Source organism: Rattus rattus, chromosome 7 (genome assembly GCF_011064425.1).
Source record: "Rattus rattus isolate New Zealand chromosome 7, Rrattus_CSIRO_v1, whole genome shotgun sequence".
NCBI classification, from domain to species: domain Eukaryota; kingdom Metazoa; phylum Chordata; class Mammalia; order Rodentia; family Muridae; genus Rattus; species Rattus rattus.
In genome coordinates, this window is record NC_046160.1 from 98,514,384 (window position 1) to 98,783,282 (window position 268,899).

The 268,899-nt window shown below is 44.9% G+C and overlaps 7 protein-coding genes across 15 annotated transcripts; 5 read left to right on the forward strand and 2 right to left on the reverse strand.

Annotated features, from left to right (window-relative positions):
* The first annotated feature begins 5,502 nt into the window (after positions 1 to 5,502).
* Bbof1 (basal body orientation factor 1) lies at positions 5,503 to 31,438 on the forward strand. The gene is given in 13 exon segments (XM_032908124.1): positions 5,503 to 5,776; positions 8,478 to 8,706; positions 10,208 to 10,273; positions 11,269 to 11,412; positions 17,733 to 17,813; positions 21,524 to 21,594; positions 23,352 to 23,379; positions 23,381 to 23,497; positions 24,775 to 25,268; positions 25,975 to 26,076; positions 27,613 to 27,687; positions 27,848 to 27,962; positions 30,935 to 31,438. Coding segments are annotated over 13 exon segments (1,587 nt in total). The 5' UTR covers positions 5,503 to 5,726; the 3' UTR covers positions 30,950 to 31,438.
* On the forward strand, positions 14,008 to 15,374 carry LOC116905271 (E3 ubiquitin-protein ligase RNF113A). Its single transcript, XM_032908123.1, has one exon. The coding sequence runs from the start codon at positions 14,112 to 14,114 to the stop codon at positions 15,123 to 15,125; it is 1,014 nt and encodes a 337-aa protein (XP_032764014.1). The 5' UTR covers positions 14,008 to 14,111; the 3' UTR covers positions 15,126 to 15,374.
* Positions 28,360 to 48,831, reverse strand: Aldh6a1 (aldehyde dehydrogenase 6 family member A1). Its single transcript, XM_032908122.1, has 12 exons — positions 48,720 to 48,831; positions 41,012 to 41,071; positions 39,524 to 39,598; positions 39,200 to 39,361; positions 38,296 to 38,374; positions 37,401 to 37,703; positions 35,885 to 36,006; positions 34,167 to 34,356; positions 33,790 to 33,971; positions 31,515 to 31,694; positions 31,067 to 31,165; positions 28,360 to 30,136 (listed from the first exon to the last, which is right to left on the reverse strand). The coding sequence occupies exons 1-12, from the start codon at positions 48,768 to 48,770 to the stop codon at positions 30,032 to 30,034; spliced, it is 1,608 nt and encodes a 535-aa protein (XP_032764013.1). The 5' UTR covers positions 48,771 to 48,831; the 3' UTR covers positions 28,360 to 30,031.
* A 316-nt stretch (positions 48,832 to 49,147) lies between these two features.
* On the forward strand, positions 49,148 to 142,644 carry Lin52 (lin-52 DREAM MuvB core complex component). 7 transcript variants are annotated; one of them, XM_032908125.1, is made up of 7 exons: positions 49,148 to 49,375; positions 53,796 to 53,870; positions 55,578 to 55,615; positions 57,510 to 57,576; positions 59,995 to 60,078; positions 60,175 to 60,195; positions 142,047 to 142,644. In XM_032908125.1, the coding sequence occupies exons 1-7, from the start codon at positions 49,345 to 49,347 to the stop codon at positions 142,202 to 142,204; spliced, it is 474 nt and encodes a 157-aa protein (XP_032764016.1). In that variant the 5' UTR covers positions 49,148 to 49,344; the 3' UTR covers positions 142,205 to 142,644. The 7 variants fall into 7 exon arrangements, with proteins under 7 accessions (XP_032764016.1, XP_032764017.1, XP_032764018.1 ...); XM_032908127.1 differs by lacking the exon at positions 142,047 to 142,644 and adding an exon at positions 128,782 to 130,643 and having other exon boundaries at positions 49,152 to 49,375; XM_032908130.1 differs by lacking the exon at positions 142,047 to 142,644 and adding an exon at positions 64,559 to 64,584 and having other exon boundaries at positions 49,152 to 49,375.
* A 22,102-nt stretch (positions 142,645 to 164,746) lies between these two features.
* Vsx2 (visual system homeobox 2) lies at positions 164,747 to 188,334 on the forward strand. Of its 2 annotated transcripts, none has more exons than XM_032908134.1 (5): positions 164,747 to 165,225; positions 166,486 to 166,570; positions 170,996 to 171,119; positions 185,169 to 185,349; positions 186,101 to 188,334. In XM_032908134.1, the coding sequence occupies exons 1-5, from the start codon at positions 164,856 to 164,858 to the stop codon at positions 186,424 to 186,426; spliced, it is 1,086 nt and encodes a 361-aa protein (XP_032764025.1). In that variant the 5' UTR covers positions 164,747 to 164,855; the 3' UTR covers positions 186,427 to 188,334. The 2 variants fall into 2 exon arrangements, with proteins under 2 accessions (XP_032764025.1, XP_032764024.1); XM_032908133.1 differs by having other exon boundaries at positions 164,856 to 165,225; positions 186,044 to 187,321.
* A 6,550-nt stretch (positions 188,335 to 194,884) lies between these two features.
* Abcd4 (ATP binding cassette subfamily D member 4) lies at positions 194,885 to 209,084 on the reverse strand. Its single transcript, XM_032908135.1, has 19 exons — positions 208,983 to 209,084; positions 207,211 to 207,329; positions 206,962 to 207,089; positions 205,695 to 205,834; positions 204,582 to 204,698; positions 204,126 to 204,251; positions 203,465 to 203,515; positions 200,886 to 200,980; positions 200,523 to 200,644; positions 200,353 to 200,444; positions 200,120 to 200,209; positions 198,196 to 198,404; positions 197,971 to 198,062; positions 197,527 to 197,563; positions 197,170 to 197,219; positions 196,511 to 196,563; positions 196,144 to 196,220; positions 195,509 to 195,624; positions 194,885 to 195,348 (listed from the first exon to the last, which is right to left on the reverse strand). Exons 1-19 carry the CDS (start codon positions 209,018 to 209,020, stop codon positions 195,280 to 195,282), a joined length of 1,821 nt encoding a protein of 606 aa, XP_032764026.1. The 5' UTR covers positions 209,021 to 209,084; the 3' UTR covers positions 194,885 to 195,279.
* Positions 209,085 to 241,732: 32,648 nt separating this feature from the next.
* Vrtn (vertebrae development associated) lies at positions 241,733 to 244,001 on the forward strand. 2 transcript variants are annotated; one of them, XM_032907556.1, is made up of 2 exons: positions 241,733 to 243,458; positions 243,567 to 244,001. In XM_032907556.1, exons 1-2 carry the CDS (start codon positions 241,733 to 241,735, stop codon positions 243,965 to 243,967), a joined length of 2,127 nt encoding a protein of 708 aa, XP_032763447.1. In that variant the 3' UTR covers positions 243,968 to 244,001. The 2 variants fall into 2 exon arrangements, with proteins under 2 accessions (XP_032763447.1, XP_032763446.1); XM_032907555.1 differs by having other exon boundaries at positions 241,733 to 244,001.
* The last annotated feature ends 24,898 nt before the right edge of the window (positions 244,002 to 268,899 follow it).

The following is a 268,899-nucleotide window of genomic DNA, read 5'->3' on the forward strand; positions in this document are numbered from 1 at the left end:
TGAGTGTGTGTGTGTGTGATGTGTGTATTGTGAGTGTGTGTGTATTGTGTGTGTGTGATGTGTGTATTGTGAGTGTGTGTGTGTGATGTGTGTATTGTGAGTGTGTGTATGTGAGTGTGTGTGTGAGTGTGTGTGTATTGTGTGTGTGTGAGTGTGTGTGTATTGTGTGTGTGTGTGTGAGGGTGTGTGTGTGTATTGTGAGTGTGTGTGTGTGTGTGTGTACCTTTATGGTAGGGATTCTTTTATTCTCAAATACCCCGTAGTCTAATAGGGAGCTTGGAATGTACTTTGTATGCAGTAAACACTCGAATTTTTTTTTGCTTTGTCTTTGAGACAATGGTTCATGAATCCCTCCTGTTCAGTCCCCACAGTGCTAGTATTATGAGTATGAGCACTATGACAGGCAATATTTCTTAAACAGATGAGTATTTGTAGGATCTGTGACATGAAAGTACAAACAAATTTTTGGGTCTCTCCTCTCTTCTTTCTCGTTCATATATATATGAAAGCAGGATATGAAAAACATATATATGTTATTCAGCTGACCGAATAACAATATCCAGTTCTTTGGTAGAGAATACAGAGGTTCAAAACAGTGTAGTTTCTAGAACTACCACCAAAATGAAGTATCTTGGCCTTTCTCCAAGGGTGTTGGCAAGATGGCTCCATGAATAAGAGATAATAAGGGATATATATATATATCCCTGTATATCTCTCTGTCTCTCCTATATCCCTGTATATCTCTCTGTCTCTCCTATATCCCTGTATATCTCTCTGTCTCTCCTTCTTTCCCCACTCCTTTCTTTTTTGAAAGGCCCTGGCTAGCCTGAACTCTCTATGTAGACCAGGCTGGACTTGAAATCACGAAGATCAACCTTCCTCTTCCTTCCTCTGAGATTAAAGATATACACTACCACACCTACCCAGGGTCACTTTTCTTTCTTTCTTTTTTTCAGGGTCACTTTTCTTAAAGAATTAGCTTTTAGTTTATGCTAGTGGCTATATTGGAAGAAATAATTACTAAAAATATGATATTTTACAAAGAACTAACAGTCAATTAGTAATAATTATCTGTGAGAATAAATGTTTTTGAGAAAAGCTCTCATATAGCTTAGGCTGGCATTTATCCTTGTAGCTAAGGATGGCCCCAATCTTCTGATTTTCCTGCTTCTACTTTCTGGTCCCGAGATTACAGGCATGCATTACTATACCCAGTACACCCAGTGCTGGAGATCAAGCCCAGGGATTACAGTGTGACAGGCAAGCAATCTACCTACTAAGCTACATCCCCAGCCCTAATACATTTTATATATAAATAAAACAGCGAATTTTAATGGATCTAATCAGTGAGATTAAATCTGGAACTAATCACGTCACAAAATAATGTCCATTTAATAGAATTCTGTATGTACACAGACCTGACTTGGATCCCCAGAGCCCAGAATAGAAGGAAAGAAGCAATTCCATGTGATTAAAAAGTAGGATAGGGGGGTTGGGGATTTAGCTCAAGGCCCTGGGTTCGGTCCCCAACTCCGAAAAAAAAAAGAAATGCAGGACAAAAAAAAAAAAAAGAGGAAACACAAAAAACCTTTAAAGAATTAAAGGAAGGAATAAAAAAAAAACTTTAAAAGAAAAAAAAAATGAAAAAAAAAAAAAGAACATTAATAAAAAAAAAAAAAAAAAAAAAAAAGTAGGATAGGGCTGGAGAGACGGCTCGGCGGTTAAGAGCACCCGATTGCTCTTCCAGAGGTCCTGAGTTCAACTCCCAGCAACCACATGGTGGCTCACAACCATCTGTAAAGAGATCTGACTCCCTCTTCTGGTGTATCTGAAGACAGCTACAGTGTACTTATATATAATAAATGAATAAAAAGTAGGATAAAAGTGTGTCATTTCTATAATATTTAAAAACACTGTTCAGCCCCTCTCTATTTATAGTTTATATAGTAATATACACAGGATTATAAAGGCTCCATGAAAACAAAATTAACAACTTTTTTCGGTGTAAAACTTTCTAAGTAAACCCAGTAAAATCACAGATAACTAATGATTAAAGTTATAAAAACACCTGGAGAAAAGATTACAAATACTATTAATTTTAATACAAAATAATCCTGAACTGACATCTGACAATAATACAATCATTGAGAAAGAGAAGAAAATATGTATCTTTTGGCAAAAGGTGGTCAAATTCAGGAATGACATAAAACAAACAAATCCTACCCAGAGGCAGAAGCATCTGAAGTACAAATTCAGCATTAAGCTAGCTGAGGTGGTTCCTATGGCTGTATTTATACTCTACTTACCAGGGTCATAATGATGGCCTCTGCTTGAATATTCAGTCAAGACACTCTTCATTTCTGTGTCAACCAAGAACTGTAAAAGTTGAACATAGAAAGTTAACATGCCCCCACCGACAAAATACTAAATAGCTTATGTCTTAAAAGCATTTAACATTCCCAACAAGGAGACAAAGCAAACTCATAAAACAAAGAATTTTCCTGAAACTTAACAGTAAAGCTACCCACCAGCAATTCCAGAAGGAAATGCTAACAAATAAGCGTCTGAACAGGAACTTCCTACTGTATACTCTGTACTATCAGTTGCTTCTTGTCAAAAGCTGACTGAATAACAATATCCAGTTCTTTGGTAGAGAATACAGAGGTTCAAAACAGTGTAGTTTCTAGAACTACTACCAAAATGAAGTATCCTGGCCTTTCTCCAAGGGTGTTGGCAAGATGGCTCCTTGAATAAGAGTTCTTGCTATGCAAACCTGACAACCTGAGTTCAGTTCCCAGAACCCAGAGAGAACAGACTTCACATACACAACATATTCATACACACACTCATCTGCCCACACATATCATATTTACACACACACACACACACACACACACACACACACACACACACACACACAGACTCATGTAGAGAGTAAATTTACAAGTTTTAAAATATATATTCATGGCTGACCATCTGGTACTAAATAACCAATGGGAGGCTCTTCCCTGGGGAAGACTATTTCTCCCACTCTCAGCATTCCTTAGTTGCCTATATAGTTCTTTGTCTAGGGTTGCATTGGGGCCCTGTGAGATTTAACAAGTTTATTGGTGTCATCTTGATCAGATCTTGTTTAGAAAGCCCTGAACTCATATACAAACAAGTAAGTAACATAGTATGGACTGAGCAGGCTGTATTTATTTGGAATATATATATAATATATTATATATATATTATATATTATATATATATATGAATCAGAAAGAGAGGAAGGGAGACAGAGGAAGGGAGACAGAGAGGAAGGCAAGCAAGTACTATGGGGATACAGGGACTGGTTGCAGTTGAATGGAACAAAAAGAAGGGGGAATGGATGTTATTATATTTTAATTTTTTTAAAAAGTAGTTTTTGAGTATGGTTGTGAAATATCAATAAATTTAGGTAGACCTTGAAAAATTGATATATAGTTACATCCTTAAGTTTTAATCTAAAAAAAAAATCAATTTATAAAACATTCACAAAAGAGTGAAATGAGCCCAGTTGGTGGTGGCACACACCTTTATCCCAGCACTCAGAAGGCAGAGATAGGCGGATCTCTGAGAGTTCTAGGTCAGCCTGGTCTACAGAGAGAGTTCCAGGACAACCAGGGCTACACATGAAGAAACACTGTCTCAAAGAAACACAAACAAATAAACAAAAACAACCACAAAAAAGAGTTGAGATGATATAATTTTATTAAAATATCGAAAACATTATTTATGTTTGATAAAACACAGTAAATTATAAGTTCTTTAAAGCACTGTGCATAGCTAATGTGGTGGTACACACCTTGAATCCCAGCACTCCGGAGGCAGAGGCCGGCAGATGAGTTCAAGGCTAGCCTGGTCTACACCTTGAGGTCTGGGAAAGCCAGAGCTGCATACTAGATGCTGCCTCAAAAAAATAAAAATAAACAACAACAACAACAGCAAAACAAAAAACAAAACAAAAAACGGCCACCTGAGTCTGGTGGCCTACGCATTTAATCCCACCACTCGGGAGGCAGAAGCAGACTGATCTCTGTGATTTCCAGGGCAGCCTGGTCTACAGAGACAGCCAAGGCTCCGTGGAGGAATCCTGTTTTGAAAAAAAAAATTTTTAAAGTACTATACATATATTAAGAAGCAATCTTGTCAGGCTCCATCCACATCTTTAATTCCAGCACTCAGAGGCAAAGGATCTTTGAGAGTTCTAGCCCAGGGAAATACCTATAGTGAGGCTCGATCTCAAAAGAGTGTGAGGGTTTGGAGAGATGGGTCCAAGGTTGAGAGCACTGGATTATCTCCATCTTATCATCTAAGGGGAGGTACGTTATGTAGAGATGATTCTACTCGTGAGTTCACGGCAAGTCACACAGAGAGGGGAAATGCACCAGAAATAGAATCAAAATAAGCCATAGCCGCGCTAGCAGAAAGTTCCGTCGGGTTTTCAAGGTCTCTTAACAAATCTACTTGCTTACTCTAACCGCAAAATTTACAAACTACATAAACCACTACCACTAACTCGCCCCCTGGGGGGTGAGGTGGGGGGAAAAAGAAAAATTAGAGGTCAAAGACTTCACCTTATAGTTAAGGACTTAGTAACTAAGGTCTCCCTAGAGAGAGGGAGGGGGTGTTCTAACAATGACACTTCAAATAGATGTTAAATGTAATTTGAATTGGAGGATAAAGCAGAACAGAGCTTCACTCCCAAGCCTCCTATTGACATGGCAGCCACAATACCTGTCTTCCGTAATGACTCACTCACTCTCAGTGAATGAAGGCATAATCACAGGGTTCCTCCTCTGGACAAACTAGAATACTGGAGTACTCCTCGGGAACCAGGGTGCGAGGCAAGCGCTTGCAACTTTATGCAACTTGCAGCAAATGGGACTTCAGTCACTAGAGGATGTGGGCGATGTTAGCTAACAGGAACCTGGCGGTCGGCTGGAGCCAAGCACCTGCCACCTCAGACACGGGGACGGACGATCCTCCCCGCCACACCGCTCCAGGCAGGGGAGCCCGAGTCTGAGCACCCGAGCCCGCTGACCCGCGGAGACTGACAGCCTCACCCAAGCCACCGCCCTCGGAAAGTCAACTGCCTCCCTGAAAGCGTTTGGCCTGGGATGTCCCCGGGTGCGCTGTCCTCCAGGGTGCCCGCGAGACAGAAACGAGGATGGAGGGGAGGTAAGCATGAGGCGGGCAGCGCGGGCGCCGCCGAGACAGAAGCAGGGATGAGGGCAGGACCGCCACGGTGGCCGCGCCAGAGGCTTGGAAGATCCGCCGGCCGGACTGGAAGCGCTTCAAGCCCCAGAGGCGCCGCTCCGACGCCCGCTAGGCGGTCGGAGAGCCGCCGGCAATGGAGCCTCAGCAGGCGCGAGGCAAGTCTCTGGAGGATAAGACGCCGCAGCCCCGCGACCGACTCCCGCCCCTCCCGAGCTCCCGGCCTCCCGCCCGGCTCCAACCCGGGGAGCGCCGCCGAGGCTCGTGCACACTCACCGCGCGCGCCGCCCTGGCGCGGACGCCCGCCGCCTCCCAGCGATCTCCGCCCCGCCCCTCGCCGCGGTCACGTCACGCGCGTGCGCTCTCCGCGTGCCCTCAACGGCGCGGAGGACGTTAGCCCTTCGGCGTGGTGGTTTCCTTAGAGACGGAGTCGGCCCAGGTGGCGGCCACCAGGAGACCGGCACCGTGAGACTCCTGGAGAAGTCAAAATGCCGGCAAAGGACAAGAGGAAAGGCAAAAACAAAGAGCAAGATCAAAAGTAAGAGCAGCGGCGACGCCGAGGTCCCCATTCCCCCTGCCTACCCTTGGCTTTTTGAAGCGCTAACTGGCTGCCTCTGTCAGGCTTTTGTGGACAGCTCCTGTTGTTCATTCTTTACTGGCCCTAGGATCTGAGAGATCTCCACTGTGAGACTGATAAGAACTGGTGTAGTTGTATTCGAGCTCTTGTCTGAGTGGTTAAAGTTGTTTCTTGGGTCTCTCAGGAATCCTTTTTGGATCAAAGGAAGCACGCGAAATGATTTGACCAGACCGATCAGAACACACATTCGCTCACTCATTGACTCACTGTACGGCTCTAGAGCTAACTCCATGGCGCTTTGGAGTTGCTGCTAGAACGTCAGCAGAATTACTGGGCTACCGGATCATTCCTCAAGACTTTGGAGTCCCACAAAGAGTTCAACCCCATAGATTAGAACAGCAAAGGAATCCCTTAAACTTGTGATTGTAAAGTGAATTCTCTGGAGAAAAGTTTAGGAACACACACCTATGGTCGGTCCCACTGCTGTGGAGGCTGACAGATCACAGCCAGCACGACATAGGGATACCTTGTCTTTAAAAACAAGTGATAGGGTGCTTGTGTGCAGGGTCCTAGGTACCATCTTCCGCAAAGTAACTTAAAAGAGTAACTTTATATTCAGTACAGAAATCTTCTGAGATATGGAAAGCACTAGAGAAGAAAGAAAACCACCTGTCATCTACCATCCATAGTTAACCACTACTATCATTTTTCTATATACTTTTTCCTGTGTAAGTTGATACATTTGTAGACCCCTCCCCCACCCCGAAAATTAAATTTAGGGCGTCCTGATACCCAAGTGTTCTACCACTGGCTTCTATTAACATATATTCTGCAAGATGACTAAGAAAACAAAATATGGACTGAAGAGATGTCTCAGTGATTGATAGCACTGACTACTCTTCCGGAGGTCCTGAGTTCAATTCCCAGCAACCACATGGTGGCTCACAACCATCTGTAATGAGATCTGATGCCCTCTTCTGGTGTGTCTGAAGATAGCTACAGTGTACTCATATTTGTAAAATAATAAATAAATCTTAGGAAAATAAAATAAAATATAACTTCTCTAACATATTCTACAAATTGCCAAGGGCTTAACACATTCTTGCAACTCACAGCCATGTTTTGATTTTTGGTTCTCCATCTCCAGTGGGAATCAATAATACACTTTGTATTCCTTGAATGTTCCAGGGGTCATTGTTTGAGAAACTACTTTGTTTCGCCAGTAACTTAGTGGTCTTTTTCTTAGAGACATCTGATTGCATAAGTCTTTTTGATACTTTCGGGTAACAATGGGAGACTGTAGGAAGGCATCCATTACTAGTGTCTAATTCCTACTGGAAAGGGACAGCAGCTGCTAGGTCAGGCTGGAAAATTGCAAATGGAGCTGGCCTGAATGTGAAGAGAATAAAAGGTAGGTGTGCAAAGGGACTAAAACTCAGGAGTTGAGAGGTTAGGAAAGGTACAGTATAAGGAAAGATCTGCTTATGCACTTGCAGGAGACTGTATAGAATCCAAATAGAGGTGAAATGCCTAATGCATTTACACAGCTGGTGTCTGTTGTACCACAGTGTTTTCTTAATGCTGGTGCAATCTTAATTTCCAAGGACCTCACCTTTTGAATCCATCCTTTTAGTGTTATATTCTGGGGATCAAACCTAGGGTCTGATGTATGCTTACCATGCACTCTGCGTCTACGTGATGTATGAATGAGTACCATACACTTTACTTCTACCTGACGCATGAGTACCATGCAGTGTACTTCGACCTGATGCACGTGTACTGTACACTCTGCTTCTACCTGTCTACATCCCCAAGGTCTTACTTCTTTTTTCCTCACAAAGGTTTTTTTTTTTTTCCCATCTCTGCATCAATGACTATGGTATGTGCTTTTCAGGCATCCTTAAAGCCTGGTATACTGTGGTACCAACAAGTGACGTACTTAACATCCTTGCCCAAGGAACTTGATCCTTTGTCTAAGAACTAAATAAAACAACAACAAAAGCTGTGGAGGGGACAGATACACAACAAATGTGTCTTCATGTAGAAGTAGATGGAACCCAGGCTCACAACTCGGTGAAATGGGAGAAAGGATTAGATCTAGGCCTGTAGCTCTTCTGCATAGCCCTTGCCTAGCAGGCTTGAGACTAAGTCTGATAGCACAGCAAAAAGAAGTAAACAAAAGAATGGAAGAATGGGGTAAATGAGCAGGTATAGAGCTTTATGAAATACATTTGGCCTCTTATTTCCTCTTTGTCTTTCTCATCATTTAAGGTCATACTTCAAAAATAATAAATAAGGGCTGGAGAGATGGCTCGGCGGTTAAGAGCACCGACTGCTCTTCCAGAGGTCCTGAGTTCAGTTCCCCAGCAACCACATGGTGGCTCACAACCATCTGTAATGGGATCCGATGCCCTCTTCTGGGGGTATGTCTGAAGACTGTGACAGTGCGCTCATATACAAAAATAATAAATAAATAAAGTCATACTCCACAGTTCTCCTCTTGGGGAAGAAGTACCAATTTAAGTCTCTTATATGAGTATATTGAATTTCTTATTAATGCATTAGTCTAACAATATATGCTTTTATGTGCCAGGCAGAGACAAGCAGAGCAAACTAGAGATGATACTAACGAATTACAGGTTGTCACTATCTTCTTCTGCAGGAAAGAAGTAAAAGTAGACGACAATGCAATCGAACGAGCCAAAGCCAATGCCTCTCTCTGGGAGGCCAGACTGGAAGTCACAGAACTCTCTAGGATTGAGTATCGTGATACTTCCCGAAGACTGGCAAAAAATAATGAAGACTTAAAGAAACAGCAGTATAAACTGGAAAAAGACACCATGTCTGTATTAAGCTACTTGAAGAAGCAGGATCTGGAGAAAGATAATATGGTAGGTAGGTAGAAAGCTGAGCTCACAACTTCCCTCTGTGTTTATGTGACATGGTTATATTTTGTAAGGTTTTTTTGTTTTGTTTGTTCCAGGCAGAGTTGACACTTAGCCCGATTTGAAACACTGTTATTTCAGAATGGCTTTGCTGCCGTCGCCCTTTCTTTCTCTCTTGTAGTGTTATTCACATTAACCAACACGAAAGCAACTCAAAAAACACTGAGTGATGGCTTAGCAGTTAAGAGTGTGCACTGCCCTCCAGAGGATCTGAGTCTGGTTCTCAGCACCCACACAGGGCAACCTTTAATTCCAGCTCCAGGGAGATCTGATGCTTCTTGGCCACCAAAGGCACCCACATACATATGGCCATACTCAGACACAACACATAACTTAAAAAAAAAGTTGAAAAAATAGCAGGCAACTTAAAAACCTATTAAATAAGGCTTAGAGAATCAAGTGAGGGGTTGGGGATTTAGCTCAGTGGTGAGCGCTTGCCTAGCAAGCACAAGGCCCTGGGTTGATCCCCAGCTCGAAAAAAAAAAAAAAAAAAAAAGAAAAAAAGAAAAGAGAATCAAGTGAGGCTGGGTGTGACTGCACACACTTTAAGCCCAGCACTCCCAGGACACATGTGGATCTCTGAGTTTGAGGCTAGCCTGGTCTATATATCCAGTTCCAGGACAGCCAGGGATAAATAGAGAAACCATGTCTTTACCCTTCACCCCAAAACTTCTCCCCCAAAGAGAAAAATATAATTGGGTACAGGTACACACATTTCTGGACAATTGTACAGCCTTAAGAAAACACGTAACATGCTCCGGTATAGGAAACTGCAATATAAACCTATATTATGTTAAATGATATAAGCCAGTCACAGGCGGTAAATGCTACAGGATTCAAGTAGAACCCATAGAAACAAAGTAGAAAGTGATTGCCAGAGGCAGAGAGGAGGGGAAAAGAGAATTGGAAAATACCATGTTGTAGAGTTTGCCTATGTAACAGCTCGAATGTACTCAGCACCACTAACCTGTACACTTAAAAATGGTTGACAGTAAATGTAACACTGTGGGTTTTGTGTGTGCATGTGTGTGTGAGAGCACCACATGCATGCAGGAGACTGCAGCGGTCAGAAGATGTCAGATCCCTCGGAACTGGAGTTATAAGTAGCTGTGAGGTAGGTGTTAGGGATTGTACCTGGGTTCTTTGCAAGTGCAGTAAAACAGTAAAACACTCTGAACCACTGAGCCATCTCCTCAGCCTCACATTGTGCTTTTCACAACAGCAGCAGCAGCAGCAGCAGCAGCAGCAACAACAACAGTGTTATCCACATAATTCTGATGACAGCTAGATCTTGGAAACGGTCACTAGCAGATTAAGTATATGAAGGAATCCCTGTCCGCTCCTAATTCACTCTTTCCTGGCTCACTGGTTTAATGTTATATAAAATAATGAAGCATATGAATAGAACGTCTGCATCGTCCTTACCCTCACATTTTACCTTCTACAGATAGAAAAACTGAAGCAGCAGTTGGCTGAGACAAAGGAAAAAGCCAAGGAAGAGAAGGAAAAATTGGTGAGTCTCTACATCTACGGATTATTTACTTATTAGGGAATTGGGTTTCTAATGTGTTTGGTTATTTTAGGAACAAGTGAAAGAAGGTCTAGAATATGACTCAGTGGTACCCACAAGGCCCTGGGATCGATCCCCGGATCCTTAACAAAAACAAAACATAAATTAAAAACCCATGCACTTATTTGACATCAGTGTAATCGATTACCTCACTACAAGGCTTACTACAATAACAACCTCAGAATACTAAGACAACCACCAGTGAATTGCTAGAAAGAGTTCAAAATTGTTTGAAATTTTTTGAAAAGGGTGTTTTTCCTTCTAAACACATATCAGTAAAATCTTTGATCCAAACTGCAAAAGTCTTTCCTCCCTGTGGTGTTGAAGACCAAACCCAAGGCTTCAAGCATACTACTTCCCTAACTGAAGTCTACAACTTAAAACTAAGTTGAAAACCAAGGACAGTGGCTCATTCCCACAATTCTAGCATTCAGGAGGTTCAGGCAGTAGGACTGCTGAGAGTTCAAGGCCAGCCTAAGCTACAAAGTGACTTCAAGGGCAGGGTAGTGGGGAGCTAAGGAAGTTCAAGGGAAGCTATGTGAGAAGACCCTGTCTTAAAAATATGAAACTCCTTTCTGTAAGATTGTGCTATCAAACACAAGCTGTGAGAGTGAGAGGGGTCTTGATTTGGAGCTAAATCCCCAACCCCTTGATTTGGTTTAGGTTTTATTTGTTTGTTGCTAGGGACTGAACCCAGGGTTTACCTGCTATCCGCACACTCAAGTCCCTGAGCCGCATAAACAAAAAAGTTCCAGAATTTGTTTCTTATTTAAGGCTGTTGGCGTCATTTTACGGAAATTAAAATTTCATGGAAAAATTATAGCTTTATACAAAGTAAAGCTGGGCAGCTCTTTTAAGAAGTCGTACAAGTGGCTCGGGCCTTAAATGAAGCACGGTTTGTTTTTTCCTAACTCATCAACTTCTGTTTTTGAACACAGGAACAAAAGTATTCTATGCAAGTCAATGAATTGGAAGGACAGTTTCATCAAAAAGCCAAGGAAATTGGCATGATTCAGACAGAGCTAAAGACAATAAAACAATTCCAGAAGAGGAAAATACAAGTGGAAAAAGAATTAGAAGATGTGAGTTTCTGTCTCTTCATGTCTTCTCCTTTAAAAAAAGGTTTATTTTTATTTTGTGTGTGTGCATGCTTTGCTTGTATGTATATAAGTTCACTTCATGCAATTCTGGTGCTGGAGGAGGCCAGAAAAAGGATGCTGGGTCCCCTGGAACTAGATTTACTGAGGGTTTAAGCTACCATGTGCATGCTGGGAACTAAGCCTGGGATCTCTGTAAAAGCAGTAAAGCAGTAAGTGGTCTTAACCACTGAACTGTCCCTCTAGTCTCTCTTTAAAGGAGATTGGGTTAACAATTTAACCCTTGCAAAAGAGTTTTTCACATTTATTCCTGTAAGATATCGGCACATTTTAGAGAAGAGAAAGTGAAAAGTCTTAACTATTGTTATATGTTCTTTTTTGGTTTGGTTTGTTGTTGTTTTGTTTTGAGACAGGGTTTCTCTGTGTAAGAACCCTAGCTGTCCTGGAACTAGCTCTGTAGAGGAGGCTGGCCTCAAACTCTCAGAGATCCAACAGCCTCTGCTAGGATTAAAGGCCCGGCCCTCTTTTTCTTTTTAATGTTTATCTAAATATCTATTTTCTAAATGTGTTTGTGGAGTGCATCCATGTGTAGGTCAGAGAAGGACATCTTGTAGAGTCAGTTCTTTCCTTCTGCTGTGTACCAGGGATCAAATGTAGGTGGTCAGGTTTGGTGGCAAACACCTTTATCTGTTGATTCAGTTCACCTGCCTGACGATGATCTTCTTCTAGGCATCGATTTCTTTGTGAGTTTGTCAAATTTTAGCCAACACACCTTTCCATGTTAGTCAGAAAATAAACCTTTTATTTGAATTGAAGTAAACCACCAGTTGTTAGGAATTATCAGTGGGTAGGTAGAAGAGTTCCACAGGACAATGTGTTTAGGATGAAGAGAGACAAGTTTAGGAAGAAAAAAAAAAAAAACTAGAAGGCTCTATGGGTAGGGATAAATGGGTTAAGGAACACTGAAGTTTCCTGAAAGGCCCGTTTCCATGGTATAGCTCCAGATAGAGTAATCGGAACCCCAGTTAAAGCTTAAGCATTTGTCATATGGCTGACAAATTGGTGGTAGGCCTCAACACTGTTCTCCTGGGCCCCTCAGGAAGCCACTCAAATGTCCTTATTATATGTAGAAGCATGGTGCTAAGAGTGAATAATTCAAGAGCTGTGCAGAAGTTATCTTGTGTGAGTGTGTGCGAGTGAGTGTGTGAGTGTGTGTGTGTGTGCGTGCGTGTGTGTGTGTTCGTTCCCAGGGCCTCTTGTGTGCTATGAAAGCATTCTACTACTGGCCTGTATAACTATCCTTACAAGTGGCATAGCCTCATTTCTCCCATAGTCAATTATTTGGAACCAAGTCTCTAAATCTGGTCCACACTCTAAGGGTGAAAATTAGGTTCCATCATTTGAAGATAGAGCCAAAGAATTGTAAGCAACCTTTAAAACCACACCCCCTTATAGTCCTAAGTACATGCAGCTGCAGTAGGAGTATTTATGTACTTTGGTTGTGTAACGGCCGGCTGGGTTCTTTGTGTATGCCTAGCCTGGTGTCATTATCAACACCTCTTCAGTCTCAGCCTCTTAGTGCTGGGATTACAGGCACAAGCCTCCCCACCTTTACTTGGTTTTTATTCTTCTTGTCTCAAAGACTTTATTTTTAATTCTGTGTATGGGTGTTGGGGTAGGGGGTATACATGTGTGTACATGCACTGGCAGGGGCCAAAATAGATGCTGGATCCTCTGGAGCCAGAGCTCTAAGCATTTGTTAGCTGAGTGATGTGAGTACTGGAAACTGAACTCTGGTCTTCTGCAAGACCTATACATGCTCTTAACTGCTGAGTCATCTCTCCAAGCCCCATCTTAATTTTATTTTGAGGGTCTCATGTAGCCCAGGCTAGCCCTGAGCTCCTGATTCTCTTGCCTCTGCCTCCCAAGTGCTGGAATTAAAATGTTCTGATCACTTCCCCCAAGAATCTTCTCTATTTCTCATCTGTAAACAGCATATTTAGACAGTTTAGTGTGTAAGTTAAGCCTACATATATCAAGTTTTAATCTTTTATAACACTACACTTACACCAATACAGTCTTTTAACACTTTAATTTACCAAAATTGGATATTTATGTAATTTTGAAGTCTTTATTTTCTGTTTTGGTGCTTGAACCCGAGCCTTAGGTGTGCTTGACAAGCAATCTACCACTGAGCTACACTCCCGGCCTTTGTCTTTTTTGTTTTGTTCAAAATATCTGTTTTATTATCAATAAAGATCTAGTAGATCTTTCTCTATTAAATTTTCTCCTAGCCTTTAAAGGATTCCCTTAAATGTACTTTCTCCTTGAGATCTTTCCCCAAAGTTCTGTTAAACTCTGTACCTTGTACCTTTCCATGGGATTTGGTACGGAACACATCCTGATTTACCTTTTCCCTAAAAGATTGTAAATCCTTTCTGGCGGGAGTTTTGTACTCGTTGCAGTTCAAGAATCACAGCAATACTTTACTAAAGACCTAGGTTCATCTTTTTTAAAAACCCTTCCGGGCTGGCTGGCGCATGCGCCGTGACGTTCTCGGCCTCAGCGGCAGACACCCCGCAGCTCAGCAGTGACGTAGCCGCGCTGCTTAGCAGTGACGCAGAAGCCCGCGCCACCCTCACGCCGCAGCTACTGCCAGCCGTTTCGGCGCTTCGCAGTCGAAGATGGCAGAACAAGTTTCTCAGGGAAAGTCGGCGGACCAGGTGTGCACCTTCCTCTTCAAAAAACCCGGGCGGAAAGGGGGTGCTGGCCGCCGGAAGCGGCCGGCGTGCGACCCGGACTCTGGGGAGAGCGGAAGCAGTAGCGACGAAGGCTGCACGGTTGTACGACCGGAGAAGAAGCGGGCGGCCCACAATCCAATGATCCAGAAGACGAGTGGCAGCGGTAAACAGAAGGGGGCTTACTGTGATCTGAGCAGCGAAGAGGAGGAAAAGGCGGGGAATGAGTGTCTGGGCGTCGTCTACAAGTCCACGCGCTCGGCGAAACCGGTGGGACCCGAGGATATGGGGGCCACAGCAGTCTACGAGCTGGACACAGAGAAGGAGCGAGACGCACAGGCCATTTTCGAGCGCAGTCAGAAAATCCAGGAGGAGCTGAGAGGCAAGGAGGATGACAAGATCTATCGTGGAATTAATAATTACCAGAAATTCATGAAGCCCAAGGATACGTCCATGGGCAATGCCTCCTCTGGCATGGTGAGAAAGGGCCCCATCCGAGCCCCTGAACATCTACGTGCCACCGTGCGCTGGGATTACCAGCCAGACATCTGTAAGGACTACAAGGAAACTGGCTTCTGTGGTTTTGGAGACAGCTGCAAATTCCTCCATGACCGTTCAGATTACAAGCACGGATGGCAGATAGAACGGGAGCTCGATGAGGGCCGTTATGGTGTGTATGAAGATGAAAACTATGAAGTAGAAAGCGATGATGAGGAAATACCATTCAAATGTTTCATCTGTCGCCAAACCTTCCAGAATCCGGTTGTTACTAAGTGTAAACATTATTTCTGTGAGACCTGTGCATTGCAGCATTTCCGAACCACTCCACGATGCTATGTTTGTGAGCAACAGACCCATGGGGTTTTCAATCCTGCCAAAGAACTGATTGCTAAACTGGAGAAATACCGAAAAGCGGAGGGTGGTACTTCTAACACCTCAGAAGACCCCGATGGAATCTAATTTCCTTTACTTAGATTTTCCGCAATTGTCAAATCTCAAAGTACTTTTTGTTTTGGTCACTTCAAACCAAAGCAACCGTAATTGAAGAAATATTAAGTTTTCTAAGAAGAATATCCAAGTTTTGTATTATATGACAGTGCTACAGATGGGATCAATACAGTTAACTTCTAGAACTCTTAGGCTGCCTGCCCATCTTGTATATAGCTATACATTCTGAATCAAAATAAAGAACTAGTTCATACTCTAGTACCCTGATGTGATTTTTCTTTTTTAAAGAGCAAGGTTGCCACCTATTGGAGAAGGCTGTTGAGGAATACTTAAAATTCAAGGACAAAGTGCCTTACTGGAAAAAAAAATAGGGCAGGTCTGTGGAATCTGAAATGTAGAAGAAATGAGGCAGCTATGAGGGCCCCATATACTTAAAATTGTGATGTATACATTAGGTAAGAGATTATTTGTATAGAATTCACTGCCTGATGAGTCTAATACATTTACCTTATGAAAAAGGATTCAAGTTATCTATTTCAAAGGAAAACATTGAGAGCCAGGTTAGTGTGTTTGGTGTATGTGTATGTGTGAGTACCTTTGTGCAATTAGGTTAGTCAGACGACAACTTTGTAGAGTCATCTCCATCCACTTTTACTATTTATTTATTTTATTTTATTTTTTACCTCCTGAGCCATCTTATTTGCCCCTTGTTTGAGTTTTTGAGACAATCTTTCTGTGTCTCAAATTGACCTTCAGGTCATTATATATTTCAGGCAAGTCTTAAATTTGGGATTATTTTGCCTCAGGCTTCTAATTTCTGGGATTACAATTGTGAGTCACCATGCTCAGACACTAATTATTTTCACCTTAACTTTTATTTGTGTGTGTGTGTGTGTGTGTGTGTGTGTGTGTGTGTGTGTGTGTGTGTGTGTATGTAAAAGTCAAAATATATCTTGGAGTCAGGTTTTCCTATTATGTGGGTCCTGGGTACCTTTACCCATTGAACCATTTTGTTGGCCCCACTAATTATCTTTTGATGATTTATTGATACACTGATTTTGAGAGTAATAATGCATCAAAGATTCATCTCCAGGTACTAGAATGGGGGCTATTCAACCATAAATGAACTGGTACATTGAAATTAATTTTGAAAGTATGGCAAAATAAACCATTTGAAAAATTAAATGCGAACAGTAAAAAGAACATCTGAAAGAAAAATAAAACATTTAGTATATTAGAACAAAGTAAAATACAGAAGTTTGTTAAGTGATAGTGAGGTTATGTTATCCCATTAAATGGTTACTATGCTAAACATTGTACCTGTATTGTTTAAATCTTACCTGTATTTTCTGAGTGCTATGACAAAATGCCTGAGACAAAAGCAACTTAAGGGAAATTCACAGTTTCAGTTCAGGCCATCATGGTGGGGAATGTCATGGCCTGAAGAGTATGAAGTTGCTGGTCACACAGTTCGGAGCAAAGAATGATAAATGCTGTCATTCTGTTTGTTTCTCCTCATATTCAGTCCTGGACCCCAAACTACTGAATGGCACTGTCCACATTCAAGGTTGCTCTTCCCTCTTCAGATGAACCTCTCCATTTTTGAATATATAAAGTATATCTATGTTTATATGCCCTTAGAGGCCAGAAGAGGATGTGAGATCGCTTGGAGCTAGAATTACAGGCAGTTGTAAGCTACCAAACATGGGTGCTAGAAACCAAATTTCTGGAAGAACATTAAAAGCTCTTAACCACTTAGCCGTCTCGTCAGTCCCTAAGCCTTTCTAAAAACACCTCATAGACACATCCAGAAGAATGTTTCCATGTTGATTTCTAGTCAAGTTGACAGTGAAGATTAACTGACATATTATCACACCCTCTGAGATAATTGCATGTAGAGGCCTAAGGTTGGTGATGGGAATCTTCCATAATTACTCTTTCACATTACTCTTTGAGGCAGAGTCTCTCCGTCAAACACCTAATTCCCTGATAGGGCTAGTCTCCCTAACTAGCTTACTCTGAGTGTTCCTTGTCTTCTACCTTCCAAAGCTGGAATTATAGGTGGGCGCCACATCTACCTGTCATTTACATGAATTCTAGGTATCTGAGCTATTTTTTGTCAATCTACTATTCTCTTTTTTTGGCAGATTGTGTAGTCTAGTCCCTAAAGTTTCTTCCAATTTAAGAACTTTATTGTTTTGTGAATCCATATTTTGTAGATATTAAGAGAGTATATCTGAATGCCCTAGGAACTGTTATTCATGAAAGTCTTTAAGAAATTCAGTATCGGGGGCTGGAGAGATGGCTCAGTGGTTAAGAGCACTGACTGCACTTCCAGAGGTCCTGAGTTCAATTCCCAGCAACCACATGGTAGCTCACAATCATCCGTAACGAGATCTGGTGCCCTCTTCTGGTGTATAGGTGTACTTGCAGGCAGAATGCTCTATACATAATAAATCTTAACAAAAAAAAAAAATTCAGTATCAGTCTAGTAAACGTGGAGACAGTTAATGAAGATGTACTAAGAGGTGATGACACTGATTCTGTGTTCAAGATAGATACTGTATCTTCAGAATTCTCTATGAATATGTTCCACTCAATCTCTAAATTTTTTTTTAGCTGAAAGAAAATCTAAGGAACTCAGAGAAGAACTATCAGGAGACTCTTAGAAGACTAGAAAGCAGATTTTTTGAAGAAAAGGTATTAGTATTAAACGCTTGTGGGCTGGACCTACGCTCCCCTGCTTGGTCTTCATGTGGATCCCAAACAACTGGAGCAGGGAGTATCTCAAAAACTGTTGCCTGTCTGTGGCATTTGTTCTCTAGCTGGGCTACCTTGTCTGGCCTCAGCGGGAGAGCATGAACATAGCCCCACAGATACTTCGTTTGCCACGATGGGGGGATACCCAGAGGGAGCCTATTCAGAGGGGAAAGGGAGGGGAAAGTGGGGTGAAGGATTGTGGGAGGGGGAAACTGGAAGGGTGGGCAGTGAGTGGGATGTAAAATGAATAAATAAAAATAAAATGAAAAGGAAAAATGTCCTGTATGAACAACAAAGAAGAAAAATGCTTTGTTTACTAGAACAAAGGTATGTTTATATGCACTCTGAGCATTTCAGCATTCTGTTTGGTATCTTGCTAGAAAATGTTATCAAGTAGCATAAAATAAGTGTAGGGGTATGCACTGATGTGCATCTATGATTGTAGGACTTAAGAGGGTGAGGAAGAAAGATCTTGAGTTCAAAACCACCTCTGAGCCTCATGGCAAGTTTTATGCTAGCCTGGGCAATGCTAAGACTTGTCTCAAAAAAAAAAAAAAAAAAAAAAAAAAGGAAAACAGAATACAAATGAGGGGAAACAAGCCTTTATATTCCATGAATCTCAGTATCTAATCCTTTTTTCTTCCCCACTTAGAGATTTCTTAATTTTTAACTGATAAAAATAAAATGTGTTCATTCTAATAGTGTACCATCCAGTTTCTCAATATCTTTATACAATGCTTCAGATAAACCTATCTTTTCAGTTTGTTTCTTTTATGTAGCCCAGCTGGCCTTGAGCTTATTATCTAGTGGGACTCTATCTTAAACTCTTGATTCTACTACAGAGGTGTATGTCATGATCCATTATAATTGATATCTATCTGCTCATAGAAGTTCCATTTGTGATGGACCTTTCAAAAATATTTTCTTCTCTATCTTTTAAAAACATATTGTACATTGTTATCAATAGTCAAGCTGTTTGTGCACATCAGAAACTGGTTCTTGTGTGTAACTATAACTTAGCACATAAGTCCACGTTTATCCATCCTATGACTCTGTACTGGGTAGTTTTATGACAACTGGATACGTGCTAGACTCATCTGAGAGGATGGAGCTTCAATTGAGAAGATGCATCCAGAGAACTGGGCTGTAGTGAAGTCTGAGTGGCATTACTTCAATAGTAGTGGATGTGGGAAGGCACAGCCCATTTTGAATGGTGCCATGCCTGGGCTGGTGCTCCTGAGTGCTATAAGGAAGGCAGATTGAGCCAATACCCAGCATTCCTCAGTGACCTCTGCACTAGCTCTTGCCTTCAGGTTCCTGCTCTGACTTTCCTCAGACTGTGATGTGGAAGCGTAAGCAAAATAAACTCTTCCCAATTTGTTTTTGGGCATGGTGCTTCATCATCAACAGTAGAAATCCTAAGAGACCCTCATCACTTTCCCTGGCCTCCATAACTGCCATTCCAGTCTCAACTTTCCTGAGATCATCTATCATCCATTTACCCATTTTGTGGTGTTATGGATTGAACACAGGATATTACACATGGTAGGCAAGCACCCCACCACTGAGTCTTACTTCCAACCGCAGGTAAGCCTTTCTATGTTGTATTTCTGAGAGAAATCATATGGTTCTTATCTTTCTGAGCCTTGCTTTTTTTCATTAAGCACAATAATCTCTAGTTCTATTCAACTTGTGACAAATGACAGGATTTGCTCCTTTTTATGGCAATAGCATTTCATTATGTACATCTACCAAATGCATTCATCAGTTAGTGGTAGGCACATAGGTTGTTTCTATTCAAGTGTTGAACTACCCAAGAGAGACTGTCATCTTGTCAAGGCTTAAGGCCTTAGCTTGTTATCTCCCCCTCCCTTTTAAAAAAAAATTCAAGTTTTTTGAACTTGACACCTGGACACAAAATGTAGATCAGACTGCCCTTGAACTCACAGAGGTTCCTTCTGCCTCTGCTTCTTGAGTGCTGGTTATTGTAGGTGCCATCTTGTCCTGTACATTCCCCAATTTTAAAATTAGTGACTTTCATCATGTTTTGTTTAGCAAAAACTATCCTCTAGCTCTGCTTCTAAGATAAATGTCTCTTTTCCTGTTTTATTTTTTTTAAATTCACCTTTTTTTTAAAAAAAAGATTTATCTATTTAATGTATATGAGCACACTGCTGCTATCTTCAGTCACACCAGAAGAGGGCACCAGATCCCATTACAGATGGTTGTGAGCCACCATGTGGTTGCTGGGATTTGAACTCAGGACCTCTGGAAGAGCAGTCAGTGCTCTTAACCACTGAGCCATCTCTCCAGCCCCTCTTTTCCTGTTTTATGCATATGCTATTGTTTAGCATGCTTTTCTGTTTCTGTGGTAATCACCATAACCAAAAGGTCTTGGAGAGGAAAGGGTTTATTTCATTTTACAACTCCGGGTCATACTCCATCACTGAGAGAAGTGAGGGCAGGAACATGGAGGTACAAACGGAATCAGAGACCACGGAAGACTACTGCTTACTGGCTTGTTCCCAGGCTACCTTGTTCCGCTGTATTTCTTATCCAGGCCCACAGGGGGCCTCAGCCCTCCTACAGGAAGTGGCAATTAAGAAAATACCCCACAGACGGTCAGTCTGATGGAGGCAGTTTGTCAGTTGATCCCCTGGAACTGGAGTTTGGGACAGTTGTGACCTGCCATGTTGGGTGCTTGGTCTTCCTCTAGAAGAGCGGCCAGTGCTTTTAACCACCGTGCCTGGTCTCTAGCCCCATACCATCCTTTCTGCTGGCTCTTTCTCTACCAAAGCTTACGAGTCCTTTATATCAGAACAGGAATATTGAAAACTCTGTCTACTTAATGTATGTGTGTGTCTGAGGATATACATATGCACCTTATGCATGCAGGGGCCTGTGGATGTCAGATCCCCTGGAACTGAAGTTATAGGTGGTTGTGAGCCACCATGCGGGTGCTAGAAACCCAATTCAGTCCAAGGAGGCATCTCTCCAGTCCCTAAACCAAGCATGCTGTTTGGTGCTAAAGTAAATACTTTGTTGTTGTTGTAAAATTATAAAAATAAAGAGTAAGGGTTGTCTTTTATCCCGCTAGGTGCCCCAAGATATCTGCTAGATATCTTGGCGGAAACACATCCCAGCCCCACACTTTCCTACACTCAAACCCTCACATAAAAGAACACACAACACAATAATCTTAGAGCCAATTGGTAAGATATAATTGCCCACTTAAACATACAAAGCCCTGTACCATCCATCCCTTAGGAACATTGATAACAACCTGTAAATACACAGAGCAGAATCTTAACATCACCTGCCATGGCTTCTTACCCTCTCTCCATCCCTCCTTTCTCCTCTAGTCTCCTCCCTTCCTTCAAACTTCTCTCCCGCCCATCCTTCCTTCTCCTCCAATGACAGGCCTCCTTCTATCCAGTACCTGCTCCTCACCTGTACTTTACAAATTCAATGGGGAGGTGGTTCTGGTGAAGTCACCTGAGTTCTGAGTACTTGACTAGGCAGCTGTCCTTGGGGCAGTGGAATTAGCATCAAGATACAGATAACTTCAGGGCAAACCACAACACTTTGTGATATGAAATATTTGTTGTTAGAAGTATAGTGTTGTATTTAAACATACGTTCTATTGTTAGCACCGGCTGGAACAAGAGGCTGAGAAGAGGATCATGATACTGGCCGAGAGAGCCCACCATGAAGCTGTGGTGTAAGACACTGTTGCCTTAGTCAGACAGCCTTTCTTCTTTGCTATCTATTTTATTCTTAGCTTCCTCTGTCTCTTGGCAAGCCTTCTTTAATAATTGTCTACTCTTATTCTCTTTGTGTCCCTACTCTTTCCCCTTCCACCCTTTCTGTAACAACATGGTAACAACAACCTTCTCTTTGAAGTTAGACCCTGGGTATATACATGCATGCTGACTTATTTAAAACATTATTTTATTATATTTAGGTAGGTGTGTATATTGAGGGAACACCAGTGTCATAATGTGAGTGTGGGAGTCAGATACCTTGTAGGAAGTCAGTTCCAGGGATATAACTCAAGTCATTAGGCTTGGTGGCAAGTGCCTTTACCCACTGAGCCATCTTGCTGGTCACATTGAAAGAATTCTTAATATTCTTGAAAATAAATTTCATTTAAAAAAATAGGCCATCCAGGCATGGTAGCAGATACTTATGATAATCTCAGTGGTTAGGAGGCTGAGGGAGGCAGTTTACCAGGTCTAGGACGTCCTAGGCTACATAGTGAGACCCTGTTAACAAAGAAATCTACAATAGGGCCATAATAGCAGCTTTGCAAGCCTGTTGAAAGATATTTGTGTAACATTACAGTGATTTTATGTTAGTACATGAGCCCCCAGGTCTCATGGTTTATTTCTTGTTAATTTAACAATGTAATACAAGTTGGAGCTATTTTTAGATGGTGACTCACGAACTTGGGCTGCTGTCATCTTCTACCTCTGTCACCTTAGAGTTCTTTAGGTTTAGTTATATGACAAGGATGGAGAAGACCTGAGAAACTGGTGCCACATTACTGTTTGAGGTGCTAGAGACTGAAAACCCAGACATGCACATCCATTCCACCACAGAGCTGCAACCCCAGCCCTTTTTTTACCTCTTGAAACTGAGTCTAACTTGCCAAGGCCTTTGTACATGCTATGCAGCCCAAGCAGGCCATGAACTTGTGATCCTCCTGCCTCAGTTTCCTGAATAGCTAGGATTAAAGGTGAGCTATTATTCCTAGCCCCCTCTTCCCCCCCCCCCCGAGCTGGGGACCGAACCCAGGGCCTTGCACTTCCTAGGCAAGCACTCTACCACTGAGCTAAATCCCCAACCCTCTTTTTTTTTTTTTTTTTTTTTTTTTTTTAAGAGAAAGGGTCTGCAGCTATATAGCTCAGGTTGATAATCAACTTGCCCATCATGACCAGCTAACACAGTTTTCCCTTTACTGCTGAATTTGCTTACTTCATCACAAGGTTGTCATCCACCTAGTGAGTAGTTAGTTACTCGTAAGTTAGGTGGTGGTAGTGTCATGTGTGTCCCATGTTTGGCCCTCCCCCAGCTCTGTTGCTGGGGATTAAACTCAGAGACTTGCACATGCTAAGCAAGTATCATCCCCCTGAACTACATACCCAGCCTAGTGGTGGGCATTATAATGTTGTGAGGGTAAAACTGTCACTGTTCCTCTTCAGTATTTGAAATCTAAGCATGAGCCAGGCACATTGATGCCTGCTTCTAATTCTAGTGCTTCACACACAGGCAGAGGAGGCAGCAAATGGATCTCTGTGATTTTGAGGCCAGTTAGGTCTAGAGTGACCTGATCAAATCTCCTCGATCCCCTCAAACCCCGACCCCACACTAATGTAGTAAACTTAGACCTATATTTTGGGCTGTTAACTGTGTGTGTGTGTGTGTGTGTGTGTGTGTGTGTGTGTGTGTGTGTGTGTGTGTGTGTGTCTATTTCAGGCAGCTGAACACTGCGGGAAGAAACGTTTTTTAAAGAGAATGTTTATCTTCACAAGGCGCTCGCATTCCACTTGAAGGCAGCTGAGGCTCAACAGAAGAACTCCAAGAAGATGGAAGAAAGTCACTCCTGCCTTATACATCAAAAGGTTCCTACTCTCATTTAAATGTCTTTTCTTTTGTAGGACTGTGTTGGTAAATACCAAACGTTGAGTGTAATAATGATAAGGAGAGGTTTTCCTTCTATCTTGATAATTGTCTGCAAAGATTAATTACTAAATGACTTTAAAGACATTAAGCATGACTTTACAAATATATAAGAAATATAAACATGACTCATACCCTCATTATCATAGAATACTCATTTTTCTCTGTTCATTGTTGAACCCTAAACCGTTTAGAATTGGTTTGACTGTAGCCCTGATGTTAGTGGTGTCATCTCATAATGCTTAGTTTTTTACCTAAAGGTGCTCTAAGGAAAGCAACCCAGGTTGTCTTCATTAATTTTCTATAACGTGTAGTTTATATCCTTAACATTTGAAAAAAGTTTTATTTTGTGTGTGTAGTTGTTCTGCCTGCATGCACATCTGTGCAACATGTGCATGCAGTAACTGTGGAGGCCAAAGAGGATTTCAGATGCTCTGGAACTAGAATTACAGACAGTTGCGAGCCATCGTGGGTGCTGGGATTCAAACCTAGTTCCTCTGCAAGAATAGCAAAGGCTGAGCCATCTCCAGCTTTGACCTTAAACATTATTTTTTTGACTGTAGTGTTTGTGTATGTTGGACACTTTAGGGCCAGGGTGGCTGATAGAGATCTAAGGGTTACTCCAAACAACAGGAAGGAAAGATAAGAAAAAACAAAACAAATCATAGCTCCTTTACCAATCTTCCCAGGAGTCCTATTTCCACTGACATCTCAGTGAGGCGTGGCGGTGGCGGCTTTGATCCTAGCACTCAGGAGGCAGAGCAGGTGGATTTTTGACTTTGAGGTCAGCCTGGTCTGAGAGCTCATTCCAGAACTGCCAGAGCTACACTGTACAGAGAAAGCCTGTCTCTAAAAGCAAGCAAACAAACAAATCCACTTGTACTGCAACCTACCTGACCTTGTTCAACTTCAAGGGACCTTTATAGACTTGTAGTGTTTCTTTGTAAAGGTTTATTCATTTCTATAATATAAAATATGTAATGTAAGAATTATAGAGGAAGTTTAAAAGTTTCCTAATTAATAAAATCAGTGGATCACTTTCACAGACCTAGTCAAGGACCCAAGGGTATTTATTGGTTACTTTTTCTGTCCACAGAGATTTCAAAATAATTGCTTCAGCCTGACGTGAAGCTCAGATCCCTTAGGTAACAGAAATTATTGAGAGACTTTAAATTCTAGGATATTTAAAGAAAAAAAATCTCCCTTTCCTGTTTTTAAGGAAATCAATGATCTGTTGGTTAAGGAAAAGATTATGCAACTCATGCAGCAAAGATCACAGATCCAAGCTCTTCAGAAGAAGGTGGTGAGCTTGGAGAACGCTCTGACCTACATGACCGCAGAGTTTGAGGCTGAAGTTTCGAAGCTGCAGCAAAAGGCACTCATAGAGAACCAAGCAGGTTTGGTAGAGATCGACAAGCTGCAGCAGCTTCTTCAGATGAAGGACAAGGAGATGAACCGCATAAAGAAGCTGGCCAGGAACATACTGGATGAGAGGACAGAAGTGGAACAGTTCTTTCTAGACGCTCTCTACGAAGTGAAGCAACAGATTCTGATCAGCAGGAGGCATTATAAGCAAATAGCACAAGCTGCTTTCAATTTAAAAATGAGAATGGCGTGTGCAGGAAAGACAGAATACCCCCGAATCAGGACCTTTGACGGCAGAGAACAAAGCACCAATAGTGTGAATCAGGACCTCACGGAGGCTGAAAAATGGTATTAATAACGCTGGAATGCATCATCTTTTTGTGCCCTTGGTTTCACTGCCTCCTAAGATGTCATTGTAATATCTCTTTCTTACTTTATTTTAGTTCTTTTAAATTGGAAATTTGTTGAAAAAACTTGACTAAGTCCAGGTTAAACATTTTTAATCATGCCTTTTCAGATATTTTATGGTGCTCCTTTAGTATTCTGAAATAAAATTTATAGGTAACAATAGTTTTTAAAAATCAATATAATAATTCTGAATGACTGTCATGCAGAAATGTTCTGTGGGTTGGAGGCCATTCTCTAGTGACCTGTATATCACTCAGATCAAAATTCTCAAAATTTCCAAAATATCTAGAGATTTACTTGTATTATGGAAAGCGCATGTCTGTGGCAGTTGGGTCTTTATGGGGATGTGTTTGGCTTCTCCATGGCACTTTGTTCTTAGTGCTCTGTCCACTGGAACCTGCCTGTTCAGGGCACCACACTCTGCTGTGTTTCTCATTGCATCTCAGGGCCACAGAACACTTTAGATTGATTAGCACGCTGACAGTCTTTTTAAGACTTTATGGTTTTGTAATGTGCAGTTTGCTTTGAAATCATTACATATCTGGTTATGGTATAGAAAATTTCTATTTACATACTTTATATTTTTAAAAGAGATACATTTACTTTGATCACATTTTTTACCTTTTTTTTCTTTGAAAATTTTCAGGCCAACTACTCAAGAAAATGTGGATATTAGAGATTTGACCTGGGAACAAAAGGAAAAAGTCTTAAGATTGCTCTTTGCAAAAATGAATGGCTTTGCTGCCAGGTAATTTCCCATTTCTGTCATGAAATATCAGGTTGTCAAACCTAGAAGCTACCCAGGACCAATGACCATTGTTTTTGAGAATGAAAGGAAATTCACTAAAGGCCTTAGCTACTGGCTCAGCTATTGCAGCTTTTAGACAGAGACTGGGAGATGAACATGGAAGTGAAGGATCACGGATCAGTCGATCGGCTGATCGTGTGGCGCCTTCAGGGACACTTAACAACTCTTGAGCTTGCACTGGTTTGTACAGATGAGCGAGCTGTTGTCAGCTGATATTGTTTGATATTGTTTGATACTGTTTGATGTGTTTATTCTGCGCGGAGGCTCATGTAGTTCAGGTTGACTTCTAGCTCACTCTGTCATTGAGGCCAGCCTTGAAGTCCTGCTCTCCCTCCACCTTCCAAGTAAGAACAGGGACTTGGTAAAAGTTCACAGTTGACTCTGGACAACTGTAAATTCAGCAGCGGGGTATTTTTTAATTGACCTAAGTCAGAGGAGTGTAATCAGGAAACAGTCCAAATAAATTACTTAAGCCGTCACTTAGGCACTGTTAGTGTTTCATTTGTAACTATTAGAGTATTTAATGCTTCCATCATTTGAGTAGGTTCATGCGGTTTTCATCAGCATTTGCTTTCCGTCAAGTTTAGGACTGGTGTGTGTGACTTCTTGAGAAGTCAACATGATATTACCTCTATAAACTCATTCAGGATAGGGGAATCAGTTATATTCTATTTCCTGTTTATTAACCCTACACTTTATACTGGGCCTGACTCCATCGGTTAACTTTTCTATGTCCTGAGAGTCCTGTGAGTCTATGTGTGCAGGTGTATTGGGTGTGGGTGCAGATGCCAAAGCACCAGGAGTCTTCCTCTATAGCTCACTACCCTTTGTTAACCTTAGAAATGAGCTCAGGCTTTTACCTTGTCAGAAACTTCCTTGACCCTCACAATGAAGACAGAGTCCTCCAATCCAGGCCCTTCATACCTTTTTATAATTCCTCTTATCTAGAGAGGGGCAAGGAGAAGAATAGGGTCATCCTGGGTTACACATTGAACTGGAGGCAATTCTCCCTACCCCAGAACAACCAAAAAGCCATTTTACTTGACATAGATTCTTTTTTCCCTTGTTTTAAGTTTAGTTCCCAGGATCTGCCTGTATCTTCCTTCAAATGATAAGCTGGAACGCATGTCTTCTTGCTTATATAGCAAGCTCTCTTACCCATTGACCCATCCTCCTAGTTCCATGAAGTTCTTTTGTGGGATGGGAACTTCTCTAGGGGGTTTGCTCAGTTCTCTCATTCAGCCTTGCGTTCCACTAGCAATCACTGTGCACAAATACCTCCAGAAATGTTTCTTTCTTGAATTCAACATGTTTGAACTTTAAACAGTTATATTTGATTCCTTATCACATCTGTGTTTATAAAATGCATTCTGAAAATAGAAATCCTATCCAACTGAAATGCAAGTGAGCATTTTAAGGGTAGGAAGGCACAAGGATACATTGCCTCATTTGTTCATTGATGTTTATCTACCACAGGAAATACAGTCAGAGTTCTAAGCCTCTTGTTCCAGACCATATTACTTATGACAGTGGAAAAATGAAAGAAAGTAGGTAAGATTTCTCCTGCCAGAGTTCTGAGTAAGAGCCTGACCACAATGTTCTTTGTGAATATTTTACAGCTTTGTTAAGTGAGAATGCTACAGCAAGTCTGTTGTTCTGAACCAAAGTCCACACATGACTGCTGAAACACTATTTCTTTTCTTTATTATAGGGAGGAACCTGGCCTTCCAGATCAAACCTTCATCACCCAGCAAGTGCCAGTATCAGACTCCAATAAAATGGAGTCACCTGGTGTTATTCCTCAAGAATTACAGGACTCTAACATAGTAAGGAATCTGCTCTCTAATCAAATAATACATCACTGTTAGCTTTCATTATGTGATGTCTTACTAGTTCATAGTTCTCTATTACCCAAACAGCTCTCAGGATGATAATAGAAAATTTTATAGCAATATCTATACTAATAAGGCATATTATATATAACTGGAGAACCTGCAGATTACTTTCAGCTTAGTCAAATGTGCATTGTGTTATTACTGTTTTCAGTGCTGCTGATTGAAACGTTATGCATGCTAGAGCAAAGTGCCCTCCCCTGGAGTCACCTCCATCCTGTCTTTTAAATAGGCACAAACATAAGGTCCTTATAAGTCTTGGTTTCAAGCACAAACACAAATCACTGGAACCTGGAGGACAAAGGAAGGAAAAGACCACGTTTTTCAAAACTGTATTTTTTCCTAAGGCTTTTTTATTTGTATTTTATTATTCATGATCAGTATAGAAGCTCACAAAAACTCGATGAGGCCATATAAAAACAAAAAGGAAAAATGCTGGTTTTCTGTTTTAGTGATATTAACCTTAATATAGCCAAATATAAATTTCATCTAAGAAACAAGAAATTCTTTTGAGCACTAGTAGCTGGTCGTATCTGTTGATTATAATTAGAAGCAATACAATTCTGATTAGTCATAATTTTTTAAAAGAAACTTCCTTCATATCTAAGGAAAATATTAGGAGTCTAGATTAAATTCTATTTTGAATTTAGATAATAACCACTTTTCAACCCAGCCCAAAATTGTTGGATTAAATTAAGTATGAACTGTATTTTATGCAGTCACAAAGTATAAATGTCTACTTTGCTTTAGGATGGAAAACAAAAGAAAATCAGAGTTGTGGTTTGTTAAAGTGACCGAAGCTCTGAATTCTACCGAAGCTGGTTGCTCTAATAATCTATATCCAAAGAGTAGGAAATGTCAAGGGTTTTCACCACCTTTATCTTAACTCACCAAAGCCCACATGGACTGGAGCAGCACTGTCCACACATGGCTGTACAGAACAGAGGGAAATAAATGGCCAGCGCCACACCTCACTAAGCACTAAAGACTAAGCAGAACCCATAGCCTAGTTCAGAAAGCCAAGGCTTCAGGTCAGATGGACAAAAAGGCTCTGTTCAGCACATCAGCCTCTTCTGACTTAAGGTTCAGATTATCAGAGAAGCAAGCTTAAAGGCAGCTGAGTAACTGGCTAAGTTGAATAGGGTGACTGAATATTGTCAAAGCATGAAACTTTGAAGTTTCTAGTAGCCTAATCAATTATTCTATATGAAGAGTTTTGTTCATTAAAAAGTATCAACTAAAGAGAAATGCTGTCAAAAGAAAGAATAACATATTTTGGCAAATAATAGGTTAAGCCTACTTAAGGCAAGAGTCTATTCACTTTCAGGATTGATGATCCTTTGATTTCTGGGTCAAAAACCATTTGTGAAATATCTTGTCTAAGGATTTATTTGTATCTGAATTAATGGCTAGAGTATTGGTTTAATGATTGTTGAGGCAAACCATGAAGAATGGCACATGTAACAAAAAGCTAACTTACCACTTCATCCTGAGGTACCTTGAGAAGTATTTTAAGAAGCAAGAAATGGATAGAATTAAATAGTGGCCATGAAGAAAGTGGTATTGAGCAGAAAAGCAGTCATCACCATGCTGGGATAAGTAAAACTAGGTTACATGTTTGATAGTGTGGGGACTGGTGGAGGGCTATAATTGAGGCTCAGAGGATGAACAGTTTCAGTGATTGCAAGATCTGCCCCTACGTTGTCCCTCCAAGTCATCAGAAAAGAATTGTTAGAAGACAGTTCTAAGCTCTCATTCTAGGCAAACACTTCACACTTAACAACAGTTAACCTCAAAAACCGTAGAGAAGTATGGAGAACAAGTGAAGGCCTAGCGTTGGTGTTATCCTGTACTCCCTATAACTTTGAAGGGATTGCGAGTTCTGAGAAAGAATTTCATTGCAATATACTCTATCCTCATGGATCTGTTTTGAGCAAAGATGGCAGACGAAGATTGCCAAGGACAGTGGGAAGTTACTCAGGCTGGATGGAGTCTTGAACGTTCTAACGCCCCATGGTAGGCATGACCACTGCAGGTGAGGAAAGAGTAGCATCTTCTTCCTTCCACTGAGATGTGATAGTCTTTAACTGAGTGTAAAACTGGATGCCCTTAAAAAAATCAGAGAGAGAAAGAGTCAGCACATCTTCTTTTCAAATTAGTTGTTGAAAGCGGTGTTGTGAGCAGTACTCATGTTCCTATTTGAGTAATTGGTACAACAGAATCCGCTGGTTGTTCATGATAGTATACTCAAACCGTTTATGGGGGCACAGAGAGGTGGTTCAGCTATTAAAAGCTTCTGTTCCTCTTGCAGAGGACCAACATTTTATTCCCAGTAGCCACATGGCAGCTCACAACCATGTGTGACTCCAGTTCCAGGGGATCCAACATATTCTTCTGGCCTCTGAGAGCATCAGTTGCTACATGGTGCACAGACACACATGTAGGCCAAAATGTATAAATATAAATTATATACATCTAGTTAAATATATAATTTACACATTTATATAATATAAATTATATATCTAATTATATGCAATTAAGTATAAGTTATAAATATACATAATTTATATATAATTATTATAAATTTATATATTATATATATAATTCCAACATTCAAGAGGTAGATGTAAGAGGATCAAGAGATAAAGGTCATCCTTGGCTATAGTGAGTCGGGGACCATCTGAGGATATATAGGACCATGTCTCCAAAAAAAAAAAACCCCGAGAAATCTGTGGAGCTGTGTTTGTGGGTAAAGCAGTTACCACATGAACATTAGAACCTGAGGTCAGACTCCCAGAATCCATGTAAAAGGTTTGGGTTGCCTGATGCTTTTTCCTTTAAACCTATTGCCTTGAACTAGTCATGAAGAGGCATCTGGGAAAGTGTTAACTTTTAAACTCTTTTAGGAGCCTAGGAAATAGAGCAGCACAGCAGATGACTCCTCAGCAGACGCAAGCGGACCTTCTTTATGTGATCTTGCTCTGAATATGTTCAAGACAGATTCTCAAAGAAAAAGAGAATTCCAACTCAAAAGTTACCTGTTTGCCATAGAAATTGGTGTCTCCCCTGAAGGAAGATCGAGAGCCGGTGAAGGAAAACATTGGCAAAGGCACTGGAATGGGGACATTCACGCCCACCTAAAAAACAAATCACATCAAAGTTGAAGAGAACTCCCCAAAGGGCTCGAACCACAGTGCCCGTGTAGAAGCTCAAAGGCAACAGAGATTAATTTTATTTTTGCTTTGGTTTTTAGATTTTGTTTGGTTTGAGGTTTTGTTTTTTTTTTTTTTTTTTTGAGATATCAATTTTAAGTAGTCATCTTGCACCCTGGTGCTCCACCCTAAGAACTTTTATTCCTGAGGAAGAGATGGGGAATTGTGGGCAATTAAAGGGACAGTGTTCAAACAAGCTGCAGTTGACTGATGGTTGTTTATCGTCTCCTCTTCAGAAACAGCTGAAGAATCTCCAAAGTTCCCATTCACAAACCTGTCCCACATCCACCATGTGAGCGTATTTCCGAGCTATGGCTCCGTTGGTGGTAAAGATGGCAGTCCCGTTTCCATATGGGTTGTCATTAACAATCTTGATGGCTTCGTCCAGGGTTTCTGTCTCTAAGACCACAAGAACTGGACCAAAAATCTCCTCTTTGTAACAAGTCATACTTGGCTGTCAGGAGAGATAGATCCAGAAAATAAGTCAGCTTTTAAAAAAATATTTACTTATTTATTTATTATAAGTACACCATAGCTGTCTTCAGACACAACCGGAAGAGGACATCAGATCCCATTACAGATGGCTGTGAGCCACCATGTGGTTGCTGGGAATTGGAACTCAGGGCCTCTGGAAGAGCAGCCAGTGCTCTTAACCTCTGAGCCATCTCTCCAGCCTCCATAAGTCAGCTTTTTTTTTTTCCTTTTCTTTTTTTCGGAGCTGGGGACCAAACCCAGGGCCTTGCGCTTGCTAGGCAATAAGTCAGCTTTTTTAATTGTGTTATTTTATGCTTTTGGCATTCTGAGTCACCACCCATTGTGGCCACAAGGTGCCTCCATGCTAGTGATCCTTCATCTTCTCTTATTTCTGTCCAAAAGGTAGAAATCTTCTATGCTACTATCACAGAAAGGGCTTAGAATTCTTGCATTCCTTGCTTTTCAATGCTCTTTCAAGTTCAAGGCCCTAGCACCAGCACCTGTATAACTTATTTCATACAATTTTACTGAAATTTACATGAAAAGTTATTTTTATGAATCAAACATAGTAAGTGTACCAGAATTTTTCTAAAACCTTTCTGCTAAATGCTCTGTAACAAAGCAACCGGTTCTCATTCATTCCTTTGTTTCCACATAAGTCTCCGGTTTTGATATTGGTCCTTCTTAAACACTCAGAACATCCTGTACCTCAGCACTTGCCAGCTGTGTTTGTTGACAATAAGTTTTTCCTCTGCATTTCTATAGCAAAAACCTTCAATCCATGATCCTTCATGGTTAGTGAGGACATACAATAAAAAGCCTGCCTCAATTAGTCACGAATGTTAGCTGAGAGACTGTCACACTTTGATAAAGAAAAATTAATCCATGATTTCTTTCTTTTGTTTCAGTCTGGCAAAGTGGGCCAAGGGCAAGGTAGTCAATAAATACTGGGTGGTTAATATATTGATTGGGATACTACAAGTGAACAAGTGGGAAACAAGTGTAAGACAAGGGTTTTATTTCATTATAATTTTTTAATGGTTTAATTTGTTTTATGTGCACTGATTTATCTGCAGTATTTCTGTGTGAGGCTGCCAGGTCCTCTGGAGCTGGAGTTACACAGTTGTGAGCCTCCATGTGGGTGCTGGGAATTGATCCCTGGTCCTCTGGAACAGCAGTCAGTGCTCTTAGCTGCTGAGCCGTCTCTCCAGCTCCCCATAACAAGGGTTTTAACTGCTGTTTATGGGCCAGATATGCCAGCGGCTTGTTCTTAAACAGTCCACAACTAAGAATAGTTTCTACCTTTTTTTAATGGTTAAGGAAAATTTTCATGACATAAAATTATGGAATTCAAAAATGTGTCCAGAAATAAGATTTTTACTGGAATACAGTCGTGCATTTGTGGTTGACGTTCTACTATACACCAGATGGTTGTGACAGAGACTGTAGTTCTTCAAAGCTGAGACTATTCACCTTCCACGGGAAGTCTATTATACTGGTTATTTGTGTCCTCTTGATATAGCTCAGGCATCTGGGAAGAAGGAACCTTAACTGGCTTCCTTCAGATTGGCATGTGGGCAGATCTGTGCAGTGTTTCTTAATTAATGATTGGTGAGAGAGAGTCCAGGCCATTGTGGGTGGTGCCATCCCTGGGCATATGTTCCTGAGTTGTATAAAAAAGCAAGGTGAACCAGCCATAGGGAGCAAGTCAGTAAACAGCCTTCCTCCATGGCCTCAGCTTCAGTTTCTGCCTCTAAGTTCCTGCCATGAGCTCCTGCCCTGAACTCTTCTCTCAGTGATTAACTGGAATCAAAACAAACCAGACAGTCCCCTTTTCTCCTAAAGTTGCTTTTGGTCATTTTTATCGCAGCGATAGAAAGCAAACCAGGACGTGTGCCACAGAATAGAATGAGCTCTGGTTGGAAGCCAGAGAGAGAGATTTATTTAGTTTCCAGAAAGAATAACTGAGCAATCCTAGCAAGAGTTATGATCTTAAATACCTTCACTTATAGAGAGGTGAAATTTCAAAGCCTCTGAGGTGTTTTTAGCTCTTGTAAAGTAATTCAGTTGTTTACCTTAACATTGGAGATGATGGTTGGTCCAACAAAGTTACCGTTTTCGTAGCCCTTAACTTTAATTTTTCGCCCATCCAGAAGGATGGAAGCCCCCTCTTTTGCTCCACTATCGATCAGATTGCAGACTCTCTCTTTGGCCTGGGGGGTGATCAGGGGACCAAGATCAGCTCCAGGCTGGTCTCCTATAAAACAGGTAGAAGTGTCTGAGGATTTTATTACCATAAAACGACTGCTGAGGTAAGTTTGACTAACATGTGGAATTAAGGAGAGGTAATAGTAGGAACATAACTGTTCCCCTCTAGCAAGGCCAGGGCTAACTCTAAGAATTTCATGCTGCAAAGGCAAAGTCTAAAGTTACTCGGCAGCTGACTGATCACCTGCATTGACGTGGAGATTCTTGGCACGCTCTACCAGTTCTGGCAGCCACTTCTTAGCTTCTCCCACAAGGACAGCTGTTGAAAGAGCCATGCAGCGCTGCCCAGCAGCTCCAAATGCTGCCCCAACCAGCTGGTTGAGGGTATTTTCCTTATTGGCATCTGGCATGACTACCCCATGGTTCTTGGCTCCCTAAAGAAATGTAGAAAGTACACAGGTCTTCCTTAGCTAAATTCACTTTTTTTTATTGTTTATTTATTGACATTTCAAATGTTATCTCCCTTCCTAGTTTCTCCTCCACAAACCCCCTATCTCCTCCTCCCTTCACCCTCCTCCCTTCACCCTCCTCTCTTCACCCTCCTCCTATGAGGGTGCTCCCCTACCCACCCACTTAATCCCGCCTCAGAGTTCTAGCATTCCTCTATGCTGGGTCATGGAGCCTCCACAGGACCACAGGGCTCCACTTAAACAAAAAATTTAAGCAAAGAATCTAATATATGAGAATTTATAGAAAGAAGATCCATAGTGTGTTATTTTGAAAAGGCATTTTTTTAAGTTTTAACTTTTGAAGTATTGGGAATTAAACCTAGGCCTCATACATGCCAGGCTAATATCAGTCTTTCATTTGAGATAGAGCCTCACTGAGTTGCCAAAGGTAGTATTAAGCTCACTCTGTAGCACAGACCACAGACTGTTTTTAATACTGCTGAAGTTTAAGTAATACTAAACACAGGGCTGGGGAGATGGCTCAGCGGTTAAGAGCACTGACTGCTCTTCCAGAGGTCCTGAGTTCAATTCCCAACAACCATTTGGTGGCTCACAACCATCTGTAATGGGATCCGATGCCCTCTTTTGGTGTGTCTGAAGACAGCTACGGTGTACTCACAAATAAATAAGTCTTTAAAAAAAAAAAAAGTAATACTAAACAGAGCTCCATGATGAATCTCCTTGAGAAGCTGATCTGTATTTAAATAAAAACCATTAATATGGTGGTGGGCTGGGGAAGACCCAGTTACTTTCAAACTGAGAGGTTAAAACTAGTAGAATACAGAAATAAACCACATAACGTACGTATGAGGACATATGAGACAGTGCCTTGTGTGGACCAGCCCTTTCTAATTCCTTAACAAACTGGTCATAGTAAAGATGAAGTAACCTTGGGGATAACCAGCTCTTTATCATTTTCTTTTAATTTTTTTTTAACTTTTCAAGACTGGGTTTCCCTGTAGAGCCCTTACTGTCCTGGAACTCTAAATTAGGCTGGTCTCGAACTTTAATCCTTGCTGGGATTAAAGGCCTGTACCACCAGGCTCTCTACCATATCTTTAAATCATATCACTAGTAAAGTACATTTTTTAAAGAAGCAGTAAATAAGGTCAAGAAAGTGAAAATCTGGCTGTTAATACTTAGACCAAAGGATGTGAGTAACAGTTTTGAGGAAGAATGTGTCCTTTGTCACCAGATATGTAATAAATGTAATAAAAGGTTCAGAGACTAAGGGAGAAGGCATTCAGGAGGAAATGAAAAACACTGGCCTTCATGAGACATGGGATGAAGCCTGTCTACTGCAGGACAGTTACTAGGTCTTATATATACATACACACATACATATACATATACATATACATATACATATACATACATACGTATGTATGTATGTATATGTATGTATGTATGTATGTATAGCCAAGTTTGAGGAGCTAAAGGAATGAGAAGTCACCATATTGGCTTGAACCCTCTTGCCATTTCTTGACCCTCTTTCGAAGATGTACTCTCCCGCCTGGTTGGATCCCACAAAGCTGATTGCCTTGATGTCTGGATGATCGCAAATAAAATTTACAGCTTTGGAAAGAAAAGAAACGATTACCACAAAGAATACAGCCCTAGGCTTACCAACACAGCAAATCCCCCTTTCCCCACACTGTGACCTATAGCCATACATTTCTATATGGAAATGTCACTATGAGGTGCTCTTTTTTCGCTTAAATTTGTTTTGTTTTTGAAACAGGGTCTCACTATGAAGCCCTGGGTGGCCTTGAGCTCACAAGACCAGGCTGATTCCAAACTCAATATTTCTGCCTCACAAATATTGGTATTATAGTCACACCTGTCTTTAAATCATGAATTGTATTTAGCTGGTTTATTCTCATTAGTATTCCAGAATTCCTAATTCTAATCTCTGAAAGCCATAATTTCTTTAAACTTTATTTTCATTATTTGTGTGTGTGTGTGTGTGTGTGTGTGTGTGTGTGTGTGTATGTGTGTGTGTGTACACAACAGAGGACAGCTTTGTGGAATTGGTTTTCTCCCACCTTCATGTGAGTCCCAGGATCAGGCTGGTGTGTCAAGTGCCTTTACATGCGGATCCCTTTAGACAACCCATAAAGGCCTCTACATTCCTCAAATACAATAACATTCTTTCACAACTTGACCTTTTTATTTTATCTTTAAGAATATGTTCTATCTAGGATTCTCAGATGCTCATATACCTCTCACACAAGAGGTGACAGGGAAGGCTATAATTAAGAACCAGAGCCAGCCTTCCTGGATAGATGGGTCCTAATTTCCCTACTTTCTGTTACCTAGTTACAGGTCATGTTACTTAGAGCAAGTGACTTCATTGCACTCTGCCTTTATCTACTTATCTGTAAGATGAAAAACAGCCCCTCCCTTAAAGGGCTGTTGAGATATTAAAGAACATAAACGTTCTCTTTGATGTCATCTTTGCCTGGTGTTCCAGCAGTAAGAAACATGGCGACTCCCCAGTTACTTTAGCTCATCCAGATGGCAAGATGGTTAAGAACATGACCTTCCAGCATGAAGTCACTATTAGTAAACCCTTCCTCGCTAAGTTTTTCATCCTAAAATACTCAGGCACAGAGCTGGAGAGATGGCTCACTCTCCCAGAGGGTATAAATTCAGTTCCCAGCACCCACACTGCGCACCTCACATCCACCTATAGCTTCAATTTCAGGAGCTCCAGTACCCTGTTCTGGCCTCTGTGGGTACCCACTCATGTGTGGTAGACACACAGAGTCACATGTGCCTTAAATAAACGTTAAAAATCCCAATCAAGGGTTGGGGATTTAGCTCAGTGGTAGAGCGCTTGCCTAGCAAGCGCAAGGCCCTGGGTTCGGTCCCCAGCTCCGAAAAAAAAAAAAAGAAAAAATCCCAATCAATTTTTAACACCTTACTTTCTTTGGGAGTCAGATTAAGTAGCCGTATAGACAAGGTACCTTCATGTTGTCCATGGATGATGTTCAGTGTTCCGTCCGGGGCACCAGAATCCTGAAGCAACTTAGCAAGAAGCATGGTTGCTCCAGGTACTCGCTCTGATGGTTTCATTAAGAAAGTATTTCCACAAACCATAGCCATGGGAAACATCCAAAGGGGGATCATGGCAGGAAAATTAAATGGTGCGATGCCTGCACACACCCCCAGAGGCAGGCGGTAGGAATAAAGGTCCATGTCTTTGGTGATAGATGGCATGGTCTCTCCCATCATGAGGGACGTCACACTGCAGGCATGCTCAACCACCTCTGGAAGGGAGAAGACATCAGTGAGGTCACCACCTTTGCATGCCGAACACTACCGAGCTTTGTCACACTCTACTCAAGCCTGCGAAGAAGTGGTGGGTCATGCCAATGACAGGAATTTGTCCTTCCATGTTCCTCAGATTCTCTGAGTGGGTAAAACAATGGTAAGATGAATATATGTTCTGAAACATCATTTGTGCTTAAAACAAACAAACAAACAAAACCCCAGTAAATTAGTCTCAAAAGTACCTGACAAATATTGCCTTAAAAGAGAGTGGGAAGCACTCCTGACCCACTGAGCCAGGCTGGGCATGGTGGTGCACAACTTATAATCCTAGCACATGGGAAACTGAGGTAGGAGGACCAGGTCAGAGCCAGCCTTGGCTACATAGTTCCAAAGCAGCAAGTGAGCTCTGCCTCAAAAGACAAAAGGCCAAAAATAAAGTAAAATAAAAGCAAAATACAGCAAAAGAAAAGGAACAAAATACCACAGGATACCAAAATCTACATAAAGAATCAACCTTCCCAGGGTGGGGTCTGCCTCCCATATTCCTTTGATCTCTCCCCCAAGTCAAATGAGGGGCTCCCAGCTTACGAAGGCCTCGGAACACATCTCCTTCAGCATCAGCCAGAGTCTTCCCTTGTTCCAATGTGATTAACCTAGCGATTTCTTTCTAGAGGGAAAACAGATAAACAGAAACTAATCCAAGGATGTTCCCTTATTTACTTACTTGCTCGATGCTGGGGATCTACTTCATGGTTTTGTTGTTTTGAGACAAGATCTCACATAGCTCTGATTAGCCTCAAACTCGCTTTGTATTTGAGGTTGGCCTTGACTCCTTTCTACCTTTCTGCCTCCGCCTCGGAAGTGCTGGGTTCAGAGGTACAAACTACCACGTCTGGCTGAATCCAAGGCCTTGCTCATGCTCACTGTGGTGGTTTGAATGTGCTTGGCCCCGGGAAGTGGCACTATTAGGAGGTGTGGCCTTGTTGGAGGAGATGTTGCCTTATAGGAGGAAGTGATCACTGTAGGGTGGGCTTTGAGGTCTTATTCTTAAGCTTTGCCCACTATGGAAGAGGCCTTCCTCTTGGCTGCAGAAGACAGTCCTCTCCTGGCTGCTTTTGGATCAGGATGTAGAACTCTCAGCTCCTTCACCAGCACCACGTCTGCTCACAGACTGCAGACATGATGATAATGGACTGAACCTCTGAAAGTGTAGGCCAGCAATGAAATATCATCATTGCCTTGGTCATGGTATCTGTTCCCAGCAATGAGACCCTGGCTAACATTCACTAAACACATCCTCTATCACTGAGCTCTTCATCCAGCTCCCCTTCTCCTCCAAGGAAAACCAAAGCTGAGGGGGAACTCGAGTGGGGAGAAGGGTCCTGACCGATGTCCTTCTGTGTTAGAGTGAGTGAGGACAGCTGAGCGAGTCCCTGAAGAGGTGACCAGTGTACCCTAGGAAGCAGGCTGGTAGGCCACTCAAACTTCTTACCAGGTTTTCTTTAATGAGTTGCTGATAACGAAGCAGGACCTGCTGCCGGCTTAAAATAGATGTGTCTGCCCACGCAGGGAAAGTGCGTTTGCAGGCGGCTACGGCTGCCTCCATTTCAGCTTTGGTGGACTGAGGAACCCGACCAACAACCTCATTGGTGGCCTGGAAAGAAGTCAACACATTTTGCCAATGCCTCGCTTCCCCATGTTGACCTTCTCACAGCAGCGACACTGTGCTTTGTGGGAGAGCTCCCAGCCCCCACCTGGCCCCATGTTCCCAAAATTCTAGGCTAGTTGGTTTAAGTCCCCCAAAAGGTTTGCTTACTGGGTTGTGGATGTCAATCCATTTGTCACTTTTGGATTCAACGAATTTCCCATCAATGAAGAGCTTTACAGTTGGCTAGGGAAAACACACACACACACAGGCAAAAAGAAAAAAGAAAAGAAAAGGAACTTTAATTATTTTGCTTCTCTTTCTCTTGTAAAGAAGAATTCTGGTGGATACTTGGATCTAATTGCTGAGCTTTCTCTCTAGCCCCTTCCGCACCAAAATTTAAACTTCTGGTAGCAATAAAAATGCTGATACCTTATGACACAGCTAATAAAGTTCAAGACAGAAATCATCCAAAAGAATTTTTAGACTACATAAAAATACTTATTTCACATACCAGAAAACTGACACACACTAAATGTTATATGAAAAAATTCAAATTACCTAAACCTGATGGACTATGCCGCCATTAAAAATTGTAATTATAAAGAACATGCTGAAGGGTTGGGGATTTAGCTCAGTGGTAGAGCTAGCAAGCACAAGGCCCTGGGTTCGGTCTTCAGCTCTGAAAAAAAAGAAAAAAAAAAAAAAAGAACATGCTGCCAGACTGAAACTGTTTAAGACAGAATAGACATAGTTTCTGATAAGAAAACCAGGACAGGACGTTTTTCTGGGCATGGTGGCACCTATAGGACTGAAAAGGCCTCGTGCGCACAGACAAACACAGGAGAATCCAGGAACACTAAACACAGCTCACCTCTACAGAGGAATGGGGTGCAGGGCTACTCTTCTTGGAGTGCCAGGAATGATAGAGTTTTAGAACCTGGTGATCCTTTGTCGTCTGATGAGACAGGCTCTACCTGTATCTCCCAGAATTCACGCTTTTACTTACCCCAGATCCTTTCTTTTAAACCATAAAACCCATTCTTATGAGTAATCGTAAGATCTTTCGTATTTTATAGCAGCCTAAGTGAATTCTGTTATCTTAGATCCAGGCCAATCCTGACACCCACAGTGTTTCGTTTATCTCAGTCCGGCTCGCTGTACCGAAAATCTTGGACACTATCTCTGAGTCCACAGTACCCACTCTTATGAAAGAAGCCAGATAAACTTTGTAAAGAATCTCAATGTAAACATATCTTAAATTGTTGTACACTTAGGACTGAGTTAATTATTTTCTGAATATTTTTTCCCAAAAGTGTGCTGTGTTCAAATCTGACTAAAGTGAAATGATCTGGGCCAGACTCTACAAGTCTTGGTATAGTGCTGGTTACATTAAAGTTGGGCTGAGCCAAATTTCATTCCTACCCCACTCTGATTGATTTTTTTTTTTTAAAACTCCCACCTGGGGTAAAGCCTGCAGGGGAATTGTCACAGCAGCACACATCTGTTAATCCCAGCATTTTCGCAGGTAGGAGTTGAAAACCAGCCTGATCTACATATGAGTTAAGACAAGCCAGGGCTACATAATGAGACCTATTTTAAAAACACCTACACTGGATTCCTTCTCAGAAGTCCATCTTTAGCTCCTAAGCTACTTACCACTGATGATGAAGAGAAGGAAGATGCTGGATACCATGTGGAGTTTACTTTAGAAGAAACCTATAGGATTAGAAAGTATCTGATAAATGTCTGGTGCAGTGGCACACACGTTAAATCCCAGCACTCAGCAGACAGGCAGTCTCTGTGAGTTGGAGATAAGCTTGGTCTACATTGAGAGTTTCAGGCCAGCTACGGCTATATTCTTTTTGCTTTTCTTTTTAAGATTTATTTATTTAATTAATTCATATAAGTACATTGTAGCTGTCCAGACACATCAGAAGAGGGCACTGGATCTCATTACAGATGGTTGTGAGTCATCCTGTGGTTGCTAGGAGCTGAACGGGACCTCGGGAAGAGCAATCAGTGCTCTTAACCACTGAGCCATCCCTCCAGCTCCAAGACCCTTTTTCAACAAAACACAATTTGATAAATAAATACAGAAAAGTATATAAAACTTGACAAATGGCTGTTATGATGCTCAACATCATATGGCTACTGAGATTAAATAAAGAATTTAGCCTTGTTTTGAGACAGGCTCCCTCTGTAACCCAGGCTTTCCTGGGACTCATTATATAGCTGAAGCAGGCCTTGAGCCCAGTGATTCCCTACTGGCCTCCTAAGTATAGGGTTATAAGCATAAGCCACCACACAATGCTTAGGGCTATATGCCTTTTGTTTGCTTGTTTGTTTGTTTTTGATAGGTGTCTCTCGATGAAGTCCTGGATGTTCTGGAACTCGATATATAGACCATGTTGGCTTTAAATTCACAAAGATCCTCCTGCCTCTGCCTTCTAAGAGCTGGGAATAAAGGAGTGTGCCACCATTCTTGGCACCTTTGTTAAAAAATGAAGTTTAGTTGTCAGTAGAGATGCTGAGACTGGATCTCCCTGTCCTTTTGTATTATCCTCCCAGTGTTAAGGGTCAAACCAAGGGTCTAATGTATGCTAGCAAGCATTCCACCATTGAGCAACACCCCCAGCTTTGGCTATATAGTTTTTATTAAAAAACAAAACAAAACAAAATGACAAGGCCAGGTGCAGTGACACCGGCCTTTAATTCTAACCCACTGGTAGGTGGAGACAGGCAGACCTCTGTGAATTCAACACCACTCTGGTCTAAACAGTGAGTTTCAGGTCAGCCAGGGCTATTCAGTGAGACCCTGTCTCATAAAAAGGGGGGCAAGGGAGAATAAGTCACCACAAATTGAAGGCTAGCCTGGTAGTCTACACAGTGAAGGCCCCGGACACAGAAAGTTATAGAAACAATAAATTGTGAAGGTCATGTCCTGGATTTCCAGAGAAGTCTTAATTTAAGGAATCCTTTTAGCCATTGTATCATATTTTGCAAAAAGCAGTCACCACAAATCCAACAAAAGTACTTAATATGATATCTAAAGTGTTGAAGACAGTATAAATCAATATAAATATAATAAGCCATAAATAATATTGCCTATGGTCAATGTGACTACAGATTAAATAGTAATAATAATAGTAAATAGATAGTAATAATAGTAAATAGATAGTAATAATAGTAAATAATAAATAATAGTAATAATAGTAAATAGATAATAATAAACTACAAATACATGCTCGCACATACTTGAATACAAATGTTCATAGCGTCTTTATTTTCATTAGCCCAACTTGGTAATGACTCAACTGTTCACTATTAGATAACACGACCAAAGTGCAGATGTATGAAAATATCACAACGGAACCCATTTTATATTGAATATATTCTAGTAGTAGCATTTTAAAATGTAGCAGCTGAGGATGAGATGAGAATGGAGATCCTTCGGGAAGCTGAAGGCTCACTTATTCCAGGCCAGTCTGGGTACCAAGTGAGACTCTGTTCTAAGGGGTGGAGGGGACAAAGAGCTGAATCATTAGATGATTTCGTCGATATAAAACTAGGCAATGCAAGCTCATACATAACACCATCAGATTTGCTGGCACCCTTGGGTGAAAGGGGCAGCAGTAAGGAGAGCTTAGAGGGTATCTTCTTGGAGTAATGGATATTTTTATTATCTTGTGATACTTTCACAGGCAGGAGGTCTTACCAAATGGTATATGTACATCTTACTTTATGTCAATCCCACTGTGATGAAGCTATTTTAAAAATGGTACAGGTACCTCATAGGGGAACATGCTGATATTTTTGTAGGGTAAAAAAAAAATCAGGGGTCAAGGGAGGCTCAATTATACTAACGTTAAATCTCACACTGTATTTCTTTTTTTTTTAAAGATTTATTTATTTATTATATGTAAGTATGCTGTAGCTGTCTTCAGACACTAGAAGAGGGCATCAGACATCATCATAGATGGTTGTGAGCCACCATGTGGTTGCTGGGATTTGAACTCAGGACCTCTGGAAGAGCAGTCAGTGCTCTTAGCCGCTGAGCCATCTCTCCAGCCCTCACACTGTATTTCTAAAACAAAAACATCAACACATTACAAAAGTTGACTTGAGAAATATTCTAGTAAAAGATGTAAAAGAAAGCTGAGATGATAGTTTCAATGGCCACTGGTCATGCTCACCTCTTGAGAAGGTGATTTATGACAGTGCTCCCTTTGGCCACTGTCCCCTTTCACCAACAGAGTGCTTTACTTCTATCTTATACTATGAGTGTCTCCCTTGAGTTCTTTCCGTGGCGATCAATAAGGATCAGGGAGATGAGAAGAGCAACGCAAAGTCCCAGTGAGCTCTGGGTTCTCGCCCTCACCCTGAGATCTTTGATGCTGTCAACTGAGTTTCTTCTCTCAACTCTCTTTACTTCCTTAATTCCTAACAGCACAGTGACCTATTCCAACCTTCAAGAGTGTCAGTCACTCCTCCTTAGACTGGACCTCACAGCAGAGGGAACTGGTTAATTACTCTCTGTTCTTTAAGCCCTTTTACCTGTCTCCCATGATGCCCTGCTGTCTTCTCCACCCTTCCCTCCCAGCTTTTCTTCTTTGTATCCCTTCCTTATCTCTTCTGCAGGATCCTTCTCTTCTGGCCATCAACTCCACTGCCCAAGGCTAAGTCCCAGGCTTTCTTCTCATTCTGTATATTCTCTTTAAGAGATCCCAGTGGCTCCAGTGGACTAACTGGATCCTGCTGATCCCGAGGTCTGCAGTCCTCAGCCAGCCTTCCTCTTCACAGAATACCCATATAACTATTTCCGCACCTCTACTGGGGATCATGCTGAAAAGCTAAACTCCTCCCTCTCTGCCCAAATGTTTTTCTTCCTAAAGCCCACCCACCTGAGCAATGGTCCTGGCTGACCAAGGCGAATTCTGAATGTCACCTCATCCCCCCCCCCCTTTTCACTTCTCAGTGAACCAAACAAATCCTGGCACAAGTCCCATCTATCTTCCTACACGTCTCTGAACACACACTGTCCTGTCCTCTCCTCCCATCATCCTGTCCCTTTTCAAGCCTGATTACCATCTCTGCATCTTCTTTAGATTTCAATAATGGCTTTCCAACAAGTCTCATAGTTTCCAACCTAATGTGTTCTGAATCTAGTTTCTATTCTATAAACAGAAATAAATAGGTTCTTTCTAAGAGGAATTAGGCAGAACATTAACACATCCTCGGTCCATTTGAGGATACATATTACTCCCATATGTAGAACCCTTCCATGCTGCTGGGAATGTCCCTCAACCTTAAAGAAGCCAGTGTCTACAAGGTCCTGGATTCCATTTTTTTGCAGTGCAACATAAAACAGCAGCAGGCCCTCTGATGGGTTCCTATTGCCCTCACAGTTAACATCCCGGGTGGTGTTCAGAGGATGACATAGTGCTTTTGCCTCTCGAACTTCATAGTTTGCTCACTACTTCCTCCTTGCTCTCTATTCCAACCATCCTGGAGTGGAACATTATACAATTTTATCCCAAGGTTGGCCCAAGACTTCTGGACAATGTTTTCTCTTCTTGGTTGTACATAGGCTGATCCATTCTGTCCCTTTCATTCCACTTACCATTCTGGACTCCCTCAGGAAGTCTCAACCCCAGATATGGGATAAGCACCCAATCGTGGACTTCATCAAGCACCCAAATGGCTCCATTTTTCATTCCACATTATAGGATAATAGCTTGTTTAATTATTGTCTCTTCAGATCACTAGATCACTGTGTCCTCTGCCCCTAGCATAAGTGCTTGAATAGACTGAAGATTTGTTAATATTTTGCAGAATCAAAGGATGAATAGTCACCAAGCAATGATTTGTTACTAATATCGTTTCGTGTGCTCTCCTGTAAGGATGGAAAGTGTGCAGATCAGCAAACTTCAGCCTTCCAAAGTAGTTAAACTTGTGTTTGCGCTTGTACACGGACTGGCAGTGCACTCAATCATGACAGGGCACCATGTAGTTTTTTGCAGTGTTAGACCTCATGTGTTTTGCATTTCCTAAGAAATAGTCGGGGCTGGAGAGATGGCTCAGCGGTTAAGAGCACTGACTGCTCTTCCCGAGGGCCTGAGTTCAATTCCCAGCAACCACATGGTGGCTCACAACCATCTGTTATGGGATCTGATGCCCTCTTCTGGTGTGTCTGAGGACAGCTTCTGTGTACTTATATATAATAAATAAATCTTAAAAAAAAAAATAGTCATTAGCACAATTCTTGAATAAACCAGCCTATGACTTTCACTGTCTAGATCAGTGATTCTCAACCTTCCTAATGCTGCAACCCTTTAATTCCTCATATTGTGCTGACCTCCAACCATAAAATTATTTTTGTTGCCACTTTGTAACTATAATTTTGCTACAGTTATAAATTGTAATGCAAATATCTGATATGCAGGATATCTGATACAAAGGGTTGTTCAAGCCTGAGAGGTCTTGACTCATGGATTGAGAATGAAATAGCTTTCATACTCTAGATACTAATTTCCTATCTGTCATTTCCTTTGTCTTCTCTCCTTGGCTAATGACTTGATAGTGGTGCAATATTCAAACCCAGAATCAGCCCCTTTAAGAAGTTTGTGCTGAACTGGACAGGTTGAGTTTGGGACTCTCTCCTCCTGTCCTTTCAGTACCCTTGGCACCCCCAATTGTCTAGCATCACTGCATTACAGTTGTGAATGTTAAAAGTCTAGAATGGGCCAAAGAAAGAAAGAAAAGCATGCCAAGATCTAGGTCGTAAACTCTCAGCTCCATCAATTACTAACTAGGTGATCTTGAGGCAGTGACCTGAAGTGCCAGCCAATTTACTTCACCATATTTTAAAACTTTGATCTTCACAGATAATCTTAAAACTAGAAAGTAGCAGAGTTAGGGTTAAATTCACAGCTTTGCTCTGCATCACTGGCAGGTCACTGGCTTCCTTTAAAACTGGTTTTCTTATCTCTGAATGGGAAAGATAATATCATACAAAGCAGAGAGGTGGGGGGGGCGTTAAATTCTTCTAATTCCAAACAGAAAACTTAAAATAACTAAGAACTCTCCCATTTCTTTGTATGCTGCCTTAAAAAATAAATAAAAAAAACCTCTGAAAATATAAATTTGATCTTTCTTAGGTTTTTCTGTTAGTCCTCCATGATTCGTGGCTGTCAGAATGTAGGGCATGTTTCCCTCCCTCTCTCTCTCTCTCTCTCTCTCTCTCTCTCTCTCTCTCTCTCTCTCTCTCTCTCTCTCTGTGTGTGTGTGTGTGTGTGTGTGTGTGTGTGTGTGTGTGTGTGTGTGTGTGCGTATATGGGAGAGAGAAAGAGAGAGAGAGAGACAGAGAGACACAGAGAGAGAGAGGCTTAGTAAGTTATCCAGGTGTTTGTTGTTGATCTTGTTAAGGTGCTTGCTGGTTTTTTTTTTTAATTTTTGTGTATGTGTGATTGTATACAATATGTGTACAGGTGTCCTTGGAGTCCAGAAGGCATGAGATCCCCTAAAGCTGGAGTTAGAGATGGTGGTAAGCTGCCCAGTGTGGGTGCTGGGAACTGAACTCCGGCCCTCTGAAGAGGAGTAAGCTCTCCTGACCTTTGAGCCACCTCTCCAGCCCTGCATTTTATTTTAGAAAGCATTTTTGTTGATTTATTTCAGTAACCATTTACTAAGTACTAGGTTTCATTGAAGTGTCTTCAGGCATGTCAGTATACAATGTTGCCTTTCACTCTTTTCTTTACCTGCCCTCCTTATCTCTGCTCCTGCTCTCTGGCAGGTTCCCTTCCCAGGCTGGTTTTGAAATGGTCTCAAGAGATTTTCCTGCCTCTGTTTCTCCAAGAGCTAGGCCTGCATACATGTACCACATGACCACATAGACTACCCTTTATCAAATTGTCATATTACAATAACTCCTAATTGTCTAAGAACTATTTCTGGTCTTTTTCCAAGTCAGTTTAGAGGTTTTTACAACTTTTTTTTAAAGAGTATTTGTTCCAAAAATAACATATATGGGAAGAGAAATTCTACTCCTTTGTCCAAAGGACAAAATACCTTAGGATTTTTAGTGACTTGTGGTAATGGGGTAAGGACGAGAGGGGAGCAATTTTTATAAAGGATGTTAAGAGGTTGGCAATGGAAAACGTAGAGAGGAAATGCTGTATCTGTTACTCCAAAAAGACACCAGAATAGCGCCAGGGGAGTGAAGTCATGCCAACCCTCTAAGACCTCCAGCTCACTCTCTTCATGGTCCCATTAAACAACATTCAAACCTGAACCTTTGGTGACTCGGCCAAGAACCAAATGCACGCACACATTTCTGCAGTAGAACTCATAAAAACCTGATGAACAGACATAAAATTTTATATAAAAGTGCAACAGGAGACATTCCTAGGCTGGATGAATAAAAGACATCATTGCTTAATGCTGGATTAAGAATCTTGCCGGGAATAGAGCAAATCTTGTCTCAGATTCTAAGTCCGTGCTACGATGCAAACACATGGGAAAGGCTATAATCAAAGCCAGGACCACAGGCATGAGGCTTCTGTAGCTCTACAACTTCCCTTGGGCTGGCTTCTTTCTGTGCGGTTAAAATCGTAGCCTAGAAGAGTGGAGGGTGTGTTGGCACTTGAGAACTGACTCTGGGAACGTGTCTTCCTAGGGTCTCATCTTCTACCACCTGTTTGGGGAATGTTTAGTAGCGTTAGCAAAACAATAACGCCCTTATTTATCTCGAAAGTTTAACTTCGCTGAGAAAGTTTAACTTGGCCCAGAGCTTGGGAAAAAAACACTAAGGGCCAGAATAGTTGGTAAACGCTAGCAAATGGCTGCCTTTGATGTGAAAAGCCAGGGTACATGTCTAGAGATTCAAAGTTTCTTCTCTGACCCTTGTTCCATGTTCCTACCCCCTCTTACCTCACATAGAGGCTGGATGGGGGAAGGGACGCTCCTGGCAAAGGAAAGTATTCTATAAACAGTAACCAAAAGGAGTTTCTGGGGCCCAGAGGTGGCTGGCACAGAGGTGAAAGGGAGTCCGTGGGAGGAACCAATGAGAGAAAGCAAGCCCGCGGGTGATAGCAAAGACTGAGCTGGATTGAAGGTGGGTGGGTCAGAGCTAGAAAAGGAAAGGATCAGGAGTAAAAGTGGGGTGGGCCAGGCGTGACCGTCCGGGGCTGGATTCCCGGGCCAGGCAATACGGAGTGACAGCTCGAACACACGGGTCTGGTGGAACACATGGGTCTGCAAAGAAGGGTCTGGACCAAGAAGTCTGTCCAGCAGAAGCATGGTTTAGAGACCGGGCGGAAAGGACCCATTTCTAACGTCATGGTCCCTCGTCGCCACCCTCACTCGCCTGCAGGATCCGGGACCGCACTGCTGCTGCTGCCGCCACTGCCGCCGCCATGGCTCACCAGACTCTGCCCAGCTCCCCGCGCCTCCGCTGCCAGTGCCTCCCCAGAAGCTACAGCGCTAAGCTACGCCCCGAACACAACCTAGCCTCTCCATTGGAGGGAAGGGGCACTTTTCATAACCAATCACTTGTCAGGATTATTGACTCCACCCATCACTCCCAGCCTTGGGGATAGGTGATTGGTCAAAGGCGGAAGAGTTTTCCTCTTCTCTGACTTCAGCCTATTTTTGTTGGCGGAGATAGGGAGACGCCCCCTAGACTTGGTACTGCATATTAAGCACACGGGGAAGACGCCCCCTAACCGAGAACTCCGATTGGCTATAGGTAGGCCCTCAAGGTCCCGCCCCTTTGCTAATGAAAGTAAATAAAGTCCTTGAAGAATTTTGCCTGGGTTCCACCTTAACTACCACTCGCGGGTAGGGCTGCTGTCTAGGGTGGGACTAGGCAAATGTTACCCTATGAGGTAGGGAAACGAGACCGGGCTGTGAGTTAAGGATAGGTTACCCCTGTAGGGGGCGTGGCTTGAGGATCCTCGCTTTCCCGCCGACGGTTGGCCACGTCACGTGACATGGGCTGGAAGATGGCGTCTCCCACAGACGGTAAGAGCCGGCTTGGAAATTGTTGGCCTGTAGTCTCATTATTTGCTTCTCTGGGAACTTCCACAGCCTTCACGCTTACGCTTTTTTTCTTGGGCCCCTCTTCCTTCTCTCCCACTTCTCTTCTTTGGGCTGTGTCGGCTTTTCAGCTAGCAGGTGCCTGGTACCAGGTCTCCCTGCTGTGTACTAGGTAGCTGAAGGAGGCCACCAACCGGTGAGACCCTATCCGGGAAAAGGACAGAGGTCGCTCCGGCCCATCGGTGATGCTGAGGGGAAAGGGAGGGAACTTTCTTTTTGAACAGGCCCATTGGAGTGTTGGTTCTGTTCTCAGTAGAGCTGAGACGAGTCTCTCAAGCTCTATAGCTTTGAGTGGTGACTGACATGAGGTCTAAGGTTCATCCCTGTACCAAGCCGGGAGAGAAGGATGCTTGTCCCCTCAGTTCAGGACCGTTGCCTTGGCAGCAGGGAACCGGGGACCTGGTTTCCTTACCCTGATTCCCGAGGGAATGAAAATTAGCCTTGTTAATGTAGTTTCGCACGCTTCTCAACCCTTAAACCATCAACCCCTCTACTTCATGTGTTGTTTCCTTAGACTGAGGGCAGGAACAATTCTGCTTGTATTTCGTCTCAGGTGGTAAATAGGTGTTTTTGTTATACCCGTATGCTTTTGCTCGCGGTTCTGCTTTAGCATTTGGAATTCTCTTCTGTCATTACTCAGTATCTCAGTATATTCCTTGTCTATTAACTTTGCCCGGGCCACACCCAATTATAAATTCCAAGTCTGTCTTATTTCATACGTTTAATCCTAGGTTCTAGAATAATGCCTGTAAAGCATTTGGCCATAAATAAGTTAACGTTCACCCAAAAGTGAAACTGGCCTTGGTGTGTGACCCCTAATTTTAGCTACTTGGTAGATTGAGGCAGGAGGATTGTTGCTTCAGGCTTGTCTAGGCTGCAGAATGAATTGTAGGCAAAATGTGTCTTAAATACAAAGTTGGGGTTTAGTTGGCAGTTGTTGGGTTTTGTTTTATTTTATTTTTTAACCCTAGACAAGGTTTCTCTGTGTAGTACTGGCACTTGCTCTTTATACAAAGCTGGCCTCGAACTCAGAGCTCCTCCTATCACTGCCTCCCAAATGCTAGAGTTAAAGGCACGAACCACCACCACCCACCTTCAAATAAAAAGTTTTCTTTTAAAAAGTAAGGGAAGAGTGGCTGGAGAGATGGCTCAGCGGTTAAGAGCACTGACTGCTCTTCCAGAGGTCCTGAGTTCAATTTCCAGTAACCACATGGTGGCTCCCAACCATCTGTAATGAAATCTGGTGCCCTCTTCTGGTGTGCGGGGGTACATGCAGGCAGAACACTGTATAGGTAATAAATCTTTTTAAAAATGTGAGGATACAGGGGGCTGGAGAGATAGCTCAGTGGTTAAGAGTATCTGGTGCTTTTGCAAAAGACCTGGATTCTTTTTTTTTTTTTAAAGGTTTATTTAATGTATATGAGTACTTTATACACCGTAGCTGTCCTCAGACACACCAGAAGAGGGCTCCCATTACAGATGGTGTGAGCCACCATGTAGTTGCTGGGAATTGAACTCAGGACCTCTGGAAGAGCAGTCATGCTCTAAACCACTGAGCTATCTCTCTAGCCCCAAGACCCGGATTCTATTCCCAGTATCTACATGGCAACTCACAACTGTGACTCTGACCTCCATGGACATCAGGTATGCATGCTCCACATATATACTGTGCAGACAAACAGTCATACACATAAATAAATCTAAAAATGAAAAATAAAAAGTAAGGATGTAGTTCAGTGGTAGAGAGCTTGCTTATCATGAACAAGACCATAGATAGGTTCAGTCTTTAGTACTAAAAAGCATGATTAGATTATATTAAAAATAATGTTACCAGATCTCCCTCCTTTCTTCCTTCTTTCCTTTTTTGACATAGGGTCTGACTGTATGGTCCAGATTGGCTTCAGACTCACCATCTTCTTGCTTTCCTACCTGTGCTTCCAGTATGCTGGGATTAAAAGTGTACCACTATGCCTGGCCTCTTACTTGATTTCGAAGTTTCAGGTTTAACTGCATTTTAAGTTTTGAACACATTCACATACCTTAAGAAACTGTGTTCATGATAAAAGAGATTCTCTAGCATGTGTGATTTTTTTTTTCCCCCTAAAACATCCTTTTCTTACTAGAAAAAAAAAAGTGTTGGTAGGATTTTTGTCGGTTTTTTTGTTTTGTTTTGTTTTGTTTTTTTTTAAATTGAGGTTCATCTTGGTGTCTGTGGAGGTCTACTGAGAACAAGACTTCTAAAAGGTAGGGTCTGGAAGGATGTGGTGCAAGGCCAGTTTTGGTAGATGTGTGAGGTCTCTAGAATCAAAGAGAGCATACAGCTCTTCTTCAAATCGAAGGTGGTTTTATCTGAGATGAAACTTAATTTGACTAAGGCAGGAGATGTGCTTATGTGTATAAAAAGTTCACACAGTGACTCCCAGAGGCAAAACTAAACAAAAGCAGAGTAATCTGGGGAGAAGTAAGTGGGGCCTGTAGAAATGGTGGCAGCCATTGTGTAAATGCCAGTGGATGCAGAATTTATGGAATGCTAGACCCTACACAAATCTAAACTAACGAAAAGTAAACAATTCAAAGAACTGAGGTTTGTGACATTGCAATTTCTTGAGATGGAGAGGGTTGGGAAAGTGGGGTTTGAACACAGCAGTATTAAGGGGGTTTCCCTACATGTAAATGGACAGACATCAAGTAGCTCCTTGGACAGGAGAATGGTTGAGCCTTGAGATGTGAATTGTCATTGGTACATGATGGTGAAAGTTGTCTTAGATCTGAGTGGCACAGACTGCAAGAGGAGTCACTGAGAAGAAACGAGTGTAGTAGTTTCATAAAAGCAGGAAGGGGAATATCACATGCTATGGAGAGGTCACAGAAGGGAAACAAGTGGGCAGATTTAGCACAGGTGACCTTGATAGCAGTAGTTTCAATACACGTAGGGACTAAATTAAGATTTTTTTGTAGGTTAGAGAGTGTAGGGCCTGGGAGATGATACATAGTTGGTAAGCATGCTGGCTTTGCAAATATGAGGACCTGAGTTGGAAGCCAGGCATGGTTGTACTGCCAGCATTGTGGGCAGGGAGGGCATGCGCAGAAACAGCTGGATCCTGAGAGCTTGCTGGCTACCTAGTTTCTGGTTTAGTGAGCAACTCTCTCTCAAGACAATAAGCCTGAGAGTAAATGAAGACACTTAGCATTCTTTCTGGTCCTTTATAGTCATACACCTACTTGTGCATTCATTATATCCATATATCACACGCACATGCACATGTACACAAGTGTGAAGTGGGAGAATAAGGACTACAGGATAGCCAGGAGGGAAGTTATGAGTTTAAAGGGAGAGTTTGCATGTTTCTGTGTGTGTCTGCACTCGGCATGCATGTGTGTGTATAACATATGGAGACTCAGTTAATAATAAGTGTAGTCTCAGTGTCTGTCTGTCTCTCTGTCTCTGTCTCTCTATCTCTCTCTCCCCCCCTTCCCTCCTTCCCTCCCTCCCTCCCTCCCTCTCATTTGTTTACTTATTTTATGAGGCAGGGTTTCACTATGTAACCCCGGCTGGACCTCACTATATATACAGGCTGGCCTGAGTGCTGGGATTAAAGGGATTCACCACCACCACCCAGTGAAGTGTCCTTTTTATCAGTCAAAAAGTAGATAAATTCTAGATAAGGCTTGTTTGTTGACTGTGATAGAAACTGTCAGTACAAGAAGACTGTGTGAGGTGCTTGTCAAAGCTGGAGACCATGGTGTAGAGTCTTAGTAGAGATTATCTTTGGTGAGAGCAGTGACACTTAGCTGACTGTAACTGGAGACAAGTTGAAGAGTGTAATGAAGACAGTTGACTTTGCTGACACTCTTTACAAGGGGTTTTGCTGTATAGTCTGAGCTGGCCTTTCCTGCTCCTGCCTTAGTCTCCCAAATGCTGGGATTGCAGCTGTCAATCACCATGTCCAACTGATAAACTCATTCTTTAAAACATTTTACGTGTATAGGTATTTTGTCTGCATGTGTGTCTCTGTACTACATGTGTGCTAATTGGAATTCTGGACAGTTGTTAGCTGCCATGAAGTGCTTGGGATTGAGCATGGGTCCTCTGGAAGAGCAGCCAGTGCCCTTAACCACTGAGCCCTGACTTTCTTAAACATTCTTATTTAATAGAGTGGAAGTCTGAGTTTTGATGAGGGAAATCAAATTTATTTTTATTATATCGTGGCCCCAATCGGGTTTCAGGGAATCAATAGTTCAGATCTCTAAACTTCTAATTGTTTCAGGTTATGTTCTTTGATATTGAAATATAATAAAGTGTAAATGAATGTGTTTCTCATCCCATCTTGGTGTTTGGATCTAGGGACGGATTTGGAAGCATCATTGCTAAGTTTTGAGAAACTTGACCGTGCCTCGCCAGATCTTTGGCCCGAACAGTGTAAGTTTTGACTTTTATCATATTAGAATTGACGCAGGAGAGTCGGTGCTCCCTTGGGAGAAGTTTGCAGTGTGTTATCATGTATCTGATGACTAAAGCTTTTATGTTGCTTCAAAGAAAAGTGATTGATAAACAGGAAAAAATAAGAGACTTAGTGGTTTAACTTCTCAGAACATTGCAAGACAAGAAGTGATAATGAGCTTTTAAACAAAATTACAGTTTTAATACTGAAATGCACAAAGCATTCCTTCATCTCCTTTAATGAAATAGTTAAGTATTGTTCGTAATTTTATACAGATTGGTTTGGACTTTTTTATGCTTGAACAGATAAGCATATATAGATATATATGTCTGAATGTTTGTCACACACAGGAGTTTTTGTTTTCCATAATGATGAAGTAATACATATAGAGCTTTCAGCTTAATTTATTTAAACAAGTAATTTGATGGATCTTTCCATGTTGATCTTTGTGGTCTGCTTCATGTTTTACATATGTTAGAGTGGACAGGGGTAGTCTAGCTTCTACATTTACACTCTATTTGGAAACCTAAGTCACCTCATTTGTATTTCACAGGCAGCGTATCAGTGAGTTCCTTGCACATCTGTCCTGTATGTAGAAGAGGATGGCTGCCCGTTTTCTCACTAGCCAGTGTTACTCCTTGTTGTTATGTTTAGCTTGCATTTCTTTTAAATTAAATTATATTCATTATTGGGCTGAGGGAAGCACCCGTGTGCCATGAAGTATGTATGGAGATCAGAGGACAGCTCATCCAAGTCAGTTCTGGCGTTTTACCATAAACCTGGGAATCTACAATATTCAGGTTGTTGGGCGTGGTGTCAAGTTCCTTTCCCCAATGAGCCCTAGCTTGTATTTCTTTTTTTTTTTTTTGGTTCTTTTTTTCCGGAGCTGGGGACCGAACCCAGGGCCTGCGCTTCCTAGGCAAGCGCTCTACCACTGAGCTAAATCCCCAACCCCTTGTATTTCTTAAGTAATAGAACTGAACATTATTTCACGTTACATGAGTAATTTTTGCTTTTTGATGTGATATTACCCATGAGGCATTTGAGTAAATAAACCAAACAGGACAACTAAAAAGAATGTTTTATTTATTTATTATTTATTTGCAGCCCTGGGGATCAAACCCAAGGTCATGCGCATGCTAGAAAAGCACTCTATGCTTGGTCTAAATCTCTAGCCGTGGAAAGGGAATTAAAACTTTCTGGAGAGAGATAGCTTACTGTTCTCCCAGCCAAATCCTGGCCCTCTAAAGCAGGAGGCATTGGTTTCTCAGAGAAGCTTCTCCTGCCTCATTATTCTCATTGAGAGTTTGTCTGTCTGTCTGTCTGTCTTTGTCTTTCTGTAGCACCTGACTATTTTCTGAAATGCTTTAGTAATATTAATGGTCTATGCTCTGTCCTTTTCTAGATTGTAAGCTACTCGAAGGCAAGACTTTGGCTTTTAGTTTTTTTAAGTTTTTTGGTTTTTGTTTGATTTTGTTCTTTTCAGACAAGGTCTTTGTGTAGCCATGACCTTGCTGGAACTTGCTTTGTAAACCAGAGTGGCATCAAATTCACAGAGATCCCCTGTGTCAGCCTGCTGAGTGCTAGAATTAATGACATGCACCACCATCACCAACCAGCATTTAAATTCCCAGTGCCTAAACACAAATGTTTCTTGGATGAGTAACTTTTTTTTTCTTTTCTAGTACCAGGTGTTGCTGAATTTGCAGCTTCTTTCAAAAGTGTAAGTAAATAGCTTCTGTCTGCGGAAATTTATCCAAAGTTTGCTCTTGGGTAAAAAGCTCAAATCTTTATGTTCAAGGCTAGTACCATAGTCTTCTAATCATTTTTTGACCTTTAAATATGTTTATATTATCATACTGTTAATTGCTGATAATCCCTTTCTCTGCTGAAATGTGTTATTTTGACATTCTGACCCTTGTCTGTTAGCCTCTTTGCTCAGCTCATAGGCTTTAAGGTTAAAGATTTGATGTAACATTGTTTACCCCAGCTATAATTCTGAAGCCCCACCCCTTATTTATGTAAGAGTTGGTTCTCTCTTTAGTATGTGGTTCCTAGAGTTTGGTCATCATGTTTGGCAGTAAACTCACTACCTGCTGCGCCATCACTCTTCCGGTGGTGGTGGTTTTTTTAATTCGTTAGCTCTGTTCTTTCTAGTAGTCCCTCTTAATAACCTGAGTTTGGATTTTGCATAGGGATGAGGGACAAGATGATATCACTGTAGCTGTCTCAGTCATTGTTGTATTGTTGTGAAGAGATACCATGGCCAAGGCAACTTATAAAAGAAAGCATTTTATTGGGGGTTTGGTTACAGCGTCAGAGCTCATCATGGTAGGGGTGAGGAACATGGCAATATGCAGGCAGGTGTGGCACTGGACTAGTAGCTGAGAGCTTACTTATCCACAAGCAGCAGACAGATGTTGAGCAGGAAACCTCAAAGCCCACCCCAAATGACACATTGCCTCTAACAAGGCCACACCCCCTATCCTTCCCAAACAGTTCTACTAACTAGGGATTAAGTATTCAAGTATATGTGCTTATGGGGCTGTTCTCAAACCACCACATTAAAAGTAAGGCTGACCTTGAACTTGCCATCTTTTTGCTTCAGTCTTTACTCAGACTGTCTATCCCACTATGCCCATTAGCATTTATTAGTCTTTAGAGTTATCTCGGTGAGTCTTATATGCATCTAGATTTGAAAGCTACTGATCTTACAAATGGGCTTTCATAGTTTTAAGTCTACTTATAGAAATGAGAAGGCTGAAAATTTCTAAAAATTTCTACAATACATTATGAAGTCTGGGTTGGTGAGGTGGCTCCATGGTAAAGACATGTATCGTCAAGCCTGGTGACCTGAGTTCAATCCCTGGGACCTACGTGAATGAAGGAGAGAACTAACTCCTACTGTTAGTTGAGTTGACCTCTGACCTGCTTATGGCACATGTATGCTCTACGCTCCCTTTCCCCCCACATCACAAATAAATGAAGAAAAAGCTAATGATGGAATCTCAGGTGATGACCATTTTTTTTTCCGCTTGAGTTGAGGTTTTTCTTATTTTTTATTATTCTTTCTGTCAGAAACTATTACTGATTGTTGTTCCATACAGTTCAATTTGGAGTCTTTCATTAGAACAGAATTTAAAGTAATTGTATTGCTGAACTAACTGGTGCATGAAATAGTAATAGTGACCGCACCAAAATGCATCCAAAGCTGCCTTCCCGTAGCTTTATAATTGAGCAGCAGCATTTTGTGCATTGACTTTTTGAATTAAAATCTCGACCTAGAAACCTGGTTTTAAAAGTTTGTTTGTTTGTTTGTTTTGATTATATGGATATTTTTGCCTGTATGTATATCTGTGTACCATATTTGTCTATGGCGCCCAAGAAGGCCAGGTCTCATGTGCCTGAGGTCACAGATGGCTGTGGGTGCTGAGGATCAACTTGATCCTCTGGAAGAACAGCGAGTGCTCTTGCCCACTGAGCTATCTCTGCACACAAAACCTAGGGTTTTGAGAGTGTAGTTTGCCAGGATTATTAAACAATCTGAAGGCTGTGTGACAAACTACATTCTTATAAGAAGGATGTACCTGAACGGATATGTTGTTATTTTATGACAGCCCATCACAAGCTCTCCACCGACATGGATGGCTGAAATAGAACGGGATGACATTGATATGTTGAAAGGTATGTGATGCTGCGTCTACTCTCTTCTTTTGGGGCTTGGTTTAGTTTGGATTAGTTTTTTGAGATAAGGTTTCTCTGTGTAGCCCTGGTTGTCACAGACCAGGCAGGACTTGAACTTGGAGATGTGCCTGCCTCTGCCTCCTGTGTACTAGGGTTAAAGGCCTGTAGCACAACCATCCAGCTTGTTTTTGTTTTAATTGTGTCTCTTTCCATTGCTCAGTTTGGTCTCTGAGCTCAGGAGCATCCTCCTGCCTCATCCTCTTGAGTACCTGAACTGTGGGCAGCCACCACACATGGCTGGTCCGCTAACATTTACTCTTCCATTTATGACCTGCCACAAACCTCTGTGGTTTTTCTGTCACTGTCCCCTACAGTGTTCTTGGCTCACTCTGCCTTCTGTCCTGTCTTTATCTGACTGGAATGTTTTTCTCCACTTTTGCATGTGTAGAAATGCAGCCAGGTTAAGAATGAGTCACTGTGGACTCTCTCACTTTTCCTCTTCTTAATATTAACTTAATTTTGTATAATACTTACATTAGACCAAAACACCCTTACATAAATTTCTCCCTGAATTATGAAGGCCCTGTTAGGTATGATAAAAACTAAGGTTTGGAGATAAAATGGCCAGTATTTCCAAGGTTATAAAATTTAAATTCTGATCTTTCTAAGTCTGGTCTTCACTGTAATTGAAGTGCCTTACATTGCTGTTAGTACTATTAAATGACAACCCCTTAGTGTAGCAGTTCTCAACGTGTGCATCAAGACCCCTCTGGGAGTCAAATAACTCTTTCTCAGGAGTCACATATCAGATATATGCATTACAATTCATAACAGTACAAAATTACAGTTATGAAGTAGCAATGAAAATAATTGTATGGTTGGGGTCAGCACAACAAGAAGAACTGTATAAAGGGTCTCAGTGTTAGGAAGACTGGGGACCACTTCCTTAGTGTTTTTGCTTAGTTTATCTCTTTCTGTCCTTTCAGGTCTTCTATAAAGAATTCTATGAGCAGTGAATACTGGTTTTTGATAAGTGATTTAGTTCAATCAGAATGAAAATTTAAATTAAAAATGAATTTTATGACTTTGCTCTTTTTAAATCATTCTTACAGTGTTAAGCATCATGGTGGTGGTAAAGTAATAGACTTAAATTAAGGTAAAAATTAGGGATTCTTGAGCTATTTAAGCAGCTGAACCAGTCAAGAGCGACACATATGCTAGATGCAGGTGAGCCTGCAGGATGATAAAGCAATCCCAGAACTCCTTCCTGTGATCTCAGAAGGGTGGTGATCATCACACCTAACAGGGCCTTCATAATTCAGGGGAGTTTAGTAGTAAGGGTGGTGTTGTTGTTGTCGTTGTCCACTGTCTCTGTTTAAATGCTGATTCCCTCCCCAGCCTGTGGAAAAATTATGTCTCAAAGGCAACTCGCGTTCATTGTCCTGATAGTCCAAAAGTATTTATCTAATACGGGATGAGCATGTTTCTTAAAACCCTTTACCTGTCAGTCAGAGTTCATGTAGCGCAATGCCTCATGGAAGCCATCCTCTGGTGTAAACAAGGATGTAGGTGCCATTTAAAGGAAAATCTGGGGAGTAACCTTTATTTTAAGTAATAGCCAGGAAATAAGTATAATTAATTATAAATAAAATAAGGTTGGATTTGAAGGGGAAGTTTGGATTTCTATTTGGTTTTTGTTTCTGCCGTTGGGAACATGATGAACAGTATCTGTTGTTGTCATTCATAATTACATATAGTTGAAGACATGGGATTAGAAATGGGAACATCTATTTTACATGACCAAGATGTGTCTGCAAGGTTTCCTCAGTGACATGTTTCATTGTAAGGCTTCATATGGTTTTGGTATGTTCATTTCGTATGTCAGACAAAAGTGACTGCTATAAATGGATCCTTGGGCAGGCGGAATGACTCGGCTGTAAAGGGACTGCTCCCAGCCTTGATGACTGAGTGTGCTCTCTAGAACCCACAAGCATGATAGGAGAGAATCAAGGCCCTCAGCTTGTTCTCGGACACACATGCAGTAGTGTGTCCATACACTACTACATACATTTAAAATATAGCAGAAAAACATTTGAACTGTTCAGTATAATACCAAGTGTTTTGCAGTGGTAGAAATCTTTGCTGTTTTTGCTGAACAGTTTATAAAATTAGAGAAGAAATAAGGTTCCGTCTTGTGCTTATTCAGTAAGGGATTTAAGCTTGAAATCCTCCCCGCCCTGTCACTGTGCTAGAGATCAGGTCCAGAGCTTCCTTCACACTGGGCCCGTGTTCTGACATTCAGCTCTCCGTGCTCCAGCCCAACTTGAAATAGTTCATTACAAGGACTATCAACCCAAGCCCACTGTTACTTGAGAGGAGTAGAGAGAGGTGATATTGAAATAAAGTCTTGTATTTCAGAACTGGGGAGTCTCACCACAGCTAATCTGATGGAGAAGGTACGAGGCCTACAGAACCTGGCCTACCAGCTGGGGCTGGATGAGTGTGAGTACACAATTAACTTCATACAGGGTTATATGTGTATATATCATGACGAATTCTAGTTATAACTCATGAAAATATAATTTTCCTTTTACTAAGGCAAAGACAAGCCATCTGAAGGTAAGAACTCAGTATAACTTTGTACCTTTTGTGTCAGAATGTGCTAGAATATTGACTGGACATTACAGGTAGAAATTCTTTTCTGCACACACACATCTCTTGGTTATAAGTGATACGGCACGACTATAATGAGCTCAATCTGAAGAGAGACTTTGTCAGTTCGCCTTAGTGCGTTAGAAGTCCAGGGGTGGGGTTGGGGATTTAGCTCAGTGGTAGAGCGCTTGCCTAGGAAGCGCAAGGCCCTGGGTTCGGTCCCCAGCTCCGAAAAAAAAGAAAAGGAAAAAAAAAAAAAAAAAAAAAAAAAAAAAGAAGTCCAGGGGTACAAACATCCTTGAGATTGTCCAGCTTTGTGACTTAGTGATGTCACTGGGGTGTGTTCCTGGTCTCAGTTTGTGTATCTAGGCTCGTTAGTACTAGAGCCTTGTTGTTGCTGCTAGCTTTTTCTCAGTCCTAGGCAAGGTGAGCAGAAAGAGACGCAGTTGTGGTTTGAATCTCATGGTTCCCAAAGGAAGGAAGAGTGTGTGTCTTCTGGATGTTCCAAAGAAAGTTGCCGGGAGAGGCTTAAGCTGCTCTGCACCAGCTCACATAGTTGTGCCAGTTCTTTGACAGTAGCACGCCTGCCCTGAGGCACCAGGCCTGAGTCCTGGGTGCAGATATAGTTTAGAGGTCTGATGCAGATTGCATGGAACAAGAGGGAAGGGATATAGGAAAGACGAAGAACACTGCGCCTATGATTAATGCTTTGTTTCACAAGATGCTTGCTGCCAAGCCTGATGACACAAGCTCAACAGTGCATGTGTGTACACACACGCATGCGCACACACACACACACACACATACACATGCGCACGCGCGCACACACTAAATCAATTAAATGTAAAACATTTTTTTCAAAAAATTTCTCATTTGTGTCCATATGCCCTTTGTTTTTTAAATTATTCCTTTGAATGCTGACATCATGGTTCACATCTTTAATCCCAATACTCAGAAAGCAGAGACTGGAGAACCTTTGAATTTCAGGGTAATCAGAGCAATATTGGGAGGCTTTGTCTCAAAACCAAAACAACAACAAAATGTTTTTCTTTGGCCTAGCAATATCCCTCAGCACTACAGTACTTGCCTAGCATATAGTAGGCTCGGTTTTGATCCATGCTTTTATATATATAAAAAAAGTTTAACTGAGTATGGTGGTGCATACCTAGAAATATAACCACAGCACTCAGAGGGCTAAGATAGTCATGAGTTTAAGGCCAGCCTTGGCTACATAGCAAGACCATGTTTCAAGAAACCAAAGAAATTTTAAAGATGATTTCTTTATATACTGTCTCTCTTCTCACATGACATTCATTAGAATAGATTTTAGAGAAAATTCCCACTTTGTAAATGAAATAAGAGATTGTTATTATCCCTTGTTTTCCTCCTGAGGCTCCTAATCTGATGTGTAATTTCTTTTAAAAATTCCAGTTTGGTAACTGTGTGGAGAATTGTGTGACTTTGTAACTATTTTTTTTAGAGCATACACTGCATATGGTAACTGTTGATGTCATTGGTTTGTCATTATCAAGTTTAACATTTAACCTCAACATTGTAATTTCTAAGCTTTCCTTTCCATTGTTGTTGTCGGAAGTTGACTTTTCCAACTCCCACCCCCACCCTGTGCTAAGGATCAGACCTAGGACCTAAGGCAAGCAAGCACCACAGAGGCACAGCTCCAGCTGAGTTGGGTTTCTTTAACCAAAAACATTTTCAATCCCTTCAGGAATCAAGGAACGTACAATGATAAACTACTTTAAGTTAGCACTCTTAAGTGACCCTCTCCTCCCTCTCTGCTGTACTCTGGTGATTTATTTCTTGCATTGAAGTTTATTCCGTGGCAGAATTAATTAATACTAAGTGTGCTGTGGCTGGTAGGGTTTGTAAAGAGAAGACTGATCTGTGTTAAGCTCATGACTGAGCGGCTTGCATGGCGTAGGACTCCTTGCTTTTGTTTCTAGCATGAAATAATAAGTGCTGTACTCATCTTAATCAGTGCCTTGTCTATGCCATTGTTAATGCAGTAAACTTCATGCTTGTCATATCAAGAAGATGCTGTTACCAAACTTTTTTTAACTGTACCATCCCTTGTTAGTTGTAGCTGAAATCTCTATATTCTATCTTATTGTTATCTCCTGAGAAAAATATTTTCCCACTTTTTATTAGAGAAAAAACTTAAACAGACTAAAGTAGAGAACAGAATAATAAGTTCATGTCTATGGCCCAGTTTTTGTAATCAGCATATGTCCAATTTGGTTTCACTTATACTAAGTAGCCTTTCAGAGTATCACAGTCATTCTAAAGCAAGTCCAATGCCCCGTATTGCTACTAGTGCCCAGTAGCCTCCTTTATGTTTCCAAAAGAGAAGGCTTTGTAACCACATTTCCATTGTTATTTTTTAAAGGAGTTTTATAGGCCAGGCATGGCAGTGCACATCTGCAATCCAACACTTAGAAGTCTGAGGCAGAAGGATTATAAGTTTGAGGCCAGTCCTCTGGGCCATATAGTGAGTTCCAGACCAGCCTGGGCTGTCTCATCAACCCTAATAAAGATAAGGGGTAGGGAGGAGGTGTCTTACCATGCTGTTTAGGATGCTCTCAAGCTCAGGCTCTCAACATCCCAAGTAGCTGTACTGCGGACCTGTACCACCAAGCCCGGCTTATGCCTAAAAAGTTTAACAAGCTACTTCTTAAGCTACCCAGTCATGGTTCAGATTTCCCTGGTTGAATTACAAATGACTGTACATTCTCTCAGTCATGATCTATATAAGGGTTATAAGCTGTATTTAACTAATATTCTCTTTTAGTCTGTTATCTAGTTCAACCTTTTTTTTCTTGCTATTTGCTAAATTTGGTGACTTGTTCTAGAATTTGCCACATTCTGTATTGTGTTGATTATATCCTTGAAGACATACTTATGAATGTATACATGCCTACCTGATCTTTTTATTCATGGAGGTTAGATTTGGAAGCTTGCACTGATATGGGTTTCGTTTTGTTTTTGTTTTTGTTTTTTTTTTCTTTTTTTTCGGAGCTGGGGACCGAACCCAGGGCCTTGTGCTTGCTAGGCAAGTGCTCAACCACTGAGCTAAACCCCAACCCCACGGGTTTCATTTTTTATTTTAATTTTGGCAGGAATATTTTATAGGTGGTGTGTCTATCCAAGGCTGTTGTCTGCTTATCTCTTTTCAGTTAACACTAGGATAGTGGATCAAGTTATCCCAGCCTGTCTATTTTCCATTAACTTTTCCCCACAGTAGCAGCCTTTGATTACTGTCTAGTTCTGTGATTTCAATAAAGGTTGCAAGATTGTGATAATCTTATTCTGTCATCCCTTCTTATTATCTTGAATTTTCTTATAAAGAAGTGATCAACTATTTGATGGCCTCAAAAGTTGTTCCCATTAGAAGGAAAAGATAAATTGCTTGTTTTTACTTATTAGTTTTCAGAATAATGAGGTTGTATACTAAGCATCAATGAAGTCTATTTTATTGGATTTCCACAGTATGAAGCACTATTACAATTAACTGTTCATATTATAATTTTAAATTTTATAAATTTTATTATGTAAAAAAATCTTGCAAATAATGGTGCAAGCATCTAATCCTAGAATTTAGGAGGCAGAGACAAGTGCATTGCTGTGAGTTCAAGGCCAACCTGATCTACATAGAGAGTTCCAAATAGCCAATGCTATGTAGAGAAACCCTGTCTCGTAAAACAAAACAAAACAAAACCTTGCAAGTAAATAAAAATATTATACACCAAAATTAACCAGACCCAAAGTCTGTATAATTTGATGAATTTCTATCAGTTTTAGAATAGGCATTTAGATTGGAAGCTGTGGAGCGTCACATTAAATTGTACATTTTCAATATTTTAGTAATGTTGCCTTTGGTGGTGGATAAATGCAAATGTTTTTAATTTTCTGTTAATTAATTTTATTGTGCACACATTTGCACAGCAGTCAGAGAGTAACTTGGGAGAGCTGATTCTTTTTCCATCAATGTGGGTTCCAGGGAATTCAACTGAAGTCATTGATAGTGTGTTCTCTTACCCACTGAGTCCCCCTTCCTGCCAAGTATTTGTATTTCTAAGGACTGAAGACACTGGGACAGGGGTTAGTTGCAGTCTGCCAAGTCATCTTAATCACTGAACTTTTTTTTCTGTGTTTTTGAGACAGGGTTTGTCTGTATAGCCCTACCTATCCTGGAACTCAATCTGTAGACCAGACTGGCCTCAAACTCACAGATATCAGCCCACCCCTGCTTCTCAAGCATTGGGATCAAAGGTGTGAGCACCGTGAGTCCTCTTAGATTCTTCATCTGCTCTAGGGGCATCTTGACATCTTTTTTCCCCACATGGAGAGGTTTAATGAAAGAAGAAGAGTAAAAGAAGAGAGGAGGGCTGGAGGGATGGCTTAGTGGTTAAGAGCACTGACTACTCTTCCAGAGGTCCTGAGTTCAATTCCCAGCAACCACATGGTGGCTCACAGCCATCTGTAATGGGATCCGATGCCCTCTTCTGGTGTGTCTGAAGACAGCGACAGTGTACTTATATATAATAAATAAATAAATCTTTAAAAAAAAAAAAAGAAGAGAGGAAAAGAGACTGGCCATGAGCACATGGAGGGAAGGGAGGGAGAGGATGGGAAGAGAAGGGACAGGGAAGAGGGCACCAAGAAGAGAAGAACAAAGAGCAAGAGAGCTTAAGTTGGCATCTTAATCTAGCATTTCAATGTCTGAATGTTCTCTCCTATATTAATTGAAAGGATGACAAGGGTGAAAAGGGGAACTGGTAGGTCCTGGGGACCAGTGATACTGTTTCCATGCAAATATCTGATGAAGATAATGAGATGAAAAATGCAAAAAAAAAAATATTTAGCTTCAAAACGTAATTGTCAGTTCATGGTATTGTTTTGTGTTCCTATAGGAATAACAAGAACCTTGTAGTGCTGACAGTAACTCGATTCTATCTTTTGGGAGGGTGAGCCTTACCCTACACTTTGATTTGATACATGGTTATCCATCAGATAACCCTTTTGGAGTACAGGTTTTAGAATTCAGTAACTTCTTTTTGTAGATTTGTTTCATTTTAAGATACTTTTGCCATTCTTGGGACTTGTTGGGTTTGTTTTTGCTCTTGGACTAAATAATCTTTTTAAGATAAGAGTCATTTTTAAGGCTGCTGTTGTAGTCTGTGGGTCAACTGACATAATAGCAAGTTCGCAGTGTGTGAATGTTTGCTGCTGGAATGAAGGAATGACCAATTATCGATGCCCTTAAAGGAATGACACACTGTATCTAAGAAAGCTCCTTGCTTAAAACTCAAAGGATGAAAGTTTCTGAAAATTGCTCTAGTTTTAGGTAATTGGTGTTTTAGTGATGAGAAGTAGTATTTAGAGATCGTGTGTGTGTGTGTGTGTGTGTGTGTGTGTGTGTGTGTGTGTGTGTCATATAACATGAAGGGTGTTAATTGGCTGTCTCTGTTTGAACCCTGCCTCATCACCATAATGATGTGTATGTGGTACACAGTACAACAGTAGAGTGTTGCCTTTATTCCTAGACCCATTTCATTGCTGTGAGTCCTACAGCTGATTCTCTGCAACTTTTACCCTTTCCTGATTTGTTTCCTTGTTTCTGACGAAGGTGGCAAATTTTTCATACAAATGACCCACTTATTGGTTAACTTCAAAATAATTGAAAATAGGTTGTAAAGATTTGGAAAACTGAGAGTCCTCTCTTTGCAGCTAAAGCTAAACCCTGGTGCCCCGATGCATTGGGTGTTTGTTGTGACAGCTTTGTTGAGCTGCAGTTCACATTGCCTGTAATTCACCTCGTTACACTGAACCGTCCCATTTGCAGCAGTCAATTCTAGGGTATTTTCATCACCATCCCCAGACTCTGCACCCATTTGCCCTACTCCTCATTTCTCCTCAAGCTTCAAGGAGCTCAGCCACCACTAATCTGTTTTATGTCAGTATGGATTTACCTAGTTTGGAATCATGTAGTGTGTAGTGTCTGTAACTGAAGTCGTTTTAATTTTTTTCTCCTTATCTTTCTTATTGTTTCCTATTTGAAGTGTTGGGTATCAGACTCAGAGTCTGTACATTGTTAGACAAGTGTTCCACCGCTAAATTACACAGACCCCTCTGGCCCTTTTACCAAAGTAGTATTTCCAGTGCTCATCTGTGTTATAGCATATATCAAACCCTTTTGCATGGCTAAGTAGTGTTCCATTGGGTAGGTATATCACCAGTCAAGAGGCATTGATTGTGACTACTATTTGACTAGATAGACAGTGCGGCTATGACAGGTCACCTATAAGCTTTGTGTAGCTATGCATCCTCACTCCCTGTGTTTATAACTAGTGTCATACGGTAGCACTGGATCTGGCTTCTTGAGGAATTGTTTTCCAGGCAGGACGAACCATTTTATACCTCACCAACAGTGGAGGGGTTTATGCTAATTCTCACTATTGTCCTTTAAAAATCATTGCTTCTCTCCTGGGGTTTGTGATTCACTTGCCCAGTGATGATGAATGCTTACACATTTCCATGTGCTTGTCAGTCAGGTGCACACTCCCAGCCACAAGTTTATCTGTGCAAGTTCTCTATTTGCCAATGGGGATAATTTTCTTTCTTCCTCTCTAATGTAGACTTTTTTTTTAAGTTCCACTTTCTTAACTTAGTTAGAAATTTCACCACAGTGGTGAGCAGAAGTAGTTAAAGTGGATGTCCTTTTGTCTTTCTGATCCTGGGCAGAAAACATTTAGTATGGTGTTAAAACTGTGGTATGTTCATAGATAATTTTCTATCTTGAATGTTGGTTTAGCAGTATCGTTATTTGACTATATTCTTTGAGTTTTAAAAAGCAACATTTTGTATAAAAAACAATAGTTGAGACTTCATTTTGAACTTTCAAAAGATTTATTTCATTTTTTTTTTCTTTTTTTTTTCTCGGAGCTGGGGACCGAACCCAGGATCTTGCGCTTGCTAGGCAAGTGCTCTACCACTGAGCTAAATCCCCAACCCCGATTTATTTCATTTTTAATTGCATGTGTGTGTCCATGCATGCTCCTGAGTGCCCAAAGAGGCCAGAAGCATCTGATCCCCCAGAACTTCTGTCACGGGTCATTGAGCCACTCACTATGGGTACTGGGAACCTAGCCAGATCCTATACAAGTAATGTATGATGAGTTCTTAGCTGCTGGGGTATCTTGTCAGTCCCCTTTTAACTTGTTAATTACACTGTTGAGGTTTGTGCCAATGTATGGTATAACGTGGACGTACCAAAGAAAAAACCAAGGCTGCTTCCAAACTCTTCTCTTAGTGCCCCGTGTGCATGTGTTTTTGAAAGTAGCTATATTGAGAAATTATTGTCCTCCATTATTGCTTGTTGGACAGGATGTTGCTGTCTGTCTGGCTTCAAACTCAAGGCAATTTTCCTACTTCACTTCCCAGGTGTTGGGCTTTAGAGGCATGGACCACAATGTCTAACTGTAAAGACAGTTAGCTCTGTTGAATTCTAATTTTAATCTATGATTGAAAAAGAGAATAACTGGAACTCTACACTCTAGGATTTCTTCTTTGTTGTCTGGTGTCAAGGTTTCTTGTCTGGCTTTTATAATAAGACTACTTCTGTGTTCTTGGTGTAGGGGAAAAAAAATCTCATATGTAGCCTCTAGATGGCAGCATAGGTCTTACAGTATTTCTAATTCTGGCCATCCTGCTTGAACTGGGTTTTTGATTTGGGTAAGGTAATTTTTGTGGGTTATGCCAGACAGTTTGCCTAACTTTTTTCTTTTCATTCTTTCTTTTCTTCATTGCTCAATATAATTTTTTAAAGCTCATTTCCTTTTTGAAGCAATGTATATTTTTGATGCTTACAGTCCTTTAGTTTCTTTATTATTCAAAGTAGTATTTTGCAGTGCTTTATGGAGATTGGGTCTTTAACATTCCAAAGGTGTGATTGTTCAGTTCCGCTCTCACCCTTGATAAAGGCTCTGAGAATGGGCTCAGTTCCCTCTGCTGTGTGCTTCCCTTACTGTAGTCTTTCTTGCAATCTTGAACTCTGCTCTGTTATCCTGCACTATCAGGCAATACCATGTTAAATAAAAGAATAATTTTATCTAAAGTTGGTAGACTAAACTCTGGCTAGTAATCCTTTTTTTTTTTTTTTTTTTTTTTTTTTTTTTTTTTTTTCTTTTTTTTTTTTGGAGCTGGGGACCGAACCCAGGGCCTTGCACTTCCTAGGCAAGCGCTCTACCATTGAGCTAAATCCCCAACCCTGGCTAGTAATCCTTAAGAAAAATTAAAGTATTTTTAAAATAAGGTCATTAAGTCATTTTGAACAATCAGATAAGGAAAGAAAGAAAGAAAGAGAGAGAGAGAGAAAGAAAGAAAGAAAGAAAGAAAGAAAGAAAGAAAGAAAGAAAGAAAGAAAGAAAGAAAGGTGTCCCATTCAGCAGCTATTGCTGTTACAGTGGCTCTGGATGGGACATGAGGCTGAGTAGAATACCATTACCTCGCTATGCACATTCAAATCTAGGAGGAAGGGGAGAGATGGTAAGTAACAACTCTTAATAGGCCTTAGAGAGCTAAGTTCTGTAAGCTGCTGCAATGTGATCTGATCAATAAGACCTGTCTAGAACCACTGAACTGAGGGCTCTGTTTTCAGAGAAGTTAGTTACTCAGTAACTGATGTCTGCCCTAAGCAAGAAAAAGGAACATGGTAGCAGTGTTTGAAACATTGAAAATAATAGACTCCCTGGGTTGTGATGGCCCACCCCTTTATGAGTCTCTGAATTTTAGGCTAGCTTGGACTACAGAGCAAATTCCAGGAAAGCCAGGGCTACACAGAAGCTCTGGGTTTTGAGGGGGTTTCTTGGGGTGGGGCACTAAGACTTGAGGAGATGACTCAGTGGATAAGAGCACTTGTTGAGTAAGCATCCCCAGCTCCCACATAAAACACCAGGCTCAGCCTCTTGTGTCTGTAACCCCAGTGTTAAGTGGTAGAAACAGGAGTTACTGGGAATTCTCTGTCCCCTCAGTGGCCAACTTCATGTTCAGTGCACGCCGTGTGAAGAGATTAATAAGGTAGAACATTGTAGTTGGTCTTTGCCACTTTGTGGGTTCTTCCCTCCCCACCCTTTACACACACACACACACACACACACACACACACACACACACCCTGCTCATTTCTTCCCCAGCAGTAGATAGGAGAGAAAGGATAAAGGGGAGAGAGAGGATCCTTGCATCTATTTGTTTTCCTTTTGTTTCTTCTTTGAGCATGACTACTAACAAACCACAACCAGCCCCCATGACCAACACCCCTCCTCTCTGGGCCCTAGCATTTCTATGTACTCTCCGAAAAGTTCCCTGAGTTCCAAACATCATGCAGTTGCAGAAACCGTCTGCAGCTAGCAAAACCATGCCTCTGCTAGAGCACTGTCAGCTGCTGCAGACAGTCCAAAGTAGCCCCATATCCCTACACCTGGGATTAAAATGAAAGCACATTCTTATAATATTTCTGTGTTTTTTTAAAGAAACCAAAATTCCAGAATTGATACTACAGAGAATGACAGAAAAAGACACCCCAAGTTATCTTGACTCTGCATGTGCACCTATGGGTGTACACACACACCCACACACCACCACCACCACCACCACTAAAAACAACAACAATGGAAATGAATTTTAAAGAACGTGTAGAATCTTCATGGGTAGAAATGGAAGGGAACGTAGTCCGGGTGTTTTGAATATTAGCAGTTAAGTAGAGTTTGGGAGCAATAGCTGTGTTCAAAAGAATGGTGTGAGTGATAGAAGCTAGTTTCTGAGGACCCCAAAAGATAGAACTAAGACTAGCACAGCATAAGGTAACAACCATAACTTACCACTAAGAGGTGACTGCTGTAAACATTTCATGTCTCTTGGCTCCTTTTATTCCCTTTGTACATGGATTTATACTTGCCCAAATAGATACACAGAGACACCTGCCTAGGTTTTTATTTATTTATTTGTATCATTGTTTTGGTTTGTTTGTTTATTTGTTTGTTTGTTTGTTTGAGACAGGGTTTCTCTGTGAAACTCTAGCTGTCCTGGAACTTATTCTGAAGAGCAGGCTGGCCTCGAACTCATAGAGATTCACCTACCTTTGCTTCCCAAATGCTGGGATTAAAGGCATGAGCCACCACCTCCCGGCCTGAGCTGTTTTCTTAACATAGCTGACACTATGTTTATTTTCCTCTTCCTAAAATTTCTACCACTGAAGATTTTTATAGGACAGTACCTGTAGGAGGTACAGTTAACGTAGGCTGGAATGGATTTTGAGAGACCAGAGGCAGGAGGTTAAGGATGAAGCTCTAAGGGACATGAGAATGGAGGCTAGAGCGCTGGGAGGGAAGCTGCAAGCTTGTTATTACTGCAGAGTGGGCAGTGTGTGGGTTCATGTTAGGAGAGACAGTGACGTTAGAGCTCATCAAGCTCGGGTTTGGTTTGCTTTGTCTGAGGCAGTTTTACAGTAGCTGAGGCTGACCCCAAACTCAGGTGAAGCCAAGGGAGACCTTGAACTTAATCCTCCTGATGAATACTGGGAACTCGTGTGTGCCACTGTGCTCGGTTAGTGCATCTGACGCAGAGATTGGACTCAAGACCCTGTGCATGACAAGTCTCTAGACGGTGTCGTGCTAGAGGAGGCACATCCCCAACTCGAATGCTGTCGAGTCTGGTTAATGACAGGGCAGTCAGAAGGGCGAGAAGACGCCTGATTAGCAACAACAACAGAAGTCATCAGATTCTTTTCTGTGTCCTTTTGGACAAGAATACCTTTTATCTTTACTTTTTAGAAATAAGTCATTTTTCAGACTGAGTTTTACTGTCATGAAAGCAGCACTCTTGTTTACGTGTGGTAACACGAGTGATAAGTACTAGTTCCTATGGCTATGGGAAGCTCCTTATATATATGGTAGATGAGTCTTTGCTAACTGGAAAAGGGTTAGAAGTTTGAATTTGAAGGGACAGTAACTGGCACCAGAAGGTTGCTGCATAGCTATCTGTGGATTGAATCTGCACCAGTTTAGTTCCTCTTAAGAATGCAGACTGCATTCTCTGTGTATGTAGTTAGAAAAAACACATGGGCATCTCATCTTCCAGAAAGGCACGTCCCACCTCTCCTTTCCTTCTAACACCAAGAATTAGAATTTTTTTCATTGTCAGTGATAGACAAAAACAACTGTGAAAAGAAATAAACTTCATTTTCATATGTATTGATCATGTCTGTTGTTAAGGCTGCAGAATCAAGAAAACATAAATTCAGATTGGACATGGTAGCGCACATCTCTAATGACTCAAAGTAGAAGGAGAAGCATCAGGAGTTCAAGGGCAGGCTTTGCTGTCTGTTGGGTTTCAGGTCAGCCTGTGACTGTGTCTTGCAGGGGGGAAAAAAGAGACCTTTAAATTATTATAACCTAAAAAAATAAATCCAGGGCACTTGACTAAAGGTAATGTAAAAGTGGCCAATAGCTTGTTTTGTTCTTTTCAAATACCATTCAAAACCCAACCTTATTTCCTTTGTTCCACGCATTACCATAGCATCTCACCATCCTGGTTACTGTGGCATCCTGCTTAGACAATAATGCAGTATAAAGTCGAGAATCCCCACTTTGAAAGGATCAGGTTATTTCTCATAATTAGAAATTGTCAATTTAGCTTTCAAGTATTTTGTTTAAAAATGTATTATGGTAATGGGAAATAAAACATGCTGGTGTTTCTCATTTTTCCCTTGGTTAACAAATTAGGATGCACAAATCCTTAAATTACCTTTAAGGCTTACAAGCATTCATATCTTTTATCCATTAGTCAGGTTATTTTATAAACCCAACATTGCCTCTGAAAAGGTTTTACTCACAAAGAGGATTTTGCCATAAAATGCTTCTGGTCTTTTACTCCCTTCTGATTTTGGGAGGAGGGGCAGGAGACGGGAGAGCAGACAGAGCATAAATCAATTAGGATAAGATTGCTTTCAAAGTATCATTTTGTATAATTCTATAAAATATATGCTAGCTAAGAAGATGCATGTATATTTAGAGGAAGTAGTGTGTGTGTGATGATGAATCTCAATGATAGAGTTTGAGTCCCTGGGTTCAGTCTCCCATGCTGTAATCACAGACAGACCAAATAGGTCCATGGCCATTAGAGGGATAACATAGTAAACTGTTCTGTATCCTTAAAGAATAATGCAGCCATTAAAAACCGTGCTAAAGCATCAGAGAACATCTACTGACAGAAAATCCTCACCTGTAAAGACAATTCCAAGCATAAAAAAGCAGACCATTGGTCAGTGAAATGGCTCAGTGGGTAACTGTGCTTGTTATCTGGTAACCTGAGTTTGGTCCCTGGAACCCCCACGGTAGAAGAGAGCCAACTCTTGCAGGTGATCCTCTGATCTCCATGCATGCAGGGTTTCATACATGACATGTACACATGTACAGAACATAAATACAAGTAAGTATGCCTATACATGTGTATTTGTGTGTGTGTGTGCGTACGCTCGCATGCCACACACAAAATTTTGAACAGGGCCTTTATGTAGCCCTAACTGACCTGGAACTCGCTATGTAGAGCAGGCTGGCCTTGAACTCACAGAGATCCTCATGCCTCTGTCCTAAGAGCCAAGATTAAAAGTGTGATGCCATACTTTGTCCAATTAAATATATATTTTAAAAAAAGAAAACGTAAGACCAGCAGTTTTATTTTTAGTTTTGAGAGTAGGAACATAGGTAAATGTTAGAAAGGAAATACAAATGTATTTAATTTCTATTACAAGTGATTTTATATTATTTAGGGAAAATACTATAAAAGTGAAGGAAATTGAGATACCATTTGAAAAATAATTGAAGTTATTTAAAAGATGCATTCCCTGTTTTCCTGAGAGTTTTTAATTCTTTGGTAGACTGTTTCTAAATAAGAGTTATTTTGCCAATTAAAAACAATTGGTCAGCTTTCACAATGACTACTGAGGTTAAAAAGTAAATGATAGTTTTTTTCCAACTTTGGCATGTTCTTGCAGAAGTAGAAGTCTAGGAGAAAAAGGAGTGTAAAACCGTTAGGTCAAGGACAAGAGATGATTTGGTTGGTGTCTTCCGTGGCTTGTCATTCCAGCACTGTAGAGATTAATGGAGGAAGATTGCAAGACAGCTGTCTCAGTAGTAACGGAATAAGGCTGGAGAGATGCCTCAGCTGCCGAGAGCACGTGTGCTCTTGTGGAGGGCCTGAGCCCAGGTCCCAGCACCCACATGAAGCTCACCTGGAACTGAATTCCAGAGGATCTGTTGCTCTCTTCTAGCACCAGTTATGGGCATGCACATGCACACATGCAAACATTTTAGACAAAAAATACATTTTTAAAACCATTATAAAGAAGCATCTTTACTGTTTTTTGGGTTTTCTTGTTTTTCTAGACAGGGTTTCTCTGTGTAGCCCTGGCTGTCCTGGAACTCACTCTGTAGAGCAGGCTGGTCTTGAACTCAGAGATCTGCCTGCCTCTGCCTCCCAAGTGCTGGGAATAAAGCCATGTGCATCTTTGCAGATGTTGGCCAATTTTGTCAAGCTTTATGTTTCCGGCTCCCTTGTTTGTAGTTGGAGAAGTAAATGCTTAGTGTTCACTACTCGGTCGTAGTAAAGAGCCCCTCAGAGTGTCTGTCAGTCTGAAGTAGAACAGCTACCATTGTCTGAGAGATAAAACAGGGAAGATTTACTAGAGTTTTGTTAAAACAATAATTCCAGTAGGGTTTATGGACATTGGGTCCTTCCTAGGCTTTAATTTTAGGAATGATTGTGTTCATTGGGAAATAAATTGGCATATTCTGTTTTTGCTTGCTTTTCATGTTTAATTATTGATAAGCCAGAGATTTCAACTTAACAGTAGTTCCTGGTTTGGGTAAAATATTAATCCCTTTGTTTTATCTGCTGGTTTGTGTTGAAAATTTAATCTGGGAAGGAATGACATTGCATGAGACTTTATAAAAGAGTGCAACATACTTTGCTGTGGGTACTAGAGACATAATGACCTTGACATAAATAAATGTAAGTGTCTCTAACCATTACATCTAAATTAATAGTTTGTTAAAAGGCACATCTTAGGGTTGGGGATTTAGCTCAGTGGTAGAGCGCTTGCCTGGCAAGTGCAAGGCCCTGGGTTCGGTCCCCTGCTCCAAAAAAAAAAAAAAAAAAGGCACATCTTTATATCGCTAGAGAAGTCTCTTGATCAGGAAAATTAAACATTTGGTTGACTGTTGTAAGAAGTTGGTTAAATTTAAGACCAAATGTCAGGGTAAGATGTCCTTCAAAAGGGCTGTTGATTCTGACAAGTCTGTTTTGGATGTGGAATGAGAAAACAGAGCTAAAGTGTTATTTCTGACCCAAAAATATTCTATTATTTCCAGTAGTTGGGTTGGGTTGGGTTTTGTTTGTTTTTTGTTTTTTGGTTTGGCTGTTTGGGTTTTTTTGGGGGGGGGTGTTTGTTTGTTTTGTCTTTAAATCAAGTTTTAGAGTTGGATAAATACATTAGTCAGTAAGTACTTGACAAGGAGCAGAGTTCAGTTCTCAGAATGCACATTTTACAAAAGCCAGAATGGACATCTTACTTATCCAGCCCTTCAGACTGTCATAGTCAAGATGTCAGCTAAGCGATGAACTTTCTCAGCACAGAATGACTGGCAGGCAAATCCCGGCTAGCTCTACTTCGACAAAGCCAACTTTTCCTAATACCCCTTGGGCCCCAGAAGGGAATTCTTCGCCCCAATCCAGCTAGAAGCAGACAAGGAAGATCGTCGTCCCATTTCCTTATGTTGGGGTGGATGGTTCTGTTTATTTTAAGAACTGTGGATAAGTTTTCTTTTTAAGGATACAATACAAATGTAGCTTTGGGCAGGGAAACTAGAGAATGTAAACTCAGGGATTGCTACTTTTCCTTTCCTTTTTGTATCCTTCTTAGATATAGTAATACATAGAAATTAGAGAAATAGACAAACAGATAGATTGGCAAACTTACTTTAAACAAAATTTTACAGCTATATTTTACATTGATAGAAATGTTTGTAATTGATACAAAGTTGAAGCTGTAATCTTTTCATTGGTATAGAATGCATTTTTACACAAATGCGAGGTTTTCAATGGTATACTTTCTTGTTGATTTATAATTGAGATTAATATTGCTACTTTAACATGGGCATTGTGCTCCACTATGCATCTAAGAATACAAGTCTTAGACCCGGTCCTATAACTGCTGTTATACATTATTTTAGTTGATTAACCAGTACCAGCTAAGGGTCAGATGGCAAGGTTATGGTTCTAAGTCAGTTTAGATGGGTTTGTAAATACTTGATTAGAGAGGGCCAACGGTACTCTGTGCTTAACAGTTCAGAAACGCCTATGTAGATAGGAAATCTTCAAGGGCATCAGAAGTCCAAAGAATAACCTGTTTATGGACATTTCTTCATCTAGATCATTTTACTAGAGACTTGTCTGCCCTGACAGGGCCCCTTAGACTCGAAGAAGAACTTGAGCATCAATGGAGTTGCTCAAATCGTGGTAACGCAGCCACTGAGCAAATTGCTTCAATTCATCTACAGACAAGACACTGTCCAGAAAGGGACAAATTATGCAGAATAGTCGACTGATAATCTCTGCCGAGGCAGGGTGATCAGCCCTTCAAAATCTGCATTGATAAGGTCTGTCAGATGATCCTGGGCCAGAAGGCTGAAGACTGATGCTCCAGCATATTAAGGAATAAGGGACTGTCCAGGTGATCAGCAGTCTTTATAAAATTATAAGCTTGGAAGCCATGTTTTGTGCTTCCTATGTTTTCAGGTAATATTAATCATTCTTGGATTTCTGATGTGTTGGAGACTAGTAGTCTCATAGACAACCCGAATGGTTTAGTATTGAGAAAGATGATAAATCTGTTAGAGTAGTTTTAGGGTGGCATAGGATCTAGAACCAGGATATAGTCAAGTATAGTTTTAGTATAGATGACATGGTTAATGAACAAAATTGATGGACTGGGTGATCAGCGTATTGTTGGTTTTATAAATTGCAGAATGGTAATAATGATGCTTAGTTCACCTATGTATAGGAAAAAAAGTTTTTAACTGGACAAAAAGGGGAAATGTTGTGGTTTGCCTTGCCAAGATGTGGTGGATAACATGGTTGGTGAACAGAGTTGGTGGACTGGGTGATCAGCATATTGTTGGTTTTGTAAATTGCAGAATGGTAATAATGATGCTTAGTTCACCCTATGTATAGGGAAAGGTTTTTAACTGGACAAAAGGGGGGAAATGTTGTGGTTTGCCTTGGGGTTTTCTCTGAATTTGTTAAATAAAGGCAAGAGCGTGAGATTTGGGCAGAGGTAGGAGTTGGGAGTGAGAGGGGGATTAGATTGAGAGGTTAGGTTGACAGTTGACAGTTGGAGACAGTTGAGCGAGTGGAACCTGAGCAGGGGGGGGTGAGGATTGACAGTTGAGGGAGGAGGGGTTAAGGAAGGAAGCCAGGAGGAAGAGAGGGGGAGTTGGAGAGACGATGGGGAACTGAGAGGAGTTAGAGGTACCAGGGGGGAGAAGAAGCTGGAGACTTGGTAAATAAAAGGGGAAGGGAGGAGAAATAAGGGAACTGGGATGAGGACAGTGGAATGTGGAGCTGGAGAAACTAGACGCTGGATTGCTTTAATGCTAAATGAGTGTGTGTTTTTTTTTTTAAGAAAGAGTCTCAATTTAAGTAAGTGTGGCTGGGCTGAGTTTATGCCAAGATATCCAGCAGATATCTGGGGCACTGAGGTGTGGAACCCTAGCAGGGAAAAACACCCTGAGGGAAAACATTCCACCCCCGGTTTTCGTTTTTACTTTTACTTTATTTTTATTTATTTACAACAACAAGTGTATTTGTGGTTTTCTGAGGTAAGGTTATGTAGTCCAGGGCCTCAAATTTTTGATCATCTTGCCTTCCCCTCCCGTGTGCTGGGATTATTGGTAAGGATCTTCAGAGCAGTCCTCAGCAAAGCTTTTCAAGAAAAACAATAGAGAAAGAAAAGAAAGATGATGGGATAATGGAGAAGGGACATATTTGTCAGGAAAGGTTTTGAGTTCAGTTTATTTGTGTGCATGTATTTGTAAATCCATGTAATACGTGGAGAGGCCAGAGCTCAGTGTCAGGTAACCTCTTCAGTCATTTCTACCCTGTATTTTGAGACTGGATCTCTTACAGGAGCTAGAGTCCCCATTTGGTCTAGACTGTCTGGTCATCAGGCCAGGGAGCCACAGTGCTGGGGTTACAGGGGTGTACCATTGTCCTTGCCTTTACACATAGTGCTGGGAACCGGAACGCAGGTCTTCAGTGACAGCCCCTTACTGACTGAGCCGGCACCCCAGCTCTTAATTTGGTTTTGACGTGCAGTTGGAGCCATTTCCCTGCCTTTGAGTGTATGGATGAATGAGGTCCTTTGACTGGGGCTAATAGAGGGGGATTGAAATGGAATGAGGAATGTGTGTCAAAAATAACCTAGGATAAAATTGATTTGCATATTAAGTGATTTTTAAAAATTAGTTTTCTGGACTTAAAATTCTCACTTTTTTGTCAAAGATTGTAAAAACAAAAGATATTTCTTGTTTAATTGAAAATTGTTAGTATCAGAATTTTTTTATAGTATATATTTTATTAAAGTTAACATTTTGTTCTTATAAAAATACATACTTATAAAAATATATACAACTATACATATATTTGAAAATATAAAGAAATAAAAAATTACCTGAAATTAAACAATACTAAAATAGTCACTGTTAACATTTTGGTAAGCATCTTACCAAGTCATCTAAACATGCTTTCCAAGTGATAGCATATTAAAAGACATATAAGCCTGGCGGCAATGTTGCACACCTTTAATCCCAGCACTCTGGAGGCAGAGGCAGTTGAATCTCTGAGTTTGAGACCAGCCTGGTCTACAGAGTGACAGCCTAGGACAGCCAGAGCCCTATCTTGGGGGGTGGGGAGAGTGAGGGAGAGATGTGTGCACATGTACTCATTCATACATGTTATTCTGCAGATATGTATGTTTTACATGTCCACTACTATACTGTTCCTACTCTCTCACATGATTTTTGTTCTAATGTGCTGTGAGCGGACTTTAGAAGAACTGGCTGTGACCATTTTCTTTTTTAGTGGCGTGATTATTTCAGTGGTCATTTAGGTCATTTTCAGCACCCCTCTAATGTAAGTCATGCTGCAACAATCATCTTTTCTTAGGTCAAGTTAAATGTACTTTTAAAATTTGTCTGCACGGAGGCTGGAGGTGTGGCTCTGGTAGAATGCTGCCTAGGCTACACACAGCCCTGGATTTGATCCCTTGCACCATAGAACAGTGGTGGTGCGAGGACAGGCTCGTAGTCCCAGCACTTGGGAGGTATAAGCAGAAGGATCAGAAGGTCAAGGTCATCCTATGCTGTACAGTGAATTTGAAGTCAGCCTGAGAGACGTGAAACCCTAGTTCTAAACAAACAAATAAATGAGAAAGTTCAGCTTTCGTAGAGTCACGTAGTTATTTGTACATCTAGGATTAGACCCCAGGTCTTCTGACTGTGATTCAGGGGAACCTTGCCTGTCAGCAAGGGAGCAGAGCTTATGTTTTTTCTTCACTCTAATACTCATTTGATAAAATGTGATTTGCTTCTTGGAGCTTGTAAATAAAACTGCTTCTATTTAACAGTTGCTGTTGATTCTGATTTGATGCTTATGACACTTTCGAGCTTAAGGTGCTTTTCATTAAAAGCAAGAACAGTTCAGAGACCATGCCTGCACCCACTGGATAAATAGACTTGAGATCCATCTACTAGATAGGACCTAAGTTTTTCTGGTAATGATTGTGTGGGTTAAAACTAGTAAAGTTTCTTAGAACCTTTTTTTACTCTAGAGGATAAAATCTTAATGTATAAAATGAAAATGGCATTTGGGTTCTCTGAAGTGTAAAATGGACTTGAAATCATCAAGGGGTCAGATTGGAGCAAAATCGAAGCCATGCCAGTTGCATCCTCCAAACCTTGTTTGAGGCCTTTATTCTTGAAAGGACTCATAATTCAGATCACATTAGCACTAGTTTGGCTGGCACTTATCCCACACAGATGCGCAGTTTCAGCTTTGACTTGCAAACCGCCCATTGACAATCTTGGTTTTGTTTGCTACGTAGAAGTCAGTTAGGAAAGCCTGTGTTCTTATTTCGTCTTCTGAGGGAGATCTTAATGTTTTTCAATGGCTAGTATTGCATCTAATTAAGTTGAGAGAGGTGAGGAGAGAGTGGCTATGATAGAATCCTCCTTTTCCCTTCATTCAGAATTTCACAAAAGGTCTTAGAGGATAAAGGAACCCAAAATCAACTCTCCTAGTCTTTAGTGCCGGGGTCTCTTAAGCCTGTTGTTTAAGGAATAGGCATTACTTCTTTGGGATTTTTTTCTGATTTACTTTATTGAAGCCAGACTTGCACATCCTCACATCAGACAGCACATGCAGAGATGGTCGCATAGCCGGACATTAACTGCTGCAAAACAAGTATCACCAGAAGCGATTCTTATTCTGAACATAACAGACTTTAAAATCCCCTTTGGACTGTTGAAAAGAGATCAAATGAAAACTTCAGAATGATTATTTATTAGGGAACAAGAAAACTCCAATTTTATTCCCTCATTGTAGCTCCACTTTCTCATTTTAATGCTCTGTCCTTGCTCAGGTAAAAGATGTCCTGCACCTACAGAGGCGCACAAGGGGGGACAGCACCTTTCTGTTTATTGCCTGTTGCAATTTGGCCTGTTTACAGACAGAATTGCTCTGTGGGTGCTTCTAGTGGAGAGAAGAGGAAATCAGGAGAGCAGCAAGAAATCAGCGCTCGCACATGACCTACGAATTAGCTGATTGTTAACATGCACTTAGTTAAGAGATGATTGCAGCCCGAGGAGTCATGACCTCAACTTTTCATCAGCTCCATTGGCTTGTGCCTCAGTTTGGAAATGAAGAGGTATATGGGAAGTTTTAATTGTACCTGTGTGATTTATCCCTAGTCAGCTCTTTAATTTCTTCTGGCTGTCTGAGGTTTCCGACATGCTGTAAATTTCCCCAACTTTTTCATTATCTGCAATTTCTTTATGACTCGTGAATCGGAGTGGAGAGAGAGTGTGGATTTACAGCGGAGATAAACATGTCCATAAAGTCTGTATCTGTGTCAGTAATTGTACTGCTGTCAGTGACTGTCCTGTTTTACAGGCCTCTCTTGGGAAAGGTACAGGCTTCACTACCAGCAGCACTGAAGTGTTTGCTTTGATTTGCATTAGCTTGCTAGATTAGGTAGGGATGCTTGCTAGGAATTGATGCTAGACCTTGGCCTCTCCTGTTTGCTCACTTGCGTGTGTGTGGTCCGATGACTCCCTAGGATAAGGCTGGGCTGAATGGAGCGTGGGCATGTAGTATTCATCCCCTAAATGAAGACACAACTTAGATCGGTATTAATTGCACATTCATTGTGAAGAATCCTTTCTTTCTACCTTCATCACATACACCAGCACCTTTAAGATCCCTTCTCTTTCCTATCACTGCTGATACGAAACTGCCCCCATCTTCCTTTTCTTTGCATTCTAAGATGCACTTTCTCTTTCAGAACACTCATTTCTAGCTAAAGTTAAAATGAAGACTGTCTCTGCTTTGTCTTCTCAACTGTTTTCCAATTGCCTAAAGTTGTTTGCTGGCAGCCATTCACCATGAGGAAGGTACTCTTAGAGAAAATGTCTCAATGTTACCTGCCTTTAAGAAGGCTTTTAAGAGGCTGATAATGGTGTGGTGATGCACACCTTCCATCTCAGCATATTCTTGGGAGGCAGAGGTGAACAGATCTCTATGAGTTAGAGCTAGCCTGGTCTAAGTAGTAAATTCCAGACAAGCCAAGGTACATGAGACATTGTCTCAAAAAAATGTGTGTACATGTGTGTGTGTTGGGGGGGTGCTTTTTAGAATGTCTTTGGTGGCATTTGTTTTTTACTAGCAGTTTGGGAAGAAACCGAAAATTAAGAGAACTTCTCTTTAAATAGGTGGAACTCAGACCAAATGTTTTCCTTCTAGTATACCTGATATTTGAGTAGACCCTTCAGGGTCAGAACTCTTTACTTACACTGAGCCTTCTGTGAGGTTCTCTCAAAAGCCAATGTATGGAAATACAAACAGAAGATGTGTGATGAACTCAAGTTCTAGTCAGCCACGGCCACGTGATGGTCTTCCTGTGACTCCCAGGTCTTTATGCTGATTGTCTTCTTTTTTTGGCCACAGCTGATCACAGACATCTACCAGTAGATGGGAGTGAGAGGACTAGTGGAGCAACAGAACTGAGTCCTTCTCAGAAACACGATGAAAAATACACTTTTTTAAAAGGCCCAAATGAAAATTTTAATTATCCAGGGGCTGCTGGGTGTGGTAGCTCATCTATAATTTCAGTATCAGGAGGATCGTGAGTTTAAGGCCAGCCTAAGCTGCAGAGTAGAATGAATATATATATATACTGTTTCCAAAAATGTATCCAAAAGTTTTGATTGTTACCTTCCTTTTCATCTTGGTGTAGAGTTTCTCCTTAATCAGCTGTGGGCTAACTATTGTGTTTGGGTGAAGCCTCTGACTCCAGTCATTCCTGACCTCCTTTAGAACAGTAGGGTCCCCTTTTAGTTTGTAACACCTTTCCTATCACACCAACATTATTCTTCATGTTGTACTCTTGTGAAACTACATTGTCATCTAATTTGGAAAAGTTGTACTGTAGGACTACCATGTCCTCTACAACAGAGTCTAAACGTAACTGACAGAATCTCAAGTTATTCACTTGTTGCTACCCACATCTTGTCTTCCGAACTTAAAGCTGTTTCCTTTAGTGAATGTCTGTAGTTGACATCCATTTTGGTAACCTTTCTTTTTTTCTTATGTCAGCTCTATGTAATCTAATTATAAATACAGTAATTTTCACCTCTATGTCTGTCAAGTCAAAAGAAGGTGCATTTCTAGATGTGTCCTATGTAAATGGGTTTTGTAAGTGCTTAGATTAAGAAGCTTGTTATTACTAAGAAAATTTCCTACCAGAATACAGTTTGAGTTGGGGGTGGAGGGTACATAGCTTCACAAAAACACAGAGAAAATTGTCTGCTTCTGCTGGTGTCAGCTGTCAAAAGTCAGTATTATGCACAAGGAAAATGTCTTTTAAAAGAGCAGCACATTAAAACAATATCTCATTGCTAGTGAGTGCTACTGGCTTTAAATGGGCTTTCTCCATAGCCTTGGGTTAAGTTTAATAAATACAGAGGTTGAGGGAGGTCAAGCACGGGTCTCTAGCTTTAAAGTGGACAGGCAGCCTCCTCAATGACACCCAAGAGAAGCCAGGCTACTGATAGAAGGGTTGGTTCTTGAGTTCTTAATGTGGTGTTTTTATTATTATTGGTGTATGTGTGTGCGTGCGCACATGCATGCATGTGTAGAAACATACAAATATAATCCGCTGAGTATGTTCAGTATTGCTTGTATGTATGTTTTTAAGAGTGATCACTTGGTATTGAATAACCATTTAGGGTCTCATCCCTCGGGGACACTGATTCTCCCTCTCTCAGTAGTCATTTATTTTCTGTAGCTCCTCATCTAAGTGTGGTGTCCCATGGGATTGTGTAGCATTTTGTTGTTGTTTTTCTGTTAAATCCAATATTCTTTGTAAATGCCATTGCATTCTTGTACTAAATTCTGAGCTCCAGCTTTCTTGACTGCTATTTTTGCTACAACAAACATACTCACCCAAGTAGCTATCATTTTCCTCCAGAATATTGAGTTTATTAACTTGTTTCTTGACAGAAAGCTTTATCACAGACTCTTTATTTTGGATCTTCTTCTTTTTCTAGCTAAACTAGCTGTAGAATTGATCTTTTCTCCAATATCCACCACACAGTACAATTAGAATAATTCTGAAACAGATCGACAGGCCACCCATTCCCTGCATATCACCCCTTCGTGGCTCTGCTGTTCTTAGGGTAAAGCAACATCTTTAACTTGGCTTCTCACACACCCTGTTCATCTCACACACGAGTGCTCTCTGAACATGTTTTCTGCAAGTTCCAAAGGAGGAATGGTAAGCTAAAGAATTCAGAAACAACTCTTGGGAGAGATGAAACTTGAAATGGTACTTGGTGGCATTTGCATGTCAGTGGAATGAGTATACTTCAGACTGGGGATAAACTAAGTACTAAAAAGTGTGTTGAGATAGCTGGCAGCGGTGGCACATGCCCTTAGTCCTAGCTAAAGGAGGCAAAGACAGGTGAATTTCTTGAATTCAAGGCCTGCCTGGTCTACAGAGTGAGTTCCAGGATAACTAGGACTACAGGAAACCCTGTCACAAAAACAACAAAAACCGGGGAGAGGGGTTGGGATTTGGCAAGGACGAACCAGATTGTCAAGAATCATGTGGGGGCTGGAGAGATGGCTCAGTGGTTAAGAGCACTGGCTGCTCTTCCAGAGGTCCTGAGTTCAATTCCCAGCAACCACATGGTGGCTCACAGCCATCTGTAATGGGATCTGATGCCCTCTTCTGGTGTGTCTGAAGACAGCTACAGTGTACTCACATACATAAAATAAATAAATAAATATTTAAAAAAAAAAAAAAGAATCATGTGGAAAATTGTTTCCTAAATCCTGATGGCAGCCCCCAGAAACACTGAAGGGTGTGGTGATGGGCCTCAGGCCTTTTAAGGGATTTTTCAGCATTTCTTGTTTGGTTTTGCTATTTTTAAAATGAAAATAAATAGGAAAAAATTCAATTCTTTTTAATTTTTAGGGAATAAGCTAATATTCCAGAAATATTCAACTTTTTTTTTTTCAGAGCTGAGGACCGAACCCAGGGCCTTGCGCTTGCTAGGCAAGTGCTCTACCACTGAACTAAATCCCCAAGCCCAATATTCAACTTTTTAAATTGCTGGGAAAAAGCCTGTGGTAGATATTTCTAGCATGGAAAAGTGCTTAGTTTTCTGATTTCTGTATATTTAACAAAGCAAATTCTAAGATATAAGGGGAGAGGGATTGGTAGAATTTTGTTTTACACAATAGCAGGGATTAGTGAATCAGGGACTAGATTTTATTTTATTGTGTTTGACATACATAACCTTATCTACAAGAGGCTTTTAGTATTATGATTGATTAAATGATTATGGAGGGTCTATGTGAAATTTAGAAGTTAGAGGCAATTCTCACTATTTAACAAAAGAAAATGTGATTTGTAGATGATACATTTTTAAAAGGTATTATTTTAAAAACATAATTTACATAATATTTACTATAATAATATAAAAAAGCTGGTTTTGAAAGACTTTTTAATTGGCAATAAATCTAGCAAAAACAGTTTTCAGCAAAACATAGGGAAGTAGGTTCACTAAAAAACATTTAAAAGAAACACAAAAACTTAGCTTTAAATGCCAAGTGAGTTTATGTTGCTTACATATAGTGGGGGAAAGCATCTTCCTCCTGGTTTTAACGGCAATTCTTTACCTTCTTTGTAGCGTTCTGCCTGCTGCACACTGTGCATGATTTTGTCCTGCTTATGGTGAAGATTCTCATCCTTCCAATAGGATCAATATTAAACCAGCAGTCTTTACCTCCTCGATCCATATTAAACCTGTCCAGGAGAGAGTCTGCTTATTGGATAATATAGCTACACGGGGGCTCTATGACAGTATCTTTTGCTGCCTCATTAACTCTTGAGCTTTAGAACAAGATAAAACTGCCTTAAAGCCTCTTATCTGATGTCTGGTGTAACCTGCAGAGAGCAGGAGTGCCATTAGTTTATGTTAGAAATCAAATGGCCCTCTGCAGGGCAGGAAGTACTGATTAAACTTGAAGTATCCCTGGAGAACTCTACAGCTGTCAGAGGGGTGGTAGCTGTCCCTCATGAAAAGGGAAATCTGGGCCAGAGGTCCCAGTGGGGCGGTGCTTTGAGAGCATGGCACGTGGCTGCCCCAGCTGTTCTGCTTTGCCTAATGAATTGTTTTACAAGCAGAGGCTGGGTATTATCATCACAAGCTGCCTTCCTGGGGGACTGGAGCGGCCACATAATAAGTAATGTTAGTGATGGTAATTGAAATGTGATGGCTCTCCTGAGATCTCTCCAGCCCTGGAACTGGTGGGCACTTGTGGATTGTCTTGTCCTACCCAAGTCCTGTTTGAAGTGTGCTCTCCCTCCCTCCAGTGTCGTGATATTGTTGTGTGATTTTTTTTTCCCCCTCTCTTCCCTGCCCGCTATGGAAATTCATGAACAAAGGCAGTATTTGGATTGCTATAATGGCTTCAAGTATAAAAAGAATCCCTTTGACTTTTTATTTATTTAATTTATGGACATTGCAGCAGCAAAGAAAAGCCACGTACTCCCTTTTAAAGGAACCAGTTGAGTGCTCTCTAGGGGTTTTAAGGGAATATGATTACAAACTTATGAGTAATACAAGCTTTCATCTGAAGAAATTTAGATAGCATGGGAGAATATAACATCAAAAGACAAGCACATTTTTATCAGAGGTGACCACCCAGTTTCTCCATGAACACTTACAGACACATTCTGTACTTAGGTTTATATTTGTTATTACACAGTTATAAGATAACTTACATACATGTTGTGACTTTTTAGCCTATAATCTCAGACATTTTGTGTATATTTATTTATTTTGTAAATATATTTTGTATATAGGTCCACTTGACTGTTCTTAATTGTTACATAGACTCTCATTGTGTTGATATACTAACTTAAGACTCACTAGGTATTTGACTTAATACTTATTGTCACATTTGGTCGCAGTCATGATTTCTGCTCCTATGTATAGTTCAAATTTGATTTCTTGTGTGGTTTTCCTTTCTTCAGGATTGTTTTAAAATAGCAAATGCTGAAGGCAAAACTTTTAGGGGGTTGGAATGAACCCTGTCATGTGCCATCAGCAAGATAGATAGATAGATGTTCCTTCTGTATATTTTCCATTCTTTCCTTTGGTAAATGAAAAGTGTTCTTCAGTACCAAATAACTAGGAGAAAGAACTTTGAATGTAATCCAAGGCATCTATAGAGACAACCTTTAAAATTGAATTAATGCTTTTTTCCTTCATTTTCTGCTTCAGAAGTCCCATGAATCAGGCTTTTAGGTGCATTAATGAACTTGGGGAATTGTTAATGCATGGAAATGAGTTAGGCTTCCTGAGAGCTTTAAGGGCCTGGCAGGGAGTGGCAGTGAAAAAAGCAAACTCTGGGAGATTCAGGGCAGTGATAGGAGAAATCAGTTCTCTTCTTGGGGAAGCAAACCAAATTAGTGACATATGACGTCAGTGAGAGAATCTGTTTACAAGCTGAAGAGTAGAAAAGTTCATGTCTGTTATAATTGGGGACATTGCATTCCTTTCAAACTTAAAGCTTTTAAACCCATTCTCTCGATGCCTCAAAGTTTCCTTTTGTCTAAACTGATTTTTTTTTCTAAACTGATTTTTTTCCCTATGACTGAGGTTTTTCCTGTCCTTGATGTTAAATATTGGGATAGTGTATAGCTCTTAGTTTAGTAATAATAATTAGTTTATTCTTGTCTAAGCCTTCAGTCAGTTCATGGGTGACAGGTATAGCACTTTCTTAGGCTTCCCTAGTTGTTGAGGGCCTCCAAGCTTCTGCTGTTTACAGTAGTCACCACCGGCTACATGTGTCTGTTCAGAGTAGTTAATGACCTTTAGAATCCCAGCCACACTAGCCGATGCTCAGTAGCCACGTGCAGCCAAGCAGTCAACTATTGTACCGGACAGCACCACTTTAAACAGAAGGTTAGCAAACTGATCTACAATGATGTTTGTTTTCTCTGAGCTAAGAATGGCTTTTACATTTTTGTAAGGTGTTGGGGGACATGTGGGATAGAGAAGGTTGTGAGACACAAAGTGGATACTACCTCAGAACTTATTTAATGTCTTATGCTTTATAGGAAAATTTGCTGAGCCTTGGACCTCCCTGACCTTTTCTGTTCCCTGGCCCCAAATCCAGCTTTCTGATTGTTAGGTTAAGAGCTTCCCTGTGCCATTAGAGTGCTGTGAGTCTATTAAGTAGGTCTACAGAAGAATTCAGAGCAGAGTTCTAAGATGAGGGATGGAGGACTGACTATAGAACGAGAGCAGACAAGTGTCTGTTTCCTGGAGCTAGCAACTTGGTGAGCATTAAAATAGGTAGAATGTAGTTATCAACTGCGTAAGCTTTGCGAGTAAATAGCTCTAGGCTAACAGAACCCCATTCTGACTCTGTGCACTATTTGTGTCTCCTAACTACTAGATTTTTCTGTCTTACTCTGAAAGGCATCTAATGACTGTACTTATGCATTATTTTATTTTTAGTGCTAGGGCTCAGTGCTACACTTCTAGTTTTAACTTAATTTGGTCTTTTAGGAAGAACAAAGTAAAAAGTTGTCATTCCCAACATCTGAGAAATATGTGTGACTCTAACAATTCTTCATTAATGGAAGGCTCACAAATCTTTCTTTAAAATGAGCATCTGGAACTTTTGAGACAAATTAGAGAATTAACTTGTTGCTTTCCACATAGGACTTTAAGGTGCCTTTATGAATTCCAAAGTTTGTGATAACCCTGAACACATCATTTTTCCTTTGAAAAGAAGGCAGAGTTGATGAAAGTTAGGTTACTCATTTGAGCTTTTAAGTAATTCTATAACTAGAGATAACTAAAGTGGTTTTCTCACAAAAATAAATGTTTTGAAAAAAACATGTTGAATTATTAGTAAAATTTTAACTTGACTTTGTCTGAATCTTTAAACTCAAGAGAGCTAAATGCCAGATTGGAAAGGGCTGCTATAGGTCATTGAGTCAGCTAAGGAGGGAAGGGCATGTTTCAACAGATCCCTGGACAAAGAGGCCAGTGGGAGAGGAAACGAGGAGTAAGGCAATGCAACAGTATTTCCAGAGATGTCTTCATGAAGTAAAAGCTTCCTTCAAATGACTCAGTGGTTCTATCACCAAAAGCTCTATGGTGGTTATGGTGTCAGCGGCTCCTGTGTTGAGCTTAAATCCCTAAGGTCCTAATCCTTCAGTACCGTGCCTCTGCCACTCCTTCCAACCTGTCTCTCAGCCCTTCCATTCAGTTCTTCCGTTCACTTTTATGTGTGACCTCTAAACATTTGCCTCACCCTCTTGCCTTGTTAGGATTAAGTGCTCCTGTTCAGTGTCTGGGAAAATAATTTCATTGAAAGTCTCCTTCCATAAGGCATGACAAGTGACTTCTTTTAGATCTCCTGATCCCAGTAAGAGCTCTCATTTTTGTAGGAATTCAGAATTTCCCAGGGCTGTTTACCAGGCTTTGTGCTTAGCGATTGGGGGTGCTGGTGAGTATATGGCAAAGGCACATGATCTTCAGTAGTTGTGCTCCAGCAGACAGTTTACAAGTATTAAGGAGAAGGGTCGTTGCTGTAGGGTTCAGAGTTAAAAACTATAAAAACAAGACAGAAAACCTTGCCCTGGCCTGGTGACATATACCCATAATCCCAGCACTTGCATCTGAGAGACTGAGAGTCAGGAGCTGAGTCTCAGCCGGCCTGCAATATTAGTGAAGTCCAACGGAGTCTGGGCCCAGCTATTGTAAGATTCCTTTTCAAGATAAGAGAAAACCTAAATGGTGTGTGGGGGGAGGTGACTTGCCCTGCATCTGAGACTTCTTTATCCTGAACTGGGTTACCACCTTTTGAAAAGGCATTTTCTTTAGTGTCCCAAGGCTCTCAGATTAGCAGGGAATACAGTTGTTTTCTCCATGCAGCATTTTGTTGTTGCAAGATAGCATCCCAGAGAACTTACCTAAAGGAAGAAAGTTATGGAAAGGCATGGCAAAGGAAAGCTGTTTGTCTCCTGGCAACCAGAAAACAGAGACTGAGACAGGGAGAGTCCAGACACAATATATACCCTTCAACGCCATGCCCTTACAGACTGCCTCCCAAGAGCCCTTTCAGCTATGGTTTATCTGTCTATTAAATCATCCGTGAACTTAAGTGCCCTGTATTGTGATCCTCTGTCATTAGTGCCAGCTAGCTGAAGGTCAAGCTTTTTGTGTATTGGGGAAACACTTAGTATCCAAACCATAATGTTACCCCATGTGGAAGAGTAGATCTGACTCCAGCAGCTCTCAAAGGATATCTGGTTATCTGGGATTTTCACCATTAAAGTGCCAACACTTAACATAATTGGAACATAATAGACATCCATTGTCTGGTACATGCTTCTTCTCTCTCATGGTTTATGTACATAAAGGCATTTTCATTTATTGTAAGTCATTTTGGGGCCAGCTTATTAGTAGAGCACTTGAATAGCGTGGGCAAAGTCCTGGATTTGATCCCTTGCACTATTCCTCTCCCCACCCAAAAAGAAAGAGGAATTGAAGGAAGGTTTTATGTTGTTGGGAAAAGAATGATTTTTTTTCCCATAAGTGAGATCTACTATTTTCTCTACTTCTGGTCTTAGAAATTACATTGTTTCTGCTTTTGTTGTTTACTGATAGTATGTAAAATGAGTGTGTGCTCAATGGGCTGTTACCATCATATGTGCGTTGATTTTTTTCTGATAGTTATAAACAAGGGGGAGCTCTATTAGGACTGAAAACTATAGACTCATATAAGGAAACTACCTTTGTCCTTTTTGTTGTTGTTGTTGATGTTTTCCTTTTTTGCAGTTACATGTGTGTGAAGAGAGTTCCGGCATGCTTGTGGAGGTCAGAGACAATTTAGAGCTTGTTCTCTCAGCATCATATAGGTCCCAGGGATTAAACTCAAGTCCTCAGGCTTGACACAGCTAGTGCTTTTACCCACTGAGCCATTTAGTTAGCCTTTCTATTTTTATGTTTTGTCTGGCCTTCAATTTTGTCAAAAATGAGGCTGGTTTTGCAGAAATTAGTAAGCAGATCCTCGGGGTCACATGGTACTGCAACATATCCAAATGGTTAAACAGTCTTACAAAGAACCAAATTTCTAGTTTCACAACTTACTTCAAAGCTGTTGTCAGCAAAGACAAGGACAGGAGACACAATGGCACAACACTATGTTGTCACCTGCAGCAGCCTGAAGAATTAATTCCCTTAGTCTATAAGGGGACCTCAACTCAGGCTAAACTGAATCCTTGACTTGTAGACAGAAAAGCATTTCAGGACAAGCCAGTATCGAGCACAGTTAAAGTTTATTAAACATAGAAAGGTACTGAAAGGAGAATAAGGCCCATTGCCGAGCATGTGGTTTTCTTAAAGAGTAGCTGCCATAGTGCCTTGGGTATTCACGTATACCACTTTTGGTAGCTTTCAAGTTACATCTCAAGGGTTACTTATCACACACATACTTTCAATAAATGAGATTGTAGGGTGTCTCTGGAGGGATCTTCGATAGGGTTACAATTTTGATTTTTTTGTTTATTTTGTTTTTTGTTTTTCCCAGGACAGGGTTTCTCTGTGTAGCCCTGATTGTCCTAGAACTTACTCTGTAGACCAGGCTGGCCTTGAACTCAGAGATCCACCTGCTGCTGCCTCCTGAGTTAAAGGTGTGTGCCACTGCTTTGGCAGTAAGGTTGCAATTTGATAAGACCGTGGAGCTTTTAAGGTTGCCAAGGAGTCATGGCGTGTCCTTTTAGTAAGTGGTTTTTATCAGACTCCTAGAAAACTGTAAGTTCACAACTCAGTAGGGAGAAAGATCATACACACTTGGGCTGCAAGCATGGTTCATTCCAGTAAAGCATTCTTTTTTTTGGTTCTTTTTTTCAGAGCTGGGGACTGAACCCAGGGCAAGCGCTCTACCACTGAGCTAAATCCCCAACCCCCCAGTAAAGCATTCTTATATGAACTCTTTCTGTATAAAAGGAGTAGTGACTCTGATGTGACACTCTCATAACAGATATGTTAATTGTGTTGCATTTCTGTACTCTTGGCTGACTAGAGGTTCCAGGATAAGGATTTCTCTTCCCATCTCCCCATCATCTGCCTGTCTTTCCCCTGCCTCCACATAGCAATCAATGGAATGTGAAAGTGGCCTGAAGACACCATACAGATGAACGGAGTAGGGTGAAAACCTAGGCACCAGTCTTTACATTTACAATCATTGGGCTTGTGACAAAAGTTCCCCTACTTGAGAGGGAGAACCACAGTCCCTGTAACAAACGATATAAGGACACCCGAATGCCCATTAGCAAAATTCAAGACCATATCTCACTCCTCCCTCACAATATACAAGACTTGGAACTTAAAACTTTTAAAAAGAAATAGGCAGAAATATTCATGACCTTCAAATTAGTAATGGCTTCTTAGATGTGATCCAAAAGGCATAATGTTTAGAAATGGGAAAACAGTGTCCAGCAAAGTCTAGAACTTTGTGCTGTAAAAATTCCACTGAGGAGGTGGTAGGAAAGTAACCTGCATGTGCATTGACAGACAGACGGCCAACAGCAGTGCAGTGACCACACGTGGATCAACTTTGAAAGGAGGAAGACCTGACCTATAACTTTGAGGATATTACGCTAAGTGAAAAAAGGTCACAATAAGACACGAGTACCATCCGATTCCACTCATATAAGGTAGCGAAAATGATGAGACCCATGGAGACAAAAGCAGACTCGTGGACGCCATCTGGGAGGAGAGAGAACGAGCTGCGCTTTTTTAAACAGTTTTAAATGGTTTCAATTTTAGAGGGTGAAAAGGTTTTGTTTCATATTAATTGATCCTAATGATAACAGATGAATTTTACATTTCAAAATGCACAATAAGTTTAGTTTAGTTCACTATAATATTAAAAAGAGAGGTCTTAGTTTTACAATATGTGAACGATGTCTCAGTTTTAAGTTGTATGAGGAAAAAAGAAAATACCTCGCCCAAGAATCATGAAGGGATGTGACAGAGTCTTTCTTATAAGCCCGCTTCCCCTAATGTATACTGATTTATTCTTCTCCACGTCAGGACGTCTTTTTCACTTCTCCTTTCCCTTATCTTTTTCAAGATGGAGTTGAATTATCTTCTTATCTTCCCTAGTATTTTGGTGTCTGGGATTCTACCAAAGGTTAACATCTATTTCTTAAGATTTGTGTATTATAATTAGGATAATAAGTAGAAAATTTATTATGGGCTGTTTTAAAAAGCTGTGTGCTAGACCTTGGGTGTCAAATACATAAGCATCTCCCAAAACATTAATAGCTTTGTTAGAGAAACCAGACAATTTATAAGACGGTTGCTCACAGTAAAGACAGTGTACTACATGGGAGCCACTTAGCATAGTTTACAGGCATGAGAGATAGAGTAGGCCATGGGGAAATTGAAATAAAAGAAACAAGTCCTTATGTAATCAGGGCAAATTGGTTCCCTCCTCACTGTCAGAGTCAGTGTAAATGTATCATTCCATATAGCAGTCGCTATTACATTGGCCAACTCAAACCCTTTTCCTCATACCTATTTCCCTTGTTGGCAATCTAGTAAAAACCATCGCTGGTTTGTGTGTTCCGACACATATAGACAGTAATTAAACGGTCAGAGAAGCAGAGCATATGGCATAATTTGGCCGCTGAAGTATGTAGTGCCTCTCTATGTTTGTCCCATTAAGCCTGTGAGTGGTAACAGAGAAAAATGGGAAAGTCACCACTGTCACGTATCTCTAGCCTAGTGAATTTGACCTGGATCTTCACATGATTTTGATTGTGTTTGCTTTCTGTGTTGAATAGAATTACCTCCCATTGGATCTTAAAAACCCTTCTTTTAAAATAAATATTCTTTTCTTTTTTAAAATGCCTTTTCCATGTCTAATGTTTACTGTATGATATGCGGTGGTGGTTTTAAATATTCATTAGGCAGGGCTTGTTGTCAAAGCTCTGAAGCAGTAGCTACTGTTGTGGCTAATCTTTTTTTTTTACTATTCAAGAATCCTTTAAAAAGAATTAGCAAGAACAGTGTTAAAAATTTGTAGCAGCCCTGATATATATCAGTTCTGGCTTGGCAGGTTTTGACCCAGGGCTGCACAGTGTTTTATTACCCTACACTATATAAGGACACATACTTATAGCACCACTTTTGCAGCAGATATGTTTATAACTCTACAAAATGATTAGACTGACGTAAAGCAATTCTCTAAATTCATGGGTGTTAAAATATTCTGGCAGCTGTCTCCTTTTTGCCCTTAAGTTGAGACATCATGATGAGATAAGACTATGCGAGCCCGCTCGTCTCATGGACGAGGTTAGGTACAGGATTCTCCTCGCTTTATTGGCAAGGATCTTTATCACTACAAATGGAAGAAGTCCTGGGGGAGAGACCCCGATTATAGTAATTCCATTCCATTCCAGTAATATCTTGAGTTTAAGAAAATATTTTAAACACATTCCATATGATCATATAAAAAGGAAGTTAGAATATAAAATGTTTTTGAATTCTAACTAGAATAACTTACTGGATATTGAAAGACATATCATCTAAACTAGATGTGCTATATCACACATACATAAACCAGACTGAGGTGGGAACAGGAAGATTCTTAGTTTGAGGCCAGCCTGGGCTATAGAATGCTTTTGTAGCCAGCCTAAGCTATATACTATATAATATGACTGTTTCAAAAAGCCAAAGGTAGGATGGCATGGTGGCTGTCACCTGTAATCCCAGCATGTGGGAGCCTCCAGTAGACTAGTGCCAGGAGTTTAGGGCCAGCCTAGGCTACAAGATGAGAGACACTGTCTGAATAAAACAAAGTAATGTAGCTTAGTAGGTCTAGCAGGTGCACAATTCTGAATCCCACCCCAGAACCACAAAACAAAACAATAAACAGGAAGCACTAGCTCTTGAGGAGCCAGAGGTCCTGGTTAGGGTTCAGAGTGCTTGACTGGAGTATATTGACATAGGCTTTTCCCACATCAAACTGGGCTTCTTTCGAATCTGTGGAAAACATGGTGATCCCAGCAACCTTCTGACCTCTCCCTAAGCACTTTCTGCCTGCTTCATAATGCCTCAGATTCCTTTAACTTCAGATAATTTGTAGTTTAAATATTGTCCCTGAATTAGCAGATGCTCGCTTGGTTTCTGTTATAGAACAGCCAAGGCTCCACAATTTATAAAGGGTTCTTTAGCTCACAGTTCTGGGGTGTTGACATTAAAGCTGGATATGTGCATTCGGGAAGACCCGCATGTATGCTGCATGATATCACAGCAGAGAAGCCGGAAAGCAAATGAGAGTCTGCACAGGTGGGCAGCCACTTGGAAACTGGTAGGCAAAATCTGCTCTGCGGTTTAGACGTGTGCCCCAGGACACCACGATTCTAGTGCTGGACGTATATCCTAAACACAGAAAAGCATAAATTTGTGTATCAAAAGAGTCCTGCAGTGTCAGGGAGATGGCTGAAGAGCTCTTAAGTGCATGGGCAGTAGCCAGATAATGTAGTCATTTGTATGCAAGGCCATAAGAGAGGATCAAGAGAGGGCTAAGCACTTGTAGGAGACCCAGATCTGTTTCCCAGGTGACAGCCCACAACCACCTATGACTCAGTTCCCAGGATCCAGAGTCCTCTTCTGACCTTTTTGGGTTCCTGAATACCCACACTCAATGCACATACATATACTCTCACACACATACACATTAAATAAGAAACATTTTTAAAGAATATAACAGATTACAGTTATAAAAATACACAACCATTAATTGTACCTAGTAGCACAAGTCATTATAGAAACCTTGATACAAAAATATAAAAGAGCACTGGTTATACAACTCATTCATATAAAGTTCAGAAACACTGTCAACTAAAAATGAGGGTTGCCTTGAGGTTACAATGATGGCTGGGAGGGGACCCATAAGGGAAGTGGTAACATCTGGGTGACTATAGTCATTCTCTATATTTTGTTGTTTCATGAATATGAGATTTTGTAGAGTTTCTTACATATACTTACACAGTGTGTGTGTGTGTGTGTGTGTGTGTGTGTGTGTGTGTGTGTATTATACCTCTGCAATTAAAAGGTTTTAAAGATAAGAAGTACAAATTGAAATAAATTGCCTGGAGCCCAATAACCATTTCTCCTTAAACTGAAATGTAACTCTTATAGCTGGGTTTGGTTTTTGAAGCTCAGGAAGAAGGATATTGAATGATGGTGTTTTTCTTCTTTTGAAATTTTTTTATTAATTTTTTATTTATATGAGTACACTGTAGCTATCTTCAGACACACCAGAAGAGGGCATCAGACCCCATTGCAGATGGTTGTGAGCCACCATGTGGTTGCTGGGATTTGAACTCAGGACCTCTGGAAGAGCAGTCAGTGCTCTTAACCGCTGAGCCATCTCTCCAGCCCCATAATGGTGATTTTTCTAGCCAGAATAGGAAGAGATGTGTTCTGGGGTTCTTCTTCTCACTGGCAGCTATTAATATGAAGTGATTTTGTGCCTTAAAGTTTAGGTTTTATTTTTATTTGTTTTGTCTTTTGAGATATAGTCTCACTGTGTAGCCTTGGATAGCCTGGAACTCACTATGTAGACCAGATTGGCCTTGAACTCAGAGCCCCGCCTGTCTCTGCTTCCCAAGTGCTGGGATTAAAGGTGTGTGTCGACATGTCTGCTTCACTTTGTTGTTTTTTGTTGTTGTATTTTCTTTTTGGCACAAACATCCTTAATATTAAAGTTTTGCTCTCAGTGCATCATTAAATGAGGTGCCACTGGATTATAGAAAGGTTGAGAATGCCATTCAGTAGATGGCAGCATTTCCTTTGAAGTTTCTAGTTAGGTGGGCACATGGGGTGAATTGTAGCAACTTTTCAGTAGGAATGAAGGATCTTGTAAGAGGGGCAAGTAGACAAGAATCTTTTTCCATTTGCTCTATTGTTTTCTTGAATGAACCTACAAGATTTAGAGTTCAGAAATATATAGAATACATAGGTTTCCATAAAATCATAGAAAAGCCTTAAGTGTTTTTTACTATGTTATTATTTCAGGGAGTATTAATATTCAAGAATGTCTCTGTGTCCCAAGATTGAGATCATTGCTGCCTGCAGTGGGAAAGAGGTGGATAAAAGTTATTGATGAGGAGATTACAGTGTTATTGAACCGAAATTAAGAGAAAAAAATAAAGTAGATCTGTTTTGATGTTCATTTAAAAAATTTTTCTGTGTATAGGTATTTTGCCTACATGTACACAGGTGTATCACTTGGATACCTGGTGCCTACAAGATTACAAAGGCATCTCTTCAGCCTTTGTAGTTTATTTTAATACAAAGAAAATGTTATTTGTGTGCTGGAGAGATGGCTCACTGGTTAAGAGCACTGACTTCTCTTCCAGAGGTCCTGAGTTCAATTCCCAGCAACTACATGGTGGCTCACAACCATCTGTAATGAGATCTGATGCCCTCTTCTGGTGGGTCTGAAGACAGATACAGTGTACTCATATAAATAAATAAATAAATCTTTAAAAAATGTTATTTGTATAGTCTCCTTTTGATGTTAATTTTTCCTTAAATGGTGGTGCTGGAGGAAAGCATTAGATTTAAGAACTCTGGTATTTTCATTGTAAGGACTTTATCTCAGATTAAAGTCAGCCAAGATAGGTGTCAAGAGTTATCCATCAGCTAGAGGGTTGAAGAAATGGCTCAGCAATTACGGGCGCTTGCTGCTCTTGCAGGGGACCCAAGGTCAGTTCCCAGCACCACCTGGTGGCTCACAACCATCTGTGAGTACAGATCATGGGTTCTGATGGCCTCTTCTGGGCCAGCAAGACGACTGAGCAGGTAGTTAGCTACCGCCACGCCTGAAAACCTGTATCCTCTGAACCCACATAGTAGAAAGAGAACAGAGTCCTTTAAGAAGTTGTTCTCTAATCTCTGTCTCTGATCATTCCCTTTCTCTCCACCCCCACCCCCGTACATGTACACACACACACACACACACACACACACACACACACACACACACACACACGGAATGTTATCTTTGGGCTGATAATTTTTTTAAGACTTATTTTTTGAGGGCCTGGAGAGATGGCTCTCCAGGAACACTTAGGAACACTTTCTGCTCTTGCTCAAGTTGCAGGTTTGATTCCCGTTGTTCACATGGCAGCTCATGACCATCTGTAACTACAGTTCTAGGGGCGTAAGACCCCCTCCAGCCTCTGTGAGCACCAGGCACATATATAGTACACATAGACACATGCAGGTAAAACATGTATACACATAAAAATAGGATACATTTAAAGCAATTATTTGTTTTAATTTTGTGTATGAGTGTGTGCCTATGTGTATATATGTGCACCTGGTAGCCCTCATGACACTTGAGTCTTGACTTTCCTGTATGTAGTATTTAGAAATGAGACCCATAGATAGTATTTTAAAATGAAGACATTGAGCCTTAAAGGAAAAATAAGTTTTACATGGGGTTTATCAACAGAATCCTAACGCATGCATTGACTAATTTGAGAGTATAGGAAGTTCTGACTTTCGCCTATATTTTGTCTTAGAACTTAGGCAAATAATTTCTTGAAGATTCAACTGAAGAGGAGTAAAGAGGGATGTGCAGTGTAGAGTGTTAAGCTGTCTATAGTTAGAGACACCTTCTAGTTGTATGTTAATATTACAGTTGACTTTGCTTTTCCTTTCTTCCTGTACGTTATGCACATGCCTTAAAAGAGGTTTTCTGCATACTGTAATTCATATGGTAATAATGTCTTTTAGGGGAATATATTCACACACATGATAACTAATTATGTTAACAACTTAATGTACTTACTATTCATACTAAAATATGTATATATGAGTTAATTAATTTATAAAATGTATTATTCTTAATATTCTGGAAATTATTTTAGTGGAAAGTGATTTCTTTTTCAAAAGTATACCTTGTTTTGTAAATAGACAAAATGATATGTGTTTTGGCTGCTCTTTTATCTAATCTGTAAATTGTTACTATTTTTAACAGACATTTTACTATAGTTTTATATGTAAAGGGGAGTTCTTGTATCATTTTCCCCCTCTTACTATTGGTGTGGCACAATAGTTGGTGACTAAAGCCTTGGCGTGTAAGCATGATGGCCTTCGTTCAGTCTCTGGAACACACATCACAATGGAAGGTGACAACCATCTCCACTCTAGGTGTCCTCTGGGGCACGTATGTATCTACCCACATGCAGTAGTAAATAAGCCATTCTTGATTTAAAAACTAATATATCAGCCAGGTATTAGTGGTATACACTCCTTTAATCCCAGCTCTCAGGAGGCAGAAGCAGATAGATCTCAGAGTTCAAAGCCAGCCTTATCTACAGAATGAGTTCCAGGACCGCCAGGGCTACACAGAGAAACCCTATTGGGGTGGGTTTCAATTGGGGTGGGTTTCAAACCCTATTGGCTGTAGGGAATCAATAAAGTACATAAAGTTAGGTTTTTGGTTTTCTTTGTTATTTTTTTAAAAAGGGTTCATTTATTTTACTTATATGAGTATATTGTAGGTGTCTTCAGACACACCAGAAGATGCCATCGGATCCCATGACAGATGGTTGTGAGCCACCATGTGGTTGCTGGGAATTGAACTGAGGACCTCTGGAAGAGCAGTCAGTGCTCTTATCAGCTGAGCCGTCTCTCCAGCTCCTTAGTTTATTCTTAACGTCACTTGTACAGGATACTGTAGACTCCCTGGAGCCTCCCATCCCAGGTCTCTGGCATGTACTCTAGATTACTGCCCCTCCCCCACCCCCACAGATTTCCATTCACTCTCCTGGCCCTCCCCACACCTGATCCCCCCCCATCCCCCATCCCTTTCTCTTATGCAGTTCCCTCCCTTCATCCACCTCTGATAACTATTTTGTTTCCCATTCTGAGTGAGATTCAAGTTCTTCGCTTGGGCCCTTCTTGTTACTTAGCTTCTTTGGGTCTGTTGATTATAGCGTGGGTACCCTCTACTTTATGGCTAAAATCCACTTATAAGTGAGCACATACCATGCATGTTCTTTTGGGTCTGGTTTACCTCACTCAGGATGATATTTTCTAGTTCCAAACTTGATGGGTTATTTTTAGAGGTGCAGGTGAGGGATACTGTGGGACACCCCTCAGCTAGGTTTGACTTTCACTGTCCACATTTGTCATGTGGAGGAAGGCAAATGAGAATTTGAAAATATTGATGGTAGATAAGTAAAAATAAGTGTCAACTGTGTTCTTTGTTGACATTGAAATATTGACAGTGATCCTTCCATTGTTTTAATATTTGTATCATTTTTGGTAAGAAATCAGTTTTAGTTCTGCTGGAAGCAGGAGTTTTGGTAATAGAATCTACTCATTTCCTAGAGCATTTTCTTCTCTAATTCACCTATTGGAGGACATTTTGGACACATTTTAATGTTGCTCCTAAGAGCCTTATTTAATCTGTATTGGCCTTTTAAATCAGTAATGGGTAATTTTGGGGAAATTGTTAATTGATTGGAATTGTGAAAATGATATGCAAAGCTATTTTGTCAGTGTAGCCTAGAGCAGCGGAAGATTAAAATGGGATCTGGTTTAGTTGCTGTTCTAAAATGAATGCTTGAAAAGTATTGTGTTGGTGGCTTTGGTTTGTATTCCAGCCTGGTTTAAACTCTGCTAAGAATTATTGTCTTTTAAATCACTGAGGTCCTCAATTCTACTCTATTAAGGGCCACTTTTCTGCCAATCAAAAAGCAGCATCTCAGAGATTGATTTTTTTTTTTTTTTCTTATTACACTGGATAGTCGTGGCTGCCTAGTGACAGCATTTCCAACTCTTTTATGTAAACAGAAAGCAATCAGATAAGCACTAATCCAAGGATTATGGGGACCCAAATCCGGGGCCAGAAGAATCTCTGCAGTGTATGTCCCTGGCTCTTTGCCGTCCAGTGTCAATGTCTCTCTGTCCTGGGAAGCCTGCTCACTGCTGTGCTGCCTGTTAGATGTCTGTGTGCTAAACCAAAACACCTCCACAAGTCCTGAATGGAATTCAAAAAGACACTTACATTTCCATAAATAAATTAGGAATTCAGCGGTTTCTTCGGGCTAATCAGGGCAGGCTGATAAACCTTGCTAGCTGTTTAATAAATGAATTGTGACTGATTACCTATTAATATGGACGCCTCAGGAATTCACCCTGGGGGAAGCAGAGCAGTGAAATAGAGAGGGGCATGGCCCCTTGGGAAATCAGGGCTTCATGTTTGCAGCTTAAATATCTCTGTGAAGTATCAATAAGGAGGTAATTGAATTTTGAACACAAACATGAGTGCTAGATGGATGAAAGGGGGAGGGGCAGACCGACTCTTCCCTGCCCCTGTGCTCTCCCCTCCCTTTTCCTTAGAGACCACTCTAGTAAAGAGAGATGCTAAATCCATTAAATAAAGATTAGACTCTGTCGTTGTAGAAAATGGCAGCTTAGCTGGATCCCTGGGCAAATTGGGGCCTTTTGCAATACAGAAAATTAAAATATACATTTTTAACAAGTATGCTATCTTGCTAGTAATAATGCTAGGCCAACTTGTGCTCTTCCTTTGGATTGGCTTTTGTTTGGCCGCATCACTTTCTCTTGTATTAATGCCAATCTTTTCTGTATTCTGGGAGCAGAAGGGGCTGGGTTTATTTATTTATTTTTAAAGCTGTTGAGGCCTTTCTCTAGCATCCTGCTTGTTCCTAATCAGAGGAGTGGGAAGGAGATTACTGTCCCATGAATTGACGGTAGATAAATGTTCCCTCCCCTAACTGGTGGGCCCAGAAGAGCCCAATCACTTGTATTTCAGGGATGATTGGAGACTGTACAGCTGAGCAAGAAAGGGCTAAAGACTGACATAAACATTGATGTTTGGGGTGCAATTTTACTTGGCTTTATTTCCTCTAGATAAGGTTATTGATTTGCTTTGTCCTCCTAGTTTAAGCCAGATAAAGTCATATTAACAGGGAAAGAATTGGCATCATTTGGTTACAAATCATACTCATTCCTTTGTTAGCAATAACAAAAACCAGGCTATACATTTCTCTGTGTGTAAGTGGGCTTTAGATTTGTTTGTTTGTTTGTTTGTTATTTAATATGAGGGCTGTGTGCCTGCGTATACGTATGCACCATGTGCTTGTAGAAGCCTGTGGACATCAGAAGAGGGTGTCAGGTCCCTTGGAACTGGAGATTCAGACAGTTAAAGCTACCATGTAGATGCTGGGAACCGAACCTGGGTCTGCTACAGGAGCAGTGATTTCTTTGAACCCCAGTGCCATCTCTCCAACCCTTAAATATTTTTCCTTTAAAAAAAGTTATTATGGGGTTGGGGATTTAACTCAGTGGTAGAGCGCTTGCCTAGCAAGCACAAGGCCCTGGGTTCGGTCCCCAGCTCCGAAAAAAAGAGAAAAAAAGAAAAAGGAAAAAAAAAAAGAAGAAGAAAAAGAAAAAAAGAGAAAGAAAAAAGAAGAAAAAAGTTATATTTTATTTAATGTGTGTGTGTGTGTGTGTGTGTGTGTGTGTGTGTGTGTGTGTGTGTGTTGTTAGAAGTCAGAAAAACCATTTGGGAGTTGATCCCTCCTACTTTGTGAGTCCTCCGTGGCAAGCACCTTTCCTCTCTCTCCATCTCTCCGGCCTTACGTACTTCTCCTTGTGTGAGTACTCAGTATTGACGTTTGAACTAAGGTTTTAGCTGGCCAGCGTTATTATCTGATATTAATTATCACAAGCAATGATGGAAAATGTCTGATCTCAGTCCCTGGTGTTTCTTGAAAACAAGGCATTTCATACTATTGCCTATAAACTTTCTTTTTCTTTTTGGATTCTACAAGATGAAAGTTCCCTCGGCCATTGTGAAAACAAAATTTCTACTTCCAAAGAATTTCAAATAAATGTTGTCATGTATTGTAGCATTTACACTTGAGGGTTTGGAGCCACAGAAGAGGAAATATACAGCATCTTAGTTCTGGTAGTCAAGGACGTCATTGGCAGATGCTGTTTTGCTGTTTCTTTGGGGGACGGGAGGAGGGGTTTGGGGGAGGGAGGTGTTGTTTGGGTGTTTGTTTGTAAGAGAGTCTCACTATGTGTTCCTGGCTAGCCTGGAACTCACTCTGTAGACAAAACTAGACTCAAGTCACCAAAGTCCCCTTGCCTCTGCCTCCACCTCCAGCTCCAGAATGCTGGGGTTAAAGGTGTACTCCACCGTGTTCTGCCAGGACTTTGCTAATTATCTTTTTCTTGAACTTTCTGGGGATTTTAACATAGCTCTCATTCAATAAAATGTCTCGTGGTTTTGCATATTCATAACCAGAAAATCATCCGCACTGTGACCCTGCTTCTTCTTTTCCCTCGTACTGAGAATAGCTTTGTTTCTCTAGGAGGTCTTGATTGCTGTTTCACCTCCCTCTGCTCCTCCTGGTTCCTCCCACCTCCCCTCCTCTCCAGACTCACTTCCTCCCTCTCTCGTCAGAAAACAGGCTTCTAAAAGATGATAATAAAGTCAAATGTAAGATAAAACAAAATTAATACATCAGAATAGAACAAACTAGAATGAAAAAATTTAAAAAATAGAAATGTCATACTTAATCCATTGACTGCCGTTCGTCGTGTAGCCATAGCTAAAGAATAGTGTCTTGGCTGTCGAGGAGCTCACATCTGCACATTACAGAACCCCATCTCCTGTGGACCTCGGTGTGCTCAGTTCCTTCTTAGATTAACTCCTCTCATATTTTCAAGATGACACCATAGGCCGACAGTAGTACCCTAAGAAGAAAAGTTTCTCCTCCTTCTGAACTTTTTATCAGTGAGAAAACATCAGAAGCTTTAAGGCAAATTCCCCTCATATGCCATTGAACACTGTTGGTCACATCCTTTCCCTGTTGGCCGTTTCCCTTTTTCTCTTGGCCCAGATCTTTCCCTGTCAAAGAAATGAGATGGCCAGACCTGACTTAGATGGACCAGTAAAAGGGCTTACTTTGAGGGTTGGAGGGACCCCAGACTCCCCTAAGCATCCCATAAGCACTCTGTATTTGAATAAAACCACAGTTTTGGGCTGGGGATCTAGCATAGACAGAAGCCTGGGTTCTGTTCCCCAGTCAAAAGGATCAGATAAGTTCAAAGTCATCCTTCACTATATAACAAGACTGAAGCCAGGTTGAGATACATGATTATGCATGATTAGAGTAGCCTGACTCAAAAAAGAAAAAGGAAAGAAAGCTTGGCTGGGCAGGATGTATAGGGCAGATTTCTGAAATCATAGCACTCAGGAGTCAGAAATAGGAAGATCATGAATTAAAAGATCAACATGGGCTACAATAGCAAAATTTTGTCTCTAAAAACAAAACAAGAAATAGGAAATGTTGGCTAGAGAGAAGGCTCAGCAGTTAAGAGCATCAACTGCTCTTCCACAGGACCAGGTTATGGTTCCTAGTACCTAGATGCAGGCTTACAACTGTCTGTAACTCCAGTCTCAAGGGGTCTGATACCCCTTCTGGATTCCCTGGGTACCAGGCAGGCATGTGCTGCACAGACAGACATGTAAACAAAACATCCATGAACATAAATTTTTTTTTAAAAAGGAATGCTAGCATTAAAGAAAGTTGCTGTATCATGTAGATGGTTTGTAGGTTTGTTTTTTGTTTTTATGTTTACTGAGACAGGGTTTCTCTTTGTAGCCCTAGCTGTCCTGGAACTCACCTTATAAACCAGGCTGGACTTGGACTCAGAGATCCACCTGCCTCTGCCTCCTGAGTGCTGGGATACGCGCCACCACCACCCAGCTCAATTATTGGTTTTGTTTGTTTTTAATATTTACTTATTTTTATTTTATGTGTATGAGTGTTTTACCTGTGTATGTGTATATGTATGTATGCATGTATGTATGTTTGTATGTATACCACTTGTATGCCTCATGCCTGTGGAGGCCAGAGAAGTGTTTGAATCCCAATAATTGGAGTTACAGATGGTTGTGAACCAAGTGGTGCTGGGAACTGAACCTTCTGGCCCCTCTGCAAGAGCAATAAACATCGGTAATCCCTGAGCTGTCTCCACCCCACCTAGGACTGTTTATAGACCCAAACACTCATCTTCCTAGGAGTTTATACGCTTCTGTCATGTATAATTATAAATTAAGAGTCATTGGGTCTCCTGTTGGTGTGGCTGCAGTTCTTCCTCACCAACTTTCATATATACGAGACTTGGTAAAAATTCATTTTGTATTATTTGCAATAAAAAGAAACAATCCAGCTTTTAAAAAGTTTTTACGTATTTTTCTTACTTTAAAGCTCCTTTATGCTGTAGGTAATGCTGGTTTTCACAGATAGCTTCTACTTAATGTGTGCACTCAACATTAATTAACATACTCTTTCCTTTCCCGAGCACTAATGGAAATACTAGATTATAACCACTCTAATACTCTATGGACATTCTACCAGACACTTTGCTTAATGTGATTTAAGGCAGTGTGTAATCACTCCTTGCAGTCTTTGGGCCAGTCTTCAATTCATGAGACTCATATATCCTGTCTAGTTTTAATTAATTTTGCAAGGAAGATGCCAGGAGAGACAGTGTTAAATACTTTCATAGAATCGGGCTATTTCATCCACTGGGTTCTTGTCAGCCACTAATCTTGTGACTTTATCATAACAAAATGTAAAAGGGTTTCTGGTGTGGTTTATAGCCTTGTTCTTCAGCTTCGGTGCATGGTTAGAGTAGCCTTGTACTCAAGACTGTGAGTAATTACTAGTTTTGTTTGTTTGGGCTTCGGTTTTGTTGTTGTTTTGTTTTTAACATTAGGATTTGGGGACCAGCTGTGACTGGTATCAAGTGCTCCAGAGTGTGATAGGCAGGACAAGCGTAATATATAACAATTGAAGAACACTTAAATGGTTATACACTGAAAGAAGACAGGGGCAGGAGAGTCCAGTATGGGGGGAAAAAAGTTGGTTGCGAACAACAGTTCAAGAAAAATGAAGTGGAAGTTAAAACTGCTCACCAAAGCAATTAAGACAACTCCGTGTGACTAAGGACCTGGGAAACTCATCTTTTATTAATATTATGTTTTGATGTCTTCCAGTTACTATCAGTTGTTTTGTTTGTATTTTGTTTGTTTTTCTTTTTGTTTTTGTTTGTTATTGTTTTTGAATATATTATAACCTATCCTTGCAGGCTGGGGAGATAGTTCATTTGGTAAAGTGCTTGCTTGCAAGCACAAGAAGCTGAGTTCAATCCCCAGAGCCCACACTTTTTTTTTTTTTTTTTTTTTTTTGCAAAGTGTGGTGGCATACCCCTGTAATCCCAGCACTGGGGAAAGGAGACAGGAGGATGCCATGACTAGGATTTGCTGGCCAATCGCTTTAGCCAAATTGGTAAGTTCAGGTTCAGTAAGCAACGTTGCCTGAAATAGTTGTGTCAGCTCCTGTTTATGGTGCACTTACATATATGCTGGCAAAGAGTCATCTGTTTACTTGTTTGTTTTTAAAAAGTACTGCTGTGGGAACTGGATGCCCAGGTTTGATGTTCAGAGCCCTCATAAAGGTGGAAAAAATGAACTCTACAGAGTGTCCTCTGACCAAGACACGCCTGCGCCTACACACATGACATCTGCCGGACGGTGGTGGTAACAACAATAAATCAAATTCTTAAAAGTTGGGAGTCACTGGAGAAAACAGCCTGACATTAACCGCTAGCCTCCCCATACACAGACATCCATACACATGTGTTAGTAAATACACAAAGATGGGGTCCAGACTGAAATATTGTAAATTATGCACACGGCATGGAAAGTCTTCCACGTCCCCAGCAAGGCTACGGGGAGACTTTTTCAGGGAATCTGAGCAGCCCAAGGACAGTAATGGCTGACGTTAGACGTTCTCCAGCTAAGCCCTGTAATCACAGTCAACAGTCCAGATCCCGTCCTGAAGAGCTGCAGGGAGCATCCGTTTGTCTATTTATTTGCTTTGGATTACCAATATCTGAGAACATTCTTTGTATGAAAACAAGAACAAAGGAACAACAGAACACCTTGGAGAAAGAGTTTGCTGTTAGGAAGGTGGCGTCAAATGCCATGATACATCTTGATATCGTTTAACGATTTAGAGAGATAGATAGATTCTGTGGTTGAAGTAGAAAAATAATGAATCATAACAGAAAAACAAGCAATGTCCCAGAGAAACATGTGCATATGCCAGGAAGGAAAAGAAAATAAAGCTTATTTGACTATGCGGCACGGCCGTGACAGCATTTATGTAGTAATGTAGATGGTCTATCATGTAACAGACTTTAGGGCAACAATGGACAGCGTGTTCAACTGATTGCATGAGATTATAATGGAACTGGAGAATTCCTGTTTCTAGTTCCCTGAAAGCTGTGGTAGTAACATATGTTGTTCCTGTGCTTGTGTTCGTGCTGCTGTAAGAAAGCTGTGTGTCCATTAATAGAAAGAGCGGAGGAGCAGCCAGCTTGCCAGCTCCTAAGTGTTTCCTCTGCAGCCTCTGGGGAGTCAGTTGCCTCTGATCTTCATACTTATACCATGGCACAAATGCACCCCCACACACATCACACGCATGCACACCACCACCACAATAATAATAACAGTGACTAATATTAAATATAGCAGATATGATTAAGTATGGAACATAGTACTTAATAACTGCAATACATGGTTGTATTATTATGTATTTATTAAAGTAAGTTGCTGATGGTTTAAGAGACTACTTATATAAGAAGTGTCTTATAAGGTATGCCATGTATGCCAGCAGTGCCTTCATGTAGCCTGCGTTTGCTTTGTCTCTGACTATACTGTGCTATGCTTACTTGTATTATTCACATGGCCCTAGAGCAATAGGATGCACCTTTAGCCCTAGTATATAGTACACTGGACTATGTTTGTATGACTATAATGTTTACACAAAAGCAAAAACCACCGGAGTGAAGTGTTCCTTTGAATATGTCACTAGCCACTAAGTGACACCAGGCTGTAGAACTCTGAGAAGGTAGTTACTTGCATATATAGTCTTGGAATTACAAGTGGGGAATGTGTGGAAAACAGTGAAATCACCACTATCTTTATTGGAGCAAATCAATATTGAAAGGAAAAAAAACTCCAAGAAATAATATAGCGTATTATTTAGTTATTAAGAGACATTGAGGTAATATAAAATAATGTCCAGAACATGGTGAAAGTGGTTGCCACTAGGAAGTAGTTAAGGAAAACTGTGGTTTTTCTTTTTAAATCACTTAGACTTATTTGACTTTTGAAATATATACACATATAACTTTGGGTTAAAAATGGGTGGAATTGCCAGGTGTAGTGGTCCCAGCACTGAGGAGACACAGGCACACAGATCTCAGTGAGTCGAAAGGCAGCCTGGACTACATAGCAAGTTCCAGGTCAGCCAGGGCTACAGAGTAAGACTCTGTCTCAAAATCAGAGGAATACATAGGTAGATTTGGTAATCAGGAGGACAGAGGCTGGGTAGTCTAACATGTAGATATACAGGCTAGGTGACATTTAGTAGCAAAACAAATGGAAATAAAATAAGCAGAGCACATGAGCGAGCTAAAAGTAAAAGAAGGCCGCCTCTGTTTGTTCATGACAAAGAAAGCTAACTACTTCGAATTAGAATTAAAATGTAGTTGTTTATGGGGTTTGGGTTTTGTGTTATAAAATCTGTGACCAAATATCACTATAATCCAAAATAAATAATTCACACTTTCTGGATGAGAAACAACAATTTCCATCCAGTGATGTGGAAATGCAGCTCAAAATTTAAGCCATTGGTAAGGTGTTGGTAACAGATTTGAGTAAGAAATTTTATTCCTTTCGGTCTTTCCTATCTTGATATAAGTATACTGTTGCCATATGTAGTGTTGTAACTCATTTGGAAAAATAAAATTATATAATTCCCATTGATAAAGTATTTTAAATAATTTGACCTCTGGTAGCTGATGGATGTTGGTGGGTAGCATTTTTTTTTTATCATGACATTGAATTAAGCATTAGGTCTGGGTGATCTCTCAGGGGTAGGGGGAATTGATGGATCCTTCTCAGTCCCAGGTGGTTGGTCGTGAGAGCAGGTGTTGCTGGGATGCTGCATGTATTCAGCAGTCACAGTGCAAGTCTGATGAAGGCATGTATTCCCAAAACCACTCAGCCTCCTGTCTCTCCTGGGGAAGGGGCCAACATTGGCCTCTTAGGCTTTTTTGTTTTGTTTTTAAGAAAGAAAAACCTAATTACCAACCTATAGCATATGTCATTCACTCAAATCCCTGAAGGATAAAGGCATAGGTGACAAATGTTCCTGGAGAGAGGGTTGAGCTGTCACTTGTCTTTCTAAGGATCATCCGTGTTTGGATACAGCACTGCCTCCCATTTCTCTTTATTGTGTGTCCATCTAAAGAAGTACTTAGTGTCTCTAATCAAAAAAAGACTTGGACAATTTCTAGAAACCTTTTAAACTGTTAAAGAACTTTTTTAAAAAAGATTATTTATTTTATGTATATGAGTACACTGTAGCTGTCCTCAGACACACCAGAAGAGGACATCAGATCCCATTACAGATGGTTGTGAGCCACCATGTGGGTGCTGGGAATTGAACTCAGGACCTCAGGAAGAGCAAGTCTGTGCTCTTAACCACTGAGCCATCTCTCCAGCCCCTAAAGAAGTTTCAAGCCAGGAGTGGTGGTGAATTATCTTAAGTCCCAGTATTTGAGAGGCTGAGGCAAATGGGTTGCTACAAGTTTGAGGCTAGCCTAGATTGCTTAGTAAGTGGCAGGCCAGCTAGGGTTACAAAGCAAAATGTATCCAAAAAGAAAACAAATTAACTTAGTAGATAGTAGGTAGATAGATATACAGAAGTAGATAGATATACAGACAGGCAAAGCAAGCTGTTTTAAATGTCCAGAAACTAAATAGGCTTCAGAAGGTGTTCAGTTCCTCTTCAGTAAATGCTCTGGGGCCAGTTATTAGGATCAGATTGGAGCACAGATAAGCTGACTTTTTATTTATGAGTCTGAGAGTCCTATGTTCTTTGCTTTCATAGATCGTCACAGTTCTCTGCATTGCTCCATTTCTACAATGTTTCCGTTTCTATCTAATCTTGCTGTCCTCTGTGGCACAGCAGTTACTTGTTAATGGGGGCAGCTCTTGGTTTGACTTAGCAAAATGTTCTGATCAAAACAAAAATCAATGAGTTTTTCAAACACCATTTAGACAATAGTCAAATTTTCTGAATACAAAGGGCTGTAGGCTGAATGGAACTGTGCAATTGCTGCTAAGGCTTTGAAAGTTTTTGGTGGGAGTTTTTGTTTTGTTTTGTCTTTTGTTCTTTTGGTTGTTGTTGCTTTGATCAGGTTTTGGTGGTGGTGGTTTCAGCAGTGGTTTTGGTTTTGATTTTCTGTGTATATGGGCATTTTTGTTTGTGTGTGGGTGTGCATACCTTCCTTGATCGTGTGTAGACCTTCAGAGGCCAGTTGAGGGTGTCAGATACCTAGAACTGGAGTTATGGAGTCGTGAGTCACAGTATAGTTGTTAGGAATGGAACCTAGGTCTTTTAGAAGAGCACCTAGCGCTCTCAATCACTGAGCCATCTCCAGCCTAGTTTATTTTTTTATTTTTTATTTTTTTTATTTTTACACTCCAGATTTTATTCCCCTCCCAGTCCACCCCGCTCCAGGGTTCCACATCCCATACCTCCTCATCACCTCCAGGCCCCCTTTAAGAGAGGGAAATTTGCTGTGCTTCCCAGCCTTGAACTCCTTGGCTCAGTCGACCCCTGTTGCCCCACAGCACCTAGCTAGAATTTATGAAATCTGTATCAGCTGTGCGCCCTTAGGTTTTTGTAGGTGGCCTCAACAATTGTATAATAGCTTGAAATCCTAATGCACTTCTCAACTAGGACTTTCAAGAAACTAGAAAGCTTCTTGCTGCCCTCTTGGGAAAGGTGGAGTCATACTGCCAGTGCACAGTGAGCAATTAGATGATTTCCATTTAAATTCCATTAGGACTTCATCTGTTCACACTGTCAGTGCTCGTGTCTTCTAAAGCATTTCAACCCTCTTTACTGGTGGGCATTGCTTCTTAAAGGATTGCGGAACTAAATATACCAGTTTACTTGATTACCTCCTAAAACTTGTTAGGCTACTTTACCAAATAACCTCAAAGCAAAACAGTATAAAAGTACACTTGGTGAGGTGAGTTTTTTTGTCCTACTTTTTAAAGTTGACTTAGAATTTAAGTGTTCCATTTTATCTCTTATTAAAAATAAAAGAGATTGAAAATTACATTTTCCTTCTCAATTTGATGCTTGATCATAAAAATAAATGATGCGTGCCACAGCCTCCCTTTCTCCTCCTCCCCTCATACTGGGACCTGTCACCGTGATTGTCCTTTTCACTCTTTCCTCTTCTGAAAGTGCACTCTTCCCACCACAAACTATAGGAAAGGAAATTAGCCCTCGACCTTCGACTGTTATTAAACTCATAATGGTTTATATAAAATCAAAAGGGAACTTAGCATCTTTAAAAGATAATTAGTTGGTCCAACTTGAACCAGTGAAATGAATTGCCATGAAAACCATAAAAAATATCCAAAATAAAGCACAAGAGAATACTAGTAAAAATTAAATTAATAGAGCAATTCAGTGCTCTGGAGAAAAGAGGACACCCCACAGGGCCTGCCTTCCCGCAGGGCATACTTTCACCCAGGGCCAGCACCACCTTCATGTGAAGTAGGTCTCAGCCTCCCTCTGGCCCGCCCGCCCTCCTCCACCATGTTCTCTGCCAGCCTGAGGAGTCCCAGGTGAGCCGTGGTGAAATCTCTGCAGCTGTAGTCGGCACTGGCCAGCCACTGTGGCAGAGGCCACAGTAAGGCACAATGGCCTGAGAGTCCATCTCTGAGGCTCTAGTCCCATAAAGACCTCAAAATCCAGTGCCAGCCAGAGCAATGGAGGAGGCCTCATGGAGGAAATGAGCAAACTGCTGGTGATGGGAAAGAAGCCGCCTCCCATCCAAACCCCTCAACAGAAAGGAGCCTGAGAGCCAAGCATGGCTGTTGGTACTTCCCAACCCCAGCTACAAGGGTTCTGAAAGAAAAACACATCTGCGAACCTTTAAGCCCAGGGTGAAGCACTCTTCCTCACACCCTGTCTTTTCCTCCTATGTGTGTATGTATGTTTGTATGTGTGTATGTATGTGTGTGTATGTATGTATGCATGCTCTGCCTTTTTTGTCTTTTGAGGAAGGAGTCTTACTATGCCCTACATTGGAGCTTAAAGTTCCCCTACCTGTGCCTGTATATGCCACCACACCCAGGCTTCCATTCCTTCTTAATAGACCCTGATCACTGCTACTTCTTGTCCAACTGGACCCTCTCGCTCTGAGACAAGTCTCTAAAACAAAGGGTGCAGAAGCTCCACAGAAATTGGTGATGGATGTGGGAGAGCCAGATCACTGTGGACCCCATGCTGATGACCATTGTTTGTTGTCAGTGCTTTCCAGATTATCTGAAGTGAGGGGGTACTAGGCTTATACTTAATAAGGAATGTTTCAAAGAACCCCAAAGTGGAATCAGGTGACTTGGGTGGGTGTTCTGCCACTTGTCAGATGTGACTAATTATATAATCCCTCTAGAGACCAAGTCTATCCACAGTAGACTCTGAGCCACACCTTACCTGGCTTTTATTCTCAGGGCACATGAGTGGCAGGAGATGTGTGAAGAAGCTCTGTCCCAGCCGAGTGGCATAGTCTGCTGTCACTTTCATACAGTGACATAGGCTTACAGTCACTTTCATACAAGGAGTTTTTTTAATAATCTAACAACATGAAAGAAACTGTTCTTGGTAATGGATTACAGTGAACTCATAACAGGTTTTTTTTAAGTTTCTGTGGGCCCTAATGTGCACACAGATCTACGTTGTTTATATGACATTTTTCAACTCCTCTTAAAATGAAGAAAGCTGAAGACACTCATCCCAAGCCTCACAGATTAGCACATTTCCTTCCCTCATACTAGAGACTCACCATCACAAGTAGCATGGGTCCTTGACAGATGCCAGACCTATTCTGAGTAGGGCCCAGAAATGAGCAAATGTGGCCCTCCCTGAGCTCCTGTTAGGACAGGAGCTCCTTCCCTGGCTAGTTTTTCTTGTCAACTTGACAAGGGCTAAGGTCATTGGAAGGAAGAAAATTGGTGATGGATGTGGGAGAGCCAGATCACTGTGAGTGGAGTCGCTCTGAGGCAGGTGGTCCTGGATGTTACAGGACAGTAGGCTGAAGGGGCTGGGGAGACGGCTCAGTGGTTAAGAGCACTTGCTGTTCTTCCAGAGGACCTGGGTTTAGTACCCACATGGTAGCTCACAATCATTTATAGCTCCAACCCCAGGAAATCCAATAACGTCTTCTTGCCTCTGTGGGTATCAGGTACACATGAGGTACACAGACATAGGCATTGAAAACATCCATGCACATAAACAAATAAAATAAAATAAATGAAAACTTTAAAAAGGAAACAAAGTAGGCTGAACAAACCAGAAAGCACCATCCCCCCATGTGCTCTTCGTTGGTTTCTGCCTTGAGTTCCAGCCCTGACTTCCCTTGGTGATGGAGTGTGACCTAGGAGTTGTAAGCCGGAATAAGCCCTTTCCTCTCCAAGTTGCTTTTGGTCATGGTGTTTTATCACTTGTCTTAGGATTTTAATGCTGTGAAGAGACACCATGACCAAGTCAGCTCTTATAAAAGAAAACATTTAATTTGGGGCTGGCTTACAGGCTCAGAGATTTAGTTTATTATCGTCTTGGTGGAAGCATGGCAGCTTGCAGGAAGACGTTATGCTGAAGAAGGAGCTGAGAGCTCTGTATCTTGATCCCCAGGCAACAGAAGGGGACTCTGTCCCACACTGGTTGGAGATTGAGCATAGGAGATCTCAAAGCCCACCCCTGCAGTGACACACTTCCTCCAACAAGGTCACACCTCCTAATAGTGCCACTCTCCATGAGCCAAGCATTCGAGCACATGAGCCTATGGGTTCAGACCTATTCAAACCACATCACTGCAATGGAAACCTAATTAAGTCAGACACCTAGGACCTGGAGGTGGTGGTAGAGCCCAGAAGGCCTGCAATATAATCTGTCTTACTTCTCCAAGTCCCCTGATGGTGTTCCCGACACTCAGGCTTGATCCTGCCATGGTCCAGGACTGTGGATATAGGGAAAGCCTGGTGTTGCCTGTATCTTTTTTTATCAACTAGCCCATGTTGTGGGTTTTGTTTTGTTATTTTTCTTTACTTATGTTGTTATTAACCTTTCTAGGACTAGATGAGAAGAAGCAGCATAGTTTTTAAATGGGTAAAATATTTGACCTGATACTTTACAAGAGAAATAAATAAATGGTTAGTGAGCGTGGAGAAATAATCTTTTACATCACTAGTCTTCATAATGGGATACCAGTGTGTATAGCCAGTAGAGTGGCTAAAACTAAAGATAGGTCTTGCAGGTTTAGGTGTGGAACATTTAAATCTCACACATTACCAATGAATGTCATGGTCATTTTGAGGAAGTTTGGTAGTTTGTTGTATAAAGTTAGCAAATTCCACATACCTAAAGCTCCTAATTTTTTTTGTTCAAGATGCATGAAAATATTCTACACAAAGACTGTGTTTCCGGGCTTTTATTTAGTTATATAATTATAAGGTAGAAACACCTTGGGGGCTGGAGACTTGGCTCAGTGGTTAAGAGCACTGACTGCTCTTCCAGAGGTCCTGAGTTCAATACCCAGCAACCACATGGTGGCTCACAGCCATCTGTAATGGGATCCCATGCCCTCTTCTGGTGTGTGTGAAGACAGCTACAGTGTACTCACATAAAATAAATAAATAAATCTTTTTAAAAAAAAGAGAGAGAAAGAAACATCTCAAAAGTCTTTAAGTAGGTAAATGACTAAGCTAACAAATTTGTGGTGTAGCCACACAACAGGATGACACAAAGGCTTACTGGTTTGCTCCCCATGGCTTGTTGTTATGAACCCAGGACCGCCTGTCCAGGGTAGCATGGCCCATAGTAAGCTGAGCCCTCCACATCAAACAAGAAAATGTGCCACAGGCTTGCCCATGGGTCAGCCTGGTAGAGGCATGTTCTCGGATCTTTCAAAATGACTAGCTGGAGTTGAGCACACACAGCGTGCTGAAATAACATCATTTCCTGATCTCTCCACCGACCCCTCAAGTTGTTGGGAAAGCTGTTCCACAGTCACTAAGCTCTCTGCAGATTCCAGGTTTACACAGAGCACCAACTCCTGAATGTCAGTGCCCAAAGGGAAGTAAGAGCTTGTTAGACAATTACTTTCCAATTAATTTTATTTTGAGGGCAGTGGTCTAGCACCTATAAAAGTACTTCTTTTTACTCTCACATATATTAGTTTGAATGTAAATAAAATTAATAAAATGGAAGTTTACATTTAATTAAAAGTTATAATAATGCTTGTATAAAATCTGATTAACATTTCTCTTTTATTCTGTTTTGCCATATTGATTCCCCACAAGCAGCATTTAAGATCCTAAATTATTTTTTAAAAAATCCTAAATGATGATCTGTACTCTCATCAAAGAGTATTTTCTCTCTCCCACTGCACAGCATGAATTATTAGCTAGGAACAGACCAAGCTGTGGACTTAGGTAATGCAGACCGCTCTACGTGCTTTATTGTTTTTTTAGCTAAAGAATACTTGTGTTCTAATTATTTCAAACTCATAATTTATGAGTATTATAAATAAAGTTATTCAGAAACATTGTAGTAGAGTATTATGGGGAAAACACAGGTTTAAGTGGCTATTATTTTTAGGCACAAGGAAAATAACCTCTTATCTGATTGTAATTCAGCTTTAAATGAAATTCATAAATACTGAAGATGGAAGGTGTTATGCCTTTATACTATGACATAATTTTTTTCTATGCTACATAATTTTATAAAGAAAAGTTTTAAAATTAAAGCTTCCCAGGTAGCTACTTGTATCTTTTCAAATTTAATTAACTCTAAAAATCTCTTTAATCAATGAATTTATTTTCTGGTCAGTTTGGACAAATGGAGCATATATATGTGAATAACAAGTAATCTGTTTTAAATTGGATAAATTGGGGAGCTGGAGAGATGGCTCAGTGGTTAAGAGCACTTGCTGCACTTGCAGAGGACCTGGGTTTGTTCCTAGCACCCACATGTAGCATCTCACAGCCATCTGTAACTCCAGTTCCAGGGAATCTAATGCCCTCTTCTGGCCTCTGTGGGCAGTGCACCCATGAAGTACACATGTCTGGCTTAGTTTTTTTGTCAGCTTGGCACAAGCTAAAGTCATTTAAAAAGAGGGAACCACAATTGAGAGTGCCCTCACCAGATTGGCCTGTGGCCAAATCTGTGTTAGCATTATTATTATTATTATTATTATTATTATTATTATTATTATTATTATTATTATTATTAATGATTTATGTGAGAGGACCCAGTATACTAGGAGCAATGCTAGCCCTAGGCAGGTGATCCTGGGTAGTATAAAAAAATGGACTGAACAAGCCAGGAGGAGCAAGCCAATAAACAGTATTCCTTCATGGCTTCTGCTTCAGTTCCTGCCTTGACTTCTCCTCAGTGATGGGTGTGGTGTAGAACTATAAACTGAAGTAAACCCTTTCCTCTCCATTGCTTTTGGTCATAGTATTTTTTTATTATTATTATTATTATTATTATTATTATTATTATTATTATTATTATTATTATTATATAAGTCCACTGTAGCTATCTTCAGACACACCAGAAGAGGGCATCAGATCCCATTACAGATGGTTGTGAGTCACCATGTGGTTGCTGGGAATTGAACTCAGGACCTCTGGAAGAGCAGTTGGCACTCTTAACCGCTGAGCCATCTCTCCAGCCCCCTGGTCATAGTATTTTATCCCAACAATAGAAACCCTAAGACAGCATGTATACACACTGACACTCATAAACACATAAATAAAATAAGTAAATCTTTTTTTTATTTAGACAAATCTATGAAGTAAAAGAATGGTCAGAGTAACGTCATCATTTCTGTGTGTAGTTGTAGGCAATGTAAGGATGTGCTGTTGAAATCGAATTGGGCTAGCGAAGCTGGGCAGTGGTGCACACCTTTAATTGCAGCATGCTAGAGGCAGAGGCAGACAGATCTCTGTGAGTTTGAGGCTAGCCTGGTCTACACAATGAGTTCCAAGACAGCCAGAGGTAAGAGAAACCCTGTCTCCCCCAACCGCCCCCACCAAAAACAAACAAACAAACAAACAAAAAAACTAAGACAACAACAACGACAAAAAATGACTAGTGAAAGTTTTCAGTTAAGCTAGTCCTTTTTGTATCTTACTATAGTCTCTTCTGAGAAGATTCAATAAATAAATGTCTGAGGACTCATTCCCTCCACCTCCTAAGAATCTTGTAGAGACATGTTGACCCAGTGGGCTTCTCTCGTAGCCTTGTAATGGACAGAGTGAAATATCATGTTAGTCATGTGATTTTTATTGTATTAAAAGAGGTGGGCTGGAAAGAAGCAATTCTTTATTACTAGACATAATCTGTGTCCAATGTGTATTTAAAACATAAGTAATCTGCTTTTGAGCATTGATCATTGTAGTTTGTTTCTCATCCAAAGATTTTAATGATGAAAATAAATTCATGACATGACAAGTTATTTCCTTTCTTACACTTTTCCTATCTCACCATCTCCAAGCCTCCGCAGCATTGATTCCCACCTCTTTTACTGGTCTTCTCTGAGTGCTCATCATGGAGCTTCTAGAATTATCCTGTGATAGGTAGTGATGGGAGAAGGTTTGGTGAGGCTTTCTTAAAGTGCATACTAACTAAAGAGAGTGTTATATTGAACCCCACACTCATCCCCACGGCCCATAAAGGTCAGCCTCCTGCTGTTGTTAGATCTGCACACTCATATCACACTTTTTGCTTTGCTTATGTTCACTGAAACCTCTAGATATCACACCATTCCCTCCATTATGCTTTTGTATGAATTTCTAACATTTTAAATGACAAAATTATCACATTGAACAAAATAATATAGCTCCTTGACAATGTCTTCTGCAGTCCATATACAATTTAACTCAAAATTATGTTGTTTTTTTACAATTGCTTTGTTTGAGTCATTATCCAGATTATGTTTTATTGGTACAAATCTAGTCCATTTTAATCTTCCCTATAACTCTACACACATGCACGCATGCACACCCACATACACACCCCACATGCATGCACACACAGCTGTCTCTTCAGGGTTTTTCTTGTTTCACATCAAGGAAACATATGAATGTATTGTGAATTTGTTCGAGTTTAAGTAAAGATTAATGTGTTTATGTACCATCGGCCTTATCTTTTTCAAATTATAGTAATAACTGCTATTCTTTTTATCCTACTCACTGAGCACTTGTGAACTTACCTGAAATTCACTTCAAAATAGACTGCAGAAAAGCACCTAGGTTGTTTTTTTCTTCTTTCATTTTTTTTTGTCATTTTCAGAATAATGAATCAAAATGACTAATGGATTATTTTTAATATCATAGATGTTTGTAGTCTATCAACTGTCAGAAGTATTTGTTTCAATTTTTTATTAAAGTGTTGTTCAAATTTGTTACTGATTATAAACTCAAATATATGTGCTTGGTTTCTTTAATAATACTTACATAGGAAAGTAAAAAGAGCCTATAGAGATGGCTCAGAAGTTAGGAGTACTTACTGATCTTGTAGAGGACCTGGGTTCAGTTCCTAGCACCACATGGTACCTCACAACCATCTGAAACTCCAGTTCAGGTTCCATTGTCATCTAACATCTGAGGGCACCAGGTATACCCATACATGATGCACATACATACATGCAGAAAAAAACACATATACATATAAAATATCTTAAAATATTTTAAAAAAAAGAAAAAGAAAAAGAAACATACCTATTGCCCAAGCTAACTAAAGCAATTTCAGTATCCATTTTCACTTTTTATTCACTGGGAGCTCTGCCTTCAAAATTCCCTAGCACAGGGGTTGGGGATTTAGCTCAGTGGTAGAGCGCTTGCCTAAAGGCCCTGAGTTCGGTCCCCAGCTCCGAAAAAAAAAAAGAGAAAGAAAAAAGAAAAAAAAATCCCTAGCACAAATAGTCTTTAGCTTCTTAAAATTATATACCAAGTATCTTATTTATTTATTTAAATAATAATAATATTTAATATATTTTAAAATTCTGTACACAAGGTACTTTTACAAATGCTTGTTTAATTAACTTAAGTAGAATGACTAAAACATAGTTCAAGGGCTCTGTTGATACCATAAAGTTAACCTTAGAGGAGACATGTAGTCTTTATGTGTGTGATATGTTATTTATCTATTTTCTTGGCACCAACAATTGCCAAACATGCGAGATGTGGCGGGGGAGGGGGGTCTGTCTGTCTCTGTTCATGCATTTGAGCATGTCGTTAAGCCTCAAGTAATACAAGAAGGAACAGAGCAGCCTCAGTTTACAGATGGAATAGCTGAGGCACGGAGAAGCTATATGACTTCTCTGCAAATGCCATTAAAGAAGTTCTAGATTTGGAACCAGGTTTTAAATCCTGTGCAATCAAAGGTTTTCTATTGTGTTAAAAGAAAGGAAAAAAAAACAAAAAACAAATTTCCATCAGGTAACAGAAAACTTTTAGGAAATAGTGTTATATTCTTCCCTGCTAGTATTTTAGTAAATGCCATAATATTGTCCTCATGTAAAATATAGACATATATTGGACATATGTAAAATTTGTAGACATCTATTTTCATTGACATCTTAAACTGGAACTACTTTCAGTTAAAACTTGAGTTATAAATTTATAAACAAGGCCACTTTAACAACATTAAAACAAAATTACATTTTCTGTGTAAAGAATTCTCCAGTAGCCATGGCATCCTTGTGGCGTGGAGGAGGACAGCATCTATGTCTCTGCAAGGCATGTACACCATGTTACTGCAGAGAAAGGCAGTGTGCAAATATCTGCTCACAGTCCTACACACGCGATGTATCTGTGCCTCGGTGTCTGCTTGATTTTGCAGTTTTATCAGCAAGATTTTTATTTTTTTAAAGTTATATATTTCTGTGCTTTGCACTCGATATCAAATCTGTGTTCTTAGGTTGCGGGGTTCCATTAAAATAAATAAATAATTTCAGCGCCCCCCCCATGCTCATTTTGTGTAATATGGTAATGATATCACCGTAGCAGTAATTACGGGTCATCTTCATTTCTTTCATCTCTGCCTGTTCTGATGGCTTCATTCCTTTGACGGAAAAGATTTGGCTGTGGGTGCTATGATTATTTTGTTAAGCATTATTCGAATAGACAGGAGTGAGAGAAATTAATCAATCCAAATGCAATTAGCATCATGTTTAACCCAGTGATGGACGTCTCAAGGTGAAACAGCCAGGGGAGTTTCAGACATTATTATTCAATCTAGTGGTTCTTATCTAAATTATAATCAAGAGAGGTTTTATTGGCTTCTCAGTGCGAGGATGTAACTCTTTCCCTGCCCTGGGGGTCAAGAAGACTTCTTTCTCCCCAGAGTTAAGCTGCACTTAGAAGTAGTATGGACCAAGAAGAAAAGTTGTCTGAATATCTAAGTCGTGTGGGATGATCTGTCCTGTGACCTTGGCCTGTTCTCCCTGAGAGCAGAGTACAGCATATGAACAAGTTACTCTGAATGTTTTGTGTGCAGATGAGGCATTTTGACTAGTGTTCTGCCTTAACCTTGGACAATCATTATCACTGTTCTTTTTGTTTTAAGATTTACTTATTTATTATATATAAGTACACTATCACTGTCTTCAGACACACCAGAAGAGGATATCAGATCTTGTTACAGATGCTTGTGAGCCACCATGTGGTTGCTGGGATTTGAACTCAGGTCCTCTGGAAGAGCAGACAGTGCTCTTCACCACTGAGCCGTCTCTCCACCCCATTATTACTGTTCTTTATGAGTGAGAATAGTAACTGTTTAAAGCTCCTAGACTTTGGCTATCATGTTTATGGGGATATATACTATATAAAGTTCAGAAGCATGAGTATTCTGCACAGATATGTGAGTGTTCAGTAAGAGTTCTAGGGGGTGGGAAACGACACCCTCACACCCTCATAGAAGCAAGGGGAGGGGGTTCCGGAGGGGAAACCTGGAAAGGAGATAACATTTGAAATATAAATAAAGAAAATATCCAAAAAAAGAAAAGGAAAAAAAGTTCTAACTCCAGACTATTAGTTCATTGTGTTGAATTGGTGGCACCCCTATCATCCCACAGGCATGTGGGAGGCAGAGGCAGGAGAACCAAGAATTGGTCATCTTTGGCTCTTGGCTGCTACATAGAAAGTTGGAGACCTACATGAGACGCTGTGTGAAACAGTGAGTGCTGGTGATATAGCCTAGCATGCACTTAAAATCGCAGCACTCTGCGGGTGGAGACACGAAGATCAGGAATTCCTACACAGAGATCTGATGGCAGTCTGGGCTACATGAGACCTGGTCTCAAATACATGCTAAGGTAGTTGGCTCTCATTTCAGGAATACAATGTTTTAACGTGTTTTTGTTGTCTGGGAGGAGACTGCATGTTTGAAATCTAGTCTTGCTTTGCTCTTAAAAGAGTTCTGAGCAAGGAGACTTAATGGAGAACACGGGTTCTCTACCCCTGAAGACAGCATTTTTCAACACCTGACAATTAAGATTCTTCTGCATCTGCCTTCAATCTCCAGGCATCATGGCTGACACTTCTCATATTTTATGTTCCTGCTTGATGTTTCATATTCTGAAAATAAATCTGTTGGCTGGATATTTCTGTTCTTTTTTTCCCTCCTTCTGCTACGAAACACTATTAAAATTATTTTCCATATTGGAACTGTCCAAATTTGTTTACCTGTTCATCACATCCTGCCTTTCCTTTCTGCTATTGACTCTTGGGTTAAGCTTGGGCTATTGATCACTTGGTGTTTGTGTCTGTCCAGAGGAGCCCTGACACTGAGCTGGCTCCTAGTGAAGAATCGCAGGCTGGCAGGCTACCTTGGACCTGCTCTGCTGCATACCGTTAGAGCAGGAAGACTTTAATTCCCAAAATCTAAAGTCAGCATTATAAATCACCTTGGCATCCGTTTGTTTTCCTACTGCACCAACATATCTGTCAACACCTGGCTTAACCTCCAAGGCGGCAGGCTTTTCAGAAACACTGGCTTCAGAAGGTATATGATACACAGTAGGAACTTCCCTTTCCTGATGAGCCACACCCTTCCTGTGTAGCACACACTGACCGCCAATGAGTAGACTGTCTTGTCATCGCTGTCAGAGATCATTCAAGATTTCAAGCGCAAAATGGTAATTAGTAAGAATAATACTACACGGGCTGGAGGGATGGCTCAGTGGTTAAGAGCACCGGACTGCTCTTCCAGAGGTCATGAGTTCAAATCCCAGCAACCACATGGTGGCTCACAACCATCTGTAATGGGATCTGATGCCCTCTTCTGGTGTGTCTGAAGACAGCTACAGTGTACTTATATATAATAAATGAATAAATCTTTTAAAAAAAAAAAAAAGAGGGGTTGGGGATTTAGCTCAGTGGTAGAGTGCTTGCCTAGCATGCGCAAGGCCCTGAGTTCAGTCCCCAGCTCCAAAAAAAAAGAAAAAAGAAAAAACAAACAAACAAAAAAAAAAAGAATAATACTACACATCTACAAATCAGTTCGGCACACTGAGTTAAGCTACACTGTCATGTTTACTTATTATGATAGAAGAGATGGAATCGAAATATACGGCTAAGACTATGAAACTTTTTCAAGGAAGAGCCTTCAGCACCCTGATTTTGCCAGGAATATTCTAGCCCTTCTTTGACATTGCTGGAGTGGTAAAGTGGACCTAAAGTGAATTGGACCCTTCTCCTCAGGGTTATTGGAGTCGTCCATAAGGCCATCTGAGGTCACCAACAGCTTCGCTTCCAGACTTTCTCCCAGCAGGGTTCAACCTTCCAGACTCTGTGTGCTGTCCCTGTTACTATTTTACAGTTGAAGCTCTTTTAAGGATAATAAAGAGAGGCCGGGGAGGTGGCTCAGCGATGAAGAGAACTTGCTGCTCTTGCAGAGAACAAAGGTTTGATTGCCAACACCCACTTGGTGATCTGTAACCTTCCCTAGCTTCAGTCCCAGGAGAGCTGATGCCCTCTTCTGACCTCCATGAGCATCAGGCATGGTGAATTTGTAGGCAAAACACTCACATAGAATAAGATAAACAAAAGCAAGTTTAAAATGGTGGCACGCATCTTTATAACCCAGCACTTGGGAGGCAGAGGCAGGCAGATTTCTGAATTCAAAGCCAGCTTGGTCTACAGAGTGAGTTCCAGGACAGTCAGGACTACATAGAGAAACCCTGCCTCAAAAAAAAAAACAAAAACAAAGACAACAACAAAAAGATTTTAAAGAGAAGAATAAATGACGAGCTTTCTTTTTACCAGGCCCCGAGCTGTATGTTTGTTTATTTGGTACAGACATGGTCCCCCTTGTTGGTGGACCGCTGAGGAAACTCCAGTACTTGCCAGGGCTGAGCAGAAACTTAGGGAAGGAGTTGTGACTGAGATCAATGGTCACATGAGTTGGAAGGTGCTAGAACATGTGTTTCTATGGTGCAGCTGAAGACTGAAGCACCAGAAAGACATGGTGACAGTAGGTAGCACTTAGGAATGCCTGTGTGACCTTCGCAGTATTGACCCCACCTTGAGTAGATGAGGAATCTGACGCTCCAAGAGAGAGCAGGGGCTGCCCACAGGGCTTCAAGCTAGAGCTGAGTTTGAAGGCTAAGTCTCCCGAGTGCAGAAGAGACCTGCCCTGTCACAGTTTACGCTGTCTCCTTTGTTTTCTTGGCTGCTCATAGGAGAACCTCCTAAAAGCTGCCGGCTGTTACTCTTCTGTGTGAGGAAAAAACCAAGAGGAGTAGGGAATAACTCTTCTCCACCTTGCAAGTGTTTTTAATTACAGTGCAGTACCAAAATATTTAAAGTAGATTGAAATTGAAGCCCCAACATTTTATGAGTTTCTTCTATTTCATTAAAAAGTTACTTAGTCTTTACTACATTGTTCCCTACATAAAAGTCAAGCAGAATTTTATCAGGCAATTGACTCAAAGTTATAATCTGAAAAATCTTTCTGTAATGAAACCCATATGTCATGGACAAAAGGTGCAAAAGCTCTGGCAGAGAGGGCTGGTCTGAGAGACTCTGCACCCAATCTCGTTAACAGGGGCCTCTGGTAATCCCTCATCCCCTCGCTGGTAAGAAATCAATCTGTACTACTGAATCTTTTCGCCCAGCCACCAGAAAATTTACTGCAGAGAAGGCAGTTTGGGGCTAGGCATTGTGGAACGGGAACTAGAGGCAAGGCTAAAGGGAAGATGGAGGAATTGAAGGATCTAAGGAAGAGATTATATTAACCCCACACCTCTTTCAGAGTGAGCAGGATAGCATTGTTCCTTCAGCCATGGCCTCTCTAAGTTTCCCCAGGTAGTTACAGCTGCTATGAACCTGACAGCCTGAGAGACTACAAAGTGGGTAGAAGCAACATAGACCTGGGGGTTGATTGTGGTGCAGCCATTGCTGGCTTTTTGTCTGCGTATCCAAGTGGCCTCCTCCCCACCCTCTGCAGCAGTGCATGCTGACCCTGCAGTGGGTCCGTTGTGCTTTTCCAACTCTGATCTCCCCTATCTAGAGGAGCCTGTCAATCGTGGTGTGACTTGGTACCACGCTTCTCATCTGCACATCACACACTCTGGCGCCTGATGACCAGTGGGCAGCCCCTCTTGCATAGTTACTAGAATAGTTGTAGCCTTGCCTTCCTGTCTGAGCTGGTAGTTCTAGACAATAGACCCCAAAGCAAAAGGCAAATTGCACCAACTAGATTAAACTCTCCTGTGCACTTTTCTCCTCTCCTTTCCTTCTATATGTGTAGTGCCAAATACCAAACCTGCTGGGCAAGCAATCTACCATTGAGCTATATCCCTAGCTCTTAGGATTCCTTCTTTTGGAGAGAGAGAGAGAGAGAGAGAGAGAGAGAGAGAGAGAGAGAGAGAGAGAGAGAGAGAGAGAGAGTGTGTGTGTGTGTGTGTGTGTGTGTGTGTGTGTGTGTGTGTGTGTGCATGTGTGTGTAAGCCAGAGGAGAACCTCAGGTGCCCTTTCTCAGGCCTTACTAAGTCTCACTGGCTGAAACTCATGAAGCTAGACTGGTTGACCAGCCAGCCCCAGGCCTCCACCTCTCTTCACCCCTTGCACTGGGATTACAAGTATGCACCACCACAGCCAGCTTTTCTAAGTGGGTTCTGAGGACCAAACTCAGGTCCCCATGCTTATAGAGCAGCACTTTGTGGACCATTTCTTCTATTAGAACACACTGCAGGAGTTGGAAGGAACCAGGAGAAAGTGGAGGAACCAGAAGTGCCAAGCTCAAGAACTATAATCTTACCTTGACTGTTCTACCCAAAGAAAAGCAAGCTGTAACTACTGGGAAGAGGGGGTCGGGGGTGCAGCTAAGCAGGAGATGACAACAACTGGCTTCCTCTCCCCTGGGAGCAAACAGCAGCTCTGAAAGCTCTTACCAAGAGAGAGTTGAAATCCTTTGGTACAAATACATTAGCAAAAGATATTTACATATATAACCCCTCTTAGAAGTGTGTGTGTGTGGGGGTGTGTGTGTGTGTGTGTGTGTAAGGAATATGGAACTGTAGCAGAAGGCTGTCTCCTTACTCCTAATGGGATTTTGTAACAGCATGTGCGAGTTTGTTTCAGAAGTCAAAAATGAACAGATGTTGGTATAAATTACCTCTGTGTCTGATGTCTTGCAAATTAAAAGCGCGGTTGGCATCACTAAACAATTTCACTAGGTTTAGGGGGGTGCAGTGTGCGGGCAGTGATTATTGTCGAAGGTTGGATAAGAATCTTCACACTGCAACAGATCAAGAGAGCAAGGATAAAAAACAAGGAATAAAATAAGAGCTATGTGAATTCATCAGAAATGTTAACGCTCCTGACGACGAGTGAACAGGAGGGCACTTGCTCTGGAGCAGGCCCTGACCCATAGCAATTTCCCTGTGCACAAAAAGGGGTTGGTGCTTAGGACCTGATTTATAGGACACGGCCCTCTTAGGGAGCGGCTGTGTCATGCATTCGTATATCTCCTATATGGGACTGGCGAGAAGGGAAACTTTCTCCCCTCCCACGTAGAAGATGATGTCTTTTGAATTACTTGTACTTTTATGGTGGTTTTCTGCAGCTCTGTGTACTTGGATTAGGTGGAAGGGGAGGAATGATTGAGTGGAGAGGGAGTTGTTAAGAAGGATTGGTTAAACTCAAGGAAAACTTACCACTGAGAGACCTCGGAATCTCTGCTCATTTTTCCCTTTAAATGACTCTTGAGTCCTCAAATATTTGAGTCTTTTTAAAATTCTAAGTCTAAACCTATCCAGGTCATTCTTTCACCTTAGGGTAGGGGACAATAAGAAGAGGCTGGCTCAGTGCTTAAGAACCCTTTTTGGGTCTGGGTTCAGTTCCAAGCACCCACAGAGCAGCTTATAGCCATCTGTAACAAAAGCTCCAGGCAATCTGACACCGTCTTCTGTCCTCTGCAGGCACTTAAACATGCACACGTGCAGGCAAACCATTCATACACACAAATAGAAATAGACCCCTTTTAAACAGCAGTGAAGAATTGGGAGGTCTGAAGGACAACAGGCAGGAATCACCAATAAAATCAGGACTTCAGCCAGGGGAGTCGTTACCTATATCTGGGTTCCGTGCTTGCTCCAGGCCATGTTGCAGGCTGGTTTGATGCTGTTTGGGCTTAAAGTTCCTATGCTCTACACTCAAGAGTAGGCAGTTGTGGGTTCGGTCCCCAGCTCCGAAAAAAAAAAAAAAAAAAGAGTAGGCAGTTGACCTGTATAGCTACTCTACCTAGAAGTGTAAGTAAATTTGTAAAGGGTTGGATTAAGGGTAAAGATTCCAGTCAGTGGAGATTTTGAGGTTTCTGACCTCCCTAATCATCACTCATCCATTCATCCATTCACTCAGAAACTGTAGGGGTGACAACACATTTGTTCCTCTATAAAAATGGTTATGTTAGCGATCATCACTATACTGATAATATCCAAGAGAAGGGAGAGCAGCTGGGCTCTGCCTAATCACTGCCCGCCGTACAGACACAGAAGGAGGCATGCACCACCATGTTCTGTTATGTAGTGCTAGCAAGCAGTCTACCATCTGAGCTGTGTCCTCAGCCCCATATCCTGTCCGTATTCTCTATTTAAAAAAAAAAGGGGGAGGTTGGGGATTTGTCTCAAGGGGTTGGGGATTTAGCTCAGTGGTAGAGCGTTTGCCTAACAAGCACAAGGCCCTGGGTTTGGTCCCCAGCTCTGAAAAAAAGAATAGAGAAAAAAAAGTCCCTGCTTTCTCCCCATGGATAAGTAGGTGATTTCCAGTCACCTGGACTAGTCCTTGACCCCTCATCTGCCAAACCTATGATCTGAATTCAGTTCCTTAAGCCCGTGAGGAAAGAGAGAACTAACCCCACAAGCTGTCCTCCAACTTACACATAGGCTCCATAGCTACACACACACACACACAAATAAATCTATTAAATGTATTATTATTTTACTGAGAATGGTAGGTAGTACAAGCCTTTAATCTCAGCATTTGGGAGGCAGAGGCAAGTGGATCTCTGAGTCTGAGGTCAGCCTGGTCTACAGAGTGCGTTCCAGACCAAACAAGTCTACATAGAGACCTTATCTCAAAAAAATAAAAAATAAATTATTTTCTTGGGGAAATAAACAAACAAAAAACCATTTTTTTTAAACCCTACCTCATGGAGAGTTCACTGAAAGCCACTGGCCAGTATGATTGACTATAAAGGAAACACTTGCTGTATCCCTGCCTATTGTTTGGTATATGTTTGTGTGATCAGCATTTATTCAATAAGCCTGCCCTCGGTCCTGACATTTTAATTTGAGGAAGATATATTTAAAACTTGTGTGTATCCACCAAGGTCAGGTCAGGGTTTTGCCCCTGCAGGGTTGGGGCACTGGAGGAAGAATAGACTGACATCGAAAGCCTCCCAGTGATGACGAACTGTACATATACAGAAGAGGCGGGAGGCTGGGGGAGCTGTTGTACATCGCTGGTGATTGGAGCCTGCTACACTCGAGGTGTGCGAGCATTCTACCAACCCAGCGGCATCCCCAGGCCTTATTTTATTTTATTTTATTTTACTTCACGCTGAGTCTTATTAAATTCTCTAGCCTCCAGCGGGTTACAGACCTTTACCACCAAGCCTGGCAAACAGGCACCTGTTCCGTTTAGACTGGTTGGAGTGGAGGGTCTGTGCCGCATCACTTGCTCTGCCCTAGGTAGAGGAACAGGGTCAGAGCAAACGTCCCTTTTTACCCCAGCCACTTCCTGGTTTTGGTCAAGATGGACATGTTCTTTTTTGAGGCCGTGGGACACCACCTGCCCTGTGTCCACTGCATAGTTCTGGAAGACTTTTTGCTTCCCAGCCTAGCCATCAGAAACTTTCAGAACTGTTAAATACGTTTAAGATCTGACTGATGACTTTGTGGAATGAAGACGGGTGATGGGGGGAGCAGGGGAATTCATTGCACGTGCTTATTGGGATTTTGTTTGACAGAACTATAGTAGGGGCTTCTAGAGTGCACTCTTGTAATTGGGAAAGGTTTTACTCTGGAGCCTTACATATAGGAAAGTAGCTGAATAAACGTAGTGCTTTCAAAGATTGATGGCGCTGAAAGGCAGAGAAAGACACATAAACCTTGCCTGGTGATATTAAATACCTACGGACTGACAATGCCAAGAGAGAGAAGACCAAAGCTCTATAAACTCTGCTTTATTACACCATCCCAGGATGGACGGCACTGAGGGAATATAAACCCTGTTATATTGCAGCGCACAGGGCCTCCCACTGCTCTAAGGTGAGGTGCGTGAGCACTGGTTTTGATTTGAGTTTTTAAATGTGCCGAGACAACAGTCCAAAGAAGATTGTAATCTTGGTTGGATCTGAGCCTCCCAGAACAAACCTCATAAGATAATGGGCATGGGTATTAGAGTTGAGAGAGATAGAGGGACTCAACACCCTTACTGGGAATCCCTGGTGATTTTTGCAAGGATAGTGGATAATCTTCCCCAGCTCACCTGTATCTTACAGAGTTGCCAACTTTAGACTCGCTGTCCAGTTTTAATTGACAGGAGTAGTTTGAATTTGTTGGGGTAGCAGTTTGGTATATAATTGATTTAAGTGTATACCAATTTATCTAATTACCAATATGCTTCTTTTATGTTAACATATATATTTATTTATAAAGGCAGGCATATGCGACAAAGCTGAAGAAGTCAGACTATAACTTTGGAGAAGTAGGTCTCTTGTACCAATTGCATTTTTAGGTCAAATCTTCCTGTGATCCTTTTTTCTATTTTAGATTTTCATTGATAATTTTGTTTATTTTGTGGTTGCAGCCAGAGAGATGACAAGGGGAAAATTCTTGAACATTCTAGAAAAGCCCAAGAAGTAGCAACTGCTCATGGACTGGTGTTCTGAAGACTGTAACCAAGTTCCCTTCCAAACGCGACTCTGATGCCCACCACGTGCTTCCTTGGGAAAGCCTGGAGACTGAGCTTCAGCACTGCCCTTCTCCCCTGCCCCTGGCACCCTGCGCCTCTGAGGACATTTGGTAGCAAGAGGAGAGTCTGTTCTACCCAAGGATCATTGCCGTTCACTGAGTCAGCTTCGTTGCTCTGGATATTGCTAACACAGAGCGCCTGTCATTCTGAAAGGTGGTTTCCAGGAGCCCCAGGATCATATAGTTCCTTTGATTCTGTAATGGCAAAGACAGTTGAATGGGTTCTGTTGAGTTGTACTTGATCTCTTAAGCATTCATGATGAGGATATCGAGACCAACTATGTTCTGGACCAGACTGTGCACCCTGACCTGTGAATTCTCCAAGATCTATGGGTTCTGTGACTTCCACTCTGGAGGAGTGCACATCTGCCTTTTCAAGGCTGTACCTCCAATGACACTCCCACCCTCAGCACTGTCTGGTCCCTACGTCCCAGTCCCATTGGCGGTTCTGACTCCAGATAAGAGGAACTCTTGCAGTGACTTTACTGGGATTAGCTGTAGAGTGAATGGCTCATGCTGTGTCACTTTGAGTCCTAGACCTCCAAGACCAGTAAGAAGGTAACAGAAGGAACTCTGGGTAGTCTGTTACATTTGTAAGTAAAAAAGTGGGAGGGCATGGTTGTGAGAGTCCCCATGTGACTGAAAACTGGAAGCCTGACTGACTGGTGTGCTAGCAAATGGTAGTGGCATTTGTCCCCCCCTCCCCCTCTCAGCCATCTATCAGATGCTTTGCTTATATGATAAGAACGCACCCCGTGAAAGTGTCCTGGCTTAAATACAACTCTCACAGATTTTTCTTTCTTTCTTTCTTTTTTTTTTTTTTTTATAAGTCTGCTAAAATCTGAAAATCTTGCCCATGGGTAAAAATCAATTAGACCTAGTCTCTCACGTTTTGAAGAGTACAGCAAGTTCTTTGAACTTTGTAGAAAGAAAAGCCCTGAGGCCATCGTCCACTGGGAGTGTGGACACAGGAAAAATTGTGGTCATGTTGTGGTCTTGTATCTGTTAGGGCACAGTACTCTTAGGGTCCACAGCAGGTCCCTTGACTGTTTTTGACATTTGTGCTTAATGCTAGAATTGATGTTGGATTTTCCCCCTCATTGATGGTTTTGATCAACACAATTTTACTTTTTGAAAGGAAAAGGCAATGAAATATATACCACAAATATGAGTGTGAGAAGAGATGTATTCTGCTGGGGTACTCCCTACAAGGGCCAGGTGATTTTAAGCTTAATTCTATAATTGACATTTTTAATCTCACTGAATGCAGTTAAGTGAGTGTGTACAAGTGAGGGGAAATAATGCCATAATGTCAATTTTTTTCTTCACTCTGTTTTTGAGAGTTGATGACATCGGGCACTTTTCAGAGTTTGGGGAAATTGAAAAGTATGTGGAGAATACTGGGCTAACGCCCCAAACTAACGCAAGTCTGTAATAGGAAGCCAGGAGTTGGTGTTTTGATCTGCTATGGCCTCCTTCTCCTATCACCCTACTCACCAGCACTTAATTAATGTAAGTAGATGTTTTAGACTCGTGGTATTTATTGTTTTTGTATTGTAATCCTTAGAAATGTTAATGGTGTATTTTTATATTGATAATATAAACTTAATGTATAGTATGTATATGTATTTTAGAATGTTAGAGAATACTTTGTGTATAATGTTGTGTCTTCATAATAAATATGTCCCTTGTATAGGAGGCCAAGTTTTTCCTTAAAGGACCAAGCTACATGTTTAAAGCATAGACTTATCAAAGCACAACTGTGGTGACAAGCCCACTGTCCCCTCAGCCATCTTGCCCATTGTTCTTCCTAGAAGCCCCACTGACCCTGCTGGCATCGCCCCCATTGTTCCTCACCGTTCACCGTGTGCCATTCCTGTGACTCTGATCACGTACCACCTCACACCTCAGTTAATCCGTGGGTTCTCTCAAATCAGGGCAGAGAAATGCAGCTGATAAAAATCACTCCACTGCCTCTGCAGCCTCGGAACAGCATTTGAGCTTGGCCCGAGTGCTTAGCGATGACGTCCATAAGGGCCAGCATTAAGGCAGTGCAGGAAGATGGACTGCGTTTTAGAACGGGGCCGGATAGGCCAAAGTAGATGGCTCCCAGGAGTCAACTCAGTGGTTTCTTAGCAGCTTAAACTTGGCCCACCTTTCTCTCCAAGCATGAGTGGTGTTCTCATTTCACATCTTCTCTATCCTTCAAGAGATCCAGGATCACCATATATATTCCAGCAGCTCGTTGAATGGTCAAGCAAAGGTCTCCAAGTTCAGTCCTGAGTTCTGACTCGCCTATGACTGCTCATATCTGTTTAGACCTTTACCACTTTGGAAGTGTGTGCTTGTGTCTAAAAAGGCCACTGACCTTCCTGCCTTTTATCTGGCACTTTTTCTTTCAGACCGGGACCGTTGGAGGATTCAGGTAATACCAGGTGCAACTGCCAGGCCCCTGGTTGGCTCGAGTGCTGGCAGAGCCTGTTAATTAGCACAAGAACACCCCAGTGCTCCATTAGCCAGGCCAAGCATTCGGAACTTCCCCTCCTGGGGCCTCTTCCTCCTAATGAGAGCAGGAGAAGGGCTCTTACAAAACATTGCCTCAGAATAATATTCTGCTTTGTCCCCACCAGTAACCAGGGCTGACAGGATCACTCTGTCCATTTCTCCTCTAATTAGCACAATTCCAGTATGGCCTGAGCCAGCAAATGGAGAAAAGCGATCAAAAGCGATCGGACAACCGTACCGAATCACAAACACAAAGAGAGCCATTCCCTGTAATTAGGTGAGACAATCCCTCAGTCCTTTCCCGGCTGGAGTTTGCTGCTAAGACTCTTGCTGTTCGGGTCCCAGCAGCACAGGTTACATGTCTCCCTGGGACACTAATAAGCCCCAAATTGTCTTCCGCTTCATACAACTCTAACCAGAGGACAGATGCAGGGAGGAGGAGGAGTGGGGACAGCACACGGAGGACGGAGGACGGGGAACAGAGTCTCTAAACAAAGCAACTTGTGAGAGGTTTCCCAAAGCCCAAAAGGCAAGGCTGTGGGGCAGAGCAGAGCTGCACTGGAGGAGCCCTGACCTTCCAGGAAGCCCGCTCTGTTTACCCACCTTCCAGAGCACTTGGGGTGATGCAATGATGGATCTAATCATAGCCCAGGGCCAAGGAAGTAAGAGAGTTTCCTTAGGAAACTGAAGCTCAAGCTCTAAACAGAGTTGGCTAACACTTTTTTCATATTTATTTTGATCTATATCTGATATTTGTGGAAGCAACCTCAAATAACCAGAAAGTGCTCAATTATACAGAATCAAAGGAGCCAAAAATCTCAGCGTGACTCTGTTTTTTTCCCCATCATCCCTGTGTAAGACTCCATGGTGACAAGTATTAAGTCCAAATGTGCTAAGTCCCTCACTGTGGCAAATAACACTTCACTGGAATTTACTGGAGTTGTGAGGTGACTCAACAGGACCTACAAGAGCACTGACCCCCGGAAATTATCACCATATAGGCTCCATCGTGTGTGCAGGTGAATGTATGCACGCTCAAACACACACATATTCTAAGAAAGGAGATGTAAAAATAACTAAAGTTTGTTTTAGCTGGGCAGGATCACAAGTTCAAGGACAGTCTAGGCTGTATAGCAAGACCCTGTCTCCAAAGAAATAATCCCTGAAGTTTCCAAAGTGGCAGGGATGGTTCAGGAAGTCACCACTCTCAGCCTGTTTCCTTAGAACCTTTCCCAGTCCAAAAAACCAGCCCAGTAAAACCATACAGACTCAAGTCAGAGTGCCAAGGTCCACCTCCTGCATGGCCCTCTGCTAGCAGTGTGGCCTTTGTATGTAAGGTGGGTCCAGTAGCTGCTGACTCCTAGGGCAGTAGTTGCACGATGTGAGAATCAGTGCAGGGCACATCTTATGACTACTTGACAGGGCCATTAAAGACAGACTTGGTGTCTTTTTTTCCCTTTAACATTTGTTAAAGTTATTGACACTTTCAGGGAAAATATGGTGACCCTGGAATAATTAGTGGGGAGTAGCATCTCCGCCCCTGCCCTGCAGCCTCCACTCTCTGAGGTAACCTCTGACTCGCAGGTACACTTGGAAGGTCCAGTCGTTGACTCTGCAGACAGTGAGTGGCGTGAAAGTCCATTTGTGGCCGAGAAGCACTGGAGGGAAGTATTTTCCATGACGTTGGCAGGTCTCTGAGCTGACACTGGCACAGCTTTTCCTCCTGATAGTTTCTGAGTATCGATATTATTCGGGTCACTACCCAGGAATGCATCCCCTGCTTTATTTTATGCCCCTGCTCCGCACCCTCCTCATTGCCCCAGGTGCCTTCCCAGGCATGGGCGCAGTCAGGTTCATTCCCTTCCCAGGGCTGAACAGGCCTGACTGGGGCCTCAGCCTCCTTCAGCCTTAGAGAGATGCCTGGCCTGACCAGCCTGAGGCCTCAGGTCAAGTGAGGCCTCAGGTCACATCCTGGTGCCTTCCTGAATGCAGCTAAGCTCCAGGGACAGTGGCCTGAGCCCTTAGCTCCACACAAAGGAACAGCGGGGAAGAATCAAGTTAGAGGAGTCAGTGCAGTTGGGGTTGAATGGAAATGAGAAATGCTGGCTGCAGTAGCCGGGGGAGCCTTGGTGGGCCACAGGCGTGTGACCAGCCAAAAGCCAGAAACAGGCTACAGAATATGTGGTGACTCAGAGGGAAACAGCAAACTCCAGAGCACTTCCCTCATCCAAGCCTCCTGACCACCTCTGTCACTGCTGCTGCTTTGCCTCCGCCTGTGTGTGTGTGTGTGTGTGTGTGTGTGTGTGTGTGTGTGTGTACATACGTGATCATGTATGCCTGTGCATAGGTCAGAGATCAGTGTTGAGGGTCTTTCTCCGTTGCTTCTCTACATTATTTTTTGAGAGAGTTGTCACTGGCCCTAGAACTGACCAATTTGACGAGGTTGGCTGGCCGGCAAACCTGAGGAACCCTGTCTCCACCTTCCAGGGCTGAGATTGCAGGCACGCCCTGCTAGGCCTGGATTTTACATGGATCCTGGGAGTCAAACTCAGGTCCTTGCAAGATGAGGTGTCTAGTGAAGAAGTCAGGAAAGCGTCAGGGCCAGAGACATGGGAAGAGCAGGAAGAACAGGCCTTGTCCTGAGATATAACTCAGCCACCCCAATCTGGGGCATCAAGACCCCGGAGTAGGCCCTGGAGGACCCTAAGGAGGTTTGCCCCATTTAGACACAGATGACATCATGAGATGGATAAATCCCAAGGTGGCCACATCTGTTCCTTCCAATGCCAGGATGTGCCGCTCATTTAGTTTACCAAAAAGGTCCAGCTCAAGTCACAAAGAGGGTAACGCGGCAGACTTGGTGCAACCCCGAGTCCTCCTGGCCAGTACCACAGCCGAGGCTCTCAGCCAGATGAGAGAGAAGTGAGAAGAGGGGAGCACTCCGGAAGGACAGCTGAGGCAGTTGTGATTGTAGGAGGACTGGAGTGCAGGCGACACTCCCCAATATCACCAAAGATTGATGCAAATTGGTTTGGCTCTGACCCTGTCACACCAGGAAGGATAATGACTCCAGCACAGGCGAGGGAGGGGCACACAGTGGGGGCTGTGAGGATTGGTGGCTCGCTTCACATCTTCATTAACGATCTGAAAGACTGGGGTAAACAGCATGCTAATGAAACCTGCCGATGATTGGTGTTACAAACCCCAGAGAGGACAGGAAAATCGCACAGCAAGACCCAGCGGGCTTAGAAATATGGGCAGGCGATTGTCAAATGATTCGTCCTGGGAAAATGAAAGCAGACACGTCAAAGAGAGATGATGAAGGTGCCTCTGGGTGCCGGGAGGGCTGCAGGCTTCTAAAGCAGAGATGGGTGGTGGGGTTGGAAGGTTAAGTACGTTCAGGGACAGAAGTACAGGAAGCCTGGAAGAGCTGGCCTTGAGGACCCAGGGACAGACGCCACGGGCACTCCTGAAAACCACACAGGTTCTACCTGTACACTGGATGGTGTCAGCCCCTGTATCCTTCTACGAGGTTGGGCTGTGACCAAGCCGTGAGCTGACCTTACAAGTAAACCATCAAGGGGTTGGAGGACTTGGGAGCTGTTTTGACCCATTTGAAGAAACCATGCTTCCTGAGTATATATATATAGTGAGCACTTGGGATGGGCTTTGGTGTGACTGTCCTCTAGTTTTATCTTTCCTGAGCTGTAAGTCACTTTTCAAGTAAATTATGTCTGCTTTCCTTACGAGACAGCACTGTAGACCTGACTATCCTAAGATTCACAGACATTGGGGAAGGTGGTTCCGCCGTTAAGAGCACTTGCTGCTCTTGCAGAGGACCTGAGTTCTGTTCCCAGCACCCACATCAGGAGGTTCACAACTGCCCGGATGTAAATGCGGCTTCAATTGACCTGACGCCCTCTCCTAGGCTCTGTGAGCAGCTACATCCACTGGCATTCATTGATATAGACATGCATATGCCTACACATAAAACAAATATTGAAAGGCAAATGCCACCAACACCCAGTCGACTTTTTTTTTTTTTTTCCTTCGGAGCTGGGGACCGAACCCAGGGCCTTGCGCTTGCTAAGCAAGCGCTCTACCACTGAGCTAAATCCCCAACCCTGACTTTTTTTTTTTAAGATTTATTTTATGTATGAGTACACTATAGCTGTCCTCAGACACACCAGAAGAGGGCATCAGATCCCATTACAGATGGTTGTGAGCCACCATGTGGTTGCTGGGAATTGAACTCAGGACCTCTGGAAGAGCAGGCAGTGCTCTTAACCACTGAGCCATCTCTCCAGCTCCCCCAGTTGACTTTCAATCACCTTTTTTTCAGCTACAGAAACAAAATCCTGATGTCAGAGATTTGGAGCAATCAGCCCACATGAGACGGTGATGACAGTTCACTGAGTTTGATGAAACCTCAGTCCAAACCAATTCCTATCCTGAGGCCTGAGAAGCCAACTTCTCATTGCAATGTTTGTAGAGGAAAATGACTTCTTTCTTTTTCCTTTCTTCTTTTTTCCTCCTCCTCCTCCTCCCTTTTCTCCTTCTCCCTTTTTTGAGATAAGGCCTTGTGTACTGTAAGTAAGACCCAAACTCTGTAACGAGCTAACTTGGAACTCCTGGTCCTCAGGCCCTCACCTCCTGAGTGCTGAAGTTCCAGGTGCGCCCCTGCCTCAGGCTTCATGTATGTTAGGCGACCACTACAACTGACCCTGAATCAGTAACTAACTGTCGAGTTTGCTCTAGGCCCCAGTGTCCTAAGATGCCGGACAATCCTGCAAATGGAACAGTTGACTACTTTAAACCTGCGTAATTCTCCTTTTATCTTTTCCCCCTTTGAGATAGGGTCATACTGTGTAGCCCTGGCTGTCCTGGAACTCACTGTATATAGAGACCAGGCTGGCCTTGAACTCACAGAGATGTACTTCCTCTGCCTCCTGCATGCTCGGACTAAAGGCCTGTACCACCATGTCAGGCTCACATTCTCTCTCTCTCTCTCTCTCTCTCTCCTCTCCTCCTCCCTCTCTCTCTCTCTCTCTCTCTCTCTCTCTCTCCTCCCTCCTCCCTCCTCCCTCCCTCCCCACTTCCTTTCCTTTTCTTTTTAAAGAGGTCTATATGTCTGTATCTGAATGGTGATGCATGTGGGTGTAATACCTGTAGCAGCCAGAAGAGGGAATCAGATCCACAGGAGCTGGAGTTACAGACTCTTGTGAGCTGCGTTATGTGGGTGCTAAGAACCAAATTCACAAGAGCAGTACCTGCTCTTAACCACTGAGTCACCTCTCCAATCTCTTTTCTTTAAAGGAAAAAAAGGAGGGCCACCATTCCAAGGGTTCAATAGCCACACCTGGCTACTGGCCACCATATTTGTCTGTGTAGAAGAAACCGAGTGGACAGGACTGGGCTTCCAGCCCTCATTTATGGCTACTCTGCCTTTATAGAGGTGGTGTTAGGATTTATGGGGTGAGAGGGGTTAATTGTAAACTGATTTTTGAAAAGATAATAAATATAAATCATATTTCAAATGAACAAATTATAAGAAATACATCTTCTCCCTTTTCCTATCACCCCCTGCCCCCCAGCCATTGGGCTACTTGTGGGAACCACACAGTTATATACCTGGCTTCCCCCCTAATTTAATGCATTTTTGATCTTGCTCATATTGATACATATATATTCAATAATATAATATACTATGGGGATGTGCCATAATTTATTTAGTCAAGGATGGACTTTTAGGCAATTTCTAGTCTTTTCCAACTGGGATACACAGGAAGGTTCCGCAGGCCATGTTGTGATGAAGTCCTTGAGCATATATGTAAATCCTCAGAGTGTGTTAATGGTGGGGAACTCAGGTCAAAAGCCACATCTTCATCTTAATATATATCACTTAAATTGCCCCCTAAAGAGGTTGGAATAAGAAGGCCTTTTCAGGGGTTGGGGATTTAGCTCAGTGGTAGAGCGGTTGCCTAGCAAGCGCAAGGCCCTGGGTTCGGTCCCCAGCTCCGGAAAAAAAAAAAAAAAAGAAGGCCTTTTCCCCACACCTTCAAACACTGTTGTGGTTGAGAATGCAGATTTCCACATAGTAACACTGGTTCTCCAAGGGAGGGGCTTTCTGTTGCCTCTGAGGACCCCAAGGCCCACTTGCCATCTTCTATCTTCAGGTCACGTCTTCCCAGTGCCAAGGATAGTGAACATTCTTTAGGTTGTTGTTGTTGTTATTATTATTATTATTATTATTATTATTATTATTGTATATATAATATGTAAGTGAGCACTGTTCACAGTAGCCGAATGTGGTTAAGGTAGACATTGTTATTCCTGTTTTACAAATGAAACCAGGAGCCCGAGGAGTAGAGAGTATATAGCTCAGTCGTAGTCACCTAGCTTTAGTGGCAGAGCCGGGATTTTACCACGAGTAGACCTCTCTTCAAAGCCTACACCTATTACCAACGGGCCCGGGCTCGCCCGCTCCTCTCCGCCCCTTCTCACTGTGTAAACTCCAGGCTTTCCCTGCTAGGGTCCATTTCTCTCTTGGTCTTCATTCTTGTTCTCTCTCCTTCCCAGAGCCAGAGCAAACGTCTCCATTTGATTCCTTATCCCTCACTGCCAGTTTCCTCTCCTCTTGACCTTGAGCCTGCCCTACCTGAACCCTGGTGTCTGCCCAGCCCTCCCCTAGGTGATGCCTCAGACTTTGGGGTTAGAAGAGCTGGTGAGGGGAGCAACGGCTATCCTCACGTGACTGTACCCAGCCAATTCACAAAGACAAGATGTCAAGTTAATGAGCCTGTAGGCTTCTAATTAGCTGTCAATTACCTCAAATTAATCAACTCCTCGCCTAATTAAGCACTATCGGCAGGTGAGCACAAAGCAGGCCATTGTGTGGGAGCCATGAGAAAAGCCGGGCTGGCAAACTTGGTTAGGATCAGCGCTGCGCACGGCAACGGCCTCCGACAGCTCTGAGCGAGCAGCCAGCTAAGTGGCCCTGGGGCCCTCTAGCCCCAACACTGGGGTCTCCAGGACCTCTTTGGAACCTGGGTGAATGATGACGGGGAGATGTGGAGCTCTGAGGCAGGTAGGACTTTAGGGAAGTGGATCGGTAGGAACGGAGAGCCGTGGAAAGTGCTCTTGAACAGCCCCTGATACCTGAGATCCTGGGCAGGGCCAGAGCGGAGCCAAGAGGAAGTTGGGAGTTGAGGCTCCCAACAGATGTGTGCTCTGCGACGCTGGAAACGACTTAGACTTCTTTGAGCTGCTTCTCCATTCTAAAGATTGGGAATACTTTTTAAGCCCTTTCTGGATCTCTGAGACTCGCTGTGGGAAGTGCCTGGTGCGTGCTGATCAGTGCATTCAGTGGTGGTGACAGTGGGGGTCACCTGCTTCCCCTGAGAACTGTTCAGACTATAGTCTGCACCGCCAGGCTCCTGACGGTCCCCAGCTTTCAGTGCACCCCTGAAGAATATGAACTGATGGTCTGGAATATGCCAGGTGCTGGAGGCCAGGGTATGCTAGCTATCACATCTATGTCCCCATTTCCTGCCATCTTTGGGTACCCAGGGCTCAGGTGTCCACCCCTCTCCACTCACAAATAGCCCCGGATGCAATACGCGGCTCATCATATGAGTTAAACATCGGGCCCCAACTAAAGAACTGGAAGAAAGGGCCAGATAAGGGCCCTCTCCAATTTAGGTGTTGGAGGTGCAAGGCCTAAGGTGCCAGGGCCTCAGGACAGACCTTGGGTACAGAGGATCACATGTCTGATGTGATCCTGGCAGCTGAATACTTCCGGGCTTCCTGCACAGGGCAGGGTGAGCTTGGCAGCTGTGACTCCAGTAAGGGTCAAACTCCAGCACACCGACCCCAGCCGCCCCACCCCTGCCTCACCCTGTCGTCCACCTTTGGAATTTGTATTCGCCATCTCCACCCTGACACTGGACATCTTCCCTTGTGGGGCCGTGGAGACCCCTTGTGAAAGCTCGGAAGCATCCCCCACACCCCTAGTATCAATCAAACACTTAGCAAACATTTATTGTGCCTGCTGATCAAAGCTCACGTGCGAAGGGAGATGTCTGGGCAAACACAGTTGTTTTTTTTTTTTCCCCTCCCACCTCCAACACAATTGTTAATGTGTGCCCTGGGGAGGCAAGGCACTTACTAAGTGCCTACTGTGTGCTGGCAGGAATAGCATATAAAAATTGATGAGTATGTTACCTGTGTATATAGCTGTGTTTAATGCAGTTTATCAATATAGATACTACTTTTACAGTGTTTGTTTAGACAGAGACTCGGTGTATAGTCTGGGCTGGCCTTGAACTCACTCACGGTTCTCCTAGTTCAGCCTCCCACTGGCAAGGTTTACACACGAGCACCACCAAGCCCAGCAGTAGACACGTACGGTTTTGATTTCCTGTATGCCTTTGGGGATTTTTTTTGCTTCTTTAATTTAATTTAATTTTTTTTATTTATTCACTTTACATCCCGATCACTGCTTCCCTCCTGGTGACCCCTCCCACAATCCTTCTCCATCTCCCTCCCCCTTCTCCTCTACAGGTAGGGGTTCCCTGAGTATCCCCCCAACCCTGGCATTTCAAGTCTCTGGGAGATGAGGTGCTTCCTCTCCCACTGAGGCCAAACAAGGCAACCCAGCTAGTAGAACATATTCCACAGGCAGGCAACAGCTTTTGGGGATAGCCTCTGCTACAGTGGTTTAGTACCCACATGAAGACACATGAAGGTCAAGCTGCACATCTGTTACATGTGAGCAGGGAGGCCTAAGTCTAGCCTGTGTATGTTCTTTGGTTGGTGGTTCAGACTCTGAGAGCTACAAGGGTCTGGGTTTGCTGACTCTGTTGGTTTTCCTGTGGAGTTTCCATCCCCTTCGGGGCCCGTGTATTTTACTTTTTTAGGGCCCTGTAACCCAGAGTTGACTGGAATTCAGTGTGTAGCCCAGGCTAGCTTCAAATGCTCCACAGTCCCCCTGCCTTAGCCTCTGGAATGTTGGTGTTTCAGGTGTGGGATACCATATGCGGCTACGTAAAGTTTTCTTTTAGGTTGATTTGTGTTACTCTACGTATAGGAGTGCTTTGCCTGCACGGTGCATATGTCTGTGGGATCCTCTAGAGCTGGGGTTATGCATAGTTGGGGACTGGGAATCAAACCCTGCAAGAGCAACACGTGCTGTTAGCCACTGAGCCACCTCTCTAGGCCCTATAGTCAGTTTTTTATGTTTGATTGGTTTGTTTGTTTGCTTGTTTGAGGCAGAGCCTCACTGTGTGTCTGGGGCTGGCCTATTACTTCCAATAGGTTAAGCTGGCCAAGAACTCACAGAATCAGCCTGCCTCTGCCTTCTAGGTGCTAGGATTAAAGGAGTACTGTCATGCCTGGCTCTACAGACAGTTTTTGAAACTCCATAATTCAAAAGGTATAAAATAACCTGTGTGTGTCTCCCTTTCCATTCCTTAGACATCTATTTCTTTCCCCACAAGCAACCAGTAGCCAGTTTTCACACACCCCATCAGAGATCAAAAACAACAGCAGCGACACATTAACATAGGGCCAGGTATGATGGCAGGCGCCTAGCATTCAGATGCTGAAGCAGGGAGATCTCTGTGAGTCCGAGGCCAGCTTGGTCTATATAGTGAGTTCTAGGACAGCCAGGGCTCCAGAATGAAACTCTATAAAAAAATAAATAAATAAATAAAAAAGAGAAGTTGGAAAGATGGATTAATGGTGAAGAGCTTTTTGCCGAGGACCTCACACAATTCTGTTCCCAGTTCCTACATTAGGCAGTGCACACCCACCTGTAACTTCCTCTGGCCTCTGCAGGCACCTGTATGCTTGTGTGCATCTACATGCATGTGCATGTGTGCACTTACATCCTTCTACACACCACACACATGTAACTTAAAACAATAATAAAAATAAAAATTTAAATTATATACATACATCTTTTATTTTTCAAGAGTAAAGGAAACGGGGTTGGGGATTTAGCTCAGTGGTAGAGCGCTTGCCTAGCAAGCGCAAGGCCCTGGGTTCGGTCCCCAGCTCCGGGGGGGGGGAGGGGGAAGAGTAAAGGAAACAAAATACAGTGTTTCTGTCTTCCTTTTTAATACTAATACTTTTTAATACTAATACTAATGCTCCCTTTTCCAGACCAGAGTGTAAAGTCACAGCAGCTCAGAGTCCCATTCTGGTTCACTTTGGGGTGCATGTGTGAAATTTGTTCTGTTTTTCCTATTAGTCATAAGAAAAACACCACGATATTAAATGATAACAGGACATTGGTGCATGCTGGATGCTTTTCACTATATTAAATTTCTTTTAAAAATTGTTCTTGAATAATCTAAAATATAAGACACTGAGATTAATAAAGCTTCAATTCATATAAAACCCAAGGGGCCAGCACACAGGCCCTGAGTCAAATGTGAGAGGTGACCATGAGAAGAAGGCTTGCAGTGTGTTTTTATTGAAATTGGACTTAAAAGTTGGAACTGCGGCCCCGGTCCTGCCTGTCATCGGACCAGGAGAAAAATGCGTTGGTTTCAGAGGGACCGACTTATCTGTGGTCCTTGACTTCCACAACAGGTTCTTCCAGATGCTTCCAGCTCTCAGTAGATAGCCATCAGCAGTCCACACCGGCAGGCGCTGGCTCCCTCCTCCCTCTGCTGGACTTTGAGCTGCACGCCAAGAGAAAGATAGATGCTCCCGATACGTGGCCGCTGCTTAGAGGTGCTTTCTTTTAACATTTAACCGGCATACAGCTGAAGGAAAGATGGTCTCCTGATGGATGCTGTCAGCAATGCTCAAGAGGAAAAGCCTTTCTAGTACCTCTCCCCTCGGATGCCGTGAAGGGTTCGGGCATCACCGGACAGGGTCCCAGCCCAGGCTCTAAGTCTGATCCAAGCCGAGGTGCCTGCGCCATGCTATGCGCTCCATCACCACTAGAGGGAGCGACGAGCGGGCTCTTCCGAAAGCTGTCCTCCACAGCCTTGCCTAGGTAAGAAGGTCCCTTGGCATCAAAGTGGGAGGTCCGCATCAAACTATGAGAAGGGCAAATTGGAAAGATGATCAATGGTGCCGTGGGTAGGGGACAAGTGAGGTCATGGAAGGATGTATATGGTTATATATATATATATAACATATCATATATATCACATAATAAAAGCCATTATTTTGTATAATTAATATGTACTAGTAAAGAACGTTTTTTAAAAGATTTATTTATTTATTATATATAAGTACACTGTAGCTCTCTTCAGACACACCAGAAGAGGGCATCAGATCCCATTACAGATGGTTGTGAGCCACCATGTGGTTGCTGGGAATTGAACTCAGGACCTCTGGAAGAGCAGTCAGTGCTCTTAACCACTGAGCCATCTCTCCAGCCCAATAAAGAACATTTTTAGAATAAAGACTATGAGGCCCAGGCCTGTGACCTCGACTTTGCAGAGTGCCTGGCATTATAGGCCCCACACTGCCCTCTCCTGTGAAAACCATTTTGTCAGATGGAATCAAAGGGTTAACAAACCTATCCAGGGTTACACAGCTGTCAACCCTAGGAACCTGGCTCGGGACCTCCCTGCCTCCAAAGTTCTTCCTCAGAGGGTCTGAAGTATCATCTCCATAGCCTTCTATCCTGGGAAACCAAGGCAGGGGGCAATGACAAAGAATAGTGTGTGGGTGGCCCCATCTGTCAGGGGTGGGTAGAAGTCTAAGCTTCAGAGGCCATACCCTTGGCAGATGACCATAGCAGGAATGCCAAGGGCTCTAGGGAGGCAGAGGGTGCCAGCCTGCCCCCATGAGAGAAGGGAACTGCTGGTAACTCTCTCCCAGGCATGGCTGACAGCTGCCGGGTAGGGCAGGACAGAGGCCCCACATGCTAAGAACTTTCACTCACTCTGCCTGGGGCCTAATCTCATTACTCTACATGGACCCTCTGGGACCACCCTCCCTAGTCCCTTTTAATCCCCTCCCTCCCTCTGGGAATACTCCAAGGTCCTCCCCTTGCCAGGTCCCACCAGCCCAGACACAGGCAGGCCCCATCCTTCCGTCTTTGTCAGACTATCTGTGACCCATTTCTATGATCCTCAAAGAAGGATCAGGAAGGCTGAAGGTCCAGTTTTTCTCACTGCATGTAGTAGTCCCACACACCTTCCTGAAATGGCCTTCTTCTGGGCTCCCTGTCTCTTGTCTCCCCCAACCCTGCACCCCTCTCCCCTGGCTGGAAATACCCAGAGCTACCCCACACTACACCTCCCTCTCCTTTCTAAGCAGCTCCCAGGGCTCATGTTTGGGTTTTTGTTTCAGGACTGACTGGTGGAAAGAGACCCCCATGTCCACAGTAAGACTGGACAGCAGCTCCCCCTTCAAACAGCTGTTCTGAAGCCAGGAGACACTGCATATTGGGTGCTTAGCGAGGGTCTGGCAGAGGGGCCCTCAAAGTGTTGGTACCAATGTGACTTTTATCAGGGATACAGGTCGTCAACATCACATGTGCCAAAGATGACTCCTGACTGAGGTCCTGTGGGAGGAAGGTAGGGCCTCAGTGTTTATAATCCTCCTAGTGCTGGATGCCCCTTACTACCAACACTCTTACAGGACAGGTTCTGTATTACTCCCATTTTGCAGATGTGAAAACTGAGGTTAGCATACAGCTTGTGGGGAGATGCAGCTGCAAACTACTCTCCAGAATTCTCCAAGGCAATCTACTGCCTCTCAGGACACACTGAAAAACAGAACGGATGCCCAAAATAACTACCCCCCATTGTAATGTGCTCCCCATTCTCTAGAAGTGGTCAGTGTAATGCCATCCAGTAGTGGGCCCAAACCCCATCATAGCCAGCCAGGGTCCAGTGCTGTCCCTCCTCACCCTGAGCATTCGAGGGGTCCTTTTGGCTCTGGGTCTCCCTCTCCCCCACCTTCTGCTGCTGTTCCTCATTTACATAAATTATCTCTTCCCCAATTATCCATCCAGCTGTCCCACCAGTGATCTGTGAATGAATTAAAAACGGAATATAATTTAATAATGGCTGATTAGAAGAAGATTAGTTGTTATATAAAAAGGAAAAGCCAAGAGCCAGCTAGTTGCCCTTAATCTGAGCCAATACCATCGTTATTCAGGGAAGCCGCTCTGGCTACCACCAGGCAAGGCAGACATGGTGCCCAGGGTAAGAAGAGCTCAGGGGTGGGTGGTAGACCACCCCAGAGACAAGAGCTTGAGGATTGATTCCCACGACAGTGCAGAGACCTGGTGGCTACTGTGACTCCCCTCCAAGCGGTTTGAGCAATGTCTGGAGGTCTATTCATGCCGGAATTCTAGGCAGCCTGGAAGAAAACCACTGGGTTCCTCCAGGGCAACTGTCGTGCCCATGAGAGCCGCTAACCGATTTCTCCTCGGTCTAGGATACAGGGTTCGCAGAGCACACGGTAGTTTGTGTACACAGATCTCACTACCTCGGAATCTGCCTCTCTGGGGTAGGTGGTGAGAGAAAGAATTGGATGGGTTAGCCTAGGAAGATCTATCTTCTAGGAAGATCTATCTATCCCCCAGACAGGGGACTTGGCCCAGTGAAGGGAACTGGAGTTACCTTTTAGCATTTCAACCTCAGCTTAAGTGAGCCCTCTCCAGGAAGCCTGGGCTGATGCCCCCAATCTCCCCAGCAATTCATTTCCTCCTTCAATACCTGTTTCTCTGTCTATGTGGGAGGTTTTCATCCCCCTACATTGGGAGTTGCTTGAGGGGAAAAGCCATGGCTTCTTTCCCCTGAGTATTAGCAGCTTTCTGTGCATCAGTCAACAAATAAAGATATCAAAACCTGGGGGCTGGAGAGATGGCTCAGAGGTTAAGAGCACTGGCTGTTCTCCCAGAGGTCCTGAGTTCAATTCCCAGCAACCACATGGTGGCTCACAACCATCTGTAATGGGATCGGATGCCCTCTTCTGGTGTGTCTGAAGACAGCAGCACTGTTCTCATATAAATAAAAATTAAAGGGGTTGGGGATTTAACTCAGTGGTAGAGTGCTTGCCTAGCAAGCACAAGGCCCTGGGTTCGGTCCCCAGCTCCGAAAAAAAGGAAAAAAAAATTAAAAAAAAAAAAGATATCAAAACCCCTTCTATGACTGCCTTCATGCAGATTTGAATCCTCCTTGCTGCTCTCCCAAAACAACACCTTCAAAAACACAGATGATTGGGCTGGCAAAATGGCACGGCAGATAAAGACACTTGCCACCAATCCTAAGGACCCTACGGGGTAGAAGGAGAGAACTGACTTTCTAAAGGTGTCTTCTGAACTCCATACTTCAAACACACAATGAATAAAAGTTTTTTAAGTGGTTTTTTTTTTAATACAGCAAGTCAGTGTTGTTCAGGATGTCTGTCACTCTGCCCATCGGTCTGACTAAACAGTATTAGATAAAGAAGAGTGGGTGATGCCATGGAAAGAGGGTACGAGGACAGGTTGAAGTCTGACTAGAAGGGGGTAAGCCTCAGGTCCTCACCTTCCTGTATGACCCAAGGCATGTTAGTAAACTCTAGGTGCCTCAGTTTACTCTTCTGTAAAGTAGGTGTTCATCATAGAAGCCCTCACCTCCAAGGGTTCTGTGAGGATTAAACATGAGATTGGAGGAAAAAACATTTAGTACTATAGAGTGGCCGCTAAGTCAGCACCCAGGACTTATCCTGCTTACTGTTCAGTCTCTTCGCCTATCTGCTTCCAGACAAGAGTTCCTAGAATTCAGGGAATGGCTTTTTTAAGACAGAGTCTCATTGTATACCCCTGGCTAGCCTAGAGCTTAATATGTACACAAGACTGGCCTTGAACTCACAGAAAACCCCCTGTCTCTGCCTCCCGAGTGCTGGCATTAAAGGTATGTACCCCGACATCTGGCTGGCTTCTCCCCTTGCTACTGGGTGGACAGCAGAGAGGCTTACAAAGGACCCTCTCAGTTCTTGCTGTCACACCAAAGAGTTCAAAGAGGCAGGACTAGTATAGTTTCCAAAGCTTGCCCTCCGTGGGGCACACAGGTTGTGACAGGCTCATGAGAGGGGTACAACTCCAGCTCTTAGGTCTGGGCAGTGCATCCCCTGTGGTGAACAGGCCCAAGGACACACCAGGAATCAAGAGGTGGGTTGCCAGAGGAAACAGGACTGAAGGGCCAAAGAGGTTTAGTGGCCGGTCTGGGCAAGCAAGGGCCACCACGGATCAATCAGCAAAGAAAGTGGTCTACAGCACTGAGGGTGGGATCATCCCCAGACACTGGGAGAGAAAGAGTGTACACAATGTTTATTGATTAGTCAACTGAGATTTCCCCAGACTTTCCTAGTCATCAAAACAGTCTTTTGAGCTGGGCGGTGGTGGCACAGGAATTTAATCCCAGCACTCAGAAAGCAGAGGCAGGCAGATCTCAGAGTCCCAGGCCAGCCTGCTCTACAGAGTAGGTTTCAGGATAGCCAGAGCTACACAGAGAAGCCCTGTCTTGGAAAAAAAATAAATAAACTAACAAACAGATGGCAGGATATCTGCACGTAATTCATGAATGTCCCTCAGGACACCTCAGGTTCTCCCATGATTACTTGACTACTACAATGTGAGCGTGGTGTAAACTGTATGGTTGTATTATTAGTACTTTATACTGTATTACTAAATGACAAGAAAAATCTGCCCATGTTCCCTGAAGGTGCAGTTTTTTTCTGAAGATCATTCATCCGTGGTTGCTAGAATTCATAAATTCAGAATCAGTGGATATGAAGGCCTATATATTTGACAAGGAGATCAGTCTCCTAAACAGGAAGTTTCTGTCCCCACCCTGTCCTCCCACTCAGGCCTGGGAGGGGCGGTGGTTTATAAGAGCGGAGCTGACTGGTGACCCTCGTTTTCCCCAGCACACCTGATACCCATCAGCATCCTCTGGCCCAGGCCAGTCCTTCAGTGTCCCCCGTAGATCTCAGAACATATCCATCCATATTGCAGTGGGAGTCTGGGGGTAGGAGAAGCTCCCAGGCCTGCCTAGGCTATGGGATAATTTGATATTCAAATCCTGGCAAAGACCTGCTTCAAATTGCTACAAATTAAGCTGATTTTGGCCCTCTGGATGAGGGATTTGCTCCCATGGATCAGCCTTCCCAGGACTTGATGAGGTCAGATTACAGAAGGAGGGACAAGAGAAAGAAAGGGTGGGGGTGGGGGTGGGGCTGGGAAATAAAGGAAGAGGGCAGCCAAGACCTTGTAGTTAGGGAAGATTCCCAAGGTCTCAAAATCAGCTCTACCCTGGCGTGGCAGAGCGACTGGTCCCCTGGATTTCCAGGAAAACCCAGCCCTGTGCTGTGCACAAGGCAGTCCGTATAAAGTCTTTATGGAAGCCATCGAAGTCGGTGCAGAACCGATCACCCCATTTCACTGGTAAGGAAATAGAAGCTCTGAGAGTTGAGATGGGGCTGGCCGCAGGCCAAACTGGGCTCAATGGCTATCACCAACTTGCTTTGTGACCTTGCTATGTAGCCCTTCTTATAAGGAATATTAGCAGCACACACAGTAAGCACATGGTAAGTCCTCTGTACATCCTGGCCAGGGCACTAGGGCAAGCCTGCAGCTCGATGTGGCTGGAAAGGAGTCTGAGTGTGGTGTACTCCCGTCTCCCTCAGTTGCTCAGGGAAGAGGCCATCCCCTGCCTTCTCCTCACTCCACCTCTCTCCCGACGAGACACCCCCACCCCCACCCCACCCCACCCCGCAGAAGCTCATCTCCATCTGCTTGATCAGGGCCTGCGCTGTATATCGCAGCAATTTTAAATTGCACCATTAAAGATTTTATGCTGGAGACGTTAAAATTAAAAAGATCTATGTGCAAAGAGTCACAACGAATTTAATCAACTTGATTTAATAGAAAACAGCAAATGGAATTTATGATGCCCCGAAAGACAAGGAAAATTTTTTCACACACACACACACACACACACACACACACACACACACACACACACACACAAATAATAATAAAAAGCACTTTGTAGAAAACAGAAAGTGGAGTGCTGGGGGGGGGACTCCCCATCTAAGAGTTTATCAGAACCTAATCCGGGGAGAACAACGCTGCTGTCCGGGGCTGTTTGCCCGCTAATCCCAGCTGCCATTAAAATATTAAAGATAAATCTAATCGTCTCTTTATCCAAAATAAGCGACTTTTGTGTGGGGAGAAAACGTCTAACCCCTTAGGAGGAGAATTAGTTCTAATGCATCAAATGGAATTCGGTCCAGGCTGAGGCGAAATAGGGTTTAGAGGCAAATGAGACGGTAATAGAACTAAAACCCGGAATAACAAATTAAAAACCCTCATTTACACGAATTAAAACGGCTCACAAAAGGGATAGAAACCCAGCTCTGCCCTCCTCAGCCCCCCAGGCTGCCTTACTGTCCTATGACCACCCCCCCCCGCCCCGTGGTCTCACCACCTAGCTCATCGTCACTCACCCACAGGTCCCCTGGAGAGGCCACAGCACGACCTCATCCTGTCCACCTCTGCCACCCCAGATGCTTCCAGGCAGAGGTGTTCAACATGCCCAGTCCAAGTCCAGGCCTAGAATTTCTAGATCTTTCGATACCCCACCCCCATCTCACCCCCACCCCCGCACAGCCAGCTCCTCAGGCCTGTCCCCACAGTTCCCACCGGCTCTGGGGTGAGACAAAGCCCCTGCCCTAGTCTGTCTGTCCCACACACTGGTCTAGTTCTGTTTGATAGGGTCTCACTAGTGTGTAGGCCACATTGGCCTCAAACACGTGATCCTTCTGCCTCAGAGCCCTGAGTGCTGGGATGTACAAGCACGTTCCACCATGCCTGGGCTACTTTCTTAAATTCCAACAGCCCCTGCTGGCTTGGGAAGATAGGTATTACAGCCCCTGTTCTTCTTTACAGCGCTTCCATCTCCAGCCTTGACCCCTTCGTGTCACTGCCCATCCCAGCTCCGAGGCATGAGGTGATACCATACCGGACCCTCTAGAGCAAGCTTGGCACATGGCAAACTTGCAGGCTCTTCGCCTACGGCTCTTCTAGAGCTCACGCTGCCTCTGACAATGAGCCCCCTGAGAAGCTAGGTCTCTGTCCCCTGGGGAGGAAGGAATGTTTAGCAGGGATTCCACAGGGAAACAGAGTGGGCAGCCAGCAGCCAATCAGAACCCCCAAGTCAGGTCACCCCCTGGGTTGTCACTCAGAGGGGCCAAAGCTGACCCTCTTCGAGCAGCCCCCGGCTCATCATTAGAATTCTGGATCCCTCTTCATGTGGAACCTGTCTCCCTGGGACCTCCATGGGTCAAGCTTTGAGTCCCCTCACGTTAAAACCAAATCCTGCTTTCGTGTATCTCGGAGGAGACACAGAAGGCTCAAGGGCCTCTAACACCCCGTCACCGATTCCTGGAACCTGGGTACACATGGTCTGACAAACGAGCCTATTTGGGCTGCAGAGGGGAGAAGGTGAGGAAGGGGCCTGAGTGCCCCATACCAGGAGGGCCAGAAAGCACCTCTGACCTCCCTCAGCCTTCTTAGCAAATCTACTTGAACGGGAAACTCATGTTGACAGCACCTTATTATGGGATATTAAGGGGAACTGGATTGTGAAGCCAAACCCTCTCCTTGCTCTGTTTCTTCTTTCAACCCCCTCCCCCACAAGCCTTCCCTCCCCCTCCCTTTCCCCCCTCCCCCACTCCGTTCCGCAGCCCTCAGGGTTGCTCCTCACTGCAGAGGGCGTTGGGGGGGGGGGCGAGTATACAGAGGGAATTTCTCTCCATCCACCATATTCAGCATTGCAGGAAAATGACCCCGGCTCTTGCTTCCAAGCCAAGAGAAAAATTTGAGATGGGGTGGAGATGCCCAGCTCTTGAGAACCTAGCAGCCACCCCAGGAGATCTGAGGGAACCATGAGGAGGTCTGCTGAATAGAAGAGGTTTTTCCTTTTGCTCGGGGGGATAGAACTGAGTAGAGGTGGTTACAGGTAAAGCCGTTGAAGGTGTCATTGTGTTCGGCCCAATAGGAGGGAGTCCCTGTCTGTCTTAGAGCTTCAGAGGCCAGTCCTCCTCCGGCTCCATCAGGAAGGCTCCCCACCCAGTGTATCTATAATCCCAGCTACTTGGGAAGATGAGGCAGGAAGTTTGAAATTTTGAAGGCAGATGGAACAACTTAAGACCTTGTCTCAAGGGGAAAACGGGGAAGGGGGCAGGGGTACTGGAGGCACTCAGTAGGTAAAGACACTTGATGCTGGAGCTGGAGAGATGGCTCAGAAGTTAAGAGGAATGTCTATTCTTCCAGAGATCCTGAGTTCAATTCCCAGCAACCACATGGTGGTTCAATCATCTGTAATGGGATTTGATTTCCCTTTCTGGCCTGCAGGCATACATGCAGGTAAAACACTTACACATAATAAATAACTAAAACTTTAAAAAAAAAAAAAAAAAGAAAAAAGAGACAGTTGCTGCCAAGCCTGACAACATGCGTTCAATCCCCAGAACCCACATAAAAGTGGAGGGAGAGAACTCCTACAAGTTGTCCTCTTACCTCCATATATAAGCTATGGAAAGTGATCACGAAAATAAGTAAATAGATGTAAAAATTAGAAAAGAAAGAAAAGGGTGGGAGGAAACTGAGGCACAGAAAGGCTAAGTTGCTAGGTTACCCAGCTCTTACATGGTAGACGGGAGCTGGGTAGCCCAGCTCAGGGTTCTATGTTCAATGCCCAGTGACTGATTTAGAGCCAATGCTCAGTCCTGCTTCATTGCTGACTTCAGCCTGGAGAGATGAAGTCGAGACAGACACTGCATCCAGATGTGCCTGGGCCTTCAGGAGTACCTCAGCCACACGGTGGACTGGGACAGGGCAGGTGTCGGGGCAGTTTTTAAAAGTTCTCAAACCATGTAGCTGCTGTAGTTGTTTCCTTTTGGTTTGGTTTGGTTTTTTGAGACAGGGTTTTTCTGTATACCCTGGGCCGTTCTGGAACTCCCGATGTAGATCAGGCTCAAACTCACAGACATCTGCCTGCCATTGCTTCCCGAGTGCTGGGATTAAAAGACAAGTATCAGGCTGGAGAGATGGCTCAGTGGTTAAGAGCACCCGACTACTCTTCCAGAGGTCCTGAGTTCAATTCCCAGCAACCACATGGTGGCTCACAACCATCTGTGAAGAGATCCGATTCCCTCTTCTGGTGTATGTGAAGACAGCTACAGTGTACTTATATATAATAAATGAATACATCTTTTAAAAAAAAAAAAAGACAAGTATCACCACCGACAAGTCTGGTGTAGTTTTTAAAGACAAAACAAAACAAAAACTTGAAGAGGTCGAAGAACTCCTTTTTGGAACGAGTTTTCCCGGTTTGTTACTTTATAGGCTTCTCCTGATACCTTCCAATCGCTCCTCCCTCCACTTATTGACTATAAGAAGACACGCCCCTTCTTCCTCAGTCCTTCAGGTAGCTGACAACAGGCCTGACCATAGTTTTCTTTGTATCAGTAAATTCTTACTTTTCTTTTCTTTAAGTTTGTTTGTTTTTTGTTTGCATAATCTTTTTTTTTCTTTTTTTCTTTTTTTTTCTGGAGCTGGGGACCGAACCCAGGGCCTTGCGCTTGCTAGGCAAGCGCTCTACCACTGAGCTAAATCCCCAACCCCTGTTTTTTGAAACAGGGTTTCTCCATGTAGCCCATAGTTGTCCTGGAATGAGCTCTCAGACCAAGCTGGTCTGGATTTCAGAGATCCACCTGCCTCTGCTTCCCCTGTGCTGGGATTGAAGACTTGTGCCACCACACCCTGGCAATTTCTTATTTTTCACCACAAACATGAATGATAGTGATAATAAGGCTGTGCTTCCCATGAAATTTCCTGGCAATGAACCTTTTTTTTTTTTTTTTTTTCGAGCTGGGGACCGAACCCAGGGCCTTGGCGTGCTAGGCAGCGCTCTACCCTGAGCTAAATCCCCAACCCGCAATGAACCTTTTAAACCCCCATGACTCATGTAAGTCACAGGCCGGGAACCTAGTATACCAGCAACATCTGACTGTCTTCAGGGTTGAATCCCATGATCCTCAGCAGGTTGGAGACAAGAAAGTAAACTGTGACCGCCATACTCAGTGTGTGGGCCTTTGAGGCTCTGGACCTCTTGCTAAGAGGGGGTGTGGGATTAACAGTTAACTAAAGCCCAAGGGAGGAATTACCTGTGAGGGATTTTTCTTGACAGAATTATTTGAAATGGAAGACCTACCTTTAGTCTAGACCATACCTTCCACTGGCAACCTACAGAAAAAGTTTGGAAGACATAAGCTTGCTGTTTTTGCCTTCATGGTCCCCCTGCACCCCACCCCACCCTACCTCTCTCTCTCTCTCTCTCTCTCTTTCTCTCTCTCTCTCTCTCTCTCTCTCTTCTCTCCTCTTCTCTCCTCTCTCTCCTCTTTCCCCTCTCTCTCTGGCAACTCTACTCCTTCACTGGCATCAAAGACTACTTCTTAAGGATCTGAAGACCGGGGACTGGAACGATGCCTCAGTGGTTAGGAGCACTGACTGTTCTTCCAGAGGCCCTGAGTTCAATTCCCCAGCAACCACATGGTGGCTCACAACCATCTGTAATGGGATCTGATGCCCTCTTCTGGTGTGTCTGAAGACAGCTAAAGTGTACTCAAAAAAAAGCTAAAAGAAAAAATCTGAAGAGCAGATGCAGCATTCAGCCTTGTAGAGCAAACACCTACTGGATTCTTGGACTATTTGTTGGTAGACAGCCATTATTGATTGGACTTCTGAACAGCAGTCTCTAATAATTCTTCCACATATATGTGTGGCGTGTGGCGTGTGGCGTATGGCATGTGTGTTCATTCATCCTATCAGTTCTTTTTCTCTAGAGAACCCTGACTAATACAGTGGGGGAGGTGAAAAGGGTCCCACAATGGTAAGAGAGGATAGAAGGATGCCCTGGGCATCAACCAGGCATGCAGGTTCGTAGGTCCTCTATTGTTCAGGGTTCTCTAGAGGAACAAGATTTATAGTGTGTGTGTGTGAGATATATATGTGTGTGTATGTGTGTGTGTATGTGCACGCCTGTGTATATATAATAAATTCTAATAAAGTCTATACACACACGCACACATATGTACAGGGCATTTATTGGAATGACTTACAGGCTGTGGTCCAGCTAATCCAATATGGTGGCATATGAATGGAAAGTCCAAGAACCCAGTAGTTGTTCAGTACATGAGTCTGAATGTCTCAGCTGGTCTTCAGTGTATACTGGAACCCCAAAGAAGTAGGCTCTGATGCCAGTGAAGAACTGGACTTAGTAGTGAGGGTGAAAACAAGCAAGCAAAGAGAGAGTTTCCTTCGTCTGTGTCCTTTATATAGGCTGCCAGCAGAAGGTGTGGCCTAGGATAAAGATGGGTCTTCCCACCTCAAAAGATCTGAATCAAAAGTTTATCTTCGAACATCAAGCATTAAAAGTGGGTCTTCCCACTTCAAATGATTTAATTAAGGATTAAAAATAAAACCCCACAGATGTGCCCAGTTGTTTGGGTTTTAGGTTATTCCAGATGTAGTCAAGTTGACAGCCAAGAACAGCTATCACGGGGCCTCTAAGAGAAGGCGGGACGGAGCACATGGGCAGGTAGCAAAGTGGCATGAAGCATCCGGGAGGGCGAAGTGACTCTGAAATACCAGAGGCCCGGGGTTCAGAGCAGATAACAAATGGGCTCTTGTTAGGGGGTTGGGGATTGCTGAGGTGATTCATGACAAGTGGGCTTGATGAGAGGAGACTCATAGGGCTGGGGTGGGGCTTAGCGCCAGGGCACTTGCCTGGCGTGCCAAGGTCCCTGGGCTGCATCTCAGCACCATCAGCAGAGGGAAGAAGAGAGAACTGCACAGAGCCCGTAAGTTCTCCTTACTGCTTTTCTGAGCGGTCTGGATATCTTTTAATTTTGCTCTCATTCTCCTAGAGCATGTGCTCAAGTGATTTCCCCCGTCTTTATGACAGCCTGGGAATGGAATGGGACTATTGGGGTGACCGGGTTGGCTGAAGAAACTGCTCCAATAAAGGCCACAAAACCCACGACTTTCAGAGTCCCCTGTCCTCAATTCAAAACAATCTCTGTCACTCACTCCCCTGTTGTCCTTAGACGCCTCTGCCTGACACTTCTCTCCAATGGGAGTTAGGACAGACAACACTCGGTGTCTTAGCAAAGACCTCCCTTAGCTGCAGGTGACAGACCCAACCGATAGAGAGTGCTGGAGAGGACAATTCAACCCAACGACGTAACAGGAGCATTATGGTTGGCTCAGCCGAGAGAAGGGCACACGTTGGAAGTTGTCAATCCCAGAATGAGCTATCTGTAGTTAACCTTGAACCAATCCACAGTCTAAGCAAGGTCAGGAACACAAGCCTGATCAACCCAGGGACCCTGAGGGAGAGAGAAAGCCCTAAGTGTATACATCATTTGTTCTGTAGTATGTTATATGTAGGAGTTATGGGGTTGCAGCAAGGACACAGTCCTCTTGCCGTGCAACCCAACTCCTCATGTTCAAATAAGAGTGACACAGCTCCTTAGCTGCCCAACTGTGGCTACACTGAGGCTTCCTCATCTGGGCAAATAAGAAGCAGAAGCATCCATCCCTTAAGTTTCTCTGTGAGTATGAATTAGGTAATCTGAATAGTAACGCTGCACACGATGGCTGGTACCTGGTAAGTAAGCGCTCGGTAAATATTAACCTGGACTGAGGAGCAGCTGTAAATCTCAACAGGTAAACTCTATGTAAATGCTACATAGTAAAATACCAAGTCAACAGGAATAAACCTCAGGCAGATTTTCACAAGCCTGGAGCTGAGAAAGGCAGGCAGAGGACCTGCAACTGTGGACAAGTAACTAACGTGCATGGGTAGGGGGCTCATACCATCGGGCCATCGTTTGTAATCAAGAAGCAGATGAAGGGATTTCTAAATGATCCTTTCCCAATCTTCTGGTATGTTTGAGTGTTTGTCTTCCAGCGCCCTGTAAGAAAGCCAGGGTCAGCATCAATGTCCCCATTATACAGATAAAAGAAACTGAGGCCCTGAAGAGTTGTATGACTACCCACCCAGAAGGACACCACAGATAAATCAAGATCACCATGTCAGTAGATCTCCTCATGATGGGTAGAAGGTGATGGGCCTAAAGGGTAAGACACCGCCCACACAGGCAAACAACAAAATCAACAAAAATCACCACCACTACCACCAGCAACAACAACAACAAAAAACCCAGAGTTTAAGGTTGGCCAGTCCAGGCCACAGCCCCTACAATAACAAGAGCCCTCATAGGACTTTACAACAGTGTTTCATGCAGAATGAATAATTACCTGGAAAGGAGGTTTTTGTCCTTCCCATTGAGCCTAGCATGATGGCGCATGCCTACATGAGCACCCTTGTCCTTAGACTAACCATATCTCTTGTTAGGTCCTTACTGCCAATAGCACTACAGTGCTCCTTTCAAAGGTTAGCCCTCCCTCTGACCCCCCCAACTAAGGCTAGCCCTCCCCCTGACCCCCCCCCAACTAAGGCTAGCCCTCCCCTCTGACCCCACCAACTAAGGCTGGCCCTCCCCTCTGACCTCTCCCCAAAGCCTGAACACTCGCACAAGGATCTGGATAGCGTTCATGTTTTGGTTGCCAGCCCAGCCCCTAGTGTCTCACCTTTGGGATGTAGTGGGACCTTTCAGACATGGCCCCCGTCATAGATGGTGATCAGGTCATGAGAGCATTACCTTCAGAAAGAAACAACGACAGACCCACCATCAAAGAAGCTGTGAAGCTTGATCCCTTCTTTTACTTCCTGACCATTAGGAAGTAAACTTTTTTATTACGTATTCCCCTTGTGGTGTACACTGCCTCATCCTAATTCCAAAATCAATAGGCCAGCCGATGAAACCTCGAAAACCCGAGCCTTTTCCTATTCTGAGTTCATTATTATCTCGGCTTTCTTTCATTGTTTGGTTGGTTGGTTTGTTTAAACAGGATCTCTCTATGTAGCCCTGACTGTCCTGGAACTTGCTGTGTAGACAAGGCTGGCCTCGAACTCACAGAGATCGTCCTTCCTCTGCTTCCCGAGTGCTAGAATTAAAGATATGTGCCACCATGCTCGGCTGCAAGTATTTTGTTACAGTAATGGAAAACAAATTAACAACAGGGGTTTTACTCTCTTTTATACTATATTGCTGTCTTTTTGTGAGGCAGGGTCTTCCTGCATAACCTAGGCTGGCACCAAACCCCACTGCCTTGGCTAGGCTGTCCTTGGGGTCATGATACTCTTGCCTCAACCTCTTGAATCCTGGAATTACAGACATTAAACCTGGCTATGCCACGGTTTTCTTGCCAACAAAAAATAGTGTCTTGGGGAGGAGAGGTGACTTAGTGGTTAGGAGAACTGGCTGCTCTTCTAGGGGACCTGGGTTCAATTTCCAGCACCCACATGACAGCTCACAGCTATCTAACTCCAGTTCCAGAGCAACTGATGTCCTCTGAGTGCTCTGAATGGCCTGCACAGGCACGGCATGCACGTGGTGCACATACACATAAAGTAAAAATAAATAAGGCCTTGTCAGGTTGTGGTGGCACACACCTTTACTCCCAGCACTTGGGAGGCAGAGGCAGGCAGGTCTCTGAGTTCTAGGCCAGCCTGGTCTACAGGCTGAGTTCCAGGACAGCCAGGGCTACATAGAGAATTCCTGCCTTGAAAAAAATGCTAAAAACCTTTCAAGGTAGTTGGGCAAATTTATTGAAGCGATGTAGACATTCAGGAGGCTGGGAAGATGACTTCATGGTTAAAAACATGAGCTGCTCTTCCAGGGAACCTGGGCCCACTTCCCAGACGGCAGCTCATAGTCATTGGTAACTCCGGTTCCAGGCGATCCAACGCCCTCTTCTGGCCTCTGTGAGCACTGCATGCACATGGTGCACCGACATAAACGTAGGCAAAACAAACACATTAAATCAAAGTAAATAAATCTAAATACTACTTTCTAAAAGGAGTCCAAAACCTAACAAGGGTTCATTTATGTAAATTTTGAGTCTAAAGCCCTCTTGAAGGGACTGAGGGCTAGTTCACAAGTAGAACTTTTGCCTCACATGTACAAGGTCCTGTATTTGACCGTTGACGTGGAGAAAAGAAAAATACCCCCTCCTGGCATCAAGCTCTTTACTGAACAGAGAGAGCAGAAACCTGACCCAGCACCTGCAGATAGAAGGAAAATGCCGGCAATGGGGGTGTGGCCCGCCCTCAGGCTCTCTGGAAAGAACTGTCCAGCACAAGGAATCTGAAGTTCATCGCCAGGAGCCCAGCACAGTCCGGGTGGTTGATTCATAGTGGTACTGATGGTTCAAAACCAGCTCCTTCCCTTCCTGGTAGCTTCCAGTCCCTCCCAAAACTATGTTGCTGACTGAGTACTGGGAAGTGAGTGACTCAGGGACACAGAAGCTGGGGACAGGATCTGGCTTTGGCTAGATTTAGGAAAACAGGCATCGAGGCCACAATGACACAGCAAACTCCTCCCCACCACCATCCCACACCACCCCACACCATCCACCTCCTTCCCACGCCGGCTCCTGTCCTCCAAGTTTTGGTGACTTATTTGCAGCAAGCGACAGACCTCCTGACTCTCAGCAGACTTCAGTGGAGTGACCGCGTTAAGGGACTCTGCAGCCATGAATGATAGCAGGAAGGGCTGTGATGAACTGAGCCCACAAAGCCAGGTACCATGCTAACTGCTTTAAGACTTCCCACTCTGGAGCAGGAGAGATGGCTCTGCAGTTCAAAGCACTTGCTGCTGCTCTGAAGGGGTCCACATTTTGTCCCCAGCATCCTCATGGCAGCCCATAACTGTCTGTAACTGCAGTTCCAGGAGATCCAATACCCTCTTCTCACTTCCTCAGGCATCAAGCCTATATGTGACACACACACATATACATATACATGCAGGCAAATACTTGTGTGTGTGTATGTGTGTAAATATATATACGGGGCTGGAGAGATGGCTCAGTGGTTAAGAGCACCCGACTGCTCTTCCAGAGGTCATGAGTTCAATTCCCAGCAACCACATGGTGGCTCACAACCATCTGTAAAGAGACCCGATGCCCTCTTCTGGTGTATCTGAAGACAGCTACAATGTACTTATATATAATGATAAATAAATAAATCTTTAAAAAATATACATATATACATATATGTATATATATATGTATATATAATTTTAAAGAATACCACCCCCTTTGATCAGGGGCTCAGGTTCTACAAGGGCAGGAGCTAGGTCTCCACCCTGCCGCATCCTGGGTCTCAAGCAGAGTCTCCCTACATGGTTTAGTCCTGGTGAATTCTCCCTGTGCCTTTATTTTGCCGTCTCTTCTTGCCGAGTGTTCTGGCAGGCAGATATCTAATCATGATGATGGTCCCGAGGGACTGGCTTTATCATGATCCCCATTTTGTAGCAGAAGAAACTAAAGACACAGAGAGTTTGAATGGCTTTCCCAAAGTTCCTAAGCAAATTCTAGAGCGGAGGCCAAAACTCGCACACGCAGGCAGCCTAACTCTAACGCATGCCCTTGACCTCTGTGTGGATTCAGGGTCCGGGGTTGAGTTTAGCTCTGGGGTTGTCTGGTTGGTTGGCCTGTTTTGCTGTTGGATTGTTTTGTTTTGTTGAGGCAGGATTCCCACCCTATAGCCCAAACTGACCTTGAACTTGTGGCAAACCTCTCTTCTCAACCTCTCAAGCACCGAGTCTACGTGCCTCCCGCAATGCCTAGGTATAACTCTAACGTGGGTTGTTTTTACAGTTTAATCAGCTGAAGCTTTGAGAGAAATTAAATGGTTGGATCCAAGCAGAGCCAGGATTTGAACCCAGTACAATCAGATTACATGCTCTGAAAGAGCACACTTGACTTTTCCCAAAACCTAGCCCAAGCTTTCTCTGTAGATACCTTCAATAACCACTTTTTAGGTGCACTGGTTGGACCAGGGTTTCATGTGGCACAATCTATCCTCAAACTTGCTGTGTAGCCAAAAAATGACCTTGAATTTGTAATCTTCCTACCTCTGCCTCCTGAGTTCTGGGATTCCAGACCTGCACCACCACAGCCAGCTTCATAGATATTTTGAGTCAGAGTCTTGCCCAAGCCTGACAGCCAGTAACCATCAAAGTAAAATGACCCTTTGGGGTTGGGGATTTAGCTCAGTGGTAGAGCGCTTGCCTGCAGCAAGCGAGGCCCTGGGTTGGTCCCCAGCTCCAAAAAAAAAAGAAAAGAAAAAAAAAATGACCCTTTTACCCCCGCTCCGCTGCCAGCCTGTACCCTAAAATCAACCAGGGTTTCCAGTTCTCAGGGTATCTGGTTCTTAGCTAATGCTGGTCCATCCCTCCCTCTACCTGTAGCCTCTGGCAAGGGTGTTTCTCAGACAGTCAGAAGCTACACTTGCTTGTAACCTCCTGAGACAGAGTGGTCACTGTCACCTCAGGACTGGGAACTGGCAGCTTTGAAAATGGGGATTAGTCAAGAGATTTTTCATCTACATCTCCTGGCAAGGGCCAACTTCGTCACTCACTCTCCGTTCTTCATCACTCACATCCTTCCCCGTTGGCTGGCATATGGCTCATCATGGCTGTCTCACAAGTCAGAGATATGACAAATGCCATTAGCATAACATTCCTACCCATCCTCCACCAGCAGGCTGGCGTGGAGAGGAGACTGAGAGAGGAGGCAAGAGGTCAAAAGACAATTCAATTCTCTCTCTCTCTCTCTCTCTCTCTCTCTCTCTCTCTCTCTTTCTCTTTCTCTCTCATTTTTCTAGTAGACAGAGTTTCTCTGTGTAGCCCTGACTGTTCTGGAACTTGCTTTGCAGACCAGCCTGGCCTCAAACTCAGAGATCTGCCTGCCTCTGCTTCCCGAGTACTGGGACTAAAGTATACCACCACCAGCTAGCTAGAAAGGACAGTTTCTAACTTTGAAAATTGGAGGCTGTCTGGCCTTTGCAGCTCTCTAGCTAAAGTCTTGGGGAACCCAAGTTTCTGTCTCCACAGAAAGGAGGCATAAATTCCTCTGCCAGGTCAGCACGCCATTTAGCACAGCCCCAGGAGCTCTGTTTACAATATTGTCTAGTTACGTAAATGGTGCTACTTAGAACTCGATTCCACAGAACCCAGAGGGAAAGATGCCTTGACATTGCAGATCCCTGCTAAGCTGACTTCCACACATGGTAACCATGTGTTTGGGGAGATAAATATGATCCCAGAACTTAGGAGGTGGAGGATCAGGAGTTCAAGTCCAACCCTGAATACATCAAGGAACCGGAGACCATGAGGATACATGAGCTCCATCTCAAAACAACAACAAAGCCTTCCACAAAACCAAAATCCAAACCAAACACGTGCCCTGACAGGGATGTGGTAGGGACTAGATACTGTGCCAAGAGGCTGGGAAGGTGTTTATGCACAGCAGACATAACCACATAAAGGGCTGGAACATAATGCCCTTGGCTGCCATACATCTCCCAGGTACCGTCTGCCTAATCCTAGCTCTCGTGTACCACAGCAGCGTGAGGATAGGAAGGGGACAACATACGTCAAAGCAGCCCTGTTAGCAAGGCCTAGCTGTGTTTCCTTTTGTTACTTTTGTGTGTGTGCATGAAGTCACATGTGCATTCCTCATGTATGTGCAGATGGGCATGTGTGTGAGTGTATGCATATGCACACAGAGAACAGAGAATAACCCAGGGTGTTCTCTCTCCAGGGACCCTGTCTTTATTTTGGTTTTGGTTTGTTTGTTGATTTGTTTGTTTGTTTGTTTAGATGGAGTCTCTCCCAGGGGGCCACTGATTAAGCTGGACTGGAAGTTTGGTTTCTTTTCCTATCGTTGGGATAAACACTCTGACAAAAGCAGCTTAATACAGAAAGAGTTTATTCTGCATCGAGTTTCCGAAGTGCAGTGCGTCTCTGCGGAGAATTCAGGATGGCAGGAGCTTGAAGCATCTGGTCATATGGAGTCCAAAGTCAGGGGGCAGAGAGCAATGGACAGGTGTTGCTGCTTAGTGCCTTGCCCTTTTATTTTATTTAAGTTTTATGTATATGCATGCATACATGCACACATTATATCTATATCTAATCTATATCATACTAATCTATATCTGTATTTCCATCATCTTCATCTTCACCTCCACCGCCATCTCTATCTTATATGTACGTCAGTACCCAAGGGAGCCAGAAGAGGGCACTGAATCCCCTGAACTGGAGTTACTGACAGTTGTCAGTACCAATGTGGATGCTGGCAGTCACACTCAGGTCCTCTGGAAAGAGCAATAAGTTCTCTTAACTGCTCAGTCCAGCTTTCTTACTTATAGAGTACAGGATCTCAGCCAGGACACGATATCCCTCAAAGTGGGAGTGTCCCTCCACCTCGACAAGTACAATCAAGACCATTTTCCAGGACTTGAAGAGATGACTCGGTGGTTAAGATCAATCGCTACTTTCACAGATAACCCGAGTTTGGTTCCCAACATTCACATCCGGCAGTTCACAACTGCCCACGACTCTGGCTCAAAGGGATCTGATGCAGCCTTCTGGCCTTGAGGGGTAGCTGCATTTGCATATGGCATACGAATACATAGATACACATGCATGAAATCAAGCACATACACACAAATAAGAAATGTTTCTAAGGCTGGAGAGATGGCTCAGCGGTTTAGAGCACCGACTGCTCTTCCAGAGGTCCTGAGTTCAAATCCCAGCAACAACATGGTGGCTCACAACCATCTGTAATGGGATCTGATGCCCTCTTCTGGTGTGTCTGAAGACAGCGACAGTGTATATATATATAATAAATAAGTTTTTTTAAAAAAGAAATATTTTTAGAAGATGATTTTCCATACACATGCTTAGTGGTCTATCTCCTAATCTCCCTGGTGGTTCTAGATTCTGTTAAATGGCAGTTGTGACAACTGTCACAGCAGGCTAGCACCAGCAAGGCCTGGAGACCTGCCTGTGTCTGTCCTCCTTCCAGCACTGAGTTTACAGTTAAGGGCTGCCATGCCCAACTTTTTCCCTGGGTGCTAGGAGTTGAACTCAGTTCCTCATGCTTACACGGCGAGTGCTCTCCCAACTGAGCTATATCCTCAGCTCCTGGTTTGATTTTGTTTTGTTTTTGAGACAAACAAAAGTAGGCCTTAAGTAGTCCAGGCTGGCCTTGAGCACACTGTGTACCTAAAGATGATCTCAAACTCCGTTTCTCCTGTCTCTGCCTCCTGGGACTGCCAAACCCAGCTCAACAAAGCCTAATTTCCACACCCTTTTTGGTGTCTCTTCCAGCTCAGTCTATCCCTGAAGAGGCCACAGAGAATACCAGACAACAGAGGAGGCAGGTCTCTGAGCCTTGCTGGTGTGAGCCTGCTGTGACAGTTGTCACAGCTGCCATTTAACAGAATCTAGAACCACCTGGGAGATAGACCGCTAAGCATGTCAGCCAACAGAGGAGGGTTAGGAGGGTCCCATTTCTTTGGAGGTTTGCAACTGACAAGCCAAGTTGTTCCGAATGAAATCTCCTGTCAGTCTGATTTCCCATTCTCCTCAAAGCAGCTGACTCTGTCCTTACCTTTCTCCTGAAGGTGTCTTTAGGTCACAGAACCATCCACTAAAGCTCATCTTTTCCGGTGATGGTGGCATGGGCCTTTAATCCCAGCACTAAGGAGGCAGAAGTAGGCAGATCTCTGTGAGTTCAAGGCCAGCCTAGCCTACAGCTTGAGTTTCAGACAGCCAGAGCTACACAGAGAAACCCTGCCTCAAAAACAACAAAAATGAAAACAAAAACAAAGTAAACCAAAACAAACAACAACAAAAGAAAAACAAAAACAATGCCACCCCATCATATGTTCTATACAGTGGATAGAGAAGCCCCCGATTTACTAAGATGATCTCCAGTTCTGGGAAGGTGACAAGGAGCTAAATCGAAGGTCTACAGTGTGTCTGGGATGCATGTTCTCCTCGGCTAGTGACACTTGGGCCATGCTCCCGGTCTGAGACCTGAAGCAAGAATTTTTTTTTTTTTTTTTTTTTTGGTTTTTTTTTTTTCGGAGCTGGGGATCGAACCCAGGGCCTTGCGCTTCGCAAGAATTTTTTAAAAAACCACTCTACAGGTATATCTCCCAGCCTGCCTGAGTTGCTTCTCATCACACTTCCGCTGGGACCACCGTCTGCCCTTCTGAAGCTCCTGGAGAGGGAGGTGGTCAGAGAGGCCCCAGCACTGGGAAAAGAGGCTCCTTTTTAGTTACTCTCCCGCTCCCTTCTTCTGCACGGGGCGATCACAGTTTCACATCCTGCCTTGTCTTGCTGGTTTACTGCAGAAGCCCAGCCTTCTGCTCCAAGCTACTAGGTACCTGATACTTACTAACAGAATAACTGTTAGATTGAGTATAACCTTCCAGGGTATAACCTTCCAGGCAAGCACTTCAGGCTCATTCTGTGGAGATGCTCAGAAAGACATAGTTGGATTGTCAAGTCGGCCCCCGGATGAAATCCCAGCCCTCAGGAGGAGAATGCAGAATATTGAGTTTGGGAACAGCTCGAACTGTATAGAGGTCCTGTCTTAAAACACCAGGAAGAAAGAGGGGCGTGGGAGTAAGGAGGATTAGATGAGGAGGGAAGGAAGACCCCATATTTGTTATCAAACAAAACCCTCACCTTTTCTCTTTCCCACGAGGGCTTGATCCTAACCCTGATCCCTTTAACGCAGGCCAGTATTTATTGAACAGCTCTTCTGAACTGAACACAATGTCCCATGCTGGAGAGACAAGCCCTACCCACACATCTAAGGCCCTTTCTGTGTTCTCATCCCCACCACTCAGTTCAGGGCCCTCCAGCCTTCCTTGTCCCGTGTCTGTCTATTTGAGGCTGCTGAGTTAACGAGAGGGGAGAGGTCTCTTAGCTTTTGCAGACCAACCTCATCCCCCTAACCCTACCCCAGGGATCTGTCCCAGCTAACCTTGGCACTGGTCCCGGTCAGGTTATACAACTCAGAGCCCCTATCCACTGTGTCCCCTGGAACAACTCCAAACCTGGCTGTTTCACCTTTGTCCCTGCAAGAGCACCCTGCAGAGCCCACCACACTTGGGCCTGCAGCGCCCTGGCCCCTCGGTACCGGCGGCGGCGGGAGCTGCCAGCTTTTTGGAATTCCTAATCGCTCCTGGCCCCGGTGATTGGCTGTTCAGCTCTGACCCCACTTGGGCTGCCGCCTGGTTGGATAAAAAGGGAATCTCCTTGGGGCTCCAGAGCATTAGACACCGGAGGGGGCACCTGGGACCAACTTCACGAAGCGGGGAGCCCGGCGGGGGGGCTTGGGGGAGCAAAAGACCCGCGGCCTCAGCCCCTCCAAAGAACCGGGAGATGACGGGGAAAGCGGGGGAAGCGCTGAGCAAGCCCAAATCCGAGACCGTGGCCAAGAGTACCTCGGGGGGTGCCCCGGCCAGGTGCACAGGGTTCGGCATCCAGGAGATCCTAGGCTTGAACAAGGAGCCTCCCAGCTCCCACCCGCGGGCTGCCCTCGACGGCCTGGCCCCCGGGCATTTGTTAGCTGCGCGCTCTGTCCTCAGCCCGGCAGGAGTGGGCAGCATGGGGCTGCTGGGGCCCGGAGGGCTTCCCGGCTTCTACGCACAGCCCACCTTCCTGGAAGTGCTGTCCGATCCGCAGAGCGTCCACTTGCAGCCACTAGGCAGAGCGTCGGGGCCGCTGGACACCAGCCAGACTGCCAGCTCCGGTAGGTGAGGGGCGAGGCTGCTTGCCTGCCACACTGCTTGGGAAAGTCGCAGTCGTGAGCTGCCGGCTCTCGCCTGCGGGCCCCGACTTCCCCCGGGAGGAAAAGTTCACGCAGGTCAAGGGATCTCAGCCTAGGCCTAAAGTCAGCGGACCCCGGCTAGCGACCCGAACGAACTCCAAGGTTTTCAGATTCAGCTTGTCCGACCCCTGCTCAGTTCTTGGGACCTAGTGTCTGTCCGTGCACGATCGAATATCTGGGTTGGGGCCCCAGTGGATGTTGGCTCGGGTGGCCGAATCCTTGTCGCATCATTTCCTTGGAGCTACTGGAGGGCCCTAGCTCCACTGCTCCACTGAGGCTCGGGCCTTGGGGAGGACCTGCTCTCCTGAAGCCCCGATGCTGTACCTAGAGTTGGCAGGACAGGAAGGAGCTGGCCCTGGCTCTTGCCCCTGTGTCCAAAGTTGTCTTTTTCCTCCCAGTTTCTCGGTCCCAAACCCCTGTATTGCTTAGCTAAGGTTCGATTTCCTCCCGCTACGAACTGGGAAAATAAAGCCACCACCGCACCCAAAGGGCAGCCATCAGATATAACCTAAGAGGCACCATGTATTGGATCCCGATTTTTCTCTGGCTCAGGGACCTTGGATGAGCTTCCCTTCGCCCTGTCAGGGCCACTTCCCTCGCAGTATGTTCTAGCTCGCCAGCTCTCAGTATTTCCCCCAGATTTTTGGTGCCGTTATTATGTATTAAACGTAGCAGGACAACGAAAAGTGGTTCATCGTAGGATCTCCGAACTCGAACAGAAAAACATTTTGTGGGTGCCACAAAAGAGACAACGAACTCGCAGTCTCCAGCCCTTTCCAGCACCCCAGCTCCCCTGCAACAAGCCCGGAATCCTTGGGTCAACTTTTGGATCTGGGACTTGGGGGCTGTAGGCGGATGGGAGATCTCGGAGCTGGGAGGACCCCTGGGGATCCCTGCAACCCCGGTGCCTGTCTCATTCTCCCGTGTCCCTGCCTTCCAGCGTGCCCGGCCTTGGCCTCTCTTGCAACGAAATCTATTCAAAAATCTGTGGTCTCAAGAGCAGACCTGGAGAGGGTCGGCCTGGGCGTAGGGATGGGGATGGTGGCCGGGACCGAGAGCTTCGGTGGAGACCACAGGCCCGCGCGGCTCCCAGAGGCTGCAGAAGGTGGGGTCCTCACCGTTTTCTCGGCGCTGCGGAGCGCACTCCCCATTCCACTCCCTGCCTCTCCGCTCGCTTTTCAGATTCCGAAGATGTTTCCTCCAGTGACCGAAAAATGTCCAAATCGGCTTTAAACCAGACCAAGAAACGTAAGAAGCGGCGACACAGGTAAGAGCCGCACAGTCCTTTCTTGTTCCCATCCCCAGCCATCTCGTCCCGGGCCGGGTGACCCAGATGTCGTTTTCTGCGGATCACAGATGTGAGGGCCCCGGCTGCACCGGGGCAAAGACACCTGCGTCGTGTGCAGGAGCCTATCCGGGGGCCCTGGCGTCCGGTGAGGGTGACTGAGTCTCAGCCAGAGCAGCCCCACCATTTCTTCGGCTTTCTCCCTGTGCTGGAAACAGGAAAGGCCCAGCTGGGCCAGACCTGAGCTGGAGAGGCGTCGGCGACCTCAGATCTCTGCACCCACCAGGTCGGAGATCACTCAGACCCTGTAGAGAGCAGATAGGTTCCCACCTCCGGCTGGAGCCATATCCAGGCCCCTCAACCACCGGATCCCGTTCCTCATACGCTGCCCCAGGCTCGTCAACTCTCCAGGTTTCTGTTGCGATCATTTCCTCCCCCCCAAACTTCAGTGACAACTGCACGGCTGGACCTTTGCTTTCGGCCTCTGCTCGTCTGTGTTGCTGGGCGAGTCGCTAGCCTTCGTGAGCCTCAGTTTTCTAGTCTGAAAGATGGGGAAGAAAGTGGACTGTCTGGTTTCACCAGCCGAGGCCGCAGTTGGCTGGACTGCTTTGGTGTCGGGCTAAGGAGGGTTGCCCAGCTCCAGGGGATTCACGCATCCTTCTGGCCTCCTGGGGCACCACGTGCAGATACTAATAAGCAGATACGTACACGCTCACACATATTTTTAATGTGAAAAAATAGTCTTTAGATAGACGTTGCTTCTCCAAAGTTAAAATTCAATGGACGAAATATGCTCTCTTCGTCCCTTGTCCCCACGGGCATGGGGGTCGGGGCTGGTTCAGACCTTCATTCATTTCAGCGACAACACTAATCCGTTCCTAGCGGAAATCTTTGAGGAGATTTTTAAGGGGAAAAAAAAAAGGCAAGAGGGCCCAAGCAAACAAAAACACAAACAACTGAGTTTGAATTTCTGGGGGGGGTGCTGTTCCTGGGTGCTGTCCCTCTACTTCTCAGCAGGCCAGTTTCCCACTTTACTCTCCCAATCCAAGTGAGGCGACCACAGGGACATTTCCCCACTGCAGCGCACTCTGGCTCGCGTCCCCACCGCATCCTCTTTTCTCTCCCGGGGTTGGTCTCAGTCTGTGCATCCTCTCTGTGGGTGCTTCTCCGAGTCCCGCATTTCCCTAGCCCCATTCCCTTCCGAGATCACTACGGACTTGATTTCCTAGCCTCAGAACAGGTTCTGGCTTGAGGGAAAGTGAACTTTACCTTGGGTTTCTCAGGGGAACCTCAAGTTCATTCCCTGACGACAGCTGCTTGCTTTGGTTCCGTTTTATTTATTTACTTTTTTGAATCTCTAATTGTTACTATCTTGTGCACACCGTGTAATGTGGGGGCGGGGTTGGGTTCGATCAAGCCACGGAAAGGTACCTGGTGGTCAGAGGACAACTTTGTGTAGTTGATTCTCTTCCTTCCACCCTTTCGTGGGTTCCAGGGAATCTACTCGGGTCTCATAAGCGCCTTTACCATGTTTAGCCATCTTGCCAGATCAGTTTATTTTAAACGGAAAGAAAATTTATTAATCTAGTCCCGGGTCTTTTTAAAACATCATCCAACAATATTAATTAAAACAGTACCTATGCATCTGTGTCTGGCGGGTCCTAAGGGAGTCTACCCTTCTGGCACGAGGTCAGCTGTGGTAGGAGGGGGGTGGCATTGAGAGTAATCTCACCCCCAAACTGGAGTACAGTGCGACCACTTAAAAGCCAGGTAGCCCTAGCTACAAGTCGGTCCTTAAGTCCCTCTTGACCTGCCATTCTTTCTGACAGAGACATGGTTTGGGTTTTGGTGGATTGGGGCTGGGGTAGAACAGCTCATCAACATCAGAAAACTAGCTACCCTGGTGTTTTATTTCCGGTGCATGAAGGCAGTCGATAATTAAAAAGAAGAATAGGGACGGATTGCAGGTGTGGGGGATGGGGATAGACCAGCAAAACAAAACACATTTTCCTGAGCGTCTGTCCTCTGAGGATTTTGAGGAAGAGACCCTGGAATCCTGTGAGGAGAGACATTTTTGCCTCCAGGAAACAAACCAGTTTTAGCTGAACTTAGGGGACAGACCAGGGATACAGCAGCCATGGTGGCCTGGCTCTGGGATTTTGTTCTTAGGGAAATTGCAGACCCTCTTGTGAGAGTTCTTGGACTCTGCCTCAGTCCGAGAAGAGTTTGGGTCACTGAGTGGGGGAAGGAGATCTCCCTGAAAAGTATGTGGTCACCAGTAGGAGGATCAGTTCTGAGGTAGGAATGGGGGAATCTTGGGGAATTTAAGGTTTTCTTCCTTCCTTCCTTCCTTCCTTCCTTCCTTCCTTCCTTCTTTCCTTCCTTCCTTGTTTCCTACTTTCCTTGCTTCCTTTCTTTTTTAGCTTGTTTTTTACTTTCTTCTCCAAGTGTACTTCTGGCCGGCCTAAACTATGGTGATAAGCTGGCCTTGAACTTGCAGAGGTCATCCTCCCCCACTTTGCAGTGCAAGTGCACAGACCAGTCCCCACCACACCTGACTAGTCTGTTTCTTGAATGGACTCTTTTCAAGTACAGGAAGGCCTTTGTGTAACTCTAAATGGCCAAGAGCCAGCTCCCTTCTTGGGTTTTTGCTCAGGCCACACACTAGCTGCTTTCCTCAGTTTCCCTGGTTTTAAAAAGGACTTTAACAATATTTTGACAATCTGCTCCAAGGATTTTCAGCAAGTGGCAGTAGAGAAATAGAGGGTAACATGTTCAAAATCCTGAGTAACTAACTTCTCTCTTCCTTTTTTCTTTGTTTTGTTTTGAGGCAGGGTCTCACAGTCTAGCCATGTCTGGCCTAACGTACACCAGGCTGGCTTCTATCTCATACAAATCTGCCCGCTTCTACCTCTGCACTAGGATTAAAGGCATCGCTCCTACACCCAGTTTATGAGTTAACGTTCTATGTATGTAGGAATTCTACGTAGTACCGAGAGAATAGAGAAAATAATTTAAAATCAAACTAGTCTTCTTCTATAAAGAGCGCAACCTTCTCTTCTCATACATGCTTTATAACATCCCTGGAGATATTAAAGTCCGTATTAATTAGCACAGGAAATGGGGGTCGCTTGTGAACTTTTTCTGTGCATTGGGAGAAGGTGAGGACACAGCAGGGAGACATTTTACTAATAAAGCCCAGTGCTGCTCCCAGGGTCCAAAACTCAGAGGATCAAGAAGGGGTGTGCCACCTTTTACACGTTCTGTTTGTAGGAACCCCGCCTGTGGTGAGGATGTATAGTTAAAGCCAGGAAGACTCAGTGAGTGTAAGATCCGAGAAGAGTTTGCATCTGTGATTTCTAGTTTATTTTAAAAGGGGGGTGGGGTTATGAAGCCCTGAATACTGGAGGCTACCTGTTTGCACATGTTTCCCCAGGTGAAAGAAAGTAGCTTTTTTGCTAGCTTGTTTTGTTGTTTTGAGACAGGGTCTCTCTTCATAGGCTGTGCTGAAACTCACTGTGTAGCTCAGACTGGCCATGAACTCACAGAGATCCATCTGTTTCTTCCTTCCGAGCAATTGGAGGTTTTGACTAAAGGTTCACCAGTTCTCTACATGAGTCAGTGTGAACCGTTCTGGGGGTAGGAGAGGGAACAGTCCACCCTCACACAGATCCTGGGGCAGCCGAAGCTCTGTGGTGGGTCTGGGTGGTACAGAGAAAGGGCAGATGTGGATGAGGGAGGGAGGGAGAAAGGGACAGGGTGTCAAGGTGTCTGTGACTCGGTTCTCACAGACAAATGCAGAAACTGAGGCTGCATTCAGCCTTTAAGGAGAAGAGAATCTTTACATTTGTTTGGGGAGGAACACAGGAGGCAGGTCCTGTGAGCCAAGCCTTTATTCCTTTGATGGGTATCTGTTTGACAAGATCTCCTCTTTGGCTTGTGGGGGAGAAAGAAGACTGGCTGATTTTCAGTCTTCTAGAACTTTCTTCGTATCACATTTCCCCACCAGAGTGCTGCCAGAAAAATTGTGAGTGAAATATCACTGAAGTAATGCCCACTACCAAGATAATATGGGGCCTCTCCCCCCGAAAAAAAAGGCTGGAGAAAGTCATTGTGCGTGCATTCATGGGGGGGGTGCATAAATGTGTGTGTGTGAGTGAGTGTGCATTTTTACATGTGTGTGTAAGTGTGTGTGTGTGTGTGTGTGTGTGTGTGTGTGTGAGAGAGAGAGAGAGAGAGAGAGAGAGAGAGAGAGAGAGAGAGAGAGAGGGAGAGGGAGAGGGAGAGGGAGAGGGAGAGGGAGAGGGAGAGAGATGAGTATGACCAAGGCACAGGAGAGAAATATCCTATGTTCTCCAAGGCAGGCCCTCATTTCCAGGGTTCTAAGTTCTGATCTTGCTCCCCCAGGACAATCTTTACTTCCTACCAGCTAGAGGAGCTGGAGAAGGCATTCAATGAAGCCCACTACCCGGATGTCTACGCCCGGGAGATGCTGGCCATGAAAACGGAGCTACCAGAAGACAGGATACAGGTAACAGCGGCTGGCCCCTCCGGCCACCCGGGGACATCTATATCCCAGGTCCAAGGGCCCCTCCTCTCACCATCTAGACCCTTCCCCAGAGGGAGAATCATTTGCCAGTGAGCCTTTCTCAGTAAAAACAGTTTATTTAGGCCTATTAAGCTGACAGCTATTTGCTGAATACCTACCATGGGAGCAGGCCCTAGGAGGACAAGAAGCTTGGTGGAGAAGTCCTGCTGTCCCTTCTAAACCATAGGCTCCCTGGGTTGGCGAGAACGTTTAATGGTGGAATGCTTTGACTAGCATGAATAAGGTCTTCGGTTCTATTCCCAGCCACTGAGAAACCAAACCAAACCCAAACCCAAATGAACAAAACCCAGACGGTAACTTCCTGAGAGCACGCTGTAGAGGCCCTGAGGAGGCTTGATGATGAGAGACAAGAGCTGAGGTGAGGGAGAGGTGTTGTGAGCAAGCCTACCATAGCACATGGCTGTTCTAAGACCAAAGGTAGGACCAGGCAGCTGTGGGTGGCTGAGAAGGGGAAGCTGGCTTTTGCCTCTAACCCTGGTCAGCTTCTCCTCCTCTTCTCTCCTCCCCTTGAAGAAATACTGTCCCTCCTAGTCAGTCTTATTCCTGACACCACGTCCAGCTGTAGCTCTGTGCTCCCCTCATGACCAGACAGCTGTTGTTCCTGCCTGCAGCTCCTCCTTGGTGTTTCTCTCTGGTCTGGTCCTGAATGTGGTTGGGTACACATTCTGTGCCCTCTGCTGGGACTAGTGGGACCCGGCCAAGCCCTTCCTCCTCTTCCGGACAGTCATGTGACATATTAGACACTTTTCTGGTCCTATGGTAAAAATGGAGGGGAAGCTCCCAGACAAAACATATTCCCTACCCCAGAAAACACATCATGAGGCTAGAGATTTGAGAGGGATGGGAGGATTATTTCCAGAAGATCTGATTCCAGTCAGATCTTAGCCTCAAATGAAAGTTGCCCCTGGGTGGTTCAGAGGGTAGAGTCCTGCTCCTAAAGAACTGGCAGGGGTCGGGGTAGAGGTGGGGTGAGTATGTCCTGAGTTCCTGATGCTATTGCCTGGCTAGCGTCTCCTCTCTGTCTCCACTGGAAGTCCTCTCTGTCAGCAGGTTCGTGGAGGAGGGGAGCATCCCGGGTGTACTAGAGAAGGAGGCAGAGGTTGTAGAGTTGTTCAGACTGTCTGACTAGAGAGCCAGAGAATGAACGTGAGGCCAGGAGCTGTTTTTCCTTTCCCTGGAAGTTGATTTGGAATTTCAGCTCGGGCTCTAGACATTGACACTAACAATAAGCTCAACTATTCCTAAGCAGCGCGTGCTCATCTATAGAGACCTGGAACTATTTATTCTCTCTCAGTTGAGCTCTAATGGGAGTGATTTGGGTGTGACTCTGAGTTGTTTGTGTGTGCGCACATGTGCATGGAGGAGGGGGTTTACTGTAATCTAAGCCCTAGTTTGTCCAGTCATCTCCTTCTGCCCTTCATTAGCATCAACTTGGCCATTCCAAGCGGCTTCTAGGCTGTTGCTGACAGGCCCACATTTGTACTGCTCATTAAGAAAAAGGCGCCTCTGTCTCTTTTGGTATGCTGTCTCATCTCTGGCTGCCGTGGGTGCGGTGCGCTGGGCAGGGCTGCTGGAAGCTAGAATCTCCCCTGTAACTGCACTGCAAAAGCCCCAACAGCCCCAGGCTAGGCTTCATTGAGTCACTTGGAAGTTGTCTATAGGGAGATGTTAGAAGTCATGTAACCTGCTCGGGAAGAGGTAGAAATTAGAGAGCATGTATTGCTCTGGGACTATGGAGGCTGCCTATGGATGGGTGAATACAGGCCAGATGATCTGGCCAATCTTCTGGGCCTTACATAGCTAAGTGCTGCCTGCCCCTGAAGGCGTTTGTAAGTGATGAGGTGACCCTGTCCCCAAGGCATTTAAACAGGTGGCTTGATGTGTATTGGTAACAATTCCAGGCATTTCAGAGAAGTGTGCATGTCCCAAGGGTGAACACAGGCAAGGCATGGTGACATAGGTAGTGGCTGGTGACACTGATTCCAGAGCCAGACTCCTGGGTTCATAGCCAGTCATCCCCTCCCAGAGCCTCCCTGTACTAACGGGACTAGAATGGACTTCTCCCCTTGTGCAGATACAACAGGCTGCCCGTGAATAGAGCTCAGAGCAGTGGTGGACACGTGTCCCCAGCTCACTCAAGAGTCAGCTCTGCGCTCACTAAATCCTGATGACAGGTGGCAAGGTAGAGACCAGTTGCCTCCCTGAGTACTATGAAAATGAAGGTCAGTCAGCAGCTTCCCGTGCTCAGTAGCTAGTAAGCAGAGGACGGGAGACTGGAAACCAAGTCTGTCCTTAAAAAACCCCTTTCCACCTTGGGCTTTTTGAGCACAAAGAAACCGAACCCAAATATAGAAGAACCAAGGTGGTTTGAAAGCAGGCAGGAGTGGGGTCTGGGCATGCTGAAGAGGAGAGACTGATGTATCTGAAGACTGACTGATACCACTGTATCACCTGTGTGCTGTGTGCATGTCCACACGCGTGCGTGTGCGTGTGCGTGTGCGTGTGTGTGTGTGTGTGTGTGTGTGTGTGTGTGTGTGTAAGGCGAGGGAAGCCATTACAGGTAGAATGGGACAATGTCCGTTCGTTTGTTGTTTTGTGGTGTGAGAGAGAACTGACATCCTCGTGTATACTTGACCAGCACCCGACTCCTAGGCTACCAGAACAGAGGCAGCCTCCATATCAGGATCAGGGTCCTCACCAGGCTTTGAGCTGCTGGGATGGGAGTGGGGGCCAGCTAGACTTTACCAGTCCTAAGTAGCCACTCGGGGAACTTAACCCCGGCTTACCCACGCCAAGGACACTCCTAGTACAGCCGAGCGTCCTTCCCAACCCTAACGACAGCCCATGGTGCACACATGCACGCTAGGGCACATCTACTTCTGCCCTTTGTTTCACTGCCAGCAAGTCATAGGCTGAGCCTCAAAAGACTCATCTGTAAAAATAATAATAACGGGCCAGAGAGATGGTTCAGAAGTTAACAGCACTGACTGCAGCTCTTCCAGAGATCCTGAGTTCAAATCCCACATGGTGGCTCACATCCGTCTGTAATAAGATCTGATGCCCTCTTCTGGTGTATCTGAAGACAGCTACAGTGTACTCATATAAAACAATAATAAAATTATTATTATTATTATTATTATTATTATTATTATTATTATAACATTTTCCCAAACTCCTGACCTCCTGACTTGCTAAAAAAGATATTGTGACTTGGGGGCATTCACTAAGTAGTCACCACTTACCTCTTTATTAAGTGCCTGTCATGCCTCGTGGCATTTCATCCTTCAGCACCAGATGAGGATGGTGTTCATTTCATACCCATTTCCTGGATGAAGAAACTGAGGGCCTGAGAGGTAAAGTCAGTAAGGAACCGAGGTTTTGAGCCCAGTTTAACAGCTAGAACATGAGATGAAATGACACTACCTGTACAAACCATAATCACTAGGGTAAATGGCAGCGACATTGAGCCAGGCCTCACTGGGCAGCTCTGGGCTGGGAATGGAGTGCTGTGGTGCACAGCAGGGCGAGAAGAGGGTCTAAGTCACTGCAATATATCTGGCCGTACAGTTCTTTCGATGTGTCGAATTTAGGATATACATTCTGGAAGTTTCTTCTAGGTGTTAGTCCTGGGGAGTAGGAAATGGATTTCCAGACGAATCTTATTTTCTCTGAGGTTGATTGTAAGAGAGGGTTATATACACGGTTTGTTTTTGTTTCGTTTCTGGCATTAGGGATCGAACTTAGAGCTGTGCCTGGGTTCGGCAAACATTCAGCCACTGAGCCACACATACTCCTGGCCCTATGGGTTTTTTTGTTTGTTTTTTAGATTTCTCGTTTCATTTCATTTCATTTTATTTTATGTTATAAACTGGGTGTGTGGTACCTGCCAAGGCCAGAAAAGAGCATTGGATCCCCTGAAACTGGAGTTACAGATGGTGGTGAGCCACCACGTGGGTGCTGGGGACTGAACCTAGGTCCTCTGCAAGAGCAGCAAGTGCCCTTAAAAAACGGAGCCATCTGGGGGTTGGGGATTTGGCTCAGTGGGGTTGGGGATTTGGCTCAGTGGTATAGCGCTTGCCTAGGAAGCGCAAGGTCCTGGGTTCGGTCCCCAGCCCCGGAAAAAAAAAAAAAAAAAAAACGGAGCCATCTGTCCACCCCACCCCTCCTTGGCCCTCTTTTAAAATATTCCATATTTTTCTTTTTGAAATTTTTATTTTCAATTGTGCGTGTGTGTGTGTGTGTGTGTGTGTGTGTGTGTGTTTGAGTGTGCTTGTGTATAGATGCATGTGGAATTGTGGTACACACACTCAGACATGCTCCCAGAGACCAGAAGGGGATGTCAGGCGTCACACCCTGTCACCCCATGTCTTATTTCCTTCAGACAGGGTCTTTCCCTGAATTCGGAGCTAGGCTGGCAACCAGTGACCCTCAGCCAGCATCTCCCAAGTGCTAGGATGGTAGGCCAGTGTGTATCAGGAGGGCCTTCATTCTCCTTTTTTTTTTCTTTTTAAAAGCCAGGGTTTCTCTGTATAATCCTGGCTGCTCTGGAACTCTGTCGGCCAAGCTAGCCTCATGCTCACAGAGATCCACCTGCCTCATTTATTTTTATTTTATGTGTATGGCTGTTTCGCCTGTATGTGTGTCTGTATGCAGTATCCTTGGCAGCCAGAAGAGGTGTATAGATGCATAGGGAAGTGTGGTACATACACTTGTGGTTCATGGTGAGCCACCATGTGGGTGCCGGGAACTGAACCCAGGTCCTCTGCAACGACTTGACTGCTGAGCCATGATTCCAGTTCCGTATTTATAATTTTTACAACGGCGGGGATTGAACCCAGGGCCTTTGTATATTCACAGACAACTTTTTAGACCATCACTGATAGCATCCCTATGCCTACCAATGCAAATTTAATTGGTTTGTAGCCGGGCCTTGATGTCTATATTTTAAATCTCTCCAGGCGAGTGCTTCTGTGTGCAGTCAGCATAAAAACACCAACGCTCACACTTAGATACGGTTGAAGGTGGGTTAAGGAGTGGGAGTGGGGCTGGAGAGATAGCTCAGCGGTTAAGAGCACTGACTGCGGGTTGGGGATTTAGCTCAGTGGTAGAGCGCTTGCCTAGGAAGCGCAAGGCCCTGGGTTCGATCCCCAGCTCCGGAAAAAAAAAAGAACAAAAAAAAAAAAAAAAAAAAAAAAAAAGAGCACTGACTGCTCTTCCAGAGGTCCTGAGTTCAAATCCCAGCAACCACATGGTGGCTCCCAACCATCTGTAACGGGATCTGATGCTCTCTTCTGGTGTGTCTGAAGAACATACTTCTGGTATGTCTGAAGAAAATAACTTTTTTTAGAAAAAAAGAAGTGGAAGAAAGAAATAACTTGTTCATGGTAGACAGAAGGATGCTGCTTGCAGATGCCCAGAAATGTGCGCAATGCTGCCCCCTACTGGACATCAGAGACCATGACAAGCTTGATCTTAAATGGTCCTAACTGGGATAAGGTGTTAAGACAGACAGCAGCTTGAAATGTGTGTCTGTAGTGTTCTGTGCACTGAAGAAGCTGAGGTAGAATAATTGCTCGAAGGTAGGGTGATGTCCACAAGTTAGAGGCCATCAATGTATGCATACCACATCTCAACCCCGGCTCTCAAGGTGTGGTGCCACACACCTTAATTCCATGGCTCAGAGGAGAGGCAAGAGGACCTTTGAGAGGTCTAGAAAGTTTCAGGTCAATCATGGCTATGTAGTGAGACTTTGTTTATAGTAATAGTAATTTTTTAAAAAAAGATCAGGGCGTGGAGGTTGATGGTTCACACCTTTAATCACAGCACTTGGGAAGCAGCCGGCAGACCTCTGAGTTTGAGGCCAGCCTGGTCTACAGAGCAAGTTCCAGGATAGCCAGGGTTACACAGAAAAACCTTGTCTCAAAAAACAGACAAACATCAAAAATAAATAAAATTTAAAAAGAGAGAGAGAGAGAGAGGTCCTATCTCAAAACAAATTAATCCCTTACACAGACACACACACACACACACACACACTCACGCACTCACGAGTACACACATACACACACATGCATGCACACACAAATGCAGAATGGGATGTTGGCTAATGGCCGCAACAATTCCAAATTCATCACTTCCAATCAGTGAAGAGCAGAGAGGCTGGGTGAACGTGACTGTGACAGATGCTGCCACCTGGCGGCAAAGGCGTAAGCCTGGACAGCAGACAACTGGCTCTGCTGGTCCATGGCTACAAGCCAGGCACTTGGAGGCCGAGGCCGGAAGATGGTTTAAAGCCTTGGGCTGGAAATGGTACTCCGTGGTAGAGTGCTTGCCTAATTTACACAGGCCTGGGTTCAGTCCTCAGTGCCACATAGACCAGGTTTTGTGACTGGGGAGGGGGAGGCAGGATGGTCAGAAGTTCAAGGTCATCTTCAGCTACATTATGGACTTGGGACCATCCGGGGATGACACGAGACCTGTTCTCAAACAGCAACACTAAGAACAAACCAGGGGGGCTGGAGAGTTGGCTCAGCAGTTAAGAGCTCTATCTACTGCCATTCACAGGCTTTAGCCTTCCATTGACCAATTAACTCAGGGAGCAGGGTTCACACAACAGAAGCTCGTGTACTTGGGAGTCTCCTCATGGTGGTGAAGGGCAACTAGATTTGGGGGCCAGTATTTAGCATCTGAATGCATAGCAGCACCAGACCAATCCCTTGCGTGGGCATTTGAGCCGGGACTATAATCGGAACTGTAGCCTTTCAGCCGGATCCGTTTGCGTGGATCTTCAGATGACAAGAAGGGAAACCAGAGGCTGTCTGAATTAAAACGTTGAAAGCCCAGTGAGGAGCTGGCTCAGCAGTTAAGAGCATTTGCTTCTGCAAGCAGGTGGGTTCCGTTCCAACAGCTGTAAGGCGGCTCTCACCACCAACTCCGGTTCCAGGGAATGTGGTATCTTCTTGTGGTTCCTGTGGGCACCTTCCTGGACATGCTGCATGTGGAGAAAAGTAGGCACACACACAGACAGACACACACACACACACACACACACACAACACACACACACACACACACACACAGACACACACACACACACACAGAAACACACACACACACACACACACACACACACACACACACACACACACACACACACACACACACACACACACACACACACACACACACACACACACACACACACACACACACACACATACACACACACACATACACACAGACACAGATAAACACACACACATACACAGACACACACACATATACAGATAAACACACACACACACAGACACAGACACACACACACACACAACACAACACACACACACACACACCACAGACACACACACACAGACACAGACACACACATACAACACAGACACAGATAAACACACACACATACACAGACACACACACAGACACACACAGACACAGACACACACACACACATTCACAGACACACACACATACACAGACACACACATACACAGAAACACATACACAGACACACACACAGCACAGACACAGATAAACACACACATACACAGACACACACACAACACAGACACACACACAACACAGACACAGATAAACACACACACATACACAGACATACACACAGCACAGACACAGATAAACACACACACATACACAGACACACACACAACACAGACACAGATAAACACATACACAGACAGACACAGACACACACACATACACAGACACACACACAACACAGACACAGATAAACACACACACAGACACAGACACACACACACACACATACACCAACACACGCATACACAGAAACACACACAGACAGACATAGACACACACACACAGACACACACACAACACAGACACAGATAAACACACACACATACACAGACACAGATAAACACACACACATACACAGACACACACACACACACACACACACACACACACACACACACAGAAACACACACACACACACACACACACACACACAGAAGGAAAGTCTTAGGTTGGAGTACAGCTTGAATGTACAACGATGGCGTATTTGTAAGGCCCAGGGTCCATCCACATGTGGGGGGCAGGGAGATTCAAGCCTGGTATTAGCGCTTGCCTTTCTGCCTTCGACTACACTTGCTGTCATCTCTAAGTCTAGCTTGGCTAAAGGACAAGTGTAGGAGGCCAGAGGGACGGGTAATGCCATTGATTAACCTGCCCTTTAGGCAGACTCCCATTGATTTTCCGGGTCTCCTTTGAAGTCCTAAGAGCTAGCAATTATTGAGCACTAGCTGTATGACCAGCTCTGACTTTAGGCACTTTCCACTTTCTCCATTTAACCCTGAAAGGGAACACAATTGTCCCTCATTGTCAGAGGGGGGTTAGTTCTAGCTGTTCTCCTCGGGAACGCTCAGGTCCCTTTATAAAATGACAGAGACAGTGACATAGAGTACCTGTCTAGCTTGTGTTAATCTCTGGCTTCTACTATGAGATGGGCAGGCGGAGGGGGGGGGGAGAATTTGTACACAATGTATACACACCCTGTGTGTGCTTTAACCCAGTGGTTGACTACAGTATCTAATCGACGGGAAGTCTGTGTCAATAGTTGCTATACCAGTTACTTTGGGAATAATGGCGCACATGCAGGTGTCTGTAGGGTTAGGGAGACGGCTCAGTGGGTAAGATGTCTGCTGTGCAAGCAAGTCTGATCCCCGGCACCTGTGTCAAATGCCCGGTGTGAGGCCACGCATCTGTGGTCCTACTTTTGAGAGGTGAAGATGGCATAGACTTCACTGGGCAGCCAGTCTAAGCAATCCTGAGTTCCGTGTTTAGTGGCAGACCCTGTCTCAAAAAATAAGGTGAGCCAGGCGTTGGTGGCAGAAGCCTTTAATCCCAGCTCTGGGGAGGCAGAGGCAGGCAGAGCTCTGAGCATGAGGCCAGCCTGGTCTACAGAGTGAGTTTCAGGTCAACCAGGACTACAAAGAGAAAGCCTGTCTTGGAAAAAACAAAAAAGGATAGTGACAGAGGAAGGCGCCTGAAACCTCCACATGCATGGCACTTGCACGTGCACACACATTTGCAGAATACACACTGGTTGTTGAGCCCACTGACATGGATACCGAAGGCCAATTGCACATCTTTATTTGAAAAATCTAAGTTTGGGGCTGGAGAGATAGCTCAATGGTTAGAGCACTGACTGCCCTTCCAGAGGTCCTGAGTTCAATTCCCAGCAACCACATGGTGGCTCACAACCATCTGTAATGAGATCTGATGCCCTCTTCTGGTGTGTCTGAAGACAGCTACAGTGTACTTATATATAATAAATAAATAAATCTTTTTTTTTTTTTTTAAAAGAAGAAAGAACAAGAAAAACCTAAGATCACATAGCACCTTTCAGTTCTGACTGCTTTTGGCTCAGATCAAGCATAGTGACTTTTAAAAAAGAGTTATTTATTTATTTATCTACTTATGTATATGAACATGCTATTTGCATGTAGGCCTGGACGACAGAAGAGGGCATCAGATCCTATATGTGCACCATATCCCATCCCGGATGGTTGTGAGCCACCATGTGGGTGCTGGGAATCGAACTCAGGACCTCTGGAAGGGCAGGCAGTGCTGTAAACCACTGAACCACCTCTCCAGCCCAAGTGTGGTGGCTTTTAAGCTCTGTGCACACACTGGTTGCTTCCATCAAGACTAGAGGAGGAGGAGTATGAAAATGGGTTGTCACTTCCCTCCAAGGCAATCATCATTTTGGATGCCAGCTGCCCTAAAACAAAATCGTTTTGGCCGTCCAGGTTTCCTCCATAAGTTGCAGCCTCATCTGGTCTTCATGGAGAGCCAGACATTCCAGGAACTCGTAATTGAGGAGCGGGGTTCAAGCCACCAGCTGGCGTACACTCCCCCGGGAGAATGTCATGGGGAAAGCTGATCTTCACGCCAGTGATTCATTTGCCGGAGGAGAACCTGAGAAGGGGGTTCTGCTCATGAGCGTAGAACAGATCGACAAGCCTGTACCCCGTCTTTAGTTCCTAAACTGCCCTTTCCACCTCACAGCCCCGCTGCACCTCTGGAACCCCTGGACTACCCAGGGGAATACACCTTACATGGAGGGCAGGCAGGGGTGTCCTGGTGTATGAACATTCTATGACGCCATCTCCAGAATCCCCCATCCACACTGTGCTGAACATAAAAAGGTCCTTAGTCATTTTAGCAGCAAAACTCACATGGTGGCAAGAGCAGACAAGGCCTCATGCAATTCCTGGGTGTCTCTCAGTGTGGGCAAGTGTGGGTGTGGCTGTTGCAGAAACTGAGGCTGGCGGAGCTGATAATGAGAGGCACAAACTCTTGACTGCAAGCTATCTCAGCCGGGGGGCTGGTGGCAGTCACCTTTAACCCCAGCACTCCATAGGCAAGAGGCCAACCTGGTCTATAGAGTGAGTTCCAGGATAGCCAGGGTTACACAGAGAAACCCTATCTTGAAAACCAAAACAAATAAACAACCACCTCCCCAAAACAAAAACAAAAACAAAAACAAAACTCTACTGATAGTCTCTTCAGTCCAAGCTCCATATACTTCCTAAAATCTCAGCCTCTGGCTGCAGCGTTCTAGCTAAGGAACTGTGTCTTAGGAAGCACTGCCCACCTGCTGGCAGGGTAGGCTGACAGGATGGCTTACCTCCCAGAGGGGCTTCCGGCTGGTTTCCAGTCATAGGTTTGGCGGTTGGAATCTGGTGCCATTTATTCTACGTCATCTTGCCTGGGGGGTTGAGGGCACCAGAAGCCACTTACACTCGTGTACAGGTGAGTCCTTTTAGATGTTACCTCTGTTGGGAAAAGGCAGTTTGAAACAAATGTGTATTTTGTAGAGGATGACCGTGTTAATAGGGGGAAGATGGGAGGAGACCTGCCCCAGACCAACCCCATGCCCAGAGAGAGCAGACAGTGGGGCAGACACCCTGAAGAACTGGCAGGCAGCCTTGGGGAGTGAGGCCAGGGCCAGACAAGCAGGCCATCTTCGAGGCTCACAACACTATTGCCCAGAGGACAGCTATCCTGTCACTTACAAAAACTCTTGTTCCGTGGCAGTTTCCCAAAGTGTTGGAGGTCTTGGATCTTTGCTTTCTGGATCCTCAGATCTAAACAGAAACTGCAGATTCCAATGGCTGATGTGTGGCAAAAGCGTGGCTCTCTGGCAGGTGCTACCACCCAAGGAAGGTCCGGTGATGGCTTTCTAAGTTTTTGGTCACTGAGAACTTGGGGATAATCATGGCTTCTGAGGCAGTGACGTTCCCATTTTTATTTTATTGAGACAGTCTTACTACATTAACCATGGCTGGCTTGGAACTCACCACATAGACCAGGATGGCTTTGAACTCCTAGAGACCCATCAGCCTTTTCCTATTTTTGGAGTCTCCTGGTTATTTGCAAAGAAGAGATATGCAAACATGGCTATAAGGGCTAATTTGAAGATGTTTTGAAGGGTGCAGTCTTTACCAGTAGGGAGAGAGCATCCCTGTAGCTCACCGGCATGGATGGGTAGCGCCAGGAGCGCCCCCTGCTGGGTGTGGCCGGCCCTACTTCAGACTGTGTCTGACAAGTGTCGATCTGCGCCCACTGCGCCATCTGGCGGCAATGGCGGGAAGCGCCAATGAGCAAGGCCTCGGGAGCCGAGCGTCCAAGCCTTGGCTCCCCGGTGCCCAGGCAGCTAAGGGTTAAGCTGTCAGCGGCGCGAAGTTAAACAGGTGTCAAAGGCGCCCCATATATCTGCAGATTGAAATCAAATTCTTTGCCGTATAAAAAGATAAATTACCCAGGCGCTGCCGCGCGTCCCACTCATCACGCCAGCGCCAGACGGCAAGCAATTTTTTTTTTTTTAATGTGCTAACGACCTAATCAAGCAATCAAGTCGGAGAAGATTGCAGAGTGACCGGGGCAGCCATCTGCCGGAGAGCCCCGCATTCATTTCCGCACCCCCGCACTGGGCGGGGGCCGGGGAGGGAGCTGCCGGGGGAGAAGAGGGGAAAAAAATCCTAAACAAATTAACACCCAATTTTCCCCGTCTAATTAGTTAAATGAGAAGTGTTTGGGGTCCCCCGGGGAGGGGGAGCAGCTCGTGGTAAGGCGATCGCTGCCTCCCCAGCATTAATTAGTGCGGGTCAATGCCGTGGCTCCCAGGAGAGAAGCCGCTTTAATTTCCCGTGATATTTCAGTGCCTGAGGCCCATCGATTCAAACTGAAATTAACTTATTTTTCAATCAGCCCAGGGCTGCCCCTGGGGGTGACTCTTCTTTTGCCGCCTCCTGAATAGAGCTGGAGCAATTTTTCATCAAAAGCTGATACCGTGGCCTCCCAGGGCGGGGGAGGGGCCCGCGGGGAAGGGCGGGGGCGCCAGAGGCGAGTGGGTGGAAAGCGCCCAGGAAACTGGTTTTCTGTGCCTAGGTTCCTAGCATGAGATCCAGCCTTCAGGCCCACCAGTTTGCCTGAGGGCATCAGCCTTCCTTGAGGACAAGGCTGGGGAAATTCTGGGCTCTGACAGCTGCTGGCCTCAGGAAGGCTATTAGGGGGATATGGAGACATCCTGATCCCCTCCCTGAACGGGCGGAATGCATGGATTCCCTCCTGGAAACTGCATTGTAGCACAGTGACAGAGTGCTTGTCTAGCCTAGGCCCTGAGTTCCACCCCCAGCACTACAAACGGTGATGATAATGATGATGATGATGGTGGTGGTGGTGGTGGTGATGATGATGATGACGACGACGATGATGACGATGATGATGATTGGCTGCTGCCGCTGCAGACACCCCCAAGGGACCCCAGTGTCTTTCAGGCTCAGCCCATACCAGTCAACTCAGGGACCAAATATACAGTCTCTAGGGTATCACCTACTAAGCTCTTCTCGGCCCTAACACTCTATAGAATGTCATATTCCTTACCTGACCCAGGAAGGTCACCCACTCTGTCAAAATTCCATTCAGTGTTAGGCCTGGAATGGTGGGCAGCAAGGTATGTGGGGGTCTATGGTGACGCAGCTGGGAGAAGGCAGGAAGATGGGGCAGATGAGTCAAGGACCTGCTGCCAGACCCCTGGCAGTGCACACACTGTTCTGGCCTCCACAGACTCACACGCTGGTGTTCCTCCTGGGCTGAGGGGAAGAGCAGGGCCAGGGAATCTGCTCTTAAAAAAACTATCATTTCATTTTATGTGTTTGGGTGTTTTGCTTGTGTGTATCTCTGTGTCCTTCTTGTGTGCCTGGTGCCCCCAGAGGCCAGAGGATATCAGACCCCCAGAACAGGAGTTCCGGAAGATTGTGAACTCTTGTAAGTGCTGGGAATCAAACCCGGGTCCTCTGGAAGAACGGCCAGTGTTCCTAAGCACTGAGGTGTCTCTCCAGCCCCTGGAATTTGTCCTTTTGTAAATAGGCATGGTCTGAAGGTGGGATATCTATAAATGTGGCCCAACACAAAATCGTAAACTTAATTAGAGTGTGATAAGGTTTAGGCCTCTTTTTTTTTTTTTTTTTTTTCAATTTAAATTTGATTATGTGGTACTCAAGCCAGAACTTTATAGATGACAATGACCTGTGGCAGTGGCAGGAGGCAGGGCACACCTGTACACTGAAGGTGCGAGGCTCTGTTTGCACAGGTGATGAGCATCTCAACTACAAACTGAGGACCTTACTGGATGCTGCCACCTGCCGAGCCTTGTCTGAAAGCCTCCCTAGCTTGTCTCCCTGGAATGGCTTTGATTTAGAACAACAAATGGATCCATTTTGCCCAAGGTAGTCTGGAGTCTTGAGGCCATTATTCTGAATACCCCCTTAGTCTGAGACTCCTCTGTGCACTCTGTGGAGGAGGGGAGCTGGGTTAACAAACCCCGCCCCCCGGAGGCTGACAGAGGTAAGGGCCTTGGGCCTGGAGTCTCCCCGAGCCGCTCTAACCATTTCTCCGCACTGCCAGGTGTGGTTCCAGAACCGCAGAGCCAAATGGAGGAAGAGGGAGAAGTGCTGGGGCCGGAGCAGCGTCATGGCTGAGTACGGCCTCTACGGAGCCATGGTGAGGCACTCCATCCCCCTGCCAGAGTCCATCCTCAAGTCGGCCAAGGACGGCATCATGGATTCCTGCGCCCCATGGCTACTGGGTAAGAGCCCGCACCCTCCTTGGGGCCCTGCCCCTGTGGTGAGGAGAGCGGGCCCCACTGGGGGGAGGGAACCGAACACTGGGTGGGGAGACCTGGGCCACAGTGACCCAATGGCATAGAGGTCTTCCAAATGGGCTATCCCGTCTTTCTGGGGCTATCCTTTGCACCTACCTACTGGGTATCAGGACTCCCATCCTCAAGTCACTGGCTTCTCACACTGCTAGCGTAAGGAGAACCGGCCCTTGCCCTAGAGTCTGTAATGCTTTCTCCCTGACTAGAGGTGGGTTTATAGTGAATTAAACTCTCCCCTTTGTGACTTGAGGGGACTATGTCCCCCTGGCCACCTCTCTAGCTTTGCCCAAGAACGTCTTGGCCCCAAACCTCTATCTGCCAAACCCAGTTGCCATCCAGGCCAATGAAGACAGCATCGGCTTATCTTGGGGTCCTAAGGCCTGAATTCCTATGACAGAGGGGAAGGGAGATGCCCGGAAAGGACAGAACGCGTTGCAGGGGGCGGGGGGGGGGGTGCTCAAGCCCAAGAGTTCGATGTAGAAGGCCTGAAACTCCACCCCTACCGGGCACCCTCCCACCCCACCCCTACCCCGGTCCAGCTGTGGGACTTGACTGTAGGATGTGAAGAAAGGCTTTCTGCTCCTCCTTAATTCTGGCCTCTCTCTATCTTTGCTGTTTTCAGTTCAAGATGGCTTTCCCAGGCGCTTTTCTAAACCCGAATACCAACAATTCTTTTTAGGGATGCACAAAAAGTCGCTGGAGGCAGCAGCCGAGTCGGGAAGGAAGCCCGAGGTGGAACGCCAGGTCCTGCCCAAACTCGACAAGATGGAGCAGGAGGAACGGGCCCCGGATGCTCAGGCAGCCATCTCCCAGGAAGAACTGAGGGAGAACAGCATTGCGGCCCTCCGAGCCAAAGCTCAGGAGCACAGCACCAAGGTTCTGGGGACTGTATCCGGGCCTGACGGCCTAGCCAGGAATGCTGAGAAGCCAGAAGAGGAGGAAGCCATGGACGAAGACAGGCCAGCAGAGAAGCTCAGCCCCCCGCAGCTGGAGGACATGGCTTAGGTTAAGGGCTGCAGGCCTTAAGACTGCTCTTCTCGGTCCTGTGGTGTGGGGAGTTCTCGCTGAGGCAGGGCTATGTCTGGCTTCTGCTGCACCTCCCCACACCTCAGGCCCTCGACTACCCCACCGCTCTAGGCACAGGCCAGTTCTGGCGTAGCTTTGGATCATGCTGAGATATCCTGGACCTACTCCTGATCCAGCGTCCTCATCCTCAGCCCAGCTCCCCTGCCTCCAAAGCCTTCTTGCTACTCCAACATCGAGGTCCGGCCATTTCATCCCTGAGAGACTCTTGTCCAAGCCTAACCCTTATTCTCTGTTCTCTAAGCCTCCTTCTCAGCTCAGCCCCACTCGTGCACTCCAGCTCACAGCCTGGCAGAGCTGTGATTGGATTGAGGACCTGCACACCAGCTCCGGTGTCCTGAGCACCCCAGTACTGGGCAGGCAGGCCTTTCCCTCGTCACCTGTTCCTTCTCACAGACCTGGGTCCTGCTGTGTGAATGCATTGTTCCACGTGTGACCGCTGCGTTCTCTGCCCTACCTAAAGACTAAAAGGGCAAGTCTGTCTGAGTCCTTCCACAAACCTGTCTCATGCTAGGCTGTGGGTCATCCTCAAGCCTTTTCTGTACCCAGCCTGCCCTATAGGTTCCTCCTTTGCAGAGGTGGGCTCACCACATTGCCAGTGTCTACACCCTGCACCCTGAGGGTGGGGGCCCTTCTCGGCAATGCTGTGTCTTGCTGTGCTGCTGGTGAGCCTTCGCCCAGAGCTTTTGCACGCCAGGGCCTGTGTTCCTGAAGCGTTTTGACCTTTCTGCCTATGACGTTGACTTGCTGGTTAAAGCTTCCTCTCTCTAGAGCTTCTTGTAGCCCAGTGGTTCTCAAGCTTCCTAATGCTGTGACCCTTTAAGACGGTTCCTCATGCTGTGGTGACCACTCCCATCCCCTAACCTTAAATTTATTTCCTTGCTACTTCATAACTGTAATTTTACTACTGTTGTGAATCACAATGTAAATATCTGATATGCAGAATATCTGACTATGTGACTCCCCCAAAGGGGTCATGACCCACAGGTTGAGAATCGCTGTTGTAGCCGATTGGTTCACATGTGCCTGCTTTGGAGAAAACCAGTGCAGCTCGAAAGCCACAGACATGGCCTCACGCTGACCTAGGCAGTCCTAAAAGGCCAGTCTATCTAAATCAGACCTGTGCTGTCTGCGCGCGCGCACACACACACCACACACACACACACACACACACACACACACACACACGATGAATAACAAGAAAGGTACAGGGAGAGCTCAAAGGACAACAAGGCAGGTAGCTAATGAAAAACCCAGACTAAGCTCCAGACACTCCTAGCTCCATGACAACTGTATACCCAGAAACACATCCAGAGAGAAGGAGCCATGTTGGACTGAAAGACTTCTGCCTGCAAAGGAGTGGAGCTGTCCATCCTGGTGGCCCGTCTGCAGATGTCCCTTCCACCTGACTTTACACTTGTACCGGGGGGGTACCCGGCCTTATGGAATCCTCTGCTTCCAGATTCCCAGGCCAACCACAAGATCCCCTTCATGCTGTGAAACTAGGCACCCCACCCACCATTTAAGGGGCCGCCTCACAAGAGAGGCGTGAGGCAGTGAGTGGTGGTTTTAAATCTGTTTTGACAGTTGAGTTCTTCTTTCTTCTGTTCATAGAATTCTCCCACTTCCCGGTTCTTGTCTTCTTCGGGTTGAGATGTTAGACCGTAGTTCTGCTGTGTAAATATGTATATAACGTGAGAAGGAAGAGACTGGATATCGAGGTGTTTGAAACACTGAAGTGTCAGAACTTTTAGGTATCTGAAGCATAATTTCTGTGCTGTTTTCTGTAAAGACACAAGCAAGAATAAAATTCATGCGAAGACTGCTGGACGTGGACCCAGGAGCTCTCTCTAGGTGGGGTCAATAGCTTACGTGTGTGGACAGGTGGCATAAAAAGTAAACCCACGGGTTGGGGATTTAGCTCAGTGGTAGAGCGCTTGCCTAGCAAGCGCAAGGCCCTGGGTTCGGTCCTCAGCTCCGGAAAAAAAAAAAAAAAAAAAAAAGTAAGCCCACAAAGATTTTTTAGGCTCCAACTAGGTTCCCTCTTCCGACATTACTCCAGACTTTGGCCAGGCACAGCGGCACACACCTTTAATCCCAGGACTTGTGAAGCAGATGCAGGCGGAGTTCTAGGTCAGCTTGGCCTACATAGCAAGTTTCAGGACAGTTAGGACGACATAAAGAGACTCTGTTTCAAAAAAAAAAAAAAAAAAAAAAAAAAAGCAAAACAAATTCCTGCAGACTTTAAGGACTAACTGGCTTGTCTCTCAATGCTGAGTTCACACCACATTTACTGTGGAACCATTCTGTATTGCAAGGCCGAATCTGCATTTCTGGAGCTCTTCCCTATAAACCCCTGCTAGTTCCCACACAGAAAGAAAACATCCTTTCCCTCTGGTACATCTTCCTAATCAAGCCTGTTTCTCTGGAGATGCCCGTGGTCCACAGCCTCTCTTCATTTCGTATACACTGTGTGCTCCTAAGTCTCACCTTCAACCCCCACAACAGCAGATAGAAAAGGTAAATGTGTCAGGTGATGCTAACGATGACTCAGCCATTGAAAGTGCCTGCTGCTCAACTCGACGGTCCAGAGTTCACAAATCAGCACCCACATAACAAGCCAGGTACCTGTGACTCCCGCTCTGAGAGATTTTGATTCTCTCTTCCGGCCTCTGTGCTCAAAGGGCTTTACACACACACACACACACACACACACACACACACACAAAGGAGAAGAGTGAAGAAGAGCCCCCAGAAGGTACATGAAATTGCCTGCAGACAGCTGTGACCCACAACTTGATGATGTCTTGAACGGAATTACGAGACGAGAGAGCGCAGCGAGCAGACTAGACAGGCAGTGTCTGGGCTCAAGAAATCTCATAAGATTGCCTCAAATTGGCTCAAGCCGTGGAACTCCCTAGCAGAAGAGACTGCTGACAGCCCATCAAAATGAATGACAGGAGGTGACGGGCTTCATACCCCAAGCAGACCCAGCGTGTGATCCTCTCCAACCTGGAGCCTGAGCGCACGCAACCTGTGAGGATCTTGTCTGCTGGTCCTGAAGTCGGAGGACCTGAGAGAATGGTGCGGACTACAGTCTGATGCTGCACACAGTCTAACTTTAGCTCTGTGTAGTTTTATACATGAATGTGATAGAGAAAGCAGTGATCCAAGGAAGGTTGCTTGAGTTCAGAAAAAAAAACATGATAAAAAAATAAATGCCAATAAGCACATATTAAATATTAACAGAGCAGCCCTCAGGACAGAGTAATTGAAACACAATTGCCTATGGTTTATCTCTGGGAAAGCATGAAAGCAAGGCAGAGGCCACATTCAGATTCAGGGTACGCGGACCACCTTGGGCTCTATAGCTCTGTTCTGACATCCAACAAGAAAAAAAACGTGTCTTATGAACTGAGTGTTCTGGAAGGAAGAGGAAAGGGCCCTGGGAAAAATCCAAGGTCTGAGCTCTGAGGGTACCCTTGGTAGCTGTTCCACTCCTGGGTGGGTCTGGGTGACAGACAGCTGGGACACTCACAGTGCTTGGGAGATGCTAGCATTCCTCTTGGACAATCACCCTGGGCCTGGGGAAGAGGCGGGGCCTTGGCTACTGACAGACAAGAGGCAGAGGGTTCACTACTGGCCTCCAGATAATCAGTGACAGAAACGCTGTGGCGGAAGGGCAGATGTCCAACAAGGGCAAAACTACTGCTCAGGTGCAGACTTGCAACTCCCCTAGGAGGGGTGAGGTGTTGGGGCCACAGTGCCACTGGCTTCCCATAGAAAACTGCATGCTTCAGGAAGTGCAAGAAAAAAAGGCCAGGAGGGACTGATTGATGAGGGCTGTCCGAGCTGTTGCACAGGCCTGGCAGGGAGAGATGAGGAGGGGGTTGGCTGGGGATGGGAGAGTGATACCTGGGGATGGGGGTAGGGATGAAGTGGGAGCGCCTGAGGCCAGGGCCTGTGGCTTGGAGAGAGCAGCAGTAACAGCAGAGACTTGGTCTGAGCTGCTGCCGTCCCAGACACCCCTGGGGTGCTGCACCTGGCTCAGTTATTTTGAAGAAGGCAGACAGATGCCAGATGTTAATAATGGGAAATCGGACAGAGGTGTTGGGAACGCTGGATCTCGGTTCTCAAGTAAAGCCATAGTGATGGAGGATACCTGTAATGCAGCACTCAGCAGGTAACATCTTTGGGTTAGGACAAGTGCCAGGCCTGTCCCTTGCCCTGTCTCCAACCCCTAAGCCTCTGATTACCATGTTAGTCTCCTGGCATTCTCTGGTCGGAAGCCAGTGACCTCCTTTATGTAGGTCTCCCTGATGTCGTCTTCGCCCCTCTCCCCATACTGTTCCTTGTCCCAGGCAGCAATGCAGCCTGCTGGTCACAGCTGAGCAGAACCAACGGTGCTCGCTGGTTCTGCGTTAATGTCCCACTACTGTTCAGTTCCGTTGATTGGCAGCCTCCCACCCCCTCCCTACTCCTCTCTGCTATGCCTGGGACCCCTCCCATTAATCTCCATGGCTTTGCTCCCGGTGTGGGCTGAGCTAGGCTGTGTATGGACCTCAGGGAGTCTCTGTCACCGGAAGAGGGTCAGGAATGATGTGGGAGGTGGCCTTGTGTTAAGCTGCAAAGGACACAGGTGCTGTCCTTTCTGTAGTTTATGAATGAGAGTGCCCCCCATAGGCTCATATATTTGGATGCTTGGTCTCTAGCTGATTGGACTATATTGGATTAGGAGGTGTGGCCTTCTTGGAGGAGGTGTGCTATAAGGTTTCAAAAGTCCATGCCAGGCCCAGTCTGTCTGTCCATCCGTCCGCCTGTCCGTCTATCTGCCTACTTCCTGCTTGTGGATCAGTTGTAAACTCCCGGCTACGACTCCAGCACCATGCCTGCCTGCTACCATGCTCCTTGCCTTCTGAAACCGTAAGCGAGCCTCCAGCTAAAGCTTTCTTTTATAAGTTGCTTAGGTTATGGTGTCTCTTCACACCAGTTAGAAAGACAACTCTCCCCCTACTCTCTGTCTGTCTGTCTGTCTGTCTCTCTCTGTGTGTGTGTGTGTGTGTGTGTGTGTGTGTGTGTGTGTTGCCCTTAGAGGCTAGAAGAGGACACCAGATCCCCTGGAGCTGGAGTTACAGGAGATTATGAACCTCCTGATATGTTCTGGGAACTGAACTAGGTCCTCTGGAAGAAGAGCAAGCACTCGACCACTGAGCCATCCCTCCAGGCCAAGCTGATTTTCATGAACTAAGCTGATTTTCCTGAACCATTTCTGCTTCTGAGTAAGTTCCAGCCCTGAATCTGATCCAGCACAATAACAAACCTGCTGTGTTTCACCTTTCCTCTGAGTCCACCATGATCACCTACCTCTTCCCAGGCTTCTAGAGGCCCCAAGCAAGAGTAGGAGGATGCTGGGCAGTCCCCCCACCCCCCCACCCCCACATCTCTATCTCTGCTTTTTCCAGACAGGGTTTCTCTGCGTAGCCTTGAACTCAAAGATCCACCTACTTCTGTCTCCCTCATGCTGGGATTAAAGGCATACGCCATCACACACACACACACACACACACAACCTCTTTATAAAGGTGGCTCAGCTAATTGAAATTATGACAACACAGGAGTTATCGTTAAGACCAGTGCTGAGCTGAACGGTAACAGAGTACGTTCAAAGGACCACGTTCTTCTTCAAGGGGTCTCTCACCCATGTCCCACGTCTTCGCATAAACTGCTATGGTTCAGTGAAAAGTCTGCCCATGCTTTCCATGGATGCCAAAGAAGCAAGACTCTGGGAAGGGGTGATGGGGTCCAGAGTATCAAGAAAGACAAGGCAGGGAGCAAACTTCCCGGTCAGGCACAGAGTCCTCCCTCGTCTGGGGATTCCTATGCCTGCACCCAGGGCCTAACAGTCTTCCATGAAAACAGTGCTTCCTGAAGATGGGAAGAAAGTCAGAGTGGATCCAAAAGACATGGGTTTAATGTGCAGACTCTTACCTTCAACTTCCCCAAGTGTGGTGGACTCCTCCCCCATGACACCACCTCACAGGGCCCTTGCAAAGGTCCAAGGAGATGCAGGGAGATGATTCGCACTGAATGCCTTCCCCTTGCGTGTGTTCTGAGTTCCGCTGATTTCTCTAGTTATGATTCTAGTTTTGTGTTCAGGAGACCGGATCTCGTATAACCCAGGCTGGCTCCAAACTAGTTAAGTGTCTGAGACTCTCCATGGGCCAGCCCGTTTCCTGAGGGCTAGGATTACAGGCACAGGCCACCGTGCCCAGTCTGCTTTTTGTCCCAGTTTATTTCTCCCAGGACTGGTAAGCTGGGTGTGCTGAGATCGAAAAGCTGTGTCTGGGGAGAGGCTTCTCACGGTGTCACAGTGTGGAAGGCAAGTGACAAGGCAGAGAAAAAGGAGGTAAGAGGCAGAGAGGGAAAGACAGAGTAGACCCACCCACCTCCTCCATGTGGGACTGTCTTAGTCCATTCCCGAGGGAGGGCAATGCACTCTGGACCTAATCACCTCTGAGGGTCCCGCCCACCTCTGGGCCAGGGAGATGGATCAATGGGTAAAGGTGCCTGCGGCCAGAGCTTGGCCATTTAAATCCAATCCTAGGGACTCGGGTTGGGAAAGGCAAGAGTGGACTCCTAGAAGTTGTCAGTTGACTACTACAGCATGTTCGTAAATGAGTGCACACTTGTAGTACACACGTGTGCACGCACACTCACACACACACACACACACACACACACACACACAAAGCAAATCTTTTTTCTTTTTTTTAAAGGTCTCGTCCAGGTTGGGCATGGTGACACAAGCCTTTAATCACAGCACTCGGGGGGCAGAGGCAGGCAGATCTCTAAGTTCAAGGCTAGACCTGGTCTAAATATTGGACTATTCTGGTCTAAATAGTGAATTCCAGGCTAGCCAAGGGTACACAGTGAGACTGTCTAAAAAAAAAAAAAAAAAAAAAAAAAAAAAAAAATCTGCTAGGTGGTGGTGGTGGTGGTTTTCACCTTTAACTTCAGCTCAGGAGACAGAGGCAGGCAGATCTCTGAGTTCAAGCCTAGCCAGGTCTACAGATCAAGTTCCAGGATAGCCAGGCTAAACAGAGAAACTCTATCTTGAAAAACAAAACAAAAAATAAATAATAAATAAGATATATAATAATAAAAACAAAAGTGTCCTGTCCCCCAGCACTGTGACAATTCATACACACTACAGAAATACAGCAAAAGGGGGGCTGGAGAGAAGGCTCAGTGGTTAAGAGCACTGACTGCTCTTCCAGAGGTCCTGAGTTCAAATCCCAGCAACCACATGGTGGCTCACAGCCATCTGTAAAGAGATCCGATGCCCTCTTCTGGTGTGTCTGAAGACAGTGACAGTGTACTCGTCATATATAAAATGAATATATAAAATCTTTAAAAAAAAAATACAGCAAAAGAAAAAAGCCTTTGGGGGTTGGGGATTTAGCTCAGTGGTAGAGCACTTGCCTAGCAGGCCCAAGGCCCTGGGTTCGGTCCCCAGCTCCAAAAAAAAAGAAAAAAAAAAATGAAAAAAAGCTTTTGGCCTCAATAACTTTATTTTATGCTTTTGGGAATCTGCCTACTTAATTTATAGGGGTCTTATTTTTTTTTTTTTTTTATTTTTTTTTTTTGGTTCTTTTTTTTTTTCGGAGCTGGGGACCCGAACCCAGGGCCTTCGCTTCCTAGGCAAGCGCTCTACCACTGAGCTAAATCCCCAACCCCTATAGGGGTCTTATTAAGTAGCCAAGGAGTCTCAAACTCAGATGCATCTGTCTTTGCCCCCATCACTTTGGGGGGGTCAGGTATGAATTTGGATTAATATTTTTTCTGGTTCCATAATAAAGATTTTTGAGGGGGGGAACAAAAAGAAGACATAATCTACCAATCTTACTTTAGCTGGGAAGGGGGAAGGGATTATTTTCTTGAATTAGATCTTAAAGATGTACATCACACTTGTAGAGGGTTCAAAGTTTCAATCCCCAGTGATGAAACAAACAAAAGATTAACGACAGAGGATCCCAGCGGTCGGTGGTCTAGGCACTAGTCACACCCTGCCCTCTCTAGGCCACCAGGTGGACAGGAGGGACACAGACTGAGTGGAAAGACACAGCAGGCATAGGGCAAGAGTGTACCTTCAAACCCTTAAGGACAAGTGTGGAGACCCAATCAAAAAGGCCACCCTAGGGGCTGGAGAGATGGCTGGGTGGTTAAGAGCACTGCCTGCTCTTGAGTTCAATTCCCAGCAACCACATGGTGATTCACAACCATCTGTCCTGGGTTCTGATGCCCTCTTCTGGCCTGCAGGTGTACATACAGATAGAGCATTCATTTACATAAAATAAATAAATATTTTAAAAAAAATCACTCCACAGTAGAAGAAAAAACTACATTTTTAATATTTATTCTTTTTTTAAAAAAAAACTTTATAAAATGTAAATGGTTAATTAAAGATTTTTAAAAAGTGTCTATCACTGTGAAATGTAACCAGCTTTCTTGAGGTGAATAGACTCCATGTCTTACAGTTCATTCAGTTTTTCGGCAGCAAACATCATCTGAAGTAATCTGTAAGAACTCGTGGGAGCAGCGCTGGGGGACCTCAGTGTTCCCCGATGGTCCACCCATGGGCAGGGCCCAGGGGTGCTAGGGTGTCCTATGTAGGACCTGAGGTGAACCTGTGGCTCCTTCCTGGCTCATCAGGCTTCCTTGTCTGTGGGCACTGCAGGCCTCAGAGCCCCTCTGCTCCGATGAACCTGCTTGGCTTCATCCCATTTTGATTCTAGTCAGTTCCCAGCTTCCTCCTCCATGGAGTCTCAGAACCCAGGAGTGAAACTGCAAGAGCCCAGGACACGGCTGAGGTCAGACAGCTGCCAGCAGTCACCCCAATCCCTCTGCCACCTGACGCCTCCAGTTAGGGGGCCTCTGGGCCTGGCCAGGCCCAGCCTTTGGATTCTTCATCTATGGAATCAGGCCATCCCTGTGGCATGGGTACCTTCTCAAGGCTGGGCCGATGTCCCACGCTGATAAATGTCATCCCCAGTTGCTGGCCAATTCGGTAGAGCTCACTCTCTGCTTCCTCTGTCAGGGCACTGGTGGCTTCATCAAGCACTGGTGGGAGGTAGCGTGTGGTGGCAAGAGATCACAGACTGCCCCTGCCCTCTCTGTCGCTCTCCCACCCCACTCACCCCCGGGGTGTGGAGGACTGACAAGAGAGTCAGGCCAGGAGAGAGACCACACCTGTGAGCATGGCTCAGGTTGCTCAGCTGCCTGCAGATAAATAACACTGCGCCCCAAGACTGTACAACCCAGGACTCAATTCACCCAAGGCTCTGTCCTCAGGAGAGTCCACTCCTGCCAGGCACAGCTCAGAGGCTGCCCACTCACCTATGGCAGAAGCCAGGGAGCTCTAGTCACAAGCCCTCTAACTGAGGCTGCCCCGACAGGGAACGTGATAATGTGCATTTATGTTCTCAGGGCTATGCCAAGGTGCCAGCCTCTGCTCATCACAGGTAGGGGACACAGGGACACAGGGACAGCATACATGTGTGTCCAGGTTGTGAACACAGGCTACACGTGCCTGTGAGCACACACAGCGCCTGGCATGTGTGCCCGCGGTGTGCACCTCACCTGCATACTTAGGCTGCAGGTAGAAGAGGCGGGCGAAGGACAGTCTTTGCATCTCCCCTGGGGACAGGACATCATACCTAGAAAGAGCAATGAGAACTGAGCCCTGAAAGGAGGTGACAGCTTGACTCTTGCCAAGAACACATCTTGAAAGAAGCAACCTCGATACAGAGGTTGGCCCTAGGATACAGGCCCTCCCTCTGAGCTGCATGACAGGTGAGGCCCAAACTCTACCCAGACACAGATCCTGAACTGGTGGGGCAGCCCAGCACCAGGCTGCTGGGGTCGGGAGCCATTCTGTCCTTCTACAGGGCTGCTGGGATGCTGTAATGGACCCATGGGGGAGCTGCCCGGAATAGTTCATCCTTACCAGTTCCAATCCACCTGCTGGTCCAGACCTCCTGTTCTTGCCACCAAGCTGGACTGTAACAGACAGGGGTCACAGAGTCCACACGAGTGTCCATCCATGTTTTCTGCAATCTTAGATTCCCCACCCCAAATCTGTGACAGACACGGCAGTGGTGTACCAAGGTGGGTGTTATCACCCATACCATTGAGGCTGACTGGAGTATGGTGACAAGAAGCAGCAGGCAGACCATCAGCTTTATTGTTAAGATTTTTTCCACGGAGGTGAGATGGCTCAGTGGGTAGAGCGCTTGCCACACCACTCTGGCAACCTGAGCCTGATCTCTGGAACCCACGCAAAGGTGGAAGAAGTGAACTGACTCCCTCTGGTCTCCACATGTACAGTATGGCACACATACCTACTACACATGTAACACACACACACACACACACACACACACACACACACACACACACACACACACAAATTAAAATAATATCTCTATAGAGCGAGCGCACAGATCCTTACTGGCTGTGCCCCATCTGAGCTCTCACTGCCAACTAGCACGGCCACTCTTTGCCCTAGTCTTGGGACCAGAGATGGCAGGGGCTCTGCTGGCCAGCAACTACCGTGGCCAACGCTCTCAGGTAGGCCTGAGTCCTCAGGGCCCCTGTCCCACTTACCAGGCCTGCCAACTCCAAGAACCTCACGATCCTCTCATCATCAGCAGAACCTGAAAAATGGAAGCTTCCTCAGCACATCACGGCCTCGCTCGTGCTGGTCAGAGGGGATGGCGTGCACGCATCACGGCAGGGGCAGACTCCCAGAACATAAGGCCTATGAAAGGAACACCTGCTTCCCTCCTCCATGGGTGTCTCTCTTCAGGAAAGGAAGACAGGACAAGAAGAGGACCCCAAATACTGAGCAGTTAAAGGACCCAGCAGCCTGGCTAGATGTTCTCCCAGTGGGCACAGAGGAGGCCAGTCAGACAGAGCACGGTCAACTGGGATGAGGAGACAGGCTGAGGAGGGACAGCTCACCTGAGTCAGGGTAGATCTCCTTCAGGGGATATATCACCTGAAAGCAAGAACATCTCTGGCTATGGTGGGTAATGAGAGAGGGCAGGACTCAGTCCCATCATTAGCGTTCCTAGGAGCCACCCACAGAAGCAAGGCTCCTCCCCTTGTATCTCCACTGAGATACAGTGTAACGCGTGGGACAATGACCTTCAGAAGTGTGTCTGGGAGGCAAGATCTTGGAGCCTCCTGGGGGTAAACTCTAGTGCCTGACAAACACATGGTTAGATACCCGAGGAAGCAGCTCTGGGTTCAGTCCATAAACACCACAGTGTGTTCTCAGGGCCTGGGAATCCCCAGGCATGGGCACTATTGCCCCTCTCCTCCTAGGGCCTGAGGCACTGTTAGAAGCCCTAGATGTAAGTGGGTGGCATGAAGTTGGAGGAGTGGACCCCTGACCGTGCTGACCTGCTCCCGAAGTGTCCCATCAGTGAAGAACGGCTTCTGAGGCAGGAACAGCACCCCGTGGGGCCCAAAATCAGCCAGCATCTGCACTGAGCCTGCAGAGCCCACAGAAGCCTCCATTGGGAGACCTCGCAGGCAAGGTAACTGCCTCTTCTCTCCATCTCTGACTTCCCACCACACTGCCCCCTTGTGGCCAGGCTGTACCAGAGGCAGGGAGGGTAGGCTCACCTTTCATGCTCTCCCACAGGCCTCCCAGCACCCGCAGCAGGGAGGTCTTGCCAGTGCCTGTGTTGCCTGTGATGAGCAGACTCTGCCCCTCACAGATCTTCAGGCTCAAGTCCTTGATCAGGGGCTTGTCGGAGGAAGGGGCCAAGATGGAGACCCGATCAAGCAGAAAAGCAGTGTCTGATGGCTCTGTTGTTGGCCACCCCGGGGCCCTAAGGCAGGGAAGAGAGGTGGAAAGACAGGCCAGATGGGTACAGGTCCAAGGGGAGAACCTGGCCTAAAGGCATCCCCTTCGTCCTGGGAGTCTTTACTCTAGTAACTGCCGTTTTCTTTTTTATAAAGTTATTTATTTTTATTTCACGTGCATTGGTGTTTTGCCTGCGTGTGTGTCTGTGTGAGGGTGTCAGATCCCCTGGAACTAGAATTTCAGACAGTTATGAGCTGCCATGTGGGGGCTGGGAATTGAACCCAGGACCTCTGGAAGAGCAGCCAGTGCTGAGCCATCTCTCTCCAGCCGTTAGTGGGGTTTTTGTTTGTCTTGATTTCTTTTCTGTTGTTTTTGAGACAGGCCTCACTGTGTAGTTTTAGTTCTCCTGAAACTTGCTATGTGGACCAGGTGGCCTCAAACTCAGAGATCACCTGCCTCTCCTCCTGAGTGCTGGGATTAGGGGCATGGGTCACATCCAGCCATATTTTCATTTTTGAAAGCTTCCTAGGTGGCCACCATGCAGTTACTTTTCAAGAATGCACTAGTCTTTATTTCTGAGAAGGAAAATTTCATTACTACCCTTTCTAGAGATAAAGAAAATGACAAAGCAGTTAAGTCATTTGCCCAGAAGTTAACTCATTAGCCCACGGGATGCCTTTCCTTCCACTGCCTGGGAGGCAGAGGCAGGTGGCTCTCTTTGAGTTCCAGAGCAGCCAGAGCTACAGAGAAACCCTGTCTCAAAAAAACGAACAAAAGACCCAAGGGGGTGGGGGCAAAGACAGGAAAGTCAGAAACATTCCCAAAGATACAGGAATAAAGACACCCATCCTCTGGATCTGGGAGGCATGGGAACGAGAGACCAGGAAAGGGGCAGTGCTGGACTCAGCAGAAAGAGGAGAGGAGGAGTGTGACATTCAGACGTCTGCTCTTCTTTTTTTTTTCTTTTTTCCAGAGCTGGGGACTGAACCCAGGGCCTTGCGCTTGCTAGGCAAGCGCTCTACCACTGAGCTAAATCCTCAACCCCTGCTCTTCTTTTTTTAAGCATTATTTTTGTCTTGTGTGATACAAACAAGCGTGTACACACGTGTGTACACGTATGATACCACAGGTCATGTCAGTGTTCCTTCTTTGGGAAAGGGTCTCTCGTTGAACCTAGAGCTCACTGTTTGCCAAGGCTGACTATATTGACCCTTTGGGATCTGCCTGTTCCCAACCACCCTGCAGTAGGGTTGTAGGGACAGGGCCACACTTGGCTTCTTTCTGTGTGGTTGCTAGAGACTTGAACTTACCTCCTCACCTTAGGTTACCCACTGAGCCACCTCCCAGCCCCTCTTTTCTTTCCTTTCTTTCTTCCTTTCTCTCTTTTTTATCTCGAGGCAGTGTCTCATCATGTAGTTTTTCAGGGTGGCCTTAAACTCATGGCAAGCCTCCTGCCTCAGCCTCCTACGTACTGGGATTAAAGCACTACCATGCCTGGCTTCTTGCTTTGCTATGGTGCCGGCAGGTATGTGCATTTGCTTGCCCTGTGGAGAAGGATGTAAAGCTACACAGCGGGTACCAGAAGGAAGGTGCCAGCGAACAGCGCACCCTTATAAGGCAACTGACACGACATGGAGACTGTTCCCGCCCACTCCTTATAACCCTGCTGCATAGCTGGAAGGGGCTCCGAGTTAAAGCCAGCTGGTGATCGTTGAATCCTTACTACAGCTCGGTACTCACTTGTCCAAATCCCACTCGCTCTCGCCTAGGGTCTCACAGTCGTGTGATTTTCGGGACATGTCCAGCAGGGCCTCCTGAAGCTCTCCAATCCTGGGCAAGAAGTAAGAGCCTAAGGCAGGCTCTGGATGCCAGGTGAAGGGGAAACCCCTCCCTGTACCACGCTCAGCAGCACACGCAGTGCGATTCTGCCCTTTTCCCATTCAGCGTTCTCTAGTGGCACACACTCTGCTCACCTGTGCGTGTAACCGGCGACATCCGAGAGCGTGGTGGACAGGTCAATGAGCTGGGTGAAGCAGCTGATGAGGTAGATGCACACAAAGGCATTCTGGTCAGGACGGAGAGCAGTCAGTGCAGGCCCAGGCACCGGGCCCCGAGAAAGGTTATCAGGAGAGCCTCTTCTCACCTTGCTGACCAGGGTGCTGAGCTCTGTGGGGCTCAAGTCTCCATAGACCCCCCTGAAAATGGGGATGGCGATGACGACGTAACTCAGAATGCTGCCCAGGTAGTCAAAGGTGTTGATGCCAACTGTAGGAGACAGAGTTCATGAGACCCGGGAGCCATTCTCGTGGTCTGCAGGGACACAACTGTCAGGATGGGGAGCAGGAAGTCAGGATGCCCACAGAAAGGGAAAGGCTCCCCATGGTTAATCCTTTTAGTAAACGGATCCCTGACCAGAGCACAGACAGACAGCAGGAGGGTGTGCAAGTGAAGAGCTAACTGGACCATCCCCACCCCAGGGTTCCATCTCCCAGGCCCCTCTGCCTACTGTAGAGCCAGAGCTCCCTGGACATCAGCTCTCTCTGGGTCTGAAGGAGTCTCTGCAGCCTGCGGTCCGTCCTCATGTGCTCTACAAGCCCAGCTCTGGGGGAAGAGGATAGGGTGTCCACAGGGACTTGGTGAGGCTGGGATACCTTCATTCCCACACAGCCTCCTTCAGAGACCAAGCCCATGCAAATAACCTTAGCCTCAGACCCTCTCCTCCATAGCACACACCCACATGTGTCATGAACTCAAAGTTGTCCAGACCTGGTTCAAACCCAAAGCTCTGACTGGTTTCTACTACAATAACGTTTACATGGGGAGCGGGAGGGATGGCTCAGGGGTTAAGAGCACTGATTGCGGGGTTGGGGATTTAGCGCAGTAGTAGAGCACTTACTTAGGAAGCGCAAGGCCCTGGGTTCAGGCCCCAGCCCCGAAAAAAAGAACAAAAAAAAAAAAAAGCACTGACTGCTCTTCCAGAGGTCCTGAGTTCAAATCCCGGCAACCACATGGTGGCTCACATATATCCATCTATATTGGGATCTGATGCCCTCTTCTGGCATGTAGGTGTATATGCTGATAGAGCATAAATAAATAAATAAATAAAATCTTTAAAAAGGGGCGGGGGAATTCCATTGAGGAGTGCTGAAGAAATGGTTCGGCACTTGCTGCTCTAATAGAGGACCTGGGTTCAATTCCCACCCACATGGCAGCTCACAACTTCTTGTAACTCCAGCCCCAAGAGATCTGATGGCCTCTTCTGGTCTCAGTGGGCACCAGGAACTCACATGGTACAATCATTATACAGGCAAGCAAAAACACTCATAAGCATAAAATAAGTAAACCTTTAAAACTTTAGCCAGTGTAGTGGCGTATGACCGCAATTCCAGCACTTGGGAAAGCAGAGGTAAGCAGATCTCTGTGATTTTGAGACCAGTCTGTTTACAGCGTGACTTCCAGGACAGCCAGGGACACATAGGGAGACACTGGGTTTGTTGATGTTGTTGTTGTTGTTTCATTTTGTTTTGATTTTAAAAACAAAACAAAAATTAAAAACAAGCATCAAGTGCTCTTAACTACTGAGCCAGGGGCCAGACGGCTGGCCCAGAGGGTAAGAGCACTCATGGCTCTGCCAATCCCAGTACCCACTCAGACAGCTCACAACTGCCTGTAACTCCAGCTTCAGGGACTCCAATGCCTTCTTCTGGCCCCTGATGACACCAACACATATAGACACAGACACACAGACACACAGACACACAAAGACACACACACACACACACACACACACACACACACACACACACACACACACACACACACACACACACACACACACACACACACAAAAACACACACACACACACATACACATACACACACACACATATACACACACACATACACACACACATATAAAAAGACATATATATACACACACACACACAGAAACACAGACAGATACACAGAAACACAGACACAGACATGGACCCACAGACACACACACACACACACACAGACACACACACACACACAGAAACACAGACACAGACACAGACACACACACACACACACAGAAACACAGACACACACACACACAGAAACACAGGCACAGACACATACACATACACACAGGAATAAAGTAAATACAAATGAAAAATAAAATTTTTAAAAACTAAAGGCAATTGCTTTAAAAAGGGTGTGGGGGTGTTTCTGTTTTTTGTTTTAAGACAGAGAGTCATGCAAGAAGGCTATCCCTTAACTTGTTACGTTGCCAACAACGACCCTAAATTCCTGACCCTCCTTGCTTTTACCTCCTAAACAGTAGGGCTATAGGTGTGTGCACCATACCTGATTTATGTGGCGCTGGGACTGAACCTAGGGCTGACTGGCCTGAACTCACTATGTAGATCAGGCTGGTCTTGAACTCACAGAGATCTGCCTGCTTCTGTCTCCTTACCTGCCTACCAAAGGTATGTGCCACCATGTCACTGGCTCATCTCAAACTGTTAGTGCTCCTGGTGTCTCAGTGTGGAAGTGACTGCTAACGGCAGTCAAGATTTACAGAGGGCAAAGGGTCTAAGGCTACTAAATTCACTGCATAAACAGGTAATCTAAGGGATAAATTCATCTTCTTAAGTACAGCCTATGCTTCCAGCCCAAACACGCACATTAGGCCCTGCCCTCCTGCTCTTCCAGGAGGGAAGAGACTTTACAAACCTGCTTGCAAGATGCCAGGTCCTTGGCTGCAACAAGTTTGGGGAGCATATGTACCCTCCTATGAGAAGCCTATCTCCTATCCCCCATACTACAGAGTCAAAAAGAAGCTATTTCAGACAGGATAAGAGACTAAGGCTACCCACTCATTTTATTCCTTGGCCATTCTAGGCCCCATGTCTAACCACTAGGACTAAGGAAACCACCAGCTTTAGAAGAAGTCCCTGTACCTAAGGACAGGGAGAAGGGTAAGGAGAGGGTCACAGCTAAGTGTGACAAGTTCTACAGGGCCAAGATGGTAATAGACTTTATCTTTTCTTTCCTAGCACTAACTGTGGGGAGAAAGGGAACTTTCTCCACTAGACTCACCTGTAGAAAGCTGCAGGCTCCGCGTTCACTCGAATCTGCATATGCTTGAACCTGGACAGACGGAAGGGAAATGTGTGCTAACGATGGGGAACCCTGGATGCAGAGGAAGCTCACTCTCATACAACACAGAGCCCAGCCCCACATCAACACTGTAGCCACCATTCCCTTGGCTGTCACAAGGATGAACCGTTCCAGGGCCTGGGTGGGGCAGCAGAAGCAGTACAAACAGTGCTGACCTCAGCTCTGTGCTGACCTCAGCTTTCTGGGATGGGACAGGTGTATTCTTGTCTATGGCACCTCCTCCCCAGAGCTTAACCAAGGCAGGAAGCACACAGGGCAGGTGCAGGATGTGGGTCAGCTGCTGGCCCAGCAGACAGGGCCATCAGATCATGAGCATCCCCCAGAAGACACTGGTGATGGCCAACCCACACTCTTACCGCTTCAGGTGCACAGTCTCCTTAATTCTCACAGTTCTCTCAATAGACAAGCACATCGCTCACTTGAGAGGGAGGGAACAGAAACCTCAAGAGGCATACGACACACACACACACACACACACACACACACACACACACACACCTGTGAGATCACACACAGCTAGGAGCTGTCACAGCTAGGACGTCTACCCCATCCCTCCTCAACCTTAACCAAGAAAACACACCTAAAATCCCCCTCCAGCTTCTCCTGCTGCACCAGCTTCGTCACGATGGGCCCCATCAAAGTTTTGTTCACCATGGTACCCAGGATGAAATATCCAAAGATGCTCACAGGCCCAAGCCAGCCTGTGCTGAAAGGAGAGAGAGGGAAAGGGGTGGCAGGGGCGATGTGGGGTGCCACGGACAAAAGCTTTGGGACCCTTTTTCCTTCCTCATACCCTCAGGTAGCCCCTGTTCAATTCGCACAGATGACAGTGACATCTGACACCAGGCTAAAGTCAGGACCCCTGACAGTGAAACATCACAAGACCAAAGAGGGGGCAGGGTCACGAGCACGTGGGCCTGAAGACACCCTGGGGTGCAGGTGGTGAAGAGGAGCGCCCTTGGACCCTGCCCTCTATGTGGGAGACGCTGGGTAAACACCAGGCTGGGGTGGAGGGCCCCGGAGGGAGAGGCTGCACCTCTGGAAGCACTGGTAAGTGTAGTAGGCGAGAGTGAAGGGGGAGATGATGAGCTTGCTGGTCATGGTGCTGAGCTGCCGGCAGAACCGCTCCACGTCCTGGCTGATCCGCTGGTCCCTACAGCCAACAACACAGAGGAGCTGAACCCAGTGAGCTGGGAGCTTCCACTTCCAGCCTTAACTTAGGCGGATGCAGACAAATAGGCCCGGGGCTCTAACCAGGAGTTGCCTCAATTAACCCTACAGTGGGGAAAGGCCACCAGAAGACCCAAGGGCCCAAGCCAGCTCTGCACAGAGCCAAAGGAAAAACTGAGGGTAGAGCTGTCTTTCCGGGTGGTCAGGGATATGGTCTTCTTAATGTCAACCCTCCCTATCTCTCGATGGCCCCGAGACTCCTCCAGGTCAGGGTCTGATGGTGAAAGCTTCACCAGGGCTGAGTTATCATGGAAAGGCCGTCTTCTAAGGACCTTCACTGGGAAGCTCCTCTTGAGCTGAAAAGTTACCCCAGGCAGGCAACAAAACACCTGCTGTGTTGTGCTGAGTGGCAAGGCCTAAGTGTGAAGGAGAGATCCCACAAGTCCCGCCTCACCACCAGGGCCACCCTGACTCCTATCAGACAGGCTGCTGCAACCCCTCACCTCTAAAATGACAGCTCACACTGAAGCACGGGATGTCAGGCACTACACCGTGCCTGACAGGAACAGTATTTCATCCACACTACATCCTCTGAGGCAGGAACTCTTAGGGTCTTCATTGAACAGAAGATGTGTGTGGGGCTTACTGAACGAGATAGAGGCGGGATCTGAATCCCAGACCGCAGCAGTAATTCTCGTTTTCTTTCTGCCCCGCCTCCCTACTGCACAGCCAAGAACTTGTTTCCTGGCAGGGGTGCTTCCTTCATTTCAACTCAGGATAGGACATGGACTGAAGAGAACTACTCCCAGCTCCTTCCTTTTAGCCCCCGAGACTCAGCCCCATGATCTCTGAGAACACTCTCCCTTTACAGCTCTGGGCCGAAACGCTGGCCTGCAGAAGAGGGTGGTCAGGGACGCGCAGGGCTAAGCTACTTGGATGGGGCGTTCAGGAGGCGGCAGGGAGGGAGAGGGATGCCTACGGATTATCGATGTCGTCCCGCAGCACGTTGAGGGTGTAGTACACACGGGCCCGGAAGTAGAGCTGGTGCAGGTGCTCCGTGAGGTCTTTCCTCCAGCTCACATACAGCAGGTTGCAGGTGAACTGGTCAAAGCTCTTCAGCTGTGCATGGGGGAGGCAGGGAGGAGGGAGAGGAGGAAGAGATGGCCTCCTGAGAGTCTGGGTTCAAAGCTCAGAGCTGCGGGGGAGCTTCTGCTGATGGGGCAGAATCCACTGCGATCACTTCAGTGCAGTTTCCTTTCAAGGCTTCAAACCACGAGACTTCCCCTTTTCCCATTTATTCACACGCCTATCCTTCAACAATCTCAAAGGGCATACGAGAGGCAAACTCCTCAAGTCCTTCCCCTGCACTGTACGTCTCACACTGAGCTCAGAGGGGCCGCTGGAGACAGAGAACCCTATGGCCTGCTCCATCTATGAATTTCTTCCTCTGTCCCCAATAGAAGAGGTTTTACTGACTGAAAGCACACCCAAGTGGCCACCTGAGGACAAGAAAGGGCATCTCCAGTAAACTGCCAGTCCAGCCTGACAGAGGGCATCAGGTCGGGTCTTGGTAGAGCCTTGCCTCATCACCTGCCATTTCCAGAAGAGCTTATGCTAAGCACTAGGGAAATGACAAGGAGTTCACCATCCGGCCAATGAGGGGCCGGTGGCAAATGTGTAAGGAGTGCAGAAGCAGCTGTCTACTCGAGAAGCAAGTACACGCAGAGAAAGGCTTGGATTTGACGGAGGAAACACAGAGAAAGTTAAGGAGGACTCAAGAGAGGTGCCAATAAAGGTATCTTGAAAAACAAGGAGGCTGTTGCCAACTTAAGTAGAGGAAGGCAGCTACTGGACAAGAGGGAGCAGGCAAGAAGGCTGGTGGCATGGTGTGACTCCACTCCGGGCTGAGTCACAGCCGCCGCTGCCAGAGAAGTAACAGCTCTCTGGCTGCAGATCCTGGTGTGAAAGCGTTCTGAGCTCCCTGAGGTGAGAGTTCTGGGAAGGGAAGGGACCTTGCCTGTTTCTACTGAATGTTAAACCAGAAAGTTCATCCCAAGAAAGCCAATAGCAAGATCAAGGTCCCGCCTCGGGTCCTGACCTTCAGGGAAACCATAGCTCTAATTCCCAGAAAGGGGCAGAAACAGACCCAGAGTTTGGTTCCTGCTTCCTGAACATTCAGTCCTGCCAGGCATCCCACTAGACTGGGGAAGGGGGACCACAGGGAAAAGGGGCCTCCTTGTCCTTACGGTGGAGTTGAGAACAATGAGTGCCACGGCCAGGAAGGTCAGTGCCTTAAATCCATCCAGGTCTTTGTTTCCCAAGACACCATAATACTGACTGGGGATCAAGCCAACTTGGTAGATCACCAGTTGCTCTGTGGGGAGGGAGAGGAGGTAGAAGTCAAAGAAGAAAGGAAGACACTTCCTCCTGCCAGAGACAAGGAAAGGAATCCCAAACCCGGGTTCTTCCCCATCGCCCAATGCCCATTCACTCACCCAGGAGGGCCACACACAAGAGTGTCATGAACATTAAGACATTCTGTGATGACCAAGAAGGAAAGAAAACCTTCTGTATCCTTATGAACTTCTGGACAAGTTGCAGATCTAATCTGGGCCTGCAGAAGTCAGGACACGGGGAGAAGACTTAGAGGATAGTTGAGGTTTACAAGAAAGGAGTAAACTTGGCGTTGTTATTATTATGCAAAGGGTCCAGGCTTTGCACAAAAAAAAAATGACTTTTGAATGCTGAAGATGGTAGAATAGAGGATATCCTTGGAAAAAATGATATCAATTACCTACCAGAAGCAAATGTAGGGGGTTGGGGATTTAGCTCAGTGGTAGAGCGCTTGCCTAGCAAGCGCAAGGCCCTGGGTTCGGTCCCCAGCTCCGAAAAAAAAAAAAAAAAAAAGAAGCAAATGTAAAAAAATTAGTGAAGCTACCTTAATCACGATGGAGTAAGAAGACATTTCTCAAATAAGACCCCAAACCTACAAACTATATGGGGTAAAACTGGTGGGCTTAATTTAGAAGTAAGTATTTTATTCAGCCCAGTACCACAGATTATGGTGAAGTGAGAGACGGTATTTGCAGAATGCGATTTATAAGGAATTACAATCTGGAGCATGTAAGGAATTTCTGCATGTCAGAATATTTCTTTCTTGATCTTTTGAGACACAGTTTCTCTGTGGAGCCTTGGCTGTCCTGGAACTTGCTCTGTAGACCAGGCTGGCCTCAGACTCACAGAGATTTGACTGCCTCTGTCCCTCCCATGTGTTGGAATTAAAGGCCTAAAAAATGTACTCAACTAGCACAGCATGGTTGACAAGATGTCTCAGCCAGAAAAAAGGTCAAAGTGTTGGTCTCTAAGACCTGAATCCCACCCCACGATCCCACGGTGGAAAGAAAGACCCAACTCCAAAATCTGTTCCCTGATCTCCTCCATTCCTGTATCACACCTGCATGTGTGCCGCCCCCCCACACACACAATTAAAATAAAGTTAGCACAATAGAATACCACCTTACATCCATCAGACTGATACCTATTAGGAAAAATAAATTAAACAATACCAAATACCAGGGATGGATATAAGGGACACCAGAACCATTATACATTGCTGCCAGGAACTATAAATTGGTTGTGACCACTCCAAAACACGGTGGAATTAAGTACGACTCAGCATCCCATCTTGAGGTGGATAGCCTAGAGAAAAATCATCAATATCTACCAAGAGACAATTGCCAGGATAGTCATTACAGTATACTTTGTGATACTTTAAGTATTGGAAGTAATCTAGGTGTCCATTATTAGGGAAATAGAGTCTAAGTATCCAGGGTGACACTGGGCAACATTCAGGAGTGAAAAACTCATATAGCATGGATGACCTAAAAAACCCAATGCTCGGTTTAAAAACTTTTTTTTTCTCTCTTTTAAAATCACAAGATGATTCATGAATTCGAAATCAACCTGTATTTTAAGGTAACACGACAATTTAAGTAGGAGGGTCTGAAAAAAAATTAATGCAGAGGAGGCTGTGCTAGGAGCGGGTTGGAATTGAGAATGAAAAAACTAAGGGACAAAGATACCAAAAGAGGGGTGTCGCAGAACCTAGAATGAGGCAGCGTCAACCCCCGCACTGTGCAGCCAGGGTTCCAAAGAGCCAAAACGGAAAGGAGAGTTGCGAGGAAGGACCCGCAGGGGAGCAGCCCCTTCCCCACTGCCTAGGCAGGGCGTCCCTGCCAACCCGGCCGTCCTCAGTAGCCCTGCTCACCTGGCACTAGCTCGGGCCGTGGGTCCCGGGACCGCCATGACCCGGGATGTGAGCGACGAGACAACCGAGCAAGCCGGGTGTCCTCCCCGGGTAGAGTCCGCAGAGCTCGGGGCCCCGCCCTGGGAGGAAAGGGGCGTGGTTCCAGCGACCACAGAGACGCGGTGGATAGAGAGGACTGCTCGGACGCTGTGGCTGCTCCCGGAAGCGCAGGCTTTCCTGAAAGAATGAGAGAGTAACCAGAGTTTATAGAGCTGGTCGGGGGGCTAGAGCGTCCCCTGTGGGGCTGGGAGGTTTCTTTTGACTACTGGTAGTTCGGATTGTTACTTTCTCCCAGAGAAGACAGCGTGATCTAGTGTTTTTATTTAAATATATATATATATATATATATATATATATATATATATATATATATATATATATATATATATTATGTGTTCACGCGAACTGCGAGCCAGGGCACAAGTGTCAGAAGATAACTTCGAGGGGTCAGTGCTCTCCCTCCATCCTGAGTGTTTCTGAGGAGCCTACTCAGGTTGTCAGGATTGGCTGGGAAAGCCTTCAGGGTGAGCTAGCTCCCTGGTCCCATTACGATTTACATGACTTTCTTTAAAATATTTTCTATGTATATGGATATTTTGCTTGCCTGTATGTCTGAGTACCACGTGCGTGCCTGGTGCCTGCAGAGGCCAGAAGAGGGCATCCGAGTCCCTGGAACTTAAGGTACAGACCCCGGACTTCTGAAAGAGCAGCCAGTGCTTGTAACTGCGGAGCCATGTCTCAGGACGTCCCATCTCTTCCCAGAGTGATCTTTTAAATCAGGTAGATGTGACTCAGTGGTAAAGGGCTTGCTTGGCATACATAAGACCCTGGGTTCAGTTCCCCAGCACTATGAAGATAAACACATAAATCAGTTTCCCAGCGAAGTATGACAGTTCAACCTTGTAATGCTGGAACAGAGGAGGCAGACGTAGGAGGATCAGGAGTTCAAGATATGCCTCAGATACATAGAAAGCGCTGAGTTCAAGACCTTCCTCAAGGGAAAAAAAAGTGTAGGGTATTCTGACTTTATATTTGCAATTTTCAATACAACTGATGTATAATGGGTTTCTGATCTGATTTGGTTTGGTTTTTAGTTTACGGCTGGGTTTGGTTTTTTTGTTTTGTTTTTGTTTTGTTTCTTACTTTCTGAAACAGTGTTCCACTGTGTAACCCTGGCTTTCCTGAAACTCACTCTCTACACCAGGCAGTCCGGGAACTCAGAGATCTGCCTGCCTCTGCCTCTGCCTCTGCCTCTGCCTCTGCCTCTGCTTCCAAGTGCTGAGATCAAAGATGTGCGCCACCACATAGCGGCTGGCTGATGTATAATGTTAAACGAGGAATGGATGAATGCTTATCAACTAACTAAACTCCCAAAGAGAGATTCAAGGAAACAATAATAGCATTTCACAGAGCCCCACATTTGCATCTAGATATGTCTTCCTAACCCTTAATCCTTACGGTCAACTCTGTAACAAACACTCAAAAGGCCAACAAAGTAACAATTCTCAGTTGTCTTCAGAGGCTTTTAGATTTGCTCTGTGGTAGGCTCAGTTGTCTTTACAAAGCTCAGCATGGATGACAAAGATACCAAACAAACAAACAAAGCAAACAGGCTTCCTGAACCTCAACTCTAACAACTATCGGGCCTGGTCTTTGTCGGGTGAATTGTTGGAGACTGAGCAATGTCGCAAGACTGAACAGCTGTAATGCCAGCAGTGGAACCGTCCTTGACTCAGCCAATAAAAACGTGTTGTCAAATATCCCTTAGCAGAGAGGAGGACCAAAATTCTAGCCTCACTCTGCTCCCCAGAATTGCAAAACAATGTTTCAGAATGACAGAAAAGGGCAGCCAATTCAGGACACAGAAACAGGAGGTCTAGAAAAATCCCTGAGAGGATGGTAACTGAGAATTCTGCAAGGAGAAGAACTTAACATGTCAGGGCAGGATTTTCTAAGATTTGATTTTCAAAAGAACAAACGAGCAAGCAAAAGACAGCCAGACACATTGATACAAACATCGAAAATTAATAAAACGTAATGGAGGGGGCTGGAGAGATGGCTCAGCGGTTAAGAGCACTGAATGCTCTTCCAGAGGTCCTTAGTTCAAATCCCAGCAACCACATGGTGGCTCACAACCATCTGCAATGAGATCTGATGCCCTTTTCTGGTGTGTCTGAAGACAGCTACAGTGTACTTATAATAAACAAACAAATAAATCCTTAAAAAATATAATAAAACATAGTGGAGAGATGGCCCAATAGTTAGGAACACTGGCTTCCAGGGGCCTGGGTTTGGTTCCCAATACCTAAAAGGAAGCTCACAACTGTCTCTGTAACTCCAGCTTCAGGGGTATTGAGGACTTCCTTTGACCTGGATAGGCACTGCACATAGATGGTATACAGACATACATGCAGATGAAAGACCTAGACACCCATGATAATAAATCAAATAAAAGAGGAAAGACGTCTGTTTGGACCTCCATGTATACCCATACTGACTAATATATACTACACACTCCACACATAGCACACACAGAAACTTCCCACCAGACCCAAACACACACACACACACACACACACACACACACACACACACACACACACACACACAATTGAAAGTTGTAGCCTTCATGGTAGTAATCACCAGGGACTTCCTGGCAGTGGTGTTGGTTGTAAGGCACTAGAGCACAAAAGGTGACAAACGGTGACAAGTCATTCAGCTGTCAACTGATATTCACTGAGCTGTGTGACTGCTGTGTCAGGCCTGATTCTAGGGGTTGGAGATATTACGGTTTTGACATCGTTTCTCTCTGGCCATGGTGGTACACACCTGTACTCACAGCATTTGGGAAGCAGAGTAAGAGTGTGAGGCTAGGGCTGGGGATTTAGCTCAGTGGTAGAGCGCTTGCCTAGCAAACGCAAGGCCCTGGGTTCGGTCCCCAGCTCCGAAAAATAGAAAAAAGAAAAAAAAAAAAGAGTGTGAGGCTAGCCTGAGCTACCTGAGACCTGTTTCAAAACCAGACCAAAATAAAGATTTAAAAAAAAAAAATCGCAGGGGCTGGAGAGATGGCTCAATGGTTATGAGCACTTGCTGTGCTTGCAGAGGACCCAGGTGTGGTTCCCAGCACCAATGTGACTCAGTTTCATGTGACTGGGGGACCGGATGCCCTCTTCTGGCCTCTGCAGGCACCTGCACACATGTGGTACAGGTATCTTAGGCACACATCTTAAACAATAAATCTTAAAAAAAAAAAACTACTTTCATAACTGCATTAATCCTTAAGCCCATTCAAATAATGAAATTATATAAAGATTAGTTCATGCTAAGGAAGCCATAGCAAGGTGTCTCAGGTTGGGTCTACTGGGTTCCCTCCTTGAGATGCTTCTCAGTCCCTAAGATGTGCTTTTGTTTGGTGGTTTTGTTTTTGTTTTATAGTCCCGGCTGTCCTGAACTCCTTCTGTAGACGAGGCTGGCCTCAAACTCACTCACAGGATTCTCCAGCCTCTGCCTCTGCAGTGCTGGGATTAAAGGCACGAGACACTATGCCCAGCTTGTGCTGGGGATTTTATAGGAATCATTTACTTTGATCTGCAAACCCAACCTGTAAGCCCTGTCATTTTGTTACACCCATTTCATATGGAGGAACCGGCTCTGTGACCTCAGTCATCGGCTCCTAAATGCAGGAATGGGGATGGAACGGAGACTTCTGCTTTTAGAGCCTATACCCACACTTCCATTTTCACCTGAACTATCTCTTACTCTAAATTTTAATTCCCAGCTAATATTTGCCTTTTACCATTTATTCCCCCATTGGTAGGAAAACATAACTCCTGGTCTCTCAAGACTCAACTGAAAGTCAGGTGTGGTGGTACCTGCCTTCTGGGAGGCAGAGCAAGAGGATTTCTGTGAGTTCGAGGCCAGTATGGTTTACCTTGTGAGTTCCAGAACAGTTGGGGCTACATAATAGAGAGATCCTGTCTCAAAACAAACAAACAAAAGCAACACACCATAGAAGGGACTTGAGTATACACAGACGGTAAATACACAGTTGGTATTCTGGGGAGAAGAGGATCCTGGAACCAGTTCCTGGCAGATACCAAGGAACAATGTGCTGAAAATACTGGAAGCCACACACAGGTAACTATGGGTGAAAATGTAACCAGCTGGAAACAATCAATATTCAGTGCATTAGCCAGCCGTGGCACTGAGCTCCTGTAACTGCACTATCTGGGGGACTGAGGAGCTAAAAAACGCTAGTGGATGTGGTACTCCTACCAAGGCCCTGGGTTCGGTCCCCAGCTCCGGGGGGGGGGAGGGGAGTAAAGGCAGGAAGATGGGGAGTTCAAGGCAAGCTGTAGTCACACACTGAGTTAAAAGCCAGCTTGGCCACTATCTAAGACCCTGTCTTAAAACAAGAGACAGAGGAGTGGGGTGCTGGGGCTGTAGCTCAGTGTAGAGAGCATGCCTAGCACGCCGGAGGCCCTAGGGTCTATTTCCAGGATTGTCAGGGGGAAAAATACAAATTCTTGAGTGTAGCATGTGCTGGTAGGGTATGTGTGTTAGGGTATGTGTGTTAAGGTATATGTGGTAGAGTGTGTGTGTTAAGGTATATGTGGTAGTGTGTGTGTGTTAGGGTATTGTGTTAGGGTATGTGTGGTAGTGTGTGTGTGTTAGGGTATGTGTGTTAAGGTATTGTGTTAGGGTATGTGTGGTAGTGTGTGTGCCAGGTCCCCAGCACTATAAGGAAGAAGGAAAAACCAACATCAAAGGAAAGTACAGGGCTGGAGAGATGGCTCAGTGGTTAAGAGCACTGACTGCTCTTCCAGAGGTCCTGAGTTCAAATCCCAGCAACCACATGGTAGCTCACAGCCATCTGTAATGGGGTCTGATGCCCTTTTCTGGTATGTCTGAAGATAACTACCATGTACTTATATAGAATAAATAAATCTTTTTTTTTTTTTTAAAAGGAAAGTGCAGCCTGAAGCTTATTTCCCCTGACATTTTTCAGTATGTCTGAGGCAGGATTTTGCATTATTGCAAGCAGGTTTCTCCCAGCCCTTGGGAGGCCAAGGCAGGAAAATCACTGCAAGTTAGAGGCCAGCCTGGGCTACCCAGTGAGTTCCAGGCCACTGGGGCCACATCTTTAGATCCTGTCTCAAAAGCCAAACAAATAAGGCAGGGAGGATGGCTCGCTCTCAAGTAAAGCTGACAAGCATGGAATCCGAGTTTGATTTACAACATACCCATGACAGGAGAGGACCAACTCCTGCAGGCTGTTTAACCTCCTCATTTGCATAGCGTCATGTTCTCATCCACAGACATCCACACAGATGCACGAGTGCATACATACACGCAAACATGTAATACAAATTAAACACCAAACAATCCCGCGCAAGAACTCCTCTATCCTAACACTGTGAGCTCAGGGGATCGGGAGACTTGGAATTCCTTCATATTCCATCACTGACCAGGTGGGTAGGGATCCCAGTCAAATGCTGTGCACAGAATTTGGGACATGCTATCCTAAAACATTCTGCATCGCTTATGTTCCGTTTAAAACGTACTGGGTGTCCTGCGTTTTTTCTTAGCTCAGTCTGGAAACCTTTCAGCTTGGTGATCCTGCCCAGGCTCCGTTTCCCTTTGAACTTCTTATCTACAAAGCAGAGAAGCTGGGACATTCCTCAGTGTGGTGAGAGTTAAGGAGGATCTTCATAGGAAGTGCTTGACACAGCAGAAGGCTCATACATGGTGAGTGCCCAGTAATGAGCTCTTAGGATTCATAACTTTCATTTTTAATTTCTGTATCTCCTAGAGCATTTAAATATATTCAATCACGTTAGATTTATTTATACCAGCTTCCCAGAAATGCATTAGTTAACAGTGAGTTTACACGAGTCTGGCCTGCGGGGAAGCTGGCTGGGAGCTTGAGTCAGTCCTGGACCTCAAAGAGAAGATTAATGACACTAGTGTATCAATCAGACGAAATTTCCTCAAGGGGGCAAAGCAGGAAAAACCAAACCAAACCAAACCAAAATCAACAGTGTGCCTCTTTAAGAAACCACTAGGGGGAGTGTGTGCGTCTTAGACCGCCCGGGGATACACTGCAAACCGCAAACTTTCCATATTTTGAGAACAAAGCAAGGCATGAGCGAGCCCTGGGAAGTGCGGGTTCCGGAAGCTAACCCGGAGTCCCCCGGAATGCCAAGAAAATCAGTCTATATAAGGCCATTACCAGTGGGGCATCAATAGGAAGATGGTGGGAAAGGAGAAGCCAATACCATGGGTAAAGAAAGGAAAAGGAGTGAGAGGTGGTGGCGCGTGCCTTTAATGCCAGCCCTCAGCTCTGAGGAGGCAGAAGCCAGCAGATCTCTGAATGCAAGGCCACTTTGGTCTACAAAGCTCGTTCCAGGATAGCCAGGGCTACAAAAAGAAACCCTTGGGCAGGTGGGGGCGGGGGTGATGAGTATACTGAAAGAGTAAAAAATAAAATAAAATAAAATAAAATAAATTGTATTGCAAATCCCAGAGCTTAAGAATTTATAAAGATTCCATCATCATTAGACCAAATTCGCAAACAATGAAATTAAGGGGGGGGGGCGCTTGCTGGAAAGACACTTGCCTCAAATGTGTGAAACCCTGGGCCTGATCTTGCACTCTGCAGAAGAGAATAAATTGAATTAATGATCTCAACTTGGGAGAGGAGGAGGCAGAGGGATCAGGAGGTCAAAGCTAAATTGGGCTCTTCCTATGATGGGACTCTGGGGGCAGGGAGAGATGGCAGAGGGCTGAGATGTTTGTGGAAGAGTCCTTGTCCAGACTGTGAGAATCTGTGACTGATATAATTAAAGGATTTTAGAAGCGCTCATGTCGTTGCTCAATGGTGTTTTAAGGGCCCCCCCTCTGCTCTGCTCCCCTTTTTAATAGCTGAGATTCGAGGGTGACTTTAGACATGTCTTAGGTGGGATTACGATCTGATAAGAAAATGCATAGGGGCCCTGAGGGTCGCATATGGGGTTTAGGACATGTCTTTAAATGGGGTTTCTGGTGAGGGTCCTAGAAACAGCTGGGAGGGAGGGAAGGCAATTTTGGGAATTCTTGGTTCTCAGCTAGTGAGAGACATCAATCAAACTCTGGAATGAGCGGTTCCTTCCCTTTCCTCATCTCAACAAATTTCCTCATCTTTCTATCCTGCCTTAATAGGACTCTAGGGCTGAAGGAGAATCGGGAGTTCAAGGCCAGCCTGGAAACCAAGAGCTAGGGACAACAGAATCAGGATATAGATAGGTAGACAGACAGACAGACAGACAGACAGACAGACAGATAGATAGATAGATATAAAGTATATAAATAAATAGAAAGGAAGGAAGGAAGTTTGCTGTTCTTGCAGAAGATCACAGTTCTGTCTCCCACACTGGGTGGCTCAGTACTGTTCCTGGGGATCTGACACCCTCATCTTGCCTCTGTGAGCAGTGTATACAAGTGGTGCACAGACCACCTTGACAGTGGGGAACATTCCTAATTCTCGAATGTGAGACTCCCAGAGTGCTGTAAGTCATCACAGGCTTTAGCCATGTCGCCATAGTCTTGTGTGTTGGCTGCTCCACTGTCTAGTTAGCCTGGGAAAGCAAGGGGGAGGTGAGAGGAGCAGATAGATGGGACCTGAAGGACAGGTGGACAGCCGACCTAGTCCAAAGAGCAAACTGCAGATTCTGTGAGAGGCTCTGCCTCAAAAAGTATGGTGAAGTGGCTGACACACCTTCACACAGATTCGATTTCCAGAACCCACATAAAGGCACAAGGAGAACTGAACCCACAAAGTTGTCCTTCACCCCTCCATATCATGAGGGACATCATGCACACATTCACTCTTGGGCGCGCGCGCGCACACACACACACACACACACACACACACACACACACACACAATTTTTAAATAGTAGAGAGCTGGAATGGTTGCACATGCCTCTAATCCCAGCACTGGGGTGGCCCAGGCAGGTCTATATAAAAAGTTCCAGGTCAACTGGGGTTCATAGTCAGACCCTGTCTCAAATAAAAATGAAACAAAACAAAAAGCTAAATAAACAAATAAAGACACAAAAATGGCAGAGAACAGTGGAGGAAGACCCACCTCAGCCTCCAAGTGAGAATGTAGGGACGTGTGCACAGACTTACACGCGACCCTTACAGGAGTTTGTGCTTGTGTCCCCACGATTATTAAGGAGAGTGTAGTCAGCAACACTGACTCTGTTGTACCAAGGGCTTTTTAAACATTAACTCAAACCAGGAGTCATGGCTCCTGCTTATAACCTTAGCACTCAAGAGGCTGAAGTAGAAGGTTTATATTGAGTTTGATGCTAGCCTGGGCTACACAATGACTTCCAGACCAGTCTGGGCAACAGAGTCAGACCCTGTTTCAAGAAACAAAAAAAAGCAGAATAATCCAGAAATTATTCCGTACAAACCCTCTGAGGAGGAGGTAAAGTATGCTGTGGATTTTACTGTGGTGCTCTGGACGGACTTCGAGCCTTGGACCTGTTAGACTATGTCTTTGTTCATAGTTGTTTCTGTTTCTATCACGGAAATAAATAAATGTGAAAGAAGGGGAGAAGGAAGGAAGGACAAATGGAAAGAAGGAAGAAAAGACAGGAAACAGTTGTTATCTTGTCTGGGGTTTATGCAGCTGAAAGAAGACCCCAATTTGGACCTGGGTCCAAGTCCATCCATTCCCTGACACTGGTTTGTCTAGGAAATCAATTAGTTTGCCCAGTCAGCCTTTAGTGCCTGGAGTTTTGAATCCCAACCAAAAGAGGAAGCACAGAAACATAAAAGCAAGACAACTCCCAAACCGCAGAAAAAACCCACAGCCTTAGTTATGGGCCCTAGGAAGCTCTGGCGGATTTGAGGACTGGAGAGATAGGGGTTTGGAATGACAATTGAGAGGTGGGTGGGGGTTTCAGTTTGTGACCAAATTCTAATAAGCAGGATGGAGTCTACGTGTCTTGGAAGTTCACAGGCTGGGAGGCGAGAAGCTGTGAAATCTGTTTGTCTGGTCCAGGGCATGCTGAGTTTCCATTCTCATTTCTAAACCTTCTAGGCCTGAGTCTGTGAGGCCCTCCCCCATTGTCGCACCTGCTGGCAGCGGGGGCTCCAGTGAATGGACACCTTTCAACAATTCTTCCCCCTTCCCCCACCTTTTACATAGCCAAGCCGGGAGACAAAAGGCGTCCAGAGTCTAGAGCCTCTTGCTCACTCTCTGCCAGCTCCAGGGAGTGCCAGACAGCTGGAGCCGAGCTTCTCCTACACCATTTACAGTTTTTACCGCCTGCCCAACCCACTCCCTCCTCCTCCACCCTACGGCTAGGAGATCCTAGGATCCTCCTCATGGTTCCCTGGAGGCTGAGGGTGGGTGGCTACCCGTGTAACGGGCAGGGAATCCGGTGCACGTGAGCATCCGTAGCTCGCACTACAGGTGCAGATATTTTGTATAGGGTAACACGTGACACAACGGGGACACAGCAGCAGCAGCAGCAGCAGCGGAACGCGGTGCGGGGTAACCCGAAGCTTCTTGCCTGACCACACTGCCCTGATTTCTGGCCTTGGTAGCTTCCCTGAAAAACATTGGTCCCTGTCTCTCTCTCTTCAGCTACTTCATTTACCCGATACATGTAACTTATTCACTGAGCACTTACACACACACACACACACACACACACACACACACACACACACACACTCGATTGAGTAAATGACTCCGGTCCGCTCTCAATGTTAGCAGGTCGGACGGCAGTAGCACTAAGATGTGAATCCAGGTCTTCCACACCTTGAGTGCAAAACTGAGGACTGATACCCTGTCCAAATTCTTATTCTTGCGGTCTGCTCTTCACCGATATTTCTAGATCTGTAGACAAGCGCCAACTCGCCTTTTCCTTTCTCAGGGCTAACTCGGTTTGGCCCTTCTTAACCTCCGAACTATACATTGTGTTTCCATGGGTGGGCGGGAAAAGAAACGGTTACACCTCAGTTCTGGGAGCTGCCCTGAGGGGTTAGAGTCCTGGCTTGGATCAAAAGCGGCAAATTTGACTCCCTCTCTTGCAAGTCCTGTTCTACCGGACTAGGTCCACCTTCAGAGAAAATGAGGATCGTTTAAAATGTCCCTCAACACTTCCAACTTAGAAGCTGTGGGCCAACGTATCAAAGAACATCTTGCAGGGACAAGAGGAGCAGCTCTGGACCGAAGACTTGGGGTAGCAGTTCTCATGTTCGCATTCAATTCCTTGAAATTAAAAAAATGGGAACCCAGCAGTGGTGGCTGCGCACGCCTTTAATAACATGGAGGCAGAGGTAACTGGGTCTCTATGTGTTTGAGGCAAGCCTGGTCTACAGAGTGTGTTTCAGGACAGCCAGGGCTACACAGAGAAACCTTGTCCCAAGATGAAGAAGAAAAGGAAGGAAGGGAGGGGGAGGGAGTTATTCATTTCCTGGACCCCCTCCTGGGAGTTCTTTTTTCACTGTCCTTTAATAAATCTGTTTGCTCTGCTAAAATACACACACAATAATAATAATTAATAATAATAATAATAATAATAATAATAATAAATCTTTGAGGCTACATGTGCATGCAGTAGTAACCTTGGGTCCCCTGGAACTGGAGTAATAGATGGTTGTGACCCACCCTATGTATGCTGGAATTGAACTTGCGTCCTCTGGAAGAGCAGCAGGTGCTCTTAACCACTGAGCCATCTCTCCAGCCCACACCCCTTTAATCCTTTTTTTTTTTCTATTTTTTTTTTCCTGGAGCTGGAGATCGAACCCAGGGCCTTACGCTTGCTAGGCAAGCACTCTACCACTGAGCCAAATCCCCAACCCCTTAATCCTTTTTTTTATTGTTAAAATTTCCTTACTGATAGTAGATTAACATGTAACAATTGAAAGCAGGTGTGGGAGGGGCCAGTGTTGGGACGGGGAGGCAAGAGGGTTGTGAGTTTGAGAACAATCAGGGCAGCATAGTGAGGCCCTGTCTGAAAACTGACACCAGGACCAAACGCAAGAGTCAGGCATGGCGGGGAGGGTCACCTCTGTCATTTTTTATCATCTTGGTGCAAGCCATTCAAATTCAGATGAGATGGTCTGGAGGGCTGACTCAGGTTAAGAGCACTTGTTCAATTCCCAGCATCCACATGGGGGCTCATTACCCTCCCTGCCTGCATTCCCAGGGTATCTGACAGCTCCTTCCAACCTCCAAAGGCATTAGACATGCATGTGGGGATTATACATACATGCAGGGAAAAAAAAACATACTAAAAAATATTAAAATTTAAAGAAATTCAGGTGAGATCATTCAACTCTAAAACATAAATACAAATTTATCATTAGTTCTTTAAGTGATTTTAAGATACTTTAAGAAACAAAGATTGGGGACTGGAGATGTCTCATCACTAAGAACACTTGGGGCTTTTGCAGGGGACCTGGGTTTGGTTCCCAGCAGTCACATGGTAGTTAGTAATGTCTATAAATCTAGTCCCAAAGGGTCTGATGCCACAGACATTCCACAGGGTCTGTACATACACAGATACCTGCAAGCAAAACACCCATAAAATAAAAACAAACAGCTGGGAGGTGGCAGCAGCAGAGCAGGCCTTTAATCCCCCCACTGGGGAGGCAGAGGCAGGCAGAGCTCTGAGCATGAGGCCAGCCTGGTCTACAGAGTGAGTTACAGGACAGCCAGGGCTATGTAGAGAAACCCTGTCTTGAAAAAAGATAGATAGATAGATAGATAGATAGATAGATAGATAGATAGATAGATAGATAGATAGATGGAAGATAGATAGATAGTAGGTAGATAGATAGATAGATAGATAGATAGATAGATAGATAGATAGACAGAATTCTTATTTTTTTAAAAGACACTTTAAGGGCTGGAGAGTGGTTATGAGCACTGACTGACTTCCAGAGGTCCTGAGTTCAAATCTCAGCAACCACATGGTGGCTCACAACCATCTGTAATGGGATCTGATGCCCTCTTCTGGTGTGTCTAAATAAATAAATAAATAAATAAATAAATAAGATACTTTAAAATCTATATTCGAGTTTATCATAAAGTCAATGACTTGAAAGGCATCCGTGATGCCAGATTGGAGCAGTGGGTAGACCCAGAGATGCCAACTCCAGCCTGGGAGCACTCTCAGAACTGTGTCTAGGACGTGGATGGAGAACGACTTATTCTTGTCCTGGAAGTGGGAAGGAACCGTAGCTCTTATTTCGCTTTACTATGCACCCTCCTGTGCTAGCTCTTAGGAGTTACACTAGCTCTTTAAAGGTGCTGGAATTTGCATGCGTTAATGTACAATACTGGGTTTTATTGCGACACTTTCATACACAGTATTGTAAGAGTATACACAGTGCATCTCTGTCACTTCACCCTCTCCATTAGTCTCTTGTCCTCTCCACTCCTGCTAATCCTCTTCTGCCCAACCAGCCCACTCTATGTGTATGTGTGCCTGTGTATGTGTATATATGTGTGTATGTATGTGTGTGCTATGTGTGTATGTGTCTGTGCTCTGTGTGCTGTGTATGTATATATGTGTATGTATGTGTATGTATGTGTATATGTGTGCATATGTGTGTTGTGTGTTATGTATGTGCATGTGGTATTGAGCATGTATGTATGAGTGTATATATGTATATGTGTATGTATGCATATGTGTGTATATGTGTGTGTGTCCCACTGAGTTTCATTAGAGTTATTTACAGGAGTGCAGATTAGAGTTTATTTATAGGCACATGGGCCTATATCAGTGGCTACCCCATTGAAGAAAATGTCCTTCTCCCATGCGTTGAGCTCAAGAAGAAACAGTGGATTAGCATGGTGGTAATGCCTTGTAGGTGATCTCTGTGAATTTTAGGACTGCCTGGTCTACACAGTGAGTTCCAGGTCAACCAAAGCTACATAGAAAGATCCTGTCTCAAAGGAAACAAGGAAGGAAACCACGAAGAAACAAAAAACAGAACAACAATAAGACATTTTTCTGACAAAAGCTGGCGTCAAGTCTATTCTGAGTATAAACACAATCATTTAGAAGGCGATTTGACGGGCTTATCGTGCCCATCTAATAAACCACAGCAGTAGCTTCCCCACTAGAGTTTATATCCTTCCCAGCCATAGGCTTCTGACTGAGTTTTCAGAGTCAGACATGAATTTTCCCCGTGGGAACTGGCATCAAACCAAACCAGAAAGCGTTTCGTAACACCCGTAACAGACTTGCCGTTTTGTACCAGCGAACTCTGCTGTTGTAGCAAGAACAGACTACTGATGACCTTTCACCTCCACAGCACTATGCCTTTCCAGGACAAGCCAGCAGGCGGGAGCTTCCAGCTCAGTCCAGTTTACTCTCACCATTTCCTCCGTCCAAGGTATTCGTGGTGTCTTTATGAAAAGAGCTGCCTCTAGCTGGGCCTGGGCACTTGCCCTTAATCCCTGTACTTGGGATGTGGACAGTCAGGGCTATACAGAGAAACCCCATCTCAGAAAACATAAACAAAACCCAAACAAAGTCCTATCCAGTTAAGTCCAACCAACAGAGATCAGTAGTGGCTGCTGTCTATATGGTTTTGGGTCAACAATTTACATGGCAGTAGCCCACGCCCTGACATTGGGATTTTCATTTAATTACCTATGGCTTTGGGGAGCAGCTTTTTCTACTCACATGGGCTACCTCCCTTCATATTTTATTTTTTTGATTAGTTTATCAAGTACCAGATTTCCTCAGGGCTTTTAGTCACACTGTCAGTCGGCCCTTCCACCAGCACCCGTTCTTTCCCATCACTTCCCTGAGCCCTGCTGCCTTTGATCCCAGCATTCCAAAGGCAGAGGCAGGTGGATCTCTGAGTTCCAGGCCAGCCTGGTCTACAGAGCGAGTTCTAGGACAGCCAGGGCTACACAGAGAGACTGTCTCAAAAACAAAACGAACCAAGCAAACAAACAAAAAGACAAAGGGCTGTAAGGTTCAGGGCTGCCTGATCTGGGCAAGTTCCCAGTGCAGCAGCCCTCGGGGAAAAAAAGCCTTTCTGCTTTGAGAGTGCCCTGTGGTGGTCTCTGGGCTCGGCACACAACATTAGGTTCCTCAAACATCTGCCTGTTAACATCTAGGCATAAATGAATGAATGGTTATCTTAATAAAGAATGGAGAAGGGTTGGGGATTTAGCTCAGCGGTAGAGCGCTTGCCTAGCAAGTGCAAGGCCCTGGGTTCAGTCCTCAGCTCTGGAAAAAAAAAAAAAAAAAAAAAAAAAAAAAAAAAAAACCCAAAAACAAAAGAATGGAGAAGGGTTGAGGATTTAGCTCAGCGGTAGAGCGCTTGCCTGGCAAGCGCAAGGCCCTGGGTTCGGACCCCAGCTCCGAAAAAAAGAAAAGAAAAAAAAAAAAAGAATGGAGAAAAGACTGATGGGTTATAATATATAACACGATTTTCTTAGTGGTGGAAGTAATGCAAAAGAAAGATGGATAAATTGTTTTTCTTCTTGTCTTCTTTCTTTCCATCTGTCTTTCTGTCTGTCCTTTCTTTCCAATCTGTCTGTCTGTTTGTCCTTTCTTTTCTTTCTTTCTTCCTTTGAGACAGTCTCTTATCACCATGTCTAATAACAAAAGGGATGAATTCTTTAAATCTATCTAGAGCCAGATGTGGCAATCACCTGTAATCCCACTCAGGAGGCAAACAAAGGAAGGAAGATCAAGCCAAGTTTGATGCCAGTCTAGTCTGTGTAGCCAGTTCTAGCCTAGTCAGGGCTACAAAGTGAGAACCTGTCTCAAAAAAGAAACCGGAGGTCCAAGATCTGGCTCAGTGGTTCAGTTCCTAACAGCTACATCAGGTGGCACCTCTAACTCCAGCTCCAGGGCATGCAACACCCTCTTCTGCCCCTCTCAAGCCCTTCTGCTCCCATATATCCAGACCCAGACCCAGACCCAGACCCAGACCCAGACCCAGACCCAGACCCAGCCCCACCCCGACCCAGACCCAGACCCAGACCCAGACCACAGACACAGACACAGACACAGACACAGACACAGACCCAGACCACAGACACAGACACAGACACAGACACAGACACAGACACAGACACAGACACAGACACAGACACAGACACAGACACAGACACAGACACAGACACAACAATGTAGCCAGTAGGGAGTAGAATTAGCTTATCAGAGGGACATGAACTGAGCATCGTGGTGTTGGAACCCAGCTACACACTTTACAAGTAAAGTTTACTGCACCCAGCCCCCTGTACACTCCCCACCACCACACACGCAGCAACCTTCTCTCATCTTCTAAGTGGGAAGTTGGCTCCTGTGCGATAGAAAGTTTGCTCAGTGTCACAGGGCAAAGCAGGAGTTGATATTATCATTTTAGTTTACACCTGGGGCTTTTCACGGCTTACTGATCCCCAACAAGCAGTTTACTCCTCACAAAAGTGGTTTTGGTAGCTGATGTAAGAACAGGTAAACTGTGGACTCCCTTGTAAGCTATCCCTGGGAAGCTGTTCGTTTCTAGCTCTGTTTTTGTAAAGGAAGCTCTTCTTCTGCATGCCCCTTTATACGTGACAGATGACAGACTACTCTTTCCTTATCCACTTCCTCAATCTGGATTTTGTTCAAAGCTAGGTATGTATTTACTAAAGATGTCTGCTTGTAGGCACTGGCTTAATTACTGCTGGGGATCTGGGAGGTTTTGGTGTTTGATAACTTACTGGCCCAGACCCTCAGGATCTTCTTTACATTTATGAAATCTCACTGTCTGTTTTTGTCTATGTTTGAGAAGGGTTGTTGCTATGTAGCCCAGGCTAGCCTAGAACTTAGGAAACTCTTTCTGCCTCAGCTTCACAAGTGTTCAGATTTACAGGTGTGCACCACCACACCTATGCCTTTTTGTTGTGCTGGTGATTTGGTCAACATGGTCTATTTCTCTCTCTCTCTCTCTCTCTCTCTCTCTCTCTCTCTCTCTCTCTCTCTCTCTCTCTCTCTCTCTCGTATTTTTTGAGATATGGTCTTGTGTAGCCCAGGATGTTCTTGGCCTGAGGGAAAAGGGACAAATTTTCTACCTATTAGATTAACAAAGATCACTTAAAAAAAAAATCTGTTGTAATGCACACCAACAATCCCCTCACACTCATGCCAATCTTCCATCCTTTTCAGCCTTTTAAGTGCAATTAAGTTCTAGGATAGCCTGGGCTATAGACTGTCTCAAAAAACAAAACAAACACCAGTTCCTCACTGTAATTCACTTTGGCATAGTTTAACAGCAAAATATGGAAACTTTTTTGTAGATTGTTGTCTCTATGCAGGTGAGGGCTGGCACAAGTTGTCTAAGGCTTGTGATTGGTCAGTGAAAAAGTAAGGCAGGCAGAGTTTTGAAGGGAGGCAGGGGTGAGAAGAGAAGAAGAACCAAGATGGCGGCAGAGAAGGACAGCCCAGATCCCTGTGGCTTTCAATGGCCACAGGTAGTTACGAATATTTCTTAAGGGATGGATTTTATAGATCGATTTATCTTATCTAGGTGGGCAGTTTATATATTATCAATTGGTGAGTTTATTGTGTGGTCGGGTTTTTTTTTTTTTGTGGAGTGTAAATTTACTGAGATAAATTACTGAGATAAATCTGATTGCTAAATTCCAAGCTTACTGAGTCGTGATTTTTGTGGTTTGCTGGGAGTTGATACTATAACCACAGGGGGTGTTTGATGGGAATGTGGCTCGGGCAGAGAGCCAGAGCCTAGGCCTCTGTTGGGACCAGAGAATAGCTAGAAGTAGCGTGGCTTGGAGCCTTAGAACCGGCCAACACTGAGATGAAAATACCCTGCAGATGCCATATGGCTTGACGATGCCGGCTAGCGAGGGTTTGTGGAAATTTTCAATATTTACCGCAACACCTTTTTTTTTGAGACAGGGTTTCTCTGAGTAACTCTGGCTGTCCTGGAACTCTCTGTAGACCAGGCTGGCTTCAAGCTCACAGATCTACTGCCTCTGCCTCCTCAGTGCTGGGATGAAAGGAGTGTGCCAACACCGCCCTGTTTAGAAATAGTCTTAACTTTTATCAATACCTCAAGAGCCGAACTGATTCATGCCTGGTTCATGCTGTGTGTAAATTTGTAGTAACATAGAAGCCCTTAGCTTATGAAATGTGTCTGGTCCTACTTGAACTCTCCCTCCCTCCAGCCCTCTTCCCAGTCTCCTCTCTTTTCCCATTGAACTGAACCCACATCCTCTCACAGGGAGAGTACTTTAAGCATGGAGCACTCTCCCATACCCTCGCAGAGCCTGGTGGGACAGATCTGTGATCTCTGAATTCTGGAGGTGGAGTTGGAGGCCCTTGAGTTCCAGACCAGCCAGGGTCAGGAAAGCTTGGTCTTAAAAAACCAAAATGAGGGCTGGAGAGATGGCTCAGGGGTTAAGAGCACCCGACTGCTCTTCCAGAGGTCATGAGTTCAATTCCCAGCAACCACATGGTGGCTCACAACCATCTGTAAAGAGATCCGATGCCCTCTTCTGGTGTGTCTGAGGACAGCTACAGTGTACTTATATATAATAAATGAATAAATCTTTAAAAAAAACAAAAAAAAAAACAAAAAAAAAACAAAATGAAAATGAAACTAAGCAAAACCACACCAGATTTTGAAGACTAGGTATAGAAGGAATTTCAGAAGCTAGGCATGTGAGTGTAAACCTGTAATCCCCAACCTTGGTAGGTGGAGGCAGCGTTGGGGGTTCAGGACCATTTATAGCAGTTCTAGGACAGCCGTGGTTCCATGGAATTTTGTCTAAAAAAAAAAATAGAAAGGTAGGATCCAAATGTGAAGGCATCAATGTTAATAAGCAGTTGTGAGAGAAAAAATGCAAATTTGGGGATGTGGCCTCTTCTGTAAAGTTCTTGCTTAATGTGAATAAACTCTTGTTTTGATCCCTAGCATCTCACACACGTGTGACACACAGCTGGTGATGACGCACAACTGGAATGCAAGCTCTTGGGGACAGAAGCAGGAGGATCAGAAGGGAAGGGTCTTCCCCAGCGATGATAGGCTTCAATACAGAAGCAAACCTGAACCTGCTGAAGAAATGGAATCGTGTGTGTGTGTGTGTGTGTGTGTGTGTGTGTGTGTGTGTGTGTGTTTCTCTCTGTGTGTCTCTGTCTCTGTCTCTCTTGGGGCAAGGTCTCCCTCCATAGCTAGAATGGATCCGGAACTTCCTGTTTAACTTCTCCCACCCCAGCCTCTGGAGTTCAAGGAATTCAGGTGCCTCCTCCCTTGTTAGTAAATTTAATATTAATAAGTAATTAATATTTCCCACCAAATAACATTTTTTTCCAGCATCTACTTTCCCAGGGCTGGGATTATCATCATGGGCCACCATACTTTGTTTATTAGTGCCGGGGATTGAATCTGTTGGGGTCTGGGAGTCGCCACACAAACCGTGTACACCAATCTTAATTATGCAAGAATAGTTTATTGAACATACAGATATTACTGGACATCCAGGTCCACAAGAAGAAACAAACCTAATTGTGGCACCAGTCTGTCCTCAGGGCAGGCCTTTTATATGAGAAAACAGGTTTAAAAGTTTAAAGCGGGGAACTGGAGAGATGGCTCAGCGGTTAAGAACACTGACTGCTCTTCTAGAGGTTCTGAGTTCAAATCCCAGCAGCCACACGGCAGCTTCCAACCATCTGTAATGGGATCCGATGCCCTCTTCTGGTGTCTAAAGACAGCTACAGTGCACTCATATACGTAAAATAAATAATTCTTAAAAAAAACACCTAAGCCAAAAATAATACGTAACATGTGTGTGTGATGTGCATATGTCTGTGAGCATGCTGTGTACACAGCTCAGAATACAGCTGTGGAGTTGGTGGTCTCTTACGATGCGGTAAAGGATGGACCTCAGGTTGCCTTGATCCTACAGGAAGTCCCTCTACCTGCTGAACCACCTTACCAGCCAATTGTTGTTTGTGGTTTTTTGTTGTTGTTGTTGGTTTTTTTTTCTTTTCTTTTTTTCGAAGCTGAGGACCGAACCAAGGGCCTTGCGCTTACTAGGCAAGCACTCTACCACTGAGCTAAATCCCCAACCCCGTGGTTTTTTGTTTATCTGTTTTTCTTTCTGAGATAGAGTTTCTCTGTGTAGACCAGGCTGGCCTCGAACTCAGAGATCCACCTGCCTCTGCCTCCTGAGTGCTGAGATTAAAGACTGTGCCACCATCCCCTGCTATTTCATGCTAAATAACATGGGACAGTATACATTACTTAGTGTGGTTTTTAATCTATTCCATTGGTGGTGTTATCTCTGGGTAAAAATAGAAAAAAGTGAGGTACATAATCCCAGCAATCAAAAAACAAACAAACAAACAAAAACAAAAAAAGAAAAAGAAAAAGAAAAAAAGAAAAAGAAAGGGGGAAAGGCCTTTCTACCTCGCTCTGCCCTTTTTCTGAGATAATTTGCTTTTGAGACAGTGTCTAAGGAGCTTTTTAATCCTCCAGTCCATACCTACCCCTCCCAAGTGTTACGAATTTAGGAATGTACCGCTGAAGCTAGGCCTGGTACACGCTGGACAAAATACTGACTGAGGCACACCTCCGGAATGATACACTAAAAACTGTTGGGTGGTGTCTTAGTTAGGTTTCTATTGCTGTGATAAGAGCCAAGACCAAAAGCGAGCTGGGGAGGAAAACGTTTATTTTATCTTACACTTTCAGGTAACAGTTCACCACAGTGGAAAGTGGGCAGGAAGTCAAGCAGGGCAGGAACCTGGAGGCAGGAACTGATAAAGAGGCAATGGAGGGATGCTGCCTCCTGGCTTACTCCTCATGGCTTGCTCAGCCTGCTGTCTTATTGCACATAGGGCTACCAGCTCAGAGATGGCACCGCCCACAGTGGGCTGGGTCCTCCCCCATCAATCATCAATTAAGAAAAACGCATCACAGCTTGGCCCACAGGCCAATCCACTGGAGCAGTCTCTCAACTGACATTCCCTCTACCAAAAGGACTCTCTCTAGCTTGTGCTCCATTGACTTAAAACTAGCCAGAGCAGGTGGTATTTAGAAAGATGAACTGTTACCAGAGAACACGATTACCATTTGAATTTTATTTTATTATTATTTTTTAATTAATTTATTTTCTGTATACCAGTACACTGTAGCTGTCTTCAGTCACACCAGATCCCATTACAGATGGTTATGAGCCACCATGTGGTTGCTGGGAATTGAACTCAGGACCTCTGGAAGAACAGTCGGTGCTCTAAACTGCTGAGCCATCTCTCCAGCCCCCCATTTGAATTTTAAATCTTTTCATAAAGTTTTGAGCCAAGCTGTCCAAGCACTTTGAATATTATTGTATATGTTTTTATGTAATCTAAACATCATGTGTATCTATATGTGCCTGTGTGAATCCCTGCCACATGTGTATACTGCCCTGAGGGGGCCAGAAGGGAGTGTCAGATCCCTGGCATTGGATGGCAGGGCGTCCCAAGCCATCTGAGTGCACACCCAGGTCCTAGGAATGGAGCCTAGGTCCTCTGAAAGAGCAGGGGACACTCTTGATCCTCGAGCCATCTCTCAGCTTCTATATTCTAATTATTTGTTGTATGTGTATGTGAACTCGGGCATGCGCCAAGGCACACTTGGGTCAGAGGACATCTTTCAGCCATCAGTCCTTGCTTTCCAGCCCATTGTTTCTACTCTTGCATGGCTTAGCCCAGGCGCTGGCCCATGACACCAGGCTTTTACAGAGGTTCTGGGGATCAAGTGGATCTGGTTTGTCTGTCGGACCAGAGATTTAAGGCTGGGCTACGTCCCTTGCCCTATTTTGTATATTTCATACATATGACTTTTTTGTTTGTTTCGAGACAGGGTCTCACTATGCAAGACTGGCTGTCCTGGAACTCTCTGTAGACCAGGCTGGCCTCAAACTCACAGAGATCAGCCTGCCCCTGCCTCCCGAGTGCTGGGATTAAAGGTGGTCGCCACTGTTCATTCATTTAGTGTGGATAACGCATCTGATCATAGTTTTAAAATCTTAGCTATGTCTGGTGGAACTCGGGAAGCTGAGGCAGAGATATTGAGAGCTTAAGGTCTTGCCTGAGTTACAGCGTGAGGTCAAGACCCGTTTGGGCAATGGAGAGAGATCTCGTCTCAAAATCAAAAGTTAAGAGGCTGGGGCTGCAGCTGTGTGGTGGAGCTCTTGCCTACCATGAATGAAGCCCTGGGTTGAATTAAAAATTCAATCCTAGTGAGGATTGAATTGAAAAAATGATTAAATCCTTGACAAAAATATTCAACCAGAGAAAATTTCCTCTAACAGGTGTATACACAGACGGCAGCGGCAGATCGGGACAGTGGGGAGCCAAGTGTGGGAGAGTCAGTTAAACTTACGTTGTTTTAACATTTATTTTATTAACTTATTGATTTGTGTGTGTGTGTGTGTCTGTGTCTGTGTCTCTGTCTCTGTGTGTCTGTATGTCTGTGTCTATGTGTCTGTGTGTGTCTGTGTGTATGTGTCTGTGTCTCTGTGTGTGTCTGTGTATGTGTATCTCTGTGTGTGTCTATGTGTGTTTGTGTGTGTGTGTCTGTATGTGTCTGTGACTCTCTCTCTATATGTGTGTGTGTGTGTATCTGTGTCTTTGTATGTGTGTGTCAGTGTGTGTGTGTGTGTGCGTGTGTCTGTGTATATGTGTGTGTCAGGTGTGTGTGTGTATCAGTGTGTGTGTGTGGGTGTGTTTTTGTGTGTGTGTATATGTTTGTGTGTGTCTGTGTGTGTTTGTCTCTGTGTGTGCCTGTGTGTATGTGTCTGTGTCTCTCTGTGTGTGTGCCTGTGTGTATGTGTGTGTGTCTGTGTGTATGTGTGTGTGTCTGTGTATATGTGTCTTTGTGTGTGTGGGTGTGTTTTTGTGTGTGTGTATATGTTTGTGTGTGTCTGTGTGTGTCTGTGTGTGTTTGTCTCTGTGTGTGCCTGTGTGTATGTGTGTGTGTGCTGTGTGTGTGTCTGTGTGTGTCTGTGTGTGTGTCTGTGTGTGTCTGTGTGTGTGTGTGTGTGTGTGTCTGTGTGTGTGTGTGTGTGTGTGTGTGTGTGTGTGTGTGTGTCTGTGTGTGTGTATGTGTGTGTGTCTGTGTGTGTGTGTGTGTGTGTGTGTGTGTGTGTGTGTGTGTGTGTGTGTGTGTGTGTGTGTGTGTGTGTGTGTGTGTGTGTGTGTGTGTGTGTGTGTGTGTGTGTGTGTGTGTGTGTGTGTATGTGTGTGTGTGTGTGTGTGTGTGTGTGTGTGTGTGTGTGTGTGTGTGTGTGTGTGTGTGTGTGTCTGTGTGTGTGTGTGTATGTGTCTGTGTGTGTGTGTGTCTGTGTGTATGTGTGTGTGTCTGTGTCTCTCTGTGTGTGTCTGTGTGTGTTTGTGTAGCTGTGTGTGTGTTGGGGATTGCACATACCACAACATACATGTAAAGATTGGAGGACAACTTGTTGAAGTCATTTCTCTCTGTTCACCTTGTTTTTCCCAGGGACGGAACGCATGTCTCCTACAGGCCTGGTGGCCTTTTGTGACTGAGCCATCCTCTCTTATTTTTTTTCACTCTGTGCCACTTGAATCTTTTAAAAAGAGAATGTTTAAACTGTTTAATCATAAGGGGGGAGTGGATTGGGAACAAAATATACCAAGATGTTCACAATAGCTCTTTTTAGATAATAAAATTACATGTAATTTTTTTCTTTTATAAGTAATATTTTTGTCATGGAACAGCCCCCAAGCTCTTTTTTCCACCAAAGCTTCTTTAAAAAAAAAAAAAAGTCACACTTTAAAATATTCCATTAGCCTTTTAAAGAATTTTCAATTATCCTCATTACTTTAAAAAGATAGCAACCAAACGCAGTCCCTTATAAAATGTCAAGCAGTGCAGGAAGGAAAAGTTCCCCGTCGTTCTGTCTCCTTCTGCGAGACTCCCACTTCTCTCTCACACCTTACAAATACTGCAAACTTACATCAAGAGCACAAAAAGCAATTTCAAATCACCAGAGGGCCTGAGAGTTTGAATATACGCCCTTTGAGCCATGCAGAATCCAAAATACTTTCAGTTGATCAAGACATCAAATGACCCCAGTAACCAAGAAGTCAGGCATCTGGGGTTCACAATTTGCAAGGCTGGCATCCAAATCCAAGATGGAGAGCCTAGGCTAAACCAGTGCCTCAGGCCATTACCATCTCGGTGGGTGGCGCTGGTAACAGCCCTTCAGTGGAATGGGTGTCTAAGAAGGGATTTCTAAGTGATAAGAGAGACCATAACTGAGACAGGGAAAAATTCTAACAGTGCCTTTGGGTAGAGCGGGCAGGAGAATACTGGGGGGTGGGGTGGGGGTGGGAAGAGATATCAGCCAGTCAGAACACTCCAAAGGGTTAAAGCCCGGCAGGAAAACTCCAGGAGGGAAGCCACTTCCAAAGACAGCCACCGGAGCCCTTCACCTCCTCCCACTGCTGAAGACTAGACAGGCAGTTGGGATTGGATCCTGTTGGGATTATTTAAAACCCCTAGGTGCTCGGCAGGGAGGGATTAAAGCCCTCCGGACAGTACAACCCCTCCTTCCTGTGGGCCCAGAGTTTAGATGTGCTGGGATACACCCCCACCCCCAACCCCAGCTCCTGCCAGGCACAGGCAAGCTTTGAGAAGAAGAGATGTTGGGCCCCAAGCCCGAGAGATGAGCAAAGAATGACGGAACATGGGAGAAGACTTTGTGAAGAACAGACCTGTACCAAGATGGGGGCAGGGAGCTGTTTCCACTGCCTGACTGTTCTAGTCTTGTAAGGCCTACTCAGGCAAGCCGGCTCAGGCAGAGATGCATTGTAGGAGTTTGGAAAACACCGAAGTCTTAATCATCCATGGCTCCTTTGGGGTGACACCAAGCTGTCACCCCCAACCCTCAAGCCTAACTACAAACTTTTCCCTTCCCTCTATCTAGCCACAACCTTCTCCCCTCCCCCCAAACTCTTAGGAAATCTTTCAATTTTCTTTTAAGTTTTCCGTGGTCCGCAAGGGGTCTGTTTCAGAACTAGGTCAGGGCACTTTAACAGGCCCAGCGGGGAGCAGTGGATAAGACAATAGCTGCTATCACTTTACCATTGGAAGTGACCCCCGAATTTGCACTTCTTTCATCTTGGGACCAGAGCTCTGGAGGTAGGCGATTTCCTGGGGAGGAGTGGCTTAAACCACTTCCCCACCAGCCAGTTGGTTGTAGACCATCCATGCTCAATGGTTCACTACAGATATGAGACTGGTGTAGCCGTGAGAGTGGACCTCAGCAAGCGACGCTCTCCCGGAAGACCTCTCCCGGTAGGGTGCCTTAAATGACCGGGGCTGGAAGGTGGCGAGAAGAGTGGATGCCCCCCAGGGCTCTGGACCACCCTCGAGGTCAGTAAGGTAGATTATTTTCTCAAAACTAGAAGGGGTCGGTGCTTCATTCAACTTGATGCCCTAGGCACCTAGGAGTTGGCTTCAGGATACTCAGGGATTAGTTAGGTCTATGGGACACCGTGGAGATGCTACGGAAGTGGAAGTGTGTGGATGGGGACGCCAGGCATTGTCTTAAGTTCTCCCTACCCCCACACCTCCAGCCCTTTCCCCACCCCCACCGACTAGCCTATCTTCCCTCCCCACCCCGCAGGCACAATGGTATGGCCTCAAGCTCCTCCCCAGACCGCAAGAGCTTCTCAGGTTAGGTCCCCGGCTTCTGCAGCTCCAGGTGGGCCGTCTCTCTACTCTACCACCCACTGTCTCCCAAGGTGACTGGTGGCCCTCACTCTTCTCTCTCCTTTCCAGACACAGGGTCCAGTCAAGCGACTGAACTTGGGGTAACCCCTGAGGCTCTTAGCGTGGTGGTCTCAGGTGCACGGTTAGCGCTCACTTACTCGGGGGAATTTTGTTGGGAAGTCAGCATCTAAAGACCTACCAGTGGTTCCCTACGGTATCCTTCTATGCCTAGTTTGGTCTCCAGGACACGGGAGGGAATCAAGATGGCTGGCAGTCCCTTGGTCACGCAGCCTGGGCAGCCAAGCCAGTGTGCCCTGGTGATTGGAACTAGACTGGCTAAAGAGTTAGGTGGCTGTCCAGGTTGGTAGTGGTAGGGATCAAACTCTACTGCCTTATTGAGCCTTAACCATGTGGCCCACGTACTTGTGGGTTCAGTAGATGACCGAGGCTGCAGTGTGCTTTGAGAGGGACAGGGAGCGTGGGGGAGGTCTCCAGAGAGCATTGGATTCCAGTCGGGTTCCTTGGAGCCCAGGGTACAGTTGGTAGGGAATTAGTTTGTCCTACAGGGAGTCCCTCCTGTCTTTCCCTTCCGGGCCCTATACGGAGCCCGGATTTACCCCTCCTAAAATACGGGGACTGGAAGCTGGAACGCGACTCTGAAGCTCCATCAGCTTGCAAATGGGGAAACCAGGTGACAGGGATCTGGCTCTAGTAAAGGTGAGATAGAGTGTTTCCCATCCACTACGTGACTCCGGAATCCTTTCCAGGCGCTAACACGTTTAGTGACTGATGCCCTGAAGCGTGCATCATGGGGAGGTGGGGCTGTGCACCTCATTGGCTTAGTACTTTTTCAGACTTTCCAGCAGCTCTGTGGAGAGTTCAGGGAGGCCAGCCACAGACTGGACTCGTTCCTTCAGTGCACCTGGCAGGAGTCACGTTGGCCCTGCGTACATTTCAGGAAGGGCACATTTACCGAAGCGCCGCAGCTGAACTCCATCACTTAAAGGCTCATCTACTTAAGGGCTTCCTCCTGCAGCCGTCTGCCCTTTCCACACCGGCTGTCTTCGGTGGTCCAGCCCTGTTTTGTTTGGCTGAGGGATGGGGCAATTTTAGGCTCTCCTTTGAAGCTACTTTTTAATTCTATTTTAGAAACAGCCTCTTCCTGTGTAGCGTAGGCTGGACTTGAACTCAAGAGCCTTGCAAGTGCTGGGATTGCAGGCTGCTCTCAGCAAGCCTTTGAGGAGGCCAGAAGTGAGGTATCACCTACTAACATTCTCTTTGGGGAAAAGAAAGGAGGAAAGAGGGTGGAGTCGGATGTGACTGGACCAGGGAAGATGAGGTAGGGTAGGCCCTGGTAGGGTGTGGAAGGTTAAGGACTGTGCACAGGAAGTGTGTTGCATCTGGACGCTGTGTTGGACACTACTGGAGGAGTTCAGGCAAGTCAGCTTTACTCTTTCTACCTCCATTTCCTGGTCTACAAAGTGGCTAAGTGTATCTCAAACTGTCAGATTCTCTGGATCCTTTAAACAAATGCTTGGGAGAATGGCAGTGGTTAGGAGAGCTCTGGAGTCAGACTGCTAAGGTTTTGCAGCTTTTAATAGCTGTGCTTTCTTAACCCCTGCTGAGCCGCCGCCTCCTCTGGGTGCGAGCTAGGAATATTGATGCCTGTGCTCGGGGTAGGTGTGATAGAGTTGTGGTTTTGTGGGGGGGAAGGTGAGACCCACAGAGTAATAAAAATTACCTCTGAAACCTGGAATCAAACGTTCACCCCCACAAAAGCCCACTCGTGATCCCCCAGGGGAACATCGCGCTCTACTTCTAAGCAGGCACCCATGGAAGCAGGAAGAATCACCTACACGGTTTAAATTGTTCTTTCTGAGGCTTGGGTTCAATTACCCCAGTTAAATTGGTTAGTTCGGAGTCAGTCAGTGGCAGCTATTTTCCCAATTTTGGTGCAAAGTATCTCAAAGCGCTCATTTGCCTGCAGCTGTGTACCTCTTAAGAAAGTGACATCACGTAAGCGAAACTGAAGGAACATTATCCCCTTTCTTGGGATATTTCTGACAGTGAAAAACTCTTTGTCTTTAGAGTTTGGTTTTGGGGGCTTGGTGCTGGTTTTTTGTCTTTTGGTGTTTTTTGTTTTTTTTTTTTTTAAATTGGATATTTTGTTTTCAGTTTTTTTGAGTTAGGGTTTCTCTGTGTAGCCCTGGCTGGCTGGCCTGGAACTCCGAGATTCTCCTGACTCTGCTGGGATTAAAGTCATGCATGTCTCAGCACCGTCGGGCTGTCTTTTTTTTTTTTTTTATTAGTATGTACATATTTTGAAGACGTTTAGAGCTTAGAATGTTAACCAAGGATGATTCTGATTATCACAATTGGAAAGGTTCTCCGTTCTTGCTCTCAAGTAAAATTCTGGCAGTTCCATCACTGCTTTAAAATCCTTTTCTACTCACCTTTGCCCGATCACAATTTACATTGCAGTGGATTTCTTTTTAAGTATACAGTTTGGGGGTTGGGGTTTTAGCTCAGTGGTAGAGTGCTTGCCTAGCAAGCGCAAGGCCCTGGGTTCGGTCCCCAGCTCCGGAAAAAAAAAAAAAGAAAAGAAAAAAAAAAGTAAACAGCTTGATAAGCTGGAGCACGCATGTGCAAACACATTTTTTAAATGGGGGCTAATTAAAGCCATGCGATAAGCTCGGAGAACCAGGTCTGAGAAGCCTGAAAAGGAAATATTCTCTTTTCTAATTTACAAGCTCCCCGCAAAGGAATGCCTCCGCTTGGCAGTTACTGAAGTTAGGAAGCTCGACCTGTGTTGAGGGGAGGCTGGCTGGCTGGCTGGCTGGCTGGCTGGCTGGCTGACTGAGCCAGGTGGAGAAATGGCCAAGTTAGGCTGCACTGCTGCCAAATGCCTCCATTTCTCCACCTGGGAATTGGGGCTAGTGAGAGTGCCAACCTTTTTCGTTCAATTTGAGACAGGGTCTGAAGTATTCCAGACCAACTTCACATACCTTGGTCATCGATCAATCCTCCTGCCTCCACTTCCCATGTGCTGGAATTTCTTGGGGTTCCTCTTCTAGAATTGCAGGCATTCACCAGTGCACACATTTATGTGGTGGTGGAAGTGGAATTCGGGGCTTCTTGCACACGAGGTAAGCTCTGTACCACATCTGCAGCGGCCCTTTCAAAATCAGAGACTCGTTCATTATTTATTTTATGTGTATGAGTTTTTACTTGAATGTATGTCTGTGTGCCCTGCGGAAGTCAGAAGAGGGTGTTGAGTTCTCTGAAACTGATTACGTGCCGCCATGTGGGTACTAGGATTTGTACCTGTGTCATCGGTGAGAACAAGTGTCCTTAACCACTGGGCCCAGGACTCGTTTTAAAAACAAATGTTATATTTATTTATTTTGTATGTAGTGGACACACATGTCTTAGCACATATGTGGTGGTCAGATGACAATTCCAAGAGTCGGTTTTCTCCTGTCATGTGGGTCCTGGGAGTTGAACTCAGACCATCAGGCTTGGCAGCAAACCCTTTTCTTTTACTCACTGGGCCGTGTGTGTGTGTGTGTGTGTGTGTGTGTGTGTGTGTGTGTGCGCGCATGCGCGCGCACATGAAGGCAGGCCAGACTTTCCTGCACTGCTCTGTAGCTTCCATTCTGAGATAGGTTCTCACTGAACCTGGAGTGAGCCTCGGTGGTTCAGCCAGACTGACTGACTGGCTGGCAAGCTCGGGCTCCTCCTGACTCTGCAGGTGTGCACCTCCCCAGCTCTTCACGTGGATCCTGACGATCTCAGCTCAGGCCCTCACGGTTCTGGGTCAGCACTGTACCGACTGAGCGCTCTTCCATCTGTTTCCTTTTCCACACTCCTGATTGCTTGCACGCCGGTCTCTTGCGTCGTGTGCCTTACCACTGAGCTATATCCCCAGTGGTTCCAACACCACAGGCCTGCTGAACCGGTTAGAACAGAAGCAGTCTCCATTCCACAGTTCCCCACACCAGGTGGTCGTCCTTACCGCCTCTGCGGAAGCTCGTCTATTACATAGTACAGACAGCAGTTCTTAACTTTTTTAGTTTCAGGATCTCTGTTAACTGTCTGTCTGTCTGTTTGCCTGTTTGTTGGAGACAGGGTTTCTCTGTGTAACCCTGGCTCCCCCAGAACTAGATCTGTAGATCAGGTAGGCCTCAAACTCAGAGATTTCACCCATCTTTGCCTCCCGAGTGCAGCATCAGCACCTCTCGGCTCTGTTAGTTCTTTAAGTGTGAGGAACTTGAAGACTTGTTTATATAAGGGGTTATCTCAGTGTGCACTGTATTCAAAGTTAAAGCAAGAGACTGGGGGCACTGGTCTTACATGTTCAAGGCCCTGGGTTTGATCCCTAGCACTGAGGTTTTTTTTAAAGATCTATTTATTTTATGTATGTGAGTACACTGTTCTCTTCGGACACACTAGAAGAGAGCATCGGATCCCATTACAGATGGTTGTGAGCCATCACGTGGTTGCTAGGAATTGAACTCAGGACCTCGGGAAGAACAGTCAATGCCATCTCTTCAGTACTCCCCAACCCCTGTGCTAATTTACAAAAAAAAAAAAAAAAAAAAAAAAAAAGTTTCCATAGTAGAAAGAAAAGAATCATTTTATAATTTCTCAGCCCTCTGGGACACCAGTGCAGTAGGGTCTCATCAGTCTGTTTTGTTGGGGAAATATTTCAGGAGAATCTGACTTTAACCTCGATTTGAGGAGGCTTTGGCTGCATTTCTACAGCATGTTTTTGCTGCTAACGCATAGCTTAGCTGTAATGCGGGTTTTCAAACGCTCTCTACTCCCAGCTCTGTGGAGGCTGAGGCAGGAGGATCCGGAGAGTAAACAAGAAACTGGACCCTGAAAAATTTGTATCTCGCTGTACCCAAGCCCTTGTACATGTTACCGAAGTTTGTAGGGCTCTCCCTCCGTTATATGGTAATATAGATTTTTGCTTGTAATATAACTAACAGAAATGTTGACAATCTGACTGTACAGTATAAAAACTTCCTAGGTATTGGGAAGTTGTTAAGGTTATGTCAGTAGTAAGTACATAGATGTTCTCAAAACAAGTATGGAGGGAACCTCTAAAAGGGTCTCAGCTTGGCTGGTCTTAAACTCACTGCATAGCCCATGCTGGCCTTGATCTCTGTCTTCCAAGTGCTGGAGTTACCAGTATGTGCCACCCGTGCCTGGCTTTATTACTATCTTTTGACATGGAGTCTTCATTGTGTTTCCCAGGCTAGCTCTGGATTCCTGGGCTCTGGCCGTTCCCCTCCCCATTCACAGGGGAAATGACATCATAGCGATAGAGTTAACTTTGAAGAGGTAGGCTCACCTGAATGTTTTTCTTACTTAAAGAATATTTATTTTATGTGTATGAGTGTTTTGCCAGCATGGGCGTACAGATCATATGCATGGCTAGTGCCCAAGGAGGCCGGAAGAGGGTGTTGGATGTCCTGATACAGGAGTTACAGATGCTTTTCTGAGTGCTGGAAACAACACTCAGGTCCTGTGCGAGAGCAGCAATGGTTAGCCACTGAGCCATCTCGCCAGCTAATCTCTCTCAGGTATGCCTGAGTCTATATAACAAGGTTTTGCTGTCTTTATTTTGTCTTGGTTTTTTTTATTTTGTTTTGAGTCAAGTTCTCCTGTGGCCCATGTGGCCTTGAGACACCCTGACAACCCTGACAGCCCTGACGGCCCTGACAGCTCTGGCTGACCTTGAGCTCTGAACCTGATCCTTCAGTCTCAGCTTCCCAGAACTGGAATTACAGATATGTGCGGCCATGACTTACTGTAACATCCGCAGTCTTACTCTAGAGACAGTAATCCTGACAACTATCTTGAGAACTTAACCTGTTCTAGGCTGGTCCTTATCCTAAGCCTTTCTCTTAAGATCTGTTCTTAGATCTGTAGTAAGATTCTAACCGGTAAACTCCCAACTGAGTTTTAAAAAATAAAAAATGGCTCTGCAGGTGTGGTGCGCACTGGGAAGCACTGAGACGCAGGGGCAGGAGGTAGACTTGAGTTAGGCAAGCCTGGTATGTGTAAAAATGTTCACGCTAAAAGCAGCTGATCTCGGGCTGGAGAGCTGGCTCAGCGGTTAAGAGCACTGACTACGGGGTTGGGGATTTAGCTCAGTGGTAGAGCGCTTGCCTAGCAAGCACAAGGCCCTGGGGTCGGTCCTCAGCTCCAAAAAAAAAAAAAAAAAAAGCACTGACTGCTCTTCCAGAGGTCCTGAGTTCAGTTCCCAGAACCCACATGGTGGCTCACAACCATCTGTAATAGGATCTGATGCCCTCTTCTGAAGGCAACTACAGTGTACTTATATATAAGTAAATAAATCTTAAAAAAAAACAGCTGATCTCCTCATATACAATTAAACAATAATCCAAAGGAGACTCCAGCCTGCTCAGGGTGAGGGAAGGCCCACTTCTAAATCTAGAAGTGTGTGGGTGCGCTTAAGGACTTCTGTTTAATAAAATGTGTTCTGAAGGGCCTTCTTCAAGGACGTCAGGGGAAGAACACGACTTCATAGTTAGATGCTGTTGCCTTTATTCCTGATAGGAAAGAGAAGTTCTCAACCCCAGCCCAGGCTGGCTTGGGATTCACTTTGTAGATTGTGCTGGCCTCAGCCTCATGCTTTGCCTCAGTCTCCAGAGTGCGGGATTATAGGCGTGAACTATCACTCTGCACCATAAAATAACATAGTTTTATTCAAATGATAAGAAGGCAAATTATATCATTGTGTTAGCTGTGGTGTGTCTAAGCACTGTTCTCAAAATAATTTATGAGGGACCTGGGACTATAGTTTGAGAATCATTGTTCTAGGTTTTGGTCTATTATGTTACTATTTTTATTTATTCTTAAAGATACATTTATTTATTTGATGTATATGAGTACACTTCTTCAGACACACCAGAAGAGGGCATCAGATCCCATCACAGATGGTTGTGAGCCACCATGAAGTTGCTGGGAATTGAACTCAGGACCTCTGGAAGAGCAGTCAGTGCTCTTTACTGCTGAGCCATCTCTCCAGCCCTGTTTCTTTATTTTTGAGGCAGGGTCTCATGTGTAATCCTGGCTGACCTGGAACTCGAAGAGATCTGGTTGCCTTTGCCTCCCAGGTAAGCGCTAGGACTAAGGGCACACACGCCACGCCCTGTGGAGGTGCAGCTTACCGGTCTGCTGTATAATATGTATTGTAGATATTGCTGCCAGGGAACTAGCATTCCATTCTGCTTTACTCTGTATCAGGTACTGTTCGAGGGAGGGTCATGAGACAAAATTAAACATATGTGTCGGTCAATTCCTCTGCATCTTCATCCACTATTGTTTTATTTTGGTTTTAGATAGAATCTGGCTAGGTAGCCCAGGCTGGCTTTGAACTCATGATCCTTCTGCCTTCACCCTCCCAGCGCTGGGATTGTCTTTTTTTTTGTTTTGTTTACTTTCACTATCAGTTTTAAGCCCACAAGGGCTCTAAAAGGGGAGAAAGCAGAAGCCAGGAGGTTAAGAGTTATACCACACTAACATCAGAACCAGGATCCAAAGCTGAGTTCCTGAGACCAGGCTTTCCCTTAAAGCCACTGAGCGACTAAGCAAAGCCATGGGAAAGCAGTTAGCTGTTAAGGTTCTGGTGACATCACACCCCACCGCCCGCCTGGGTCCCTGAATCTTCCTAATGCTGCGACCCTTTAATACGGTTCCTCATGTTATAGTGATTTCCCAACCAGAAAATTATTTTCATTGCTACTTCATAACTGAATTTTGTTACTCTTACGAATCGTAATCCAAGTATCTGAAATCCCGGACATCTGATCTGCTGCGCGACCCACAGGTTGAGAACTGCTGCTCTGGGAGAAGGCACCAGAGCGCACCCACCATTCTTCTGACCTCTCCCCTCTCCCCTTTGCCTTGTCAGGATGACTTCTCGGGATCAGCTGGTGCAGCAGGTACTGCGCAATCTGCAGGAGGCAGTGGAGTCCGAGGGCTTGGAGGGTCTCATCAGTGCTGCCTTGGAGGCCAAGCAGGTCCTAGCTTCCTTCAGCCTCCCCATCTGCCAGAAGGGTGGCCCTGGCGCCCAGATGCTGGAGGTGGACTCTGTGGCCTTGAGCCTGTACCCAGAGGATGCTCCTCGGAACATGCTGCCCTTGGTGTGCAAGGGTGAGGGTAGCCTGTTGTTTGAAGCGGCCAGCATGTTGCTGTGGGGGCACACGGGTCTCAGCCTGGAGTTGCGGGCTCGCACCGTAGTGGAGATGCTGCTACACCGGCATTATTACCTCCAAGGCATGATTGACTCCAAGGTGATGCTGCAGGCCGTGCGCTACTCCTTGTGCTCTGAGGAGTCCCCCGAGATGACCAACCTGTCTTTTGCCACGCTGGAGGCCATCTTCGACGCTGACGTCAGGGCCACGTGCTTCCCTACTAGCTTCTCCAATGTGTGGCACTTGTACGCCCTTGCTTCCATCCTCGATCGCAACATCTACTCCATCTACCCCATGCGCAATGTCAGGATCCGACCCTATTTTAACCGTGTTATCATGCCTCGCCGCTCCACCCACGTGACCTCCATGCTGCACATCATGTGGGCTGGTCAGCCCCTCACTAGCCACCTCTTCCGTCATCAGTATTTTGCCCCCGTGGTTGGGCTGGAGGAGGTGGAGGCTGATGGTACTGCTAGCCTGGACCCTGCTCCTCCAAACCTGGGTCCTCTGCTACCACCAGCCAAAACCCTGGAGCTGCTCAACCGTGAACCCGGCCTCAGCTACTCCCACCTCTGTGACCGCACCAGCATTACCAAGAGCACCTTTTACCGTTGGCGGCGGCAGACCCAAGAGCACCGGCAGAAGGTGGCCACCCGCTTCTCTGCCAAGCACTTCCTGCAGGACAGCTACCACCGTGGGGGCTTTGTGCCGTTGCAGCAGTTCCTGCAGAGGTTCCCTGAGATATCCCGCTCTACCTACTATGCCTGGAAGCATGAGCTGCTGGGCTCTGGTGCCAACTCAGCCCTGGTCCCAGCCACTCCATCCCGGGAGGAGGTGGCTGCGCCAGAGGTGGAGAGGCCCCCAGGGAAGATGGCTGCCGAGGAGCTGGGGTGTTCCCCACTGACAGCAGCAATCTCAAGCCCTACTAGCTTGATCTTAATGCAGCGTGCCAAGTCATACCTAGAGCATTGCATCTCCCTGAACAAACTGGTACCCTATCGCTGCTTCAAATGCCGGTTCCCTGGCATCTCGAGGTCCACCTACTACAACTGGAGGCGGAAAGCCCTCAGGAGGACCCCCAGTTTCAAGCTGTCCCCAGGTTTTGAAACTGCTGAGTCTCTCCAGCCAACAGATGTTGGGGAAGAGAGCCTACACGCTTTGAAGAGTGAGGTGGGAGAGGAGGGGGCGGGGAAAGCAGTAGGTGAAGCTCCCCTGACTTCCCGGGGGCTCACATTCCCAAGGATGCCCTTATCTCGCTGGCAGAGACGACTACGCAGGGCTGCCCGCAAGCAGGTGCAAAGTGGGCACCTACCCTTCTGTCGCTTCCGCCTCCGCTACCCTAGCCTGTTACCTTCTACCTTTTGGGTATGGAAAAGTCTTTCCCGCGGAAGGCCCCGGATGCAGGCTTCCTCTTTGAGCCAAAGGAAACAAAAGCTGGAGGAACAGCAGAAGCCCGAGGAATGGCAGAAGCCCGAGGAATGGCAGAAGCCCGAGGAATGGCAGAAGCCCGAGGAACGCCAGAAGCCTGAGGAACGCCAGAAGCCCGTTGAATGGCAGGATATGGAAGCTGTTAGGAAGGTAACGCCTGTGGTAGTTCCTTCAGTGGAAACACTACCAGTGGCTGCTTCTCCAGAAGATGCCCCAGGAGGGCCTTCTAGAGAGGGGATCGTTCAAGAGGCAGCTGTGGCGCAGGGCCAGCCCCATAGTGGATCGTTGCCAAGCCAGACTATGGTGATGGCACCAGGTGGCAGTGATGGGCAGATGCTGGTGATGGACGTGCTTAGCGCCACGAGATTCAAGGCCCAAGCCAAGCTGTTTCTGCAGAAGCGCTTCCAGTCTAAGACTTTCCCCTCCTACAAGGAGTTCCAAGCTCTCTTCCCCCTCACTGCCCGCTCCACCTACTACATGTGGAAGCGGGCACTCTATGAAGGTCTCACGCTGGTTGATGGCTGATGGGAGGGGATATAGAATATGGGAAGAAGGGGAGCTGCGCTGCCTCCTGACTCGGCTACGATGTCCTTGGCTCTGTCTTCTGTAATTTCTTGATGGAGAGGTGGAAATCGGCGAGTTGCTCTGATGAAAGCTACAGGAGGGCCAATCATCTCTTTGGTTGTTGGCTGGTCGTATATTTTTGTTGTGTTTTGTTTTTCTTTTTTCATATTCATTTGGATGACAGGAACCCCCCTTGTTAAAGTTGCATTGCTTGTGCCATGACTGCGTTCAACTGTTCCTGGGCCCACAAGGCAGGTATCACAGTATCTCCTGTCAGAATAAATATATCCGCCTTTTCTTTCTTTTTAAGGGTTGTGTCCTTTTTGCCCCCCCCCAAAGATGTCTTCCAAAGGAACAGGAGAATTGAGTGTGAGGCAGCTTCTGCCTCAAACCCTCAGTGGAAAAGGACTGAACTTCACAGAACAAACCATGGTGGCCTCTAAGGGAGGGGAGGGCCTAGGCACTGGAGACCCCAAAGAGGGCATCCTGCTGCCTCTGCTGGGGAGGGTTCTCTTCAGGTCAGGTGTCTGCCAGCCTGCTGCTGTTGGGGTCCTGCCTGTCTGCTGAGCATCCTCAAACCCTGAAACACGTCTTGGGCAAGGAACTTCAAGGTTACAAGGGTAGCTGGGGTGGGGGGGGTGGGGTTGAATTTTCATGGCCCGCAGCACAGTTGGAAAAGCAAAGCCTTGCCCACACACAGCCTGTGGCCTCTGGGCTTTGTTTGGCTAAGGTAGAACTGTGTTCTAGGGTTCCCTTCAGCTTAAGGGGCTTGGGAGACCATTTCTGGCTTCTGATAGTACATGAGTGGGACCCGGGCTTACCTGGTGGGACTCGATTGTGAGGCGAGGCCCAGATGCCGATAAGGACTTTTGTCTATTAGATGAAGCATCATTGAGATGAAGGGGAGAGGTGCTCTTAGGTTCTGTTTCCTGTCTTGTCTTCCTGTAGCTGACATTTTTATGGTCCTGGATTCTGCCTTTTTGCTATCCCACGTCCTTTCCATCACCAAGTCCAGTTGACTTCGGCGGTGCTGGGGGCGTGGAATCCAGGGCCCTGTGTATACTGGTCAGACGATCCATCACCAAGTAACATTCCCAGCTTCTTTTTAACTTGTATTTGGACTCGTCCCTTCAGTCTGAGGCCCACCTCACAGCTCCCAATTTCCCTCTCCCATCTGGTCTCATCTCCAGAGGGATTCTGGGGAGAGTGGATCCTGTCACATTCCTGCTTAGGATGTGTCTGCAGCTGCCTTTTAATCCCAGAAAAGCTGTGTGGCCAGGCATGGGAGAAAAAGGCAGACGGATCTCTGAGTTTGAGACCAGCATGGTTTACAGAGTGAGTTCCAGGACAGCAGAGGCTGTCCAGAGAAACTCTGTCTTGCAAAACAAAAACAAAGCAAAAGGACTGTGAAGCGGCCCCAGCTCACTCTCCCCTCTCTCGCTGTGCTCACCTTTGCCCACTGTGCCTCAGCCACACTGGCCGCCTCTGATCCTGGACGTCTGCACTCCTTTCTGCTCCAGAACTACTTGGTGCTTTGGTCTAAAACCCTATTTCACCCTCTTTGTTCCGTCCTCTCATTTTATTTTCTTCACCCCTTATCCTTCCCCCTTCCTTTTAAAATTCATTTTGGACAGGGCCTCAGTATGCAGCTCTGGCTGGCCTGGAACTGTGTAGACCAGGTTGACATTGAACTCAGATCTGCCTACTTCCTTCTGCCTGGGGGGGGTACTGGATGAAAGTTATGCATCGTAATTGGCATCTAATCTAGGCTCCGCCCCACAGTTACCTGGCAACAATCAGGTATGCCTGACCCTCTGTAAAAGAGGCTGCTTGCCCCCTCCTCTCTTGCTGTCTTGCTCCGGCTCTGTCCTCTTGGCCCTTACCTCCCCCCACCCTATTCCCCTCCCCTTCCCTCTCCATGTGCTCATGGTCAACCAATACTCCTTTACTCTCTGCCTTTCTCTGACTCTAAAATCCTCTCAGCTCCCCTCCCCATGCCCTGAATAAACTCTATTCTGTACAGAGGCACCATCTTCCCCCACACCTGACTGCACACCCACCAGAAATATAGACATTATAGACATATCCCTTATATTTTATAAAACCACAATCATGAAGTCTCCCTCTCTCTCTCTCTCTCTCTCTCTCTCTCTCTCTCTCTCTCTTCTCCCCTCTTCTCTCCTTCAAGACAGGGTAAAGATAGGTTTTAGTACCCATGTGGCCCATATTGAGTATCCATGAATCTCAGCCCCCTGAGTGCTGGGATAACAGATGTATGGTCCCATGGCCAATTCCAATGCCCTTTCCCTGTTTACGAAGCAGACATCATATCTCTGAGTCCCTAATACATTATCCTTTTGAATTGTCTGGTAGGTGCTTGTTTCTATTTGCAGACTGTATAGACTTTTTTTTCCCTTTTGCTTACAGCATTGAATCCCATAGATGAATTTTAGGCACACAGTAGGTGCTACTATTGAATAGAGAATGGAATGGTGCTTTTATCCTTTCTTAGTGTTAACTGTGAGATCCAGTTTTGCAAACCTAGTCAGTGATGGACTTAAATATTTCTCATAGGCCCATTTCCTCCTCTGTCTTCACAGTCACCCTGTAATCTGTGCCAACAACGGCTTGTCTTTGATAATTTTTCGATGTCTCTACTGAATCTATTGCTTCTTCTTGACAAGGTTCCAGAGTGATCTTCCCTGAATCTGACTCACTGCTGGCTTTCCTTCCCATTGCCCTCAGCACAAATTCCAAACTAGTAAGTAAGGCCCCTAACTACCACTGAGCTTCTCTCTAACTCTCATGTTGTACCCATCACACAGACATTCTTTTTCCTGTATGCTTCTCTCCCTTCCCACAGGGCTCAGCACAGAGCCTTCTTTTTAATGCTTGTTGATTTTATGCCCTGGACTGAGTTCTGGGGTCTCCACTGAAGTCCTGCACCGGTAAGGATTTGGTGAAAGAATTGGACCAGGGAATTTCAATCTAACTTGCAATGGCAGCTTCTGGCCAGCAGGTGGCAGTCCAGTGCAAAGAGAGACACTACCATTGGGTGGGAGCTAGGTTCCAATTCCTTTCCGTTTGGACCATGAGGTAGTCTCAGGGACCTTCCGGAGGAAGGCTCCATGACAGAAAGCTTACACTCAGCACCAAAACAGTCCCTCTGAGCCTGGGAAGCAGAGTGCTAATGGGAACTACAAGCCACCCTGAGGGTTTGGGTAAAGCTCAATGGATAAACATTTACCCAATATGGGTGGTGCCCTGGGTTCAGTCTGGTACTTCAAAGCCAAATCACATCTATGGATTGCTGCCTAGGGGGAGGGTTTGTCAGGAATGTGAATCTCATGGTTCCATCCAGATTTACCAATTCCCACCTTAGTCATTCACGTGCCTCCTTTTTCCCATTCGAAGGCAAGATCACAGTTGTACCGTGGTGGTATGGTGAGAACCCACCTTCCCATAGGAAGAGTCAGGCGAGTGAGTGCTCTGGAGGCCCTTGGAGTTCAGAGGGACCGATTTCTGTCTGAGGAATGGAGGGTGGGCTAATGCCTGAGAAGATGCTTGCTTGGGGTTACTCTCCAGTAAAACGTGCTCTGGTCCTGAGACGGGAAGAGGATGTCTTCCAAGACCACCGTGAAGCCCTCAACCTGCAGCAGAAGGTTCAGCTTCTGTTGGAAAAGATGTCACTGTCATTGAAAAATGATTGTGTGTGTGTGTGTGTGTGTGTGTGTGTGTGCGCGCGCGCGCGCCCAGTTTTGTTACTGTTTAGAAGAACTGTTTCCTTTTTTTTTTTCCCCCGGAGCTGGGGACTGAACCCAAGACCTTGCGGTTGCTAGGCAAGCGCTCTACCACTGAGCTAAATCCCCAACTCCCGAAGAGCTGTTTCCTTTATAGTCTGCCTAGAAAGGCAAAGGAACCCAAGCTGTCAACAATGCTTCATACTGAGGTCTCACTGTGTAGCTCCGCCTATCCTGGAACTCTGTAGATCAGGCTAGCCTGGAACTCACAGAGATCCACCTGCCTCTGCCTCCCTGAGAGCTGGGATTAAAGGTGTTGCCATCATATCAGCTTCATGCTGGTTTTGTGGTTGACATTTGTTTAAAGTAATTGCTTTTTTGTTTTTTGTTTTTAATTATATATATACAGTGTAGCTATCGTTAGACACACCAGAAGAGGGCATCAGATCCCATTACAGATGGTTGTGAGCCACCATGTAGTTGCTGGGATTTGAACTCAGGACCTCTGGAAGAGCAGTCAGTGCTCTTAACCCCTGAGCCATCCCTCCAGCCCTATTTGTGTTCTTTTGATGCCATTTTCCACCCCAGATATCCATGGGGGAAAAGTTCAGCACAGCGAGGTATAAATCAGGGAGGAGAGCAGTGCATGCATTTGGTTTCATCTCCTCGGCGACATTCTGTACGGCTCTAAGGGAAGGTTTTACTTTAGTTATTTTATGTGTTTCTGTACCCCACATGTGCCTGGTCCCTGCAGAGGCCAGAAGAGGGTGTCATATCCTCTTGGACTGGAGTTATAGACAGTTGTGAACCGTCATGCAGGTACTGGGAAATGAAGTCCATCCTCTGGCAAACCAGTCAGTGCTCTTTGTGTTCGTGTCAAGACAGGGCTCCTCTGTGTAGTCCTTGCTGTCCTGGAACTCCCTCTGTACACCACCTGACCTTGAGCTCAGAGATCTGCCTGCCCCTGCCTCCCAAGTGCTGGGACTCAGGGTGTGTACCACCATTGCCTGGCTTAGTCGTGTTTTTAACTGGTGAGCCTTCTCTCCAGCTACCCAGAGAGAATATTTTAGATATAAAAGTTTTACCCTGGGAGGCTGGATTTGGTGGTGGTGCACATCTTTAACCCAGCACTCTGGAGGCGGAGGCAGGCAGATCTGAGTTTGAGGCCAGTCTTCAAGTGGATCTCTGAGTCGTAGGTCAGTCAGTCAGAGCTATGTACTGACACGCTGTCTGAATAAACTTTCACCCTGGGTCATGTGAGATGGCTCAGGAAGGGGACTTGCTGTTAAACTGGAGGACCTGAGTCCGATCCTGGAACTCAGGATGGTGAGAACTGACTCCTGCAAGTTTGTCTTCTGGTCTCCACATTCTGTAGTACACACTTAAACACACCAATAAACAGTAAATAAGTGCAATTTTTAAAAATTAAAAACCAGGCTATAGGAACATTATTCCTGCATGTCCCACTGAGGAAAATCTTTCACTCTTTTTAGGGAGATGATTTTGGCTATTATGGCACCTGATTTGCTGCTGAGATGTTTCTCGAGAGTGAGCTGGGTGTGGTGATGTGTGATGGTAATCTCAGGCGGTGGGAAGCTGAGGGGGAGGCCAGCCTGGGCTACAAAGACAAGGATATTCCATCTCAAAGGACAAACAAACAAAAAAAATCAAAATCAAAGCCTTTATCAGCAGTTCATTTCTGGAGTGCGTGGAGTACTCATGTACCCCTGGATTAAAGGGGTTCTCAGGCCCCGAGTGGCCACCTTACTTCTAGTCCTCAGTAGTGTTCCAACCTCACCTGCCACTCTGGGTTCACTCTCCCAGTCCCCACTAACTCTTCTCTGGGTAACCTGCTTTCTTTTTTCTTTTTCTTTTTCTTTTTTTTTTTTTTTTAAAGATTTACTTACTTTATTTATATGAGTACACTGTCGCTGTCCTCAGACACACCAGAAGAGGGCATCAGATCCCATTACAGATGGTTGTGAACCACCATGTGGTTGCTGGGAATTGGACTCAAGACCTCTGGAAGAGCAGTCAGTGCTCTTAACCGCTGAGCCATCTCTCCAGCCCGGTAACCTGCTTTCTATAGCGTCCAGCTATCAGTTGAGCTGGCCAGAGGCTCAGTTAACCTAGCATAGTCTCCCTGCTTCTCCGTTGCACCAGGTCTGTGAGAACATCACGATATCGCAGGCTTTGCAAGACTGCATGCTGCTGGTCTATCACAGGGAGAATCCTTCCCGTAACCCATCCCTCCAATCCCTGCCCTCTACTGAGCAGCTCACATCGCGGGCCCCTGCCAAGTTCTATCATCTGTGGCTGAGGTGCAGGCCAATCTCCCTGCAGAAGGAGCTGGGAGACACACATTCTCACCCAGTGACCTCTGATAGCCAAACGCTAAGGAGAGTCACCTGGCCTTGACTTGTCCAAGGCATCTGCTGTCCAAGGCCGCTGTGGTTGGCGGCTCACAGAAGTTTCTAGTGGGTGCACCAGGAAGCTCGCGCTGGCTTTCCATGACATCTGGGCGCATCCCGACCATCCAATCTGTAGTTGTTTAGGAGGCAGTGGGGGAGGGGAGCACTGGCGCGCGTAGTTCGGTGGTAGAGTGCTTGCCCAGCACTAAGCGTGATTCCTTCTCAAAAGATTGACTTCTGTTTGCCTGAGTCCTTAGGCGGCTGCTAAACTGAGGGACAGCTCTGGCAGAGCAGTCTTTAGGAGGGGATCAGGAAGCCAAGAAACAAGGCTTAGTGCATGCAGAGAGCGCCTGCTGCAGCCGCAGGCTGTCTGTCCCACTTCTCACCGGAGCCTTCTCCCCAGCTACCGACATCAGGGTTACCTATAGGGTGTTTCCAGCAGGTCCCTAAGTGTTCCGATTGGTGTTTACCTCGTGGAGGAGGGGTGGGGCTTTTAGGGAAATGAAGAGCAGCAGAAAGTAGGTTTAGTGGTGTAAAAAAAATTCCACGGAAGATGACTTTGAAAATAGCATGAAATCGGCTTAACTCCGCCAGTGCCTCTGCTGAGCAGAGAGTGCTGGGGGCTCTGGAAGCAGCTAGGAGACTCAGCAGGAGATGTTCACTCGGAAAATAATCACTTTCTGTCTGGGATACCCACTGCGGTCGCAGAGGGTGGCAAGGCCACACACTGAGGTCCGCCACGGGTGCCTCAACTGCAATTCCAGACATGAGCCCTTGGTACTGGGGTGGGGGCTGGGAGGAAGAAAAGCCAAGCTGTGGGAATCATGAGGGAGATCCTGGAAAGAAACCAGTGGTCTGGGTTCCCTTCTCCAAGCCCCTGAGGCCAACCTCACTCAGAGCTGTGGCTTATGAATGCTGGTAATTTCTTGGTTTCCTGATTTTGGCAGAAGTCAGAATTGGGGGCACAATGGACTTCATGGCAGATGCTGAGTGTTTGCACTGATCCTCAGAGCTCAGCTCCTTGAGGACAGGAAGGAGCTTGCTATCTGTGGGTTATTGGCTGTTTCGTTCATTACAGCTATGGTCACTGTCTTAGCTAGGGTTGTATTGCTGGGAAGGGACACCATGACCACAGCAACTCTTATAAAGGAAAACAATTGACCGGGGCTGGCTTATAGACCAGAGGTTTAGTCCATTGTTACCATCGTGAGAAGCATGGCGGTGTGCAAGCAACATAGTGTGGGGAGGCAGCTGAGAGAGCTCTATACCCACAAAGGAGCAGGAAGAGACAGTGAGACGGTAGCCTGGCTTGTACTGAGACCTCAAAGCCCACCCTGCGATGCACTTCCTCTAAAAAGGCCACACCTCCTAATAGTGTTTCAAAATAGGGATGACTGCATTGGGTAAGTGGCACAATTGGTCCAGTGTTTCCTTAGCATGCACAAGGCTCTTGTTTGAGCTCTTGTTCTGTATAAACTGGGTGTAGTGGTGCTCTCCTACAGCTCCAGGACTTGGGGAGTAGAGGGAGGAGGGTTAGGGAGTTCAAGGTCATCTTCGGCTACTCTGCAAATTCGAGGCCAGCCTAGGTTATATGAGCCCCTACCTCAAAAGCAGGCTCAGTGGTTTTGTTTGTTTGCTTTTGTTTTTCTCATACAGGGTCTTACTATGTAGCCCTGGCTGGCCTGGAACTTGCTATGTAGACCAGCCTGGCCCCATTCTCACAGAGATTCACCTGTGTCTGCCTCCCAAATGCTGAGGTTAAAGGCGTGATCCATCACACCTACACCCAACTGAAATGGCTCAGTGGATAAGCAGAGGTACTTGACCTACAAACCCGGTGACCTAGGTTTAATTCCCCAGAACCCACAAAAAGGTGGAGAGAAAGAATGGACACTACAAAGTCGTTCTCTGACCACTGCACTTGTGCCCCCTATTAATACATGAAAAATATGGGCTGAGGAGATGGCTCAGGGGTTAAGAGCTGATTTTTCAGAGGACCAGGGTTCAATTCCCAGCACCCACATGGCAGCTCACAACTATCTGTAACTCCAAGACTGACATCCTCACACAGACACACATGCAGGCAAACCATCAGTGCACATAAAAATAAATAGTTTGAAAAATATATAATAATAAGTCCCAGAAAGAAAAGATAAAAAGGAGCAGCTGACTTGAAGTTTCAAGCTAACCGCACTCATAAAGATGGAAGAAAGGTTCTCTTCCCTCAATGGCGCCAGGACTCATGCCCGTGTATAAGAATAAGTCTCCCTCTGCTGTGGATTGGGCCAGGTTTCCAGAGACTTAGTAGGGGTCGCAGAAGGGAGGCTGGAGAGATGGCTCCAGGGTTAAGAGCACTGGCCGCTCTTCCAGAGGACCTGGGTTTGATTCTCAGTACCTGCAAAGCAGCTGACAATCATCTGTGACTCCAGTTCCAGAGGCTCCAACGACCTCTTATGGCCTCTGCCAGCATGCAGATAATGCACAGACATCCGTGAAGACAAAACATGCATAATCATAAAGTAAGAACTGAAAATCAAACCACAAAGGCTGGGGCTGTACCTCCGGGGTAGAGAGCTTGCCCAGTATTAAAAACAAAACCCACAGTGTGCTGATTGGGGAAACTGAGGAAGGAAGGAACTGGTAATGCAGGGGCTACTGGGAAACCCCATGAGGGTGAGATTGCAGGACCTAAAGCTGCAGGACTTAGAAGCTTCAAACCATTCAATATGTCAGTTTTCTGACAGTGTCCATATTGGCCATGATGTGTTTATGTGCATGACTGTTAAACGTGAGTGTGTACCATGTTCGTGGAAGGCTGGAGGAAGAAGGCATTAGATCCCCTGGAACTGGACTTATAGATGGTGCTGAGAGTTCCCACCTAGGTCCTCTTTGTCTGAGACAGAACCTATCTATTATGTAGTGATGGCTGTCCTGGAACTTGCTATGTAGACCGGGCCAGCCTTGAACTCACAGAGACTTAAGTGCTGGTATTAAGGGTCAGGTCTTTTTGCAGAGCAGCAAGCGCTCTCTTAACCACTGAACTATCTGGCCTTGGCCACAATGCATTCCTACCACAGAAATTGGTAAACTTTACCAATCAGCCAGATTTGAGTGACTTCCTTTCATTTTCACACAGCTGTCTGTGGTCAGGCAAAGCCACGTTACCTGTTCAGATTTAACCCTATCTTATGTCACCCCGTTACCACCATACCTCTCCACTGCTCTCATCTGCACCTAAAGCAATCACCTGGGTTGCTGTCCCTTTTGGGGTGCCAGCCTTCAGGGAGCAGAAACATGTATGACTTATACTGCTGAACTCCAAATCTTGTACTAAACTGAGGAACTTCTCTGTTGGTCTAGAACCTTTGGAGAAGATGAAAATGGATTAAACCTACTGGAAATTTGGAGATAGTGTTGTTACTAGATGTACAAAAAAGAAAAGGAAAAGATTAGGCAAATAATTTATATTCAGTTACATTTGAGTTTCAGGTAACTTTTTGTCTTTGGAGGTAGGATTTTGCTATCTATGTTGCTTTGGGTAAGTTAGAACTGGCTATGTAGCCCAGGCTGGTTTCAAACCTATAGTGACTATCATGCCCCTGTTTCCTAAGTGCTGAGATTATAAGCATGTGCCACTGTGCCTAGTTGTAATAATATATTTTTAAATATTTATTTGCCAGCCAGGCCTGGTGGCACATGCCTTTAGTTCCAGCACTTGGGAGGCAAAAGCAGGCAGATCTCTGAGTTCCAGGCTAGCCTGGTTTACAAAGCAAGTTCTAGGATAGCCAGGGATACATATAAAAGCATTGTCTTAAAAACAAACACCCCAATAAATAAAGTATTTATTCGTTATTCTATTTGTTCTGGTGTGTGTGAGTGTTTTCTTTGCTCGGTGCTTTCAGAGATCAGAGAAGGGAATGAGAAGTCATCTGTAATGTGACCCAATGCCCTCTTCTGGTGTGTCTGAAGACAGAGACAGTGTATTCACATACATAAAATAAATAAATATGGGCTGGAGAGATGGCTCAGTGGTTAAGAGCACTGACTACTCTTCCAGAGGTCCTGAGTTCAATTCCCAGCAACCACATGGTGGCTCACAACCATCTGTAATGGGATCTGATGCCTTCTTCTGGTGTGTCTGAAGACAGCTACAGTGTACTTATATATAATAAATGAATAAATCTTAAAAAATATTTTTAAAAAAAGAAAAAAAAAAGATGTGTGCCATCACCGCCTGATTTAGAACAAATGACCCTAACTACTGAGCCATCTTTCCAGTTCCTGAAACTGTCCATATTTATATATGTGGAGTAGGGCATAGAGGCCAGGCATTGAATCCCCTGGAGCCACCTGACATTGGTGCTGGGAACCAAACTCAGGTCCTCTGGAAGAGGAGATGTCACCTTTGAGCCATCTCTCCAGCCCTTCTACCTTACCTTTTGAGTCAGTCTCTCAATGAGCCTGGAGTTCATTGTTTCAGTCAGGCTGGCTGGTCAGGGAATCTTCCAGATCTGCTCTGCCTACATCCTCTCCCCCGCCCCCAGCACTGGTGACAGATGTGTACTAATACACCTGGCTTTTTACCTGGGTCCTGGGGTTCCAGATTCTGTAAATGCATAGCAGACATTTTACTAAGCCATCCCCAGACTGCATGGAGCAAAACTGTTATTCCATTACCATGAAAGCGTGCGCATGCACACACACACACACACACACACACACACACACACACACAGAGACAGAGAGACAGAGACAGACAGAGGCAGAGACAGAGAGAGACAGACAGACAGAGGCAGAGACAGAGAGAGACAGAGAGAGATACACAGAGAGAGAACGAGAGAGAGAGAGAGAGAGAGAGAGAGAGAGAGAGAGAGAGAGAGAGGGGTGAATAACTGAACAATCATTCAGTGTTCTCTGTCCAATCTCTCTGGCCTCACTAACTGAGCTGTGGTTAGCCCTCTGCAGGCTCGGGGAGGAAGGCAGGGGACCTGTCTCCCGCTGGCTTCCTTTCCATCTTCCGTTGCCTGAGAGACACTGGGCACCTTGACCTTGGCTCCGCAGCTTTCCTAAGGATAGTTTAGGGCAAGCGATGAGCTGCTGTGCACCTCACCTGTGGACAGACATAATCACCAGGGTGCTTTCAAACTCGGCGTTGTCCAGGCCAACTGCACACCAATTAAAATCACAATCTGCCTGGTCTCATTAACATGTCCTGTGATTCCTTCCTTCTAAATATAGGCAGTCCTTTCATTTCGTGCTGACATTAGACTGAGATGTACTCCTAATAGACGAGAAGGGTCCTTCTTCCTTCTCTCCTTCCCTCCCTTCCTCCCTCCCTCCTCCTTGTTTTTCTTCTATAACTAGGCCTTCGATAATCCTCGGTGATGTGCATGCTAGGCAAGTACTCTACCAGTGAGCAGAGCCATGCACCCATCCCCCCTCCCAATACAACCCCTTTTAATTAAAAAAGTATTTTACTTTTCTAGATTTACTTTTTTATAAATCTTTTTTTTTTAATTTATTTATTTAATGTACATGAGTACACTGTCTCTGTCTTCAGACATACCAGAGGAGGACATCGAGGGCATCGGATCTCATTACAGATGGTTGTGAGCCACCATGTGGTTGCTGGGATTTGAACTCAGGACCACTGGAAGAGCAGTCGGTGCTCTTAACCACTGAGCCATCTCTCCAGCCCTAGATTTACTTTTTAAGTATTTATTTTTGATTGATTTACATGAGTGTTTTATTTGCAGGCCTGCCTGCATGATAGACTAGGACATCAGATCTCATTACAGATGGTTGTGAGCCACCATGTGGTTGCTGGGAACTGAACTCAGGACCTCTGGAAGAGCAGCCAGTGCTCCTAACCCCTGAACCATCTCTCCAGCCCCTTGTTTGTTTTCTTTTGTTTGTTATTTCAAGACAGATCTTGCCCCCATCCCCACACCCCGTCCTCCGTGTAGCTCTAGGTGGCCTTGAACTCACAGAGATCACAGAGATCCCCCTGACTCTGCCTCTGAAGTGCTGGGATTAAAGGCATGGGCCTCCACAACCAGCTTGTCTGATGCTTTCTCAGGATTATATTGTGAACATAGATCTCTGGCAAGAATCTACAGGAGGGACTGGAGAGATGGCTCAGTGGTTAGGAGCACTGACTGCTCTTCCTGAGGACCAGGAAAAGGCAACTCACGATGATCAGTAACTCCAGTTCCTAAAGATCCAGCACCCTCTTCTGGCACACGGACATACACGCAGGCAAAGCACACCTACATACAAAATAATACAATAATAACGTTTAAAGAAATGGAGAGGATTGCTCAGTGGTTACCCACACCCATACATACTCACTCACATACAAATAATTAAAAACAAAAATTAGAGCCTGGAGAGATGGCTCAGCTGTTAAGAACTCTTGCTACTCTGACAGAGGACCTGGGTTCAGTTCCCAGCGCCCACCTGGCAGCTCTCAACCATCTGTAACTCCGGTTCCTGAGGGTCCGACCTTCTCTTCTGGCCTCTGAAATTACTGCACACATGTGATGCACAGACATGCATGCCAGACACTCATACACATTAAAAATAAACAACTTGGGGCTGGAGAGGTGGCTCAGCAGTTAAGAGCACTGACTGCTCTTCCAAAGGTCCTGAATTCAAATCCTGGCAACCACGTGCCTGAAGACAGCTACAGTGTACTTATATATAATAAATAAATAAATCTTTAAAAGGAAAAGAAAAGAAAACAAGCAAAACAAAAAGAAAAGAAACCATCAGACAAGCTCAAACTGAGAGACTTCATGCATTGTAACTGACCAGTCTTAGAGGCACAGGCTAATCCCCTAGTATTTGAGGCCAGCCTGGTCTCCATCCTGAGACTTTGTCTCAGAGAAAAACAAAACCAAACCAAAATGTCAAGGTCCTGTAAAACAAAACTGAGAAACTGTCACAGATTAAAGGGGACCACCGAAACGTGAGAGTTTGGTGTGGTCCGGACCCTGGCGTCAATGCATGCTGGGAAAAGACCGGGAGACACCCGGAGCACTGTGGGTAAGTCCGCAGTCTAGTTAGTAGGACTGAGCTTTTATTTTCCTTTTACGATTATTATTTTTTTTTTTACCACACTTCAATGAGTTGTTAACGTCAGGGGAAATTAGGTACAGGGCATATGGGAATTCTGTGTACTATTTTTTGTAGGCTTAAATGTACTTAAAAACAAAAAGCTGAAAAGAAAGCATGGCAGGGTGGGGGTGGGGCTGGAGAGCTGGAACAGTGGGTAAGAGCCCGTACTGCTCTCACAGAGGACCTGAGTTTGGGTCCCAGCACCCACGTGGGACAGAACACAACCACATGTAACTCCAGTTCTAGGGGATCTGACGCCCTCTTCTGGTCTCCAAGGGAACCGGGCACACGCCTGGTACACATGCATGCATGCATGCAGGCAGTCATACACTTAGACACATAAAATAAAATAAGTAAATCCTTTCGAAGGAAACATTCTAGGGTTGAGGATGTGGGTTAGTGGTGCGGCACTTGCCAAGAACACCAAGGCTCCGGTACAGACCCCAGCATGGGAAAGGAAGTGTGCGATTCTAAATCTCTCACGATGCTGGTGGCATACTCCCGAAACCCAGCGCTTGGGACGTGGAGGCTGGAGGATCAGGAATTCAAGGCCAGCCTGGGCTACATAGTGAATTAGAGAGCAGCCTATGCTACACGACATTCTCTCTTAAGGTCAAAAAATAAAATAAAACAAATGAAGAATCTCCTTTCTTCTGTAAATGCTTTTGCAAAGATATCCGATGGAGAATAAAACCCCCAAACTGACACAAAGATCAATATACCTGTGTAATTGTGTTTCTGTATAGCGGCAGTGAACACTCTGAGGAGAAAATTGAAAGTGCCAGTTCCTGTAACACGGCACTCAGACACTGCCTGGAAGAAAACGCAGGCAGGGAGCTAAGGATTTGCCCACTGAAAACAGCCCAAGGATGCTAAAGGCCTGGGGTGGTGCAGACCTGAAGCCGTGGCACTCACAGGAGGGAGGCAGGGTCGGGGGTTCATAGGGTTATCCTTGGCTATCTAGTGAGTTAGGTCAACCTGGGCTAAATAAGACAGTCTGAAAATAAAACAAAAAGAGGGCTAGAGAGAGGACTGAGTGGTTAAGAGCATTTGCTGCTTTTCCAGAGGTTGGGAATTAGGCTCCAAGCACCCAGGTGTTGTGGCTTACAATTGCCTGTAACACCAGCTCCTGGAGACCCAACACCTTCTGGTCTCTACAGGTTCTCTCTCTCTCTCTCTCTCTCTCTCTCTCTCTCTCTCTCTCTCACACACACACACACACACACACACACACACACACACACACACACGCATGTACACATGCACGCATGCCCCTCCAAGTAAATTAAAAAAAAAATTAAACAAAAACCCAAATGCATACATTAGAAAACTTACTATCATAAGGTAGTAATCCTTAATGATTACTGATGCTGTAAAATTCTTATCAAAGTCCCAGGGATTCCCTCTCCTCTTTTACACCGAGATGGAAAAGATGAGCCTCCAGTTCAGGCGGGACTGCCAATTATCGCGAGTGACCAAAACAATATCCAAAGACAAAATCGATGCTGGAAGATTGGGAGTTTTCAACTTTGAAACTATTCGGAGGCCCGTGTGTGGTGATGCGCACCTGTTATCCCAGGACTTGGAGGCCAGGCAGGACTTGGCGTTCCAGGCTAGCCCGGACTCTACAGAGAGACGTACCTCAATGAAACGAGCACACAAACTAAAGAACAACTTAAGAAATAACTTATTACAGAACTCTAGTCATCGAAATGCTATGAAAACATAGGCCGGGGTTGGGGATTTAGCTCAGTGGTAGAGTGCTTGCCTAGCAAGCGCAAGGCCCCGGGTTCGGTCCCCAGCTCCGAAAAAGAAAAAAAAAATAGGCCAATAGAAGAGAGTCCGAAGAGATGGTTCGGTGAATAGGAGCACTAGCTGCTCTTCCAGAGGCCCTGGGTTCGTTCCTACCACCCACACAAGGTCCTACACCTCTGTGCAACAACAGTTTTAGGGATCCCGTGGGTGATTCCAGCCTGCCTGTGATTCCCCCATAAATAACAATAGATTTAAATAAAAAGAGATTCCAAAATTAAACCACAAATATCTCTGGCTAGCATTTTTTTTGTTCAGGGTCCTGAGAGCATTCCAAGGGGAAGAATAGAGTCTGAGTTTGTTGTTTGTTTGTTTGTTTTTAGTTTGACAAATGTTATCTTTATACCTGGACAGTTATTTTTAAAAAGACTGGAGTGGGAACACCACCTCATCCTGTATATGATGTTAAGTCAGAACGGATCAATAACCTGATTGTAAGATCTCGGATTATAAAACTATGGCCATAGATATAGCAATAGCTTCTCAGATAGGATACTAAAAGTGTGAGTGACAAAAGAAAAAAATCTAGACCTGTTACACATCATCAAAACCGAAACAAACAATAACAACAAAAACCCTGGAAAATGGCATTTGTCGGTAAGCCTAACACATGGTAGGAAGATCTGGAGTTCAAGGCCAGCATCAAACTTCATAGGAAATCTGAAGCCAGCCTGGGCTACAGGAGACTTTGTGTTTCCTAAACTAAAATCAAAGCAGAAAGCCTAAACATCTTTATATGTATCCAGTGACATAAAAAATGCAGAAGAGAGCTGGAGAGATGGCTCAGTGGTTAAGAGCACTGACTGCTCTTCCAGAGATCCTGAGTTCAAATCCCAGCAACCACATGGTGGCTCACAACCATCTGTAATGGGATCTGATGCCCTCTTCTGGTGTGTCTGAGTACAGTGCACTCATATACATGAAATAAATAAATAAATTTTTAAAAAATGCAGAAGAGACACGAAGCTGTGATCAAGTATTTGCAAATTATATATCTGAAGAGAGTTTAATATTTGGACTATAGAATAAACTTTTATGCTAAAAGAAAAGACAAACAAGTGGATCAAAAGTTGGGGATTTGGGCTGGAGAGATGGCTCAGCGGTTAAGAGCCCTGACTGCTCTTCCAGAGGTCCTGAGTTCAAATCCCAGCAACCACATGGTGGCTCACAACCATCTGTAAAGAGATCCGATGCCCTCTTCTGGTGTGTCTGAAGACAGCTACAGTGTACTTATATATAATAAATGAATAAATCTTTAAAAAAAAAAAAAAGTTGGGGATTTGAGCAGACAAACACAGATCCTGAGAAACAGAAGCCCCCCAGCCTCTTCCCTAACTAGCTGGTACATGAGACAGCCAGGGCCGCACTGAACCTCAGATAACAGACTGTGATGGTGTAGAAGTCTATGTCAAGTGGAAGACATAATTTAAATTAAATTAAATAGAGTAAAAGAGTCCCAGAGATTAATTAGTAAAATTAATATTACATAATAAATAAATTAATTGATATTAAATAATAATAAAAATTAATTAAGATTTCCAGGGTCGTGGCTTCTCGATGGTGAAGAAGAGGAATTTCTCAGGAGAAAGAGTATCCTAGGTTCAAAAATACCTAGAACGCAGAGAAGGAGGTGTTCGGCTTTTGGAAAACATGGGCCAGGTGGTCAGGGAATGAGGTCAGGGAAGGCAAGGAGTTTAGGCCCTGTTCATGGGCCATAGTAGACTGGCTGCTGGGTGTGTAACCTAGTATGGCTCTCTCTGTGAGCCTGCCTGGAAGATATGTATAAAGTCACGTGGGCAGAATCAGGAATGGTAGCCTACCTCCAGAACCCCACCACCAGGAAAGTAGAATCAGCAGAATCAGGGGATAGCCTTGGCTACATAGTGAGTATGAGGTCAGCCTGGCTCAAAAAAGACTCTGTCTTAAAAAAAAAAAGAAGAAGGAGAAGAAGGAGAAGAAGAAGAAGAAGAAGAAGAAGAAGAAGAAGAAGAAGAAGAAGAAGAAGAAGAAGAAGAAGAAGAAGAAGAAGAAGGAGAAAGAAAAGAAAGAAATCATTGTCTCGTGTTGCTTTCTCCCACACTTCTGGGTTCTGTTCACTGGGTATAAGTGCTAGCCTCAAGTCGTGTGTGTGTGCACATGCCTGCACAAGTGCTTGCCTTCATGCATGCGTACGTTCGTGCTTGTGTGTTTCCTGGCTACCTATTTCGTCCCTTCACAATCACACCCTGCCCACTCAGGGCCTTTGACCCTAGCAGCTTTTCACCCTTGGGCCTGTGTCAGTGCCTGGAATCAGCCTGTTTTCCTGACTGGCAGTCACACCTACTGCTTCCCCCTCCGCTGGCTAAGATCTCCTTGTACCCTTTCCCTCTCATGAAGCAGCTTTCTTTTTTTTTTCTTTTTTCTTTTTTCGGAGCTGGGGACCGAACCCAGGGCCTTCACTTGCTAGGCAAGTGCTCTACCACTGAGCTAAATCCCCAACCCTATGAAGCAGCTTTCAAATGTCACTGATGAGTGATGAGCCCCTTCCCAGGTGCCAAATCTGAGTTCACCTCAGGGCACCTCCTTCTCCTCTTCCTTCTCATCTTATGCAAAACGCCCCCTCTCAGCCAACCCCCCACATCCGGGATCTCGGGCTTTACCCCTCTGCTCTGTTGTCTTTCTGATTCCGCATGTATTAAAAAAAACAGCAAAGGCAGCTGGGAGAAGGTCTCACAGAGTAACAACAATCCTCCAGTCTCAGCCTCCCACGTGCTGGGATTGCGGTGGACCTGGTTGATGTAAACACACGCTATCGGTTTTCATATGTTGATCTTGCATCTTGCAGTTTTGCTGAATTCATTTATCAGTTCGAACAGCTTGTTGGTATCCTTCTATTTTTCTTTATGTATAAAATCATGTCGTTTTGCAAAGAGCAATAGTTTGACTTCTTCCTCTCTGTTTTGGAAGTTTGTCATTTCTCTCTCTTTTTCCTGATCTTCCAGGAAATGGGGCTGTTGTTGTTGTTGTTGTTGTTGTTAAATCTGAGAGAAGTGGGAAGCCTTTGAAGGCTTCACCAAGGGAAAACTCACTCTTGTATTTTCCTTAGGAAAAATTGCTTTAGTGGCTGGAGGGGTGGCTCAGTGGTAAAGAACTGACTGCACTTCCAGAGGGACAGAGTTCAATTCCCAGCAACCACTTGGCAGCTCACAACTGCCTGTAACTTCAGTTCCAGAAGATCTGACTCCCTCATATAGACATACATGCAGGCAAAACACCAATGCATGTGAAATGCAAATAAATAAATAAACAAAAAAACAAATAAATTCAAAGCTAGCTGGGGCTAGAGGGACAAAGAAGAGACTGGACAGATTTATCATAGCATTGACGTTATTTTGGTTTTGGTTTTGTTGAACTCTGTAGACCAGGCTGGCCTCGAACTCAGAGATCGAATGCCTCTGCCTCCTGAGTGCTGGGACTAAAGGTGTGAGCTACCACCACCCATTTGCATCAGAGTTTCTGTCATTCGTTTTTTCCACATAGACAATTGTCACTTATCACTGGTCCTAGGCTCTTAAATTATTATTATTATTATTATTATTATTATTATTATTATTATTATTATTTGGTGTTGTTGTTGTTGTTGTTATTATTATTATTAATTTATTTAGGTAAAAAGTCAGGTATGGTGGCAATTCAGGTAAGGTCTACAATTTCTAGCACCTCTGATAGACAAGAGAATCCTGAGTTCAAAGTTACCCTTGACTACATAGTGAATTCCCGCCTAGCCTCAAAAATCAAGTAACAGAGAAGTTAAAAAACCACACAAGGGGCCAGGGAGATGGCTCGACTGGTGAAGTGCTTGCTGTTCAATATCAGGAGGACCTGAGCTCCATCCCTGCTCTGCACATAAGCACACCTGCTTGCAATCCCCGCTCTGGAAGGCTGAGACTCTAAGGTCCCTGGGCCTTGTTGGGAGTCAGTGTAGTCAAACCGGCAAGCTCTGGGTCCAGTGAGAGAACCTGTCTTAGGAAATAAACCAAGGGCCAGAGAGATGTCTCAGTGATTGAGAGCACTGGCTGCTCTTCCAGAGGTCCTGAGTTCAATTCCCAGCAACCACATGATGGCTCACAACCATCTGTAATGGGATCTGGTGCCCTCTTCTGGTGTGTCTGAAGAGAATGACAGTGTACTCACATACATAAAATTTAAAAAAAAATCTTTAGAAGGAAAAAAATAAGCTGGAGAGAAGTTGTGAATGGCAAACATTAATTCCTGGTCCACATGTGCACTCACACACATACACAAGCACCACACAAGTTTTACAATCTTGGTTTCCTTTTTTTTTTTTTTTTAAGCTACTGGGAATTGAGCCAGCTTTATCTGAACTAAGTACTCTCCCACTGAGCTGTATCCCTGGCCCCTTTAATGCTTTTTATTTTGAGAAATGCCTAAGTTGGCCAGGTTAGCTTTGAACTTTCCATCTTCTTGCCTTTGCCTCCTGAATGACTGGGATTCTGGGCCTGAGCCACTAGGCCCAGTGCTTTCTTGACCTTATCCATGTAAACACACACACACACACACACACACACACACACACACACACACACACACACACACCTGTGGTGGTTCCATCCTTTAATCCCACTTGGGAGGCAGAGGTAGGCAGACCTTTGAGTTCAAGGTTAGCCTGGTTTACAGAGAGTTCCAGGACATACAGGGCTACACAGAGAAACCCTGCCCTGAAAAGAAAATTATTTATGTGTATGTGTGTGCACAAGTATGTGGGTACCTGTGCAGACCAGAAGGGGGCAGCAGAGCCCTTAAAACTGGAATTACAGTTTGTTGTGAGGTGCAGGGAACTGAGCTCTGGTCCTCTACAAGAGCAGCCAGTGCTATTAACCATCAACTCATCTCTCCATCTCTGACTTATCTCTCCATTTCTCTTATTCTTGAGACAGGGTTTCTCAATGTAGTCCTGGCTGTCCTAGAACTTGCTATGTAGATCAGGCTAGCCTCCAACTCAACAGATTTTAGAGGTGCTGCCTGCTTCTGGCTCCCAAGTGCTGGGATTAAAGGCATGCACCACCACCACCAAGGCACACTGTCCGGTTCTTTTTTAGTGTGAAGTTCAGTAATATTAAATATATTCATGTTGCTATACAACTGATCAGCACAACTTTCCATCTTGCAAGCTGAGCTGTCTTCATTAAGCGTAGACTCCCTGCCCTGTCTCCCCTCTGCTTCCGACAGCTGCCAGTCATTCTGTCTCTATGGGTCTAAGCATTCCAGAACCCTCACAAAAGAAAACATACAGAGTTTGTCCTTCTGTGGTGCCCTGTTTCCCTAGCACAACATCCTTGGGGTCATCCATGTTGTAGCATGCGGCAGGACATGCAGGGCCGCTTTCGCAATCATTCGAGCGGATGGAAAATAGAATCAAGGAGCTTGGGGCAAGGTCAAAGCAGAATGAGGGCAGGGAGATAGGGTGTGGGTTGGAGGGAGCGAGCGCCTGCTTTTGGCCTTGGCTGCAGATGATGGACAGGCTGGTGGTACCCATGCTTGTAGACTGCTTTGGAGAATGGGATCCAGAATGACCCAGGGGCGGAGCTGTGAGTAGAAGACACCCTTATCCCAGACCATCCAGGAGACCAAAGAGAGGCAAGCAGTCATTCCAGCTCCTTTGTCCCTGTTTTGTGTCCTGCAGGGTGCAGACTTCACAGCACTAGGGGTGGTCTTTGTGGCATCCCAGATGAAAAGGCAGAAGGAGCAGCAGATACAACAGGCATTCCGGGGGGGTTCCACATTCTTGTCTCTGGTCTCTTCACCCTCCCAAGAGCTGTAAAGCCTTTCCCATCTAGAAGTCTGCTACCCCTGTGTCACATAGCTGTAGAAAGAGCTTAACCCTGATGGTTCACGTAGTGAGCAAGAATGTTTGCAGGCTGGAGCTAGACCTGATGCTGAGCACGGAGACAAGTCCTACCTCCCTCAGAAGAGACCATGCTGGTCGCTAAGGGGCCATCTCAATGTGAACAGGTGTGGTGGGGGCTCCTAAATGAGGCTTGCTGTGGGGGGAAGGGTAGGCTGTCAGAAAGTGCTACCTAAGAGGTTTTTGCACCATATCTAGGAAGAATGAACAACAGATAAAGGGCATTTCAGGCTCCGGGAGAGACTGAGCAAAGACCAGAAGGTGAGAACCAGGCAGTGGTCTTCAGTTTGCTTCCGGTGAGACCTGCCCAACCAGAGATTAGTGTCTCTGGCTGTGGAAGGGTTGGTTGAGAGAGGCTGGAAGCCATTTAGGGAAATGTCTGCTGGAGGGGAGAGGAGGGGGCTTTTTTTTTTTTTTTTTTTTTTTTTTTTGAGATAATAATCTCCTGTAGCCTAGGCTTGTTTCAAATTTGATAGTTATGTAAGTAGCCAAGGATAATCTAAAACTTCGATCCTTTTATCTCAACCTTTGAGCGATGGGACTACCTGCATGTGCTCACCCTTTTACCCAGTTCATGTGGTGCCGGGGGCGGAAGCCAGAGCTTCCCTCATGGTACTCAAGCCCTCCGCCAGCTGAGCTACACTCCTAGTCCCTAAAGAAAAAAAAAAGTTAAGAAATTTCACACAGCATTTACTAAACTTTCTCTTTCCCCTTCATCTTCTTTAATTTTGACACAGATTCTCAGTTTGCCACCCAGATTGCCCTGGAACTCCTGCATAGACAGCCTGGCCTCCAACTTGAAGCAACCCTTCTGTGTTAGCCCCCAGGGTGCAGGGATTAAAGGTGAGCACATGTAATCCCTGCACTTGGTCCAGCCTAGCGCTTGGTGCTTCTGAAGCTCTGTAAGTATTCGTTTACGTACTGCACACAGCCATCCTTGCGCTCACAAACACCTAGTTTGTGAAGCCCTAGATAGGCCCTTGGTGTACTCCAGATGCCCTGTCTGTCAGTCATTGTACCTGTCCCCACTTCACTGTGATGCAAATGCGCCCGTGTTGCTTTGTCTTCTGGGCTGTCTGGGGAGACAGACCTGCTCTCTGGGAGTTTCTGCCATTTCCTTGCAGAGCTGGAACTGGCTCAGCAGCCAGCCATTCTCTTCAGAGAGGGGCGGGGTTAGTTCAAGGGACAGAGGCTGGAATGTTGGAAATTCAAATGAGCGGCATGAACACCTTTTATTTTTGTTCAGAACATCTGAGTCTCCCTGTGGGGACTCCTCTGCCCAGAGCGGTTCCTCCCCTTGTGCAAGAGAAGATGTGAGAACCCCTGGGGACAGGATGAAGCAAGGTTGTCACCCTCTCATCCACTCTGGGCCTTGCTATCCAAAATAGCAAGGACCAGGGTGTCAGCCCTACAGAGGGAATGGCTGGGGAAGCCTTTGAACCAGGAGACACCAGGGAGGGAGCTAAGGGTGAGTCTGCTAATGTTCAGGAAGGTGGCTGCAGGTGGTCCTGGGTTTTCTTTGCCTCCAGGAAGGCTAATATCACCAGTCCAGATGGGCAGCACCAGGGCCTGGGTAGTGAGGCCGAGGTTGTCTTATAACCTGCTGTGTGACTCTGGGTAACTCATCCTTTCTGGGTTTTCATTGTTTCTTCCGCAGCCCCATCATCTGTGCCATGAAACTTACAGGTCCTTCCTTCGGCAGGGACCCTGGGTTCATGCCCTTGAAAGCCCTCGATATTGTCGTTGTAGTTCTTCTTTGAAGTGGGGCTCAGGCCTGGCCAGTCTGTGACCTGGGCTGAGATCTTTAAAAAGCAACAAGAATACTTGGCATGTGGAGATGGTGGGTTTCCTACAGCTCCATCCTGGGTGGCTGTTTAAGGTGGGGAGGGGCTATGAGCACAGGCAGACCAACGATGCCTTTATGGCCAGGAACAGACAGGTATTAAACCATCAGGGTAGCCTAGGCACAGACCTATATGATATGCATTTGGGTAAGGGAGTTAGTGTGCTATCTGCTAACTCTGTTTTTGTTTGTTTGTTCAGTTGTTTTGTTTAATTATTTAAAATTATTATTATTATTATTATTATTATTATTATTATTATTATTATTAATTCGTTTTACATCCCACTCACTGCCCCACTCCTGGCCACCCCTCCCACAGTCCTTCCCCCCATCTCCCGCTCCCCATAACTGCTAACTTATGCTCTAGGGTGAGAAGAGATTTGGAGTCCTGAGCCCGTGGCCAGGGCCAAAGAAAGGGGAGTATTTGGAAGGACAGAGCCAACTTATTAACTGGTATGAAATCATGTCAACATTTCGACAGTCTGTGTGACTGTATGAAGACTTGGTGTCCCATCAGCCTGCTTATGGGAAGGGCGGGTCAGAGAAGGCTGCTGGGCCCTGGGAACTGGTTTCTAGCAGTCAGAAAATGCCTTTTCAGAGACTAGAGAAGAGCTGTTTTTCCTACTTGGCCAGTCTCCCACTCTCTTGCCTGCCCTGGGGCGGTGGGGGAAATGGCTTTTCTCACCAGGACGTCTCCGACACCTTTCCACATAGCATCCTTGGCTCTGCGGCTTACTGAGGGGCAGGAGCTTGCTTAGTGGCTGCCAACCCCAGGCCAGGTGGCCTTAGCCCCGCTTCCACGACCCCACACAGGCTATGCCCTCTGCCCGGCACCTCATACACTAAGCGAGGCCCTTTCTTGTCTTCATCTCAGAAAACAAACCTTGTCATGGAATTAGAAGGTTGAGGGGGCAGTGTGGGCAGGTGCACCACAAGGCCGCTGGTAAGCTGGACCCTGAGCTTTTATTGTGTGTGATGTGGTGGTGGTGGGGGCTGGGGGCATTGCCCTGCTAGCTGCCTCCACTTCCCTGTGCAGCAATTTCAGTTTCTATTTTAAACAGTTTGGGTTGGTTGCTTCCCTGCCTTCCTGCTGGGTGTTTATAGTGAGGAAAATAATTGGTAATATTTGCACAGATGTGCTGGCACCGCAGCTCATCACAGGCACCTTTACCCAGGGGACTGCCCCAGCCCCAGCCCCAGCCCCCAGTCTCTCTGCCAGTCAGAGGAACCAGCCGACAGCCCTGGGCCTCGGGCAGGAGGCAGAAGCAGAGCTGAGAAACAGGAGGACTGCAGTGCCCCAGGCATGCCAGAGGCAGGTCTCATCCAGAGTGGGGGAGTGTGGTTGCCCGTGCTCCAAGGACTCTAGGACAAGCCCAGGCTCCACAGAGCAGGCCCTGCCTAGCAGGGGGAAGCCCCCAGAGCTGATTCTCCTCCCATCACCTTTGGTAGACCCTGAATTTGTATCTGATGCTAGGGATGGAAGGGAAAAGGCCTTGGGGACGATGGGGCGGGGCGGGGCGGGGGCGGGGGTGGGGAACCCACAGACTAGGGTTGGAAATAGTGAATCAAACTAATAAGGGTGGTATGTGCCTATATGAGGCAGCCTGAGAGACAGACAAACTCCATCTTAAGAAAGAAGGGAAGGAGTGTTGCTTGCCTTTGAGCCTTTAATCCCAGCACAGGGAGGCAGAGACCAGCGTGGTCTACAGAGTGAGTTCCAGAATAGTCAGAGTCTTGAAAACCCCAAAAAGGAAAGGGACAGAGGAAAGAAAAGAAAAGAGAAAAGAGAGAAGAGAAGAGAAGAGAGAAAGGAAGGAAGGAAATGAGGGATGGGGGACACAGGAAGCCATTTGCCTGTTTCCTTCTTCTCAAGGCCCACATGCATACTGAAAGACTGGGAAGTGAGTGGGTGTTGTCTGGGCTATGGAGGCAGCCTGCCTGGTTCGGCCTGGGCTCTTGAGCCAACCTAGAGAAGGAACGGTGGGCAGAGCTGGGTGAGAGTCCTCAGCATCCTTCTTGGTCTCTTGAGCATTCGTGTGCCACATGCAGTCTGCATGGTGCAC

Bases quoted from the DNA above. Each gene is read 5' to 3' on its own strand.
- LOC116905271 (XM_032908123.1), top strand. From the start codon at position 14,112: ATGGCAGAACAAGTTTCTCAGGGAAAGTCGGCGGACCAGGTGTGCACC.
- Aldh6a1 (XM_032908122.1), bottom strand. From the start codon at position 48,770: ATGGCGGCGGCAGTGGCGGCAGCAGCAGCAGTGCGGTCCCGGATCCTG. The intron at 41,072-48,719 runs GCGAGTGAGGGT...CTAATCCTATAG, and splicing joins TGCGGTCCCGGATCCTGCAG to GTTTCTTCTAAAGTAAACTC. The intron at 36,007-37,400 runs GTACCTTGTCTA...TTCTTTCCAAAG, and splicing joins CATCCATGGACAACATGAAG to CTGTAAATTTTATTTGCGAT.
- Lin52 (XM_032908125.1), top strand. From the start codon at position 49,345: ATGGGCTGGAAGATGGCGTCTCCCACAGACG. The intron at 53,871-55,577 runs GTAAGTTTTGAC...TTTCTTTTCTAG, and splicing joins AGATCTTTGGCCCGAACAGT to TACCAGGTGTTGCTGAATTT. The intron at 57,577-59,994 runs GTATGTGATGCT...CTTGTATTTCAG, and splicing joins TGACATTGATATGTTGAAAG to AACTGGGGAGTCTCACCACA.
- Vsx2 (XM_032908133.1), top strand. From the start codon at position 164,856: ATGACGGGGAAAGCGGGGGAAGCGCTGAGCAAGCCCAAATCCGAGACC. The intron at 166,571-170,995 runs GTAAGAGCCGCA...TTGCTCCCCCAG, and splicing joins CGTAAGAAGCGGCGACACAG to GACAATCTTTACTTCCTACC. The intron at 185,350-186,043 runs GTAAGAGCCCGC...TGCTGTTTTCAG, and splicing joins CTGCGCCCCATGGCTACTGG to TTCAAGATGGCTTTCCCAGG.
- Abcd4 (XM_032908135.1), bottom strand. From the start codon at position 209,020: ATGGCGGTCCCGGGACCCACGGCCCGAGCTAGTGCCAG. The intron at 200,645-200,885 runs GTAGGCAGAGGG...TGTCTCCTACAG, and splicing joins CAGGGAGCTCTGGCTCTACA to TTGGCATCAACACCTTTGAC. The intron at 198,063-198,195 runs GTGAGCCTACCC...TGGGCTCTGCAG, and splicing joins CCTGTGGGAGAGCATGAAAG to GCTCAGTGCAGATGCTGGCT.
- Vrtn (XM_032907555.1), top strand. From the start codon at position 241,733: ATGACTTCTCGGGATCAGCTGGTGCAGCAGGTACTGCGCAATCTGCAG.